At 41.1% G+C, this 288358-nt stretch overlaps 1 protein-coding gene and 1 non-coding gene across 5 annotated transcripts; one reads left to right on the top strand and one right to left on the bottom strand.

Moving 5' to 3' along the window:
* The first annotated feature begins 48399 nt into the window (after positions 1–48399).
* Positions 48400–280872, top strand: grid1a (glutamate receptor, ionotropic, delta 1a). Of its 4 annotated transcripts, XM_070977036.1 has the most exons (17): positions 48400–48968; positions 50538–50693; positions 184294–184578; positions 200931–201136; positions 231917–231970; positions 240396–240569; positions 243224–243385; positions 244366–244485; positions 253617–253718; positions 254948–255145; positions 256417–256747; positions 262005–262143; positions 269122–269317; positions 271380–271546; positions 274504–274744; positions 278941–279079; positions 280129–280872. In XM_070977036.1, exons 1-17 carry the CDS (start codon positions 48890–48892, stop codon positions 280539–280541), a joined length of 3162 nt encoding a protein of 1053 aa, XP_070833137.1. In that variant the 5' UTR covers positions 48400–48889; the 3' UTR covers positions 280542–280872. The 4 variants fall into 4 exon arrangements, with proteins under 4 accessions (XP_070833137.1, XP_070833138.1, XP_070833141.1 ...); XM_070977037.1 differs by lacking the exon at positions 278941–279079; XM_070977040.1 differs by lacking the exon at positions 278941–279079 and having other exon boundaries at positions 274504–274978.
* Positions 108878–108987, bottom strand: LOC139341766 (U5 spliceosomal RNA). Its single transcript, XR_011603017.1, has one exon. It is a non-coding gene; the product is annotated as a U5 spliceosomal RNA (small nuclear RNA).
* Positions 280873–288358: the final 7486 nt, after the last annotated feature.

Genomic DNA, 288358 nt, shown 5'->3' with positions numbered 1-288358 from the left:
GATATCAGGGGAGCCAGCTTGAGGAATACTTTTAAATGAAAGCTAAAAACTTATCTTTTCACTTAAGCCTTTAACAAGCTGTGACTTTGGGCCTGAAACTGTTGCATTTGCATTTTAAATTGTTGTATTTTGCTTGATTTTATGCGTTCTGTGTACTCCATTTGTAACTTGATTTGATCCCTACTATTAAGTAGGCTTTATGTTCCATCTCATGTTTTATCATCCTTATTTTTATGATGATTATCAAGTTGGTTTTATCTCTATCTTATTTTACATTAGTTTTCTATCTGTTTTTATGTTCACCTTGTCTTGCAGAGTTGATGTCTGGGGTCATTACAGAAGGACTGTTCAGGATTGTCATGTTTCTGACAAAGGAGGCTCCGACTCAAAGGCGAGACTAACAAACAGAGCAGGCAGGATTAAAATTAGGTTCCTTAGATGAAATTTAACGTTCAGTGTCAAGCAGAAAAAGGCAGACATGTCCAGAAAGGGAGCAGACAGGCAGTAATTATTAACTGGCAGGCAGGCAAGCGAAAAAGAACAGAGGCTGGACTGTTATGGCTACAATGGCACAATAGATCATTTGGCAAGGGACTGGTGTTTGTGGGCAGGTACTGGGAAGCTGCTGAGGCAATTTGGAGCAGGTGTACAGACAGGTGGTGTTCAGGTGAGTGAAATGGTGGAGTTATAATGCTGAAGCTACTGCCATGACAAAAATGAGAGACAACAGTGGACATTCAAGCAGAAGGAATCTCAAAGTATTGCTAAAATAGTCAGACTAAACCAAACACATCTTTCTGGAAATATATCTGTGTTGGTTTCCTCTGGGTGCTCCACTTCCCTCCCACTGTCCAAAGACCTGCAGGTTTGGCACAAGCTGGTGGCTCTCAAATTGCCAAGTGTGACTGTGAATGAATGTCTGTATGCGTCAGGCCTGTCATAGCCTTCCCTGACCTTGTTACGGGATGGAAAAGGACAGACAAAATGACAAAATAGACATTTACCGAAGAGTGTTTTGGGCAGCCCAAGACAATGTTGAACATATAGTCACATGACATGATACAAATATGTTTAAATCCACTTGATGAACATGTTAGCAGTCAATTGCCTATTCACACATCCAGCAGACACAGAGTAGCACTATTTGGCAGCATTTATTTGGAGTCGTATTTCTGGCCAGCTGGCAAATTTAAGCCCATTTTTCACTCTCCTCTTAGCTCTGTTTTTGGTCTCCTCCAACACCTAGACAAAATATCTGTCTCAGCTATGTTCACCAGCTAGTTGCTAACTTTGTCTGTCTGCCATCAGGTGATGGGCAGGTCATGTGCAGCGGGATTTTAGCACTCTTAGCTGAAAACTTCTGCCTGCTGCAGCTGGAAACAACATTGTTGAGGGCAGTGAGAGTGAACCAATACAGTACAGTTGTGGGCCATCAATCGCAAACAATGAGCTGAGAGACGCTAATTCTGAGAAGAATTGCAGAGTCGGCTGATAATTACTTGTGGGTTCATTACAACGACGGTTCCTTTCACTTTGCACGTAGTCACTTGATCCATTGTTCGTATAAAAACATTGATTGGTGCTGCTTTAAAGTTTCAATTTGTCATCTAAATCTTCAGCAGTAAAACATCCAAATCTAGAATAATTACCAAGGAAGAGACCAATGTAATAAATGAAGAGCTAACAAGTTCTCCCTGAAGAACTCTGAATCAATGTAGTCTACGATCACGGTCTGTAATGTAGAGAACAATATGATACTTGAGAACAGACTGTAAGACACTGTGTTAATGAGCCAGCTTTTAATTACTAAATCCTCTGACCGCTTTCTTAATTAATCATCCTTAATTAGCTCAGAATCAGCTGCTAAATGGCACATAGCGAATAATCAATCATGACTTCCTTATTACGCATAAATAATTTTTATTTTTGCGCCTCCTCAAATAAAGTAATGCATCATGCTGAGTTATTAGGGAATGCATCATTACTTTATGGTTACCTCACCATTACTAAACATTTATGGGTCCCTTCAGTGGTGCGTCTTCGTACCAAACTAATTGGTTTTTCTTTCTCGTGACTGCTCAGGATTTTGTTGTTACCAAACCTTTCTCATAGAGTTCAATACTAACAGGCTCACTATCAAGATGGATTGTTGGATTTGTCTGGGCGATTCTTATTGCTGGCTGCATGCCTTTTCTTCTCCCTTGTTTGCAATTTAATTTTAAACCTCTCATTAATTTTCTTTTCATCCCACTTTCTCTCTCCCTCTCTGTCTCCTCGCTCTTTATTGGTGCGTCTGTCACTCAGTATGCCGATCACACCAACACTGAGTCCGGGCCTCACCTGAAACCATCCTGCACTAAGACCAAAATAGCATTCAGTCTCACAGGGTCTTTGAAATATGTTGTACTCACAGAAGAAAAAAAAAAAAAAATCCAATGACCGTCAATGATGAAATAAAAGCAGTGATGATAATTGCCACCCTGCAGAAAGCTGAGATCTGACTGAGCAGAGCGAGGTTTCAGGTTTCAGGCATTATGCGGCGATCATGATGTTCAATCAAACATCAACTCGACTCTGATGAATCCATCATGAAATTGACCTGGATATGGGAGATTCTTTGATCCTGAGATTGCAGAGATTCAGTGCACAGCACCTGCCTCACTGCGATTTGACTATTTCTAAATTATTCAGAGGTTCTGTTTGCTATTGTTGCAGTAGAAATACACAGATGGACGGAGGACATGAAGCTTTGCTGAAAAGAATTTGAAATGTGTTGAAAAGAAAAAACCTTTTCATAGATTGCTACAGATTGCACAGTAACACTGCTGTGTCAGCCTCTGGTCCACTAAATTTAATTGCTCACTTTAATTGAGAGTTTCGTTCTCAGCTTTTCAGAAAAATACCTTTCAATCTTTCAGTCTGTGCTCAATGGAAATCAGCTACTACTAGTTACCACTGATTAGAAAAATCTGCAAATAAAAAAGCTCCCTTGTGGCTTTGAGAGCTGTTATGGCAGGTATGTTGTTGTTGAATGCTGACAAAATAATCACTTTTATTAAAACATAAGGAGGTGCTCAAATTCTATGACAGCTCATCAAGAGAAGACACAAAGCGGAGGTCATGTTAGGGGATTATACACTCAATTATTTAGAACATCTTTGCATGACTTGAGAGCTCTCGTGTTGCCATGGGTTCATCTCAAGTGTGCCTGTTGCTTTAAGAGAGCGTTGTATTATGGGTTGTTTGTAGCCTTCATGTTGTCCATCAGTTTGCTGGGTGTCAGTGATCCCAACAAGTCTCCAGTCAACTGGCTCATATTATATCTTCTGGACTCCAAAGTCTTTACCACAGAAATGTGATGTTAGAGGACAGCGAGCCTCAAAAAGCAGACCTGTGGAAGTGGATAAAACACGCAATGGTGAGTTTTATACTTTTATTTCAAACTAATTATTGAACTTTAACAAGGCAAAAGGCATTAAGGATGGAGACCAACTGGCTAATTTGATATTTCTCAGAGAAGGTACAATGAAGTTGCTTTTTTTAAGTTTATTTGCTATAGTTCTGTTCCATTGTGACAGCACATTCAAAGTTCTTGAACACACACAGGTGTTTTCAGATACCCTGGCTGATTACACCTCTGCTCAGGTTAAGTAAAAACACCTGTGAGGTTGTACCATGGATGTAAACCAGCTTTAAAATACATTCGATATCCCCTCATCTCGTTTTATTCAAAGTGTTTATTTTCAAATAGCCTTTATCCAAAATCAGGCATTGTAAAAGGGAAGAATGGGGGGCGATATCTGGCTGAGGCTTGTGAAATAGAGGGCAGGACTTTGGCTCTCTGTAATTATCCTGAAGGTGTTCGGTGCAGCCGCTCACTCTACCATGCAGAGCTTCCTTGTTGAACATAAATTCGTGCTGTCAAATGTGTTACACATCTTTATCCGTCACTTGAACGGCACTGCCACTGCAGTTGATAGCTTTAAAAGAGTGTCTTAGTTGCCTTGACAAAGCTCACTCTGCAATGCTTTTCTCATTGGGGTATTTCCTGAAACTTTGGTTTTGATTTGCTTGGCTAGGTCGTTTGTAGTTTACCTCCCAACATCCCTGTGAACCCACCATTCATCATTTGCAAGTATGATATGGAGAAGGCCCACAGTACCTGTGTGAATTGCAAATAAGTATAAACGGAAAAAAACCTCTTGAAACTCCCTGATTTCTGCTTCATGTTCAAAAATACGTTTTCAGCCATGGGTGACAGGAGAGCGGCTGCAGGATTTTGCTCAGAAGCTCTGTTGCTGCTGATGCTGAAACCACATCAGGGGCTAGCAAGATGCAGAAGCAGCCAGCCATATCCTCTGCTAAAACGTCTGTTTGTTTTGCTTCTCATTCCAAGGCACCGTGGCTTCGCCCCTCCACTCTCACTCTCAGATCCCGAGCTCCCAAAGTGAAAGCGGCACAGCAATCGCTGGGCTCATCGACTGTGGGGCCTGAGGGGCTTTGTGGTAAAAGTCTAGGCACGTATTAGCTCTGCAGTGCTGGCTGACCCAGACTGGTCCCTAGCCACATAACCAGCGTCTCATACCTACTCAAAGGGCCTCTGTGTTGGAATGTGTCGGCACGGAGCCTGGCCGCTCTGGAACATCATCCATGAGATATGCAGAGCTGGCAGGCTGACAGACAGGTATGTCAGCACAACATGGCTGGAAGGCTGCCCCTCTGCCTGCTCGGAGCGTGTTTAAGAGGCCTTTTTGAGGGCTTTTATTCCTCTCCATCATGCCTTCAATCCAGTTTCAGTGTTGATCTTTCCATGTGTAAATTTCTCTATCCAGTCCCATATGTGCAGATCTTCATAAGCTTCTGGTTTCTTTCGCTTTACTTCTCCTCATATCATCAGGACCTCTTCGCTGCATGCTATTCCTACAACTGTCTCTAGTTGCCATCGCATTATAATTAATTGATAAGTCCCCAGTCTTCCTGTCATCTTCCGCTGCTTCTTCCTCCATCTTACCCCTCTTCCCTCCTCTCTCCTGTTTTTTCCTTCCTCTCTTCGTTCCCCAATCAGCGCCCTCCTCCACGCTTCCTCCAATATCCTCCCCTTCATCCCATCTCCTACTCACAGTGTTGTGCTGTTTCCTTACCTAATTAGAAATCCCCTCTAGGTTTTGGTTACAAAGCAGAATATTTACTGTGAGCAGTTCAGCCATGGGTTTCTGGGTCATGTAAGGGGAAAGCGAGACTGATGAGCCTGAAGATTGAGGCTCAACATGACTAATTGATTACTAAATAACACATTAGTGTGATTCTATTACTATCCTCCTGATGAAGTAGCATGATGCATTATAGTTAAAGTTTTAGTAATTATATTAAAGTACTGAACTAGCAAAAGCGACTTCTGTTATAGAATTTCAACAAGAGCTATTCCATGGCGCCTAATTTAATTGCCGATTCATTGCACACTGAATATTGTTTTGATACAAAACTTAATATGCTCATCATGCGGGCGTGAACTGTCACCTAGCAACAGCTGCTGTAAGTGGGAGAAGACGGATGAGTGCATAGGAGGACAGATGCTGGAGTTAGCACATTTAAGAAGAGTGGGTGCTTCCAAATGTGGAGAGAAACTCATTATTTTGAACTGACTTCCTAGAAAGACAGTAGTCTTCGCTGGAAGTTGAACTATGTAAGCTGTTTCCCAATCAGAAACATGGGTCTAGATGTCTTGTGGTCCTGTTATAATGCATACTGAAATATCTCAATTTGAGGCGATTCTTTGACTCAGTTTTTGGTCAGTGCAGGAATGGAGAGACGCAGACTATTTACTGTCTGACTCTCCACTTCCATAAAACAGCACTGGGAGAGTTCATTTTGGTACACGCTCATTTTTGTAGGAGTCTCACCATCAGGTCCATTTAGTAGGTGTCCCGAGCACTTTAAGGACCCCTCGTCCAGCCCTGTGGTACATGCTGTGAGCGATGGATTAAAAGTGAAGCAAAGTGAACTTACTTTTATCAGAGAGGAGAGCACCACCTCACATTGTTTTTCCAATTGTACGGCAAGCCGATTTTGTTATATCACACATTTCTTTCATCGTGGCTGTTCAAAATGCTTCACAAACGGCGTAATAGAATAAATAAGACAGACTGTAGAAAAGTATGAAAACTCAGCTCAACATTATTAAGTCAACTGAGGACTTACTGAGCAATGCAAATCATCACCAGGTGGTTTTTGATTGATGAAACTTCTATATTGGATGTACAAGTAAGAAGTAAAACTATATATATATATATATATATAATTCATGAAAATGCCGTAAATAATTAAGAATCGTTATTGAAGCTTGTAACAGCTGGTCTGTGACACCCAGCGAGAGTTCCCCTGTCTGCGTTCCTCATTACCTGCACTGTTAAATCAGATGAGTGACAGGTGACGGAGGTTAAGCCCAGCAAACTTGATTGACACAGATGGAAAAAAGAAACACCCATCTTCCAGAGGGAATCAGAGTGCGTCATGAATGCCAAGTGATGCAATTAAAGAATTCCCAGTGCAGTACTTTACTGCTGCTGGAGGCACTTAACTGGAGCTGCTGCAGGGGCAGCACCTCAAAGGAAAGTGTAGATTAGAAGCAGCTCATCTTCATGTCATGGATGTCTTGCAGCATGCAGATGTCATGGCTGAAAATAGGCCTGGAGATGTGAGAGACGTGTACAGTGCTTGTACAGTGTGTACAGCAGAGGCATGAAGAAAAGATTCAGATGGCAGACACTCGTGTTGATTGGCTTTGGTGAAAAAATTGTATCTTTTAATATTCACTACTTATTAAATATCTTATTCTGAAAATTGATGGGCGGCACGGTGGTGCAGCAGGTAGTGCGAGTGCCTCACAGCAAGAAGGTCGCGGGTTTGATCCCCGGGTCGGGCGGGGCCCTTCTGTGTTCCCGTGCATGTGTGGATTCTCTCCAGGCACTCCGGCTTCCTCCCACAGACCAAAAACATGCTCATTAGGTTAACTGGTGACTCCAGTAAATTAAAAAAAAGTAAATTGTCCTTGAGTGTGAATGGTTGTGTGTCTATATATGTTGCTCTGCAATCGACTGGCAACCGGTTCAGGGTGTACCCCGCCCTTTGCCCAATGACAGCTGGAATAGGCTCCAGCCCCCCTGCAACCCTGAAAGAGATAGCCAGGTATAGACAATGGATGGATGGATGGATGGATGGATGGATGAAAATTGTTGGGGTCAAAAGAGGTGGCTGCTTGGAGTCTAGTGGGCAAACCTTAAGGCTGTGTAAGCCTGATTGACGATGCAGTGGGTCCAACATATTCATGTTCCCGTGACAGTGTTGTTATCGTTTGCTGTGCCTCACTGCAACTTTTCCTTGTGTGTATAGAAAAAGAGAAAAATGAATATGAAGTTGTTGAGATGTTCAGTTTTAAGATCAGGACTAAAGAGGGGATTGATGGTGTTAATTTAGAAGACAGACTGCAACTAGCTTCATTCTTTAATCTTTATCGTCAATTTATCTGTGAATTGAAGCAGTGTTTGGGAAGACAGAAGGTGCCAAGCAAAACCTAGCTGTGTGGTTATACTGAATTAAAATAACACAGACACAGCTCAGCAACATTCAGGTAGCGGGCATGGACTGTTAAACGCTGAAAGGCTGCAGTGACAGACTGCTGATCTCTTTATTGACCTACCTTGGTTAAAAATCTATATATTATTGTTGGGGAAATGATGGGGAGTGATGAGCAAAAATGCAGAGTTCAAGGGAATAACCACAAAAATAAGGTAGAATAAAAGTTGCATAATACATAAATCATTATATAATTTCCTCAGCCGCCCACTGAAAATTTCCCAGGGTCTGTTCCTGACCTGCCGGTTTGGTTTAGACAATAAGATGTGAAGAACACAATTACACAGAGCTCAATGTGATACCTTCAAATTGCTTGTTCTGATCGACCAACGCTCAAAAACCTGAAGTTTTTCAATTTACAAGGATTTTGAAAAAACATCAAAAACTCCTATGTAGGAAGCTGGAAACAGCAGCTGTTTTGTTGGCATTTATGCTGCATCAATGGCTTAAATGACAGTTACTTTCCTGTCAATCCATCAATCAGTTGATTGACTGAAGTAGGATTTATGGTCAACACAAAGCTTTAACAGGACTTCGATCACTGACGCTGCAGGTGTAGGCTTTCCTTTACAGTTCAGCGTCAGATTTCACCTGAAATCAACACAGCATTGACACGCCGTGATAGAGGGAGAGTCACAGTGAACAGAAAGCTTGCAGTGGAAATGGCTTTGATAGATAAGTGTTACTGAGCTTTATAACAACTTCCTGTTTTTTTCACTCACACCCAACCCTCCACCAGCACTGGAGGAGAGCACGCAAGCAACCCATTGCTGAATAATCACAGCTCTTGCACTCAGCCACTGTAGCGCTGACACGCAGTTCATTTATAGGTGGTGCAGGTCAGCTACAGTTTAGCGGCTGGCGTAGCTTTGGAGGGTCAGGGTCACCCCTTAACACATAAGTATAAATGAAACTTTAAGGTCAGGGTATGTACGGTCGAGACAAAGCAGGCTAGTTTGTACAAAGAGCCGTCAAACCTCTTGTAAGAGTACAGCACTCTTCAGAAAGTCTCTCCTTGAAGGCATCCATGGCGTCGCACTCTTTTGTAGCTGTCTGAAGAATGAAAAAAAAGAGGTTGAAATCCTGCTTACTCGCTCACCTTCACACACCTGGCCAGTCACTGTGCGAAGTGATGCTGGATTGTCAGTTTCACAATCAGACAAGTCCGCAACTGGAAGTTTAAAACCCATTTCTCCACATTATGATCACCTCTGCCTTCCCACAACTCTAATATGAGAGACTTGTGGAGAAAAAGGGTTTCATCATTGGACACTTAATGAGCACACTGACGCTTACTTTAGAAAAGCAATATAATAAAATGTCCTGCTCTAGTACCAGCCTTCTGTTGCTCCCTGATGCAGCATGTCTTGTATAGGGACTTGCAATCATAGCTATGTGATTTATTCCAGATCGTTTCACATCGCTATTGAGAGCACGACATGTTTGGTGTATGGAAGCATATCGCTCTTTTCAGCTTGTCCCCCTTCAATACGCACTGCCTCTTTCACAAACCCACCGCTTAGATGATCAATTTGTCGTCTGAATGAGAAAAACTGCCACTCTGACGAAAAGAAAGAAAGTGGAACAAGTGGAATTTATGAAAACATGTCGTCACTTCTCAGTTTTCTGTTCAGGGTCTCATGTTTAAACGCGGCATGTTTATTTTCTACGGGATGTCACTTGCGAACACAAAGGGCTCTGCTGTTCTGTACGCTGAAGCGTTTTATTGATTTCAATATGTGTGTGATCACTTCCTTTCACACGTGAATGCCCGCCTATAACATTTGTTGAGAAAACAGAGCGTGCTTGCTTTATAGAAAGGGCAGCCAGAGCGCAGGCATAGGTGTAGGTGTATCGTGTCAGATTTATACATTGTCCATCAGGGATGGCAGGGTGTTTTCATGCTGTTCACCAAAACCCGCTGCAGGCTATCTTGTGAATAATGCAGTGCCTTAGGTGGAAATCCAGCCTTGGGCATGTTTTCCCCTTGCAGTATGACTCTCTAAGGAATTTGCATTTCAGCAGTTTATTTTCACGTGGATAGTGAGCAATGTCACAAAAACGAATACTCAAGTGTTCCTGGTTAGGTGTTCAATAATGGTATTCATAGTTTTTTAGATTGTTCAAATTATTTTTACATGTGGTATTTAATGGCGATGACAAAGTGAGACACACAAGGTGCCAAATACAAAGTTCAAACTCCTCAAACCCCCCTGGCCTGCACTAAAATGGTCCAATCAAGAAGTCTCACAAAGAGAGGCTGCATTCAAATCACAGGACCTTGAAGTCCTCTCATCTTTTGTGTACTGGCCAGCTGTATCTGAGCCTGCATCTAAGAAAAAAAAAGAAGAAAAAAAAAGCTTTTTTTCCTCCTCCTCCTCCTCCTCTGATGCAGTGAAGAACATGCCTTCAGCGCTTCCTCAGAATTCAGAGGAGATTTCCGCTGAGTAGCTCGACCTCACAGCCTAATCACCAGATCTAAAACTCAGAGCTGAGCTCCAGGCCGCACCAAGAGGGATAAAACCCCCTCCTGAGCTCGCTTCCCCCGGCCCCACATGCCAGGACACAATTAATTCATACTGCTGGCAGGCTTGGACCATCCCAATAGTACACCTCTCATGCTCATTTTCTTTCCGTATTTGCATAATATCAATTTGGTTTGTAGTGGACTGTTGGAGAACAAGATCTGCAAGTTTGCTTAAATTGGACAAAAAAATGCAGACACCTGATTCAAGTGATGCTTATGGTCAAAGCACAAAGCTACGACTCCTGCTCTCACAGTGGAAGTGTTGAGGGAATGGTTAAACGGGGAAAGTGTAGATTTTCACTGAACTTGGCACAAAGGGAGTTTCTGCGTGTGAAGCTATTTCTAACAGAGTTGCCATCAGAGATATCTCTCTCTCCCTCTGAGGAGAGTCGTGTGTCTGTGTGGAGGGAAGCAGGGGAGGATGTTGATGAATTTAATCACAGATAGGCAAACTGGCCGTGGGCTGAGTAGGTGAGTGAGTAAGAGGGGAAAAAAAAGCTCTCTGCCTTTCTCTGGGTGAATAATCAAACCGTCCTGCCACACTCCTCCTCCTCCCGCTGGCAGCTTCTGAGGAAGGCACACAAAAAGAGAGAGGGGGGTCACAGTCAGAGAAACAGAGAGATGGACAGACAGCAAGAGGGAGATGAAGAGAAATAGAGCGAGAATGATGAGATGGGAAGAAACAGCGCAGAGAAGAAGATTAGGTGAGGGCTGGACTAAATCTAGAAAGCAATCCCCAGGCAGGCTCTTACAGTGGAGCCAGAATCTGTATTAACAAAGCTTGTAGGGATGAGTACTGACAGGATCATAGCACTTCGCATGACTAAATATAACTCGGCAGCTTGGTTCGTATGTCATTTATACCAGAAGGAGAGGTGGGACTGAGGGAGATATGTTTGATTCTCCCAATGTTTCCTCTCCTTTTTTAAAACTAGAAGTCGGGCATCAGTGTGCCAAGCGAAGTGAGTGGAGGATGGTGTGCATGGATCATGATGAAACTGATCCCCCTCAGGACCCTCCCCCTCAGCAGGCAGAAGAATGAAACGAGCAGCGTGTGACTGATGTGTGCTCCTATGCAGAGAGCATTTACAGACATTACGTGGCGAGGGGATGGGCGTCTGCGGTCGCCCAAAAGGGAGAATCCTCTTTTCACTTGTCCCTCCTCACAGGAAACCCTTTTCCGCCAGCATGGTACAGGTTCCGCTCTGGTTCGTGTATCTAATGTTGAACCGTGTGAGCCATTATGACCAAAAATAAATTGGCTGGGAACATGAAAGGTTGGTTCCCAGCTGGAACCAAAAAATAGCTGGTTTTCCATGAGCTGGGGTGCGAACTGTGACAACAACTCATATTCTACAGGTTGGAGAGAGGATGGAGAAGGCTGATCTTTCATGCACTAGTCTTCTACATCTTCTTACCATTAATAGTTTTTTGGATAAAACGATGATCTGCATTAACAGAGCAAAAGCTCACAGGTCAGTCAAAGCAATCCACCGTCTTGCTACTGTTTACTTCAGTTGTGATTCTGCTCAAAAATGGGGGAAATGGAGGCTGGTTCACTATTGCACCAATGGTCCCAAGAACCAGTTCAAGAACTTGTGCTAATTTGGGGGGAAAAGGGAGCTCAGGGGTCAAGACCACCAACCTCAGAGGATCACTGCTTGAGCTGTGACAAATTCAGTTTGATTTATAGTTTTATTGCATAGCTTCCAGCCTTTAATGATTGCAGTACTCTCAAATGAGCTGAAGTACCCCATCGTTCACTTCCAAACCTGGATGTAGTCTAACGCTATTCAATATAAAACACAATGTTTTTTTAGATATAGTTTGTAGGAATGTTTAGCGTCATTCGACTGTACCACTTGGGTAGCAGCTGGTGGAAGGAATACAACTGAAAAAATAAAATCAGTCATCAAAATATAATTTTCTGGACTGGGAGCTGTGTCATGATATTTCTGTTTCCTCAGATTAGCTCAGCTCCACGCTGCACCACGTCACCCTGTGGTCCACGTTGCCTCTTTCTGTCTGTCTGCAGGTGCATCATTAAAAGCTTTTGTTGCAGTTGTTTGACATCAAAGTTGAACGAGTTATCCCCCCGAGCTGCAGATAAGCTTCCTCAACCCCCCCGCATGTTTGAAAGTGGACTCTAATCAAACATTTGTAACAGCTTTCTGTTGCAGTGACAGAGAGATCGGATGGAGACTTTACTTCCTAATTATGTAAATAAGAACAGCATGGTGGTGCATTTTAATGTGAGAATTTCCTTGTGCTAATTCAATTACACAAGTGTCTGCACCAGCGATATTTAGAGGCTGAATGAATTAAAAATATGCGTGAACAAGGCTTTTATGTTTACAGACGAATTGTTCACTGAAGTGTTTCATGTATTGTTTCTGCTGCCCAGATGAAATATGTAAAATCAGAACATCCTTACATGTGTTGTCAAGTTTTACCAGCAGCTTTGTGGGCCATGGTTTAATATTTCATATGTGCCTTAGTATGGAGTAAACACATGCAGGAGTGTCCTACTAACAAATTAAACTTAAGAAACCAAGTCATATACATTCAAGGTCAGAAATTATGAAAAAAAATAGTGTAAAACAGTTTTCAGTTTCCTGAGTTATGTCGCAAGTGTTGCTTGTAAATATGTTACGTGGAATTTTTTGAAATGTCAAATGGAAAAAAAAAGCTGGAGATCAGAGGGTAGAAACTGATGAGAGATGACTCACCTTGAATACAAGTGAAAATACGAAGCTCAGCAACACATACAAGTGGGAGCTGTGAGAGGCTGAACATGCCAAGAAAAGACAAGCGTAGAAGTGGATCATTCAAATAAAGCTCAATATATTTTGACAAGTGATGTTTCTGTATGAGTGTGCATACTTAATGAACATGATTACCTACTGATGAGCTTGAGAAAATGATTGATTTATGACACAGATCTAATGTTTTATGTGAACTGATAGTGTTTTTAGCCACACTGGCCTCCAGACTGAAATATCCCAACAACTTTTTGATGGATTGACATGAAATTTTTCACAAACATTCATGGCTCCCCAGTGATGAATGCTAATGACTGATCCCCTGACGTTTCATCTAGCGCCACCATCAAGTCGAAATATAGATTTTACAGCATCAACTTTTTTTATGACAAACTTCCAGCAAACTCGTGACATTTGCTTCAGCCTCAGCGGTTTGGGTTTTGTGCTTTAGCAAATATTAGCTGCTAAAAATCAGCATGTTAGCATGCTGATATTAACATGCTGTGCCTGAGTGCAGCCTCACAGAGCCACTAGAATGCAGACTCTTGTTTCAGTGTGCATCACTGCAGTAGATACCAGTGAGAAACATACTGTCTTCACTTAGAGACTATTTTTACAGAGGAGTACAGAGGACTGATGGAGAGCTTCATCACATGGTGCAACAACAATCACCTGAAGCTCAGTATCAGCAGAACCAATGAGCTTGTGGTGAGTACAATGCTTTAAATACGAGGCTGCAAAGAAGCCTCAAACTGTAAAACGTGGGTGTTTCACACACATCTTCAACCCGGCAGCACAGAGGATCTAAATCAGCCCAGTTTCAAGGTGGACAACTAAGATTTGTATCACCAATCCAATATGTGACCAAATGTGAGATATGGTCACAATCTGCCCTTCTGTTCCTGAGTTATGGTGCTGAATAACAGCCAGAAAAATGTTTTTGCAGAACATTAAGATCTCACAGTGAAGTTGACCTTTTGGATATGAAATGTCATCACTTCATCATTTGGGACATTTTCTGTGAAATTTTGTCATAGTTAGTGTATGAAATCTTGATTTATGGCCAAAAACACGTGAGGAAAAACAAGACGCCCTCCAAAACCTTTTAAGCATCAGCAGGGACCATGTGTACACCCAGTGGTCACTTTTAAGGGACATGACATTGGCAGTCCCACACTGTTGCAGTGGCACAACTCTGCAATGCCCTTGAACATCCTGCACCTTTGTGCTGCACCTCTGAGACCTGTCAGCAACTACAGCACCTGACACTGTGCAGCAAAACTACCCCTTCACAAAAACAGGGCCAGCTGTGACACACACGTCCTGAGTCGCCTCCAGAGTCGCTGTATTGCACCCTGCTGTGCATCTAGAAGTGAGGAACAGTGTCAGACATAGATCCCAACAACATCTACCCCTCAGATACACACACACACATACACACTTTGCAAAGCCTACACTGTTTTATTCATTGCAGATATTTGTCCCCTGGCACCTCTTTTGTCACATCCTCTTGTTGTGCGCTTGTTTTAGAAGATCTCATTTCTGACCAGGAGTGACGATGATGTTAATAATAACCCCCGTGTATTGTTATCATAACTCTGAATGGAGTACTTGAGGCCACAGACTCCCTCTCCTTCTGTCCTATTTCTTTGGTGTTTTTTAAGCAATTTGCTGCTGGGACACTACAAGGCTGCACACTAGAGAAGACAGGCGAGAAAATGGGCATAATGACTGGCCTCAGGGGGGAGACAGAGACAAAGAGCACTGGAACTGTTTTAACCTCATCAGCAGTGAGGCAACATGGGAGGGCAACGAGGTGACTTGCAGACTGATTTTAAAGATAAAGTTTACTAAATAGCTTTAGTCCCATGTGACAATTACCTGTGGAGGCAAATATGTCTTCATGGCAGTGTTGTACTGGCCATCTGGCATACTGGGACAAATCCCAGTGGACCTTCAAAAGATTGTCAAAGGTTTTACCAGCCGTCAGGTTCAGTCTGTCTCTTCACCGGCCCTCTGTATGTCAATGTGAGTGTGCTGCAAGCTTGATCCAGGACTGGGCTCATTGGCCAATCACAACCGTGCAACCAGAGGCGGGGACTTATCTACCAGCAGATAACTCCAGGGCTGAATTTCTACATGAACTATGATATCAGGAGAGCATTTTGATCAGAAATGGTGGATGGGAAATGATTGTCACTCACCTCTCTACTAATTTGATTATAGTTTGACATACGGCAGCCATCAAATACACACCCACACCCCTGGTGTATTGCTAGCACCATCGTGGCCTTTTTGATAAATTGCTAATTGTGTTTTATCCCTCTGACAGATAGAGGTGCTTCATATGCAGTGTAATATATGAATTCACACACTTCATGCTGCATTATGCATAAACTCAATATAAACATCATATAAATACACTGATGCTGACACATGCAGGTACATCAGAACATATGGATTGAAGCAGTTGGAAACATGTAGCTACCCACTCACACGCTCATCCCCTTTGAGAAAACATGACTTTTCTTTATTTGTGGGACCAACATTTTTTACTTTGCAGTATTTTTCCAGCCAAGATTAATGCTGTTGGGTCAGAAACCTACTGCTGAGCCTAATCTGAATGGGCAAACCTTACAACTGATCTTAATCCTGGACCAAGTTCTGATCATGGCCCTAAATCTAACCACAAGTTAACCTGCAAAGACAGACCACTCATCTCCTCCTCATCTAGTTATTGTCATGTGGACATCTGGTCCTCATAAAGTAGTACAAGACCACATATACACACACATATACTCTGCAGACACACCTACGATATGAGTCAAGGTAAATCTGTTGTATTGTGCTATTAATCTGCTCTCGCTTTTGCACCTTCCAGCCCATTTGGGAAATCTAGATGACATACACACATAATTAAATCCTCATACATATGCAACAGCTTTCAAGTAATAAGTTTCAATTGGAAATGGTCTGTTGTGCAAACATAAAGGGAGCCAATTGCTATACTTTCTTTCTCATACTTGAGCTCAAAATAAAATAAAAGTGCAGAAGGTGAAGTGACTGAATGGTGTATCACATTTCACTTTCACCAACACACCTGAGCAAATGGGTACACACACAGGACATACAGTATTAGCACAGCAGAAGTAGTACATTCAAGGTGATGCACTCACACATTTATGCATGAATAAATATGAATACATGGATGTGCCTGTACATCGTATGTACACATGGATACACAGACTGCACACATGCACACACTATGTACTATGCACACAGTCACTCATTAATGCATGCACACATAGACATGCACTTGCAAATAAACACATCCTGAAGTGAAGATAAGCTGTGACAGTATGGCTCTGGTTTCAAAGCATCTTCTTAAAAGGCCAAAGGCAGCACAGTGCAGTGAGTGATGACAGGGAGGAACAGGGCAGTCTTTCCACATACCTATTCTTCTCACATTTCACATCTGCCTGCACTTTCAACCTCACTGACCCACTAGTTTAACCCAGAAAGAGCCAGCAGACATACAGGGTTTCTTTACTTACGTCTATTGTAAGGCAGAAAGAAAAAAAGGAAAGAAAGGTTAGATGCTTAAATTATATGTCAATTTGATGATTAGTCAAGGCTCAACAATAGCAAAGCTGTCTCTCCATCATCAAGCTAAACATGTTCAGCCTGATGGCCGCATGAAACAAAAAAGCAAATGAATTAAAAAGTGTATCATCTGAGCTGTGGTTGTGTTCGGACATCGCAGACTGAGCTCGTCAGGCTTCCTTCCTGCATATGATGTAGCCTCACACGACAGCATGTAAACATTTGAGGCCCTCCCCCCGCAGAGGGGGCCTGAAACACTAATAGATACTAAGTTAGGTGCAATTTATATTACTCCAAGGCTGCTGTTCACAATAATGAGAGCAAATGAACTTACTGGCAATTGAACAATGTGGTACAGTCCTACAAAATTTACTGTAAGCACCACACAGAAGGGAATAGCTAATGGGTCCTCTTTGTTGGACAAAGGGGGGAAATGAAGGTTATTGGCTCTAGCTCCTTTCTTTAGTTATAGCAGTAATAAATATCACCTAAGCAGATATATTACATGGGCAAGAGTAGCTCAATAATGCGGCTGGCCTCAGGGGGTGTATTATCTCAACCAGGTCTTTCTTTAGGCTTTATATCTCGCGCAGGAAAAGGGAAACGTATGGATAATCTGGCGGCCATCGTTATGTTCCCACACACTCCTTTCCCTGTGGCAGAGTTCATCTGGCAAAGATGGATTGTGGTTTCTAGAATATGCTAGTGCTCAGATCAAGGATGGGCTGAGGGGACACTTTGTAAACGTGTGTCTGGTAAAGGTTTAGGCTTAAAAACAGCTCGGTTAGGGTTCGGAAAAGATCGTGCTTTGGCTTGAAATACCCGGTTTTGTCACCACAAACAGCTCGAACGGCGCTCTGCTGCTTGGCAGTCATCTCGCCTGGCTGTCATGCCGCCACCGTCCACACCTCCTGATGAGAAACTCAGCTCTCAGACATGCACCGGTAATCTGAACCACATCATTTTGATACCTGTTGTAGAAACGCTGATATGACACATAAGAAACAATTTAACATATCCATGGTTTGCAGAAATGTACAATGCCAAAGTTTTCTTCTTCTGCATCTGTGCTGTGTTGACTGAGCTCTTTATAAAGACCTTTCATGGACTGCAGCTTTATCTAAACAGGAATCTCAAAACATGTAACTTTTCTCGCTGTAGTGTCAGTTTTCATGGCGTTGTAGACGTGATGTATTAATAGATGATTTTCAATGATCTATTAATAACGCCCTGATTGCTGTGTCAGTCAGATGTCGGCTTAACTATTTTTGGGCTTGTTTTCAAACACAAATATGGAGCCGAGATGATATTTGGTCTCCTTAGATGTGTGTAGGTTCAAGCTGAAAATAGATCTAGATTAAAGAACATCTTTTTTTTCCTTTCACACACACACATTCACACGCACCTGCTTTCACCCTCAGGACTTTCATCTTGTGATATGACGCTTGCTATGTGTGTGAGCATTTTTAAAAGGCAGGTTATGCAAACGTAAAAATCAATAGACCTGTGTTCACTGCTCACACACACACACACACACACTCACACTTGAGACTAACATTAAGGTAGCCTTATATATATATATATATATATATATAAATATTTTAAATTCCTGTAGTTTGTGTTTTATATTTGAAAAAATGGACACGTCAATAATATAATGACCCCTGTATTACATGCTGCACAAGAATTCACTGTCTCTATGAAATGCTTTTTATTGGAGGCCACATTTCAAGCCTGACATAAAATCAATAGGATAATAGTCTTTATGTGGTGCAGCTGGGTAATAATCTAAAATATTTAACTGCATTTATACTATTTTGTGACAGTCTGCAGAACACATCGTGGATCTGACTTGAATACTGACCTGCAGCTGAGCGTACAGGCCATTTAATGAGCCTGTGGGATCCGGCTCTCCTAATGGCTTTTCTCTTTTCCCATCATATGGGCATCAATCAGGTTAGCCAGAACAAATACATCTTAAAGCACACAGTGTCCATCTGAATATAAATTAGGTCCAGTGAGTAACAGTAAGCATTTGTGGCTGTAATTAATTGCAATGTTCTCAGATTATACAAGCCCTGTTTAAATACATGCGTCAGTAATTTGCTGCACTTTCTTTTCTACATCAGGTTGTTATGGTGGCTGGTTGTAGCAGTTCAAACAGCCAATGGACCTCATTTGAAAGAAAAAAAAATGCAAGGTCAAAACAGCCTGGGCCTGGCGTACCTGCACAAGGTAGAGATGCTCTTTTTCCAAATTGAGAAACTTAATTCATGAACATTTTGTTCATATTTTATTAATAAGTCAATACAGCATCTTTTTTTCTTCAGCCGTGTCACATTGTACAGGATGAAAACAACCATCTCGCAGGAACTGGGTAAATATCTGTGCAACCTGCACAAATGCCATCATAATAATTGGATAAAATACAGGTTCAAATGCTTAATGTTTTATATAATGCATATATTGAAGGGTAAATAATACTGCATGAATCAGCTAAATCAAATAACATGGGTGAAGACTGGAGGAGTGGGCGGCGTTTTCAGCTTGAGGCCGCTGGCCTTGTGTTGGCAGCAGTGATTGTAGTTGGATATTAATATAGCTTTTCTGTATGAATGAAGGTGTATCTGGTAAGTTTATAGTGAATGGATGAATATACTTCACGTTTATGTTTTGGACCTGCACTATTAGCACCATTTAAACCTGCAAGTGCAACTGACTTTTTTGGCAACGAAACCAATTTGGGGACACAAGGTAGAGTTATCATCACCTTTTAAGTTGATGTGACTAACGTGTTAGCCAACATTTGCTTATCCAGCAGTTTTGCGGCACAACATTAGCATTCGTTTGGAGTCATGTTTCTGTCCACCTGTCTGATACATATTTTATAGTCCTCACTTTCAGCTCTATTTTTGGTGTCTGCCAAGTCCTCAGGGAAATAACCGACTTTGTACCTGCTAAATGCACTTTGTTCACCAGCTAATGGTTAATGGTGTCTGTCTGTTGTCTGGTGCTGAGCAGGTTGTGTGCAGTGGATTTTTAGAGCAAAAACAGCCACCTGCTGTTGCAGAAAAACAGTCTGATGAGAGCAGTGGAAGTGAAAAAAAAAACAAAACAGTCAAGTTGCAGGTCAGACAGCTGAACAATGAGCTGAAACTTGCCTCAAAGCTCTGTGAAGCTGAGCAGACAGAGTCGCACTAATGAGCATGCTGCTGTTATTTTACAGCAAACAGCGATATTCTAAATGTTTGTTATTGTCAACAAATCCCAAGAAAAGACCAAAACCAACATTGTGTTCATCCACCTCTCGATATTTTCAGCTTCCTCGGTTTGTCTTTGGCTCTCAGCCCCAAGCCGTTTTGTTCCCACTACGAACAAACACCTTTAAAAAAGGATCACTAACACGTGCTTTCACAGTACTCAAACAGAAGTAAATAATGCATTTGTTGGGGACTTTTTAGGTGGATTTGATGCACTAGTGAGCAGCAATAAAACTACAGCTCCCATGTTTACAATCAGGAATATGGCACAGATACACACTTGCTACTTGGACAAAACAGTTGTTTGTTTTGGTCTTTTCATGGGATTTGTTGACACTGAGCAAAATAGAGAACATCAGTGAATGTATCCTTTAACTGTGCTGACTAATTTGGGTCAAACAAAATGTGTGGGAACATGCTTAAAACAGCCAATTTTCACTTGTAAGGCATGGAGCAGGTAAATACACGTCACCTGTCATCACTAAATAAGAAGAGCAGCGTGAAAGTGGGGCAAGTGGGTGGTGAAGGGTGGAGTTGACCTGCAGTCTTCATATTAAACCTGCTATCAAACAATTTAGGCTGTTATGTATTCACTTCCCTGCATCATTAAGACAGCCTTTCGTATCTCTTATTCTGTTCCTCTGCAGTTTGTTCTTGGTTCTCTCCACTTGATGTTTTCTCCATCTCTTGGCTCTTGTCAGCTCCCTTTTTTTTTTTGGATTTCATTTCCTCCCTTGCTCTGGACGGGTTCTTTTTTTCATGTTAAAGAGGTTGAAAAACAGCCATTTTTTAAATGAGAACTGCAGTGCCCTTTGATGTCCTTTATGTGTGCCACAGCTGGTTCACTTCTTTGCACTATAGGTGCCTGCAGACTGAGCTTTCAGGCCACAGCTACCCTTCTGTGGAAATATGGATAAAGCATTTCACATCTCAAAGCTGACCTGTCTGTTCTGCTGTTTCATAATTATTTCTAAAAGCTTTTCACCCATATGGAGACTGTGAAATAATTAAAAAAAAAACTTAAAGCCTGCACTAATCAATAATTAGTACGTTAACAAAGAATAACAGGACTGTGTGTAATGTGAAAATGTCAGTTGCAGTGATGAGCTTTCACATTTTTGAGAGCTTTTGGGAAAAACATTTGTCTTGTGTAGTAAATACCAGCTTAATGTGGATGAATGTGGATGAAACCTGCTGTGAGAGCAGAGTCAAGTGTCTTGTATGGTCTTAATTATTTATCACATGTGTAAACACTGTATGTTTGAAGCAGCTACACGAGTAAATGTAGCCTATTGTCTCTCGGGGGTGTGTTGTGTGCGCGATTCTCCAACTGATGAAGACCTAACCCAACGTATTTGATCTGAGGATAGACTTTGTAGCATGAAAAGCCCCGGGCAACACTTTTAAGCAGAACAGTTCTGTCTCTCTCCTTCTTTCCATATCTGTGTCTCACACACACACACACACACACACACACGCACACGCACACATATATACATAGATATTCTTCTTCTCTCATGAAGGACCTTTCTTCAAAGGTTCAAAGTTTATTGCAGACAGTGTTTGATCACATTTTGATCCGCCTCATGAAAATGAGATGAAGGAACACATAATTTTCACTTCATTTGCTTTGACTGCAGAACTTTTAAACATCAACCAGTCAGCAGGAGACAAAAATAAGTTTATTTCATATCGCCACCACAGAGGCTGAGCACAGCCTATGCTTTTATTGGGCTTTAAGGTTGTAAAATGCTGTAAGTATTCACTTGCTTATATATATTTAACATTTCCCGGCGTTATCAGTGAATTCCAGGATGTTTGACTTTCGAATCATTATCGTGAGGCAAACGCAGTGTTGAAACATCTAATCTGGCAGAGGATCCATCAATCCTGACAGATTATTTGTTCCCTCCACAGTTATGACCTCTCGTTTAGAGTCTTGTAATAAACACGTTAAGCCTGTCAGTCTGCTAGTTTTGGCATGATTGCAGGGGTGATGCAAACCGAACCAACACCACATGTTGTTGTGTGGAGTTAAGTGCTGTGATTTACCGGGTGAATGTCTCCTCAGTGCAGTAACTGAATGGCAGCCAGTAGTGACTGGATAAAGGAGAGAGGTGTGAAATTTCCTGGCTGGTGTGGGCAGGGGTGGCTATTTTCACTCCTACAGACATTACAAATTAATGCACTTGTCGATAATTCATGTGCAGCCGTAAAAGGGTTCGCGCAATTATCAAAACTAGACAACCAAGTAGCCCGTAGGGTAGCTAATATGCATTTGCTAACAGTAAATGCATTAGTAAATGCCTGTGAGCCCTCATTCTTCACGGGTGATGAAAAAAATGATCGAGGGCCAACACCTGCCTTCACCCCCCTGCTTCTCCCCCGGCCAACACGTTCATCCTCTTTCTCACATCCACATGAGTCTCCATACATATTATTCACCAAATGTTCCTCTCTGCTGTTGTAACGTTTCGTGAATTGATTACTTACTTCATTCATTTGTTAGTAATCCAGTTGAAAAGCAAACCACATCTGATATGATTCTTTAAAAACCCCAATTTACATACACTGCCAGCATTTTCAAAATCCTCCTTTCCTTCTAAATCTGTGCGTGGCGGCTGCAGTGGGGTTCAGCTTTGGGAAAGATTGCAGTTCTGGCAAATAAACAATAGTTAGGTCATGAGTCAGGCAACTAAAACATTGCCTGAGGTTTGGGAGTAACTGTGTTTACGGTAAATAAAAAGTCAAACGTTAATTGAAGATCTGTGACACAAACACTGGTCTGCAGCATGAGAGACTGAAGGTCAGATAATAATGGAAAGCATGACATTTCGTATGAGTGCTCTTGTCACAGAGGGGTTAGATGCAATTGCTGTTTAGACATTTGTACACATTTTCAGACATTTTCCTCTGGAAGGCGAAATCTTTAATCAGACATGGGGGGGTTGCAATGGGTGGGTGTGGCGCTGGGCTTGTAAGTGGAACCTTACAAAAGAAGAAGATTTCGGCTTTGATTTACACCTGTGTTTTTCCTCCTGTGGCTCGTCAAAATGACAAAAGTCCAATGGTGAAGGAAGAATAAAGCAGCTGACGCTTATCGCCTGATGCGAGCATGACTTCAATTCTCAAAACAGAATGTTCAGTTTTCCGTTTAGTGCCACTGCAGGAAGCAGCGTTCACTTTATGTGGCGCTGAACCCACTTCACGCAGTGATTAGCCAGGTGTGCAGAGGTAGGAAAGTAAGCTGGGACTGAACTTCTCTCTCAAGCTCTTTTTTTGTTTGTTTGTTTTTACTGTTGACAGAGCTTTTTCTGTCGCTTTCTGTGAGTGCAAATGAGGGCAACGCTAAGAATGCCTTCCAGAAGAGACTGTCTGAAAATGTGTGGCAATATCCAAACAGTTATTGCATCTCGGCCCTCTCTATGACAGGAAGTGTTCGCTGTTTGGATCAGTTAGAAACACTTTTCAGAAGAAATGTCGGATTTTTCCATTGCTATCTGACCTTCAGTCTGTCATGCTGGAAGTCAGAGTTTATGTCTTGTCACAGATCTTCAATTAACATTTGAGCAGCTAGAGACTGGAGGCTACATTAGCCGCTACTATAGCGCATATGAAATCTCTGACTGTACTGCACTGCATTATGGGTAATGAATTGCATAAGAACTGTCACTGCCTCAAATCTGCTTACTACTGCCACGGTACTCTGCACTACGTATGCTCTCACACACACAAATATATTTACACTGTCTATACTCTAACTCCGGCTTCCTCCCACAGACCAAAAACATGCTCATTAGGTTAACTGGTGACTCTAAAATTGTCCTTAGGTGTGAGTGTGAGCGTGAATGGTTGTTGGTCTGTATATGTTGCCCTGCGATTGGTGGCGACCGGCTCAGGGTGTACTCCGCCTCTCGCCCGTTGACAGCTGGGATAGGCTCCAGCCCCCTGCAACCCAGAAAAGGGATAGTCGGGTATAGACAAAGGATGGATGGATGTCTATAGTCTATAGTGTATAACCATATTCATATCATACCTCCAGCTGTTCTGTATATAATGTCTTTGTATTACTTTTACTCATACTTGTACCTGGACTATACTTTTTGCCTCCTGTAACTGCTGAAGATGTTAATACTGTTAGTGCTGAGTATGTGTTGTATCTACCTCTTAATGTTTATTTATATATACCACTATGCACATTACTCTATCAGTACTTGTATTCTGTGCAGTGACATGAAGGTTTTATCGAATCTAATCTAATGTAGGTCATTAGGTTTAGACAGTAAAAACGTGTGGAATAAACTGTCCTTTTTGGGTTCGATAGTGGTATTTGAGTGCAATGCTAAATCACTGGAGCACTCTTTTAAGGGAACATTATTTCTCCAAGCCGAACCCATGTTGCTGCTGAAAGCCTCTGCCACTAACTGTGGGACTGTTTGCTATAAATAGTCCATTCCTTGAAGTACATGTTTTTATGAAAACAGCATCCTCTGACACATCCTCACTCCAAACCTTTTTGTCCATGTTGAGCCACAGAAGAAGAGAAACCTTGTGCTCACTGGATGAAGTGGCCTCTATTTACAGAATCATTGAGCTATTTGCTGTGAATTTGCTATTGTTGATTCCTGGATATGAGTGCGTCTGCCTGGAAAAGCATTTTTGCTCAAAAGTTTTTTGTCCGTCCTCAGAGCTTTACATCTTCACAAGGTCGCACCCGTGCTCTCTTTTCAGGCTCCAAAGTTTAAGTCTTCTCTGCTTTGTCTGCTGGCATGGTAACATGTTTTCTGTTCTTGATTTGCTGGCTGGGAGATATTTCATCCTAAACTGGTTAGCTCTTTTGCCTTACACCAAGAAGGTGCCTGGTTTGACCATTTCTGTATAGAGTTTACATGTTCTCCCTGGGTTTCTATCCAGGTGCTCCACTTTCCACCCACATCCAAAGACATGCAGGTTAGGTGAATTGGCAACCACAAACTGCCTGTACGTGTGAATGTGAATGTGAATGTGAATGTGAGTGTGAATGGATGTCTGTCAGCCCTGTGATGGACCTGCTCCAACTCTATAAAGAGGTTTAAATAATAGATGGATGTATGATCTGAGTCTCTCAAGGATTCAGTCCTAAGATGGGTGCTGACCAAGCAGCAACCTCCAGGGCTGAAAAATGAAGCCGATGCAGAGTGCCAAAAACTGCAGTATGTATGGCCTCTAAAGCGAGTCGATCACCATATTAAAATTCCCAACTGTACAGTAGAAATAAACATGTTTACATCCTGGTAAACAAACAAAAAAAGTTTTGGTCTTTATGGCTAATTTCTCCATTCCTGACAACTGTACAGTTTTTTATATAACTCACTCGTTTAAATTATATTAAGGCTTAAAGTTATGCATAATTATGAGCATGGCTACTTTAAGTGACAGCTAGCTGCTAGCTTCCTGTAGCCAGGCTTCATTCGGCCGCCTCAGCTCCATCCACGCTCCACCTCTTTTCGGATTAGCTGGGAGTTAGGCAGAGTCAGGCACTGCCAAGAAGGTGATGGCCGGAGTCGGTGTCAGTGAGCCTCACAGTGACTCTTCAGGAACCAATGGATGACGTAATGGAGACCACATCCATGTTTTATACAGTCTATGGTGTTGACATGATGGCCTTCGTGACAGTGTGACTCCTGCGGTCGCTCGTTGTAGTATCAGGTCAACCTGCATTACTTAAAACAATATATGTCTATTTCTGTACACAAACATGTCCACACACGCAATCACACACTTCTGTGCACAGATACTCAACCACTCGAGCCAAGAGGGATTCTCTGCTGGTGGCATCCCGGGCAGGTGGCAGTGCAAGTCTGTCAAGTCAGTCGGAGCCCAGGGTGCAGGGCTGCACAGCAGAGATAGCAGGGCTCAAACACACACACGCACAGACACACAACTGCATGCAAACGCATCCCACAGCACGGTCAACCTCAGCCGAGTCACTGACTGAACTTGAATGATGTTGAAACACTGACGAGAAGAGGAGGCGTGCTTAATGGGCCTCCAAACAAAATATCAAAACTGTACTGAACTGAGGTTCCAGTGATTTTTGTTTTTCCTTTTCCCCAGATGGTGCTACAAGTTAAGACAGCTCAGTCCACTTTTGTGCACATACCGGGGAAGTAAATCGAAAAATGTAAAAACAGATTAAACTCACTAAAGTGTGGCATCAGGCAAAATTCTGTGGAAGGACTTGTAGCTGCCGTCACAGTGTTTGTCAAACTTTTTCTGTCATGCTGTCCTTTGGAAGAAGAAAAAAAAAATCTGTCCACCAACCACTAAACCCATTTACTGTTATGAATATAAAAATATTTGGGAAAAGTAGCAACAGAACGAGTCAAGTAGTTTGTTCCCACATGAAGCGGATTAGTTCAGCTGGAGGGGGTCCGCTCCAGTTTGAGATCCGCTAATTTAGATACAGTGACTCTAATGTTGCAGTAATAAGGGATCATTTAGTCACAACAAGGACCTCTCACCAATCTATGAATCCATGGTTTCCTTTCAAAGAGACGTAGAGGGATAAGACTCCCAACTAGACTACAAATGAATCAAAACGGGACGACCAGTGTGTCAGTTGGAATATTTTGATAATTAACCGAAACAAAAACAACAAAACACCAAAAACCCTGCTATAATTTAAAGAAATGAAGAAAATCCTAAACTAAACCTTCTTGATGCCACCCCCGATGCTGCAGGCACTTGGTACAGTCCAATTGGCCACTTCCTGTATTTAGCCGCTCTGTTCAAGCAGCTGCACCCTTTTCTCAGGCCTGGACGGATGTCCCCCCCAGCACCAGCCGGACCCTCAACACTGGTAACTCACAAGACAAACTATTAGAACTTAAGACAAACTAAACAGACAAACTGCACTGACTGTACTGAAAATAACTAAATGTGCACACTACAAATAGAAACTAAGGTGAGTGTAGGAGGGTTACCAACATTCATGCAAGCTGTGGTGGCAGTTGCAGCCATCAGTCAACAAATTCCTTTAAAAACCAAAACCAATGCAGTGTTTGACTGTCACTCAGTGTGTTCCCACTCCTCCAGGACATGCACATTCAGTACATTCAGTCCTACTGAATGTAAACCTTAGACACCAGCAAACATATTATTTCATCTTTATAAAAGGATAAATGATTCCCTTAAACAGATGAGCGTTGTAGCTTCTAGCAAACAGGAGTAAATTTGGGCACTGAGACTATTTCCAGCCATGGATCTGGTGCACTAGTGAGAATATCCAGCAGCAGATGATTGATGTGTTTTTTGCAGCGTTGAGCTTGTTACTCACAAAATGTAATTTAATAATCATTGCTCGATACTTTTTTGACAGTAATATTATTAGTTTACTTATTACTCCCTGCCTACAGTAATTCATTATGCTACTTGTTATATTGCTTTTGCATTAAACCGCACAAACTGGTAATTGCATTCCAGATGTCAGCAGTTGAAGAGATGTGCTGTAGTCAGTTGTTAGGGCTCCAGCCATCCTCGGCGGCCACAGACAGCTCATCTTTGGTGGGGTTTATTTCCACCAGCTTCGCATTTTTTGAAGTATTGTCGTAGTTGTTTCAGGAGTTTTGACAAGATTGAAGTAGCGTGAATATTTCCAAGCACTAAAAGTACATGTTTCCATCTGCTAAGCTGCTTTTGAGATGCTCTCACAGTGATCATGAAAATGAGTCCAGGGATGTGATTGGATGTTTGGATTGCACCTCAGTATGGGGGTGACAACAAAAGTGAAGTTGTAATGAGGCGCGCGTGTGTGCGTGTGTGTGCGTGCGTGCGTGCGTGTGTTTAATATCTTTTTTTTGTACAGCCTCAGAGTCGCTCGCATGTACACAGGTATTTGTCAAAACGTAGCTGTTGACAGATATGTAGTTTTCTGTGTTTTGGCGTTTTGTCCACACACAAATGCAGTTTTAGGTCACTGCAAACGGAGCTTTTGGAAAACTCTCCTTTGTTTTCTATGGGGAGAGTTTGTGCATTGGCAGATATAGCCAAATTGTGCTGGTGCTAACCTTGCTAACACAACTTTTTATGTTTACACAGAAATGTGCGGTTTCTCTTGCACTTTAATTGAAGAATAGAGGCATCAGAAAGAAGGTCACTGCTATATAATCCAACACTCCTGAGACACAGACTGTGCAGGTAGCATTGCTGGCTTTGGACAAGACCCGTTTGTGATATTATCCTGCTATGGCAGGTAATACAGGAGTCGGACTATAGTGGCCTACTGAATATAGGTTTTATTCAGGCTTCTCATTGGCCAGCATGGCTTTACGGTGAGGATTGTATCACCACCTGTTCTTTTCATACAGACAGAGAATTTAAAAAAAAAAAAAAAAACAGTGGTTGTGCCAACAGGATTATATTGAGAACGAAGGAAAAGAGAATATAAAAACACCTATTTTAAGAAATACCAGTGTATGTGTGAACTAGGGCTGAGTCTTGGTAAAATCTCTTTGGCTACAGTGGAGGTTACTACGCAGATAAATAATCTATATCAGGCTCTAGATGGACAGGTAACACATGTTACTGTTCATGGGACTTTGAAAAATACAGAATATCAGCAGTCTTATCCTTTGATTTTGACTGGGATAGAATGATGCATGTGAAATGTTTTTGGGGTGATAAGATACTACATGATACTGAGACAGTGCACCTACTGAATGGTTAAACACTGCAGGCTATACAGTGCATGTGTAATGCATTTTATCCCTGCGAGGAGATATTCTTTGTGCATTCACTTCCCTGTCAGGTCAGAGCTCAAGATTAGTTACAGAACAGCTCAAGGACACCTGTGCAGCAGATATTCACCCAGTCATTATGGACTCATGGAAGCTTCAAGAAAGAAAGACAGGATGTACATACAATGCTGTCCACTGTGTTGCTTCTGCAACAATCTCATCACTTACCCACCGCAGGGATCCATTTTTATTGCTTTTCTATATCAAGGTTGTATATATTTTTTTACATATTTGTAGTGAGCTAAAGCAAAGCTCGGCTAGGAAATTCCCCCCCCATGAAAGTCAGATCTTATTTCTCCCCCATGATTCAATGACAGGTTTCCTGATGCACTCAGTTCATAGTCCTTAATCTCCGCTCCCAAGTCGCATATCAAACTGCAGACAGTGAAAAGGAAATGAAAACACCACACATTTCATCCAGGCTGTGCTTCACTCTTCGGTACAAGTCTGACGTTCAGGCGAGCATGTCATGAACTGCACAGGATCAGTCGAAACCCTGTTCTCCGCAGAGACGTTTTGCAAAGAAGGCGGCTCTGAGGGGACTACACTGTCAGCCTGTGCAGCCTCTGCTGCTTCTGCTTCCCCAGCGTGAAGCTCGTACAGTGTTTCCAGCATGTTCAAAGGTTGTTTTCCATCACTTAAGCTTGTAGACACAGCTTTTGTTGCCGTTCTTGTTCTGAATGCAGAACGAGTTAAGACCTAAGGAGATGTTTTCCTCTCAACCCGTCACCATAAACGACTGCTGTCATCTTTACTCTTGCATGAACTCTCTTCTCACTGCATCCGTAGGATCCACTGACCTCGTGTTCCTCTCTTCTCGTGCCCTCCGGTGCCCTGTTGTTTGGTCAAAATATGAATGAGCGATTGATGCGTTGCCATTGACTCAGAACTGAGCGCCCAGCAGCCGCACCGTGTTCATGCTGCTTTGACCTCGTCACTGTTGTGTATCGTCACTGTATCGAGTGTAATTCTCCACCTTCGTGTTTATTTTTATTTCTCCCACTTGCTTGATCCATCTAAACTACTTTTATGTGAGGTATTTGTTTGTGGTCAGTTTACTTTAAATATATAAAATTATCTCAATTAAACCTTATTAGAATATCTAGAAACGGATGTTGTGTGTTTCAGTATTTACCGCTGTTGTAAAGACGTGTCTCCAACATTAACTATGCTGATCTTACACCTTTTCTACATTACATTTTAATCATGCAGCTGTGACTGATAAGCTTAGTTGGGTTGAAAAAGATTAAAAGCGAACATTAAGACATTTCTCTCTAATCGCTGTCTTGATAATTATCTTTTCTCTTTGATATTCATATAGTGATGATCTGTCACTGATCAAAAGAGATACAAGCATTTGCTAAGGAAGTAATCATCTGCCCCTCAATTACTTGCTTACATTTAATTGTTACATGTGTGACATTATCTACATTAAAGGGTTTCATATACAAATATGTTTATTGATAAAAAAAATTACTTAACAGCATTTTTATGCAGAAAATGCATAGAATCATACAACAGTAATCCCTCTCAGTGATCACTTATGAACCATTAGTGGTACTGTATGTGTTTCCTGTCTATTGAGACCCTGCCCTCTGCCTGTATTTTATCATTCCCTCCCTCTTTTACCGTGTTCTGGACATTTCTGAGCATCAGCGTCTCTGTAGTGGGTTTGTAATCCCCAGCCAATAACAGCGTGCGATTGTGAAGTCAGGACTTTAAAAAGAAACGCTGTGACCAGGCCACATCTGTCATGGATGTATAAAGAGCTGCAGGTCTGTGTGTCTGTTTGCATGCACACACACACACACACCCCTTCCTGCAGGGTCGTGTGGAGGTGTTGGGTGTGTTAATTTGTGCTGAAACAATCATGAAATAACATTTCATACAGGCTTTGCCCTCTGAGAACTATCCTTCCTAGATTTATCTCTGCATGTTTGCACAGTCATGAAGACTTTCTTTCCCGCCACTGTACACTGCACAGCTGCCTCTCTCAGGTCCCTTTGCACAGTATGCAACACTGTCACCGCCATGACCGTCACCTTCATCACCTAGCTCTCCCTCACCGCAGCTCAGCAGGCTCCACATTACCCTGGCAAGAACCAGCACCTGGTCTAACCTGCTCGCCGCCTCGCCTCACAAACAACACCGGTGTCAGTGGCAACGATGGGATGCCTCAACCCAGCTGAGCAAAGGAAACAAACAGTCCTCTTCAGGGCCAAACACTTTTCCTTAAAGGGCACTTTCCACTCAGCCAGACTGATTCTGCTACCCAGAAAACAAGAGGGTTGCTGCCACACACACGCAGAGCAGCAGCTGCAGTCCAGTCACTCCCTAACATTTTCTTTAGTAATAAATCCTCACTTAAAATGTGAATTACCGACCATAAAAAATTATCACCATCCTCCCACTCTTCAGGGCGAGTTAGTGGTAATATCTCAGCATGGCCTGTTTCAGACTCACAGGGGTGAACACAGACTCTGTTATGCTATTCCAGCAGCACAGCCAGCGCCGGCCCTTTCGAGATGGCCTTCCCATGGGTGGTGATGAACGAGCATTTGCTTCACATGGTGGCTATGAGCTAGCTGCAAAATATGTCAACAGACACTCTGCAGACATGTACACACCCACTTACAGAGCACTGCCCAGCATGGCAAAGACTGCTTGCCATGAAAACATGGATGTCAAGGCTCATTTCCAGAGGCTACACACACCAGTTTGCCAGACCTCCCACCCCTTTCTCGATGTGGGGGAAAGGATCGTATCATCTCAGACTGAGCAGAGCTGGGGGAGCTTCTGGAGTAACGTGTTTGCAATTACACTGATGTGTTACTTTCCCCAGAATAACTGCAGAAATATGACCAGCATTATATGTTATGGTTTGTAATATCACAATCGCTACTATAGCCTCAGTGTAACTCAGTCTCTTTTGCATCGTTAGCTTACCTTAAGATTTGTTTTGGCAGTTTTGCTGACAAGCTGGTGGTGTAACTCCATTCTATGAGTATAGACGTCGCCCTTTAAGACGTAGGCCCCCTGCTCCACTGGCGTTAGCTGGGAAAAGTACTGGCTTTGGGAGCAAAGCTGAGGTCCTGACAGTGTTAGGTACTCTACATGAGGACCTGAGAGATCCAAGAGTGACCGCTCTTAAAGGGCTGCACCTGCACTCATAGAATCTGGAGTTACAACACATAACTAACGTTTGATGTCTCTGATTCACTGCTTTGTTCTCGCTAATGCTGCTCCCTCACTTCGTTCACGCTCTACCTCGCTCGACCACCGCTGCTCTCTCTCTCTCTCTCTCTCTCTCTGTCTCTCTCTCTCTCTCTCTCTCTCTCTCTCTCTCTCTCTCTCTTGGCGGCCAACTTTGAATGCTGTGTTCACAAAAAACAACCAACAAATCAGGCGCAGTATATCTTCAATTTATCATCTGCTTTGTATAATTACACTTTCACATCAGTATGTGAATCGTGTGTTTTCTCAAAGATTAATAATTAATTTTAAGATATCAAACATTAGAAATTAATGTAACATTAAGAAGGGCAAATTATTTTATCTGAAGGCTCAGTGAGGTGATACGTTTAAAAAAACAGACGGACAGCATCTTATGTTTAATATTTACCCTGATACTGGTCAAGACTGCGGGGCCTTCAGTGGCGAACACTAATATAAAATAGATTCATGTGTATTGATTATTTTGCTTCTGCTCATACCTTCATTAAAAGTGAGTGCTGCTGGATGAACAGAGGCATGCACAGCAGATAGTTTGCTCCATTAGACAGGTCGTGGAGAAGCCGTCATTGAAACAATGAGAGCAAGCTGCTCATTTAAGCCTTTCTAACTCACTCAGGATGAAAAGGTTAACTGTATAAATATTAAATTACTCCGAGAAAATCATATCATATGAGCCCGTGGCAGATGGTGGAGACTGTGTGGGTTTGTGTGGGGAAGTGACTGCGCACGTAGATGTGCGTTTATGTGTCCTTTGTCTGTCAACTATAAAAAGTATTTAAAAAATTAGATAATGAATTAAATACCAAAAGGTCATTCATAATTTCATCAGCCAGTTTACTGGCTCACCACTTTGATCCAGACTGAAATATCTCAAAAGCTGTTGGATTGATCACCATAAAATTTTGTACAGACATTCGTGGTCTCGAGAGCATAAATCCTTATGACGTTGGCGATTCCCTCACATTTTCTGTAGCACCACAGTAAGTTTGAAATTTGCGATTTTAAGTTAAACACCTGCAAAACTAATGTCATTCCCATCAGCTTCAGTTGTGCTTTGTGTTTAGTGCTAAATAGCAAACACTGGCATGCTAACATGCAAAGCTATCACAGTAACATGGTGTAAACATTAAATGTCACAGCATATGTTAGAGATGCTTTCAAATTATAGACACGAAAGCCATTTTTGTGTGTGTGTGTGTGTGTGTGTGTGTGTGTGTGTGTGTGTGTGTGTGTGTGTGTGTGTGTGTGTGTGTGTGTGTGTGTGTGTGTGTGTGTGTGTGTGTGTGTGTGTGTGTGTGTGTGTGTGTGTGTGTGTGTGTGTATACATGATTGCAGACCAGAATCCTGAGGAAGATATGAGCATTCTATGTGGTTATCTGTGTGTGTAGTTGTGTATTTGTACGTGAGTGTATACATGTGCATGATGGGTTGGCACCAGCAGAACAATTACCAGCCCTCTGTATAACCCCTGAAGCCATGAAATCCTTTTTTATGACTACATATCAGGGGCTGTGGGGGGATGGTGGTGCTGATGGTGACGTGTTGTGCTCTCTCGTCTTCAACAGAAAGTCAGTGAACAGTAGCTGTCTCCTCTGAGGATGGAGACAGCTATGGCTTGTGCAGAATATGCATGAATTCTTTCGTAATCTGTCGTGTCCTTTGGCAAGAAGGCGAGGCCGTGCTTATCTCCTTCATGTTCTGTCTGCTGCCCACAAGACACCTGGTACCCAATTTGTTACTGCCAGGGTGGCCTTGACAAGGGAAGTCGGTTTTTGAATGGATGTAGCGTTAATCATATGGTCTGGCAGCACTGTAGGTTCATTTCTGTAAGGTTGGCTTTTTTTCTTACTGGCCACTCAATCTCAACCAAATCTCCTTCTGGGAAATTACTTATGCTGCATACATTGTATCTATCTGCAAGTGATTGAGCTTATGATAGTGTGGTCTGGTATGTCTAAACATAAATGCTGAAACCGTTGATTTTAAACTGGAAATAGACGCCCTTCCCCAAGCGTTTCAAAGTGGTTTCATTGTTGACGCCGCCGTCGCAAAGACAGCCTGATCGCTTTCTGTTTCCCTCAGAGACCAGCAACTACCAACAACACTGGACACACTTCATTTGATGCTGAATTTCCATGAAAAAACAATCAACACCACTTTGGAAATAAGACGCATGCTGTGAATAACAGTGAATAATATCATAGTCTGAGTATTGCTTCACAAGTAGGTACAGCAGGTGTTGGCATCAAGGTGGTCAGGGGAGTAGAAGGAGGAGAAAAAGCATGAGTTCATTCATTCACTCATTCATTTTGTAATGGAGACATGAAAGCAATTAGAGACAGTGTCAGCCTGACTGGGTCACTGGTCAGCCTTCATTTTCTTGTACCCAGTGACGGACAAAACTACATATTGAAAGCGAGGTTTATATTGAGCCAATCTATTACCATTACATTGCACAACGTAATGGCCATAATAATGATACGTTAAAAAGCTAAAAACTCATCTGTTGCCACTTTAAATGTCGGCAAAACTTTACAGAATGGTGTAATCTGCTCAGTGAGCCCCCTCCCATCATGACTCAATATAAAACTTTGATGTCTCAAGCAGTTGACTGACCTCCTCAGCACGGTAATTTCTTAAAGTTCATGAAGTATGGAATATTGCATGTTATGATTTTATGTATCTAAATAAATAGAGGCATAAAATGCCAAGCTAGCTTGTAAATGGTTACTGGCCTGCGATGGGGGTGTTGTAAAGACAGTGTCTGTCATGGGTAATGTCTTGCAACTTGGCATCTTCATGTTGTCACAGAGGAGTAATGCTTATGCTTAAAAAGGGCGGCTGTATTCAAACAGTGTCACATTTAAAGACCTCTCTAAATGGTCTTGCGTCTTTTCCTCCATATTCTCTGCATAATTGACTTTTCTGATAGCAGCTTGTCTGTTAGACACCTGCCCTCTGGGTCTTCCTTCTATTGTCCTGTCATTCAAGAGCTCCAAAAACACCAAACACGCTCTGCTACCCTGAATGATCTCTTCTAAAGCAAAAATCAATGAGCTTTGTCTCATTTGTCACTGTTTCTCCCCCTCTTTATCCTCACCGCCACATCTTTCTCCCCCTCCCTATTTACCTCTCTCTCGACTAATGGGGTGATGATTTGGAAAGTATTATGAGGCTCAAAATCGGCTCAGTGAGCTGCACACGACTGCGTGGCCAGCTCTTTGATGGATATCCCCGCTCTGATTGCCTGAGCTCTGTACCATATACAGTAAGGGATCTCTTAGCTGTGCCCCTCAAGAGACTGAGAGACTGATGCTGGGATCAGGCTATCTGGCTACTGTAGAGGATCAGCAACTGGATAATGAAACTCTCCTGCAGACAAGCACAGACGTGCATGCCCACAGGAAAGCACAGGCAGCCAGAGAATCTCACAGACACACACACACACACACACACACACACACACACACACACACACACACACACACACACACACTACTGTTCCATGAGTCCATGACCGATCAGCTTTTCTCTCTCAATTGCCACGTCTGGAGGTGGCGATGGTAGTTGTGCTGTGCCAGAGGGGAGAGTGGAATAGTGAGAGAGAGTAATTTCACCGCTGCTTTATCAAACACCTCCACAGTCAATCTCTGGCTCGCACCAGCCTCATCGCTGCATGGAGAAACATTTTCACTTTCCCCTTCATCTTCTCTCCAATGGGCTGCTGGATTGCACATGTCGTGGGCACTACTTTGCAAAATAACAGTTAGGTGTGGAGTCATCTTCATAGTGCTATATGTTTAAAGGCAATTATTTTTCACCTAGCACTGGATTTCTAGGTGTGCTAACAGAGGGCTTAAAGTCATGGCAGAAATAATATTCACTCTGCTGTTGGGCTCATTGCACAGTGTGTAAACCAGTGGCTAAAATATCACTCATGTGAGATAATGGCACAGAGGGGAATCTTCTGTATTAGATTTTGTTTTTGATTGATGTGATTGAAACCGAGCTCATCTCACAGAAATTTAAAATGAAGACGAAAACTGAGATTCTGTGTGTGTGTTTGTGTGTGCGTGTGTGTGTGCGTGCATGCGCATGGGGGTGGAAGGGTTGATTTACTTCACACAGCTGCATTACAGTCAGAGATGTTGCACAGGGCTTTTCTTTTAATTAATTACTCTTCACACTTCCATGCAAGCTCATCTTAGCAACGTCACATTCGCTCAGCAGAGTGGCCGTCTGAACACACAACATGATGTCTATTGAAAAGTCAGCTCGCTTGCTTTATGTCTCAGGAGGGATTTTACATTACCAACCAAGAAAACAACTGAAACACAACAGACCACCCCGTGCCACACCTACATCGACAACAAGCCAAACATCTGCAGAAAAGAAACTGGCTGTTTTTTGTTATCTGTACTTTTGGAGCCCTTTAAACAAGCTTTTTTGTTGTAACTCCACTGGCAGCAGGGTAGTGACTGACAGGAGTTGGTCCATTCTCTCTGCAGTTGTGGCTCAGCTGGTATTTTTCTTTGTCTTCAGAAATCAGACAAAGAACCACAATCAGGCTTCGATCTAGCTGTAAATCACAGAGTGCTCTTATGCACACCAGCTGTTGGACAAATCAATCTGGAGTGCGAATTGACATGTTTGTAGCTTAACAAGATTATTCATACATTTTTCAAAATTATTTTCACTTGAAGATCGGCGGCGTTTCTTTAGATTTAGAAGTTTAAGTAGCTTTGTGTTTCTGCTAATTTTGGGGTGTTTGTAGACTTCTTGCAACTTTTATTTTGACAACGTATAACTTTCATCAGAGTGTTTTTGCCAGGTCACAAACTTGCACATGATTCTTTGCATAGCCATGCAGATCATAAAGATGTTTCATGCATATCATAAAATCATGTTGAGCCTTTGCAATCCATTCTGTGCATCCATTTTCTGCAGCTTATTCAGGGCTCGGTCACAGAGACAAAAGGCTCAGCAAGTTAGTCCAGAAGTCCTTCTCTCCAGTAACGTCTTCCATCTCCTCCTGGGAGTCCTGCCAGTTGGTCGAGCCCAGTAAACCTCCAAGGAGGCATCCTGATCAGGTGCCTGAACCACATCAGTTGGCTTCTATGATGTAAACAAGCAGCGGCTCTATTGTGAGCTCCCATCAGATGTCTATCTAAGGATGAGCCCAGCCATCCTTCAGAGGAATCTCATTTCAGCCTCTCATATGTGCAATCTTGCTCTTTTGGTCACCACCCAAAGCTCGTGGCTAAAGCTGAGGGTTGGAACATAGATTGATTGAAAAACTGAGAGCTTGGCCTTCAGGCTCAGCTCCTCTTCACTCTAACAGACCAGCACAATGCCTGCAATACTGCTGATGCTGCACCACCCAGCCTGTCAACCTCACCCTTCATTTTACCCTCACTTTTGAAGGCCTCAAGGTAGGGTAGTAACTCTCTCCAAACTCCAGACTTGAGGGAGCAACCCATGGTTTTCTGGCAAAAAGCTCAGAATTAGAAGTGCTGCCTCTCACCCAGACCTTTTTTGTGGCTGCACACTGCCCCAGTGCAACCTGAAGGCCACAGGTTGATGATGCCAACAGAAGCACATCATCTACAAAGAGATGTTCTTGACTTTCTGCGAAGGATACAGACACGGTTCTAGCTTGCCTCAATAAGGAGCAAATGACTCGTAGCAATGGACCTGGTACCACAAAAGTCAGTCCACAAAATGCATAAACGCAGACAAAATTTGACAAACAACAAAAGATGAAACTATAGCATAGCATACATTCCATACCTTTGATCTGTTTGCATTGAGATTACTTGGGTGTCAAGTTGTGTTTGCTCTAAATGTTTGTGGAATCGTTGAATGTGAAGTACATATTAAATTTTGAGCGAGGAAGAAAAACAACTTTGCTTATAGCTTATAGCTTGACATTCATTACTGAGTCTATTTAATGGAATTTAAAAGACTTTTATTCATTTTATGTGCTGTTCAGTTTTCATTGTCTAATACCCTCCCCCACCGAGATGCTGGCGGTTATCATCTTTCAAAAGCAACATGAAAGATTACTGAAATTGGAGTCAGAAGGTTTCCTCATGCAACAGTAATAAGCAACTCATCTACATGCAGCTGCAATCACCTTTATACCTCAGTGTACCAATTAAAGAGAACAAGGTGTGCATGTCTGTACGTTCAAGATTCTGCCAGGGATTCACCTGTTTGTATTATTGGACTCTGCAGGCTGTAGTTGTGATTCAGCCACTGGGAGACAATCGCTGTCTGGTGTGTGTGTGTGTGTGTGTGTGTGTGTGTGTGTGTGTGTGTGTGTGTGTGTGTGTGTGTGTGTGTGTGTGTGTGTGTGTGTGTGTGTGTGTGTGTGTGTGTGTGTGTGTGTGTGTGTGTGTGTGTGTGTGTGTGTGTGTGTGTGTGTGTGTGTGTCCGTCTCTCACTCACATACACACACAGACGCAGACACAAGCAAAACAGGAAACAGCTGAGGTCCATCACTTCAAGAGAATATACTCAGACGTGTGGAAGCACTGAAGCACAACAGTGGCTCAGTGCTGAGCTGGTTAAAGATGCTGCAACCCTCACACACAGAATCCATTACCATCCCGAACAGAAGGCTCTTACACAGCAACAGGCAAGGGTTAAAGCTCGGGAAGACGTTGGAAAAGGTAGACCTTTTGGATCATTTCTCTTGCTGCTTAGCAACATCCACACATACACACCGCTTCCTTCAAAGTAGTCAATAATGAAATAACACTGCTCGCTGAAATATTTTGCACACACATCATGACTGCAGGGCTGCACGGTGGAGCAGCAGGTAGTGCGCGTGCCTCACAGCAAGAAGGTTGCCGGTTCGATCCGGGTCTGGCGGGGCCTTTCTGTGTGAAGTTTGCATGTTCTTCCCGTGCATGCGTGGGTTCTCTCCGGGTACTCCGGCTTCCTCCCACAGACCAAAAACATGCTCATTAGGTTAATTGATGACTCTAAATTGTCCGTAGGTGTGAGTGTGAATGTTTGTTTGTCTTTGTATGTGGCCCTGCAATCGGCTGGCGACCGGTTCAGGGTGTACCCCGCCTCTCGCCCATTGTAGCTGGGATAGGCTCCAGCCCCCCGCAACCCCGAAAGGGATAGGCGGTATAGATAATGGATGGATCATGACTGCATCAGGATTTTTTTTTTCTTCCATATCCACATTTCACATTAGTTTTAACGTGCAGACTAATGATGAGGCTGCCCAGGATGCACTGAAGTATAAAGAATAAAGATATTTTTAATCAGTTATCTCCTGGAGCCTTGGGGGTTGACTGAGGCTAATTTTGCCCTTTTAAAACAAATTGAAAACCTATTTATGTTATTGATTGTGTGTCACTGTATGGCTTAAACTGAACATTCAGATCTCACCAAGGTATTTATTCAGAGTGGTGACCAAACAGTTGTTACGGCACACCAGTTAAGCTGCACTTTAAATAAATTTAATTGACAACGCAGAAGCCTTTTACAATCAAATATTCCCCCGGGCAAAAGTATACATGAAAAATGCAGGAGCCTGCACAAACACACATTTTCTCTAACTATACACACACACATTTCCCTGTCACAGTCATTGTGAATAAATGCTGTAATCTGTCAGGGAAAAGCAAGTTGCCTGCAGCTAAGGTAGACATGCAGATGAAATAAAGTATTATCCTTCCACAAAAAGCCTGCGGCAGGCCAAAACCACGAGACACTTGTAGTCACACACAATGTTTAAATCTGTTTTATTAACAGCCACGCATTCACAATCACGCCCATATCTCTGCTCTCCTGCATACACACCAGCGACAGGCCGACAGGATGAGCTGATAAGATTTATGTTAGAGTTAATAATGCCACAAATATATTTTATAAATCTAAAAAGAGCACAAGGAAAGTTTAGATCCTGTCAAGTTTTTTTGCATCTTATGTTTCAGACTCAAATGGATTCAATTCAGTAATCTAATGATGCAAACAAAAACAGGTTTTTGGAGTGTTTTGTTAATTTATTAAGAATAAAAGGTCAAAATATCCCATTTGCATAAGTATTCAGACCCTTTGTTAAGATGCTCTGAGCTCTGGTGCATTCTCCTTCTGTTAGTGGTCCTTGAGGTGCTTGTACAACTTCCACAGTCCACCTGTGCCGAACTGAATTCACTGGGAATAATTCAGAAAGGCATGCACCTGTCTTTATAAGGTCTCACTGCTGATGGTGTATGTCAGGCTGAAAAGCAAAGCACGAGGTGGAGAGGATTGTCCGTAGACCTGTGAGAGAGGATTCTGTCAAAGCACACATCCTCTGCATAGCGTTTGGTTGTTTTTTATTTCATTTCTGTTTCTTGTGGAAACAGCACATGATTTTATGCATCAGGAATCTGAAGAACTCTTTTCAGCTGAAGTTAAAGAGACACTCCACCACAAATAAGTCAGCCTGCTAAAATAGTTGTATGCCTGTTGTGGCTCTGGAGGAGCTTTGCAAAGTGCCTTGCGGTAAAGAAACTCAACAAGAGCTAGATGTCATCCACAAATCTCAAGCAGTGTGTTCAGACTACAAGTGTGTTAGGGGGTTTATTGTTTGTTTTTTAGAAATAAGATACTTGCAAGTGCTAGCACGAGATGTTGTCTGAAGAAGGGTTTTCAACCTGCAGCAGTGACGCTGCTGTTCTGATGTGAGGAGTTCATTCCACCACTCCAGGGCCAAAGAAATTAGAATCTGAGCAAAGATGAGCGACCGCAGAATCCTCAGAGTGAAAGTGCAGTCAGCGGCCTGGATGCAGGCTGTAACAGCGGGTGAGTGTAGTGGATGGAGAAGAGGAGTGGGGTGGCGAAACACCAGTTTGGCCACAGCACTCTGGCCTGGAGGCAGATGCAGGGGCTGTGACAAGGAGGTCCAAATGGGAGAAGAGAAGCACCTGGATGAGCTTCTGAGCTGTCTCCCTCGGGACGAAGGTACAGATCCCCCTTGATGTTGTACAGGAGGAACCTACTGGAGCTTGTGCTGCCATGTTTGCAGAGAGCTACAGCTAATCATCGAAGGTGACACTCATGTTCTTCACTGTCCACAGTTCTGTTAATGGCGATGGACCGTCTCAGATGGACGATATTTCCACTGAAGGAATACAGGTTGACCTTTATTATGTAATCACTATTCTCTCAATCTGGGCTTGGAGACACATTTGTCATAAAAATCCAACGTTACAAACTTTTACCAGGGAGAGTGTAATGAAAGATGCTGCTGTGTTGCAGTGTGGGTAGTGTCGGTCTGTCAGAAACACAAGAGGAAGTAGGGTAACGTTGTCAGGCATCCTTTAACCAAGTAGTTTTAACCCAAAGCAAGATGTTTTTCTAACCCTAATCAAGTCATAACTGAGGCAGGATTGTGCCTAATCCAAACCTTGCCTATAAAAACTGCCTTTATTTTTTCCCAGCTGTGATCCGTAACGGTCATGGAAAGACAAATGATGTTGCCCTGCCAAGAAGATGCTTCCATGTGTTGTTCATTGTGTATTTTGCAGTTTATTTTGGATGACTTGTTTGGGTCAAGATATCTCAATTGTCTCTTTTTTTTAATCAGTGTTGATCAGTGTTGCTGCCCCAACTTTATGGAATGTCCCTTTAAATCTGTCAATGCCAAACTGGCTCTACCTGCCAGTGCACAGTCTCATGCACTGATACGCATGTTCAGAGAAGACAGAAGATAATTGTATGCAAATGAAAGGAAGACCTATCTCCTCTGAGTGAACGGTCGCTCGTATCTGCAGGGGAGCCCCTTTCATTCTGAATGACAGCTGCACCAGCAATGTACATTTATCGGACTATTCATGACTTTGTCATTACTGTTAAGTCTTTGCAGTGTGTATTTAAAATGATTTAAGGCCTCCGTCAGCAGGATAATATCCTACTCCAATCATGTTTGTGTCACGGAATGGATGGCTTGGCACCTTGTCATCAAATGCACTGTGACAGTTCATGTAATAGGCCTGCAACACTAGACTATATCATCTGCCAATTAATTAATCCAATAGAGCCTAGCTAGGCCTATTAGATCCCATTCTAATTAATCAGATGCCATCAGGATACTCTGTCACTTACCCCAAATTTGAAGGATAATTACCCATATGGAAGCCAATAATCTGACTGCAGAGGCTTTTTTTAAATAATATCTGCTTTTTAATAAGGAAATGAGGCATATTCCTGCATACTTTCGGTATGGAAGTGACAGACCTGCGAAGGTCTTAATGAATCTTGGCTGTGAGTGGTTGCAGGGGACATTTCTGCATCGGAATCAAGTCGAGCTTCACAAGTAGTGAAGAGGGAAGCATACATTTGGAGCCGCTGAAAGGAAATCTAATTTGGTTTCATATCAGAAATGCTTATTGTGTTAGATTTTGTCATTAGACCCAAGGCTATAACTTTATAAAAGTAGGCTTGGGGCCAAAAGGAAGGGAGGAACCCTGTAGAGTTAAAAGACGATGAGGAACTGAGCTGAATACTAAGACTCTTGTCATCTCTACCTCTTACATACAGTGGGAGAGAGAGAAAGATCTTTCAAGCACATCTGTGAAGGTGGCAGTGTGAGTGCAAGAAAGGAAAAGAGCGAGATTGGGACCACATGAGAGAGACTGAAGAGGGAGAGAGGAAAATGGCAGAGAGAGACAGACACTTTGTTAGTTCACCAGACAGGGCCAACTTTCCCGAGCACTGAACCCAACCTGGACTTCATTAGGAATAGATTAAAAAGTGTCAGCTTGTTGGGAGCTGTGCTGTCCTTCTGACTTCCTCACTCCTACTGAACTGTAATATCTTTGCAATTATTCATGTTTTGTATAATAATGTATGTTTTGCACACAGTGATAATGACCACATCATATCTGGAGTCCATCCTAAAAACAGCTCCACTCCTGTGTGTGGAGTTGACTGCAGTACAGTGAACGGTGGCTTTGCATGGAGAGATTTTAAACCTACGGCTGCGAGCCTTTCTTTCTTTCTTTCTTTCGCTCTGACTCTTTTGTTTTCCATAATGGTCACAACAGTTGAGAACTTTCATAAGCACTTGTCTGCAAGCATCATTTTGAGATTTTTTTTTTTCCTGTGGTCTCGAGCAACAAAATGTGGATAATTGGAATAATAGATTTTGGCAAGCAGTAGCAGAGCTTTCTAAATTTCAGACAGTCTCCCTATGTCTCAACACTTTGTGTGTTCTCCGGTTACCTTTGGTAGTTTTCCTTTCATTCTGGATTTAATAACGACCCAGACTGACCTGCTCTTATACACTAAAATACTCTAAGGGTTTTGTTGTTGTGCTCATTTGCAGAGCGTGCCTCTTTGCAGGTAGATTTCTAAGTGTGTGTCTGCTAAGTGGATCCCCTTTAAACAACCTCATCCACTAATGACTCTCTTGCAGGCACAGCTGGAGTGAAATGTAGCTGACACAGGCACTGGGTTCAATAGCGCTGCTCAGGGCACCCAAAACAAATGGCTGTACAGTCGCTATTAGGCGTATAAATTGTAAACATCTCTGCAGGCAAAATGAGTTCCTTGCAGATTCATCTAATGCCGGATAATAATAAGACTGCTTAAACAACAAGTTTTTATGTCATTGTGAATTCATGGGCAGATTTTCCACATGAATACCGTTATTTAAACAAACAGGAACTTTCAGACTCTGAGCTGCTGGTGTTTCTGGTTTGTTGAGATATTTTTCAGACACTGTCAAAAGGCTGACCGACAGGTGAACATACTGTCCGCTTACAGTATGGTCCCCACAGATCAGTGTAAACAATGAGTTGTGGACAGCAAAAACAGACTGACCACATCTGGTATGCAGCATGTGTTCCCCCTCCTTTATTTTTAATAGGAGTAACCACAATCCACTCCCAGTTGGACATCAACATGATGATGAGGCACATGCTTGGGGAGGAAAAGGAAACAGAACAGCAGTAGAGCTGTTGGGTTTCTCTTTTTTTTTTTTTTTTTTTTTTCCTTTTGACTTCATGAGCAGCTTGCTTCAGTCAGGCTCATACAATCAATCCAGCAAGAACAACCGCTTTTTGCATTTCTCAAACCACAAGTGATCATACAACCAGTCTGTTCTGCAGGCAATTTAGAGCATGTTTTTCAAAACTCGTTTTTTCACATTTGTTCTCAGTGGGAATGGAATAGAGTGAGGCATGAATATAAACTACGCTGTATGAGACGTGGAAAGCTTTGGTTCAGATTTTTGAAAAATTGGGTTTTTCCAGACAAACATAAACTATTGGACACATCTAAAACAGGTCTTTGCTTTGTGTGGATCTACCAGCAGCTTCATACCAGAACAAGCCCAAAATCCATGAGCAGACTCATTCTTTGACATTTGCGCTGAAGAAGACTGAATCCAGAGTTATGTCCCTGTCTGGAAAACTTACAACTTCAGCTCTGGCAGCTGTCAGAGTTGTGGGCTGACACACGTAGACCTACATTTCCCATTGTTTCAGAACTTTTGTCCACTAGTATATTTTTCCTTATATATAATTTTCTGTATTTATTACCTACTACATATTTCACTTAGGTTCAGGACAGTGTAATGTTGAAATATATAATGATGTGGGTAGTCAACAATTCACTCATTGAAATTCAGAGTCTGTGAAGGAGGTTGTGCTCGTTCTCCCATAACATGATTAATCTATAATGTTACCTCAGGCTGTGTATTTGGAAGAGAGAGTCTTGCTTATTCACCTCCAGTGCTGCAGACACTTATTGCTATTCCCTGCACATTTCTGCTTGACATGAATGGATTTCCAACTTGTCTGAGATTTAACTCTCCTCCAAACTGATGCAGGGGCTTCATATGACAACATCCAGTGCCTCAGTGGGATGGACCAGTCCAGCTGCATGGTGATGGACTTTTGATTCAACTATATTAACAAGTCATCTTTTGGTATTCTACTATGAATATAGCGAACCAACTACTTTATAAATATGCTAAGATAAGTCTATCATTGTGGAGCACTGGTGCTGCTCTCAGTGGACTCCTCACTTATACTGTAGTACTGACGTTATGTATTATTATGTGTGCCACACAACTGCTGCAGTAACTAGTCTAATTACGTTGGTTTACAGTACATTTGCCTGCATGCTGCTGGCTCCGTCCACTTTTTTCCGTTGACCGAGAATATGTCAGGCTCAAGGGCTAATGAAGTGATTAAACTCAGACTAATTCTGCAGCACATCACAAGTTATCAAATCACGGCTCAATGTGCAAAGGAAAAGGCAAATGCAGCTGACATAGTCAGCAATTACCCACCACTGTGCAAGGATGACTGTTAAAATAGCTTTCTCCTCTTGGAGTCAAAAGCATATTCAGTGAATATACACTAGTACAAATAGTACTACTAATCAGTGAAGACAGAGACCAGCGACACAGGAACAAGGCATGTGTATTACACTTTACACATCAGCTATTGCACAGGCAGTAGTGTGCACAGCCCCAAGCAATGCATAGGAAATAACTAAAGACTAAGCTGAGAGATGGGACTCATGAGAGGGAACTGAGGACCCAGAACGCAAAGACACTATTCTAGCAAAACAATTAATCAAGCAAAGACTTGTGCTGTAGGCTTTTGGTCAGAAAAGCGTATTATTTTGGATGAAGTAAATTAGTTTATCAAAGAGCAGTCCATTAGTAAAAGGTCACTGTGTAGCAGAAGTATTTATCCATTCATGACTAACAGCAGGGTTTTTTTGTTTTTTTTTTTACTTTGATCCTGCTGGATGTGACAGCTCCTCTTCATCTAAATTCACTGTCTGGCCTTGTTCCAAAAAGAAGGAGAACTCTTTCCGTTTCACTCCATTGCTCATAGCCATAAACATTAATGACTCAGGTTTGTGTGACAATGAAATTCCACCTTCATCACTGAGAGCAGGCGTGACCTCCTCGCCGATGTCTCGGTGACTGTTCGCAGCACTTTTTGAGACTGACTTGTGTTGACACCCATGGAGATGCATGAGGTGCTCTCCACAACTGCAGCTGAAGGAACAAAACACTGGCAGATGCCAGCGATTTTTAAAATCTGCAAATAGTCAGTAGGGGATGTTTTTCTGGACCAAATTCAGGGCAGGTATAATAAGCACAAAAATGAGTGACTATCCATTGGATGGCCTCCTCTCTATAGAAAGGTATTCATTCTAACATCAACGTCAAATCTACTTACTAATGCATGGAACTCACCTACTCATGATGCCAAACACACACTGTGCTATTCATTCGAATATATCATAAATACCTCTCTATATGCAGAGTTTAAATATTAAAAGACATACATTATTTCCAGCATGTCTGCCTACTGTATAATAATGGCAAACATAGCAAGACTTACCACTTACACAAATGCATCCTCACTATATGGAGCCTTGGCTTGTTCCATCACAGCTCACCTGTGAACCAAAAACAACACTGTCACATGATGCAATATGTAGTTCAGCTGCTAAATGGTACAGCTATTATTTACACATCCAGTGTATTGTTTGCTCAGTGACAGCTTAGGACACAAAAATGTTTATTTTAATTATTCATCGTCTTCTTGTTATTGAAAAGCTTCACTGTAGCCTAAAAGGTGGCGGTCAGATGAAACATACATCAGATTTTGCACAAAATGTATTACATCCTTCAACAGAAGAGGGAGAGAAATGGCAGACTTGCATCACATGCAGTCATAATAAACACAAGAAATCTCAAAGAAACATGTCTTTTTAAGACCCGGGTGAATTGCCAGTAAAATGAATAATTTATCATTTCTTTGATGACATCTCAGAAACATATTGCTTCATAGATCAATGAAATTAAGAGATTTATTCCTCTGCTGGGGTGTGATGAATTGTTTATGGTATTTTGGATGACTGTCATCTTTAGAAACAAGTCTGAAGGTTAATCTTTCTGTTTCAGTCCCCTCCAATGAGTCTAGATTGATCTGCTGTGTTATGGGAACTGTAACTGCGATGAGTTGCAGCCTTTCCTTTTTTCTTTTTTTGTCAGACTTATTGCTGCATATAAAGTCTGACATGTGGCACTTATATGTGGGTTAGCATTTGCAAATATTCAAACACGAATATCTGCTGTAGTTAGTCACGGACACAATGTGCATTGTGTAAATTGCCTTTCCAGCCTCCCCTTTAGCCGTCTCTTATGTAAATGACAAAGAAATTTCAGAAATCGTCCACAAAATCTGGAAACGTTTTGCGCTTCCACGGCTGCAGTGGCCACCTGTGGCCAGTAGGGGTAGTGTGTGATTTTTACAACAACTTTGGAGGCATGGACGTTTACTCCTCGGCTGCGATGAAAACCAGATGATCACCGTGATACAGAACATGTCAGTCTTTGACATGAGATTGATGTGGATGTATTTTGCCTCTGAAGCGATAGTAAAAGTTAAATTAGCGCCTGGAAAAGAAAGAAACAAGTCAGTAAACATGGAGATATTGAGCACGCAGCGAGATGGCTGAGGGCTCTACAGGTGCCTGCTTCTCCTGCACTTGTGCAGTTGAGTGAAGGAGCTGTCCGCCGCCGCCGGTGCTGAAAGTTTACGCTCTGCGCCTCTGACAGACTTAACCAAACAATTAAGAGATATTTCCGTTTTTATTGCACTCACGAGAAATATCCTTTAATTGTAAGACCATGCCCATCTAGAAACTCCGTCTCTTGCGCGACTTCTGTCTCCTCCTCGCAGCTCTGCACTCGCTCGAGCGTTGTGAGGCGTGTGAGTGGTGCCCAGTAGGAATTACTGGCACCCTGCAGTGTGATTCACAAATGAAAGTCTGTCCTTAAAATGTGCCCCAATACCATCATCCCGCGATATATAGGTTTAAAAAAAAAAAAAAAAAAAAAAAAAAAAAGACAAGGAGGGCGTCGCTTTTGCTGAAGCAACCATCAGTGAACCGAACAAGTCATGCACCTATAATAATAATAATAATAATCGTTATTATAAAACACATTGAGCTATTTTGTGTTTGCTCCTCTGCGCAGTGTTTCCCGGGTGAACTCCATCCAGCTGTTCCCCGGCTCAGTCAGGCGTTGTGGCTTCTGTCACGTCTGTCCCTCATCCATCAGCCCTCGCCGACAAACATGGTGTGTAAATCCTTTTCTCTGCCACATCAGCTGCGCTCCGTCGCCACTGAAGTGCGCTGAAAATATGCCTCTCCGCTCCCTCACACACACACCTCCCCTGAAACGGCCAACTTCTCCAAAAGTAAACAGTTTTCGCCGCCGTCGACTTTTCATCTCTCGAGTCAATCTACATGTTTGGTTTTGCGCGCGAGCTTTTTGTCTTTCTTTTCGAGAAGTCGTGCAGGCTGACATTTTTTTTTCTTTGGCTGCTGTAACCTCCAATCATGTGTTTAGATACCGGCTTTCCAAGCGTCTTTCTCCGGCTAGTCCAAATCATTTCTACCCGGCTTGTCGGGACAGCAGCCGATCGTGAAGTCTCTGCAGTCACGTGACGAAGACAGGACTGTGTGTGTGTGTGTGTGTGTGTGTGTGTGTGTGTGTGTGTGTGTGTGTGTGTGTGTGTGTGTGTGTGTGTGTGTGTGTGTGTGTGTGTGTGTGTGGGTGTGGGTGTGGGTGGGTGCGCGCGCGCGCGTGTGTTTTCTTTTCGGAGTGTGTATGTGAGCGTCTCTCCGTGTGTAGTTAGAGGGGTGTCCCTCCTCCGCATTTTTTGCTGCTTGCCATGCTTTAGACGCCGGAGCGCAGGGAGAGAGGCGAGAGTGAGAGAGGTAACACCGGTCTCTCTCACCGGGCTACCTGTCTTTTCAGTCTTACCTCGGGTCCCCGTCGGTTGTTCCTCGTCTTTTTGAGCCCACCTTCCTGCGGTCGACTTGTTTTTGTTGGTTTAAAAAGAGAGAGAGAGTGTGAGAGAGAGAAAATAAACTGCTAATTTCTGCAGGGTTTCATGCGGGTCTGGTCTGCCAGGAGGAGGACGGCGGTTCTGTTTCGCACTGGGTTTTGATCATCTTCCCCCCCTCCCCTTTTCTTTGGGCGCTCCATTTGGACAGTGTAGGACAGCCGAGCAGAGCTTGGATGAGCCGCCTCGCTGAAATCCCGAGATGGAGTTGCTGCTGATCTGCCTTTCCCTGTGGATATTGCAATGTAATTCGGCCAAAGCGGACTCCATCATACACATCGGTAAGCGTCCGATAAAGCAGCATGCTGTTTGGGTTGGACAGGTGTAAAGGCAAAGCGTGCGGGGATAAAGCTCAGCAGCGCATACTGCGTTGATCACAGGATTTGGGTGAGAGGGCGGGATAAATAGTCTATTCAGTTTGCATCCTGTGTTAAAGCAACACTTTGACTCTCAAGCGAGTTGAAAAGTTGGCGTTTTGTGAACGGCCATGCCTCTGACCTTTGCTGCCGCTGCTATTTTTTGCTCTTATTTATCACCGTTATCTATTCATCAGCCTGTTTGTGCGGACATTCCTCAGACTTTTCGGCGGATGATCACTGCATTCATGCTGGCTTCACGTCTGAACCTCTCGCCACTGTCGGCCTGTAAATTGCAATTCTGTATTCAAAACACGGATTACAGTGCGCATAAAGGCCGGTATCTTTCAATCTTTAATGAAATTAATGTCCAGTAGCCAAATGGCTGAGGCTTTTTCAGACCAAGCTACCTCTTGTCTGAACCCGTCAAGCCTCAACTTTCACCGGAACGTGACTGCAATGTCAATATGAAGACAGAGGGAATGTCAGTGGAGTTTGGTTTTAAGGATGCAAAACGCATAGAGCCTCTTTGTCCTCAAACTTCAAACCAGAGCTGCCTCTTTTTTTCCCGGAGCTTTAAACTCATCATCACTGATTCTGATCTGGCGTTTGTCCCTAAACATGTCGTTAGATTTCATTTTACAGTTTTGAAATACAGACACTATTGTCTCCACACGCGCGCGCTGAGTGATTGCCGTGGTTTGTATCCTCTTTTCGTCCTCTTATAATGACTGAATGTCATCTCAGATGAAAATGTCAATGTCACTGGGAGCAAATTTGGTCTCGGTGCTCCGCCGCCGCCGCTGCTGCTGCTGCTGTTCACAGTTTACTGCAACAGTCTGGCAAGCAGCAGGTGCTCAGTCACTGGCTTAATACAGAGGTGGGACTCCATCCAGATGATATTGGCTGATGCGCTGCTTTACGTTTGGGTACCCCAGTTATACTTCTCATTTCCTGAAACCCTTTCCCGTGATATATGCGCGTCTCTCAGTGGCAGCTGATGCCATTTTGATAAACAGAGGAAGAAGGGGAGAGGGGGTGGGGGGGCGGGGGGCAGTTAAGATTCAGCATGCCTCCCACCGAATCCCTATAACGCTTATTGGGAGGTGTGCCAGTGATCTAGTAGACGTGACAGCCATCTATTTTCGAAGTTTGGCCACTTTACGCATCCAGTGATATTTACGTGGTGTGGCCGCGTCGCTGTCCGCGGTGCTGGAATCATGTCAGCGCGCACTGAGACGCACATGTCGCACAACTTCAAAGCTAAATAAACCACGAAAAAAATCAAAAGTTTCACGTACCATTTTTCAATCATGCCTCACTCTGACAGGTTTGGGGGAATAACATTGCTTCTATCTGGTCTGTAACAGCGGTGGTCCAGCAATGAAGCCATTCACCTCTTCCTCCACCTTCAACTCTACCCTGCAATCACACTTCACCCACCTCGTTGTTTTCTTACACTCCATATAACGTGTGCTGGGTTTTATTCAACAGGTGCCATATTCGAGGAAAACGCTGTGAGAGATGACGAGATTTTCCAACTTGCCATCTCAGACCTGAGTCTGAACGACGACATTCTGCAGAGCGAGAAAATCACCCACTCTGTGAAACTTATCGAGCCTAACAACCCCTTCCAGGCCGTGCAGGAAGGTAAGACTGGCCCCGTTATTTTAGGTGATTTTGGAGCACGCCAGGAAGGGGGACTACTTTCAGAGCCTGATCTTGTACGTTTTTTTTTTTGGGGGGGGGGGGGGTGTTCATTTCACATGTTGATCAGTCACTGATGATGATCCATCTGGCTCTGTGAGTGAAATGGCTGTGTGAGCGTGCGTGCGTGTGTGCACGTGCATTTCTCACGCTGTGGGGACATAAATCTCTTCACACAGTCACATTATGGGGAGAAAATGCAAGTCCCCATAATGTAAGTCATTCAATTTAGAGTGAAGATTTGGGTTAATGTTTAGGAAGGTTATGGTTTAGGTAAGTCTCCAGGAAGAGACTGGTGTATGTAATGTAATGTCCCCCAGAGTCTCTCTCTCTCTCTCTCTCTCTCTCTCTCTCTCTCTCTCTCTCTCTCTCTCTCTCTCTCTCTCTCTCTCTCTCTCTCTCTCTCTCTCTCTCTCTCTCTCTCTCTCTCTCTCTCTCTCTCTCTCTCTCTCTCTCTCTCTCTCTCTCTCTCTCTCTCTCTCTCTCTCTCTGCTGTGCCACTGTACCAAAGCAAGGTGTCTTCTGTGGTTGAAAAGCTAGGTGGAAGCATTGAGTTAAAGCATAGCATCTAAGAATAATATGTTGTGTGCATTAAAAACAATTTGAAGATGATATGAAATGTAATTACAGCTACAATACTCCACTTACGTACTGTAGTCACAGGACATAAAATTATTTCTGGCTTTTATGCCTTCTGTGAAGGCGCATTTATCAACTTTCAGCTTTTTCCTTGAAATGTTTCATCTGCTTCATTTGGATTTTCCTTCAGTGCCCAGAAAATGGACCAGAAATTAGCAGCACATTTCTTTTAGTCAAGGTTATCTCTCTCACTCAACAAAAGATGGTTGCAGACACTGTTGACTGGAAAAGTGATTAAAAATTCCTCCACTGAAGTGAATCATTAAGTCTTTAATAGGTTCCTTGGGACGCTCAAAGGCTGTTTATGTCCCCTGCACTTTGGTACCAGCCTGTACTTTCGTCCCCAGTTGCACAACGGCCTTGATGAGTCATTGCTATTCATAGTGCCCCTGACAGGCATAGAAAGATGATAATATGTCCTCCCTTTTGCTATAATTATTCCCTGTCATTAAGCTGTGCGCCTTAACTATGTCTCGGATATCGCGCAGTCAAATTCACACTGCTTTAGTAAACTTAAATCCCGATGAGTCTCGCGTGGAGCAGACTGGCGTTTGTGTTCTTTTAATAAACCTGGAGCATACGGAGGAGATAGTCCTGGTTTCTGCTGCGGAGATGAGAAAAGACACGTATTACACACGTGTGACTAGGCTAATTTATCAGCTGTGGTTGCTTGAGGTGCAAAAGTGTAGTTATTAAACAGACTTGCCAGCATTTTTTTTTTTTTTTTTTTGCAGTAGTCTGATTTGTTTGGTATTACAGTTAAATATGGTGGGTTTAAAATGCATCCAGACAATATTATAACACAATGTCATACCTGAAGCTTAAAGACGTACAGAATGATGCTGCAAAAAAAAACAAAAAAAAAGATTAAAGATGTGACTTTGTAACTGCACTGATGGTTACTGTCGTTGAAATTTATTCAGAGCTTATTTCCTCTGATTGAACTGCCTTTTGTTCGTCTTGATTGGGTATCATTTAGCATTCTTAATTACTGTTTACAGCTATGCACCTGGTGATCAAATATTTGCAGAAGTGGGTGATTAGGGGGCTTTTTAGTTTCTGGAGAGAGTGGGGAATATTATGCAGTCGATAACATGAGGATCGATGGGTGGCACAGGATTCTCACACCAGACACAAGGCAGTGTGGTGAGTGCTAAGCGACAACCAGGATAAGTTGACCTTTTCTTTGCTCTTTTGTTCAGCAGCAATACCGCTGTGAGTGGCAGTCAGGACCTTGGTAAAGAGGGATGGAGAGGAGGAGAGTGTGGGCATAAACATGGAGGGTGGAGGGGTTAGTGAGGGCAATGAGGATGAGATGATAGAGGTGGAGAATATATATATGGTTGTAGAAAAGAGGAAGGGAAGGAGATTAAGGGTGAGAAGAGCAATGAGGATAAGAATAACCATGAGCACCGGCAACGGTGAAGGAAAAAATCGAAAAACGATTGAATTATGATCAAGACTTGAATAAACATGAGTAGACAAAAGAAGAGCAGGAGCAGAGTGAAGATAGGAGGGAGGTGATGGGGAAAATTTGCCAGCCTAGTGAAAGGAGCAGTTGCAGAGTCATGTTTGTCCTTATTTGGCTTCCTTCGTCCTTGCGCTGGTGGAACATATATTAATGAGGTTGTCACATAGACACCATGCACATGAGAACACTCGACTATTCAGTCCTCCCACACTCTTATCGCTTAAAGATGATGGCTCAAGGCTGGTTAGATACACCGGCTGATCACACTACTGGCAGATGGCGTACTATTCGTAGGGTGGAGCAACTAGAGAGAATGAATAGTGCGATTTTAACACCAGGGGAGAAAACTCAGAAGAGTATCTACCTTTTGGGTACTGATGCCTGACACGAGGTTTTTAGATGCCACCAACTTGCAATGTGTGGTCACTGCAACAGTCCCATAAACAGCAATGTAACAGCAATAATGATGGGCTCAATCGTTATTTGTAAAATTATGCCCAGGTTGGAAAGACCCATAATGTGGCTGTGCACAAGCTAACTGCATGCTCCGTCACTGATCAGTTTTAACATGAATGCCTCACTTATCGGTCAGTCATCACCCAGGAGAGCCAGTCTGCGTCCCACAAGGCTGTGAGCATCAGCAAAGTCAGTAATAACCTCAGAAAGTTAAACCTCAGTGCACGACCACAGCCTCAGGTACCAGTGTCACACTTAATATCATGTTCAATTCGCAGCTGAACTTCTCAAGAGTATTTCTGATGAATGACATAACTGAATCAGGCTGTGGCAACTTAAAAGAAAATGAATTTGTATTGAAAGTGGTGTTTCGCACATCTTGAGATTTGCAGCCCAGATTTTCTTTCCAGCTTGATTGAAAAGGAGAATTCTGTCCTCTGGGCCAAAGAAGTATACGTAAGAAACAAAGCTTTTATAACCTTTTGTCTCGTGCTTATTCAAAGGAAGTGGCAGAAAGGGGAGAGCAGAGCTGCCACCTTGTTGTGTGATTATGTAAATCCGAATCTATGCATATTTCAAGAAAAGTTTAGCCCGTAAGGTGGATTTATTCAGAGGACAAGAGCTCTCCAATTTAAAGGATTGCGATGGGGTGGGGTTGAACGGTAAAGTGTTTGTGCAACGTTTTAGATTTTTCCTCCCATCCAAGCATTTTGGGGATAGATATAACAATGCAAAGAGCTGATACAAAGATACTCTAATGCACCATAAGACAGCTAACAGAGAGTCAAGTCAAATCACCATTGTGGCTGCAGGTGCACAGTGAAAACACGGCAAGTTTAATAAGAGTCTGCAGCCATGCTAACAGCTCTGTGCAGCTGTACCTTGGCACAGTCATGCTTCGAGCTAAACGCTAACCTGCCAACAGTGACAATGCTAACATGGGACTGTTAAGGAGGTATAATGTTTACCATCATTGTTAAGCTTGTGAGCATGCTAATATGTGCTAATTAGCTCTAAACACAAAGTATAGGTGAAGCTGATGGGAATGTCATTCATTTTCAAGGTATTTGTTCATAGATATAATGATGATAATATAATAATGGCGCTAAACAGAGAGTCAGAGGATCCCCAAAGTGATTGGAATTTGCACTGAACGGACCTTGAATATCTTATTTTCGTAGTGATCTACCCAATAGTTGTCCAGATATCTCACACAGAGCCAAAGATGTAAACCTGCTGGATTCATTCTCTGGTGCATGAATGAATGTCTTCACCAAATTTCATGCCAATATATTCCAACAGACTGAGGCATTTCAGTCTGAATGAAAGTGGTGAACCGACCAACCTTAGCTATCATGACTCAAAATAGGACAGAAGTCTGGAAAATCGAAAAGAGGAACATCAGCCCTCCGTTGAAACTTATCAATGTTGATGCGCTATACATAAATTGCATAAGGGGTTTACAGTTTCTGCTAATTGGCATTCAACCTATTGTGGCCCAGTCTTATCACAGTGATTTTACAAACCTTTTTTATGAGGGTTCATTGCAGTTCTGTCAAATGACTGCAGGTTTTAATACATACATTTAGAACAAAGCAGGTAAAAAACAGAGCCATCTGGCCACAGTTAGGGAAAGTCGTTTGCTGCTCCTCTAATGTGCCGTAATTTGTTGAGTGTTCTGTCCCACTGAGTCCTCTTCACACACCACACCACTGGTGACCCTCCATTTCCATCTAACCCCTGCCAAGGTAATGTCAAGGAGGATTTGAGTCTTCGCTCTTTCTGTCCCTGTAAGCCAAACAGACTTTGAAGAACTCGCAGTGCAATTCTTCTTCCTTTTTTCACTCTTTCTTTGGCTCAATCTGCAATGACAAAAGTTGAAATAATGGTTCCTTTGAAAGTGTTGGCATGGGTAATGTAATATCCTCCGTCTGATTCTCTGCTTATGACAACTCATTACTCCCCGTGCTCTAAACGTGATGGAATGCTGCCCTTTCACTATTATTGTCCCGGTGAATTTAATAATGCTGCATAAATCTTGGTAATGGATTTGTTTGTTTTTTTTATGTCTTTTTACCAGCTCTACACAGAGGGCGGATGATCAGGCCATTTTACTGGCCCCTGTTAATTACCCAGCGGTTATTTTAATCCGTCATAAGCTTCTCAATGGGCTGTATAAAGGCCTGCTGGTACCTTAATCAACTAAGTGATGTTGCAACATTTAATCCCTTCACAATGTAAGGCCGACTACTCCGCATCTGTGTAGGGTTAGCCTTTAGTCACTTGGCTGTGTTTGCGCACCAGTGGTCCAGTTCAAAGTAAATGTTTCATTTAGAGACAGCCATCATTTCAGCCTCTCCAAAATAATAATTCTGATTAATCAGTGATTTCCAGCTAAAGTTGCTTCCTCTATAGAAAAGATCTATGGAAAGATTTAGTAGCTTCAGTTGTTTCAAAAAATAACAATTTTGATTTGTGTCAACGCATTTGTGCTTTAGAGGAGAATAAACACACAAATACAATCAGCAACTGCTTACAATTTATATTTAGTGTCGCAATAACCCCCCAAAAAAACTACCTGTCTATGTAGTTGTACAAATCTGCCATATCAAAAACACTACGGGTAAGATGTTGGATGGGGTGAATGAGTGCTGAGGCATGAATACACACACTTGAAATACGGATGTCTGTCCTGCCTCCTGATCACCTGATAAGTAGTGTGTTGAATTTGTGCCATTCTGCCTGGTTTGAGCCTTGTTAACAGCGAGAGAAGCCCACACAGCCGCTGGGCTTGCAAGGACTGTCGATGTGTTTGCTGTGCAACGGCCCAATGAAGAATGTGTGATTGACAGCGTATCTGAGGGCCTGCATGTGTTAATTTGTTTGTGTGGTATGGATATTATTGCAGCACTGCATGGTGTGCTGGTTTGGTTCCCTGCTGACTGCATACTGTAAGCTGCTGTTACACTCTTTGTCTGTCTGCTTCCTTGCAACTGATAATATCACCTGGAAGAACAAAATTCTACTTTTTTTGTTGAAACAGGTCATTTTTTTTGTCACAATGCACCTGTTATGTAAGTGACAGCGCAGTTCTGTGGACTGTTCAAACCTCCACTTGCCCTTCTATACCTCTGCCATTCACACCATACAGTGTGGATGACACAGTGGAGGCCCTAAGGGACCTGTATCCACTGTGGGCTGACAGACACACTAAAGAATATGTATTCCTCCAGCTTTCAGCCAGAGTCAGCAATGTCTGGCAACTGCTGAGCAGTACGTGCCACAGAGGGAGCAGAGAGAAAGGCAGAATACAGAAACGGGGAGACAGAGAGAGGTCAAGGCTGCTAAACGCTGGATCTGCTTAGTAGGCGTTCAGGTTTTGTCCTCTGTGCTGTATGGAACAGCTGGTCGGCCTTTCCTGCAGCGGGATGCCTCTGTGTCACATAGTCTCGACATCTGTAGTAGATGTCTCATTTGACAGTTCTCAGACTACCCTTGAAAGGAGCATCGAGACATTTCTAAGTATGCAATTATTTAAAAAAAAGCATGAAGACTCTGAAAGTGGTTTTGGCTTTTGAGTCAGAAAGCTTGGTCCGCTGATTAACTTCAAGAAAAGCGTCAATTCACTTAAATGCCACGTCTGATCTGTATTCAAAGGAATCATCAGCTGCGTGCTAAATGTCACCACGAGCGGGGATTTTAGCGATCTTTTAATTTGAGTAAACAGCGTTGTTGTGAAGTGCAGAAACAAGTTTTCACCCAGTCCCACAAATAAATAAATAGAGAGAGAGCAATGTGCTGCTTTGCTTGTTGTAATCTCTGAACAGATTTTTTGCAGTGTTTTCAGGAAATGGGCAAGTTATGTTTGGTCTGCGATGCAATCAGAATTAGTGTATTGCACTAATTAGAGAGAGTGGCAGTCACGTTGGGTCTCGGCGCTTTATGTATTCATCACACTCGGCATGCTGCCTCACTGGCTGACAGCTGAGAGCTGATTTCAAAGTATTCTCGTCGCTTTTCACACTGCCATGTTTGATTGAGGATGTTCTCAGGGGGGTCATTGTGTATAGCTGACTAATGGCTTCTGGGTGGTATGATGGCTGTCTGTCCCTGAAGGACAAATGCAGGGAAGACACATTTGAAAAGCAGATACATTTAAAATCGGCAAAAGCAGGGAAATATCTTGATTGATGTTTGACTGTTGTGCCTCCCGTGATGCAGACAGGATCCCTAAATTTGGCATCAAAGAGTATTACTTGTGTCATTTAGCACTGTCAGACGATGGCATCAAACTAGCGGGCGACCAAATGTGTCCTGTCCCGGTCCTGTGGTTGTTGTTTGTGAGAAATGTACCTCCCGCATTGATTTTCCGATATGACAGCAGCATCTGATGTGTGACAAACGAATAAAAGAGCAAAAAAATATATGCCTATCAGAACACCTGCACGCATGCCACACATAACTCAGCTGTTCTACATACCCATGAACACACGACATATGTTTTCCTCACCACAGGTCTCACAGCCCCATGTCTTATTCATGTTCCTGTCTTCTCTGGTGTGACAGATTTATAACGAGCTGTGGAGAGCACTGTGACAGATGTTAGTGCTTTGCCACGACCCCAAACAGCCCCCAACCACCGCTGGGGATTGGCCATCAATAGTGTGTAGTACTCTACCTGTTAGAACGAGAGAGACTGAGTGAGACTGAGGCACGGAGAGAGAGAGCTGGCCCAGAGGTGATGTCCTGTACTATCAGATTGATGCTGATTAGGCCCTCGGCCTCCGTCCATTGCAATACATCGCAGTCCTGCATCTTACTGGCATCATTTCTCTTTGTACACACTGTTATGCTTGGACTTTATTGAGTGGCTGAGATGACAGAGATGAGGAGGGTAGTGGAGGTAGAGTGGGTGTATGAATGGTAGGAGAGGATTTGTTTGTTTGTGCATTGTGGTATGAATACGAGCCTCTATGTGCGTGCTGTGATGTGTGTGTTTGAGGCTGTATTATAGACACAGATTCATGTTCGTGGATGTTTTTGCTTGTGCCGCGTTTGGTGAGAGGTGGTGTTGCTGGTGGTGATAATAGTTTGGGGATGGGAGGTTGTAACACCCCCCTCTGCCCTCACTCACTTGTGATGCTGACTAGCTCAAAGGGAAGTGTGTATAATTTACTACCCACCACCTGCACCATTGGCAGCAAGAAGACTTCATTCCAGGAAGGAAGGCAAGGAGCTGAAAATCGGCCCCGAGTAAATCTTATTAGAGACTAAACAGGAGTCAGCCAAAGAAATGCTGTGCGGCTATCTCTGCCTTCACACTCCTTTCAGACAGAGGGAGGAGAAAGATGCAGGGGGTGAGGGATGAGGAGTGGGGGTGGAGTAGGAGTCTTAGCGAGAGCAAAGGGGTGAAGCAGAATGAACTGGTGAGCCAGCGTGATGACGAAGGAGAAAGCAGGCTGATGGCAGAAGGCAGAGGGAAAGATAATGCAGGGGGGGGGGGGGGGGGGGGGAGCAGCGGCTGTGAAATTTTCAGGCCGTATGGAAGACAAGAGGGACGAAGTCATTTGAAACTGTGGACTCGCCTCACTACCCTCATTGATGAAGAGATGCCAAAATGTATTTGGGAGCCATTGTTTGCATTACTGCCCACAGACACGGATACCGAGTGGGACCATCTGTCACAAGAATCCCCCCTCCGTCTTCCTCGCTGAGTCTCTGACTCTCTGTCTCTCTCTTTCTGCCATGGGTCCTCTACCATGCCCGGGCAACATGGATTTTATCCAAAGATGAGGCTAAGCTAGTGTGTAAGCTCTCTCTGAGTGAAATCAAAACCCAGCTTAAACCTCATGAGTGAAAGCCTGAGAGAGTGTGGAGGGCAAAACATGCAGACATCAATGAAAACTGGGTCAAATATGCATCCTAATATAAATGTGCTTGAACCAGTAAGGCTGATGAATAAGTCTCTCATTTGATTCTACAGTGAAAAGCACCGCAAGCTCACATCGGACACTACGTGCAGTCCCACATATCCTGCTTTTCCAAGCCGCCCGACACCAGTTATGTTGAGCCGATGCTGCCCTTCAATCCATTAACCAAAGCATCGGTATCCTGCTCTCTAAGATGTTATCAGGCCTGAAACATCCCCCTTTAACCAAAAAAAAAAAAAAAAAGTAGCATATGCAGCTCCATCTTTGACAAAATATGGGATGATGAAGCAGGTGTGTTCCTCTCACTCATGAATTCAATTTAAGTCTAAAGACAAAGACCATCTAAAATCTCTCCTAAAGTCAAACCTGCCTGTGTTAATGCTTCATTGATCCATACGTACTGGCTAGAGACACTCAGCGGATCTCGGACTCCAAACTTTTGTAATTGGATCCGACCCCACGGCAGCTCTATTTGGAGCTGCTGATGAGGACGGACATCCGAGCACAGCTAAACATAATGGTCTGACTGCTTCTAGCTGGCTGCCCCGCACACATGCTCGGCGGCTTCAGAACATAATGTCTTGCCTGAAGCTTGAGAGGATGGATCTGATGAGAAATTTTACAAGATTTGGAAGCCGTTTCTGGCATTTTCAGGGCTCCCATGTGGTGTGATATTACCAGTGACCTCTTACACTTGACTCTGTGACTCCAAAACATTGTCATTGTTTTTTTTAATAGTTTTTTTTATTTTGTTATTTTGTCATTTATTCTCTTTTCTTTTTTCCTCTAGTCATATTTGCTGTTATACTCACTTTAAGCTCATAACCTTTTCATCCACTGAGTTAGCTGCTGTGCACAGAGACCTCAGACTTACACAGGATGTGACACTGAAGATCAGTCCGTCTTACTCACAGCACAGTCCGTCTCAGCTGAACATAAAGAGATACGTCTCACATAAATTATTGATTTGCTATTGTTGTTGTTTCTAAAATGAGCCGAGTCTGTGTTTCAGTATTAACTGGGCCACGATTCGTCATGTTATCAAATGCATCATGTTACCACATGAAGAAAAATCCTTCTGGGAGCACTCGTGGGATGTGTAGGCCTAATTCCGTCTGTACTAACCCTTTACAAGTACACAAGTTCTCTGTGGGTCATATCAAAGCCAGTTGTCATTGGTTTGAATCACAGAACACAGAAATCGTTGAATCCCTCTTTTTCCTTCAATTATCTCGATGCAAAGAGCGCCTAATTAAAAGAAAGCCTCATTCAGCAGAAACAGCCAACACCACACCAACATGACCAACGCTTCATTTCCAAAAGCAGGAATGAAAACAGTTGTTTATTCATAAATTGCTTGAATTGTGTCCCTCAGACTGAAAACTCTCCATACTGATTTTTGCACATATGAACAGACACACATGTATATTGTACATTAAGAATATAAGGAATATGTGAGTACTGCTAATTACTCCTGATGGCTACTCCTGCTGTCAGGCGAAGCCACAAAGCTCTCCACAGTGCATTGACATTTTAGCACCAGCCTAGGAGTACATCTCAGACTCTTATATTCCTGGATAGTGTCATTTCATGGCCATGAAGTGACATTAACTGCAGCAATCTATCCAATATTACACGACTATTCACTAAAAACCACACGTGAACCTCACGGTGGCACCAGAGGAAATGTCAGGGGATCCATAAAATCAGCTGGATACTTCGTCTGGAAACTGAGAATGTTGTACAAAATAATAATAGTTAATAGTTGTTGAGATATTTGTGGGTGGACTGACAGACCAGAGCCACGCCACCAGCATTGGTAAAAATAACAAATAACTCAATCAGTATGCATGCAAGTGTTTCATGTCTCAAATCAAATCCGGTTGTAAATACATGAATTGACAGCAGTAAATTCATGCTCATAAAACCACGTCAATTTGCATGCAAGACCACATTTAACACACTGTGCAAAAGTGAATGCTGTGATGCACATTTCTCATTTTGTACTTAAAGATTCTGTGTTATCCACCTCCGTGCAGGGGAGAGTCTTGGTATTGCAGCAGTGTCCTGTTGTACCAGCTGTCATTAGTATCACTGTTAGCTTATCTGCTGCGTCTGTACGCAGGTCTAATGCCTTCACATTCAGAGGGTAAAATGTGTTTTTCACAGGGTGCGGGATCTTTTGTCCTCTTTCTTTATTTTTCGTCAGCGTCTGAGGTCGGTTTTTGTGTTGAACCAGATCTTTGATCGGTTGTTTTGTATACCTTGCGGAAAGGACAGTATGCTCGCACTCACAAATGTATCACTTGGTGTTTTCAACGCACAGCAAAGAAAAGAGGCTTTAAGCCACCATAAAGGCTTCTGACTGAGCCATTGACTTTTTTTTTTTCCTTCACCTGCATGAGGGTTTGACATGTTAAGGAGGATCACTTTACTCAGAGAAAGACATGATGAAGAGAGCAATGTTAATGTACTGTTTACATCTTAAAGCCTTTTCAAACCCAAGGTGATATGAATGATTCATTATTTGACTCTAAGGAGACAGAGCATGTTCGTCGTGTCACTCTGAGACACACAGTCAGTTTGTTTGCCTCAACATGTTTCCAAAGCATTTGCAGCTATAGTTTTCTGCTGACACTTCAATCATCGTGTTTACTTTTCTCACAAAGGAATGGAAAGCATATTAGAGCTGTGTAAATAATCACAGAATACATGTCATAATGTTTACTTAGTGTAGAACTGACTAGCATTTGAGTGTCACCCTGGTTTGATGCATCTTTGCGCGCCTTGAATGTTGACATTGTTTGGTGGTCCAGTTGTTCCAGTGCGCCAGGAAACACAGTTATAGTGAAACTGGAAAACTGAGAGACGCTGCACAAAGACGGGCAATGAGTGAGGAAAGTGGCCTTGTATTTAACTAGTTTTTAGCCGTGTTTGTTGCAAAGTCTGACCAAATGTCTGGTCGTCTGTTCACCAAAGTTTCACTTTGTCCAGTCCTTTGGTTTAAAACCAAACCTGCAAAACCAATGACATTCCCATTGGCCTCACCATAAGTTGTGGTTACTGCTAATTAGTAAATGTTAGCATGCAAACACAGAAAACTAACATAGTAACATTATTCCTTCTTAAGCATTGCCATTGCGAGCATTTAACTCAAAGCACTGCAGCCCCACAGAGACTCTAGCATAGCAGACTCAATTACAATTATTGTTATTATTCCTATTTCTAGGCAGCGCAGCAATCCCATGCAATCAGCGCTCCTACAGTTTGATGTTTTCCTGACCTCAGACTTAGCTTGGCCCGTCTGTGTGGTATTTTGGCGTGCTCGCCGTGCGCGGAGCGTGTGGTGCTCACAAGTAGGAGGACAAACTGTGGGAGGTTTGTTCAGATGATGCAGCTCAAAGCGAGTTGTTGGTATTTTGGTTGAAAATGTGTCTTAGACGTTGCGCTGAGAATAGAGTTGTCAGAACCATGTCTGTTTCTGGCACGACATCAATCTGCTGCCACTTTGGCAATTTTATCAACAAGAACAAATTACTGTAAATACTTGGAGCACATGTGCAACAATAACAGAATAAGGCTAAATAAGTAAAACAAATTTAGAAATGGAATAAATAGAAAGTGATTGATGCAATCATGTAAACTGCCTCAAAAAAATTCTTATATGTTTTGATCTTATGAACTGCTTAAAACCATACACACACACCCATACACACACTGCTTTGGCTGCAGATTTGTGTTGCCACTACAGTTTCCTGCAGAGTCCATTTCTGTATTTGTTGAGCAGTTGCTGTCATGAGTCACTGTGATTGCCACAGCTGCTTCAGAAGAATGAGACTGGTAATGTGACTGCACATACATCAGCCACAGTAACATGGTGTGCTTGGTGATGCCCACACAGTCCATATGCCCAAGACCTACTACTTTGCACGTGTCATTGCACATGCATGGTTAAAAGCGCTTCGTCATACTCCACCCATACTCCATTTAAACTGACTTTCCAGAGGGCTGGTCCAGCTAGACTTGTGTATAATTGACCCCATGCTGCCCTAAAATAACTCTATGATAGATACCATGTGGAGCAAAGAGGCTTTTTAAGTGTGCCCACAGAAGGGGGTCAGTCATCAGAAGAAACATACTGTGATGGACTGGTCAGGGTTAGCCATGCCCCCCAGATAACTGCACACATTTAGTATATGAGCTCAGGATATGAAGGCACATGACAAGTGGATTTAAATGTTATGAGCATATACCTCAACTCTGCCATAAAGTAACTGAATAATTCATTTTCTCATCCATTATATGAATTACATGTATATATTGGATCCTTCACAGTGTCTCTGCATGGTTCTTGAAAAGAGTAATATACCAACCACCATGCCTCAGGGTCATCTTCTGTTGTTCAATAAGAGGAAAAAGAGGGGAAAAAATGACTGCAGTTCCCATCTTTGATGCTATGAGAATGAGGATTTATCTAAACAACACCAAAATCAGCCTTTAAACAACCAGATGGACTCAAAACTTTGGTTCAGACCACAGCAGATTTTTCCATCGCCAATATTCAAATACTGTCAGTTTGTAGACAGACAAGGGAAAGGACCACAAGAGTATTTTCACATTGGAAAAAGCAACAACACCTACTAACGTACAAACTGTGATGTGGCTTGCCCTTAGGCACGGTGCACTTTGTAACAGGGTGTCTCAGACTCCATCCAGGTAGAAATTGGAAGGTAGGTGCACACACAGACACACACTGCAACAAAACAGCCAAACCACCTCAGGTGAAATTAAGATGGGCTCGAGTGATTTTCAGCCAGTTAGACTCTTAGTTTTCAGGGTTTTCACCAGTCGACGCAGCAGCAGACACTGTGTCCTCGGCAACAACGGAGGAAAAAGTAGAGAAATATTTAGAAGAGGTACATTTTCGTGAGGTCAAACACGAGGAACATGACAAAAACTTTCAGTATGTACAGGCTTATCTCTCCCGTACAAGAATAGTATCACAATCAGGAGAAGATGCCTTGAGGCACGATGAAAATATACAAAAGAGATGAGTAGGAAGAGGAGCGAAGCAAATCGCCTTGAGGGGAGAGGGAGGCGAACAGCGGTGGAGGAGGAGGTGGCAGCGTTTCAGATCATCTCTCTATCTTTCCCTTTCCTCTTGGACAGCAGGAGGATGTCTATCAAAGCCATGTCATCATCTCTGGCAGTGGCTGCTTCCTCCTAGCAACACCCTGGCAGGCCACGCAACCGGGAAGAGAGGCTAGAAAATGAGGCATCCCCCCCTGAATAGTTGTCCCTCACTGACTCGCCACATGCCCACTCGCTGCCATAACAATCCCTCCTTGTAACAGCACAAAAATGGAAACCCTTGGACACAGCACCATTCATTCCGGCACAAAGTGTGTCCGCTTTTGTCACAGGCTTGTGTGTGGTGACTGAGAGTTCACTGTGTGTGTGTGCGTGTGTGTGTGTGTGCGTGAACAGGATGTGGGTATGAATGTACAACAAACTAGCTTCTGTTATTCTTGCATCAGCATGCTAATGAATCACAATTCTTCAAAAAAAGCCCGTAACAAGATGTCAAGATACGGCGATGCTGTATGGTCTTGAGGCACTGTACTTTCATCTTGTTAAACCGTGTCTCTTGTTTCAAATTGCACTTGGACTGAGTAATCTAACGCCTTGATCCAATGCATTGGTTGATATGGCAACTGCTTCTTACTCCTGAGAACAAATTTTCCCTGTCCACCTGTTGACAGGGGAAAAACAGGCCGAGAGACGTGAGAAGGGAAATGTGTTGCTGATGCTGGCGGGATAAAAATCAAGGCACGTGCAGGATCGCAAGGGAGGCATTATCATTTAAAACATCTGTTATAGGTACAATGATTGTCTCCTTCTCAATAACTGAATAACCGCATGATGAAATCAGCTTCTTGAGGGGGATGTTTGGAGCATTTTTTGAAACGCCGGTGCCGACTCTCAAGGGAATTCAGATTCTGTTTGTCTTAATGAGCACTGAGCAGTGCCCTCTTTTCCTTCAAATTAGCCACTCTCATTTCACAAATGCCTGAAATCACATGATTCTGTGAGGTGGAGAAAACAGAGATGGTGTCGGGGGATTAGCAACAGAAATATTCAGCTTCGCTCTGCGTCTCAAAAAAAGAGAGCGAGCGAGCAGTAATGACCCCGCTCGCTTCCCTTCGGAGCCCAGAGGAGAGAAAATACATCAGGCTGAAAGTCAAAGATGCTGTATGGTTGTAGCTGCTGGGATTTCCTTTGCTTTTTGTTGCTTGTCCCAGGATGAATGGTGATGGAAACGTTGCAGCATGTGTTTGTCTGCTGCTTCTCCGTGTTTCAAAGGCTGACTGCAATCGGTAATTTTGTAGAATTTGCATGAAATATGTCTTGAGATCATACATCTGTTTTTGCTTTCTGCTTAGTTCCAGTTAAGTACTTAAATTTGTTTTGGATGCTGATTGGCTTTCCAACAATATTAATGTGATCTTACCAGGATCGTAGTCAACCTTAACCCCCGGATCCTCTGATCAACTTTCCAAATTCAACACATTATCCATGTTTACAGTTCTTGGAGGACAATTGTGATGAGTTGTGTGAGTTTATTGTGTTGCTCTGTTTGCTTTACCTTCAGACAGCACTGAGACAAGCTGCTCATTTGGAAGGGATTTTGATCTTTTTTAAAAAAAAAAAAAAAAATTCCTGTATGGCATCGAGTCCAATTGTTAGGGGGCTAATAGCAGCTTTTGTTATGAGCCAGCTCAGGATTGTGCCGCTGTTTGTGTTCATTAATGTGTTTGCAAATATTAATACATGTCTCTGGCTCCGTGTGTGTTGGTGTGTGTATGTATGCTTTTGCCAAGGCTCAGTGTCAACCCCGCACACAGCTTTTAGGATTCTGCTGTGTAAATCTCTGATTACGTGTTCCTCTATTGGAGTGCGAGGTCTCAATGGGAGAGGCTCTTGGAATGTGTCATCAATAATCTCAGTAGTCCTGTAATGCCTTTCAATCCTCAATTTTCAGTGCCGTCAATGCCATTTTAGCTTTTGCTGTCCTTTTAAACTAACCCATACTGTGGCTGCTTTCGCCCTTTCTAATCCAACACAACCTATCTCAGCTTCTTTTATTGCTTCTTAATGTCACCCTTTCACTGTATTACTGACTGCATGTGTAGTATGAACTGAGTTTATCCTCCTGCTGTGTCACTAAAGAGCAAAAGGCTTTAAAAACTTTGTAGCTGCTGCCCTCAGCACAAGTAGATAACACCTGGCACTGGTTTTATTTAGGATCAATATTGCGCTTGAAATAGGAAGAACAAAGCCACAGTAGTGGAAGTGTGTGTGTTTCCTGTAATGCTCTCTGACCCTGGACAAGCTGGGCAGTGTTGATCATTGATTAGGGCTGATAATTACTTACCCACCGACCTCAAATTTAAGAGGGTTGTTATTAGGTTTTTAAATACAAAGTGGCTTCTATAAAAGTGGAGCTAGGGGCAACATAGCTCAATAAATAATGTAGAATGTGCAGTGTTTGCTTTGGGTACAGGCCAAAATTGTACATAAACTTCTGTATTACGTGCTTTCTTTGTCTAATTTTGCAGCACATTCATTTCCAAATTTCCACTAAGACTGGGAAATAATTTATTTCAATCATAATTTAGCTAGCAGAAGAAGTTTTCATGACGTTCCCAGTGTCGTGCTAGTTAATGAAAAATAGTAGTTTCTTACTAGTTACCTCATTCAAAAGATACTTCACAGTAGCACTCACTCTTCAAGTAGCTTTTTAGTTGCTTAATTTAAATGTCTATTCTGAAATGCTAGCCCCTCTTTCAGGTACAAGCTCCTCGTTTGGTCTTGGCTGGTCGTGTTCAGTCATCCACTCTCCTCCATGTTTCTTTTTCTTTCCCTGCTTGCATCTCTGCTGCATGGAAGACTGCAAAGTATCACCCAAATCTGAAAAGCTCTGAGGTGTATCAGCACTTCCATTGTGATAAGGTCGGCCGTGCTTTTAGAGAAAAGGTTGGGGCTCAACCTTGTCTGTAAAAGCAAACAGAGAACCGAGTCAGCTTTTTTGGATTTGTCATCTTTCCAAGGCAGCAGAAACTGCACATTACTGACAGGAACAATCTTTTTCTTTCTGGTTTTTGTTCAGCTGCGAGTTTAGCTTGATTATAGGTGCAGCTGCAAACACAGAAGGCAGAGGCATGATCACATTATCTTGCTTAAGGTATGACAGGCTGTGTTGAAAGGCTCAAAGAAAAGGCAAATTTAACAAATATGAGTGGATTTTTTAGTGTTTTTAGTGACTGGGGTGGGTCAAAAAAATATTGTACTCACTTCCAGTTTCCTACAGTCAGTCAACACAGGTTTCTTTTAATCATGACTATGATCCCTCTCCAACTTATATATAACTATATGCAACAATATACAACAAACACGATGAAAGTCTGACCTTTATGTGTTTATTTCCAATCGTGCCCACTTAAAGTCATATCAGCGGCCATCACAGAGTGAAAAAGATCTGATTTCATCTCCTTTCTCTGTCTGAGGACTTCAGTTCATGAGCTCGCTTCTTGAACCTCACAGCCACCCCTGACTCTAATGATGTGTGCATTTGTTCTTTGTAGACAGAGCAGGTTAAGGTGTAGGTCTTCGTTCACAGAAGGCTGACGGAGTCTCGAGAGCGGTGGGTGCCTATAGGGAAAAAAGTTCTGCTCATCTTTCCCTGGAGTTGTATCATCCTCATCAGGATGTGGTGTCAATTCAGGGCTCATTCCTGGACTCATCACAGCCTCACGGTGTAACGATCCTGTGATTAAGTCTGATCAGCAGTGTTTCAGCAACACGATTTGACCATGCTGTCTGAATTGATGATTCCCTCATTTAGTTCCTCCTGGGGATCCAGCTTCTAAATGACCTCACCTCCCTCCCCTAAAAGCTGTAATGATCAAAGGAAGAGACACCTTTCTATCCACTCAGCAGAAATCACTGCAGTCCAGAGTTCAGGCCACACAATTAATAAAGAACCTTTGAAGTTCCCTTTTATGAGAAATAGGATATTTCAGGATGAGATTGTAGCCTTCCGAGAACATGTCCGGCACTGTCACACAGTAGTACAGCTACTGGATAAGCTCAAAGTGGAGAAATCACATGTACAGTACCAAGCGCTTTACGCAATAAAAGACGAATGAACACAGAAAACAGGGATAGAAAATTGACATAGAAAAAAAGTGGGAGAATAAAACCCACTTGATTTTAATAGTAAAATTAAGATTAGAAAAAAGGCAAAAATAGAATAAAGCGAAAGCATAAGATGAAAAAAAACTGCCAAATAGCTGTAATAAAATTAAGTTAAAAACAGAGTACAAAGCCCGTATGGAAATCAAGAAAATGACGATATCTTAATTGAAGTGCAGCAGTGCATGAGTGCGAGGCAAAGCACAAACATCAGGCCTGTGTCAGGAAAGTCATAGTTTAGTCATAGCAAAAGTGAAGAGAGACTTTATTTACAAGATGTTTACGTCAGTGAAATCAGTTCTCAAGACTCATGTTGGCATCACAGAGACTGTTCGCAGTTACACACAAAGATGTAAATGTATTATATGTTGTTTTTGTATATTTGAGCCTATTTTTTCTTGATTTTATATTTATATTGATAGTTATTTATTTAGTTTGTTACTGTCATCTTTGACAATAAAGTTTTTGAATCTTTTCTAAAGTGAGGAGGAATCATAACTGCACGATGTGAGTAACTAGTACTTAACTTTAATTACTTATGTTTCTGTGAGTAAACCAGGAGGTAAGGATCTATTGATGGTCCGCTAACAGAAGGGATTTATCCTGAACACGATCATGTTTAATTGTAACATGTCTTTCACTCATACGCGTCTTTGCCCTTTATTACCACGTGTTTCTGTAAAAATATCAGCCATTGTATCATTATCACTTTCTTATGTTCTTAAATCTTATTACTGGTCGTGACTTCATAAACTCACTCTTGGTGGACTCTGGAAATAATAGTATAAAGGCTCAATGCTTTCATGGTTTGAAATAAATTTAAATGACTTTAATAAATTGTAGTGCTTTATACTGACAGCTGTTTTATATATATATCAATGAGGATATGTTAGTTAACAGAAACACCTCACAGTACAGTTCAAGCGCAACACAAACTGCATCCTCCAAAATTATAAAGGTGAATTAACACCTCAGTTCAGCTGAAACTGAACATTATTACCTTCATGAAGGGAGGATTTACTGCACGTCTGCTGTTTCAGACTGCATTACTTTAACCTCGGCGTACCTACTAAATTGGCAATGGAGTCATTTCAGCCACCCAAGATATTTTATTTAAAAGTGTTTTATTTTCTGAAGTAATGGTAATGAATTCCCTGGCACCATTACTTGATAATTTACTGTTCTTTGCATTAAACTAGTTATGGGGCCAATAAAAAATCACCCTCAGATGACTGCCAAGTGAAATAGTGGCGTCTGTCTGGACAGACCGTCAGGTTTCTAGAAAGTGTCTATAAAGAGCTGTAGCTGTGAAGGTAATATATATAAAACAAGATAAGAAGTGTAATTTACACTTAACCAAGACAAACTGATTCATTGTATTTCCCTCTGCTCTATAGACAAATCCAGGCTGTAGGCAGCAGTAAATGAAATATATATTATACCCACTTGGACATAATAGCTGCTAACTTATCTTTGTTTAGCTTTTTTGTCTTCCTCCTGTATACTCGTTCTTGGCACTGCAGTGAGGAAGTACTCTGAGAGTTACTTAAAACCAGAGTCAAATTCACTGCATGTGTCAACACACTTGGCAAATAATGTTGATTCTGATGTGAAAAATGGGTCCTCCACCCACAGTGAAGCAGCTTAGCAGCTTACTCGATGCGTTCAATCATCACATGGAGTCAGCGGAGCCTCTTTGGTATTTGCCTCACATGCTTTATAACAAACAACAAGACACAGCCCGATGCGTGCGACCTTTCCATCACACTCGGTAATTGTGCCAAAAAAGGAAGATGACTTTTCCCTTCATCAACAGTATAGTGGATTAGTTGCCTGGCAGCGTCGTTTGCTTTTCACATGTACAGCACAAAGGTAGTAACAGCAGCCTGCTGGGGCTCCAACCTATTTGCAGTTCTTCCTTGCCGAACACTGCTGACCCTGCCAAGAAGAGACAAAGAGTGCTTCTTGTTGTTGATGCGTGTTTATTTTTGCATTTTCTGCTTCTCCTTTGCCCATGTTTAGTCTCTAGAGGCAATCTCATTATAGACTAAATGCGAAAATGCAGTTCCACTTGTTTTCTCATTACCTTTTTTCTGTCTTTCTCTGTTACTCTTTTTTTCTGTCTGATAATGTGCTCTGTTTCTGCATTTTTTCTCATCATGTACCTCCCCACTCATATGGATTAGTTCTGGCATCGATTTCCCTGAGCATTGTGGGTAATGCTAAAGCCTGTCAGAGGACTTACTTGGATGCTAGCTCTGCCCGTATCACATAGATCACAAACTGAGTTGATACTAATTAATTTCACCATGTCTTACTTGGGATGGTGCCAGTTATCGCTATGTCTGCTGCAGATATAGAGCTTGTGTAAATACCTAGAACCCCCTCTGCTTACGAGGGAGAATAAAGCGCTGGTGCTGTGCCATAAGCTTTTCTGATGTGATTAGGCCTTCATTAAGAGGTATTTGCACCCAGAATTGCACAGTTTATGTCCAACAAATCTGTTCGCTTTACCATTCCCAGCTCCTGTAGACTGTATGCTGGGCACAAACATCCCATTTTCAAATGCATTAACTTAAACACTCGTGCTTTGGCTTTTGCAAGCTTTTTCAGCACTTTGCACTGGGTTTCATAAAGCGGCTTTACAATTTTTCGCCTCCAACTCCGCCCCTCTCATGTAGTCATTATGATGTTGTTTGAAGACGGGCTAATATTTGCTCAGGGTTATTAACCTCATTGTAACATTCATGAGGTCTGAGGCTTGCACTGTGTTTTCCAGTTTGCAGCCCTTAAGCTGACATTGACAGTGCATAATCGCAGAGAATAAACAGAAGAAGCAAACAGAAAACAAAATTCATTTTTAACACTTTGTGATCCAGATTTACAATAAGTGGTTTTTCTACTTTAAATTGGTGCTGAGATAATCAGATCTAGGTCACATAGGGGTTAAAATACCAGATTGTTCTTGCGTAAATCCAGCCAAAGGGTAAAACCGTGTCCTTTAGGGTGGGAAATGGACTGTGATTTATGTACAGATCATGCAGCCATTTGGTATGGGCTATTATCCTGCATATGATTATCATTATTCTCTTTTGCCTGTTAATCATGGCAATCTCCCAGGGTATGTTGGCAAGGTGATCACATTTAATCTGGCCGTGTAAAGACCACTCCACAGAGGTTGTTTTATCACTTAAGAGAGGAGGCTAGCATTATCCAAATGAAAAACAAGCCGGAGAAGAGGCTGATTTGTCACAGGCTGATTAGAGCTCTCTCTGGCTCTCCTATTTGCTCCTGCAGGAGCCCTTCAAGGGCATGTTGAGACACAGAGGGGCTCTGAGGAGCACAACACCACTGTTTATTCCTGCATTTAAGCAGACAACGCTGGAAATCTCCCACCCAACGATGCCTTTATTTCCTTTATTGTTGCACATTCACCATAGAGGAACAGCATGCAGCCTCCTTTATTGCCATGCATGTTTGCTAAGTGTGCACAACAGTGTTTTTCAATATCATTTCGCAACCGTTAATTAAGGTATTCATTTTGAGTTGAATACTGCTTTTTATAGACGCTCTTGAATGAAGAGTTTGGAGGCGGGGGATGCAAAGTTATATAATAAAAAGCACAATGGGTGTCAGACAACAAAATTGGAAACAACATGTGCAGAACAAATGACAAACAAGAGCGTAAGGAAACATCCATTCTTACATATTCATGTCATTGCAGCCACGTTGTTCATTCCTTTAATTTTTTTTCAGATGCTCTGTTGTGAAAGAATCAAACTATTGTCATCACACAGATTTTTATGTAAGTTTTATAGACCCATGACCTCAAAGATTTCCTTTGTTTTATAATGTATGCAGAGGAATTTGACAGTGTATGACTCACTGCTCGCGTTCATATGTTTGTGCGTGTGTTCAGATTAGTTCACCTCGAAGGATGAGGGCATGACGGCGTGGTAAAACAGGACAAATTACCAGGTCGTATAATGCATAATAAGGCCTCTCTGTCTCCTTTTCCCGGGGGGCCAGACGCTTGTATAATCCATTAAATATTACATGTTGGAAGGGGTCATTTATGTCTTCTCCCTGAAGCAATCACAAGATCAGCCTCACTAATTACCCTTCGCCCTTCTCCCACATCACTGGCCAACAGGTTGTGAAGGTGACGCTGCTACTGTCCTCATTCATCTCAGCCTCCTCTGCAAAGTGGCTCACTGGAGGCTGAGGAGTGGCTTAGTGTGTACAGAAGCCACTCTTCATCTAGAGGTCCCGGGTTTATGCCCTCATATTAGCAAACATCTGCATCTCCTCTGCCAAAGCATCCTTGAACTAGACGCCATGTTTCTGCAAGTTCTGTAAGTGCCAGACTGCAGCTGGTAGGCAAACAAACACTCTAACTTTAAGTATTTATCGAGCATTACGTTGTGATTAGGTATTCAAAGGCCGTGTTTTTGACGGCTGCAGCCTAATAAAATAACACTGTATGAATAAGAATACAGAAGAACAGGGCAGTTCAAACATTGTGCTTGCAATTTCAACACTAGACTATTTCAGCAGTCGCTCATGTGAAGAATATTATTATGTGAAATTAATGAACAACAGTTTTGCTGATTTTACTGCTAATTGTCATTTACCAAATAAAAATGGCAATCGCGGAAATTGTGAGAGGCATTTTTCAATATTGACATTTAATTGACAAAATGATTAGACATTTAATGCAAAAAACAATGCAGAGACTCAAAGATAATGACAATAATCGGTATTCACAGCCCTAGTAGGCCTACTGATATGTGGCATCTAGGCTGTGGCTTCATCACCCCCCCGTAACCATACATCGACCTCTGCAGAGAATGAGAAGTGATGGTAATAATTTGGCCCCCAGGGAAGCTTGGACTCGGAGGATACAGGTCGATGCTGGGGTGGATGTGGAAGCTTATGAAACTCTTTATGCAGCATCTCCAGCAGTGCTTTCAGATGAGCAGTGCAGCAGCAGGCAAGGCAGGGCTGAAGAATGAGCAGAGCACTGAGGGTTTGAACACACTGCCCTATTGCAAAGGGTGTGTTGCATATACAGTATGTTGCAGAGAGTGACGCATATTCAGTTATAGCACTGGACCCCCTCACAGACGTGACACCATCTAAGTTACCAAGAAACATACAAGTAACTTGTTAAGAGGAACAAAATGACGTGGTTATGGCAGATTATGGGAAAATGCTTGTGATGAAAATGGGTGTGTGGGTTAAGTTGCACCATTTTATCAAAGTGATTTTAGCAAATATCTGAGCTCAGTGTGACGTACATTTACTCAAGTACTGTACTAAAGCACTGTTTTGTTTATCGAGTATTTATCCACTACATCTATCCAACTGCTCGAGTTCATAGTAACTTTTCAGATTAAGACTTTGCTTAAAAACATATTGTTTATCTTATGAAATGAATATTTTCTTAAAGAGTTGCTTGTCTTGTTTTAGGTTTCTATGGCTTGTCAGCAGCTCCACTAAAGAATAATCTTCTTCTCTAAACTTCAAAGATAATTTCATTTAATTAAGTTTAATTTTAATTAAGTTATTAACAGTTATTAACAGATCTCTCTTGCAGAGCTTTGTTTTTTTGGGGTTTTTTTTTCCTACAGTTGCTTATGCTTTTATGCATCATTATTCACAATCTAAGTTACAGGAGCCATTGCTATTCACGAGTACTTTTTAAGTTCATTTTGCTTATAATACCCCAGCTCTTTTATTTAAGTAGGGATTTGAATTCAGGACTTGTTTGTGCATGTTTGTATTGGTACTTTTACTTAACTAAGAGATCTGAACAACTCCGCCACTGGTGTTTATCATCACTTCTTGCTATTCATCCTTTATCATCGTTTGAATAATGGTGCCATTTATCATTACGAGAGCAACCTGTAGTGCCCAGAAGGAGAGAAAGCAACATCTGAGCAGTTAATAAATGCAGCGATGAGGGCATGATCAAACAGTAAAACTGAACAAAATGATGAGTGGAGCGAGCAGCGGGGAGATCAGGGAACATAATTCTCATCGTTTCAAGCAGGGCCGTAGCTTTGATCCCCGGTGTGATGGGCACTCAGGCGACTTTTGTGTGGTGGGCTGGTGGTCGGTGGTAAGAGAGGGAGATGACCTCAGGGTTGCTGTTCCAGAAAAAAGATGTTTCTCTTGTTTGCTATGTCCCAGATCCTCCTCTTTGTTTTCATCCGCTTCCCCACGTCATGCTGTTTTACAGCAGTTTGTCTTCATTCCTCTCTCAGTGGGAGATCTTTCTGGGGTTAATTCTGCGATTCAGCTCCCTCTACCTATTGGCACAAGCTGACTTTCTCCTATTGAGAAGATGAGGGCTGCTATTTGTGATCCAGGGTTTGTTGGTCAGATAACAGCTTACCATTTTCATTCACAAATTTCACAGTAAATGTACTCCCGTTCACAAAAATTGACATAGTCCATTGCCCCATGCAGTAGTGCTTGCTCTCCCATAGAGCCTCTATGCTCTCGTGGTTTTGGCAGCAGTGGGATGCTGCTCGACAGTGAACGAATACCTGGACACCAGAGGCTGTATTTGCAGCATCTTAACAGAAGCTCCTGAGAGTTGCAGAGTGGGACTTTTGCATATAAATGAACATCAGTTTCATTCAAGTCCTTGTCAAGCACATTCACACAATGCTTATCGCGGCCAGATAAATCCCTCTGCATTTCTCAGTGTTCCAGACTTTTTAAATCTGGAGCCTGCGCCAATTTTCCCCGGCTAACGTGATGGTAATGATGTGTTGTATCTAAACTGGCAGAAACTGGTTTGCCAGAGATGAAGGAGGGGAGAAACCGTAGAGACAGCGCAGGCTATAGGAGCAAGGAGAATAGCAGAGCTTATGGCTTCATAAGCATGCAACCCTTTCTCATTCCCAGAGCGTCGAGTACCAATGCTTTGTCACACCCCTCTGCACCTCATACAGACATACAAAATACCTTTTAGAGTCTGTATGAGATGCATTAGACTGTCAATAACACTTTCTCATTACAGGCCATCAAATACCAGCACAGCTTTAACCCTTCCTGCAAGAAAGCCTCTCTAACAGCTGCTTAATGTCACGAAACTCACAGGAAAAGATCATTCACTTTTGGTTTGTCACGGGCCCCCGGTCTCCTGGGTGTAGGTCATGTGTACAACCAAAAACTCCACCCAGATCTCCACACCTCTGAGGACTTTTTTGCTCTTTACATTACATATCACCTTGTGCTGATCATCTAAAGTTGCTGCGGATGGGTTTACAGTTACAGTTAGTTGAAAACCTTGTGGGTCTCATAATAATGCTAAAGCGTGCCTCGTATGTCTGTATGAGATCCAGAGGGGTCAGGCTCAAGCACAACAGTGTTTGTATAAATACTCTCATTGCCAGAAGGGGGAGACAACAGTTGGACACTGCTGGTTTTACAGATGTTCCTGAAAGTAAAGAGCTTGTCTGTCCTAACTTTGAGACTGTTAAGTGGTGGGTCAAAGAATAATTCAAAGCCTTTTAGTGCTAAAACTAGCTCCTACATCTGCTCACACTCAGTCAGCTCCTGCCAGTAATGTGACTCATAGAATCAGCACTTCGGAAAAATGTAGCTTTAATGAACTTTTAAAAGCATATTTTGTTGACGGTGAGTTAACCAAGATTCAGTGGGCTCTTCAACTGATCAGAGCAATCCAGTAACTCCAGAGAGATGGTTTGCACAACTCTCTGTGACTGTGACTCAGGAAAAAATGCAGTTTGCAGCGCTGATGAACTTAAACACATCTCAGCCATCTGTCAGAATTATTCATCGAGCCGAAATGTGCTCCAGACCCCATTTGGTTTGACAGATCATTAAATGTACATTAAATAATCACCAACGTAGCCTAGTTCAAAAAATAAATAAATGGGCTATATAAAGACGATTTCATGGCCATCCTGGGATTACCCGATTACACTGGCATTATACTAGAATTACCGCATCAAAGGATGATGACTTTCTTAATCAACTGGAAAAAGTATCACAGTATCAAGATGGTGTTTGATGCCAGATACAGTGAACCTGACAAGTAATATTTTCCTAAAAGCACTGACACAGTTTATAAAAATTTCCTCAGCAGCTTTGTGAAAATGGCCCCTGATGAGTCAGCATGTGGTCTGGAGTAATGAGTTAGGTATCCAGAGGTTACCATGAAGGCAACAGTGTGTTGTGAGCTGTCGGTCTAGTATTGTGGGTACATCATATAGCATACGCTGCGATTTCCAAAAAAAATAGAGAGCTTTGTACATGGCCGGTGAGTTAGAGGCCCTGAAGAGATTAGAGGTGGTATCACATGGAGGGACGGCAGCTGTGTCACAGCCATTAGCCAGCTTTATCGCCTCTGCTGTCCTGTGATTAGCCCAGTTGCTCTTTCACCATCTCTTCTGCAAACCTTCAAAAGCACTCCACTCATGTTTGTCTCTTTCTTTCTGTTCTTGTCTGTGAGTGGTCTCAGAGTGAGAGTTAGACAAGGTTGCTGGTTAGGCGGTGGGAGCTGTTTGCCACCATTTGGTCTGAAAAAGTCACTCAAGGGAATTTCTTGAACTTAAATGGGATCTGAAGACCTTCTGGTTGATGTTGGCTGGAGGTGTTGTGACTCCATTTATCTGTGCTGGTTGGAGAGTGGGTTGAGCCTCTGTCTCCCAAGAGTCTGCTTGGACTAGTTTGTTCTTGGAGGAACAAAGTCAAAGAGGAACAAAGTCAAAGAGGAACAACTGAGTTTACTGAATCTGTCCTTACCGTTGTCCTTCATACAACACGTGGAGACAATGAAACTAGTGGAAGATGCGATCATTCGCTTGGTCTCTCCCACGCACACACAAACATCCATTATGCATGAAAATACACTATCCATCCCTTTCTTTACTGTATGTATGAACCTCACCTGCTGCAGGTGAAAAGAGACAATCTATCATCTATGTGCTTGTAGTTAATTGTCAGGCTGTGGCTAAATGTGTTGTACAGCATTAGAGGTCATACACTTCGGGTCTGCAGAGATTTCATTACTGAATTTCTCAAACATGTTTGTGTTGTTTTACATGCTGACGGTAAAGAATAGCTGCTAATGATGCATTTCACATACACAAGGAACATAATGTAATACTCAACAGGCAGGCGGTGAGTAATATTGAGGAATTTTGATGAAAATTGTATGGATATGCATCTGGTCCCATGTGCACATGCATACAGCTGTGCTGAGCAGATATAACGAGGAGGGGTTGTGTTTTCTAAGCGTTTGTGTGCGTGCCAGAGTTTCACTTAGATGAGTGCGTATATCTGTGATGCATGTCTGATTCGATCTTCTGTGTAACCTGATGTGTGTGTCGTTGACTGTGCGTTTGTGCTCCTGAATAAGGGTCTGATCGCTTTAAAGCTTGAGTGTGTGAGTCACAGATTGGCTCTCCCCTGGTACAATGATAAGGCGGGCTGTTTGCTCTTCAGAAATTAAAAAACGCTGCAGTCCCCTTCCCTCATTTCTCCCTCAGCTCTTCCTTGTTCACTGAAGTCCTCTCTGATGTTGCTGAAAGCAGCTGAGATCTGAAGGGCTTGGCTGCCTATGGCTCATCCCTCTCTCTATCTCTGTATTGACCACTTTGCTGCATGAGACCTCTAATCATTTATATGGCTGGATTTATTGGGATTACCCTGTTGACAGCCAGTCAAAGAGGCACGCAAGCAGGAATGTATACATTCACACTGAGATGCATGTTCCACATGAGGACTATTCACACAGAACATGCAGACTGCAGTGGGACCGTGATGCAGATATTTAGTCTATTGCAGGAAGGATAATTGTGTAATGAGCATGGGTTCATATTTTATATGTAATGCCAAGATTGCACCACTCAATATTCTTGCCCTTTGAGATGGTGTCAGATATGGAAAACATAGAGATAGAAATACTTGCTGTGAGTGGTGGAGGCACACTGACACATTAGCTTGCCGTCTTTCACAACCTGCAATGGCATACATAGGTGCTCAGAAAGGAGGTGCCAGGGACCGACTTTGCGAATTTCCACCTGGCGGAAGAGAAGCTGTAAAACTGGAAAAAAAATATTTGACATGCTAGTCGGGATGTCGTGAGGCATCCGGATGTTGCATCAGTTCTCCTCCACTATGATGTGCTGTAGATAAATTCGCACCGGATGCTCATTTTTGTGCCTGATGTCCCTTGTGTGTCAGGTTGGGCCATTATCAGGCTGATATCATGTAACCTAATCCTGGCATATATATATATATATATAAGAGGTTCATAATATTGGGCTTACTTATGTTGGCATCCAAAAAGTTCCCAAAAAGCTGAACTTTTTTTCATATCACACTAAGTCTTTTTCACACATTTTGACATGTCACAGTAGGAAAAGCACAGGTGTGAATAGTAAAATTAATGATGACTGAATTCAATGTCATGCAGCTCATGCACTATTTCACTGTCATGGTCTAAAGGGACTCTGAACTGAGCCTTCATTGTTTGACATTTTTTTAAATAGTTTTACTCCCCCTGTGTTAAAGGGCTTTAGAAGCAGGTGGTAGCTGAATATTGTTACCTTTGGACAGAACCAGGCTAGTGGTTTCCAGTATTTATGCCAAGTTTAGCTAAGTCCTGGCTCCTGCACCATATTTACCATCCAACTCCCAACTCGCAAGAAAATGAATGAGCAAATTCCCCAAGTGTCAAACTCATCCTTTAAAACTTTTAGAAACAGCCATGCTTTTCCTTCTACCAGTAGACAGAATGTCTGCTGTGAAAAAGGCCTGTCAGGTAGTTGGTTATGTGTATTTTAAAGTTTAAACATCAGTGGTCCTCAACACCCACTCAGGGGTTTTCAGTTATTCTGGCTGATAAAACCTCTGCTCAGGTTCAAAATAGTTTGGCGCTCTGCACAATGGGGATCATACTCTATGAAGTCACCACACTCTGTGTATGGATAATAAAACCCACACAGGAGCAACAAAGCTGACAGGAGAGTGAGAGCGACGTCAGTCAATCACAGTCTGTATACACCCACAGAGTCCTGAGAAGACGTCCAATCAGCCAGCATTAGGGAAGACACCTGTTCAGGGCCTCAGCACATTAAATCACCACATTATTTAAACTGGCAAGAACAAGTTTTTTGCTTTAACTTATTGTTATAAAGAACAGTGTAATGGCTGTAGAATAATGCCACCATCTGCGTTTAGACCATGCACCGTGCAAATCTGTCTGATCTCCCAGGAAAATAAAGGCAAAGTGAGGCTGACTGGATCAATCTACTGGTTCATATGAAAATCAACAGACAGAAAATCACCATCTCTGTTGTGCAGTTTCTTTCATTTTGTAAAAACAAGATGATTCCAACTTAATTCACTTTCCTCAACTCATGTGAAAGAATTTCTATCTGCTTTCGTGTCTCCATTATAAACTAAATGAATGAATGAACTCATGCTTTTTCTCCTAATGTTTTATTCCCTCATCCACCCCGACGCCAACCCCTGCTGCAGTAACTTATTTGCATGAGTGAATACTCAAACTAGTTATTACTCCATATAAAATCATGACAGTTTCACTTAACCTCTTCAGTGATCAGGCTCCTTTCTTCTCTCTCATTTCCAAAGTTGAAATTTGGGAATTAATGCAGTGCATCCTGTGTCCGGACCACCCACCCATGTCACTACATGACAGACTGTCTGGATAACTTCCTGGATTAACATACTTATTTTCATCCAAACCATAATCTTTCTCTTAATCTAACCAAATAGTTCTGATGCTCAGACCTAATGAAGCTGCCACCGGTGGTGTTCTGTAGTATTGTGGACCCACAGATGAGTGTTGTTGGGAGCTGCTGGGACATGAGGAAACAGAAGGTGATCCAGTTGTTTTTGTGATGGCGGCACCAACAATAACACCACTCGGAAACGCTGAGGAAAGGGAAAGTTGAGCAGTTGTCTGTTTCAACTTTGAATATAACGCAGCTGCTTTAGTATCTGATGTTTGTGTCTTTGTACAATCCAGTATCCAGTTTTTTGTGTGTGTGTGTCTCAGTGTGCCACAGTTCTCTGTGTCTATTTTAGTGTTCTAGTCACTTGTTCCATAGGTGACGGAAATTGCAATTACAGCTATTACACTGCTAAATAAAAGCCATATGGACCGCATGGATTATGTTCCCTGCTGGAAAGTTGCATGCAGTTGTGTCATGCTGATCAAAACATCTGAGGAACAGGAAACAAATGGGATTAAAGAGTGCTGCCGTGCGGAGTGATCGAGGCAAACACACTTCCTCTCTCAATCTCTCAATCTCTCTCTCACACACACACAGGAGGTTGTAGCTTGTTTTATACTTTGCCCAAATCATATTTCTCAGGGGGCATATGATGATGATGATGATGGTCATGATATGATCATGATGGTGACAGAATAGAAAAGTCATCGTCTTGTTGGTACCCATCATGTAAGTGTTTGGAGCTGTTATTGAATATCATAGCTTTGAGGTTATGATCCTGCAGATACTCTTACTGTCATAAACCATGAGGATCCACAGTGTTTTACTGCATATTGTTTTGTCGTTGTATGTTTATTGTTTTGTGCTGTATTGCTTATGCCTATTGCTTTCCTCTTGTGCACTTTTGTCTATTTAAAATGCCATCCAGGGACAAATAAAGCTGAAAGAGACACAAACAATGCATCACTTAATAGGTCCTCCAGCATGAATGTTATTGGCCACTCCAGCGGTCCATCAATCGAAACCTCGTTCACCTGTAATGTTTGTTACCACAAAACCATTTTAACTAAGTGGGGAAAGACTGAGTCATGTGTTATTCTGAAAATCAAAGCACAGGAGGCAGCCAGTCAAATATCTACCCATCCATCCTTTCCTCCTTCCTTCTGTGTTTCCCTCAGTCCTCGCTATCTTTCCCTTTGTCCTCTCGGTCGCTTCCTTCGACCAACTTCTCTTCAGCCATCTCCTTCTACCTGGCACGAAGTCAAGCCTTTAGGTACTGCATCATCCACTGTCAGTGTGGGTGGGGGGCTGAGATCAATCACTGCACTTCTAATGCAGTGCTTTAGCATACAAAGAGTGCTTTGAAGTTGATGCGGTCCACAGGGAAATCATGTGATGCACTATTTATACTGAGGGTATCTGTAGCGGACATTCTCTGCCATTATTTTATGTAACCTGTCTCTTCTGATTTATCTCATGACCAGCATAGTATTATTTTGATCAGATATTATGCGCTCAACTCAGCCAGATAAAGAAAAGTCAGCCTTCTGAATGTCTTTATTATTATCTGTCAATGGCCATTGGTTCCTAGGCAAGGGAGCCATTTGAAAACCTAACACACTGTAAGTCAATACCTTTCTTTTGTTTATTTCTGAAGTCTTGGCAACTCCCCTGGATTCACCACAGATGGCATTTATCATAGTTCTGACCTTTCTCAAGATGACCGGTGAATCAGATCATTACACCTCAGATTCCTGGCCCCTCCATGCTGATAAATTACTTGCCCAAAATGAAATTGTCAACCTCCTCAACACCCCTGTGTCTGCTACATATGAGACCATCAAATAAAGTGAATGGGACATGCCATATACTGCTCCTCTGATTCCTCCCGAGAAGTAATAAGGCAGACTAACCAGGAGAAATGAATTCTGTACTCGTTCCTTTCACACTGTTTACACTCATGATCGAATTGAGACATTTAGTGTATTTGGTGTTCACATCTTGTGAATGCCAGGTCCACATTACCTATAGGCCTCTCTGGCAGAATGAACTTCTAACCTGCCAATTATACACAGGGTTGGATAGAGGCATGTCTATATTCTATAGATTTCCTGCTGCTGTGTGGTGCTTGGATTGATCATGTCCTGCAGATACCTGGAAACAGAAGCAGGACCAGAAATGCTGACAGGCAGATAGCATTTAACAAACAAATATGCACACACACACACGCACGCACAAGATACCTGATGCCTGTCAATGAAGTATACACTATTTGCCTGTATTTACTTGGATTTGAAGGTTTTCTATAAGAGAACCATTGGTTGTGCATTGATGTCCAGTTAATATAGCCAAAGGCCTGCTGATCATCAGAAACCTGCAGCTTTTTGTCTCCCCCTCGATCAAACAAACCATTTATTGCCGCTGCTCCCCAGGCACCGCTTCAGATGACAACTCCAATCTTTGCACACGTCTACAAAATGGCTTATGTTCAGAGTAGATATGTCTCTAAGTGACTTATGTGCAGTGCACCGTTGATTGAATGCATGTATGGGCTGCATGTGTGCTGATAATCCCTAACTGTTGCAATTACGCAGTTATGCACAAGGTGAAAGGCAGGCCACCCAGATCATTTATCATAATGTTCATTCATCATAAGCATGAGTATCATCAAGTCATTGAGCTCTCATTGCCGTGTTGGAATTTGACAGTTTTTCTCAATTGCCGAAGCACATTTTCTGAAATAGTTCTCAAAACACTGAGTGCAATCATCACATCAGTTTGCAGAGAGCAGCATGGCCCTTAATTGTGCTGCAAAAGGCCATCACTCACCAGTAACATCTGAATCAGGGCCTCAACTAGTTCATCACTGCCACCAACATGAAATATCATTGTTTAAGTCAAGACATTCAACTGTATCAGAAACTATGTCATTAAAGTGATCAAACAGTTTATTTCTCATGGAGACGAGCAATCAGTAACACAACAGTAAAGTCAAATATCCTCTACAGCCTACTGGATCATACTAGATCCTTTATTCTAATAGAGCACTTTACAGTAACAGTAATGTGCTTTAAAACACAGAACTGAGCAACTGTCTCAACACTGCAAATTCGATGTTAGTCAGGAATTACTGGAGAAATGTTCCCATCTGACTACAACATTTCATGTACTTCACATCTGATATTTGCTCTTCCAATACACACGCCTGTTGGCGAAAAACACAAGCCCCCCTCTGCATGTCTGTGCTGTGACTTCCAGACAGCATGCAGGCTCTGTCCTCCCTCTGTCTCTTCCTGTGTGTCCACCCCTCGCTCTCAGCAAACCCACACATAGAGTCTGCTGTCACATCTTTGCTTCTGCATGCCGTAAGCGGGCTATTGTCCCTCTCTGATGTCTGTCTGCACACTGTTAAACTCAGTTTCACCCCCTGTGGTGTAAAAGTGTTTGTTAATAATTGAATGGCAATAGCAGATTACAAAAGGAAAATCTATGTACATTTAGGATCTGACATTTGAGAATAGACTTTCTTGCATTTTTTTTTACAGTGAGCATAAAGAATGTTGCAGGAATGTCACATCAGAATCCAGAGTTCATGTACAGACTGTGGTTATGTTTAGGCAACAAAAGGACTTCAGTAAAGATTAGAGAAAGATTAGGGAAAGATTGCAATTTCGCTTTATTTTTGATTACTAAGTCCTGTCAGCGCCTAAACGTAACCATAAAAGGAAGAATAATGCTGTAGTCACTATGAGTGGATACAAGATTGCCTAATGAAATACTTTGTCAGTACACATACCCTCAGTATCAACACTTTTGCAAATTGGCAGTTAATTAACAACATTTCCTCATTATATTAATAAAAAATGTAATATGGTTGCTGTTGATAATTAGTTGTATATAAATGTAATTTCTATAAGACGGAGCTTGATCATCAACAGGAGCACAGCTTGATATTCCTTGTTTCATGACAGCTCAATTTAGCATTGGTGGCATTTTGTAAAGGTTGATAATTCATCACAGCATCATCAGCGTGTGTTTGTGTGTGCTTCCAGATTTGACTCGTACAAGTTTGTTCGCCAGGTTGAGGCTCACCTGCACACACATCCTGTCTCGGCGTGGCCTTGCATGCAGAATGCTTACCACCGAGTTTTGCGGTGTGTCTAGACTTGTTTGCCCTTTGAAGTCAGTTGAGTGCCGAGTTATCCCCCCTCCCTTTAGCCCAACATGGCTTCTCCCTGCACCAGCCTGCATGTGATGAAAAGGCTACGCTGTAGTGGGTGACAGCACAGCTAGACCCAGCTGAGCCCCCTCAGAGAGGGATGTTTAATCAGCCTCTGTAGTGTGGGAGGCAGGTATGCAGATGTGCTGATTCAAATCTGCATTAGGAGGATGGAAAAAACAAATAAGTTGATGAAAAATAGATTTTGTTTCAAAGGTGGGGGTGAGTCATTCTGGAGAAAGATTGTTGATAGAATTTGTCCTCACGGTCTGCTAGCTGTCTCTTCTGTGTGTGCACTGAAAAAGAGTCTGTTTTTGTACACCGCCCCTGCTCTGTAAATGGGGAACAAACAAAGTTGCCCGCACTGAGCAGTGCAACGCTGCTCCAGTCAGCAAAAGGTGGTGTGTGGTGTTCATGCACAGGATGAGGGGAAGGGGAGTGCCACGCTCATGTGTAATGGCAGTGTGAAGAAGGAGAGATGACAATATCAACAATCTTTCTCCAGAATGACTCACTCCACCTTTAAATGCTGTGAAATGAAAAGCACTAAGTGATCAAACAACGAAGATATTTCATACAGTAAGTTCAAAGACAGCCTAATTAAAATAGAGGTGATTAGTTACTAGACCTCAAATTTGAATTGAACACTAATTAGGCATTTTATACTGAAAAGTTTGCTAATGGTTTAAGTGAATGACAGAACTTAATAGTATGCAAATAAGGGTTTGGCTTAAAGGTTAATGAAAGAAAAACAAATGTGTGATTCTTGAAAATGTGCACAATTTCTGTGTTTGTTTAGTCATTTGACACGTTGACCTCAAGATCAATAAAGTCAGCCAGCACAGGAGAGAGGTTTTAATGGCATAGGCAAACTAATCAGTTACAAACTCTCCTCAGAGTTCAATATACTCTCACTTAAATCAGCCTGAGATGGAAATTATTACCAAATAATGCAGTTTTTGTGATGGGTCGATGGGCTGATAGACCAATCTTTACTTCCTGGTCGTTATCATTAAAAATAAAAGCAAAAATATCACAATTATTTATTATTATCATTAATTTTAGCACAAAAAAAGAAAAAAAAAGGCAGATTAAAACCAGATATATTATTTTAGATACATGATATACTAGTAGTTTATGGCAGGGTAGAAATTAATCAAATGTCCATAAAATATGTTTAATCACTAAGAAAGATGTTGAAAAGTTACACTCCACTATCAAAAGCAATGTCATTTTCCTTTACTGGGAAGAAAAAAAGAAATGAATCAGGATTATTTTCACTCGCTGTTGAGACATTTTCAAAGCTGTCATGGAGCTACTTCACTGAAGTTCTGGTTCAGGGTGGTATCCAGTGCTTATTTGCCAGGCAGTAGGAACTGGGCTTGTGGCAGCTGCGTCTGCGTTTCATTGACCTATGCCTGTAATTACAGTGCAGAAATATCAGCTGTCCTCTCACGTAAATGTCGTCCTGGAGTGAGCAAAGTTTAATCGAAACAGAAAGCCTTGCCTGCTCTGACACAGAGGTTATGAATTCTGATAGAAATGGTGGGCCGGGTGGAGATTATATTTGCTTTTTTATCCTTCCAAACTAAGAAAAAAATACATAGACATTAAAATGCTTTGGACTGTAACCAAACCAAGGGCTTTCCTACCTTTACAGCTGGGATGAAGCTAATTTTTTCTTTTTTTCTTTTTTTTGCCAGGAAGTCATTCTGTACAGAAACTGCAGAAGCTTCTGCACATATTTGTGAAATTTAAGCTACAGTATGGAATGTGTTGAAGTTGAACATGTGGCCAAGCTTTGAAAGCTTTTGGCCAAAATCACATAGGATGTCATGTAAAACTGCACATGAGATTTCAGCATACATAGATGTCTCTCGCATTGACATCATCTCAGAACATTAAATCACAAGGATATTCCTGCATTTGCAGTATCATCCTCCAATGTTTCAACTCAATCGGGGTCGTCATCCTCTTGACAACAAATTAAAGCCGGGGTTTCTTGACATTTGACAGCCCACAAATCAGTACAGCGCAAACACGCCCTCAACTGTGAAAGGCTTTTATTTAGCAGCTGAGATTCGGCCAATGCTCTTTTTTCCTGTACATACAGTATATGACATCTGTGATGTTTCTGCCGCTGTAAATAGATGTGAGGGTGAGTAGTCATATGCCTGGCATCCACCGCCTACATGATGTGCGGTAACTCGCTATTTTTCACATCGCGATTAGCTCCCAGGAGAATGGACGCAAAAAAAGACGGTGTTTTATGGTTGATTGGTTTGACCAACATCTTGTATAATAATGTTATCACACACTACAGAGGAGAAACAAGACAGACAGGTTTGTCATTTCTGGCCTGTCTTTGTCTTTTTTGGGTTTTTCTTTTTCTTTTTTTTTTTGTCGAGATCCTCACACATATCAAGATATCACTGTTTGAAATGTTGGATCAATAGTGTCCGTGATTGTTTGAATATGCCCAAACAAATGTCACCTATCTTAGTGCGCATCCCTGCGCAAAGAGCATAGGGCTGTAAGTGAGCTCTGGCTTATCGTGGTTGTGAGCTAACATGGTAGGGCGTAGAAATCAAAGCACAATAAATCTCCCCAACAAGGAAATCACCGCTCCCACTATCTCACACACACCCATCATCCCTGGATGCTCCTCTGAATACACTGAAATGCTTCTCCTAAAATAATAACCGGACACCTGATATACTCAAGGAAGGAGGCGCTGAATGTAAAATGAGAAACATATCAGCTACTGTATGGGAGCCATCACAAGAACTGATTAACTTAAATGCAGAAACATCAGTTACAGCTGCAGCCATGCTCAATGTTTGATGTAAATCTCACACAGCTGTACACTTATTGATAGTGTACCATCATGCTTCAGTGCCTCCCCCAGAACCATCCAATTAATTAGTCAACTAAGCTCCACGGCATCTTGAACATTGCATTTCCTCCAACACGTTAACATTTATTGCCACTGTAACCTGTTGTGTGCTTACATCTCAGCAAAAATGTCAATCAGCAATACTGTGCAAGGAAGTTGGTAATATAAGCTATTTGCTCTTCGTACAGAAATACACAGCAGAGACAGAAAAAAAGAAAATAAAATCATATCGGTGACATCAGCCGAGTCGAATCTTTTTTATCACCACACACAAACCACACTTCCATTATCTGTTCATCCTTTCATCGCTCCCCGCTCTTTTCTCTCCCTCTCTCCCTCCATCACTCCCTTATCAGTCTCTCCCTCCCTCTTTCCTTCCAGGGAAGCGTAGCCTCACCTGGGGGCTATGATAACACAAGGCAGAGTCATAAATGGCTGCAGAGGGAAGAGGGAAATCAGTAATGGTCAGTGAGAGAAAATGCAGCGGTGTGTGTCGACTGCCACAGGGGCCAATGACAGTCTCATTGGCTGATTTCACTCAAGCTTGACCTTTCTCATGAGGGAGCAGGGACAACAGAGTGTCTGCTAACCAACCAACACAGCTGAACCCCAACATCCACAAACAGCACCCTGAGAAGGAGGAAATCACTCATAAAAAATACTTGCATGCTAGGCAGAGACACACATCTGCACATCTGTCTGTCCTCTCAGATACTGTATGTACTGTATCTGCTGCACTGTGCACAAGATATTAAAGAAATGTAGAGAATAAGTTGCAGCCTTTTTTGGGCAATCCAAATTTCATATGTTCCATCCTTTTTGGGATTTGTCCAAGGTTTCCCAATTTGATTTGCCAGGTTCACTGTGTCCCCAGTCCTTGTTACTACTAAGCCTAACTGTCCACCTGAGGTGGGCTGCAGACAGTGTGTGTGTGTGTGTGTGTGTGTGTGTGTGTGTGTGTGTGTGTGTGTGTGTGTGTGTGTGTGTGTGTGTGTGTGTGTGTGTGTGTCACACCTGCTTTCCAAAACGACCCATATGTCCATCATCAAACTATGGATAAGACTGCCAGGTTGAGCAAAGATTGTGGTCACGGTTGAAAGATCCACCGTCATGGTTAAAATAAACCATTGTTGACTGGTTGTTGATATGCATTCAAGTCACACACTTTGTACAGTTGATCACCACCGCAGCCTCCTGCCTTAAAGGCACTCTGTGGAGTTTTTGAACACTAGTGGCACTATGGAGAGTCTTTTCAGGGGGTCTCAAATTCTGCTTGCATTGTGCATGCACACAAGGACAAACATGCACATGCTTAAGCACACAGATGGAGCGATTCACTTTCTACTGTTGGTTTCATGCCATTTGCTGATAGACAGATGGAGGTGGTAATGCGCCAAAGAAACATAGTAGCGCATCAAGCAAAGTCAAGGAAGAAGAAGACTATTCGCTTCAGGAGAAACATTTAAAAAAATTAGGTAGGAAATGAACGTTTATTGGACCTCAAGGATACACACGATGCATTTTGCTGAGTTACACACAATGTAAACGTACCTTTTGTTTGTTTACAAGAAAACTTCACAGGGCACTTTTAACGTGTCCTCAGACTTAAAGCAAAGTCTGTTCAGTGTGTCTTTATAGATCCCAAATAGTCAAAGAACTCACTGGATGGACTTAAGCTGTAAGACAACTAGCTATGTACTGTGAGTATGTAAAAAGACACACAGTTTGTGTTTCTGTAATATATCAGAGTTATAAAGCCTCAGAATTAGTGCGTCTGCATCTCAATTTGTGCTGCCTCGGCTGAATTTTCATCCACCTATACCTTTGCATTGATCACCCCAGCTCTAAGTTCTCTTCCCATCCAGTCTGAACACAGCTTTACACTTGGCAGTGGTGCAGCTTTAAGCTCCTTCTGCTGATGCCACCAAGTGTAGCCACGTGCCACTTAAATGATCAGGGAAATTAATGAAACAGCCTTGATGATATGCGCATGTGCAGTATATGCACAGTAGGTTTCACACACATACAGAGTATTGAATGAACAGTGAGAGCAGGTCTGCTACCTTCACCATCACACATTTGCATAACAGTATGAATGCAAATACACAGGCTCAGCCTTCTGCACACACAATCTTGCATGTATGAGGCCTCGGTGGCACCACTACAAATGAAACATGTAGGATTTTCGCTGAAGAGGAAAAACTCAGTCATGTTAAGTAAAATGAGATGACAAGAAGAGGAAAAAGAAAAAGGAAAGGAGAAAGCAGAGCGAGGCACAAGAAATGTAGGGTTGAATTCCTCTCCCATGACAAGACGCAGCCTCTGCTTAATGTAGTCTGCTGCACCACCCTTCCTTCCTGAATTGTCCATGTGGCTTTTGATGGAATAATGACAATGGATGTATTTTGTTGCATATGTGTCTGCTTACACCAAAGAGTGTGATATTCTGAAAATGGGGCCTTGTTTCATACACGCTTACTGTAGGAAAGTTGATGCATCAGCGTGGCCGTGGTGGTGTTTTCTTCTCTTCTCTTCTCTTCTCTTCTCTTCTCTTCTCTTCTCTTCTCTTCTCTTCTCTTCTCTTCTCTCTGCTTTCTGTCAGCGCTTTGGCTCCTGTTGAAGACAGATAACAGGAACTGGAGGTTTATATTTGCTTTATTGAGCGTTAGATTCAGAGGTGTGTGTTCAGCCCTGATGGATGTTCCTTATGAGCCATGGCCAGTGTGAGTGTGAATGAGTGTCTGCGTGCATGTGTGTCTATGCAAGAGATTGTGTGTGTGGTAACATATGTAGGTTGTTTAAACTCATCTGCGTGGAGTGCAGAGAGCTGAGGGTGAAAGAAAATAAAGGCATCTGGGAATATGTTCATGTTTGCTATACAAAGGCAAATGGGTTCACACACAGTACACAAATATGACAGAAAACTGGCTTGATGGCGAGGGTTCTGTTACACGAAGATAACAATGACATGATGCAACAAAATTCAAATTACTCTTTTATCCCATTACGCTCTTTTTGCTAAAGTGTCCCCCCGCTTGTCGTTTCCATCTCATATCAGCTCAGCTTTCTGAGGTTAGATAATAAATAATCTTCCATCTCATTTCTCCCTGCAGCATGATATTAGCACATGGGACCTTTTACCAGATATTCCTCCTTTCATTTGTGATTTCATTCTCTTCCTCTGGGAGCTGCAGCCTTGTCAATTATTGCATTGGGAGGAAACTATTCACTGATTTTGTTTTTTTCTCTTTGACCTTTTCCTGTAAGCAGCAAATGTCTTCCAATATATTGACCGTGCCATGCCTCTCCATCACCAAAATGAGACCTTAATGAAACCATCTATTCCGCTTCAGGTTTAATTTGCAAAATTCTCTTACCACTGTGGCTGATCTGACATTGTAAGTCAAGTGCACTCGACCATACCACACATCATGACTGCCATCTGCTTAGAACTGCCTGCTTGTTATAGCAGCTCTCCAGAGAGGATACCCTCGCTCTGCTTGGCTCTGGTCCTTTGTGGTGGCGTGTTAGCGCCTATATGGTAATAAAATATGCAGCGTGAATTTGAAAACATAACAGGTAAAGCCCATGGGGGAGTCTGTTCAGGGCTGTGCATCATTTGCACAGCTCATGCATCTCCTGGAGAACAGAGCTAAATGTACATAACAGGATGATGGTGGAAGATGTACTTATATCTTTTACAAATATGTGCATTGGTACACATATTCTATTTCAAGTAAAAGTCCTGCATTTAAAATCCTACTTAAATAAAAGTGCAGAAGTGTCATCAGCATCGTATTAAAATAAATCAGCACTGTGAGTTGTATAATCCCCATGTATAATCTTTTATTAAACGGTTACTGATGCATCAATGCATAAGTAGAATATTATGTGCAAAGTTGCTCAAGGTGCTATTTTTAGTAAGTTTATAAATACAGATGGTTAGTCCAGTGGTTTCCAACCTGGGGGTCGGGCCCCTATCAAAGAGTCATAAAGTCATCAAGGTGGTCATGATGATTAATTGGGGAGTATTTTGTTCGTTAACTTAGTGGCCGACGGTATAAAAGAAAATCCTTGGATAAGATGAATAGATAGTGGCACACAAAAGAAGTGGCTCCACGCTCTAACTGGCACCACTGGCAAAATGTCCTAAGCCATAAGTTTAGCTCCATCCATATTTAATCAGCAGTCCCTTCTGTGCTTTTAGGCCTGTGTTAGATGTGTGAGGCACTAAACTCCAGGGGCGCTGCTCACTCCCAGTCAGTTTGGATGAGCCTGTGCAACCGTGAAGTGATGGAGATAAACACTGCACAGGGGAAAACATAACAAAGAGAAAGGCACACAGATACTTCTTGATTGGAGCTGACATACACTTTGTGTCACTCCTGTACTCTGTGTCACCACGATTTGTGTATATCCAATTGTTCGCCTATCATTGTTTTGTGTGTTTGTGTGTGAGAATACTTGGTTGCATATGTGTGTTTGGAGGGTTTTTTGTTTGCGGGGGGGAGGATGGGCCTGTTCAGTAGTGTTGGCAAGAAGAGAGAGAAATGAGAGACAAAGGATCAAAACATGTAGAGGCCGCTGTAATCCAACTTTGTGGATCTGTTTCCCATCTCTGGTGACTTTTCTCAGGGCTAATCTGTTAATAATTACTGTGACACAGATGCTAAGATCTCTAAGGACCCCACATAAACAGATTTCCACTCCCCTATCCGCTTCTCATTTCTCCATTGCTTACATGCATGCATAGACACATACTGGACACTAACACATGCACGCAGACACACTCAAAAGCATAAACACTAAATCCCCAGTGTGTTACCGCCTCCTGCTTTCAACTTTTAAATCCCTTTCATTTCCCACTCATCTCAGCTGCTTTCCTAGAAGGATGGTCACGTTGTGTTTATTCTACAGGAAGGTAAAAGGTCAACTGCAGCTGTTTCTATTAATAAAGAGACGGCCTTATTTATCACTTTCCTAAACTCAGAATGACGTGCTCAAGTCACATCAGCCATGACCTGTCGCATTTGGGTGATTTGATCATGGGCCCTGACTTCATTCTGCTCATTGACAAGCTGATGCCATTGGTCACCACTCAAGCGCTGAATGCAGGGCAGCATTTCATATGAAGGGATCGTGACATGTTCCCTGCTTTGGTCAGTTTCCACTCTGCTGTGCTCCATAGACAATCAGTTCTTAGCTAACCACATCCTCTGTTTGTTTTCCTCAAGCCTGGTGCAAAAGTCACTATCTTAAAGATACAATGAAACTGACAATTCATTAGTTGCCTTTTTTGTTTTTGTCTCACTGGGGGCATGTTTTTTTTGTGATAAGCATCATTGCTTCTGTTGTTTTTCACTGGATTTCCCAGTAATAACTTTTTTGTCAGGGAAATCACTGGACTAACTTCCAATTAAATAAGTATGAGCTGCTCTGCTAAGACTGTTGGAGTGACAGCAAATTAAAGATTTCCAGTCACGGCGAGTGACCTTGTCTACAGAGATAGAGAACTACATTATATGGACACAGCAAACATGTATTGCCATGATTGTTTAGTTACATTTATGAAATCAGAAAGCAAATACTCAGATGTAAAAAATGTGTAATGTCAAAACATAGCAAGTTCTTTCACTAGCATGAATGCCAAACTGTGTGGGCAGTGGCTCTAAACAATGATGAGGAGGCTACTTGGGGTCGACTGCAGCTAAAAAACAAGGGTAAAATTCACCAGTTCAAAAAGAGCCAAGCAGAGAGAAAAGAGCAGCAATTCAAGAGCCACATTTGCATCACTCCTCAGGCTTTTTCTTATCGTCGAGTGCTTTTCATCTTGGAAAGTCAATGTTTATGTTCACTCTACGTTTGACTCAGAGACAGTTGCTATCCATTTTAAACACTTTGGCCTTCTTTTTCCTCAAATGTTGTGTTGGTGCTTTTAAATTTTCAGATCCCCCTTTCTCAGTTTTTCTCTCTTTGTTGTGTTTTTATGTCAGTCTTTACTCAACTAATTGGTGATGGTGAGACAGCCAAGGTCTTCTATGTACTCCAGACTAGTCACTGAATATAACACAAATTACAAAACGGTGATTGTATGTTCACGTAATTGGACCTCCACGGTGTTCAGTGTTTAATAAATTAATTCCTGATTATTGAATAAATAATCACATGATTAAAACTGTGGAAAATATATCAATGATGCAATAATTTGTGAAATCATTTAAGAAATTAAAACTCATTATTATAAAATGTTATTCCAGAGTTTTATCTGATTAATCTCATTTTTATTTTCAAAACAGACATTTGGCCATGGCAGTGCCCTTTTCCCAGTGTCCATGGGATAGGCTCTCCAAAGAATACAAACCACTCCATGTCCCGCCAAGACGGATTAAGTGGGTACAAGTGGAGTTTGTCATTGTAACACAGGCGTTGGCAGGCAGCCCAATCTCATCTGATAAACAGAATCTGGATCTAAGAGGTCGCCATAATCCCATTTTCTTACCCAAATGTAGCCCAACACTTAAACTCTTTAATCATTCAGAAGACTGTGCATCTGCACTATAATAGAGTTTTTTGTTCTTTTTTTCTCCTCTCAATCTCCTAAAAACTTGTCCTCAGTTGTGTTGGCTGTCACTTAAAAGTCATGATTGTTTGAACAGCCACTTGAACATTGCGGAGGTTAATTAGCTGTGTCCTCTCCTTCTGTCTTGGTGAAACAAAAAAATTAGCAAAGCACCACACTTTTCTCAAGTGAATCAGTGGTTCACAGGTGGCTCAGCGTAGATTACATACCTGCATTTAGAGCCATTTTTAGTTTCCAAAAGGAACTTTAGTCCTTGTTGCACTGAATGCATTTCCTTTGAAGTGACCACTAAGGTATAAAGTTAATTCACATATCCACTTCATGAGTTATGGTTTTTCCCTTGTTTTGTTCTCTTTCCCTTTTATTCCCATGAATTTAGTCTGATTCAAACAATCACAACTAAATCAGATCTTCCTGGACCTGTGTGGGAAAACTTGCAACGTTTGCAGGGAATTAAATTTGTCCCCATGGACAGGCATACATTAATACCAACAGACTGATCGCTCGCGTCTCATGCACATGCCATTTGAGGCTCACTTTAGTGTACATGTGGTGTGCTTCTCTTTATTCTATATGCCTTTGATGTGTAAGTGTGATTACACATTGTAATTTGTGTTTCACACATTTAGCAAAGGCCAGATTTGGTTGGCAAATACAGCACAGGTGAGGGAAGATCTGCAACTGACATAGTAAGTAACGATCACAATAGCCTTCAGTCAATCAAAAGTGGCCCACGCTGGGATGTGAAGTCATGTTTCCAGCCTAAGTAATAATGACAATCATGAATTTTAAGCCATGAGAGCAATGCTGCTCGTGGTAGTGTAACATTCACACTGTTGAACAAAGGTGAACAATGATGAGTGGCGAGTCCAGCTGAAGATCACACCTTAACAGGAGACGAGTCCAATTTGTCAGTCTGACTGGCTTTAACTGACTGATAGGAGCAGCCAATTCAACATCATCTTCAAGCTCTGCCTGCTGTTTTGCCCCACTTATAGTTGAAAGTTGATCACATTTACTGGTACATCTCTGGTACATTTATCAAAACAAACCTTTATATTTCTTTTGATTATGTGTTGCTCACAACGCAGTGTTATTCACTAAATGAGAGTTTCTGGATGTTGAACTAAAGGTTTACTCATGTAAAATAACATCATTTTGCTTTGTGAAAAAGTGCATGATATAGCTTGCTTATGGCAGGCACACGGACAACCCACACACCTCATTATTTTTAATTAGCCCAACCTTGTCCATTATCACAAGCCTGCATGTGTTTCACTGACCTGTTGCACTGCTGATGACATTCAGCACCAGCAGGCCCAGTGGGTCACTTTGACAATGTGGCCTCTGAAGTTCAGAGAAATGAAAGCTTGAAAAGCCTTGTGGACGATCGCGGGGATGGGTAGATGTGATGTAGTGAAGTTGTGTGTTTCCCTGCAGGAGTGTCACCAGCAGTCATGGGAGAAACAAAGAGAAGACTTGCATCCTTTTGGGCAGCGAAACAAATGAACAGCCTGTTGCAGAGCTGTATCCGTCCCCTGTGTGATTTCCCCCATAACCACGGGTTTTCTGCATTTGTTGCTGCCACAAAGCTGTGCTATTCACTCTTGGAGTGTTTGTTTGCTATCCCTCCAGGGTTGCAACGGGTGTCCGATTGTAGTGCTTTTACCCCAGACCGTATGAGAACGCCAGATTGATGTGTGTGAATGTAAGGGTTGGGTGTGATTGGCATTAAGCGTCCTTCGCCACAGAAACTCTCCTGTGGTCCATTTGGGTCTGACGGGTGCTGATTGGGTTCAAGTGCTCCTCGACTGCAGATGCCATTTGAAGATTGCTTTCATCCCCCCCTTGAAACACAAGGACAGATAAGAAACAGACTTTTCTCTCTCGGGATACAAAAAGCTGCTTCTCACGTAGACACAAATATATGCGTACACCGTAATTTTTCTGTTCACCTTTTCCTCTTCTTTTTTGTGCCTTCTGTTAGGTGGATATACATGCACAGACACTCACGCACCCTCAAAGAAAATACCACAAATTGTATTTGCTTGCTCCAAGGCAATTCCTTTCAAAAAGGAAAAAGATGTTGAGAACGATTGGTCTTGAAAACCCTTTAGCTCCCCAGTCTTCCACCACTCCTCCATACCATCTTATCTTCCCTATACAGCATGCTAATGAAAAGCAGGCGCGCCCTGCTATCTCTTGGTGGGATCAGTAGCTTTGTCTAAGCCCTTGCCATGAATGACTTAAAAGCAACCCCTTTTAAATTAACACAGGTGTGGAGTTGGCTTTGAATCCCATGCGAACACATATAAAAAAAAAAAGATAAACAAAACGGCCAACAAGGTAATGAATGTGACATAACAAATAGGTCTTCAGTAAGCTAAATATCTGAGACCTCATCGTAATAGAAATCACATTTTATAAGCTTCTTCTTCATGGGGATGTTTCATAAAGAAGGCTCAGAAAAGCAGAGCTTAGTTTGACCTTTACAATCTGAACCAGGAGCTGTTTCATAAAGCTAATTCTGACCCCATGTAATCAGAGTAAGGATAGTTAGGTATAAGAATTGCACGTGCACGACTTAAAAACACAGACCTGAAACATTAAACACAAATCGCATCAGTTTACAATGAAGGAAAATGAGATGTTAAGAGAAGGTCATGTTCAAGAACATTGAGCAGTAAGTTTTGAACATGTCATGTGAATTTTCTTTGCACCATAATGCTGAAATCAAACATATTATGTAAAATATGACATTAAAAACAAATTAGCAATTAGGAGCCCTAGCTAATGTATTTATGATCAACATAATAAGATAATTATCTTTTTTTTTTTTTGAGAATAAAGCTCTCCATCAGTTGCATTGCAATATGCTACTTTCTATGCACCAGCGACAGCTGCCATGGTGAAAATACTGTTTAAACATCCTTAAGATAGCCCCCTTTGAAATTTCGATAGAGGGATTTTCAGCTGTGTGTTTCTTCAATTTTATTTAATTAACATTTTAAATAAGAAGAGTGCCCTCAGTAGACTGCAGATCACTGCAAGATTACACTCAAGATGGTGGCAAAGATGACAAAAATGGGGATTTTGTGTGCCTAATTTCAGCAGATACATCTGTAGATGCTCCTGTTCAAGATGATTCCCTGCGCTGATTCCAGGAAAAACAAAAACAAGATTGCAAACTGAAGCAGCTGTTGATCACTTGTGGCCCCTACTGGCCAGTTAAATGGAGTCAGCAGTCAATGGCAATATAAAACAGAGCAGTATATATATATATATATGCCCAAAATATATTGGCATATGCTCTTAATTTAACAAAGGCAATAAAAGGAGCCCATGTCTAACCGGACTGTGTTCACAGTACAGAGAATCTACGACACTGAGGCTTGTCTGAAGTGTTGAAGACCTGATCCAATGAATTTCAAGCTTTTAACCTTGTTAACATGTCCAAGGGATGTTTTTAGCTGGGAGACATATCAGGAGCTTAATAAGCTGTCAATGCTGTGCCTTTGAGCATTTCAGCTTTGGAACTGCAGTGTAAACAACCCTTTTTCACGCAGCCACGGTTCATGAAAGCAAGGATGTGGAATTAGACTGAGGTCATTTTAAGGCATCAAGGTATCCATATGTATGACAGAAAGGATGATCCTGATTTACAGAAGTGAGCCTTTCCATAGAAAGCACTGGTGAATCAAACAAAGTTAATACTTGACACTTGTCTTTAAGTGAAGTAACACATTGTAGATACTACTTGCAGTCTGTACAACCAAATAAATGTTGTTCCCCTTGAAATCTGTTTCCATCTCCATTCCAACTCCTTTTGACATTGCGCCTGGCGTGTAACACTGCTGCCTTTTGATGAAGCGCTACTTCCCCCTCGATAGACTGTAATAGAAAACTTCACACCCTCCACAAGTTTGAACCCCTGCAAAGTACTGAGATTAAATGCTCGTCAAAGGGAAGTGGACCACTTATTATACTCCTGGGATTGGTGTATGAGCATAGCTCAAGCTGTCGCCAGGTGCTGGAACACAGTGTGTGCATCACACTGTAGTAATATTAATAAAATCTGAAGTGCTTTTCAGGCAACTTTCACCATTTCCCTCCACTGAAGACTCAAAGCAGTGAAAATGTACACAGGTGGGTGTGTGCTGAAGGTGGGTAACACACCAGTTGTTCAAAAAACTACATCCAATGACTGCGTAATGCTGTTTGAAGGGATTTGAAAATAGCCGGCATCTGCACTTTGACTAGAGCAGCTTGTTGTATGGGTTTCTGATAATGCAGGCTTTTTGTGGCTTTACTGGCAGAGAAGCCTGATAATGGCTGAGATGTAGGGAGTGGGGAGTGTAGGGATGTGCTGACTGGGTTTCAGAACATCTGTCGTGTCGCGAGTCAGATATTCATGATGAATACATTTCATATCAGCCTCACACATTTTCTCCTTGCTCTCTCTGTGTACTTCTATCTTGTCATTATATTTTCTACATTTCTCTGACTTCCATTGTACATGTTAATATGCATTTCTATAATTTCCTTTGCCTCATTGTCTCATCCTATTTTCTTAGTCCGTCACTTTTTTCCTGTATTTCTCCAACACCTCCTTTAGCTCTTGTTTCTGTGTCTCTATTCCTCTCGCTGCTATCATAACCAGTTATTTACACCTTTCATTTTTTCACTCAATTATCCCATCATTCCTCTTTACAGGTCCATCGCTCCTTTTCCTGCCTCTTTTATCTTCCCTTTCTCTTTTTAATAGCCTCCTTGATGTCAACTGCCTCTTATGGCTATCGTTCCGCATTTCTCCCTCTGGCTTCCCTTTTCTTTTCTTTTTTGCTCTCCACCCATGCCCTATCCTTGCATCTATAAGGATTTATACTACTGCTGGGAGCAGGCAAGAGTAAGCAGAGGAGATATGTGTGAGAAGGAGAGGGGAGAGGGGAGAGGGGAGAGGGGAGAGGGGAGAGGGGAGAGGGGAGAGGGGAGAGATCAGAGTGACCATCAGATGGAGGCCAAGAATGTGAGGATGAATAGTAAACAAGAGAGAGCTCCTAAGGCTTGACTAATTGAATTCAACTCTCCCCTCTGAGTTGGGTTAGCAGCAGCAGTCATAAGGAAATTCTGACCGAGATAGGGAGAAAAGACGAAAGGGGGAGAAAAAGAGACGGAGAATATGGAGGATAGCAAGAGAGCAAGTTGGAGATGGGCCAAGAGATTGAAAAAAAAAAAATAAGAAAGAGAGAGAGAGTTCCTCTGGACAGACTAATTGAATTCCGATTTTCCCTCTGAGATTGGTTAGCAGCAGCAGGCAGGCAGACAGGCTGCCCCCAGCATGGATCAGCTCTATCCAACCAATCACACTAATACAGTGTTTATGTCCAATCCAGTGCAGCCCGGTCAATAGCTTCTTCTCCAGTGCAAGGCCAAGAGGGAGTTTACTGGGGCCAGAGCCAACTTTAAAAATGATACATAATTGAAAAGCCCTACATGTCAGCTGGAACTACAGTGCAACTTACAAATAATCTCTTTTCTGCAGAGGGAATTGCAAGTTTATTAATTTTTGTGAGAGAATACTTAAATATCAAGCCGTGGTTAAGTGCTGCAGTGTAAACCACATCAAGAAGGTGAAATGTGTTTATCAAGGTTAATATTGGTTCTGTTTTCTCTTGGGAGGCAGTGGCCAATGAAATCCAATCTGTGCAAAACACACTCTAAACCAGTTTACTTTGTTCTTAAAAGATAAGTCTGGTAATATTCTTATATTTCCTTAGTTGCCACAAATTCCATAAAAAGTGAAAATGAATTGATTTAGTTTTTACTTGTGTGCAGCCAGAGCCTCGTGTAGCTTATTCCTCTGTGCCATAAACCATTCCCCAGAAACCATTAAAATCCTATCAATGAGCCACACTGTTGCACTGGCTGACATGCTCCTACATAACAATGAACATGGGCACTGCAGTCAATGCACATACATTGTCCAGCTGCCATAAATACTCACAAGCTCATGTGTGTCTTCTATTCACACCTGTTTAAGTAACTTTTGCTGAAAACTGCATTTCCCAGCTGTTTCAGGAAATTACTGTGCAGTTCAGAAAATTAAACTGTGAGTACCTTTATAAACAGCTACATCTTCAATATGAACCAATGACCTCAAGACAGATACAGATACGGTTGGGATGTCAGAAAGTATTGAAAGACAACAAACACATTGGTGGTTTTGATCTCTCAGAATTTGTTGACAATAAGTAAAATATAGAAATCCATCCTTCAAATACTTGCAAAATTACTCATGATGAAATTTTCATGTGTTCAGAGTGAGCCAATATTTTTCCAGGTCTAAGGAGAGGTTTTACGTGTAGAGCATGCATATGTGTCCATGAGTGTTTGCTTCTCCGTAACTGCACATTTGTATTTGTGAGTTTGTGTCTCAGCCTTGGCCGCCTGTGTGCCTCCAGCTGTGTTGTAAAGTATGTGGGTGTCTCTCCCCATGCTCATTATTCGGCTCTCTCCTCACTCTCCCTCGCTGCTCTACGTCACTAACCATCACCACGCAGTCTTTATGAATATTTAACCAGTCCTCAAGGTTCTCTTCGCCCTCCTCCTTTGATTCCCTTGCTTTTCTCTTATCCTCTGTCATACCTTTTTGTTGCTGCTGCAGACATTTGTCTGCCTGTGTCTCCCTCTGAAACTCTTGTAAGTCATTCCTTCCTCTTGCTCTCAATCTCCCTCCGTCTCTGTCTAGATCTGTTTCAGCAGATCATTTGCTCTTTCCTACCGTGGGGGAGGAAGCTACTGCTACACACCCTGCCCCTTAACGCCCAATCGTTGTTTCTTATTTAATCTGTTCCGCTTTATTGAATTTAATTATTTCTAAATGATTAACTCAGAGTTCAGAGGGAGGGAGGGGGGCAGAGGGACATATGTTGTGAGATGGGGTGGAAGGGCCACAGGAAGAAAGATAGTGGGGATCATGGCTTTTTGTTTTGGAGCCAGGCAGAGTAAATAGCCTGGTATGCACACTCATCAGTCTTTGATTCCATTACTGCGGCATGGCTGCAAATGCACGCCCCACTCCCACCCGCCAGCTCTCTTCACCCTCAAATGCACCAAACACCATTGCAATACATACATTTGGGTGAGTGTGTGGTCATAGGAGAGAGAAAGAGAATTAGCATTTTCATGAAATATCATACTATGTCTGAATAGCTACAGGTACCAAATCAGTCTTTCAGGGTGTCAATGTGTGTGTGTGCTTCTGTGTGACAGATGTAAAGGAGCAGTGGGTACTGTTTACGTTCACATTACTGTACCTCAAAAAGAGGTTTTCAATATAGCGCCAGAAGGCACCAAAAGCACAGCTGAAATGATGTCCAATGAGCTGTCAGCTCTTTACATGAAAATGTGTGACCAGTGGAAAAGCAAAACTACAATGATGGGCTTCTGCAGTGATACAGTACTCCTCCAATCACAGTGGAAATACTCAGGTGGATTTGCATCAAGCATACACAAAAGATAGAAGTGGAGTTGCATAAATACACACATGCTTGTACGCACATTCATGCATGGCAGGAACCAGCAGTTTTTCACACGGACACAAAATGCCTGAATAGTTACTGAGGAATGAATAAGGAATGAATCCAGAGTAAAGCTGGAACTAATCGTTCTATCCATCATCATCTATTGTATTGTGATTGTTTCCTTGCACCATCAATTATCCTTTGGTCCATCAAATGTCCAAAAATGGTGAACTATGACCATCACAATTTCCTAGAGAATGATGTAGTGTCATAAAACTGCCATAAAAGATATTTGGTTCACAATTGAATAAGACATTTTGGATCATTCTGCTTTTTAAAAAAATGACTTAGTGATCTATTATTGAAATAATTCAGTTTAACCTTATCAATTATTGTTTATAGTAAGAAAGAATGTACTCGCGAATAAACTGCTAGACAATGGCATAAAGTTGACATAATCTCCGTACTGCAATGTATGTTATTGTCATTACTATTATTGTTGTAAATCCACTCAGGTAGATTGCATTTACCTTAATTTTGTCGTTGATTTAATGCACCGCCCAACCAGCACGCCAGGTGATTGAAATCAAACGCGCCGCTAACACAATATCATCCTGCGTATTAAGTGACAGTAACAGTTCGTCGAGAGGACGACGGCTGTTTAACTCAAATACCGAATATGTGCTGAAATAGTGTCTGTAAGTGGAAAAAATCGGAAAAGGAAGTAGAAAGAAGTTTCCCAGCTCAAGAAAATTGATACTTTTTGCTGTTGTTTCTACATGGTCGCCAGCAACGGTTGGGATAGATGGACCAGTTCGCCACAACGATCGGCCAGCTAATGGTAACGTTGTTGCATTAATGCTAGTTAGCTAACTTTGCTATTGATTGTATCTGTGGCGCTCCTAGCTTAACGGGCGTATTGCTTGAAATGCTCTAAAATGTGAAATGGCGCGAGTTTGTGCTGTTAAGACTGTGCTCTTGTGAGGCTGCTTGAGGACGGTAACTTCGAGTAATGTTTCGTTAGCTAACAGAAACCAGTAACGTTTCTGTCCCAGCGGTCATAAGCATATGCTGACGGCAAGTGTGCCTCTATGAAAGTAACTTTATTGATTTTAGTCAGATGAAATGAAAAATGGCAGGCTATTGTGATGAATGGGGATCAAAAGAGCATGGATAAAAATACTTTGGACATGTATTTAAGTGGTGTCAGATGTTGTGATATGAGCTATGAGATTGTAGGGGCTCCTGGTGTCCCTCAACAATGTCGTTGATAAGGTGGCTGATGGTTGGCCGCCATGTAAACAGAATTGGTCATTTTCAGGACAGCTACAGAGGAGTTTTCCTGCCTTGTCAATACTTTATACTCACTGGCTAAAGGACGTGATCACATAAGATCACATGCCAAGTGAATGCCTAGTGTGAAATTGAAGAAGAGCATTTAGTGAGTGAAGAGCATTTAATCAAGCCTGAAAATGATTGTCAGGAACAGCTTAGCAGCCTCAGTGATTGATGATGGTTGTGGGTTGCACTGGTTTATAACATAAATGTGTCTTTAATAAACAAGGTAGCGCTTGCTTAAAATATTTGTTTCGCAATATAAATGGCCAGCTTTCACAGCACAGCAAACACTTGTCACAGTGTTTCATATCAGAATATTGAAGCTGTCTGCCTGCTTCTGTAAAGAGAGGGTAATTCTCTGAAGGCACCCATATCACATTATTGTGAGAGCACAAGGTCTTCCATAGGTGAATTCTCCTGCAGATAGGGCTGAGTCTTGCTCAAGGACTTTTTGAAGGTGTGTTTACGCCAACCAGTCTGGAGCATTTACTCCTATAGTGTGGATCCTTTGGCCAGTTGAACAAAAAAAATAAGCTCAGGTCATAACAAAAAACTGCTGCTGAGTTGCCTGAAAAAATGGTCTTCTTTGTCTTCCAGTATTCTGGAAATCATTTCAAAATGTATTTGATCACAGTAGCGCACACAGAAGGATGGTGACATCTGAAAACCTGTCGTTACTCATGCTTGTAACTTCGCAGTGTGAACCCAAACATGACACAGAAATGCAGTAATCTAAATATAGAATGCTTTTGTTGTTATTGTACCATAACAGTGCTGCTGCCTCCCTGCATAGTGGATTGAGCCTTTTTCCCGGACTGATGGGACAGTATGTTTACTTATACCCACACTTGGGCCCAGCACTATCAGGGGTCTTCAGGCTGTTTAGCCCCCCAGTAGTATTTTTTGCCCCCGCTGTATAAGTATTACACATGTGTAGAAAAATAGCAAAAACCTCAGTTATTGGTTGACATACATCTATTGCTTAGCTGTTTTAGAACCATGGACAGCACTATTTGTTGTGTGTAGGGGGTGTGACTGAAATTAGTAGTCTTTCTGAGGCATGGTTAAATCAATGGATTTTATTTTATTGAAAAAAATTCCCCCTTGCTGTTTTTAACAGCCCCCTCATTCACTTCATCCCCATTTATGGCTTCACACAATGTGTCTCGAGCAGGCAGTCAGACGAGGTTGTACAGTTGATGTTTTTCCACTTGTTCCTGCTGCCTCAGCTAATGGCGGTCTAACAAGTGATTTGTCAGATTTGTTGTTATAGGGTAGGGCAGCTGCTTTTTAAAAAAATTGGAAAATAGACTTATATTTGTCTGTAATTTTGCTATTTACAATCCAGAGCACAAAATACTATCACTCATTGCTTCTGAGATGTTTCAGTTTGTTTGTGGCTCTGTTTTTTAGCCAGAGTGCACCTTATTTTTATTTGTTATCTTTTCTTACTGATAAATCAACAATAGGTCATGCTGACTAAATTTGTAGAACCCCTTCTGTCAGACCACAAGGCAAATGATGTCAAATTGCCTGTTAGGCATACAGACTTAAAATATGGGATTTGAATAGTTCATCCATCCATTGTCTATACTCGACTACCCCTTTTCGGGGTTGCAGGGGGGCTGGAGCCTATCCCAGCTGTCAACGGATGAGAGGCGGGGTACACCCTGAGCTGGTCGCCAGCCGATCGCAGGGCAACATATATAGACACACAACCATTCACGCTCACATTCACACCTAAGGACAATTTTAGAGTCACCAATTAACCTAATGAGCATGTTTTTGGTCTGTGGGAGGAAGCCGGAGTGCATGCACAGGAAGAACATGCAAACTTCACACAGAAAGGCCCTGCCTGACCCAGAGATCGAACTGGCGACCTTCTTGCTGGGAGGCACGCACACTACCTCCTGCCCCACTGTGCCGCCCTGAATAATTCATTACAGTTTGAATGTTACCCTTTTTTTTCTTTGTGAATGAATGTTCAAATTTCAGGTAATAAGTGTCAGCCCTACAGTACACATACAAAAAATATGAGTTATAGCAGATACATAAATTATTGGCAGCAAGCTGGCTGCACAGCAAGTAGTGAGACTTACAGTCAAGGCAGGTCAGTGCTGCACAAATTAAGTGCTGACACACTGCAGGAAAAGTTTGCTGACCAGTTTTGACATCTTGTTGTGCATGAAAGCAATGTTACTACTAACATACCATAGGTTTCCCTTCTTTTAAGCCTCTTGTTGTGTTGTCACCTCAACTGTAGTGTAGCTCATGTCTGGAGTGAAAATTGATGTGGAGCTGAGTGTGATAGACAGGTTAAAAAAAATATTTGTTACTGAAAGACACCATTTAGCCATGATCCTGAAAATACTGCTCTTCAGATTTATGTTCTATTGAATGGCACATGTGTAAAAACTGTATATACATGCAGGTGTGGCCCACACACTTGCTTCTGCAAATGCAAATTGATTTGGATGAACTGATGGCCTGACAAGAGAGCGGAAAAAGCAGATTTCTTCTTTATGTGTGACAGAGTACCGTTTCACCTGGGAGTGTTGCAGACAGGTTGAAAGGCAGATGAAGTGCAGTGGGTGCGAGATTATATAGGGACCAAGACAACTGTGTGTGTAGATTTCCTGGAAGAAATTACGTATTTGTGTCAGTCTATGTAAGAGTATTGCCGACATGTGGACACGAAATGAAAAACTGAGCACATACTACACAAATCAAGCTCACATACCTGAAAGCTTTGTGTGTACAGAAAATATATACCTACCATGATTTAAGACTGAGCCTTTAAGAGACACTTTGTATGTTTTATATCCCTCTGTTGTAATTTGGGGAAAAAAACAAATCCTACTTTTCCTTGGTTTATTGAATCATACTGGGGAGGAGTTGAGGGACTTGAAAGCCTTGAATCTTGCTCTGCTCTCTTTTGTTAGCAAATTGGTACGCAGCCATCTTGCTCCTTTTTATTTGTGTTTTTTTGAATACATTCTAAAACAGATCCTATGAACTGACTTTGCTTCGAAATGAATATCTTAATTGTGATTATCTGTGTTGCATTCTGTTTGTTTCCTTGTCAGCAAATGTTGATTTACCGTCATCTATAGTTGTGACAGGAGGCAGATATTTCAGTGAATAATTACATATCAGAGACCTCCTGAGAACCAGTAAATATCCCTCCTTAGGATGATAACCAGTTGTGAGGGCTCAGTGTTTCCACAAAATCCCATTCATAATAGATTGTTATTGAGCTGAAGATCATTTTTCACCTGGGATGACACAGTGGAGATTTCTCAAAATGTCAACAGCTCAGTGTGATTGCTCAGTGTGACACGGCTATCTCATTTAATAAGAAACCAAGCCCTACAGTCAGGGTGGAGATGTGCTATCCAAAAGAATCTCGAGTCCCTATCAAACCAGGACGCATTCAGGAGAGTCATTTACGATAGCACTCAATCGAATGGCAACACATTGGATGTTCAGCGTGTGTTGCTGTGAACCTCCAAGCACTACTAACAGATACAGCCACCTGAGGGCTCTGTGTTTGCAGAAATATCCTCTAGCAAGCCTGTATTGAACTCCAAGACCCTTTGGCACTCAGTGTACCGTTTTTAATGCAGTTTCCTCTCTGACCACTGCTGCTTTTAATCTCCATGCTTGATCACAAATAAAATTCAGGGACATGTAGTTAATCACCATGGCGGGTCCACTGTGCACTCCTCTCACCAAGCCTGCTTATTGACTCAGCCGGCACCAACAATCAGCCTACTAAGCTTTTAATCTAAAACACAATTACCACCTATGACTTGATGGTTCCAGGCAATAATGTTTTCTGTTATTCTATGGGAACTGCTGCTGTAGCGCTGATTTGCACACTCCATTGACCAGTTAGGCCAATAAACAGAAAGGCAGCACAAATACTTATTTTGAATTATTCATTTGTGCATGTACATACCACAAAACTAGGGATGCCTTAATCATTTTTTTTTTTTGCCACTGATGGTCTATAAGCTGTATCGGCTGATACACATTGGCAGATGAAAGAAGCAAGTTTGTTGAAGACTCTATGGCTGTATGGGCAGAGTCAGATATTCTGTTGGAAAAATGGAAAAAGCTCTATGTATTTCTGTTCACGCCTTGTAAACAAGGAGGAGTGTTGCTTGAACATGAGAGTAGACCCACTGTGTATGAGCTGCATATGGAAGTCTGTTTGTTAAAAAATGTTGTTACATGAAGTTCATTGATATTAATACGAATTTTGAGATTTTCTTATTGAATTGTTGAGATTTTATTCACCCATCACATAATTATGCATGCTTTCTGATGACAACATATGCTTAAATTGTAAAACACAGAATTCAGAAAAATTAAAACGGGAAACACGGAATTTGAGAAAAATTTAGACAGATTTCATAGGGCCCTTCAGTGGAATACAAAAAGTCTATAGCTCAGCAGCTCAGCAGAATGGTGTTTCCCTCCCACACATAGACTTTACTTGGGTGGGCCACCAAGGCATATTAACAGAGGTTAAAGTATCAGTATGCTGATGAAGAAAGTCAACAGAGGAGACACACAGGGAGAGAGAAACAGTCAGACCGGAATGGGATGAGCCGATGTGTATGTGCAGCAAGGGACCAGAGGTGTAGGCCAGGTGTGTGTCTGAAGGGAAAAGCAAGGTGGGCTGATAAAATTACTTTGTACATAAACACTAAAATAAAGAATAAAGTTGAATTGGAAAGTCATGAAATAAGAAATAACCTAACTATCATTCTGTGGGAAACACAGGAATAGTTTTAGTTTGAGCACATTGTTCCATTGATAATTGCAGTGCTTTTGTAATCATCAACATTTGGCAAACAGATAATGGTGCTTGGTCGTAACTGTTTTGAATGAATTGGGGTGACATTGGGCTAACAGAACAACAAAAGATCTTGATTAAAAAATAGCAACCGCCATTACAGTGTGAATCATAATTTCATTGTCTTTATCTCTCTCTCAGGTGGGGTTTGTTGTTGCTGCTGCGTTGACAGGAGTGTTTGTAGAGGCGCCTAGTCTTGTTGTTATCTGTGCAAGGTTGCAGGGCAGATGGGAAGTTAGATAGTCCCACTGGTAGCTTCTGCCTCCTCCCTGCTTCCCCCTCATTCCACCTCTGATGGATTTTTTGTCTAATCTTTCTGGAAAATAGCTTGTCATTTTAAGTATATGAATGTGTTTGCGTGCATACCAAAAGCACAAGTTAATACATAAAAAGTGACATCACATTAAAAAAAATACTGTTATTTCCACAACAATGACAGCAACATAATGGAAATGTGTGAAGGTCCTGACCTTTTTACAGTTATTGACTGGCTCATTTGAAGGAGGTTAATGAAGTTTCCAGCATGTTTTCTCTTCAGCTACTGGAACATGCTGGCTTTCATGTAGATTACAGTTATACAGTTCCTTTTCTTGATATTTAAACAACCATTTTCTCTATTGCAATACACTGTGTATGATGAGACACAGTATTGATATATTTGATCAACATTGACCTCATACAGACCTGTACCAAATTATTAATTAAGCCCAATTGGGAAAAAAAAAAAAAGTTTTCTATTTATTTAACAGCTCATATGAATACTTTATTTTAAAGCACTGAAAAAGCGGAACAGTTGTCACAATTGGTTTCAGTCACTTTCAGATGATTGCACGTTAAAGTAGCCCAAATGTGTTTTTTAATTTTTGAGGGTGAGACCATAGACTATAAAAGATGGATTCAGTCTCCATGACATCACCCATAGGTTTCCGAAGAGCCCCCATGCAGCACAGTGTCAGTGACTCTGGCTATCGCCATCTTGATAGTGTGTCACTCTGTCAAACTCCTGGCTAATCAAAAAATGGGTAAAGAGGTGGAGTGTGGGTAGAGTTCAGATGGGCCAAATGAAGATGGTTGCTCAAACCTATTGGCTAGCTGAAAAGCCACCATGCCCATAATTATGCGTAACTTTAATCCTTAACTTAACCCCGTTGTCTTGAACAGATACATTATTCAATATTCAATTCAATATTCCTTTATTTGTCCCACGAGGGGATATTCCAAGCAGAGCATCAAAAAATTGGGTAAAACTCTTGTTGTTCCACTCCACGGAAATCTTTAGTAGAAGGCGAAAGATTTATACAATCTGAAGTGAAACAAGAGAGATGAAAACTGCTTTTTCTACCTGGCTGTAAACATCTTTATTTCTGTAGTAAATTTGGGGTTTCTGATATTTGGGTCTATGGGGACTCTATTGACTCCCTTTTTGAGCCAGCCTTGAGTGGTGATTCAAGGAACTGCCAAATAATTGCAGTAATCATCTCATGTAGATTATTATGTAGAAAAAAATGTTCATTTTTTTTTGCAGCCCTGCTCACAGAACAGAAGAGGGGTTTTAAAGCCAAACACATAATCCAGCTCTGTGGTCCAATAAAATGTAATGTAAAGGTAAAGGTATTGAAGAACGTGTTAAAATTACAGTTAACCCATAGCCACTTAGTTATTGTAGTAAGTCACAACCTCAGTTAACTGAAGTAGGAGTGAGCAGGGTGTTCAAGTGGAATTTTAAATGATTAAATGAATGAGCATTTTCAAGGCACTTTAATGCCCCATGTTTCTGAACAGTCTGTTGAAACATGAATAATAATTTCCATCAAAGCAATCTGATGGTGCACACAGTGAAAACTATTTAATGTGTATGTTTCTAAATGGCATAGTCTAACAATGTGACATCAAAGAATGAACTAGTTAAATTACGTTTTTGCAGTTGTGGGGAGTAGAGCTGCAGGTGTTATAGCACAAAATACTTATAGCACCCACTATCTCCCACAAATACCTGAAAAGAAACATGCTGAAGAAGGAAAGCAATGAAAGATGCAGCCTAGCTGTTGTCCCAACCTAAAAGCAACGCACCCCACACATACAGACTCATTCACATACTGTAGTCCCATTTTCAGACATGTACTCTCACCAACATAAAGTGCACTCAGATCAAATTGAAGTGTATTTGTACAGGATGAGACAGACAGATGAAAAAAATAAAGAGAGACAGGAGTGAAACTGTAGAGATGAAAGGAAAGCTATTATTTGTTCAGTGATCTGATGTGCAATCACAAACATTTGTTTTACTTATGTATTGTGATTATTTTTTGTATGATTTTTTTAATAGATATTTTTTGTTTCCCACTCTCTCTCTCTCTCTCTCTCTCTCTCTCTCTCTCTCTCTCTCTCTCTCTCTCTCTATATATATATATATATATATATATATATATATATATATATAAGTCTAGTGATTAACAAAGCAAACAGAAACCACAATAAATTTTAATATCGAATTAGTGCTTAATATTTAAAATAAATATTTCAATGCATATTAAATTGGCACCAAAGTATCATTATAGTATCAAATCAGCAGATAAGCATATCATCACAGCCCTATTGCCTTCTTGTAATACAAACAGATTAGCTGACCTAGCAGTCTTGGTTACCCTACAAAATAAGTATTTATATTCATATTATGTTCGAGAGCTGTCTGAATTCATCAAAGATAGCAGAGATGCTTACTTGACTTGCATAGGAATATTAATAGTGCAGCATGCCGTAGGTGTATTGGGTATGTGAAAATGCCATGTTTTAGAAGTACATTTTTACACCCCTTATTCACCAAGTATAATTGTATTTGCCTACTACCAATATTAACATTTTTCCTAAATATGTAAAGGACTACCTCCTGCCTAAAGTACATAAATCTGTTAAGCCTTATTTGAAGTCTCTCTTTTGAAATGAAGCATTACAATGGATGTTCATGAGGTAATTTAGGCCATTTGGGCAGAAGCCTTTTTGTCCACGATGTGTCAGTGTGTTACGTCTTAGCCCTGGTGGGCTGTCTCTTTGAGCCCTAATGAAGAGCAGTATGTCACTGGCCATATGGCAGGAATCATGGTGTTAGCACAGTCAGTCAGTGCCAGCTGCAACATGTTAAGATAGCAACTGTGCTTGTATGTGTGCGCGCACGTGTATACTGTCATCTATGTATATAGTATTTACATGCTAGCACCAATAATTGTGCTAAAATGCCTGCATGTGTACTGTTTTGGGCAGTCTAAATGTGCTCATGAGTGCATATTTGTTTGTTGTAGTGGGTTGCACCATGTGCCAACGAGCCTGGCTTGAGAAAGCTAACAGACGGCCTGGTTTTTCATTAGTGTGGGTCAGTGGCTGAAAGTAAGGCCTGAGAGGACCTGCTGGGGAGACAGACTGTCAGCCGCATCAAGTGGACAAATGGGGCTGTCCGGGGCCTGGGGGCATTCAACAAGGTCAAGGGTCATTAGCAGCACAGAGGTGCACGTGACAACAGTCAGTAGCTCTGAGACAGGAGCAGCCCTTGTAAATATGTTGGCATTTCTTTGTGTAGCAACTAGGGCTGCAACCAACAATTATTTTCAGTACTGATTAATCTGCCAATTATTCTCTTGATTAATCGTTTGGTCCATCACCATTTCCTAACCCCAAGGTGATCATGATGGTGGCCATCAAATTACTGGTTACTACATTACACACAGAAAGCAACCAATCCAACGCAAGCTGCAAGTTGGTATTTCTACTTGTTACCATTTTTTACAGTTGCATTTTTAAAATCGCTTCATTTAAAATTGACTGTTGGGATTTGTACATGCTGTCTGGAAGAGACATTTGAGTCTTAGGTGTTTTATTGGGGAAAGCTAGATAATGATTTTTTTAAAAAGTAAAAAAGATATATGTAGAAGAATGTTTACTCCTTTTAGTATACACTTGAGATAATGCACAGCCGAGAGTGGCTCCATTATTTCATTCCAAGTCATCAATGTGAAATATAAAAGTAAGACAATAAAATAGGCAGAGAATGTGTCTGTTTGTTATATATCCAAGTGATGCAAATTATACTTTAGCCTTTGTGTCATAATCCAGGCATTGCCTGAGTGTATAAAGGACATAACAAATAGACTGTAATGCCCTGAAAGACATTAACAGTAATGACCTTATTCATTTGACACCATTACAATTACCCAGCCCAAGGGCTCAGCAGCTGCCGTCTTTTGTGCTCTCTTTTCAGTGTCTTTAAGTCTTTCTCTGTCGTTTTCTCTCCAATGCTACTGTTCAGCTCACAGTTATGCTTATGCTTATCATGCATACATCATCCATGTCTTCGTCAGGCGGAACACACGGACAAGCATCAACACACTCAAATGGACAATAATGCAGACACTATCTATAAACACCTTTTGAGATTTAAGGACGGGTGCAAATGTGCTGCAGTAAATTAGTACAAAACTGTGTAGAGCTAATTAGCCACTGTTTTGCAGAGGGAGGTTAGATGGGAGAGCGCATGAGAGATGAGATGTGCTTAACAGATGATCTATACGCAGGGTGCTTCACAGTGATAACCCCCACTGAGAGAAATTATTGCTGTAAACAGAAGCTTGCATCTCATAAATGCATCTACATTCATTTGGCTTGACAGCGGGCCTCATGATGCCATCTTCGGCAGCAGGCAGTATCTCTCTCAGCAAAAATACCATTTACTGCCATCTTAGGTAAAACTGAGGTAAGAGAAGAAAGAAGTAAGACAGGGCTTGCCATCTGGTGTGAAGGCAGAAACCAGCAGCATTTCCATGACCTCACTGACCACACCGGCATCATTTAATGCAGTACAGTGTATCAGTAGAGAAATGGTGGTGGGGTTGGTGGGATTTCTGTGAGAGTAATGCCTATAATGTTTTAACTGCTCCAATCCAAGGCAGCTAACCATTATGCTTTGGTCTAATGTTGGTTTCCTAACATTCGCTTCTCTGTTTTACCTCTTTTATGTTCCTTGTCTGAACAACAATTTTCAATATGTATCATAAACAGTCTACCTTCTACGCCTGTTTGGTCTATGGTGAAGGGGTCTTGTGCATTCATCCCTGTTGATACAGTGTGGGCCTCAGCTTCGATTTAGGGATAAAAGGAATGCCTCTTCCTCAACATGTCTACTGCTGACGTCAACAGTGTGTCATCTTCAGAAATAACATACCCTGTTTAACAGACTGGGCAGCTGAAGTCAACTGTGGGACTACTTTGCCTATACAGCTGACGCAGAGAGTGAACCCACTGATGCAACGAAGCCTGTAGGCAAAAGGTGCTATAAAACAGTGTTATGCAAGAGAGGAAAAGTTTCAAACCTCTCCAAGGAGTACAAAACACGACAGGTTAGCAAATAATAATTCAGATGGTAACTTTCAACCTCTGTAGCACCAGTACTATGTGCAACAAAAGTTAATGAACAGCCCTGTGTTTACTGTTGATGTCGATGGTGATGAAAGTGATGCTACTGATGATTCTTGTGTCATTTAAGCCTGCTTCCAAGAAACAATCCATCTTGATATACATGTGTTGCATCTAATACTGCTTGTGGTTGTATGGTCTTTGTAGAATATGGTGTTTTTCTCACTCTTGCTAATGCATGAGTTACCTTTTCAGAAGGATAAACTTCAACTAAATCTATATTTCAAATGGTATTTCAATAGTATCCATTTGAAAATGAGAAGGATGAAAGTATACAAGGTTTGTATGTCGTCTCTCTCCAAAATGTAATTATTGTTGAGTATTATCTTGAGCGAAGCATTATTCCTTGTCCGCGACCTTGGACCTCATTATGAGCTGCACACTTAATTAAACTGTGCTATTACATTCAGGCCAACATTTACCCACGTTATGCAGGTTTTTTCCTGCAATTCTTGTCTTGCCAGCATCAATTGAGATATTGCTGTCTCACCCTGAAGGAATCTGAGAGACACGCACAAATATTAACTGAAGAAATCTTGATGAACCAGAAGTTGCTGTTTTGGTTATTTCATTTAATGCATAATTTTAAGTTACATGATACAATAGATGCCTTATTAAGCACCAATGTAAGTGATGACATGACAGGGAATGACAAAATATTATGTATTTCAGCAGATAAAACACAACCTCAAAATTATATTACGGTTTGAATAATTTTTAGAATGTCTGATTTGTATTAGAGAGGGCAACCAATACACTTTCTACTTGCTGTTTGTTGCAATTAAAGCATTACAAATGTTGCTGGAGGTGTTTAGCACAAAGCCAGGTTTGACTGGCTTCCTCATATTAGAATATCTGTTTATAGTCAGTACATTACACAGCCATGCAGTCTGTTTAACCCTGAAATTTCTAATGTCTATTTGCATTGGGGTAAGAATTAGGGATGTTCCTTTTGACTGATTTCCCTGACTAATAAACAGAGAAAACTTAGACTAGTTAAACCGTAAATCAAATTATTCAATAACCAAATCAGATTATAAATGCCACCAAAATGTGAGGGACTTTGGCCATGCATTAGGATTTTGGTGCTTGTCCAGTTGTCCTGGAAGATTTCATTGTCCTGGATAAATGGAAGAAATCCCAGTCAAATGTTATCATTGTTTATAGACCCTGTTTTCTAGTGTTTTTGTGTGAAATGGCAACATTTTTTTAATTGGTCCAGTGCAGCAGCTGTGAAAGGGGCTGTAATGTAATTCCCCAGGTGTTGGCGCACTGTCCATGTACGTCCACTAAAAGTGCTTGTTTTTGCCACTGACAGTCTCAGATTGTTATTTGAAGTGTTTGACAACATTATGGAAAGGATCCCTACAGAGATACCTTGTTGTTGAAGTGTTTAGTAAAGTCTATAAATACATATATGAATACATGAACATAGTACTTTAACAGTCAGAAAGATTGTTGAAAATGACACCCTTGTTTGGGCAGACAGATGTGTCAGGAACCAACTGTTCCACAGAGATTCATTCCAATGCCTTTCTTTGAACATGAGCATATGCAGAAGGAACAAATAAATTCCTTCTAAGTATCTTTACCCCATCTACAAGCAGCTGTCCAGCAGCAGTAGTGGCACTCACTACTACACTACTACTCACTACTACAGCCCAGACACAACTATCGGATCCAATTTTCTTCAATTAAACAGAAGGAAACCGTGAGAAAAAAAGAGGAATTCACCCAGCAAAACTGATCACTGTTCAAAAGCCATGAAAAATTATCAAGAATAACGTTAGAGCTTTAAGCTCTCAACAAAAGGGCTCCTTCTGTGACTATGACTCATAATTCCCAGTTTGAATAGACATAATGGTAAGCATAAACCATCAATTCAGTAGTATTATAACAATTACAGACTGCAGCAGAAACCTAAAGCATCTTTGTAATTTCAGTTTTGTTAATGCATTTAGTTCTAAATTCACTGATGTATTTGCCACAAGCTGTGCTTGTTTCTGCAAGTTTACTTTATTCAGCAGAGGTCATGGGCTCCCATTGTTTCAAAAAATCATCATAAACAGTTGAGAGTCATAGTCATAGCAGCCTTGACTTAGCTAATACATCATTTTTAAATGAGATGATTATGGTAATTTTTCCTAATATAACTTGCAGTTATATGAAAACCAAATCCACTGTTCTTAAATTAAATATGAGGATATAATTGTCTCCACGTAGACATTGCCTACCATTCCATCTCAAGTTTTTGTTTTACTGCTTGACTCCACCAGAGGACCACAGCAGTATGCTAAAGGTGGACATTTTTAATGGTTAATGTTATATTGATATTGTTGCATTGTGGTCGTGATAAATAGGTAATTGGGTTTGAACGGTGGATTGTTTGTATGTGAATAGTTTCCAGCATTAGATTTTATTCTTGAAATTATGTATGTGGCTGTTGAGCTTCCTTTGTTTGTGAAGATTATTTTCTATACATATACTGCATACCATGCATGCTTAAGTGTGTGCAAAGGCAAGTCATGAGGCAAAATGTTTGACAAAAGTTGACCTCACAGTGCAGTAGGACTGTCAACGAATATAGGCCACAACACCTCTGTGGCAAAACTGAATGAAATGTATGATGGGCAGGAGCCACAAAACCTGAGATTCTGTTGTCTAATAATTCTTCTTCTTCTTATTTTTTTTTTTTCCAAAACCTGTAAAATCTATTCAAATCCAACCTCAATGTAATCCCTCCCGCCTTGAGGGATTACATTGCAGCCTTTCACTGCTCTCGCTCAATACTGGAACAAAACTTAAAAATTGCCATCTCCATTCATCAGTTAGACACAAAAACATGGGAAAATATGGTCCATAATTTCTCCCATTTGTCTAGGACATTGAAATCTTCCAGGACATATGGACCAGCACTAATTGTGTGTGTGCAGATATCTATATTTTTGTGTATGTGATTACGGTTATACATGTTGATGTACATATGCATTTTTATGTGTCTGTGCAGGTGGCCTCATGTGTCTGCTTGAGATTAATCTAATGGTGGGAAATTCAATCAGACCCTGCTGTTAAATCCACCCTGTGAAGATCTATCATCAAAGCAGGGGACATTTACACAGCCGCACTGAGGGGACATTTTTTACAGCACAGACAAAGGGGAGGAGGAGCTTGCCAGCTCTCTGAATTTATTTCAGGAGCTCCCATTTGTGCAGGCGTGGCACTGCAAGCAGAGAGAGCAGCTAAATGACAAAGTTAACAAAAACAGTGAAAGTCAAAGCAGATCCATGTGAAATAATGCATGTCATTTATTCATAATGTTCTAGAGCTTTGGTCACGCTTTGGTCCTGGCAAATTAAATAGGCCTCCCTTGTGCCTCCATGTGGGATTTTCTCCCTTTTATCACTGGTACTTTCTTTTGCTTCATCTTCTTCCCTCCCATCTGTTTGGGGAGGATAGTATAGGATAGACAAAGAAAAAGGTTAAAATGGAGGCAGTCAACAGAGCCGTAGATCACTCTTTACAAAGCTCAACTGATGATCGGATTTTATAGCGCTGAGAATTATTGAATAAAGCTTCACATTCTCTCAAATCTGTCATCGATTAAGTTTGCGCGACATAATAGAACTCACTCAACCAACAGAGCCATTTCTGTGCATGATATCCAATTCCTGTGCTGGAGAGAGAAAGCGATGAAGAAATATTAGTTTGTCATAATTTCAGTGTTCTATATAACCATTTCAGAGACATTGTTATTTTTGCCCAGCTGCAGCATACAGCAAGACCACTATATTGTGTTAAATCCATTTTTTCCATCCTTTAATTTCCTTTTAAACAGTGTAACCAAATTGATTCTAACGGAGTGCAATGCCTTGGTCTAGGTTCATGATTAAACTGTACTTGACGTTTGGTTGAAACTTCTAAAAGCACATGCACATAACAGTAAAATGTGTCTTTAAAAAATGGCATGCATAGGTAGTCTTTGATATTGTCTCTGTTTGCTTATGTGTTATAACCATCATTCATTATTGAGAACTTGTTTTTACGGACTCTGTTCTCAGCATCAGTTCCAAATACCAGTTAAGTCATTATCATTCATCACTCTGCTTCACAGTCCTTTACCTCCTAATTTTTCTCCGCTCCTTAAGATACACAAAAAGCTCCTTCAGTTTCTTCTCGCATGAGTTATCTGGCGATCTTTGGGCAAGTCCCAGCCACAGATAATGAGCTTGCTTGTCAAGTGGATGCAACTAGATGAACAAGCGACTCTCTTCAAATGAAATGGAAGTGTAGCCATGGATATAGTTCTATGAAATTAACATCTCAGCCAATCAGTCAGCCCTGCCTTTTTGTGACTGCTGGAGTCGGCTGTGCTTCACCACTGAGAGATAGCCCGCCGGGGGCCATGCTAGCCGGAATACAAGAGCAACAATTAAATCCTTGTGTCACTGCCATTAATGATGCTAATCTATTCATCTATCTGGAGATCTTCCGGCCTTTTCTCGTTGAGCTGTGGACACTACTTTGATCAGGCTGAGATACTGAGGCCTCTGCACATGAAGGCAGCATAAGTCACAAGCCTTTGTAAAGAGATGCTGCTGTTCATTAGGAAGGACACACGGGAATGATGCATTAAATTCTTGTCTTTCGAAAGAAGCAATTTAAGAAAGTCACTGTTGTTTCCTGAAAACAGTATGAATTCCAAGCCAATTTTAGGAGATGGAAACAAATCTGAAGATGCAGTCTAAGCATCCATTGCCTTGAGTGGAATCCAGCTTGTGGTTATGTAAATGTAGCCTTCTTCTACTATAGGATTATTCAAATGAGGTTGTTTAAGACCCTGCTCCTTTTGTCTATGATATTGTACAAGTCAGGGAAAAAAGTAATTGAATTAAAATGTGTGAATCATGAAACTATCTAGCAGGCAGTATCATACCATTCTAGCATGCGCTGTCAGTCACTAAATGGGAAGCAGTCACAAGTAAGCGAGGTGGAAAGAGGTGAAGAGAGGCTCTTTGAACCAACGAAGTGCACCTGGGTCCCATTTATATCTCCGTACCCATCTCCCCACCATTTCTTTCAGGGGGTGGAACTCTGGGGAAGAAACACCAGACTTAGAAAAGCAAAGAGACATAGGGAAGGTGACAGGGGAGTCAGTACCACTTGTCTCATTAAGCTTCTCCTCACCTCTATTCACCTCCTTATGAATGCCCAATGCGGTCTTCGCTTGGGGTACTGGGTTTGTGGCCAGTTTTTCGAACTACCCTTGCTAAGCACCTCTGAAGCAGCTTAATTGCATTTGTTTTTGTTTGCCTCACATAAAAGCAAAGCAGTTTCACTCTCCAACCTATTTTTGATAGACTGCACAGCTTGGTCACAGTGGGTTCTTGTTGCTCTGCACAGCCCACAAAGTCTCTACCTGTCCAGGGAAGCTCTATGTCTCTCCCAGGTGAGACACAAGGCCTTGAGTAACAGTCAGACCATGGTTTGATTAAAGAACCTGTTTGATCAAGTATCTCCCAAGTAAAAGAAGAGAAGAAGGGGTTGTGGCATAGCTTTCAGTAGCCAAAGACAGCTGGCATAAAAAAGAGGAGAAAGACAGAAAAAAATGCAGAACGTATTTTAGGCACCTAAAGAAGGCCTACCTAAAAATGATCAATATCAGTTCAGGTGTACACGATATCATTTTTTCTGCTTTAACTTGTCATCAGACAGCCCTCCTTTGGTACTATATTTTCTCAACTGTAAACAACACTCCCTTCTGGTCCAGACCACTGCCACATAAGCCAGACAGACACTTGCTGAAGGCCACTGCTGTACTCAGCCATCAGGTGATATAGTGCTAAATGCCTAAAAGTAAATGAAACGACTGACCACACAATGAGTAAAGAAATGCAGTTCCAAAAGAAGTTTCCCCTTTCTCTTTTGACCTGTTCAGTCTCCATCTGCTAAAGTTCTTCTGTATAATCTGGTTCATAAAGGTATCCTCTTGTCCCCAGTAAACGGCATTTCATTATTGCTGCTGACATAATCTGACTAATTTTTACTTTCTTGTATTTGTCGTATCTTCCGTAAACCCCTGAAACTCACCAGCAGCATAATACAGTGTGCGGCATGCACTCGAATACAGAAGTTGTATGGCTGGGAAAATGTAGTGCAAAAAGGAACGGGCTGTCTGACGGTAAGGTAAAGCACCGAAAATATATGGTGTACACTTACTTACTTTTTTAGGTTGATAAAACACATTTTATTGCAGTACCTGTCCACAGCAGCACATTGCTCAGCTTCTGTGCCAGTATTAGTGTCTGTACCTCCAAACTGGGGTCATGCCAACCACCGTCTACTGTAGGCGATGCACTGACTGTGCAAAAATACCTCAGACAACCTCACACCACCTTGAAAAACACAAACTATGTCATGAACACGTCAATTTAAGAAGTGTAACTATTGTGAAGCAAAATTGTTCTGTTCAAACATTGTGTTCACTTCATTTGCAAAACTATACTTACACAAATGATAAAATACAGGAAAAAGCAACACTGAACTTGTGTGTTGTTATAATTAGCCATTCCATGTGCTACACAAACTTTGCAATCATGTCTCAGCTGCTGGCTGTATAGGAAAGCCAGGTGTTAGAGCAGTACCTCTCTCCCCCTGCTACTGTTCTACAAGCTCCCTCCCTGTGAGCTAGCTAACAGTGTTTGTCACATTGGCAGCCAGACATTTTCAGAGGATGAGGTGAGAGTGCATTCTCATTCACAGGCAGAAAGGATTTTCATATCATGTTTTTGGAACATTGTATGCTCTCTGTAACTCTCCATTTATCCCTTTTTCTGTCTCTATTTTTCAGTGTCTCTCACTAGAATCATAATAGAGTGTCGTTCTTTCTAATGATTTAAACATGTCTAACAGATAATCCCTGAGTTAACGGTAGTGGTAACGTGTAAAGCTCTTGTTTTTGTACACATAATACAAAGCAGACAGCAAGAGGGGAGATGCAGGTCATTTTTTTCAGTCTTTAGATTTACCAACTTCACATCTGCTGTGAATCCTGCTATGCGTTATTTTATTACTTTGGAAATACAAATGTACTGTTGGGATTTCATCTACACCTGGCTCAGATCGGTGCTGTATGCATTTGATTTGCTGACTAATAGGTGTTGTATGCATTTACAGTTGCATTACCATGCAGTTTTTTCTTGTCCTTATCTAGACACAGGTCATAAATGGAGACTAATGTTATATCTCTGCTCATCAGTCTTTGACAGCTACTCTCTCTATTGATGTTTCATACAGTAGCTCTCTGTCTTACATGACCGATAGAGACAGTTTTCCTTTTGAAGTTCTTCTAAATAAGTGGCCATTGAAGGTCAAAGCAACGTAGTGCTGCCTGACTTCCTCTTATCCTTCCTCTGCGGTCTCTCTTCAGAGTATAAAACTGCATGACATTGCTGAGCCATGCTCACTGACTGGAATGGAGCCACTGTGTACCGGAATCTGCATTGCCTGCATGCGTGTGTGTGCATTTGAGTTTATGTGCATGCCAAGGTCAGTCTGACTCCCTGTGTGCAGGGGTTAGTCTGGGGTTGAGGTTCCTCTCTAATGCCCCATCACAGTGGGTGGCACTCAACCCACAAGGTCGAAAGTCATGACTCTGACTGTGATTGCTAAATGCCCTGCAGATGTTTCGACATAAGCTACTGAATGTATTCATCTAGTCAGCAAATCAATGGGCAACTGCAGCAATGCACTCAAGTGTAAAGGATTTCTCTTTTATTTCTTTAGAGCCTCTGATGTTTACACTATGATAGTTGACCAGGCTTTACTATTTATGCTGTTATTACTATGAAATTCACATGAGCTGAGACAGACGGTTGTGCTACCATTATGCAGACAAACCAATGTAGCTCTTAATGGTGGTGGTACACATTATGCTTACTCCATTTTCAAAAGCATTTATCACAATATATATACACAAGGTGGCTTGATTCCATCTCAATTATAAACAACTACTACATCCTGTTCATTCATGCAAAAACAAAGGAAGGCGAGGAGCAATATTAAATGAGTTTCTCCCGAGCTCCATTATTCTGAAAAGAAGAAATGCTGCCCCTGAAGGCAATGGCATCATTGCTTGTTGAATGGGAGCTAGGCAGACTTTCTCAATAACTTCAGAATTAACAGTAGCAGCAGTGACAGCAATAACATTAGAAGCAATTCCAGCAAAACTTATTTTGCCTGGTAGAGTACTTCCAACATGTTTAATGAGATATGCTATTGAACAATAAAAGTGATTTTTGACACTTTTTCTAATATTCTTGGTTGTGATTCTAGTTGATATTTAACTAAACAGATACTCCCACTCACGTTTAAGGTTAAACATGTACTGACATAATTTGTATATGGTATGGTAGATGCAGTTAATGTGAAACACTTTCATTACTGTAAGGTTGTCAACTACATCATACATGCAATTAAACAAAAAGCACAACAGCACTGCACTTGTGTCATGCCTCTAGAATGACATGAACAAATAGTGAAAAGCATAATCCAATTCACCCCACTATTTTCTTTTTTTTACTTTGCAATGGAAAAGAAAAGAAATGAAAAGAAGGAAAATGGAAGAAGTACCATTTATTGAGAATTTTGAACTACTGTAAGATGTAAACCACCACCCTATAAAGCTGTCAGTCTTATGGCATGTTTCCAGGAATCCTGCTGTTGGCTGCCACATGCACTCAAACATATCTCTGTAGGACAGCCTCTGTAAAATTTGCAACATGCAGCTTCTTCAGCTCAATGTATTTACACCATATGCTCTTTTCCTAGTTGCCATTGATGAGACAGACAGCCAAGTTGCTAGCGGCAAAAACTTGGGAAGCTGTCAAGTTTTTTCCTTTTCTTGGATTATTTTGCAGGCAGTGAAAGCACTGAAACCTGGACTAGAGGGTGTGCAAAGGGATGCAGCAATACACTTCGTATGTCAGTATTGCCATAGTCAAGACTAATTGTCAGGTAGTTCACTTCACAGTTCCATGGAAGGAAATTGTATAAGTTGCCTCTGTAAATAGATTATCTGAGCTGAGAGTTATTAAAGAAGATGGAGACATGGAGCATTATTATGATTTAGAATCACTCCCTCTTTTTTTTTTTTTTTTTTTTTTTTTTTTTTCCTTCTACACACGCTCAGGCATTGCACTGCTATGCTGAATTATTCTCTATTTGCAGCCAGCTGTATCCCAACAGAATTGCAAGATCTCTAGATCTATAGGGGCTGTGTCACAGCCATGGCAGTCAGTCAGACTGGAAGGAGTGTGCCTTTATTTCCCTTGTTCATTTGCTTGTTCACGCCCTTTTCCCCTCTGTACTGGGCTAATCTGGTCTGACAGAGTGGGTGTAACATTACATAAACCCTTGAGCCATCCTGCCGCTTGCTAATTAACTCTGCTCATCAGCCATCGTCAGCTGCATTTAGAAAGCGCCATACAGAAAGCCCATGAGAATCTGTTTGTGATCAAGACACTGAGAGGACTTGCATGGAGCAACAGTCATGATTACTTTAGTTATATTTGGAGATATTACTTCAAATTTTAAATGCATCATCAATGTTGTCACCCTAAAAGCACACCTACACTATCACACCTCCTTGTCCTCCATACTTCACGGTGGGAATATGCACGTATGCAGATACTGTCTGTTCACCTTCTCTGCAGCTCACAAAGACATGGCCGTTGGAGCCAAAAATCTTGGACTTATCAGACCAAATTTCTCTGCTCTAATGTCCATTCCTCGTGCTTCTTCGCCCAAGCAAATCTCTTCCCTTGCTTTGCTTTGCTCTGTCAGTAATGGTTACTTAACCATTAACTGGCGATTTCAGAGGCTGGTAGCTGTGATGAACATACCTTGTGCAATAGAGGTAACCAGTTTCATTGTAGCATTTGATGGTTTTTGCGACTGCACTTGATGGTACAAAGTTCTTGAAATTTTTCCAGATTGATCTTTGTGTCTTACAGTAATGAATGCTGTCTTTTTCTTTCCTTATTTGAGTGGTTTTTGCTATCATGGATTACTACAGTCATTGAATGAGGCTAATTACTGTCAACCAACACTACCTTAGCACAACTCAACTGATGGTGTTGAATGCATTAAGAAGGCAAGAAATTCCACTAATAATCTTTTGACAAGGTACATGTGTTTGCTGAAAACTAGTGCTGTCAGGCGATTAAAAAAATTAATCTAATTAATTACAGGATTTGTAATTAATTAATCTAATTAATCGCATTTTAATCTCATATCTGCTAAAGGTCCCCAAATAAAGAATTTGAATTCTAGGACATTACAATTCACTGACATTCACATTACAGCTGGTAAATTCTTTTCATCACTGTAGTTCTCGACGGTAGCTGGAAATTAGATTCAGATGACGCTATCTGAAACGCCTCTTTTAGGCCCTCGTCTTCCACGATTGAAATCGGCCTGCAATCAGCAGCAACCCACTTTACGATTGAGTTTGTCAGTTTTTCTGTCGTGGCTTTGCTCATTCGTTTTCCTAACTCAGCAAGTGTGGGTTGGCGGAGTGAGCTCACGGTAGCACTAGCGGCACTAGCAGCAACTACATGTTTAGCGTTTAAATGATAATTCAGGCTGGAGCTGCTACGGTGATAGGAAAATTCTTTTTTACACAAGGTACAAACCACTGCGTTCTTGTTAATAGTTCTGTCTTTGTTCTTTTTATAAATAAATTTGCCGTTCAAAGGTCCAAGTAGGCTTGCCTCGCTCTCCGGTGTCGCATCCGCGTCTGTTGTCACCCTGCTTTTGACTAGTAGCGCATGTAGGATGCAGCCTACGGGTCACTCAAAGGGCCAAATTTAAAATGCTTGCGCATTGACTTGCCACTCATGATTAATTGCGTTAATTTTTATAGCGCGTTAATTTGCAGCGTAATTAATTAATCTAATTAACGCGTTAAACTGACAGCCCTACTGAAAACAACTCCAGGTGACTTTTCCAGGAAGCTGGTTAAGATAATGTCAGTGGTGTGCAAAGCTGCCATCAAAGCAAATGGTGGTTATTCAAAACAATCTAACATATGGGACATGGAAATCCTGCAGCAGTCTGGGGTTGTGCTGCCATTTTTAGAGATATGAAGATCAGATGACAGGCAAAGGAGGAATATATTACAAAATTGAGATTAGTTAGTGATTGGGTTAGAGTTAGCTGGCAAAATATTGGCTAATCACTGTAATTAATCTGCCTGTTTCTAACAAAATGAAATGTAAGCTTACCTTTGTGTCGGAAAGTATACTGTCGCATTTCATGTTTTGAATCATATTTAGTGTGTAGTGTGCTTTGTGTTAGTTCGGCAGTTCGTGTTGACACCTACAGTAAACAGCCACCAGATGGCACTCTTACCCTTGTAGAGACCGTTGCATTTATGCCAGAATCCTGAGTAGCTATCACTCCATCTAGCCTCTTGCTGTGTAATATATAATATGTTAGAGCCTCTATAGATAGTAAATGTCTTCATTTCGTCTTCCCATCTATCTCAAGGCGAGAAAATATGAAAGCTGTCGTGACAGATTTCCTCTGACTGTTCTTAGGTCTTGTACTCAAGGCATCTCAGCATTATATTTAGGGATGCACATTTTTAATTTTTTTATGACCGTTAACCGACGCCCTTTAACGATTAATAACCGTTAACTGATAAGATTTAAATGCCCTTACATGCTGCCATTCCGACATTCCGTCATTCCGACATACCACCATTTAGACATATCACCATCCCGAAATACCGCTATTCCGACACACAAAAGTCCCACCATTCCGACAAGGCTTTCCATGTAAGGAAAGGTTGGAATCAGAGAGTCAACTCGGCGCTGTTCGGTCCGAACTGCAGATTTACAATGACGGCAAATAGTTAGATTACTCATCTAAAATGTAAAAAAAAGCTACAAGATTTAGATAATTAACAGTATTGTAGGCTTCAATCGTCTCCTATTGCTTTTTAAATTATGTCGAGAGCGAGCGCGCTGGTGATTTCTTTAATTGTGTGTTCTGATTCATTTCCAAAATAAAGTTTTAGCTTCTGAAATCAGATTTTTAAACAGTTCTGATGGAGCTCAATGTTTATCTGGATGATGCAGCTTCAATCCGAACCATTTTACTGTAAACCTGGACTACCCGCGGCATGTCTGGAGATAAAAAAATAATATTCAATGTAACGTGTGTTTTGTGCATAATTGCGCACAATAAGCTGGTGCTTCGGAAGTTGCATTTGGTCGTCTTTGGCCTCCAGTGCCTTGCATGCAGGTGTGCTGTGGTTGAAGTGCCTGACAAGCCGCCTCGCTGCAACAATAACACGATGCACAAACACATTAAATCTGTCATTTACCGCCAGCTGCAGTGTATGTGCAAAACAGGGGATCGAGTCCCAGCTAACCCGTCCAGGAGAGTTGGCTGCCACGATGTTGCGCGCGTTGTCGTGGACGCATGCGGACACTTTCCCACTAAGTCCCCACGTCTCCACTGCATCAACCAGTTTAGCTGTGAGGTTATCAGCTGTGTGTCTACCTGGCATGCTCTGCGTTAACAGGACGGCAGAATTAACTTTCCAGTACTCATTGATATAGTGACATGTAATTGTCACGTAGCTCTCTGTTGTGAGCGCGGTCCAGCAGTCCGTTGTAATAGCCACGAACTTACGAACTCAACACGCCCCCATGAGTTGATTGACTTGCGTAGCTAAAAAACAAAATTGACCGTTAGTATTAATCGGTTAACGTTCCTGTTATCGGTTAACGGTTAAGCAGTTAACCATGTGCATCCCTAATTATATTACATGGCTGTTACATCCCACTATAAAGCAGTGTTTACTGACCACGTTGAAGCTTAAATTTAACCAAGTTACACCACGAGGAATGGGTTGAGACTTCCTAATCAGATGGGTTTTCATAGTGGTCAGGTGACGGTTGGTACCCTCCAGAAATGGCCTGTTTGCTGTTGATCTTGTCACAGTCCCTTTCCCTTGAAAACCTAATGTGCTAGAACACTTTTGTATACTATGTAATTCCATGCATTCTTTGTAATTTGATGCCTTCAGTATTAATCTACAATGTGGAAAATAATAATAATCAAGAAAAACCATTGGATGAGAACATGTGTTCAAACTTTTGACTAGTACTATGTCAATTATTGTGAATGACATTGAGGCACTAGAGTAAAAGCGGCATTTTAAATGAAATTTTAGTATTCCAATAAATATCGTCCTCTTTGCTCTGCGTTTTCTTTCTTTGGCTGTCAAGCTTCAAACAGCTGTGTTTCTGCAGCACAGAGCTCTGCCTCCTTCCAGAGGGGTTTGAGTAGGTGGATTATGAGAGCAGGAAAACAAACTTCAAAACAACCCTCCTTGTCACACTGCTCACACAGACTGTACCTCCCGCTGTTTAGAATCCATTTACAATAAAAAAAACACATTCACGCTCAAGGCGCTGCAGCGAGGAGCTCTTTAAATAGCTGACGAGCAAAGCTGTTGATGTCCAGCAATGTCTTAATTAAAGTATGCAAGTAGAATATTCAGCAATATTAACCAATATTAATAACCTGGAGCAGCATTTAAAGCAAATCACAACTGACCCATCTCTAAACACCTCTTCAGAACAGCAACTGTCCAGTCCTAGCTTAGTAACTGTACAGTAACTAGGCACCAGCAGGTCCATCAAGCTTTGCTTTTCTATGATGTATGATTCACTGGAATCATACATCGCAGTGATAACTTCTGTTTAGCCAAAAAATACACTTTATAACATTTTACTGAATTCTTCTTAAGTCTTCACCACATATTCAGTATTCTATGAGTTTGCTCAGACATGGATGTAAACTGCAGCTTGACTGGTTGGTGGAGGCATACATCTGTGAAGTAGTTCTTCTAGTTTGATGATAGTAGATCAAAATCTATCAAAAATATTACATTGAAAGAAACGAAATGGAGATTTTGTCTGTGAATTGTTTTTCATGTCATTGAATGCATTTGTTTTCTCCGTGAGTTGTTCATAAAAGCTGTTTCAGTGTCACCCCCATTTTTTATTTAATGCTTTAACTGCATCTGTCACCTCTTGGCCCTCCTAACACATGCCCAGTGTCAACCAAAGAAGTCAGACTTGCATGTTGCAGTAAACAGAAAGATTGCTAAGCTAGGCCAAATGTGTCAATTTTGCTCACTCCGTATTCTTTGTTCAACTTTCATCACTTTAACCAAAAGTTGGTAAATGAAATCATAGCACTGCCTTGAAACTTTTAGAACCGAATCATTAGCCTATAATCACACCGCCTGTATGTGTCTGTTTGTAGTGCTTTTTGCCAAGAATGCTTGCTATGCTTTATGAGCTGACTCACAGTGATGACAATGGCATCATTAAACAACACATTGCAAACAAGCAACACAGCCACAGCCATTCAGAACAGACTGCGAACATGTGCTTGTATGGGCTGAGTCAGCACAGTGACTGCAGTGAGTGTTGGCTGCTGTCCTAGTGCGTCAGCTGAGGTTGCTCCTCAGGTAAAAAGTGGTGAAAGCTGCCATGCCTATGTCTCCATTGCTTTGGAAACACTCCCAGGGAGTGTGAAAACAGCCTTCACCTGACCTGTACAGACAGGTACCCCCAGGCTTGATTCTCTCCATCAAACATTGGCATATTCAGTGGCATTGTTTTCTGTGGTTAACACCTGTATGCATACCTCATAGATTTCATGTCCAGTTTTCATGCTATTATGAGAGTTGAATGTTTAAGTTTAATGTCTCACACAGCTTAGAGCTTGGACAAAGATGTTAGTTTTCTCGTATATCATGCTTGACTGTGTCAAGCAAAAGAAAAGTAAGGGGAAAAGTTTGGAAGATATTAAAGACAGCTGCAGACAGATAAGAGCAGAGAGTTTACAGATGGTGAAAGAAATACATGCATTATCCAATTAAGTGATTCAGTGTGTCACAATAAATGGCATTGAACTGGAGGGAACTTTCGATCAAGTGAGTTCATCTGTTTTTATAGAGAAGGGAAGAGAAGGATTAGTGAGTGATTCTTCCTGAACATGGAACAACTTTCTGAAAGTCAGCAGTCTCCAGTTTGACAGTAGTAGTGTTCAACATTTATTGATGTCTCTAATGGATATTGGCACAGCAGTGGTATTAGTTGGCAATGTAAGAGGTGAGGCAGCTTAAAAATAATGGTGAGTGTCAAGTTTAAAATGTTGATTATATGTTCTGTCACATTCATTCCCTCAGGTCTTTGCTGTTGGCTGCATGCGTTCAGGGGGTTTGGTTCATTACTATTTCCTTACCAAGAAAGGAAGATTATTGAGTGATGGTGAATTAGGGATTGTTTAAAGAAAAAAACAAAAAAACAAAAACACTATCTTCAAGGAACTGAAGTGCATTAAAGAGCCATTCATGCTTCTTAGGAAATAGTAAGTTGGACAGTAATGTTCACGTTAAACTTTGATATATGGTCGTGTTGACGTTAATGTGCCAGCAGTAAGAAAACATTTCTTAACTTTGCCTTTGTGCCCTTTAAAAGGTGCATTTTAGTCTGATTGATCACTCCAGAAGAGAGTGTGTGTTGTCTAACTGCATTTTGTCAAATGGTTGAAAAGGTTAAATTCATACCCATTTTGTGCCTGAACCCCAACAATAGAGGAGAGTGCGGTTTGAAGACTGCTGTGCATGTTAAACTTTATCAGTTTGTTATACATCACAAGTTCAACCATAATTTTATTAAGGCAATCATGTTTGTACATCAGAGCTCACGTAACCACCATCCTCTTGATTATGATAATGTGATTATGCTCTAAAGTGATGAAGCATAATCACAGTAACATGGAGTAGTTTGATTGTAATGTCATTCTTCAATTCCAAGCAGATTGAATCTGCTTGGAATTATCAGATTCTGTCTGATAGAAGCAATGATTCCAATGAATAGAATTGTTTTGCCATCAGTGTCTACATGTATGAATTAAGGTTAATGCTTTCTATAAAATTTTTATGACATTCATTCCTTGTTTTATGACAAATCATTGTTGTTGTTTTTTCAAGTCATTGAAGGTTAAGTATATAGGTTAGTGCTATATACTTTGTCCAGTGGAGAGGTGCAATGAAATCCTCCATTATAACTTTTCTTACGCACATCATGATGTGTGGCAAGTTCACATCTGTCTTCTTTGACACTGAGCAGTATGGCAAGGAGCAGAGTCTGATTGGTTGTCCTGGGTGCATTCAACCTGCCGATTGACTCACAGATTGAACCTTATAGAACAAAGTCAAAGTTACTGTTTTCTTGATTAAAAAGGCCAAACATGCATACAACTTAAGTCACCTGACATAATGTTAATAAATTGTCACAGAACAAGAGTCTATGAACAACTCAAATTGAACCTCATGATTCCAAGGTGACTTATGGTATATCAGGATCATGCTAGAGAGAATCATGTAAAAACCAAACAGCTGGCCAACCACCCACACTTTCTTTCTGTCATTTACACTAGATGACTCACACATACTGGAAAAACATCATAAATTAGGACGCATACACTGACCATTCCTACAACCAGCAGAGTAAGATGGCAGTAACCTCCAGTATGCATCCAGACAACCCATCCAACAAAAACAAAAGAAGATATCGACAGGCGGTTCACAGAACACCAGAATTTTATCAATAATGAACTGGACTTTTTTCAGGTGCCACAATAAAAATGATACTAGCTCTGCTCAAGCTTTGAATTCACTCATGCTAGATATTCAAACAAGAAGCCTACAGGGCTCATCTCTGATATCACAGAACAGTCGCCTGACAGTCCCAAGATACTGATCAAAGACTTCATAAAAAGCCCAACTCAAACTCCCAATGGGGACACAATGAAGGGAGTTGGGAAACGATCTGGTTCATAGTCTTGGATCATGTTTGAATAAATCACATCAACCCATCATTGCCAAGTTCAATCACTTCAAACACAAACTATTTAAAAGCAAAGGCGCGCAGTTCAAACTCAAAGCCCAATGCCCACATGAAATCAGTAAATTATGCAAGTTACTGTGTCCTTTTTAAAACAACACAGACAAAACAAAAGTAAATGTTCAAATCAGTGGACAGAATTTAAGGTCAAGATCTGATTTACTGTGATTCCAGCTTCACGTCTCAGCTTTTCCAAGCCATGCCATCTAATCAATAGACTGAGACGTACATATGCATAACACCAGCATTGTTCTTCAAAAACAGACTTGCACTCTTTGAGTATAATAAACCTTGAGAATATCTTGTGAAGTAGTTTCAACAGAATTAAGAAAAAAAGATCTTTTCACTTCTAAAAACTCTTACTTTTTAGTCTACCAGGCACAACGGTGCTGACTGTATTATTTTGACTGGGGCCAATGCTCACTGGTATTAGTTTGGGGGTCAGGGCACCCCACAGGCCCTCCCATTAGAATCCATGTTAGACTAAATTAATATAATATAATATGGGCAACATGCAATGGACACACTCCCTCCCAATAGTCAGGGGGCTGTTAAACAGGTTGGACTAATTTGGTTCAGCTCCTGCTGAAGACTGGGGGGGACTACATACCTACAAGCACCCAATTACTGAAACCAGTTAGGAGGGAAGAGAAAAATTTGAACCCAGTCAGTCCTGTGCTCTTGCCTTAATGCGTTTTGCTCTGGTGTGTCCTCCACTGTTGGTGGTAGTGTTCATGTAAATTGCTGAACTGAGCTGGCAGTCGTCAGATGATCCCAGTTGATTTGTGAATAGTTAATTTCAGTAGGGAAAAGATGAAAGCTACAAGTAATGACCTACATTGCTCTTGTTACTGTAATTTACTGTAAGTGTTGTTCTAATATTTCTTCAGGGTGTAATCATGCTTCCTGATTAATCTTTACCAAACACTCAGTCAGGGCCTATAATCATGCACACATAATGGTTTAACTGAAGGTTTTTTTGATTGTGAAACAAATTCTAGTACCAGTAAAATTTACAATACTGCCACACCAAAAATGTTGTCAGATCTAACTAATCTGTTCTGTTCTAAGACATGGACTGTTTACTTTTTCAGCTCTGATGACATATACCATACTGGTGCAGAAAAGAGATATGATTCCCACTGACACATCTGTAAATTGGCAGGTCATGTCAACACATTTGCCATTGTGATCATTATTCTCAGTCCCTCCAGAACTAAAATGAAACTCCTTCATTCAAGACTCACTGTGTTGCAAAGCTAAGCCTGTCCAACTGTATCCCTGAAGTTCAAAAGATGTCTGCAGTTATACCAGTGAGAGGATACACAACAGAAGTGGACTGAAATGGTCTTTTGTCAGTGGTATTTATTCTTGTCTGCCAATGCTTTATATGATTATATGACTGAATATTTTGTGTGACATTTCATTGGGTGATATCGCCCCTTCTCTCTCATGGTACAAGGCCACATGAATGGCAGAGAATCGTGTTGTAAATCTCTTTGTGAAAGAAAAAGTTACATCACACACAGACATTCACCTTTGCACAGTGGCAACAAGAAAAAAATGACCAGTTTGATACATGTCCACTGTTTTATAAACTGCTGTTTGAAGAGCTCAAAGGAAAGATGAGTGGCCGTCAAAATGTCACTTGTCATAGACTGTCATATGTTATATTCAGTCTTATGTTTTCTTTTTTGTCTTTTTGTCCTTGTTGAGCTGTATGTCAGTTGTTTTCCTATGCAAGTACGTTGAGTGCAGTGTTTAGACTGGAGTCAAATGCCTTCAATGCTGAGTCTGATATACGCCGAGGAACTCACTTAATGTGTGGCTTCTGTCAGGGTTAATGCATACACAGACTGTCAATTCTTTGGACGAAAGCTTCTATGATCAGGTTGTGAAATAGAAATTGTCATCAATAGTCACAATTTTCCCTCAAGGACTTCCCGGTTGCAATCATCCGAAGGCTTTTCAAATGATTACATATAACACCCAGATGATTGCACGCAGGAAGCAGATATATCTGGCTCTGATGACACTTGTATCTGTTTAGAATAAATGTATCTATTTATATCTATACAGCTGATATTTACTTTCATCTCCACTCTCCTGCCATTATCAGTATTCCTGCTGTTTCTGCAGGCACATTTTCTAAGAAAGCTTGAGAATCACTTTGGGAAAATTAGGATAATAGGTAAGGCAGGTTGACAGAAATTAGAAAGTGAATTATGTCAAGTCATTGTGAATACCAGCAAGTGACATTTCCCTTTGACCTTCACTCTAAGCAGGCTACATTTTAAATAGGCTGCTCTTTACATTTGTTCATAACAGGCTAACTTCCTTATATTTGCTTCTTTTTATACAGATTTCCTACTTATTCTACTTGAATCCTTTGGTATTGTTTCCAGACCTGTTGACAACTTGGCAGTTGAAATGGCATTTTGCTTCAAGGCTTATCTGACAGCTAGTGGTGTGAAGTACTGCTGTGGGGGCATTGTGATCGGATTTGACTTTTGAATGTCTTGACTTGATGCTTTTTTTCCCCCTGAATACCAAGTCTGCTAGCCAGCATGGTGCACGAATCTGACTGAAGGCACCAAAAGGAGCATTATTAAACCATCAAACTGCAGGTCTGGATAGGCAGGCAAACATTTACCAAAGCCTGGCTACTGTTTACAGAATTCTATACGTCCCTCTGTAAACAGCCTCCATAAAGTCTTATAACAAATAATTGCAACTTGACTTTCCCTTGGGATTATTTCTACCCCCTTTCAACAACTGATCAAGGGGACAAAGTAAATAGCACGTAGGAACAATACACACCTGGAACAAACCAATTACGTAGAGGTTTAAGCTGAAATTCAGCACTTTAACCTCATACGTGTTTCACTTCAATTGAATTCAATAACTTTATTTTAGTGTTTGAGTTTATTCTGCCATTGGTTCTTATAAGCCCTACAGCCCTTCCCATCAAAACCTGTTTTGCACATCTGCTATCCCTCTGGCTCATCAGCATTGTGTCCATTTCCAGCTCATCTCGTACATGTCGCCACCCTCAAATATGGTATGTGACCATCCTCTTGTGGCTTTAATTAGTGGAACTTGCCAGGGGATTTTGTGGTTTTATCGCTGTTGGTGAATGTAGAGAGGCAAAGGGTGATTTTGTTTTGTTTTTTGCTCTATTGTCCTGTTCGTATTCTATGTAGCTATATATACATTTTATTTTAGTGTGGTTGTATTCTGTGTAGACAGTATCAAAAAGTAGCATTATTGCTGTAGGTGACAAAGGCTTAGGTGTCTGTTTTGTTCCCTGTGTTGATGTGTGTTGTATTTGTGTCACTTTGATTATGATGAAGGAGGCACTGCAGATGAACAAGCAGCCCACAATTACAAACATCTAATAATAGCTGTCCTTGGGTGATGTTTCATTCCCCCGTGGCCCCATGCTATCCATTTAAATGAGCACATTGCATTGATTGATTCTGACTGTGATCACTTGCTTTATCCAAAAACTACTCTGTCCATACACAATCCCAATAACGATGGTGTTCTTGGTATACAATAATTGGCAGCATTTCTAGAAAACATGTTTCACGTGGTTTTCAAATACTCTGAAACCTTACTAAAGCTGTTAACCATTATGTCGCATTTTCTGCATTTTCACTGACAGTCATGTCACAGGGTCCTGTAAATATATAGACCCTGTATTTCAGATTTCAACATAAGCCTAAGATTGTGCATGTCTTCTTATATTCTATAATGCATTTGCTTAACTCTCCAGGGCTTTTTCAAAGTCCTCAGAAGTGTCTCTACTCTGTCTAAACCAATGTAGAGAGGTTTAGGTTTTTGCAGTAATGATCACACTGTGAATGGTTGCAGAGACTTTCGGAAGTTGAGGCAGTCACAGAACACAGACTGAAATGCTGACAGACACTAGGAACCACACACAACTAGCTCAATGCAGACACTTACACTCATGCACAAACACAGATGCTCACACGTTATTAGCACATAATTGCACACTAATTGTGATTAATCAGGTATGCATTTAGAAGTGTGTGCACGTACATCTGTGTGTGTGTTGCTTCATTGCCTCAGGCTAGACAGCAAATGGGGAAGGTCACAGTCAAGGTGTTTAGAAGGGGCTGAAGGGAAGGCTAAAAGGGTTTGGATCAGGGGCCCACAGGGCTTAATTGAACACTGCAATGACAGGGCAAGTGAGGAGAGAACAGAGCAAGGAGCGTTTACTCTCAGGCCACCCATTTTAAAAGCGATGTGATCAGACGTGCTGATAAGCGAAAACAGAATAGTCTGGTTCAAATAGGTAAGTGTCTTATCGCCATGCTGAGGGAAGAGGGAGCGGGAGAGACTGAGACTGAAAAGAATTCATGTCAAGCCTGTTCTTATTATCCACAGAGGAAAATTGGTCTTTCCAACAATAAAACCACCAAAGAAATTATGCACAACACAAACATACAGTCTATCCTCCTTTAACACTGTAGCTCCACAGGGAGTCAACAGCAGGTCCAGTGTCTAGGATTTAGTGACATCTAGCGGTAAGGTTGCAGAGTGCAACCATCTGAATATCTCTTGCCTCACCCTCCCCATACAGCGAAAAATAAAAACACAAAAACAGTGAAAGGCGCTCTGTAGAGTCAGTGTTTGGCCTGTCTGCACTGGGTTACTGTAGAAACATGACAGTGCAACATGGCTGATGCTAGAGGAGGAACTGCTTCCTCTGTAGTCAGGTTGCAGTGGTGGTGAGATTTTTATGGTATGATAATCATCTTAGAAAATCTCACTGACCCTTGAGAGAATGAAAACAGGAGGGTTTTCTAGGTGGAACAAATGCTTTATTATAATTTCACAAAATTGGCACATTGGTCACACACACATGCATTACCAACTGAGACTTCTGGATGTATTCTGTGCCTGAAGACAAAGGCCTACCTGTCATGTATTAGACAGGTGCACTAGAATGGAAGTGCCATTTAACTGCCATCTTAAAGACTTGCAAGTAATCAGTGTCATGCCCCTTTCACATTTGTGTGTATTCCTTTGAGGGGAAAAAAGGTGCAAAACAATTTTACACTGTGCTTTAATGTACTGTACAGAAATCTGGCCCTGTGTGTGTAACTAGGGCAGTCAAAAATACCTTCCCTAGAGTTCAGTGAGCTAGAGCTGAGTCAACACATTGACCTTAAAGGGTATTTCTACTAATCTTCCTACTCCCCAGTGGTTTTATTGCTCAAGCTCAGGCTGCCAGGCCAGGCTACAGTACCTGTTAAGGCAGGTTCAATAAATCAAGGTAATCAAAGAGTTCCCCTTGGAAAACAACTTTGGAAAAAAAACTTCTACTTTATTGTTCAGATTAAATCTTTGTTTGTCTCAAAGCATTGATTGCCATTAACAGAAAGTTAATTTTCCCGTGTTTAATCAGTTGAGGAATGGCCTTGCATTCCAAGGTATTGCCTTGTTCTTGTTAGCTGAAATATTCAACACAGCTCATCAGAAACATGGTTTCAGCACTTTTAGTGTTTCTTGCAAGATCATTCACAGAAAATGTTCAATGTCTGCATTATGCCAGTCATGAAAGTATAAAAATGGCCTACAATTCAGCTTAAAGTGTTTGTAACTAATTCCTTATGTGACATGCGCTTTTTCTTAATCTTCTTAATCCTTGATTGTGTACAAGGCTAGAGAAAACTCTATGAAGATTAACTTCACTGGATATTTGTTCCCTCTAGATGAGTGGGAGAAGTGGTTTAAAGGAGAGACTGCAACAAATAAGGCTTTGCTGTTATTCTTTTTTTTTTTTTTTCCACTTCACTGTGATTAGAGTATTTGGAGTCATTGTGTAATCATTTAATTTATTTGGATGATGCCACATGTGACAAAAGGTTTTTCACACACAAAGTTTAAATATTGTATGAAAATGGACAGGAGACAAAAATGGTACTAAACCTCTAATGCACAACCTGGCTCTTCAACTGGGAAGGCTCCACAGCTGCCATTTGACAGTAGTTTTAATGACTTTAGTTATGGTGGCTTTGCCAGAGCAGTTAACAAACAACTGTAAATCCTCTGTTTTATCAATCTATAAAGTTAATAAGACAATAATGACACAATAAGGCCCACGCATTTTAGCACACTTTGGAGTGGCTAGCATTTAGATTTCTTTTAGGATGTCTCCACTGTCTGCCTAGGTATGCTGAGTGAGTTCATTGGGCGTGGAAATCCTTTAGCCAATGTCTACGTTTCTTGGCCCTTCACTGACGATATTCAATGTCGATCTTTTGCATACCAAATAGGAAATTATAATCTTGAGTTGTAATTTGGCCTTTCTGCACAAGGTCGAGTGGTAAGTATAACACAGACTAGTGCAGAAATCACAGGAAGACATGCCCTCATTTTAGCTGAAAAGAGAAATGTCTCTAAGACAACATAAAGGCAGCTACAGCTTTGGAATGTCCTGGCTCCGAGGTGATTGGTTAAGTGAGGGTTTTCACAAATGTTGCCTGGCAGTGTGAGATTACGCCAAATTCCAACTGGGTGTCCATGCCAATTATAATAAAGGCCCGGGACTAGCATGTGTCATTACGCCCACATCAGTCCAGACTCTATGATTAATGACTGTTCAAATATGGGGAACGTGATGTGGGAACAATGACATTGATAGATGTCACTTTGCCATTGACACTTTAACTCACTCTGAAATGGATTTGGTAGAGTGCATGACTAACTGTGTGTCTCTTTTTTTTTTTCTCTCCCTCTCTGTCACATTTCTCTCTGTGTGTCTCTCTCCTTTACCCATTTGTTTCTTTTTCACTCTTTTCTGTTAATGCTGCCATTCCTCTACTTACCAGGTAAGACAAGTTTTCTGCGTATATACACACACACACACAGAGACTCAATATGAAACTACAGTGCACATGATCTAAATAAAAAGGCAGCAGTCTGCCAGTACTACTGTAGAAGAAGACATCACTGTATACGCCTCAGAACCTTTGCCTCCCACTGGCCTGAAAAAATCCACACACTCATCAAGACAGCACCGTTGTCTTCCCTGCTGGTATGGCTTTGAATGCTGAATGGAATCACATTGGCCCACTTTGTCATAATCCCACACTAAGCCACAACACTTCGGGGGGGGTTCAGCCTCTGCCCATATGTGCACATAATTACATTTTTTTTGAATGCCTAAAAAGCGATGTTGCTCAATTCTCTGTTTATAATGAGATGCACAGCCCTGGGAGCAGGAGCGGATTGGAAAACAGATGCCTCTGTACGTTAAAAAGGAAAGCATGTCAACATGGGTGAATACTGACTGGCTACCTTTGGTTTACCCCATTTGGTAAAGCAAGCCACTGCCTGTCTGTTCTAGGTTTTGGACTACATGTCATGTCACTCAGTAAGAACCAAATGAGAATCCCAGAAAAAAGGTCGATGAGAGATGTGATCAAATACATATAGACTCTCTGTACTCGTTTGTCTTGAAGATCTTTTTCACTTGAGTACAGAGTAGTGGCCCACACTGGGTACAGAGTTTGAGCCTATATTATGAAGAACATATTCACAGAGAAAGGTGTTCATGTTACTCCTCACTATGGATTACGGCCTCATTGAATAAGCTGTGGACTCTTAATTGAGATTGCAAAGCTAGAGGGACTCCCCAGTCTTGCTTAAGCTAACAAGCATTTAGGCAGTGGGAAAGAAAGAAATGAAGTGAGGTGGGCAGTGAGACGTGGTAATATGGAGCGTATGAGAATCGGAGAGGGATTAGATAAAGTGGTATTTACTGGGGGGAATATTGACCAGGGTAAGAATGGATTGTAGGAGATGAATATTTGGGGTGTGCATGAATCAACAATAAGAATGACAGAGAAAGCCTGAAATAGGAAGGGATAGATCAGGGCTAGAGCTCAGAGCAACGCAGTGAGGTGGAGGGAGGCAGAGAGATGGGAGCTAGTGGAGTGTGACGACTGTGGATTTCTCTATCAGTATTCTGTCTCTGTGACTGAGCTCCAGGGGTTTCAAGCAGCCATGTTCTCTTTTCTATTCGGCCTCTTATACATACACATATACACATAAGTATGCATGGAAACACTTCACACACCAGTTGAATACCCATGATCTTATCTTTTTGTGTCTTTTTTTTCTCTTTTCACTCAGAGTTCATCACAAATAGCCAGAGCACATCTAAGATATTTTCCCTTTCTTTTCCCAGTGCACAAAAACCCCGCAAGTTCAGTTTGGTGAAATTTCATGTTCTTAGGATTAAGCCAAATCAAGACTGCTAGCTACAATTGTAAATAATCTCATGGATGAAGACATAATGCTGACTGCTGTATGGATTATTATGGAGATCAGTTTCTGTGTTTGATGCAGATGTTATTGTGAAAATCTTCACCATTTGGCTCCACAATACGTAACTTTTCAGAATACCTAGGATCAGAAATGGAAATCATTTCAGCAACTCTCCCCTTTTGCTAAGAAGGGTCCAGAGATTACAGTAGGCTCATTTCTCATGGTGACAAAACAAGCTAGAATGTTAACTCTAAACAAAAAAAAACAGAAAACAGATCACTTATTGTTGTCAAAAAACATTTTTGAACAGAACATTGTGAGAAAGAAACTAATAGTTTGTCATGCCATGTTTTCTTTTGCAGCAATAGAAGAGCTATTTAATGTTTGTATTGGGGATGCCAGTTGTTTGTGAGAGCTGCCCAGCAGTCAGTCATCAGAGCTAGATTTTCTGGCCTGGCTAGCTGACTTTTATCAAACCTTTCTTCTCAGTGTTTTTCAATGCGTTTAGTCACAGCAGCTCTCGATAACATACTTGGGCTTGAGGTACTGAAATGGCTCTTTGACTCCCTTGACCTCTGCCACACTGACTGGCAGATTGGCAGTATCTCAGTCATTTGGCACACCAACTGGGTGATGGCCTTTGCAAGCCATCTTCGGATCCCATCCCATGGCAGCCTGGTGCTTGTTTTTTTGTTCTTTATGTATTACAGCATAGTGCTAGTACTACTCATAAACTGAAGAGTAGCGTCCCACAATTTACAAATTTACATTTGACTTTGTTGTCTTTTTGGGGGAAATGTGTGTGTATTCAGATCAATCTATTGACTGACGTTTGAAAACATGGCACAGTCACTGAGCTGGCTCTGCTTTTGATAGACTTACGTGGCACGGTCAGTTAGGACAGGTGCAACCTGAAAATCTGTTCAGCATTTGTCATCATAGCAGAACATCTTCAACCATGGCAAATGTGCCAGGTTTGTGTTTTATAATTACTCATTTTGGCTTTATGTCAGTTGGTTTTAATTGATGAGGTGGTACAATTTAGATTTGTTTACAAACAAAAGGGCATCAGCTACCTTTCTGATTTTTTTCCCCTCAAACAGCAATATCAATTAATACATGTGCAGCCAAAAAGAAGTAAGAGACAGTAGTTCTGACAGGCCAAACTGTCAAAATTGGCCCTGAGAAAGTTAACGTGTGAATTGAAAAAACATTGCTGAGACAAGTGAAAAAGGAGGCATAACTCCATATCTACATAGTGCTCCAACACTTAATCAACTGGTAGTTCAGTGCTTGAGGGCTCAACTTTTTTGGTGATGGTCTTTCATCTATGCCACATGTTGTTAGCTTCTTGACTAAGCCTAGAGGAGCACTGTGCATGCCGCCATTTTGGATTGATTTGAAAGCGCTGAGCAGTGGCTTGGTTTGGCTGAGAAGAACTCCAAACTATGTATAGCTGCAGGGAAATAGGAAGAGCAAAACACATCATTGATGCGCTGGAACTCAGCCTCTTTCATCCTTAACCCATCTCAAGCTCTGCTGTAACAACCCAGCAGCAGCTCAGTCTGCAGCAGGCATGCTAGACTCTAAAGGACTGAAGATTTCACGCTGGTTATATGCAGGTGCACTTTGCCATAGTTTGATTTTTTTTTATTTAAATTTAAAGTGTAGTGCGAAAAGGATTGTTCTCCTTGTTTTGTAACCAATTAACTGAAGACATAATGCACCGTGATATGCCTGAGCTATGGATACCCATTGATCCACCTTCAGCCTTATCTCCCCGGTGCATACATCACACTCTATCAGCTTGGCGTGTGAAAGCTGTTGGCTCATCCATGGTTATTTATGTGTGTTTCTCTTACATATCATATATCTTATGTGTTAATAATATCCGGTGTGTTCAACAGTGGTCTACCAATACAGTATGTTCTGTCTATTGAAGCAGATCTAAGGGGGGTGAAGCAGAAGAAAAGCATTTAGATGGAGCCACTTTGATTCTGCATGCCATGCGTGTAATTGACCTCTCCCAGTCGTTTCTCTCACTCTTGTTCTAGTTTTACTTCTCACTTTCTATTTTTACGCTCCCACGCTGGCGACAGCCGTGGCCAGAAGCATTATGTTTTTGGGTTGTCATCCCTCCGTACCACTCTCGTGAATGCGATATGTCAGGAACGCCTTGAGAGAATTTCTTCAGATTTGGCACAAATGTTCACTTGGACTCAAGGATGAACTCAACTCAGTGTACTCAGTCTCATGAAGGCAATATCACAGAAACACCTTGAAGGAGTTTTGTCAGAGTTGGCATAAATCTTCATTGGGACTCAAGGATGAACTGAGAAAACTTTGGTGGTAAAGTGTCACTGTGACCCGACAAAATGCGTTTTTGGCTATATTTGAAGTATTGTAGTTCACCACAAGCTCATTGGTTCTGCTGATATTGAGCTTCAGGTGATTGTTGTTGCACCTTGTGATGAAGCTCTCTGTCAGTCCTCCACTCCTCTGAAAAAAATGGTCTGTAAGTGAAGACAACATGTTTCTCACTGGAAATGATTCACTGGATTCACATGTCAATATAGTGATAACTTCCATTTCACCAATTAAAAGCATGTAATACCTTGTTATTAAATTCCTTCAAAGTCTTCACTACATATTCAGTGTTACGAGTCTGGACAGACACAGAAATCAACTACAACTTGGCTGGTCAGTGCAGGCATACAACCTGACGGCCATAATTCTGGTTCTTCTTGTCGCATTGAATGAAAACACGTGATTCCCCAAAGTAAATCCATGCAATTAGAATATTTTGCACGGTCAAGTAAGTCACTCCGTGTTCAAATAAATTACTTTGTTTTGTGATTGAACTGGCCCTAAACAGCTTGATATTAAATAAATTAAATTTCATTTTGCACCACAGTTTTACCAAATAGTGCACAGACATACCAAGGCCATCTTTCCAATCTAATTTCTATTACACACTTCAGTGCTGCGTGGATTTGGTTCCTAATTTGTACAACCTGATTCATTTTCACACATGAGATGACACCTCTTCACCTCTTGACAGGGTGGAGAGACAGCAGCATTTTTCCCAGACAGTTTTCTGTTTGCCTTTTTGGAGGACATACTGTGTGATTGCCGAGCCTGCTGCCTCTGGTGGCCTCATTGCGATGCTTCGGTCATAGGTCTGTCCAGTTATTCTGCCCTGTTGTGGGTATAGGCCAAGTCTAACTGCAGTTCCTCATTGTGACATCCATCAGCCATCCGTGGCAGAGGTTGTCACGTACTTCAGTGATTAATTTTTCACTCAGAACCCTCCCCTCATGAGACAAAGCCAAACTGTTTTCACAGGTCAGAGGAGAGAGTGAAAGCATGTAATAGATTCCTGCTTTATCACCAAATGGCCTCCCTCTATTATAGACAAAACAAATAGAGAGAGAAAGAGACGTGGATAAAGAAAAAATAGTCATTGGTATTGGAGAAATATACTAGCTGGTCTGGTGTAGGTTGCTTTTAAGTCAGAAAATAGTGTGTTTTCAAGAAACAAATCTTTGTGTTTAACAATATTTTTCTTCTAAGCGGTTATTCTGTTCCTGTCTGACAAGCTCTCGTGTATGTTGTAGAGGGCATTTTATTTTATTGTTACTGATTATGATGTTATGGATTTTTTTTTTTCTGCTTTTAGAATCTTTTTAGAAACTGACACAGAGAAAGAAATAGATAAATAATGGAAGCCACTGAACATGCAGACCGCGTTCCCAGCAACAGCTGTAGCTCGCATGTAAATATTCATGGTGCCTATTTTGCTAGTGACATCCGTCCTGTTGGGGTAAATGAGGCATGGAGAAAGGGGTGCTGCAGACTTCGCTGCCATCTCACCCACCGGATGAGTTGACTTCAGGAGGTGTTGATGGTTTAATGAGAGTCTGGCAGCTAGCTGTGTTATGTGTGTATAAGTGTGTGTGTATGAGTGTGTGTAGGTGTTTTTTTGTTTACCCACTGAGCAGTCCAGGATGATGGTTTTTGCAGTAACCCACCACTGTCCCTCTCCAAGTCCCTCATTTGTGGAGAACCATGATCTCATTTAAAATGGTAGAAGGTCCATTAGCACAGCATCATGCCCCCATGTCACCTCCAGGCTTGCTGGACACAACTGACATCGAGGCATGGATATGTACAGATATTTGTGTGTGTGTGTGTGTGTGTGTGTGTGTGTGTGTGTGTGTGTGTGTGTGTGTGTGTGTGTGTGTGTGTGTGTGTGTGTGTGTGTGTGTGTGTGTGTGTGTGTGTGTGTGTGTGTGTGTGTGTTTGTGTGTGCGCGCAAACTGGAGGGAGACCATGTTCACTTTTCAGTGGTTACTCACTGTGCTTGTGGTTTTTACAAAATACTTACATGACTGATATGACAGCTTTGTGCTTTGGAGGATATTACAGAAATGGCTGTTGACCCTGGCAGGTCAAGGTCTTTTCACACTGGCCCACATAAGATGGATGTGTGACCACTCTTCTTCCATTCAGCTTCTTGTCGTTCTTGCTCGGCTGGATATCTGGTTAATAGTGGTGTACAGTTTTTCTTATCGTGGAAGGTGTTGTTGATGGACTGAACTGCCAAGAATGTAGTGGGTGTAAGTTGCCCACTTCCTCTCAGCTTTGAATGATAGCAAATTTATGCGAAGGCCTGGAAGAGTTTGGGTTGCTGGTGGGAAGTTTATTTGTGTTTTTGTTTTGATTTTTCTCATATGTCGATCTTCTGTCTATCGTGTGTATAAATTGGCGGTTTTGAGCACATTTCGTCAGTAATTGCTGTTTGTGTTGTCATCACTTTGTCAGTGTTCACATCAAAGGGCCCTTTTTTGTATCTCAAACTAAATCACTACATTAAAAATACATGTTGTCAACAGAGCAAAGTTAAGTTGCCAGATGTCAGTGTGACGCCACAAACATGGGGCGCGACTCCCAAGGGCAACAGATGCTAACTCAGACAAACTGACAGCCCACTGGCCTTGTTTACACTTAAAGAGGGAAACAGTGCCTTTGTGCATGTGGTAAAAAGAAAAAAAAAAAAGTCATTTCATATGCAGAATTCTGCTATAACCATGATTCTACAAAAGTTAGGATACTGTGTAAAACATAAATAAAAACAGAATGCAATCATGTGCAAACAAGTTATTATAAGCGTTCCTGAGCTCATGTAGTGATCTCCTTTATCCAATCATGTGTTCACAAAGTGGTGAACCTCGCTCCATCCTCGCTTGTGAACAACTGAGCCTTTTCAAGGACCCCTTTCATACCCAGTCATGATACTATCACCTGTTACTGATGAACCTGTTTACCTGTGGATTGTTCCAAACAGGTGTTTTTGTAGCATTCCCAGTCTTTTGTTGCTCCGCTCCCAACAGAACGTGTTGCTGGCATCAAATTCAGAATAAGCGTATATTTACAAAAATCATGTTGACCATCAAAATGATAAGTTAAAACATGAATTATATTGTCTTTGTACTGGTTTCAGTTGAGCCTATGTCAAAAAAGGAATAGCAAACGATCACATTCTGTTTTATGTCAGGCTAAAACAAGTGCATAATTCATTTGTATTGTATATGTCAGTATAGGACATTTTTTGTTTATTTGTGTGTAGATCTTTTAGAAGATATGTTTAGGTTGAAATGATATACGGGTAGTTTGCCGATTGACAGCCCTAGTGTCATTTACAGTCAGGGGCTTCATTGTCCAGTTAGCATTTTATTCACTCACCTCCACTTGGATGCCTCTGTGCTGCTACAGTAAGTAAAGTTTATTCAGCCAAGCTACCTCATCACTAAAGCATTCACAACTCCAGCTTGTGTGGCAGGTACCTGGAAAATATTTCAAGCCCCCCACCTCTCACTCACTTTTGACAACACCTGAGTCGGAAAGAACACAAATTATAAGAGTTAGCCTCCAGAGCGAGTGCTGTGTGTACAGCCAAGCACAGTGGTCACTTTCCATTGTCAAGGTCCTCAGTGCCAAAATCAAAACCTTCTTTTCTGCTGTTGGCCAGTGACCATAAGACTTGAACTCTAACTTCATCTTAAAGGATTTGAGCCCATAAAGATTGTGCCCCACATTGCGTTGTAAGTGCTGTGCACAGCCAAGCAACAGGGTTCACCCAGATCCAAAGGGCATGCCTGCATGGGTCCAGGATTAGGCCTGGATGCCCCTTGTCTGAGTGAAGTTGATCTTGATTATGTTGGATCTGGCACAGGGATTTTTTGAGTCACTGTTTTCTGTTTGGAGTCTGGCCTCCTGTGCAGTCCTTTAACTACAGTAAAGCCCCATTTGGACAAGATTAACATTACAGGGAGTGGTAGAGAATGGAATATTCACTGCGCTCCCTGGTAATTTAAGTCATTATTTTTAATCATTTTAACTATCACAAATTAACAAGATGTAGTCTATATATATAATAGACATGAACTTTCAGCAGGTGAATACCATTACCAACCTGTAGCTGACATTACAAGAGATGATTTGATGAGCTCTTCCTCTCCTGATGGCTTTATTTCTCATTGACCTATTGCTTTCCAAATAGGTCTATATGTTGGTGTTAACATGTCTCTATTAGATTAGCAGAAACATGTTTGACTTACTCCATTATCACAACTACAGTTGAAGGACATGCAGCTGTTAATGCAGAATTAACTCCACAGATCCACTTAAAACACAAAGACACCCCTCCGAATGGGATAACAGTAACAAGTTCATGGATGAACAGCAGGTAATTGCAGCTGTAATTATCAGAGGAGATGTTAAAATCACCCACTTCCCCTAGAGAAATAAGTCCAGTGTGAATGGGCATTGAATCCGTGAACCGAGGAGAATACGACAGAGCATGGGGCATTCACGTGGGGATACAACCTATTCGAGAACGCTCCGGGCATCTGCTAGTTCATCACAGGTTGTTTTGAGTTGTCCTATATGTGGGGATAATTCAGTGGTATATGAAGAGGCAGTTCTCTCTCTTTAAATTTGGTTGTCCCTTCTGTGGTTAAGTGGAGTGGGCTGCTTATCAGAGGGTGCACAAGGTTAGCTTGAAAAGCGATTCCACTTTGCTGCCACTACGGTGTACAGCGCTTCCTATTTCTGACTGTTTGAGTCAGCAGCACAGCCATGCTTCAGTGTTAAATTATTAGTATTTAAGTTTGAAGCTCTTAAGCACTGGCCTTGTTATACATTTGGGGTAGTTTGGGGTAAAACTGTGTCTCACTTTTGCAGCTCAGTTATGAGTTATGTAATGCTGCATAATTCTTACAACATGGGGAAGTGAGAAATGGGAGCAGTAGGTGGTACTCTTTGGTCAGTCCCCCTGTGGGATCATTGTTTAAATGTTTAATATAATGATCAGAGGGAAACTTGGAACAAAATGGAATTAAGAAACTAGACAGATGGCCGAGAGACATCAAGGTGAGTGGTAGGTAAGGTGACTGAAGATGTATCTTTGCCTTAGGTGATGATCCTGAGTGTTAGGTTACACATCAAGAATTCTTGCCTCTGTTTCGATGCACTGAATAGCTTAACTTTGCCTCGTCTTTCACACTGTGCAGAGAACACTAACCTGTGCTGGCAAGGTGCTGTGGTTTTACTCTTCACTGCTTCTGGTGGGCAGCCCTCCACGCACAGCTTTTTTCTTTTTCTATAAACAAGGCTGACACTGGCTCAACACGCTGCTATTCATCTTTGCTAATTAAGTCGGACAACACGTTAGTCACAGTTTTGTTGACTATCAATCACACAGGAAGACCATGAAACTGGGGGGCGGATGGAAAGACACATGATAAATGTTCCTTCCTGAATCTCTCTTGGTTGGTAATATTGTTTGTGCCTATATACACTGACAGTTTTTTCGTCCTATGTATTAGTGCGATGAGAAGCATTGCCCTATTATAAAATCTTTGCAGTACACTTGTTTTTGCTCTTATTCTGAGGAATTAGATGTTCATTCTTCAGGTTCCTCCCATCACATTTTTCAGGATTATGTGTACATGTTTACTGCCTGACTGTAATGAAAATATTCATGTTAAATATGTATTAACTGGAAGTTATTCTATTTTGGCTTTACTGGATACAGATGAGACAACAAAGGAAATTTATGTCGGAGGGAATTTATAGCTTCCTTTTCATTCAGCGAAGATAAAAATGCATGTACAGTGCAGTACATTGCATGCTTTTATGCTTATTGGTTTTACAGCAATTCAATTCAATTCAATTCAATTTTATTTGTATAGCGCCAAATCACAACAGAAGTTGTCTCAGGACACTTTCCATATAGAGCTGGTACAGACCAAGCTCTTTTATCTACAAAGAAACCAACAATTCCCCCATGAGCAAGCACTTGGCGACAGTGGCGAGGAAAAACTTCCTTTTAACAGGCAGAAACCTCGAGCAGAACCAGACTCTGGGTGGGCGGCCATCTGCCTCGACATCCAGATTATTTAAATCAGGAGCAAAAAGGTAATTATATACGTTATGTGACTGATGCCTAGTGTACATTAGACTGTGCACTTACATAATCAGAGTGTGTTCATGAGGTTTCTCCATGGCCCAGTTGAAATAAGGGATGAAAACAAAATCCCCACATTTTATTGTGGCCACATTATCTGTGATTGTTAAGAGAGGATAATTCATTAATGGTTAATTTATAAGCAGTTTTCCCCTTTTTGTGGGTGAAAGTATCTCCCATACTCCGCAATAGTCACTGTCATAAGAGGCGACTGTCTTTTTTGATTTTTATCTCAAAGAAGCAAACAAAGTAAGAATCTGTCAGATAAAATAAAGGACACATTCATCTCTATGTTCAAAGTGGTGAAGGGGCCCAAGGTCTGCTGTTATAAAAAGGGCATAAAAGTTTTAAAGCCCACCTCACCTTTTTCCAACAACTGAAAGGCCTATAAAAAAAAGATCCTTTTTTCTTTGTTGTTGATGTGGCTTTTGTTTGCCAAGACAACATTTTCTTTCTGGCTTTACAAAACAGTGTCATTGGTATAACCCCTCTAGTTTCTCTGTGATACCTGTCCTGCATTTGTCAAATTGTTCTTTTTTACTAAATACTACTAAGTGTGCAATGCAAAGACTTTCATGTTGGAAAAACTGACTTTCTCAGGGTTTGTGCTCTAAATGTCTCTAACAAGCCTCCTGTGAGTGGTTTAACCTGTTTGCATTAGCGTAATTCCTTCGCCTCTTGTAGCTGTTGTTCAAAGATAAATTCCACAGGTACAAAATAAGAGCCTTCAGTCCAACAGACATAATAATGAGAAAATTCTCCATTTTGATATAACCTTTATAACAATGCATTTGATATTAACTTCACATTTTCACATTGACTATTCGGTAAGGTAAGTGTGTAAGACCTTCTCGCTTCATTACTTGTAGTGTGACAAGCATCTAAATATAATAACGTTTATGAATAGGAACCATAAAAATGACCTGTGTTAGAGTTCTCAAGAATTAAACTCCCTCTGAAACTCAACTCCTCCTCTGAAACTAAACCACTTTCTCGTAGGTCGGTACTGTTGCCATTTACAAGTGACAATGACTTTACCTGGAATCACGTCATCAGTCAGCTAAAACTAAATAATTGTGAGTCTACTGACATTTGAATAAGAGCAGGAAAAATCATGTTAAAGGTTGAATAAAAAAAAACAGATTGCTAGAATGAGATTGAGCATACACCTGGAAGGCAAACGTTCAAGGCAAACATTTACACAACCATCCATCACCGAGAGCTCGACAACCATATTTTTAGTAGCACTATACGAATGCACTCTCCTTTCTGTGTTGGCCCTGAATATAGCACTAAATGTTGCGTAGAATAGCATAGAGGTGAAATATATAGCAGACAGGGCTGCTGATGTCAGGTCTATGGTAATGTTTGAGGCTTTAGTTTGTGGTGATGTTGCACTAGATTGCATTATTGTGCAGGGATTTGTCTTTTCACTGAGTGTATATCACCTCTGAATAGTTTATATATTCAGGACTGAATGTGTTGTGTTGCTCAGCCCTGTTGCACAGTGTTTTTCTCCCCTTTGTCAACAGAGGTGTGTGATGTTTTGTCTGTTTGCCCAGCAAACACAGTTTCAAAGTACAGTACGGCCCTAATGGCTCAGTTGGCTCAAAGTCTCAATAGTGTGGAAGAGCACTACTCTGATGTGAAGGCACAGAAGTTATGCATTTTCCATAAAACATTACAGACAAGCCTCAGGTGCTTTTCCTTCTCAACTACTGCACAGTCTCTCAGCTTAACTGTTGAGCTTCCTCCAGTAGAGATAGTGAAAGAGCCTGCAAAGAGAATACCTATCAACAGTTGGTGAATCCTTTGGAGTGCAAGGTTGCTGGTTTTCTCTTTGATAGATGCGTGTAAACATCCATGAGCTTGTGGCAATATGGACACGCGGTCAGTCAGGCTCGCAAGCACAAGAAGAAGTCTTAAGATTTCTTCCATGATGTTTGTACACCAATGACTTCTCCTCTTTGAGTGCTCATACTGTACACTGTAACTCTCCAAGAGTAACACTTAAGTGAAGTCCCACTGAACACTTGACCAAGGATTAAAGCGTCTGTGTGCATCAGTACTTCTACTTAGGGGAAGGTGGTCAGAGGTTACTCTTTTTATTGACACCCCAGTACCACAACAATTTAGCAGACGTGTTATTTTTCCATCAGCATTGGTCTTGGCTACCATATTGGAACCGGTCAGGCAGTACACACTGTCATGCTACATTTTGCTATTGAAAACAACATATTCTGCCGAATTCTGCTGTATGCCAGTTGGAACTTAACTTGGACACAAACTAGTCATGGTGCACAGCAGTTGCCAAGTCCGCAAGAGATGTGTTCATCTTTTTGTATAAATGAGGTTATTTAAAGAGTAACGTTAGCGCACGGCAGGTAGGAGAATGAGAATAGAAAAATACAGAGAAGTATAAAGCTGTCTTTATGCTGCGTGGAATTTCATAGTAGAGATAGTGTTAGCTTAAGGGAAATTGAGAGATGAGATGATTGCTTCTGTCCAACGGTGCTCAAACTGGGCTATTATCACGAGTCACAGAACACATGTAAGGAAACTTTGATGCCAGTTCTCTTGAAACCTATGGGAGATTCATGGAGAAGCATACTAAAACCCTGTCAATGTTATACAACCTTTGATGAAATGCCTGTACATAATGAAAGACACATTTCAAAGAACGAATTTTTCCAAATGTGCTTTATTTGCTGTTGGACTTCAAATGGTATCCAGAGATCATCATAGGCATAATGTATAGGGCGCATGGCAAGTCAACAGTTGAAGAAAAGGTTGCAAGTTAAGGATCTCTGTCTTCAAAATCAATAAATACAGAATCTGTATTTCCTTATCTGGTGGCTGCTTTATTATAATTGTCAGGGATAATAACAGCTCATGTTAAGGGAACAGCACATTTTCAATGGACACATTATCATACTTCTCTGATTATTGCATATTAGCATGCTATAAGGTAAGCCTTAACTGTAAAACAACAAAGGGATATTTAATGGTTATCAAAAGCTTTTAAAAAACTTTTAACAATGAACTTTTGTTCATTTGACATTTGACTGGTGCCCTGTTTTGGCTAATCTACCTCACACCTGGTCACCTCATCAAAAATTGTAGATTAATAGATAGATAGATTATAGATTGTGGGTTTTACAGTGCTAAAATGACTGTTTCTGTAAATGGAGTCTGGTGGTTTTGGCAAAAGCGCTTTAACAGCTGTTTCTGATGAAACACAATTGATCTTCCTCTTTAAGAAACATGTCTTTCTCTGTTTGGATCCATTCCACAGTGTTGTCAAACACTGATAATAACAATCTAAGCCTGTTAGTGGCAAAAAAAGTACTTTTAATGGACGTACCGTGATAGTGTACACACCCATGGAGGGATTACATTACAGCTCGTTTCGCGGCTGCTGCCTGCAGCGCTCTCGTTCAATACTGGAAAAACTTCAAAAGCTGTTGTCTCCATTAGTCACTTGCACAGAAATCATTGGAAAATTGACCCATAATCAGGTAATACATGACCAGATTTTTTCCCATTTGTCCAAGACATTGAAGTCTTTGTGGACATGTGGACTGGCACCAACTGGAAACTGCACGTGACGTCACTTTGAAAATGAAAGGTAATTCAACCTGAAATGTGTGAATAATTTAAGGGCACAGTGTAGGACAATTTTTTTATTTGTTTAATTTTGTAATGTGTAGGTGTTTTTTTTTTTTTTTTTTTTTTCTTTAGAAAGAGAACTCAAATGTCATGTTTAGACAGTTTGGACAGCCATAGTAATGACCCTGTGTTTATAGTTTCCTCGAGGGCATGCAGGATGTAGTGCCCCTCTACTTTTATTATTTATACTTTTATGGGTCTTGAGCTCTTGCTTGCAGTTTTTATGTCTCTTTGGTTCCTTCCATCTGAGCAGTGATCAATCTTGCCCAATCAGCACAAGGTCAGCCCATCGACTCAGTGACAGAAATAGAAAAGATATTTAACTGAGGGGGAAAAATACAAAGATGTGTATAACCTTGCAGGAGAGTGTAATGGGGTCAAAAACTATTAATATGAACGGGATAAAAGTGCAATGAAATGAGACAATGACATTAGATCAGACTGATGTCACTTGCTCCCCCTGTGCCACCAGATCATGGACTCACGCCTCCTTGTTGGTGGTCCGAGTGGGAGGACATAGACCCTCGCTAATGTTGTTTCATCTTTCAAATCTGATCACAGGCCCTCCGATATTCCCACTCCCTTCATTTCTCCTCTCAGTGGTTGGCAGAAGCAGGTCACTGTTGTGACACCACAATAGGTGGTACAGATCCATACAATCCATCAAAGCTAAAGTGCCTGTTAGATGCCTTTAATATTTTACTAATTAAGATTGCTGAGTGCTCAACCATCATTCACTCCTGTTAAAGTGGGCTTGGTTCACTATAAAGTATTAAATGACATTGATTGCCTGACTGTAGTGTAACCTCTATAATGGGGTTCAGAAGATTTGCCTTTTTTTCTTGCCTGCCCCATTGGAGTTGATGAGAAGATATGTCAGAGTCTGCTGAATATGTAATTGATGTAGTTTGACTCGTTCCTCCTTCAGTTTGACTCTGACCTTTGCCCTTACAGTGCAGCAAGGATGGATGGAGTCCTTTGCTGGTCACATCGGAAGCAACATTTGCATTTGTCTCCATTATCCATTGGATAACTGATTTTAAATGACCTCAATTTATACAAACTCAAGGTTTTTCTCTTGGGTTGTACATTTTGAATTCAGCAAGCTCTGTGTTTACGTCACAGCGCAGTCCAGTCTGGTCTGCGGTGAGTAAGCACTTTCTAATGCCGAGGCCTCCCTTGGAAAGAGCAGAAATGCGATCACCCATTGAAAGCACTAAGCCAGCTTGGCTCAGCTAAGCATGGCATTTTTTCAGAGGATCTACGGTTCACACACACCCCAATTCTCAGCTTAGTTTTCACCCCTCAGCCTTGACACAAATACCAGAACAAGCCAAGATAATACAGATCTCTAGCCAGGGGTGGTGTCATCTGGGGCAGTTGGATGAAAACCCAGCAAAATGCATGCAATTAAGAGTGACAGGATATTCATGGTATTTCAGATCGAAGAGGAAACAAAGGGCTTCAATGTCTGGCCCTCTTGGTGTTTGATTTCTACTGCTGAGGCAGGATGAATGTCAAGTGTTAGTTTGAAAAATGTATGTCAAACTCCTGCTGATGACTCATTGCTTGCACCAGAGGGCAGCCGTTTAAATGTTTAGTTATCAAAGAAGACTTAAAGTCTGGCTGCTGCAAATGATAAGTGATGCACTATTCAGCAGTTCTGATAGCTGCTCTTGCCCTTAGAATATTACTTACGATAAACTACTACTGTGAATATTGACGTCTGTATAAGATACTGTATATTATTTTTGACTGTCTTGACTGTTTCAGGCAAAAACATTAAACCCCAAAAGACCAGGAAATTAGCTCACAGTCACACACTAGGCCGTAAGTCATTTTGTTTCCAAAGAGAGACAGTGCAAGTTTCTGCAGCATGTGACTGTGGCAAAGCTATTGTCGTGTTAGCTTAAATGATTCAGGAGCACCATTTAATGTGCTTTAGTCAGCTGTAGGTTTTGAAAATATTATTCCTTGAAGCCACAGTTGTTTATTTTCTCATACAAGACTAGTCATTCAGTTTGGTGCATAACTTACAATAAACTCCAAGGGTAATGTCACTGTACAGTGGAAGTAATAAAAATACAGGCTTTCAAATGAGAACAACACATAACCCAAGGGATTATACATTAGCTCCTCATGTTTTTGACTGTTTTCTAAAATAGCCTATTTGCAAAAAGGTCTCCATGTCTATAAGAATAATTGTTTTTGTTTAAATAGGTGACACTATAAAAATATTTTAATGGGCTATTTAGCTGTGGCTGAATGAAGTCATCTTTTCCTGACAAACCCAGCAGCAGAACCAATGGATTTACTTGATGTCTGTGAGCACAGTTACAGAGGAATTATATCAGTGATATAAGTCTGTCAGCATATTTGTGCAGTTCAGAAGAAAAAAAGCTAAATGCAAATCATTATTTCTCTCATTTCAAAAATAGAAAAGTAGGCATATGAATCACTTCTTTATGAGAGCTGGAAACTTTTTAAAATACAGTCATTGGACATAGCTGATGTCTGTGGTAATTGCTGCACATCTTATTCTCATTTAATTATTGTGTCTGTATAATTGGAATTGCGTATAACTACCAGGCTCTTGTTTTGTCCTTGGCCACCATAATAGGGTGTGGAAGGTGCAGGGGGTTGATGGAGAGAAAGAAGACCAGAATACAGACATAGTGAGTAGAGATTGAAATGCATAAAGGGAGATTAATTGTCTGTTGTCCCAAAATTGGCTCTCAGCTTCCAGCTCTTTGTTGCACATTTTTACAAAATGAAAAGGAGTCCCTTGTGTCCCACATTCCCATGCTGATGAAATTAGGGCCCAAAAGAAAGAGATAGGAAGACCCACACCGAGAGTGACATAACAAAAAGAAGGATGGAGGACTGTGAGAGAGTGAGACCCATCGGAAACAAAGCTAGAGTTACGGAAATTAAAAGGAGCTAGATAAAAGGCAGGGGTTTTTATTGCTACGCTCTCTCCATTAGTACAGTCCCCACTTGACCTGTTCACTGAACAAGAAAAAAGTATTTTCTAATCATACTATTAGTTCTTAGACTATAGTTTGTAAACCCTCACCATTAATCCTTTTTAGCCACACAAAAATGGATCCAAATGCAAACACACTTTTTGCCATTTTCAATTACTGTAATCCTGCTGGTGAAGGGCTATCTTGGGATAATACAGTCTGACATTTGACAGTCTAGTGAAGGTTTTCTTTCATTGTGCAATATTGAAATGACTATTGAAATGATAGAAACACCCGAGTTAGAGCCAGGTTACAAAAGCGTGCCATCCCTGTTAAGTTCTGTCCAGAATAATCCCTGCTAAGTGCACCAATCCAATCAGCCTGTCTGGTTTTCAGTGTTACTCAAACATTTCCTGGACAGCTCTCAGTCATGGATGCAAATGGAAAAGCACTCGCATATTCTATTGCACATTTCTGTGTTGTCCATCCAAAGCCATGGATATCTTTATCTCTGGACTGATTGTTTATCTTAATAAAACCAGATGAACACATCACAAGGCTACTGGAAGCATTTGTCTTACCCGTGTGTGGACAAAAGAGGGAGACTTGCAATGACTCCTGGAGGCAACACGCATTAACACACTGGACGTTCCTTAATGTTCTTGTGACTATCTCTCTTCAAGGGCATTATTCAAATGAAGTCATCAAGAGACGAGAGAATCTGGTCATAGATAAAAGATATGTGCGCTTACAGAGGAATGCATTGTGACTCAACATGTGTACGTATGCGTGTGTGTGTGTACGCGCGCATGTGCGTTTGTGTGTGTGTGTCCGCACGGTCATAAAGGCACCTCATCAGAATGCTGCTGTCATTCAAACTTTGAATTGCGGTGCCATGAACATAAAAATAGCCAGAGGTGAGGGCTTCTCACCGATTACTCTGAAAAATAGGAGGAATTCAATTATGGCTGTGCATGCATGTGTGAAGGGATTTGGAGGTGAGGCATTCTTGAGGTGTTTCAGTGGTGGCAGTGGGCTTAAAAACTCAGGGCTAAGTTTGCCTGAAACATTAAGTGATAAGAGAATTAAAAGAAAATGGCACATATTCACAAATGCACATACACAGTGTTGTCTGTCAAGTATGAATCTTGTTCCAAACGCCACCTTTTTAGGCCCTGTAATAACATTGCAAACCATTGTCCAATTCAACCTCCAGACATCTTATTCATTTTTAATTCTTTTTTTTTGTCATCTATTTTATTGCCGCAGTATAAGCTTTGATAAGAGGTTGAAGATAAATGAGGGAATTTAATGGTATAGGGGTTACAACTGGTAGCTGTTCTTTCACATAGAATCCTTTTCATTGATTGGATAAGGGCGGTGGCGGTTCCCCTCTTGCTAATAGCCTGCTGATGTGTCTAATCGGGGACTCGGTAACCTTTGCAGGAGACACCTTATTTCCTTCCCTCCACACACTCCACACATACATATATACATTATATATACACACCCAAACACACACAGAGCACAGCATCCTCCCATTGTAAGCATCAGTTAAGGACTATTAAGGACTATGAGTTAGCATGGCGTCACCACGTCATGTGCCATTTTACCTGACATCTTCATGTGAAATCCACAGGTAATATAGCATAAAATATTTTCTGCTGTAACCTTTATGAGACCTTGTTCTAATCAAACTTTTTACTAGTGCTGTCAATCGATTAAAATATTTAATTGCGATCAATCTCGTGAACGTCATAGTTAACTTGCGATTAATCGCACATTTTTATCTTTTCTAAATGTCTCATTAATTATCATTTTGATACTGTTATCAAAATGGAAAAGTGGATAGGCTTGCTTTGTGCAAATGTTTTTTATTGAAAACAGCAATGTGTAGTGTTATATTTCACAATAACAATCTCACTTTGAGCAGTCATTCACATTTGAAGCATAATCTCACACAATTTAACACTGTCAATAAACAGATGACAAAAAAAAAATACTTGGTTACAAAGAAGCCCCTTCAACTACCCTTTCTAAGGGATCAAAACAGGGTGATACAAGATTACACAAGTTACAAAGTGCACATCATTGTAAACTAGGACTCAGGCTATAGTGCAGTTAAACCATGGCTTAAACTTTCCTTTATTAAGTTTCCTATGAACATACAAGCAGTCAGACTATAATGCTCTTCTATTTATGCACCAGAGGCTCATCAGCCCAGCCTCTTGTGTCTCTCCAGAAAGAATGAACATTACTTGGCTATGGCTGCAGTAAGCTTGTTCTTAGTTGCAGTATCCATATGCCTCTGTCGAAAGCCATCCATTGGTTTTGAGAAGGAGGCGGTGGAGAATTCACATTCGCCGTGTCTTTGGCCATCAAGTGGTATTTCAGACTGGATGTGCTGCGGTGATAATTTAGTTCACACCGACAATACACACAGATAACTTTGGTCTTGTCAGTCGACCCATTTAGCAACTTTTTGAAACTAAACTTTCCATTCAGAATCCGGTTTCCGGTTTACAATCGGATCCTGTAGTTTTTGTAACGTTACTAGCAGTGGCCACAGCGTATAAAAAACTACAAGGTCACTAGGTCACAAAGAGCGTTAATCGCACGATAAAAAAAATGACGCCGTTAAAATTGATTTGTGTTAATGCGTTAATAACGCGATATTTTTGACAGCACTACTTTTTACCTATCATCAGAACAAAAACATTAAAGCATCATGTGGACACTTCTGTCCCGTACATTTTTATCCCTCTCTACCAACAGCCGCAGACAGAGAAAGTGCGACGTGCAGGATTCATAAAACTCCGGAGAATTACAAACTTTGTGCAGAGAAAGTTAAGAAATCAATTTCAATCTTATACTAAATCAGTATCACATCATGACAGTGGCTGCTGTCTGTAGGTCACTTAAATTTGTGTGCAGGGTGTGTAATTGTGTGATGTAATTGTATTGAAATGGAAGCACCTCGCCTCAGTCTGCTGGCCTGGAGATTTCTTACACCTGAGAGAATATTCACAAAAACTTGGTCCCAGAGTGAAATGGCTTTCACAACTTATTTCCACTTGTGGAGTGTCAGTGAGCCTTCTTGAAAAAAGGCAAATGGCCTTTTGAGTTACTTTGCGAAACAGTGGATGTTCTCGTGCTTATTTCAGCGCCCGTCACATAAATGCTTTAATTAACTGAACTGTGATAACTCCGACATTATTATTAGAATGTAGCAATTGAATTAGAGCAGGTTCTACACTTTCAAAGATCTCATTTCTGAGTGCACATGGCTGAGTTGGTAAGAACAGCATCTGCCAGGGGCTCACTGTCGCTATTAAATGATGTGAGTCGGCACTTGTGGAGTTTTAATGAACTTGCCTTGGAATGTTTTTCTATATGTCTTTGGTCTTGTTGATGAGACACTTCTTGTTAACATCAGTGGAATATTTTTGAAACTTTTGTTATTGCTGCTATTTTCACTTTCGCTGAGATGTTTTTGTGTGTGTTTACCTGACCTGCAGTTGACTCCTGTGTGCCACATAACCTCATGTGTCAGCTCAGTAACAAAGTTTGTTCTTGTTGCTTATTTCGAATGGTTTCTACCTGCAGCTGCAAACGCACTTCATGTTTGAACCTCTGGCTCCCTTAAAGAACACTGACTTTGAATTAAGCCTCACTCTGTGTGTGTTCCCTTGGAGGTAGAGCCTCTTCTGCAACCGTACAATCCCTCTGCTTCCCCATTCTGTGTCCATCTTTGTTTCTTTATAGTTAGAGCCATATCTGTGCAATTGCACGCATACACACACACACACACACACGCACAAATTTACATATACACACATTACTGGACTCTGTCACTGCTTTCCTTGCCTGGATAGCTGTGTAATTGAGTTTTGGGGATGCAGCCTGGCACTTCCTCCTTGTGTGCAGGCTCCCCTCATTACAGATGCCTAATTGGGATTAGTGCTGCATTTTGTTTTGGCATTGTTAACGAGCCCTGTGGTCAATGCCAATATTTGGCTTGTTCTTCTCCTCAACTCGAGGACAAGGACCCATTTCTGTCTGCATGTGTTTAGGTATGTGTGTGCTTCACCAATTTTACCTCAATATTGTGTGGAGGAATTTTCTATCATATGGCCACTCTTAGGTTATGAGCACAAGAGTCTCAAAGTTAGGCAGTATAGAGACCTCAGATCATCTTACATTAACACATTATTTAGAGACCATTCTAGCAAATGGTAGCTAGCAAGTCACTCCCTGGCTCAGTTGCCATAGTAACCAGGATCTTATAGATAAATTGTACACGCACACAGAGGACCATTCAAGGAGGATTGCCCAAGTATTTACAGTTTTAATAAGGAAGTAGGTCAAAGTGATCTCAGTTAGTAGGGTGGATGTAAGTACATAGGAAGGTAGGAGCTAATATTTAGACTTGAGCATCCAATAGAATTACCACATGTAGAAGATAGGTAGAGAAGATCCATAATAGGGAATGATTTGAGGAGTGGGGGGTAGAAAGGTGATGACACATATATCCCATTAGAGAGGACATCTTCAGGATTTGGTACCATAGGTCACTTTTTGATGTTATAGTGCTCATCGGCTTCTCCGCGATGCATCAAGCCTGCAATAAATACTTCTGCTTAAGACATCTGAAGTCTCCTGGTGAAGTCCCTCCTTTATCTCGCAAGAGTTTCCACCACTCATTGGATATTAAAGTACACCAGGTATTCTTTTCTGGGAAGTCATTGTGTCTCGTCACAGATAATTATACCAAGGTTTGGCATTAATCATGGCCTGATACTGTGGCCACAAAAAGTTACCTTGGGGCCACTGAATACTCCATGTAGGTACGTTTTATCCATATACTGTGAGCCATCATCAGTGTAACATTACAAGTCCTCAAGTCAAGTCCCAATTTCCAACTCCTGACCTCAAACATCCTGATACCTTTTTTCCTTGTAGTCCAACGTTTAACAAAACCAGCTAACTGTATTCCACCGTACTAACTGAGGCCACTTTGACCTACTTCCTCCATATAGCAGGCAAAAGAAAACAGTGCAGACATGGTTGACAAGACTTATTTCACTTGCAAGTTTTTGAAAGTGTACAAGGCACTGCACTTTGTCTTCCTTTTACTGAACTTTCTTGATCACTTGTCATGCCTGAGCTTAAAACTGCAAGATGACTCCACAATACCGAGTGACGTTGTTCGGCCTCAGAAGAAGACGCATCTATCTCTCACAGCAATGCAGTTTTCACCAGGGCCAGACTTAAATGCATTTTTGAAGGAGACTAATGGGGGAATAGTTGGCTGTGTGGATGGAAAAATTGAAGACGAGAGAAAGAATGTTCTTCAGAGCATGGAGAAGTACCTCAGACTGTAGTTTGACATATTTGATCGAGACCTGTTTGCAGCTGCCCAATGGCTGCCCCTGTGACTGGCCAAGGAACCAAGAGGATGTGGCAATGTAATGCAATTACCGCATCACCAGACTCTGTCAACACTTTCAGTCTGTGCTGGAAAGAAGTGGATGCAACCTTCGAGAAGTACAGGAAGAGTGGATGGATTTAATTCACTTGCACAGCATCAACAGTTCACATTTGATGTGCGCGCACTGATTTTCCAGGATGACAACGGGATGAGATTCACCCTCATCAACTACCTGTTTGAAATCATTCAGTGTGAGTGAGGATTCTCAACACTGAGTGGAAAAACTGTTGGTGGTCAAGGTTGAGCACTGACATGCTAAATATACCTTTGCTCATTTGTGTACAGGGGCTTTGTTTACTACAACAGGTGCACTTGAGAAAGGTGGGTAAGAAAGGAGAGAGCCAGGAGGATACCTGAATGCACCAAAGAGCTGCAGATGTCCATGTTGTGTTTATGGTCTCTTTGTAGTGTGAAGGGTATTACATGTTTCCTAAATTGAAGGCCTTCAATACCATATACAGTAAACAGAATAGTTTAGTTAAATGAGCAGATGATATCATCACACATGAATGTAATGTCACAGATTGAATCATTTAGCATTTATTATTATTGATCACTATTTATTATTTTCACAATAAATCCTTTCAGTATTTGAAGAACAGAAGTCTGAATATGGCAATTTGTTGCATCCTGTGTTTGCAAAAACTACCTCAGTTTTGTTCATAGAGGTCCATGTTAATGTCAAGGCATGCACTTTGATGAAAGAAAGCATTCCTTCACATACAAAGTAAGTAATGTAGAATCCTCCTAATGAGCTTGTGTCTAGTACTTCTCCTGGGCAACAATCTTTTCAATCAGTTTTTGCTGATTTTAGAAGGACATGAGTTTATTTTATCAGTCCATTCATCCTGTAACCACCGGCTGAATTACAGCAGTTTGGGTCTCGCCGCTGCAATCCATCAGTATGAAAGTGAACCTTTTTTTTCCCGCCTGTCTGTCTGCCTCCCGGTGTGTGGATGGATGGATGGATGCAGCAGGTGGAGCTTGTTTTGTTGTTACGACGATTGATCACCATAGAAGGATTGTTGCTCTCTGACAAAAACTCCACAGTTGACACAAATCTTTGCTGCAAAACGTTATTTACTATCAAAGGAAAGCTGATCTTAAGCTTTGGGAGATTATGCATTTTACTCAAAAGTATAAAAGCTCATCTTTCAGGTAAATCACAGTTAATGCAGAAAGGACGAGCATGACTGAGGGATCAGCCGTCGAATTTGCAAGATCTTGAAGAATCAAAGAAAGATGTTTGCACGTAGAGCATACCAGCCTGCAAAATATGTGAGCAAGCATCCTCTGTACACAGAAATACAAGCAAAGTAAACATTGCATTGCTCAGTTTGATATATGTCCTCTTAGCCAAACTGCTAACACATACAGTACACACATACACACACAAAACACATGTAAAGATAATGGAGCATGACCATAAGCAGCTCTGTCAATAACTATCCTTCAATTAAAGCCACTTGAAATGGATCACTTATTGGATTTGAAGATGATTCCTAGCTGAGTTGGTGCCCCTGAGATATAAACCTCTGGACAGGGATCAATGGTTGTTAGCTGTTTGAGAGTTTGATGAGGATCAATTTGCAAAAAGATTAAAATTAACACTTTTTTTTAATTGCACCTGACAATCCAGAGCACTGACATTTGTCTTCTGCAATAAATAGGCCCAGAAAGGTATGAAAATGAGGCTAAAAATAAAGATTAAAAGAAGAAGAGTACATCTTCAGTACTTCAGTATTGTATCTACACTGATCCTTTGATGAGGCTTTGTGTTTAGGTGTCATCAGTTCTGGCTTTAACAGTTTTAATCCTTTGCCAGAAAAAAGAGTTTTTTCTCCCGTCTTTCTCTTTTTGTTTCTGAAAATGACACACTGAAAGCTTACCTTTCTCTGCACCTCCACGACTTGTCAGCCTGAGCCAAGCAAGGTTTTTAAAGCTCCCCGATGAAAGAGCGAAAAACCTTGAACCTCCTCATTATTGAAGAATCTTGTCAACCAGGGCAGGCTTCAAAGAACGCTCCAAATTGACTCCTTAATACCTCTGAATCTACACCATCACATCTCGCTGCCCTTCTTTACTTCATCAAAATATCGACATCATATTGAAATAAAGCTGTAACTCCACAAACGTCTAGACCAAAGACTGTATAAAACATGGAGGCTGTCTCTGTGGCTTCGCCTATAGGTGTCAAAGAACCATTCTGACTCTGGCCATTGCCATCTTGGCAGTGCCTGACTCCACCAAACTCCCAATTAATACAAAAATGGAGGTGTAGTTTGGGTGAAGTTCAGGTGGGCCGAATGAATCCTGGCTGCTGAAACCTACACCTGTCACTCAAAGTGGCCATGCCCATAGTCACCCCCGTGCAGTTGTCATGAACAGGGAAATATCTACAGAGACAAAAACTGCTTTTTGTACCAGTCTGTTAACATGTTTATTTCTGGTGGGCATTTTAATATGGGAGTCTATGGGGATTCAGTCACTTGTGGAGACAGCCTCAAATGGCCACTTGAGGAACTGCAGTTTTTTGCACTTCCAAGTTGGCTTCATTTTCAGCCCAGGAGGTTGCCTCTTGGCCTCGGTACGTGGCCAGAGTCAGATTTACTCTCCTTTTCTTGTTGAAAATTTGCAACATCTATCCAGGTCTGAAAGTATAAGTAAGTCAAAATACTTATCTCAATGTGGAAGTCTTTAATATAGCTCTGGGAGTAAGATTTCCTGCAAACAAACCCCATCTTTGCCTTGGTGTTTGTCTTTCTTGTTAACAGTAAGTAGGTCTTATAGAAGCACCTCATTGATTCTGTTTGCTGTTTGCAGATTTGCTTCTTTATTAAATATTGCCTTTGCATTCATGTACATGTGAGAATTGAAGAGATCTATTTTTCTAGGCTGACTTACTTTACATGTTGTCACTTCTATTGTCTTGTGCACCGTGCGGAGCAGTTTTGGAGTCTGTTCATGCTGGAAAATGTGTCGAAGCAACTCCAGGGTAATAACCCTTCCAAATACTGTGCACAGAGCAAATATTTTTACTTGGCATAGTGAGAGTGAACCCTGCTGAGAGCATGATGCAGAATTCTACTTCTGTTTCGTACCCTGGGACATTTGAACACATTTCTGATCAACTGAAAACCTATTTACAGCACAGTAACTCCTAGATGAGTTTTAAGATAACTGAACTCGTCACCAAGAAGACAATGTAGTATCACAGTGGCCAGTCGGTGTGTTACTTTATACAAAGCACGTGGATACACATGGTGCTGTTTAAGGACATACTTCAAAGCTCCTGCAGTCATGTTTTTTTCAGTATCTCATTGTGCAAAGTCAAGGTTTTAATTGATTTCTACATACCTGTTTGCACCGAGACGACCAAATGTTTGACAGTGTCGCAGTATAAACGTTTTGTACTACGCCCATCATGAGACCCGAGCTCGTGTGTTGAAATAGAACATTTTGGCAGATTATTGCAGGGCCGTTTGTGGTGAACATTTCAGCTTTCTGGAGGACAATATCAAAAGTGGTTTTGTGGGTGTTTGAAAGAGAATATTTAGATACAACAGGGGACAGATATTATTCAGCAGAGCATGAAAAGGATTCAGTGTTGTCTTTAAAAAATGGATAACATCAAAGAGGGATTTAAGGTGATGTTTTTAGAGTTGTTTAAATATCTTCAGTACTTGAACTAGTTACTGCTATTACAGCTTCATTATGATGTCACATGTAGCTGTACCATATGCGTATGATTATTATTATCTTATTCTAATACAAGAAGATACAGTTTATATCTTGTTTCTTTCCTTATACAAAATATTAAAGTGCTTGAGGATTATCTCATTAGTAATAAGTCAGTTCCTGTGGCTATTATGGTTGTCACTGTATAGTGGTGTGTAATGGCTCTGTGTAATGATACTGTGGCTGGCGGGTTGAAGTTGCCAGAACAGAATAAGACCAAGTCTAAGAAGATGATTTTCTGGCCTGCCATGATGGTTGGCATTTACATAATATGTCCTCTGCCAGAAACCGTGCCCCTAAATTAAACCATCAAGTTAATTCAGCACTTCACCACCACAGGCTTTATAAAGCCATTTGAAGTATTTATTGGCAGTTTACTGTACCAGATTGCAATATATAACACAGTTGTTTGAATGGGAGGGTACCATCGGATGTCAGTGAGAAGATGAAAGGGCACGTAAGTGTGTGTGTTGTGAATATTTCTTGGTTGTCAATAGCTAATTTACTTGTCTGACAGTGACAAACTCATACAGATTAGACAAACAAGGTATAGTTAGTGATTAGAGGTGCTGGTTGGTAATTTTTCTGTTTTTATCTTTAGACTAGGCTAGCTCTTTCCCCCTGCTTCCAGTCTTTATGCTTAGCTAAGATAATTGTCTCTAGGCTGGAGCTTTGTATTTAATGGCCAGCTATGAGAGTAGTATCAATCTTTTTTTCTCAACTAAACTCTCAGCAGAAAATTGATAAATGTATATCCCAAAAATGCTTAACTATTCATTTTTGTCTTTAATGTACTTTGAGTGTACAATGCAATGCATCTTGCCCCCTGTAAATGACATTCTCCACAGTATATCATACTTATATACTAATTATATGGCATATTCTGTTCATTAGCATTTTTTGGCCCAGGACCCATTAGAAAATGATGACCATAAGAAACCACCATAGAATGATGCTGCTTCTGCCAGTGCAGTACTCAAGAGCCCATTATGTTTTCCTGGGCCTGCCACTCGGGCCTTGAAGCATTTGTTTTGACCTAGCAAATTAAAATGGCTGCTCTTATCAATGCCCTCGAGCTTTGAGGGAAGGAGAGAGAGAGAGATGTCGCTGTCTGTCCTTGTCAGGTCGCCGGTCTGTCTTCCATCACTCGACTAACCACAAACCTGCTGTCAGATAAAAGGGCGCTTCTGCCCTCTGTATCTTTTCTCACATGGGTGTGCACCTGTGAGTGTGTGAACGTGTGCGTCTGTCTGCGTACAGAAGAGAGAGAGGACAGTGTTTACGATGGAAAATATTTTTTCTGTGCAAATGGAAGCTTGGCATTTCCTATGACTCATATAATTATAATTTATGACTGAAAATCTGGACTTCCCCTGGATTTCCAATTTTCTCTCCCTCTGGACAGGGTTGGACAAGAATCTGAGGAGGTGACTTCTGTTTTAAAATTTATTATGGCTGACACGTATTTTTAGATTTATTCCTGTTTTGCCCACTTAAAATGCACTTCCACTGCCAGCAAACTAGCTGCCATTGTACATGTGACTCCTCCCAACATTTGTGTGTGCTTCTGTGTGGTTCTGCTGCTGTATGTTTGAGGCAGCAGCAGGGTTCCTAATGAGGATGTATGGCCCTCGGTGCAGACTGCCATCCGGCTGCCCTGCTGCAGAAATGCATGCGACTTCAATCACATTTCTTTCTCTCTGGTTATCCCTCCTTCCATCTGCCACTCCTTCGCTGAGTCTCTTTTTTTCTTTGCTCTTGACATTTTCTAGCCTTTCCTTCCTCTACTGAATTTCAAATTGTTTCTTTGACCTTGACCATCTCTCTCTCTCTCTCTCTCTCTCTCTCTCTCTCTCTCTCTCTCTCTCTCTCTCTCTCTCTCTCTCTCTCTCTCTCTCTCTCTCTCTCTCTCTCTCTCTCTCTCTCTCTCTCTCTCTCTCTCTCTCTCACACACACACACACACACGCGCACACACGCATGGCATCCGACTGTTGGCATATTCATTGGGAGTGTGTACTTGTTGGTTGAAAAGATGTCAGGGTTGGTCAAAGTCAAATCACACATGTTACCTGCTGTCAGTGCAACAACAGCTCCACTCAAGAAAGCAAGTTTTCATACTTGTTCAGCTCATTTCATCTCTCTTTTTTCACATCCCTCATCCCATCTTGTCTGTTCACCTACCAGCCATCTGTTGCGCGAGGAGATCTCCCCTCCTTCTTCAGTCTCATTTTCACCATCGATCATGCTCTGTCAGCCCAAACCTGTCTGCCTGCTCCTTAGCATTACCCTCTAACTAGCATCCTGGTGTGGTATTTTAGTGCTCTCCCTCTCATCTATGCTCTCTTACTCTTTTCTTTATTTCTTTCTTAATGCATCTCCCAGGATCGATTTAACAAAATGCAGAGCTCTGCTATTACCCTGCGGGGATGGGCATTTGACAGATCCAGTTCCTGGCAGCATGAGCCAGCAAACACAATGGGGCAGGGATGAAGGTAGATAGTCACTGACAGCTAACAAATAGGCCTGGGGGACTCAACAGGATAAGATAGCCAAGTTCTACTTGCATTAAACACCTGATTTTTTCATTGATAGTGAACGAATGGAAGGGGCGGTGAATGAAACACATATGAGCCTGATATAGGCAGCAGATGTGCATGGAGCATTTCATGATGGCACAAATCTTAGGGATTTTTTTAAGGATTCTGAGCCCACCAGACGAGTGTATTAAGTGTTTGGAACAGGTACATGAAATAACAGTGAAGAAGACGTAAAATGAAACCTAAGGCAGAACATGAGAGGAATTTTTGAATAATCATAAACACAATTCTCAGATGGTTTACACACTGCAACACAAACATGACATGAACAAGAGAAGCCAATAGAGTTAAAAAAAGAAGCACTTTTGTACATTTAGAGGTATTTGTGAATGATGCTGGATCAGATCTGCGCTGTGTGCCAATGCCAGCATTTCAGTAAAGCACAAATAATGCTTTTTACTCTGTATGAATGTTAGCTCCAAATGTGTCAAAGCTCAAGGAAAATATATTCAGCTTAGAAAAGCAGTTTTATCTTGATAAAGACATGTGAGAAAAAGTTAAGAATCGGTTTGTCAAGCAAGTTTTCACATACGAGGAATTTGCCTTTATGTTTCGGTGCATAACAACAGATATAGCACATACAAAAATTGCAAGAAATATGGAAAGCAAATACTGCAAGTCAGGAAGCGTAAATAGAAGATAGGAAATAATACGAAAAAATATATAAAAAAAAAACAATAAAAACAGTATATACAATATAATCATTTAAATATTTCACAGCTGACTTTTGCTCGTTATCCTTTAAAACATATGGCCTGCAGTGGGGATATAAGAAAGCTGTCCCTCCCTCAAAGGGAACTTTAATTTTCACTTATCAAGCATGATTGAGAGGTACACAAAAGGTGCTCAACAACAAGGACTCTGGATGTCAGTAATCAGTTTGGGTGAGATTGCTAACAGAGATGGACTAGTCAGTCATTCCCCATCCATTAAATGCTGCAGATAGAGCCCAGATCTTGCTCAGTGTGTCATCAGCCCCTTGTTAACCCACTCTGCCACCTCACCATTAGATCAAGACTTATTGCACTGTTTTATCCACCTTCAGATGGAGTGGAGGACAAGTTCAAAGCTGAGAAATATCAGTATTCTCTTCATCTGGTGCAGTGTATTACAATGTTAAATTAAAATGTTTACATTGGTGATATTGTGCCCAAAAATATGTCCATCAGATTTATACTGAACTCCAAGAGCACATTGATTGGTTGAATTGCATTTTACTGCTGCAATATGCGGCCACCAGACACCAGAGTCCAGGGTCCGTGTCCAGACACCTGTTTGTGGTTAGGTTTAGGCAACAAACCTAGCACTTTGGTTATGGCCAGGAAAAGCTCATGGTTTTGCTTGAAAGTATGATGTCAAAGAATTGGCTACATGTTGAAGGTCACTCCAAACAAATAGGGAGCAACATATCACCAGAGTAACTGCTAAAAGCAGCAGGGGGAAGGTCGGTCATCACCAGCATGGAAAAGCAACATCTTGAACCAGAATATGTCACATCTAATTCAGAGAAGCAAACCAGAGATGGTGATTGTTGTAGTTTTAGTTTGGTAAAAGAGAGAAACTTGAATTCAGAAAGTGTACGGATCTATTTTCCTGTTTAATAATACTTTTCTGAATGTTTTAAACAATGTCCTGGCCATTTCTGACACATTGCACACTTAAATATTAATAAAAATCTTATGCTGACTTTCTCCGTATTCAAGCAGACCGTGATCTTTCCCGAACCATAACTAAGTGCTGTCAATGCCTAAACATAAGCATGAAAAAGTCGAATAATTCCATAGTGACTACGAGTGGATAGTGCATTGCAAGATTGTCTTTGGTGGAAAAGAAATGAAATATGTTCAGTATCAACATTTGTGCGATTTGCCAGGTATATTATTAACAGCATTTCCTCATAATGTTAATACAAAACATAATTTGTTGGGCATTATGCTTCCCTCAAAAATTTGTTTGCTGTAGCTAATTACAGTAGTTTTTAATAAGTATCATTTCTAGGGGACAGGACTGGATATAGAATGGAAATTAGTGAGCTTAAGAGGTGCCTATAGGTGGATTTGTTTTTCTTACCATTGGACACGCTGGTTGCTTCCCCCTGTGCACAGCAGCTAAGCTAACTGGCTGCTGGCTATAAGCTTAATATTTAGCATGCAGACATGGTATCAGTCTGAGTGAATAATGTCTCAAAATGTTGAACTACCCCTTTTAATGATGTGCTTTATCTGATTGTATATAGCAAGAGCATGAAAATTAAATAATCTTCTAAGCTGTCAGCTCCCATGAGAGTACATGAGTGCAGCTGATCTTGGGCTTGGTTCACTCTGCTCTCCCTCCACTCTCACTTTGACCTCAGGGCTAAACAACTACAAAGCCAGTGGGAAATCGAGCGCTTGCCTGCTTGTTGCACTCATTTACAATACAGATAGATAGCGAGAGAGCGAGAGAGCGAGAGAGAGAGAGAGAGATGGCAAAATCTGAGGAACAAAAGGGACTTGGAGATGAGGCCAAGGACTGGAGAATAAAGTACAGTCAGAGAGCACCAGTGAGAGATGGTTTCACCAGTAGAACTATGGGGGGGAATCAGCGAGTGGCAGTGAGGAACTAAATCCCATAATTTCTGATCTGAGTGGCCTTTGGCTCTGGTCCATGCATCCTAGAAGATTTCAGTGTCCTGGACAAACGGAAGAAATTGCTGTCCAATGTTATGTGTGATTATGGCCCTTATTTCCCCCTGTTTTTGTGTCTGAACGACTAATGGGGATAATAAATTTTGAAATTGTCCAGCATTGAGTGAGAGTGCTGCAGCCAGCATCTGTGAAACAAACTGCAAAGTAAACCCTGCAGGCATTTGCGCACCATCAGTGTACGTCCACTAAAAGTGTTTGTTCTTGCCACTGACAGGCTCAGATTGTCATTAATTGCCTACAGAGGTGCATTTTTGTTAAAGAGAAAGATCCTTTTTGTTTAACCAGAAAAAGCCGCTACATTGCCACAGCCACCAGACTGCATTTACAGAAACAGTACATTTATCATTATAAAACACACTTCATTCAAACTTTACCCAAAAGATGTTGCTGGTCTTCTCATGTCATGTAGATCTTGAGAGTTCCTGTCAGGACTACGATTTCTTCATAGCCACTCAGTAATTTTACTTGTGTAGATTTAGAGACTCTCTGGTATTTTCTGCATACACTTAATTATATGCATGCTGACTAGAGACCTTGATTAATTCTCAGTTGAACACTGTAATGATACCGCTGTGCTGGCAGGTGATGCAGCCCCTATAAGGGAGACAGCAGATGTAGCAGTGGATAGCATTTAGCTATGAGAGGTAGTTTGCAAAGCTAATGAGTTATGATTTATCTACTGCATTGCATTGTGAGGAGAAACTGTTGAAGCACTGGAAATGCATGTGGCTGTAGAGAGATCAAATCCTAACAGGAATAAATGAGGGAAAGGAGTGCACACCAGAGACAGGAAAGGTGGGGGTGCAGGAAGACAGATAAAAAGAGCGGGGTTTAACATCACATGTACAACCTTTTAAGATCTGAGAGACCTAAACAAAGCAGCAGGAGTCCTCAAGCAGATGGCAGCTCAGGTCTGCATGGTCATTCAGAGCAGTGATCACTGGAGCACACTACAGAAGACAGTGATTCAGCAGTAGGCCACCTGCGTCTCATACCAAAACTGTACAGTAAATGGAGTAACAAGCTGATAAGTACAAACCTAAGTGGTACATACAATATTGCCCATATTACATATCACTTGTTACTCAGATATTATTAACAGGGCAAAAGCCACCAGCAACACCACATGTGACATTTCTGCCAGTAGATACAACACCTCCTGTCTCACATGGCAAAAATGAAAACATCCCGGGGGTGTTAAATAAATCTAATAGTTGCAGGAGGTGGGGCGAAAGGTATATGGAAGAATGGCTGTTTTGTGATTTTAATCAAAGCAGAAACCCTGTGGCTGCGGAGACGAGAGAGCAGCCTTGCTAGACTCGGTATTAGCTCACCCCACACATACTGACACTTCAAATTGATGTTATCAACATGGTAATAGACCTACTTTTGCCAGCGCCCTTCATGCATTATGGTGTATGACAGCTTACTTAGGGACTACATAAAGTAGATCATATTTCCACTTGATTCTCTGTCTGCTTACATTTACCTCAGTATCTACAAGCAGATGGCCGGGCCTGTGTGTCTTCCATGCCACCTGTTGAACTGGCACAGCGAAAAATATGTCGCTCTGTGTTCCTTCAAGCAGTACCTGGAGATACACCCACTACATTAAGGTTAATCTCGGATTAGATGAAATTTTATTGATACCCTTGGAGATTATTTTGTTGTAGCAAAAGATTTAACAGAGATTAAGAACAGGGCAATAACACACTGATCAAATATATGAAAATATGCAGTATGGCATTATGAAATTATCCAGTGCTATGCGAGTTAAATTGTATCTTATAATCAATTAATACGTAGCATCAAGTTTTTTTACGCAAAGTGTTAATGCTTACATACTGTAGCTTTGTCAGCTTTCCCGCTGTTAATGACAACATAATGATCGGAGTTCTGTATTAACGTTACTCTTTTATTGTCCTGTTGAAAAATGAATGAAGAATGGTCCCAGAATGGAGCTACCCTTTGTGCTACACACTGTTTTCTTTTCTCAGTCCATTCAACAATGCAGGGGATTCAGTGACTAACAATACACATCCTTCAGTAACTGAATAACTGACGGGAGATGAAAGATATGTCAGAGGTTGTGGCGTCTACCTGTGTACTACAAATTAAAATAATATTGCCACATTTGCTGCAAAGACATCATCATGTCACAACAATCCCATCTGAATCCATGTTGTTGTTGTGTGTCAGTCGCCGTGGTGGCTATTCTAATATGCTGACAAGTTGTATGTTATGGTAGCGTTGGTCAATAATTATATTGACTGATCTCGTGATGTAAGAAGAGCAGTTCCACTAATTCACTTGTGCAACCCATGGTGTTACTTGAGAATAGTACAGGCGTGTACATTTTAAAGCTGCGGTACCTTGTTTTGTTATACTCTTTCCTCCCAACAAAGGTAATGTACTGCCCTGATAACGTCCCAAACAACTGTTCACATGCAGGCCAACACAGGCACGACAATATGCACACGAATATGGCTAACATCTTGGATACTTGGAAACAGTTGTCATGTGGTTGCCAGGGAGCACCCACATGTTATAGATTGACAGTATGCACACCCATGAAAGCTTGAAGACAAATAAAGAAGATGTATGTTTCTGAGGCCTGTGTAACTCACAGTGGTAGACTGCAGTAAGTGACTGGAGTGAATGCAGCAGGCTTTTACCTTCAGAGAGTACATCAGTATCAGCCCCTATACGGAGGGCAAAGCTCTGCTTCATTTCATGCATGATGAGCCTCTCTCCTGCATTTTGTTGTATCTCTTCTCACTGCTCATCTCCCAAAAGAGGAAATTAACAAAAACTAGTGTGCAGAACATAGAGAAGGGCTGACGATTAGGAAATTGGATCCTAATTCAAGAAATGATTAGTAGTTTGCAATTTAGGATTTGAGACAATAAGAACTGCTGGAATTAACCCAATGGCTGCTTGGGCTATACCTAAGGGCAGCATGTCTCCCTGAGTTGACGTAGCCTTGGTGCCACACAGGTCAGTTTCATCCTGGCACTAAATGGTTAGTGAATTATGAGGTTCAAAATCAAGAAACAGAAACATGCTTATCTGCCTTGTTTAGAGTTTCTTTTGAAGGACATAAGGAATGATGCTATGTGTGAGTGATAGACAGTTTGAAAGAGGTGCCATGACACTAGTGCACTCTGAATTGTTTATTATGCTTGGGAGTTATAATTAAGATGACCACATGTTTTTTCAAGCAGATAAAATTATGCGTCACGTGGCAGTCCTTGAGTATCCGCACATATACATAAAAGTATGTTTTGACATGTTTCCTCCAGCAGTAGCACAGTGTGTCACCTTGGCATTTATCTACAGATGCTCATTCAGAACTTTCCAGCTGCTGCTGGTTTTCTTTTTTTTTTTTTTGGGTGGGGGGAGAGGGGGGTACCTTAATGGACTTGATAATGGGGATCTGCCTTGTGACAGCCATTACCGCCTGAGTTTAATGTGCACTCTCAAGGTAGTATGTTGACATTTTCAGCTTGGCACATTCAAAGGCTTGGCTCGTCATGCATGCTGCTCCTATGTGCCCAGCCTTCCAAGGATAATGAGCTAATTTGTTTTTCAACAGGACAGTACTAATGCTAAGAAGGGAGCAGAGCGCTAGGGAAAAGTCAGCTCTTCAAAACAAAGAACCATCACCTTTATATGCTGGAGAATTGTTCTGAATGATACATTTTCAATCGTCAGTCAATTTGGGACCGGCTCATTATTTGCGAGGACAGGGTAACGTGTGCAAGATGAGGGAAAAAGCATAACAGCCTCTTACCACCAAAAGGCCAACATGGCTATCACAAACAGAGGCAAAACTACAAATTACTCTTGTAAGTGTTTTCATATCATATTACAGGCCCTAAATAGTTTGGTGTTACAATACGGCAGACATTCATGGATACTTTCATGTTTAACATATAATCTGGTGATTGGCAAGTTAACCACAGACATTCTTAATTACAGTGTGCACTTTGAATAGCAAATGGATGATGGATAAGCTGCCGGCTGTTGATCTCATTAAAAGAACCATCTTTTTGCACAAGCAGTGCATGTAAATTTCACATAATAACAAAAGCTTGTTGAAACCTGGAAGACTCTTGTGATCTGCATTTAAAGCATAATAATAACAGGAAATGAATACAGATTACATTCCTCCCCAAGTGAAGGACAGAAAAACTTTGCATCTTCTTCATTAATGAATTCATGCGCAATTTGCTTAAATCATTCCAAATGACTTATATAAGCCGACCCCCCTAAGAGAAAAACATTGCTTAGAATGGAGAAGAGGTTAAATAAATAGTCTTCCATCTGCTTCACTGCTGTTTGTTTACTTTTGCCCACACCATTACCCTCATCTAGAACCGTACTGGTGTTAATTGCAGTTTCATGAATGTTTACCTCTTTTAAATTGTAGTGACTGCCTGTAGACTTTACAGCACTCACCAAACAAAATAAACAATGATAAAGATAAATTGAGTGGGCTCATATCATAAAGACTGAAGCTACACCGAAGTTCTCTGTGGAGATTAGACCTCTGATAGCTCTGTGGAGCTCCATGTGCTCACGTGGGTTTTGCAGTCCTACAAATGTCATCACACTACTACATTAACCATCAGGTGGTTGGTTCGTGCACTGGTATGCAAAGATATGCTGCAGTGTGTCAACAAAGGGAAGAACTGCAAGCTGCTTACCATGGATGTAAACAATGTTGAGTTAAAGTTCTGGCTACAAACACTACAAACATTATTTTTTGGTGAGTAACATTGAATGTAAATATACCTTTTATTTCTTTTTTATTATTTAATCTCCACCAGGGCCCCTTTTAAACACCCCAAGTGGTTGTTGTACCAGCTGGCATCATTGTCTCTGTATTGTGAAAGCAGGCAGCTGACATCACCTTGTCAGCTCTTTTGTTTTATTGATTTACTGTATATTTATTTAACTGTGCCTTTTATAAGAGGTAGATTATTGAATATCTGCCTTTGCAGTTTATATGAATTGGCCACCTGTTGAGTTCATTTTCCAAACAAACAGGGGGCAGCATATCACCAGTGTAATCACTAACTGCTGCTAACTGTTAGCTCACTTCGCTGTGCAGCTAGAGGTCCTATCAGATTCACTCTGCCTGGAATGGGAGCTCAGAGCACCGGCGGAGTGTTGGGGTTTATACCACTAGCAAGGGAGCTTTGGGCCACCTGGAGGAGGAGGTTTTCAGACTGTGGGTACGGGGCACTCAGCGGGGAATGCTGGTGGAGAGTGGCACCATAACGGCCCCATTGTTCACAGCCTCCTAGACTGGGACCGAACACAGCCTCCAAGACCAACGGAGGCCAGTTTGATGACAACGAATACAGAAGCGAGGTGATTTACAGCTGCTATGACCAGGACTATGACTCCAGGGCTGAAAAAGACACGGCAGGCTCAGGCTGGGACTGGATTGGTGTGAAGCAGGAGAAGAGTGATGGAGAAGTTGGGTCCCAACAAGTGTTTAGTAGTTGGGGTCATTTAGCACCAGAGCAACTCAATCATACAGACTGGCACACCAAAATAAAGTTTAAGTGGCTGAAAGCTGCACCTGCTGCAGAATTAAAGTTCCAAGTCCAAGTTTTGCAGAGCTTACGTGGCAGAACACATCTACATGTCACATGTGCCCATTTTGTCTGAAGCACTTGGCTATCTAAAGCACTTAGCTGTATGCATTTTTAGCGCTGTGGACCTACAAGATAGTTCATTACCCTCCAGTACCAGTGCCAAAAGCTACATAACACAGGTCCAGCATCTCCATTGATGTGTTGCTCAGCTCAGCAAAATAATAATAACCATGAAGCTGATTTAAGACTTCAGAAGGGTATTCCTTATGATGAGTCAGGTCTCAGTTTATAGTAATGGTGGATCTGGATGAATTATTCTGTGAAGTAGGTGAGCACCTATCTGCCATCAGGCTTGCATATCACCACATGTCCGGCTTTGTTCAAGCTGTGGGAACAGGTGGCCGTGATCTTGTGTGCCAACATGAGCCTCAGTGGAGCTGGTCGGCATTTGTAGTATTATGGCCAACATACTGTAGAAGCTACAGTCTCTGCGCAGTGGATTAAAAACCTTAGCTTCTCATAAGCCATTGATATGGTGAATGCAGTGTCACTGCAGTGTATGATGGAGAGCTGAGACTAGTCCTCTACAGTAAAGACTAAAGCCTACATGTATGCTTTAGTGAAAGAAAACTGCATTCTTACATTGCTGCAGTCATGTAGCATGGTGCTGTTGGGGTACACAGTTTGAACATTACCAAACATCCTGAAATAAAGTATGTTCCTGGTCTCTGTTGCTCTATGTTGGTGCTGTTTGTAGCTCTGCATACCAGTTTAGTGTTGTCATTGGCATAACATGATGTATGCTGTGTCGTGCTATTCTCTCTTCCTCTAAACAAATTCCCAACAGAAAATCTCCTCCTCCACCAAAATATATATTTTTTTAGAAGTCAGTGAAACTTGGCTTTTGGTTGCAAAAAAAATGCAATGCAAAAAAAATATATAAACGCAAACAGCTGCATGAAAATTTCTGCCTGCCAGTACTTTGTCACATGACACGTTTACACTTAAGCGCGAGCTATCTGGAACCCTCCACAGGGTATTCGCCTTCCATCCACTTTGAACCAACAACCAGCAGTGGTACTACTCTGCCAGCGGTGGCTTCCTCTTGATGTCTGAGCACCAGAGATTCACTTCTTCCCACTGATGTGCAAAACCACATCTCAGTGTAGCAGCTGCTAATGGCTCAGTGTTGCTGCTGAAGCATTAACTACTGCAGACAAACCGAGTCGACTTAGAGTGAGTCCAGGTTTGCCACAAGAATTTAGAAGCTCGTATCTGTGAGTTGTCGGGGGAGGACTATAAATCACTCAGGCACTTAAAGAGGTTATACTCCTGAGCCTATCATCTACCTCTTTACAAAGTTATCACATAAACCACATATTAGCCCTGTCACGGAGGGGGCTGGACAAGATAGGTTGGAAGTCAGACTTTACATGACATTTCCATTTGCGCTGATTTTCATAGAAAAAGCATAAGTTTGCTCAAAGAGCAACATTGACTTTGCTCATTTACTTCTTGACATGGTCCTCTTGTGAGCTGCCAAATGATGACCACTGTTGTGTATAATTGATTTTTAAACAACAACCTTATAAAAGATGATTAAAACCATGTTATTTAATCCCCCACCCTCCTCATATTCTACATCTGTAGCACAAAGGAAGTGTGCATCCCCGAATGCTCTGATGGCATTTCAGTATTTATTTTGCATGTTTGAGGTATTGCTTGAGATGCAAATGGGCTGAGAACAACAAGGGCAGGTTGTGATAAGGAACATGTGGGGTGAGATGAAGAGGGCAAGTGAGAGGCAAACACACGTAAGAGTGAGTGAGATATACAGACAGGGAGAAACAGAAAGAGACCAAGAAAGAGATGATATCAGAGCAAATGACACATTACCAAGAGAGAGCGTGAGATGTTTCCTAATTCGTGCAGACAAGCAAACATCCAGCCTGTCCCTGTCCCAATAGTGAATGAGTCGTGATTATCCTCCGACAATGCTGGCCAATCTTTCTCGATAACACCATCCAAATCAATCATCACAAAACCCAAACACGTGTTTGCCATATAAAAACTAGGCTCCCTAGTCACATGTTTCAACATTCAGCACAGTGCTGCCAATGGAGTACCTTGTCCCAACAGAGCCCTGCTGCATATTAATAGTTAGAGGGGCTAATCAGCCTCGCAATAGCAAGAAAAAAAGAAAAGAAAAGAAAAGAAATCCAAACATACACACATCATTGTGTATGCAAAGGACTCTGTTCTGCACATTAGACTGACCATATTAGCCCTGGAAGGAACAGCGGTTGTGCGTTGTGCTAAGTTGATGAGAGAACAAGTGACAGAGAGTCGAAAGGACTCTGGAAAAGGAGAGGGAGTGGAAAGATAACAGGGAAACACAGAGTGGTGGGCATTTAAATGGCTTAATACGAATGCAGTTTCAGACTGATGTTTGTCTTATTGCTCTAACAGAGACATTAATATGATATTAGAGGTAAAATCGTAATATTTTATGTTTCAGGATGAGACTCTTCACCCATGTGTGCTTTGTGAAGCACACCAAAAGCTCCGCGCCTCAGGGAAAGGGTGAAGTCACTACCAATTGCGCGACAGTTGAAACTGGTGTGGCATGCCAGACATGGCAGCTAGTTGTATCACATTTTGGTGTTGTTGTTTATATCATTGTCTAGCAGCATCAGTTTCAGTCCCAGAATAACAGCAACAGTGACTCAGCACTTCACTTTCTGAGACCCACGCACTGGGTGTGTCTCCCCAGTGTAACAGTTCTGTTTCTGTTTTGTTTCTTTACCTTGTTTGCCAAATATATAAGGAGCACATTCTGTTGCACAGGTCAAGTTCTTCTCCCAGGCTGCAGAGACTGAGACTGCAGGCCTTTTTCTGTCGCATCCCTCGGGTGCCAGCAGTCGGAAAATATCCCAGAGCATAAATTTCACAGGGTACAGCAGCTATCTTCTTTTGTCAACTCCAATGTCAGGAATAATGATAACCAGCTCTCAAAAGAATATTTAACATACAGACCCAGACGAATAGACATGAAAGCAGTACAGAACAAACCGGCGCTCATTGTCAACCCACAAACCATTTTGATGTTTGATATACTCTATTTTTTCTGATTGATTGCAGCCTCTGGAGCACAAACACAAAGCAGCAGCTGTAAGACAAAGCTTTAGACAAGAGGAGTGATAGAAAACCACAACAAGTGTTCGCTGTATATGACTGTTTTATAGATTTGTTCAATTTCACACAAATCAAAGCAGCAGCAATGTCCTCTGTGGGCTAATAAGGCCTACATGATGCAGGTCAGACAATTCTAAATGTCCGTAATGTTGTAGCAGAACACCTACATAGACACAGGCTGTCTCACGTGTCACATATGTGTACTGCAATGCTGCCACATCACAGTGAATTATTAACAAGTTAGTAGAGCCACCTCAGCTGTTAGTCCTAAAGTGCTTGTATCCACATTAAGTGGATTTCCTCTAAAAGTCAGGGGCCATTGACTTTTGAGTTCTTGCCCTCGTCTAGGAGAAAAGGCAATTTGATTTTGGATATTGAAGAGTAAAAATGTATGTATGTTCCATAGAAGGATTTCTGTGTGGAACAGTCATTCACCTTTTTCTCTGTTGATTTTTGATTGTTGATGATTGTTGATGTTGATAATTGATTTTTTGTTGTTGTTTATTGGCTGTCATGAAAATACTTTTGGAGGGATTTCTTCCCTTCAATTGAGAGGTGACAGTAGGGAGTTTGCAGGAACTGGAGTGCGATGCCATGCAACAAATGTCACTAGCTGGAAGACTTTTTTTTCCTAAGGTGGTGAAGAAATGACCCATCCTGATCTGCCTCTGATTGGCTTACCCTGATATTCTTACCCTAACCCTAACCAGTCATCATCCATGCCTTAACCTAACCACCTCATGCCTAAACCGAACCAACCCAACCAACGAAGGCAATGACTGCTAGCCAGTCAGAGGCACAGAAGGGTAGGTCACTTCCTCACCATTCTAGGAAAAACATTGGCCAGCTTGACATGGTCAGCATCTTAAACTCTAACGCCACCTAGATGCCCCTGTTATGTCATATCAATACAAAGTACCTGCAATAAATACAACCTTTGTGAAGCTTGTTAAGACTGTGCCCAAGAGGAACCAATCCAACTAATTTCAGAGGGTTGTGGTGGTGGTGTCTTGAAGTACTCCTGTCCACCTTTGTGGACAAAACAGAATTTTAAGCTTCACAGAGGTAAAACTTACCGGGCTCTCGCATTGGCTTGTGATGCACCTTACAGGCGCTGTTGTTATTCTGTCCACTACTCTATATATAAACAGTATCTACTGTACTGAGTCTATTTCTGATATTCTATCTGTCAGTTGTCTGCAGGGTATAATTTAGAGCAGTGAAACACTCCTTCACAGTTGAGATGACATGGGCAGTCTTGGCATCAATACTATTGACGGGGATATGAACCCTTATCTTTGTCTGACAGTAGGAGTGCAGGCATGGGGAAAAGGGCCATGGATGTTTATCTTTCCAAAGGAAGAGAGCCAGAGATTGAGTGAGTGAGTGAGTGAGTGAATGAGAGAGCGATGGAGAGACGATTCATTCTTACTGGAGGTGCTGTACTCTTAAATGTTGAGCTAAGCTGTGGTCTGGCTGCCACATAATGCTGATCTCTCCCATTTCTCCCTTTCTATGTGGTGAAGAGCTATTATGTTGTGGGAACCTGCCAAAAGGAGAGTGGAAGGGCCCATTCATAATGAGGAAATGACATAACACCCGGTCTCCTCTTAGCTGAGCATGATATGGATCATTTAAAGCTTTTATGAATCTTCCACCAGCTAAAACATAAAAAAACCTGCACTCTGTGCCAGTTTTCCCAGGCAAATGCTGGAAAACCATCAATGACCAATTTAGCGGCCTGGTATCTCAATCTCAGCGCTTCTTGTTGTAGTTTGTGTTGAAGAGTGGAGGAACATGACTCAGTGCTGATACACTGAAGTACAGAGAATATGTCTGTAGATGTACGATATCTTTTTTTTTTTTTTTCACCGACAACAATTTCAGCTCAAATTCAGTAGTTTAGTCAGTTTTCACATTTTTTTTTTTGTGGAAAGATTGCAATCAGATTTTGTTTCAATGATTGGTTTCCCTCTGAAGTCTTTTGTTTGGCCACATTTTATTCCATATGATGAAAGATTAACAGATATACATATGATGATATGTCATCATTATCTCATGATTTCATATTTACATGAAATAAGTAGGTGCTCATCCTAAAAATAACAAGGAGGATTATAATACACTGAAGCCTTTTCAGGTGGCCTCTGATGATACAAAACAGGCAGCATTTCATTCTGAATCACATATTACAAGCTGTCTCAATTAGATCAGAGTTACACTATTGTCACTGCAGGGTAGAGTGGTGTTGACAACATCGCAGCATTTATCTCAGTGGTGACTGTCTCCTTTGAATCCCAGGATTGTGCTCTGAGTCAGAGCAAACTAAATGAGACTGTCCTTTTTAGACTGTGAAATCACTTAGACAGGCCCAATTTATGCAATATTCACTACAGCAGAGGTGTGGTGGTTTCTTTCATCCCTTCATATTAGATTGGTAGAATGAGGCCAGATACACTGATGACATCATGTTTTATTGGGCAAACAGATTGTGTGGCACAAAGTTGTAATGTTTTCTTTCAGCCGGGTGTGTTGATGATAAGTTTCCCTTGTTCCAGACTATCCATGCATAACTGAACTGGTCCGATAAGGCGAGGTGTCATGCAGAAAAGTCCTGCATTCTTGATCGGCTGAAATCTGCATGGCAGCTGTCCTTTATAACAGTTTCAGTTATGAGAGTAGGAACATGAAAGATTTGCTTACAGTCTCCCTGCCCCTTCCCTGATCAGGTGCCTGAATTTGCTGACAAGTAAGCAAAAATAGATGATCTCGTTGTTACGGTAATTGTATCAGGGTTTTAAAGATATGCAGTGATGATCAGATGTGTTGAAAAATTCCTCCACCTCTGCTGAAGTGATCATCCATCGATCAACCATACCATTACTGTGAAGACAACAACCACAATGGCCTTGATAGATGAGTAAATCTCTTTCCAAAGAAAGCAGCTGTTGTTTGCATCTGGTTGCTTTTAATTACACTGGAGTTATTGTTAAAATCCATCAATCCACTTCCGTCCATACACACAGTTTATGCATTTATAGAATTATTCCAAATAAATAGAATTTGATTAGATCAGTAGTTTTAGGATGCTTCGTATGGATTATCCTGGAAAAGGATCCTTCGTTCCTTTAAGGTGTGTGCATAAAACTGCTGTTATATAATGATGCTTGATGTCAAATAGCTAGCAGGAAATGAGTGATTGCCCCTCTCTCCTTCAGGGGAAACATTTAAGAATCATTATTCCACCATTATCATCCTTGCCAATGACTGTGGAGCACTCCTGCCTCCTGTCAGCGGGCTGTCTCCTGTATAATGGGCCCTGGGTGTCCATTATGAAGCCACAATGGCCGGAGACGCACTTTAGCCACAGTTTGCTGTAAGTGGCCAAGGGATGGGAGGTAGGGGGTATGGATCAAAAAAAGAAAAATGCATATGGAGTGAAGATCTCATAAAGATAAGCGAGATGAAGTACAAATTTCTAAGTTTCCTGCATTGACAGATGGTGAAACGAGAGAAATCAGTGACAGGTCTAGTGCTGCAGTAATTTTGCAAAACACCAACTGTGCAGCAGGCACAAAATAAAGGCTGCCAAGCATTTTTACAACAGCCTTTTTTGGTTACTTTAATCATGCCAAGATATCACAATTAATTTGGTCTTCTTATATTTTATAGCTGCAGTTAATTTGTTTATTCTATGAATTGTCAAAGAAATTGTGGAAATGCCCATTTACGTTGGTGAGAACCCAAGATGATGTTCTGTCCAACCAGCAGTCTAAAACCCCAAGAGATGCCATTTAAAATAATCTAAAACATAGAAAAGCAGCATCCTTTCACATCTGAGAAGCTTAAACTAGAGAATGTCTGCCATTTCCGGTTAATCAATTGTCAAAATGGTTGCTGATTAATTTTTATTACCATCTCATGTTGCTATCGCTCAATAGCTCAGTGACCCGCCCAAATTCACCATAGAAACACCAACGACGATCCAGAAGTAAGTAACCCCAGAGATAGGTAATCGCATGAAGAGTGCTCCCTCCACTCTAGATACCGCCTCCTCTTTATGTAAACAAGCAGGACCTTCGTGATTGATCTCAAACTAACACAGAGTCATCGGAGGAGACATTAGCAGCGTGTTTTTGGGCTGGAAATAACTTTTGACCACAAAACAGCAAAGGTAAAACATAATTTATGATTTAGCAAAGTTTTGTTTCTGCTACTCTTTGGCTGCTAGCTCGCTGAGTTTTCGTCGCACAGTGAGGAGGCAGACATCTTCGTGATCATCAGACTCTCTGCTTTCATATGATGCTGGGCTTTTGAGGTTTGCGTGAAGTCATGAAATCAGCAGATGCAGTACCTTTGCGCTATTTTCGTGTTTTCATTACATGTGCATATAATTTCATGGGGTATGAATTATGTTTTGTTTGGGTGGCAATGTTTGGTAGAGGCTTTTAACTGAGTTTTCTCCCCGTCATTCTGGTATGCTACAAGATAGGACTGGTGCTTCTTAGCGTGAGCATTGACCATCTGAACTGCGCACATGTCACGCTGCCCTGCAAAGTGATTCTTAATTAGTCACGGTAATACCGTATACCCCGGGAAAATGTGGGGAAAGTTTGACGGTATCAAAATTTGGATATCGCCCAACTCTAGTGGGGTTGTTTGCGGGGCCTTCACCTTCACTTTCCCAGCAGCTGGGAAACAGCAGACATGACTTTTCTTTGATCTTGAGAAGCAGCAGCATTTATTAACTGACCCATTGTAACCTTTACTATACATTTAGTGCCAGATTGACAACTCATTACAACCTTTTCCTTTGCTCCACTTGCATCCACTGTCACTCTCCCACCCGCTCTCTCACTGGCTCATCCACACACACACAATGGAGGACATCTCTTGTTTCATCTACTTTCTCAATGAGACAGACTTTGTTTGAGAAAAGGCTGCAGGCAGATTGCTGGAAAAAAAAAATCAGGAGAGTACATCAGAACGCAGATGATGAGACGACACTGGTTGCTCCGATTCCCTCTGAACAATTAAAGGACTGCAGGGTTTCTAGCTCCGCCTTTAAGTACGGGATCAGTGTGCAAGGTACTGAATGAAAAGGTTCTGTTGGTACTGTCCACTACTTTTGACAATGGAAACTCGTAAGCGCTCTAATGTGTGGTGAACTGAACCGGTCTGCTCGTTGGAAACGTGGCTGAAGTCCCTCTTTCTGTCTCGCTCCCCCACACACAGAAATAGTAACACACTTCCTGCTCTAGAGAAGAACATTGTCTTTTCTGCACTCTCCTGAGCATTCATGCAAAAAGCTGCAAATAATCCCTCTACTTCTCTTGTACTTCTACTAGAACAACTACAGTGCATCACCCTCGATGGCCTGACATCCCTGCTTTCCCTGCTCTTCCTCAGAGTGTTATTTAGTTGCCCCTGTACTTGTGATTTACAGAGCCTTAATGTAGTCTTGTGCTTGCAGTCAGCAGATGAAATCGTCATTTGTCACATTAATAGTCCTCCCCCTCTGCCTTGAATCACACACGTACACAACCCTTTCCCAGTATAGCTCCATTCAACACCCCCTCTTATCATCCTTCCTTCTCTCCCCCTCGTCACCCCTCCTTCTTAGACCTCCTCTAGTATCAGTGTGGATTTAACTTACCTGTGTATGTATATAAGATGTTCGTGTAGTGCAGTTCTTGTTGTGTCTCTCTTAGCGCTCAGTATGAACGGTTTGAATGATACTCTAATTTAGTCTGGGACTGCAGCGCTGTTGCTTTGTGCTAAATTTTGCAAACACTGAAGAAGACTGTATAATTACGTGGTATGAAATGCAGAGAATATTTAATTGCTGTTTTGTACAATACGCTTATCTGTTAATGTTGAAATTATAAGAGGCCTGCTGTTTGAGAAACAGTGACTTGAATTTTAAACGCAGCGTTTGTCGGCCTGTGTCACATGCAGAATTAGACATTCCCTGCAGAAGACAATTATGCAGCTCATAACAGAGATAGGCCTTAAAATTAAATGCAAATTCAATTTTATTCATTTAAACTTTTGCATTCGGATTCACATCACTTTCTCTTTGCTGCTAATTATCTGTTTCTGTGTTTTTCATCTTGTAACTGAAGAGAGTGTGTGTTTTGCTATCTTGTTAATATTGCCTGATTCGATGGGGTGAGTTTTAGCTTTCAATTTTTTTTTTTAGGTGAATGTTTCGAGACCTGAATAGCATAAAAAAAAACTCAGCTATTGTGTGTATGCACTTATCATATGGTCATTTTGGTTGAATGAATCATCTTTTTAGGTCATTGATTAACTGTCATATAATTTGAATAGCAGATAATGAATGCCTAATATGTCAGATCACCGCAACCTCAAGTCTACCCACTGTCATTAAATATTTACCACCACTTAGACAGAACAGCTTTTCTCATCAATTCCCTTCATATTAATAATGTCGAAGATGGCATTTTCATCCTTAAAAGTCATTTGGCATTTTGTCCCACCAGACATGCTGACCTGACCTAAGAGGATCTAAAGCAGATTCTTCCCAAATGACATGTGTAAATAAAAATGTAGGGACGTTAAGACCAAACACAGACATTACAAGCATGTGTCTGCCCTCTTAATCTGGGCTGGTTTGCAGATTTTCCCCATGTGTTCATAAAAGAGAGAGAGCGAGTCAAGGGTGTGCAGGACAATATTGAGTTCAGACTTCTGGGATGCATCATTTTGCATCTAACCTTCTGTATCCAGCTAAAATACTTCTGATTTCATATGTGACACATTCCTCCCACTCAGTCGCTGTTCTGTGCTTTCACTAAGACCCACACACTGACTCTTGTAGCTCTCTCATTCATCTGCTGTTTTCAAGTGACTGTTACCTCTAACAAGCATTTTCGCTTTAATCATCTGTCTCATTTTTGTCTGGGGACAAGGATTAGAGGATGCCCCCCACTGAATCTCTCATCTGCACATTATCATACAACTTCAGTACCAACCCCCTCTTCTTCTGTGATCTGTTCTCAACTGCAGAGGCTCAGATGTAATCCTAAGTAGGATACACAAAGAACCATCTTGAATTCTTAAGCCCAGTTTAGCGCACTTTCTTGAATATTGCACAGTGAAAAATGAAAAAATGATTTTAACATGAAAATCGTGTCAGAAGTGATTACCGTTTGAAATGGCTGGGAAAGCATATCTAACCATGTTTTATCCCATTCCTTCTCTTTTCTCGACCCCCTTTTTCTCCATATTTCTGATTTTTTTCTAATTTCTTTTTTTTCCCTCTGTCCCTTTGTACATGTCTGTGTCCTCCATCTTTACACTCTCTTCAAATCCTTGTCTCCGCACTTCTTTCCTTTCTGTTTTTCTATCCTCTGTCCAGCATGTGAGTTGATGAACCAGGGGATCCTTGCTCTGGTCACATCCACGGGCTGTGCAGCCGCAAGTGCCCTGCAGTCTCTGACAGACGCAATGCACATTCCTCACCTCTTCATCCAGAGAAACGGGGACGGTGCACCCCGCACTGCCTGCCAGTTCAACCCCAGCCCAGACGGAGAGAGCTACACCCTGGCTGCCCGTCCACCTGTTCGAATCAATGACGTCCTGCTTACGCTTGTGTCAGAGCTGCACTGGCAGAAGTTCATCATCTTTTATGAGAGCGACTACGGTGAGTTGGGACCAATATAGAGCAGTTGATGGTCAAATGTATCTCACAAACATGGTATTCATGCGTAAGATGATCTCAGTTCTTTCATTTAAATGTAAATGCTCCACAGCCAACTCTAATGGCAAGGGGGAGATCAGACTGCCACTGAAGTAAAGCCGTATTAACAGTAAGAATTCATATGCTGGAAAGAACAGACTGAGTAGGTAGTAAGATGAAAGAGCATCACTGCTCCCACACACACACACCCACACACACACCCACACACACACACACACACACACACACACACACACACACACACACACACACACACTGTGCATACACACAGCTAAAAAATAAATCAAAGTTAGTATAAACTGTAGGGAAAAACGTGATCTCATCGCCTCATTCAGCATTATTGGCATCCTTATGAAGAGACAAGTTTGAGCCTAATTGGCTCATTTGTGGCACCAGAGAATGACAGTGTTTCGCAGCAGTGCTTTGTGTATTCTCAGATGTTCTCCATTTTATATTATTCTCACCACGTTTCCCCGTGGACCAGACCTTTTCTGACCCACATTTGGCAAAAGGCAAAGGACTGTGGATCGAGGAGTGATTGGCAAGACAGTGAAGGACAGAGAGATGAAGAGAATATATTGCTGAAATGGCGTTCCTCAGATGATACTTTGCTACTGCTGGCTAATCTTTTTAGCGCTTGGAAGAGTGCAAACTAGGAGTGAGTGTAAATCTTTTATTTTTTTCCAGGACAGTGGAAACTACAGTTGATGTAGTGTATAGTAAAACAAGCCCTCAAGAGAGTACAGCCACCCACTGACCCTTTCCAAGTTTCCACCCCACAGTTTGGGCTCTGTGGTCGACCACAGTGCTCCATGTGAATGTGTGGGATATGTTGTTTCACATTTACAGAGATCTGTCCTTGGATTTGTTTCTGACATTGGCACTCTTTGTAGAAGGTGCGCTATCAGCATTGCATTGGATCGATTAAAATCCCACCACGGAGGAGCATCTGTCTATCTATCTGTCTGACAAACTGCTTTGCTATCTACCTTTCCTTTTTTCTGTCTGTCTGTCTGTCTGTCTGTCTGTCTGTCTGTCTGTCTGTCTGTCTGTCTGTCTGTCTGTCTGTCTGTCTATCTATCTATCTATCTATCTATCTATCTATCTATCTATCTATCTATCTATCTATCTATCTATCTATCTATCTATCTATCTATCTATCTAGCGATTCACCCTGTCTGTGCAAGTAGCTAGCTGTCTGACTGCTAGCTGTCTTGCTGTTTATCTGTCTTTCTGATTGACTTGCTGTCTCTCTGACTAACTAGCCCTCTGTCTGAGTAGCCAGCTGCCCGTCTGACTTTCTATCCATCCTCCTGCATTTACCACCCTTTGTTGTGCTATTCCATTCACTGAATTATGTTCTATAAGAAACTTTTTATGTACAGCACAGTACACTATAGCCTTAAATTACAAGTCCTGTGAGAGGGACCCTATGCCTAACGCATGAATGCTCAGTTTAACAAGGCACTGTTGGTGAGAAATAATGGATGGGAATACTAGTTCTAACAAAATAGCCTTCTTAAGTCTGCTAAATTAGGTGCTACAGAGTCAGCACCATTGACATTTGCGCTTGTGTTACACTGTTTAACTCTGCACTCGTTTAATTAAGGAATGTAGCGGCTAATTAGGATCCTCATCACAAAACAGTCAAAATACCCGTGGTGCCTGCCTTGAAGCGGTACTACAGTGACCCACACCACTGCCTTGAGAGAAATACTGTCTGCAAATCTGTTGGTGCTACTTAGGATTTAAAGAGATGGTGAACGCTGAATTTGAGCGTGAGACATACAAGTAGAGAGAAACAGCTGCAGCAGTTCACTCAGTTTTACTCGGATTATGTGTGGGTGTGTGTTTGTGTGTGCAGCGTTTCCCACAGAATGACGTGGGACTGCGGTTATATTCGTCTATCGGATATAGTGGGTTATTTCTTTTTTCACCACTGTAATTCTACTTAATTCTCTCACACTGGCTTGCCTCACCCCGCCTCCGTCTGCCTGTGTGCTGCCTTCGCTTTCCTTTTCAGCAGTATGTTTTATAAAGGCGCCCAAAAACGCAACTCACCTTTTAGACCTGTAATTCAGTTCTCACCACAGCAGGTGAACGCAGTTGGAGGAGGCTTGTCGTTAATGATGTAGAGTTTCGAAAAGGAATGGCAACGGCACCAACCAGGTGCACTTACAAGCTTTTTCCAAACATTGATGTGAGTAAGCCTGCGTCTACAGGACAGCACCACAGTCAGTGCATCTACAGGAGGGACGTAATTCCAGAGAACATTTGCTGTCATTCACTCAGATGGATAAAAAATAAGAATAAAAAAATGCTAAAATGGGTCCCCAAATACACTTTGATGGCCATCATTATACCCAGGTGGGAAACAGTGGTGTGTGTGTGTGTGGTAATTGAGTGAGTCATTTAACACGTTACTGACACTGATAAATGTCCTCAGCATTTACTTTGTCAAACTTGATTTGTATGAGTTGTATTTTTTAATATTTTTAATATACTTAAAGAAATATAAACGTGTTTTTCAACAAAACCCTTATTTTATTCAGCAATAGAAGCCAAAGTCTTCAACTCTCAAGTATAAGAAAATACAAGAAGTTCTACTAAACAAATAAACAGTTTAATATTTGTGAACATTTGTCTGAAATTACAAATGGATCAAAAAATGAGGAAACAAGATTACAGCCTTTGGTGTCTGACAGTTTCTGAGCCTCGGTTGATAGCAGAGAAGTGCTGAAGTTCAGTAACCAGCGCCGCACACCCACACTGGTGCTCTCAGTTGTTTGGCCTGATTAGATGTCTTTTCAGTTTTAGTTTTTTTGGAGAAATTCCTGTGGATTTGTTCAGGTAGCCAAAGTCTTTACACTTAAAGAGTCAGGGAGATGTCAGTCAAGTGCACTGTGTACACACTCACTAGATCCCGAGGAGTAGTCTAATCAAAAGAAACGACAAACACTTCTGTGAATGTACTCCACTGTTGGCTCGGAGCTTAACTGTCAGTTTTAGACCTGAACATGGGATTTGCTAAGAAACCGGATTAAAAGGCTGCTAGTTATAAAGGTATCTCCCAACACAAGGTGAAATGTTATTAATTACATTACGTATTACATTAAGTAAGGCTGCCTAAGTTAAAATCATAGTTAAAATCCAAATGCCAATTAATAACAAAGTCAGTTTAATAATTATTGAAAGAAAACATAGCAAGAATTAAAAAATCTTTAAGAGTTGTAATAAGTCCTCTGGCAGCTTTAGCGTATTAAACACATCACACCAATTCTCAGGTTTCTGCACCTGCTTCTAGTGTTTCACAGACTGGAGTTTAAAATACTCCTCACTGTACACTTGAGCCTGTTGATGGTCGTCTGTTTGCGGTCAGCTAATTGTTACTAAAGTTCAGTCGAAGTTGAAGCAGCTGTTCATTACTATGTGACACACAGTCTCTGTCTGCGTTTAAAACCTTTAACAGCCAATCTGTTCTCCGCTGCTTCCGACAAAATCTTCAGCATCCACACTGCTCTCAACCTCGTGATTAAATCCTGAACTATACCTCATTTCTTAGTCTAAAAATGTGTTTACATCATTTTGATTTGTGCTTTAAATGTTTTGTCCTCGATTTCCTGTTTTCAGTCTTATTATGTAAATCACTTTGAATTGCCTGCAAAGGTTGCCTTTAGAATACTGCTGTTTTTTTGTTTTTTTTTAAGCTTTTAATGGTTTTGGACAAAATATCCCTGATCATCCTGATCATCTGAACATCACCCACGAGACCTGTGATATCATCTGTTGTTCCCAGAATCACATCCAAACTTGGTGAAGCTGCTTTTAGCTGTATCCTCACGTCTGTAAAATCACTTTATTCATATTATTCATTCACTGTCTGTCTGTCTGTCTGTCTGTCTGTCTGTCTGTCTGTCTGTCTGTCTGTCTGTCTGTCTGTCTCTGTTTTTTGAGTGTCAATAGCCAGCTTTCTGTCCAAATGTAGCACAAGTTTTAACCAGAGTTACAGAAAATCAGCAAAGATGAAAATGCTAATCAATGCACATTATATTAGAAGAGGAGCAGCTGGTGGTGCTAATTCTCCAGTCAGGTTTAAACCAGTGCAAAAGAAGAGGTTGCGATGAAATCACATCATTAAAAGAGCACCAGTCAAAGCTCAAATGGTGGGAAACATGATGAGAATATGTCAACTCTGTTTCTGTCATGTGTTAATTTTAATTGATTACAGTTTACAGATCTGGTGTCTCTTCTATAAAAAGGTAGTGCAGGTAGTTCCACCTCACATCATGCCCTCTGCATGCCCACGTTCAACCAGATATGGTCAATGTAAAGAACCGCCTGTTGATGCATACAAGCCTGTGGGACTTTACAGTGAATCATGGCAACAGATGAGAGGAAGAGAAGGAAAACACATTTTTCTGGAACAGAAATCGAGGTGCTCTGCAGTGCACTTTGTGCGCCTGGCAGCACATTCATGTTCGCTGCAGTGGTTTTACACACAAAAAACAACTGAAATTGTACTTCTGATCTATGAACAGTATTATAAGATGTTATTAAAAACTATTGACGTTCTGCAGTTCTTTGATGCTGTTTGATGTAATCTTGGATTTCTCTAATCAATGGCGCATCATGATGAGTTTCATCAGTTCATTAGCATACAGTCAGGCCCTCTCCTCTGCGCTCCGGGGGTAGAATGTGATGGTGACAGAGCTCTGATGAAATATTGAGCAGACATTGATTTAAGATTGGAGTTGGCTCACATCTTTTCAAGTTGAAAGGTGCTCATTGAATAGTTATGGCACACATCAAGTGCAAGTAAATAACACTGCTGCTTTGAATGCTTATGATAACATGAATCTGTGATTAACGTTTGACATTATGTCACATGCTTTATGTATGTCCTGATTTGCTTTCTCAGTCTGTTTGTGTTTGCCTCATTTCATCAAAGCAGGTTCATGGAAATGGACCTAATGCCTGATTGTAATATAAATTCTCTTTGAGCAAAAACAAAGTTAGTTGGCAAAGTTTGTTTATGTTCTGTTATAACAACCTGAGGAGGAAAGCGTGAAACACCGCAAAGTATTTAATTCGATTTGAATTCGTATTTAATTCGATTCGAAAACATTTGGTCCGATACACTTAGTTTATTCAGCCAGAGGGCTGATATGCTGCTTAATAAGAGTTGATTCAGAATCAGTCATTAGCAGAAAGGTTGGTTGCGTTTGACCACAGAGTGATTTCTCAAGTCCATTTAGTTGTTTCTCTCAATCATTCGCAAATCAGAAACCAAAGCATTTACTTCAGGTGAACAAAAACACGCAGAATGGATTATCAGGTGTATTATCAGGTACAGTTTCTCCAGTAGATGTACAGAAACATTAAATACTTATTAACCACTTTCTCTTTTATATACTGTAGTAATCTCTTTTTTTTAGGATTAATATCCCTAATACAATACATAATATGTATTTTTCCATTAATGATTATGTGGTGTATTTCATTGGCAACTTTTCAGAAACTCTGCTTTCGTCTGTGTTCCCACTTCTCCGATCACCTTTCATGAGCACAGAGGTTTAGAACATCACATTGCTTCCAACACATGCCTCAGATCAGTGATCATCAAACAGCAGATATGAGATTATGTAACTTTACTCACAGCACAGGAGCTCAGATCAGGTTCTCAGCGAGCTCTCGTCAAAGCCTCTCGGTCTTCTCTCTTCAGCATTCTGTCTATGTTTAGCATGATAGGGGCAGGAAGTACAACGCCGTGACATCCCCTTCACTCAGAGAGTTCCTCCCATGATATTTGTCCCGTTCTTGATCCATCTCCAGTAGCTGTAGTGCAGATCTTTTTGGTGAGGTTTTCCAGAAATGCCTAGATGTAATTATGTTCTTCATCATGTGATTAGTTTCATTAATAGCTACAAGTCATGTGATGATCATTTTCTTGATTGTTTCATCATGAAGAAAACCAGAAAAAGTCACATTTAAGAATGTGGAAGCAGTAAAGTGACCAGGTTTCATCACATTTGGTGGCATTCTCCAATAGGAAACTTAGCTGCTATCCTGAGCTATCGACCAGAGCAGAAAACTTCTGTGCTGTGTTTTATTTTTAACATTACAATAACACGGCTGCAGGGTGCCTTGAGATTGTTTATCAAGTATATAAATCTATGTACACAGCACATGAGAGTAAAACATATGACTCATTGTCTAAAGCTGTGTGTCAGACAGTGAATCAAGTCAAGTCAATTTTATTTACATAGCCCAAAATCACAAATCACAGTTTACCTCAGGGGGCTTCACAATCTGTACAGCATACCACACTCTTTATCCTCGGACCCTTTAACAGAGGAAAAACGAAGAAAGGAACGAACGAAGAAAGACTTTAGCCATTAGATATCAGTTACAGTAATATGTTGGACTGTGGAGTCGGCACTGTCAAGGAATGTATTTTTCTTCTTCTGCCATAATCAGATTTGCTGATTGACTGTGACTATGAGAAGACACCATGCTGATCTGTGATCATCAGCGCGTTGAGGCAGTGTATCTCCATCTCCTGCAGTGTATAACTGTCTATAAAAAGATGGGAGTTTTGATTATTTCAGAAGTCTGAAAGATCATTTCATTCAATTACTTTTATCTGATGTTTAAAACTCATACCAAAAATGTCAGAATGAACATGTTCAGAAAATGTATCAGACGCATGATTTCTCTGCACTGAACTGAACGTGTTAAGTAGGAGTGAACTTTGTGTGATGGATGTCTCGATGTGGTGTCATAAGGCTGTGTTTTTTCTGTGTGCTGTGTCATCAATCTGTTGAGAGATCTTAGAAAAGATAGAGCACCTACTCGCACGTAGCCCCAGGCATCCCACTGCAGCATACAGAGAATGGTTCGAAACCTCATTATCTGTATTACACGTATCTAGATAATTGTTATTAGAATCTGTCAAATTTCCTGAATCCTTTTGTTTTTGGATGGTGAGAGCAACACCAGGAACTCCAAGGAGAGCGCAGGGTGAGTTTTGTGTTTTATTACAGCTTAAACAGCTGGCTTCTCCGACCTTAGGGCCAAAGAGTAGCTGGGTGTAATGAAGTGTGTCAGGGAAGCCAATTCACTCCAGTCACCACCAATGCATCAGTTGCATAAAAGGCACATTATGTAAACAGCTTCTGAGGCTTCACCTCTTCTGGTTCCATTTGTCATTGTACATTTTCTGCACATAATTTGATTCTCTGTTGTGAGACAGCGTGTTCCATAATTTCTTTCACAAGTAGCAGAAATAACCTTATTTTTATGCTGCTGTAGCTCCATAAGAAGCAGGACGACATTGTGCTACAGCGGCAAAGCGTCTTTATGTGATTTTGCCTTTTGTGCCTTCAGGAAAACAAGAGAGGACAAAATTATATGATAATCCTATAACCGTAAAGACCCTTCATGCCTTCTAAGATTCAGCTTTTTTTTAGTTTAGTTGTTTTTGGTTCTTTCTTAATTTTGTCCATTTTTGTTTTGCTTTCTTCCCTCCCTCCTCTTTCTGTCCCATCCTTCTCTCTCTCTCTCTCTCTCTCTTTTATAGCAAATACTGATTTTAGCAGTCTTACCGTTGCAGCTTGCAGCCATGCTGTCTGACAGTGCTGAAGTGTGGTCATGTGCCTCTGCTTTTTATTTGAAAAAACACAAAATAGACCCAGCGCATGTCAAGGCCACAAAATTCATCTCCCACTCCCACCCACTGAAAAACAAACTTGACGGCAAACCCTTGCATTGCTGTCAAGGACCGCGCAGCCCCTTGTGCATTGTGGGCATTCTTCTCAAACTGACCGGAGTGCTCAGATATCAGATGAAACTTTCATACACAAACAACTGTTTGTTGTTGCATTCAAATGACATTGACTGAAACCGCAGTTATGGGTTGAGTTCCTGCAGTGAATCCAAAGACATGGTTTTATTTTTACATTTGACCATGACCAGACACAATCCAGTCTCACGCTCATCTTGGCTTGTTTTGTGTAAGCAGCCATGTCTTTAAATAGACAGCGTTCTGCAGAGTGGCAGCAAATTGAATAAGTCAGTCATGCCATGCTTTGTTTGAAATCTGACACAACATGCCTATCTCTGAGGCCCACACCTGCTCAAACAGTAAGCTACTGAAAACACCTTGAATACAATTCAAGAGTCACTGTTTCATCTCTCAGGTATTAAATGTCCATTATTTTGAATATGAAACTTGCACAAAGCTTGTTACATTCAACCCTAAACCAGCCGGATTATGTTTTAACCAAGTTTACCAAAATTGCCTGCTCTGCTCACACAACTGATCTTAAAGGATGGCTCCAGGAATGGCATCGTCAGTGTGTTGGACCATCTGTCTGTCCACCACTTTGGTCCAGACTGAAATATCTCAACAGTTACCGCATGGATAGTCATGAAATTTAGTAGAGTCATTATTGGTGCCCAAAGATGGAGCCTAATGACTTCAGTGATCCCCTGACTTTTGCTGTAGCACCACCATGAGGTGTACATTTGTGGTTTTGACTCAAGTGTCTCTACACCCATTGGATGGATGGATCATTAAATTCGGTACGGACATTCTGATCTCCATCAGGGTGAATTACAGCAGCTTTGGTCATCTCTTCACTTTCCATATAGTTCCATCATCAGGTGAAAATTTAAATTACCTGCAAATACCTGCAAAACTAATGACTTTCTCCTCAGCCTTCAGCTGTGCTTTGTCTTCACTGCAAATTAGCAAGTGCTTACATACTAAACCAAGCTGGTATGTCAACATCCTAAACACAGCCTCACAGGGCTGTTAGTATGGCTGTAGACTCTTGTTGTAAAGGTTTGCAGTATGCTATCAGTATGCCTTTGTAAATGCCTCTTACAGTGTGCTTGCACAGTACTCACCGTTGTGGGTGTGTAAAAGGAAGCCAGCTATTGATTCTGTGTGAGAGGGTAGACAGTGGGTAGACTATCTGCAAACAAAAGCTTCTGTAAAATTGCCTTGTCATTTTATCATAACAAGGAGAGTATAAAAGGCCACTGAGGCACGGTTATAGGAAATCTTAAGGAAGGGTCGATTTTCTTGAACATCAGTAGGCTCCTTGGCAGGTCTGCCTGAGTTAACATGAGCTTAGTAATGACTGTGGAGCAGCTACATCTGTCTCTGCCCACCCTGTGGTGACTGGCTCTCTGTTAGAGGAGGAGAGAATTGGGCTGGGATTAGGTGTGAGATTGATTAAGCTGCTTTTGGTCCCAAGTAGGAGGTGGTTCCTAATGTAGAAAGTGCATTTATAACACAGGCAGGGTCTGAACGTAGACAAACACAAAGGATATCTCCTGCAGAGTCTGGGGCAAGTCAGTAACGTGTAATGTGAGGGTTAGGGTTTGTGACAGATCTGAGAAAATGAAGCAAGCCTTTTGGGAGGAGTAAAGACACTTCTGTGCAGGGATTGATTATATTCTGACAAATTCTCACTCAATCTGAGAGGGATTCCTCTGAAAATATTTCTAAATATTGTAACATACCAAATAATCAGTTTTATGGATTCTTGCCTATAAGAAGTTATGTAAAAAGTAAACAGATATAAGACATACACAGTATTAGTCCCATTTTGAGTTGGTCAGCATCAGTTACAGTGGGCAGTGCGTATAAAATGTTACAAGGAGAGAGGAAACAACAGTTGGTACTATAAAGATGAAATGGGCAGAAGAGTGGGAAACATTCTTCAACGAAAGTCACACAACAACCAATTCGTTATTTTGCAGAGAAGTTTCTTGGAAAATAAAAATGGGATATTTCTTGATCCCAGAAATCTTTTCTAAATATAAAAGATGATTAAGCTCTCAGTGCTGGAAGAACTGTGGTGGGAATAATGCAAATAATCTTTTTGATTTTGTAGAAGAGGTTTTAAAAATAACTGTATTTAAAAGGAGAGCAGATTTGGATACCAACAGGCTTCAGTCAATGATAATTATTTATTTAGGATCCTGACAATCACAGCGCTGGAGAACATGACAAAAGAAAGGAAAAAACAACCCCCAGATGGACTTTAGATGAAAATATTATAAATAAAACTACATCCTGTCCTCTCCTTCTCAAACAGACCTGTGGGCAGTTTTTGAGCTGTGTGCCACATCTGACCTGTGTTCAATTTAATTTTTTTATTAAATAATAATAATTATTTAATTTTAATTTAATTTTTGATTAAAAATTCTTCATGAATTGTAAAACTGGAAGCATTTATGAAAATTGTTTTGAAAAAGTCAAGTATGTTAAAAGAAGACATCTATAATGACATACTCTCTCATGCACTTCTTATTGTGTCATCTAAATTAATGCTACATTTAGGCCATAAGGTCTGTAACACTGCCAGGTAATTTCACAGGGAGTGAACATGCAGGTGACCTTCACTAACTGGCTTTCCATAAGAATAGGGAGAAGAAAACATAAAATATAGAAGCAAAGGGGTGTAAAGGGAGAGAAACTGTAGAAATATGGAGAATACTTTTCGCTAGGTTTTGCAGTGTATATAAATACCATTCAGGAAATAGCTTTACACCTGATGGTATAATAAACCTCATCTGGAAAAACTCACCAGGAGCCAGAATGTTCATCACTATCATAGTAGGAAATTCTAGGAAGTAAGACATATACAGATACTGTAAATAGATATTGCTCCATTATTCTCCTCACTGACAATTGTTTATTACCAGTTGGAAATGAACAAATGAATCCTGAACGACCACACAGAAGGCACTTAACCTTTACGTGAAAGGGTAAAATAATTGCTGAGGCCTCATTTGCCTAGTTCTGTGCTGATGGTCCACAGTCAGGTGACAAAAAGTACAAGTTCAACAAAATGTCTCAAGCCTGTTGTCAGAATCCCAACAGATTATTTTAACCCTAACCTGACCCAATTTAAAAATTTAACCCTACGGTCTTGTGTGGGGCTGATGTTCCTGTTTTTATTGATATCTGATGCTGTATTATTTCCAATTTTTACTATTATGTTTTAGAAGTATGTCGCCCCAAGCGTGTCAGCCAAACTTAAGTAGGGCATTTAATTTTACTCCCCACTGAGACTAAAACTCACATGGCGGTGTCGGAAGCCAAAGATACAGTGACTGGGCAGCATCTTTGTGACCATTCACCAGGCCTGGACTGAGATAATGATTCAGTTCAGGAGCTGTAACTCCAGCCGAGCCCACCCTGCACATTCAGACCAGAATGCTTGTACGGGAAACATTTTGTGGACAGAGCTTTTCTTCTCTTTGTATGTGACCAACAAAAGAAACAGTGATGCAATATATTCATTCCTGCCGAATGTATAATAGTGAGCCACTGCTTTCTAAAACTTGCCAGATGAATGGACCACAGTGAAACGACCATAACCCTTACCCTAGACCCCCTGCAACCAAACAATGCAGAAAAGCGGAGGGCCAAGTTTTAAGGGTGAGCAGTGATCATTTTAATGTCAATAGGCTTGACAGAAACCACAGTAAATGTTTAGTAAATCATTCATCCCTGTACATAAAGCAGGAAAACACAAACCGTTATCTGTGAAGTCGTGCGAGAGCAGAGTGATTATACCAACAGGAGATGAGATCAGTGACAGTTTGTCATTACTATCACTCGTTTGTCAAGCCACACGTTGTAGTGGTTTTGTATGGGACTGCATTCTATTTAAAGATCTTGCTAATGATTTGACCACCTTTACTTCCATGCATGAGGGGGTCAGAATATTACAGTGATTTCCTGGTGTGAACATGCAGTTTCCTCATGCATGTACCCTGACATGCTGCAAACTAGCATTTTGTCATCAGTTCACTGTTCCCCCTACTCGCCATTGTGAATGTCGCAGCATTGCGCAGCATCTCCTTTAGTGGTATGTCTTGTTTACACCCCCACCCCCCCATTTGAGCCTCACATTTCTCTTTTTTTATTTAAAATCTGTTTTCCTTCAGTTGTGTTCGAAATCCCACCCCTACATTAAAAGTGGCAGAGCTGTAGGTACAGATCGATTGAATGTAGCTGCCTCGTCTTGTTTTCCACTTGCAGTTGTTTTCATTCTTCTTGTGTGTTAAGTCTGCCCTGATGCTTGGAGCCTGTCAGTTGGCCTTGCCCCTGTCTGGAGCTGCCTTTTGATCAGTGTTTTGATGGACTACTGTTCACGCACTGTTATGCTGTATTGTGTGATGTAAGACCATATTAAGTTTTTATTCACCTTGTATTTCTCTTCTGAAAAATATTGGGTTTGTTTGTCTCCACAGGCCAGTTCATAAAACATGATGTGCATACAGACAGACAGGCAGACAGGCAGGCAGGCAGGCAGGCAGGCAGGCAGGCAGGCAGGCAGGCAGGCAGACAGACAGGCAGACAGACAGGCAGGCAGGCAGACAGACAGACAGACAGGCAGGCAGGCAGACAGACAGGAGGACAAAGACTGACTGTCTGCACGTGATATGTGCAAATTTCTACATACATCTAAAACAGCAACCTGTCCTCTGATCACACATATGAAGGACCCCCTTTTGATTAGAAGACAAAATGTAATTCATTTACTCGTATTGTGAGAATGAGTATCTCTGTGTATCGATTGAATTTGTCATTTGCAGACATTTTCTATTATCCAGAGTGTGTTGGACTCATTCTGAGTGTTTTTTAATCAAAAGATTGTGTTTTTTAGCTACTAAAATGGCTTCAATAAAAGACTGTTAAAAAGTCATTATACAATTGGATCTAACTGAAAATGCCATTTTATAAGCAGCACAAATCCTAAGTAGTTGAATTGTTAATTGTTATTACTTAATAACTCTGGTGACTAATCAGCTGCTACTTTGTCTTTTTTCCACATTTTTCTTGTTGCTTTTGTTATGGGAAGCATTTTCTAACCTTTGCTCGTCTCCAAGAGGTCCCCTTGTGCTGTTAATTGCATTGATTGCAAAGAAAAAAACTAAAATCCCAGTGAAAATGATTTCAAACTGCTAAAATCCAGAGACGGTTAGCATGAGGAGAAGATATAAGCCCATATTTCAAATTTCAGTCTTGAGCTGAACTCCTGCTTGAAGCTGCGGAAATCATGACTGACAGAGTTACTGCTGTGTGATATGCAGACTTTATGTCCATGCTGTAAGATATCAGTTGTCCCTTTATTCAGATAATATAGACATGTTTACCCTTTAATACCGTGTTAGCAGAGAGTATCTGTCTGCAGTATTTTTCTGACTTTCTGCCTCTCTGTGTTGCTGTAGTCGCTCTTGTGGCAATGCATAACACACCTGATAAATTTCAGATTTACAAAAAAATAAAATTAACTGATGTTGAAGCAAAAATAATAGCGCTTGCTTTAACAGTCTCATCTCAATTTTGAGTAAACACAGGTTGGTAGTGAAGCCATTTCTCAGACTTTTCTGCTTGGATTGCAGCACAGCTTGAAAGCTCAGTAAAAACCTCAGAGCCCTTTGATCATGATATGCTCATTTCTGCATTGCTCCAATCCAAGAGGGAGTCCCACTTTAGTTACAACTCGAGTGAGATAGAGCTGAGAAGGATTTAAGAGCAACTTCATGGGGTATTTCTCAGTCTCCCTCCATCTGTCGCTCCTCCCTCTTAGATCACAGATACATACTGTTAAGTAAAAGACAGCAAAAGGACAGTGAGAAATCCGAGTACTGAGAAAGTTGCCATTCGTCAGAGCGAGAGAGCAGAATGCTGATGCAGGAGAGGCGGAGAAGGGTAAAGTTTTGATATCTAAAACTTTCAGGAGTAGATTTGTGTTCAGAAACGAAGCTTGGGTAAACATGTCCAGAAATCAGACCTTTAATTCCACGTTAATCCTCTTTACTGCAGCCCCGTCCATGGCTGACACGGTTGCCCCATGGAAAAGCTTGCTACCGGTTTGGAACGCTGGCTTTGAAGTCCGATGTTTCTATCGGGGGTCCTCGAATAGTTATCGCATGGTTGCTTTCACTCGGCTTTTCATGGGATTAAAAACTGTTTGTTTGTTACAGTATGTTTCTTCTATTTTCCATTTGAGAGATGCAAGGTTTTCACAGCGACATTACAGGATGTTGCAACTGAACGTGGTTTTTGTCTTTTTAGATCAGATATTTTGCTGTCCAGAAATAAATAAATAATAATAACATTATTTATATAGCATCTTTGATACAAAGCCCAAAGTGCTTATCTAATCGAGATTGGATGAACAAATAACAATGAGATGAAAAATGCACGTTGGAGCAGTGGTTAGCACTCTTGCCTCACAGTAAGAAGGTTCTGGGTTTGAACTTGCTGGCTTCCTCCCACAGTCCAAAGACATGCAGGTTAATTGTTGACTCTGACATGCCATAGGTGTGAATGTGAGCCTGAATGCTTGTTTGCCTCTATGGTGAACTGGCCACCTCGAGGGTGTACGCCATCGCTGGGCCGGTGTCAGTTGGGATCGGCTCCAGCCCCCACGGCCCTGCAAAGGATAAGCGGTAATGGATAATTGGATCTGTTTCCATGTGGATCCAATCTGAACTGAATTGTTCTTGAAGGAGTTAGTAAGCCTCTAATAGGTAGATTGTTAAAAATCTGTGTCAGTTCAGCTCATTTATGCAGGTTGTACAACATTCATGTTAAGACATCATAGACATAGTGTGAATAATGATCCAAAACCAGCTGACAAAGCCTCTAGGATGAGAAATGACTGTCTGACAACTTGTTACTTTGTGTACGTGAGTTAGTAATTTGTTTGCTTATTCAGTCACAAATATATATAAACATCTTTATACGCTCTGGGTATAAATCACATTGAAGAACAGAAAAAAATATGAAGTCACATTCTACTTATTCCATAGTCAATATCCATGTTTTTTTTATTTTTATTTTTATTTTTTGCAGCCTATTATTGTACACAGAAAATATTGTCGCCAAAATTAATTGCAGTGGTCCAGTCGTGAAACAGTAGGGAAGGAGCAATGATTTACTCACAAATTGTGTTTGTGCTCCAACAAAAGGAAAGATTACGCCGAGCTTTTTCCCATTTTATCCAAAGCAACTCCACCAAGGGTAATAGTTTCAGTTTAGAGACAAAGAAAGTCAACAGGTGTGTGTGTGTGTGTGTGTGTGTGTGTGTGTGTGTGTGTGTGTGTGTGTGTGTGTGAGAGATTGGAAGGCAAAGAGTTTTCAAAGAGTGCTGCACTAAGAGTTTGGCGACACTTCAAAATGATGAATGATTTAATTTCATGTTTTTGTTCTACTCTTTGAACATTTTTATTCTGTAAGTATTTATGTTACCCTCAAAACAAATTGCATTACAACAATGGCACAAAAACATCGCGTATTGCATCTAATTCTTTATGGTTTGCTTCATGTTGTACTTAGTCATATTGCCGTTTCACTTTGCCCCAAGCTATAGACTGAGAAATGGGGGAGATGTGCCAATGTGTTGCTTCACTGCTCAGACCAGGTCAAGCTCTTTCTTTTTAGCTTAATTTCCGTTTTTTTCCCCTGAGCATATAAAACTATGTGCCGTATCACCCCAAATAACGACCACACACCCTTATGGTATGATGTTTGTGCATGTGAAGTGCATTTATGCAGCCATATGTGTGTTTGATCCAGTCTGCACTAAAGCACTTGATGTCTCTTGAACACACACACACACACACACACACACACACACACACACACACACACACACACACACACACACACAAAACATCAGCATCAGTTGTGGATGCAGAAGCGATTTTGGCCTGCCTGTCTTTAACAATGCGGCATGACTTGGCACATGCTGTGCTGCTGCTCCCCCTGTGACTGCTGGGATTGGTGTGCTTATTGTGAGCCCTCTGCTGCACATCACCTTTTTATTTGTGTGTGCAGACTTCTTTTAAGTGGTTTCCTGTATAGAGAATACACACACACACACACACACACACACACACACACTCACACACACACACACACACACACACACACTCAGATCTCTGAGGACAGCAACACCTGCCTGCAGTTTCATATGCTGTAAACCCCAGGAAACAGAAAGACAGGAGTGCTTGTTGTGTTTTGTCACGCTTTAGATCAGGAGCAAAGAATGAAACCTGCCTTGAAGCTTTTGGAATGGAGCCTGCAGCAGAGCCATGTGCAGGTGTTGAAAATACAGGTTGTTTACGCACAATTATGATTAAATGCTCTGGGAATAAAGTACTCTATAACATAGCACCTGCCAAAAGTGTTATTCTTTCTCTGTCTGTTTGTGGCCCCCAGTAACATCAACCCTCTGTCATTTTTTCTCCTCTTTCAGACATCCGCGGTTTGCAGACCTTTATGGACCAGTCGTCTCGGCTGGGTCTAGATGTCTCCCTGCAGAGGGTGGACCGCAACGTCAGCCGAGTCTTTACTGACCTCTTCAACACAATGCGCACAGAGGAGCTCAACCGGTACCGGGACACTCTACGGCGAGCCGTGCTGCTCATGAGTCCTCGAGGTGCACAGGTGTTCATCCACCAGGTAGGCTACACTGCTGAGGCTTTTCTTCATCAGGGGATCAGCAAGCAGAGAGACAGTGAAAACAAGCATTTATGCAGTAAAGATGATGACCCACAGAAGAGAAACAGATTTGCTTGGCATCCCTAATCTCACAACTGATAAAGATTTAGTTGCCTATGTCGTAAATGATAAACAATATAATTATTGAGCAGTAGGAGATGAATTGCCTAGTTTTCATTGGGAACATGCCACTAAGACCAGACGAGTGACCCTTCCCTTGTTAAAACTGATGAAACAAGATGCAACTGCCTGTCCGCACCCCTGTAGTGCTCTGACAAAACCCAAAGCAGATGGCAGAGATCAGACTGGGGTGTGTTTTGCCTTCAATATTGAGTTGGAGAGAAGAAAACCACATTTCAGGTGCCGGTATTCTGCATCAAACGTTCCAGATACATCTCTGGACGGCAGAAACAGTAAGTCTACCGTAAAACATTAATTCAACCTTCTCTGCACTGCCAGTTCTGTTTGAGTTTTGTTTATTGTACAGATCAGCAACGCTGCATGTAACCCCAGGCAAAGTTCAAACCAAGTCAAACCAACTGTGTGTGGAGCCACAGAGGATTTGCATCTTTCTCAGCTTATACTATCCTAACTTGGAAGCTGTTACCAACCTCTCCCCTAGTTTCTCCATCCACATCATTTTTATTAAATATAGCCGTCAGAATTAGGAGACCATGTAGGAGTTGATGCATCCAACTCTCACTTTAGTGTATATCTTTTCCTCATTCATTGCACCATGCTAAGTTCAAAGTTTATCCAGCTGCCCTCTCTTCAGATCAGTTCATATGTGAACTGCTGTGTCCGTGGCTGACCTAAATACCAGTCAACTAAAAATAGTTGAGGTAGGTGTTGTAATAAATGCTTCTCTCTGCTCTCCTCACTAATGGCAGCCAGAAGTTGAAGGATTTCTTTTAATCTTCTTCTCAGTCAAACCGTGTCAAATAATAATGTTCGGTTGTGTTCTGGTGTGAGTGAAAAACAGACTTGCATGGCATTGGCAGTGATGGAGAAAAATATGGCCACATAGAAGCGAACTGAGTGTCTTGTTTTGCCCAACAAACACATCACAGTCTGACACTTAATCTTCTCTTTCATCTGGCAAGGCCAGTGAAACACTGATAAAATATTGAAGATTTTCCAATTCAAATTCAAAATTTTGGACCTCAGATTCAGGGCAGTAGACAAAGGGATGCTAAAATATGATTGCAGATAAAAGGCACACACCCTGTTAACAGTAACAAAGCTCTTTTCTTTTACATCTTGCAATATCTCCTCTTAATATTTGTATATGTTTATGTGTCTGCCATGGCTGAAGGCATTATGTAAGGCATTATATTTTCAGGTCGTCTGTCCCATTCTCATGAAGGCAATATCTCAGGAAAGGCTCAGGAATTTCTTGATTTGGCACAAACATCCACTTGGGATCAAGAATTAACTGATTAGAGCTTGGTTGTCAAAGGTCAAGCTCATTGACATAACATTTTATATCTAAAGGGTCAAATGTCAACTTGACTGTGACATCATAATGTTCTGCAATAACACTTTTCTGGCCAGTATTTAACACCATATCTCAGGAGCAGAAGGGCAGATTGTGACTATATTTCACATGTGGTCAAATACTGAACTGGTGACACTCATCTTGGGTGTCCACCTTGAAACTGTGCTGATTGTATAGATCCTCTGTGCTGTTGGGTCGAAGATGTGTGTGAAGCATCCACGTCCTACAATTTGTAGCTTCTGTGCAGCATCATCCATAGTTGGAGCATCATAGTTCACCACAAGCTCATTGGTTCTGCTGATATTGAGCTTCAGGTGTGATGAAGCTCTCTGGCTGTCCTCTGTATTACTCTGTAAAAGTAGTCTCTAAGTGAAGACAGCATGTTTCTCACTGGAAATTCTTCAGTGGAATCACACATGTCTATATGGTGATAAATTGGATTAACCAAAAAAAATACACTTAATACCTGTAATTGAATTCCTTCAAAGTAAATGGACTGTATTATATTTATGGTTGTCAGAGGCATACAGCCACAAGGTGGTAATTGTAGTTGTTAACCAAAAGGCAAATTCATAGTCTATGACAAATCTATTTTGGATGTTTTATAAGTCAGCTTTCAACATCTTTGCTATTCAACTCCCATCAAAGCAAAATGTCATCCAAATAAGTCACAGCTACAGAGACAGTAGACCAATGCGGTTGATTTTACAGAAAAATGGGATGCTGAATTAACAGTGAAAAGCATGTATTTATGATGTGTCAGCATTTGACAAACAATCTGCACATTTCATATCATTTGAATCAGCAGAGGGACACACACACACACACACACACACACACACACACACACACACACACACACACACACACACACACACACACACACACACACATTAGATTAAAAGACATTGCAGAGAATTTAAAGATTGGCATCTTATTTTGTGTGAAATGTGTTAAATGTCAAGTTAAAATTAATAGCTATTAGTATTTCTCATTTTACTTTCCGTATTCTTCACAACTTCTAAATTTCTTCTAAATTGCTTCTTAAAAACACTGACATAAAATGGTGTATCAAGGCTGCTGTTTCATGTTTGGTTTATTTTCATTTTCGGAGACACTGAGAAGGTATATTTCTCTTGGTGCAGAACCTTTTCACATTTTGTGTAATGTCACTTGCCATGAAAGAAAGACTTAACACTAAGCTCTGCATTATGACATTTCTGTAGGCCACTATAAGTATACTTATCCATCTTACTTTGCGAACAGGAGTCAGTGCTAAAGAATAGATAGAAGGAACTTAAACTTAAGTCATGATGACGCATGACGCTTTGTAAAAGGAATGTAAAACATACGTCCAAATTTTCATCCTTTTATTGCATTTGGAGCTCACTTGCATTTAAACAACGCTGGAGAATAAGAGAGAATCTGTTACAGCGCTGTGCTCTATGTTCTGCAATCCTGTCCGTAACTGAATCATTGTCTTAAAACCATGAGAAAACACATGGCATATATATGCAGCATACATGTTATTGTGTCTGTGTCTGGAAAAGTTTCACTCTCGATAAACTTCAGCTTAACTCTGCAGATGTTTTGCACTGACTTGTTTTGTTTGTTTTTATCTATTGTCAGTCAGATGCAATAGAAAACAGTCTTAACTAACAGTGGGTCAAAAACTTGTTAGCTTCATGTAAATGCCCCAATATTAATCTGAAGTTGAAGCACTTAAATACAAATATACCAGTGCAGTTTGAGAATACGCCAACGCTTTCAAGTTTCATTAGTGACATTCTGCTTTGATCTCTCCCTGTACTCCAAAGACTTCTGTTTTAGTACACACACACACACACACACACACACACACACACACACACACACACACACACACACACACACACACACACTGCTGTAGACATCTTTTCTTCTCATAAGTTTGCATTTAATCTCGCCAATTATATTCTTAATCATTCCTAATACAATTAACATGTGGCATCTTGGGGACTGAGAAATCAACACAGCTTCCCATTCAGCACAGCTCCCAGATGCTCCTGTGAATATGGTAATATATGACGAGTGGTGGAGATTGGTTTATTCATCACAGCGTCATTGATACCTTGGTAACTGTTGTCACGGAGCGTACCCAATCTCCACCAGAGATACTCGAGGAAAAATGTAAATACTGTATGCTAATATCTAAACGGCAAATGATGATGGTGCCTTGGAGAATTAAGTACTCATGAACTGTTTCAGCATGAGGGAAAACGGTAGAGTTGCCATGGTGATGAGAAACTGGCACAATGCCGGATCGAGAAAATCCAATCCAAATTTCACAATGGTCATGTAACTATAAGAAGTGTGGGTAATTAAGGGGATTAATGTATTAATGGACTCAACTATTTGGGCAAGGATGCATTAATGCAGTGTATTGTTAATGAAACATGTGGCAGTGCTGCTTACCACATAGACCTGCTCTGCTTTCTGCTCTTTTCTCAGTTTGTCATCTGTGCATTTCAGAGGTTGTTCAGCCCCATTATTTTCTCTGCCTCTCTTCTACTCTGCTCATCGCTCATTCATTGTATTTCTAGTAAATGGATAGACTACTAAGCAGACCTACAAAGAGTCATGAAACGAAAGCAAATAAATGCACTACAACTATGATGAGAGTTGCAAAATGACTACAAAGAGATGTGAAACAACTACAAAGAGACCGAAAACAGCACGAGTCACAAAAGATAGCAAAGAGATGTAAAATGGCTGCGAGAGATGCAAAATTAGACACAGAAAAGACACAGAGCAACTGCAAAAGAGGCACAACATAACTTAAGACATGAAATTACTACAAAGAAACAGGGACAAAACATTTACAAAGAGCAAAACAAGTACTGAGAGACACAAAACATCTACAAACAGCCTCTACAGAGACTACAAATAGGCAAAAAACCACTACAAAGAGATGCAAAACAACTACAGAGAGACACAAAACCTCCACAAAGATGCACACAGTGACTACAAAGAGACACTTAACCACTATAAAGAACCACAAAATGACTAAACAGCAATGCAAAATGACTAATAGAGAAACAAAGCGACAACACAGCAATACTCTTAATGACTACAAAGACACAAAACAACTAAAAGGATACGCTGAACAGCTGCAAATGACTCTTTCAGTCTCTTACAGTCTCTCTCAGTCTGGGTATCTGGCTCCTATGTACAGGGTTAGGACGTCTTTCACATGTCTGTGCCCAGGGGCCTATTTTCTCACAATCACTGCATACCTTCTTATTCCTCTACAAGGTCAGATGGGGATGAAAGAAAAATGTCCTAATATGCATTGGGCAGATTAAAGAGAGGCACCTTTGTCAGGCAGACAGTTCAGGACTAATATAGCTAGACTATATTCATAACTTTAATTTCAAGTTCTTAATTTACCTGACTAACATTAAAGGACATAAGCGCAATAGCAAAAGTCACTCTAAGTCGCATATTCTATTCTGGCGATGCTCTGCTTCCCTGGTTAACATATTCTGTCACAAGTCAGTTGTCACTTCTACAGTCTACTCTAAGGCCACAGTCATGTCTCATACTTTGAACAAGATACACATGCAATTGACAGTGTCTGCAGTTCTATTCTCAAATTTTGGGCTCTTGTTTTCTCCCATCCAGACAGTTGCCATCTCGTCTCTCGTTCATTTTGGCCATGAGAGGATGTAGCGTCTTCTGTCAGCTTCAGCGCCGCCTCGTTCCTGACACCCGACTTCTCTCTGCTCCCTTCATGATTTGGGAAATTCACTTGAGTCACGCAAGCCTTTTAGATGGCCATAAAGTGGAATTTAAAGCTTTCAGCTGCCCCATTTTGACGTCCTTTGGTAGTATTAGTGAGCATTTGCTAAATCACTTACATAAAATGATGCACATTGAGGTACAAAAGCTTGACACATTTTATGAGTTACCAAAGTCACTCCTAAATTAATTGTCAATGGTGCAGCTCTGAGCTACATATCTTGAATACACCTAAATGAAATTTCTGGCTTTCCCGGTTCTGACTTTGGGATAGAGCCATTCATTTTCACCAATGATTAAAAAGCTTTAAGCAATTGAAATACCTGCACTGAATCTGAATTTTGAAAATAAATCGTAAGAATAATACATCATATATATATGATAAAAGTATATATTCACAGTGTATTATTATTAGGAAGCATTTCCAGGTTGCAGTTATGAATTTAAGTCTCACAGGCCTGTGAGCATTGTGGTCTGAGTCAGCGTTTGTAATCTAACACAAATTAGATGTTTTTTCCTTATCGTATTCTGTTGCATTCGTTCTCTGTGCTTGCGGGACAGTGGCCTCCTGAAGGTGTCAATGTGAAGGAAAACAGAATGGGTGGTGTCAGCTGGCATGCGAGCTCTGCAGGCTAGTTGATGGATGTAGCAGAGAGGCTGGGTGAGGTCTGCCTCCTGTTCGCTGGCTACACCAAACTACAAGAGTGACAAGCACTGCTGCCTGCTGCCAGGGAACGTGAGAGGCAGAAAGAGATGCTGCGCAGGGTGGCAGGAAGGTAAAGAGAGGAAGACGAGAGAGAGAGAGAGAGAGAGAGAGAGAGAGAGAGAGAGAGAGAGAGAGAGAGAGAGAGAGAGAGAGAGAGAGAGAGAGAGCACAGATAAGAGGGATACAAAGGCAGGGAGAGGAATAAAGGACAGGGAGAGATGGATGTAGGGAGGAAAGGTCAAAGATGAGAAAGAGATTTAGAGCTAGAAGGGGCTCCTCCAACATAAAGCAGCTCTTTATGAAACAGTAATGGGTGAAATCTAATGGAAGAGATGGTAGTGAAGAGAGACAAAAGAGGTGAGGGTTGAGAGGCTGGAACTGAGTCTGTATCTGACACAACGAATCTTTTTAAGAATGGAACATTTTAAAGCCAGTGGGAGAGATGGCTTTTGTTTTAACAGACAATTAAGGGACTGATTTGGACAGCTTTAAGCATTTTACTCTGGACCCCATGATAGTTTGAATGCAACCCATGGTTCCACATCTAATGTGGGAAAGATGAAAACTTGTTCACCAGTTTGTAAAACATTTCTCCCACTGAGACAGTTAAGATGTGTTCTGCTGGGTTCATTTATTTATTTTCTTAGGGAATCAGAATGCTATGACTAGGTTGCACCTTGTTGCCATCCCTCCCTTTAAACTTGAATCACCCACCTCTGAAACTTGATCATCTGATAGCAAATGGTAGCACTGAAGAGTTCATAATTCTCATCATTTTGATTTGGTGAAGCCAATTTTCTAATTGACTTTAATTATTACTTTTATTCTTATGATGATGCTGTGTTCTCCTGAAATTCTGTGAAACAATGGACTGTGACAGTCACCAGCCCGTCTCATTGCTGAATGGCCTCTGCTTATTTTTGAGTTATGTTTGTGCAGGAATAAATATTCAGAGCTGGTGACTCAGCTGTAGCGCATACTGTATGTAGGGGATATATACTGTATTATACAGTAGCTGCCTTTCAGACACAAATATCCTGAATCTTTTAAAGATGAAAATAGAATAAAAGCGATGCTGAAAGTGGACATGCCTTGCCAGACATGAGGTAGATCACTTCATTTTCCCCATGCCTACTTTCAAAGTGGAGCTGGTGCTTCCTGAGCATCTTGCTTTTCTGCCATCTCTGCCAACTGAAATATATAACATTCAAATATTTATTTCAAAGGGAAGGACACAATAACACCAAACATACTGGAGCTGTTTTTGTGCTCTTTCAAGATCACGTCTGCTCTTCAACATGAATGTGGCATGAATCCTACTTTTGCTTGCTGTGTCCCAGAATAACTTCGAGAGTTCAACAGCTCTTGCTTGATGATTAAAAGGATTTATTTCAGTAAATAATTCCTTATCTTTCTGTTTTGTCCACTCGCTTTTAAAATGTCCTCTTGTGTGACAAATCTTCACATCTAACAGTGAAACAGATTTCCCTTTATCTCTTTTCTGAACAATGAGAGGCATGGAAGGGCTTACAGAACATGTGTGTGTACCCATTGAACTGCATGGCAGACAAGGCTTCGCTGCTGGAAACAGATTCACTTGTCAAAAATTGAGACCATGAATCGCTGATTAAAACTGGACCATTGTGACACGTCAGTGTGAGATGTAATAAACACATTTGCCCTTGGTATGAATTGTGTTTTGATTCCAAGGACTCTTCCGTCTTATTGTCACAAACACTTGTGGACGGTGATTTAAAAGCGGCCTGAGTTGAAATGCTATTATGGGGTGCTTCGAAAAAGACAGCGATGATGGCTTTTCTTGCTGGGGGAATTCAGTGCCGTTGACATGACAGCTTGTTGGTCACAGCACAGAGAGACACACATACATGCACATAAGCATGCACATCTCACACACACACATACTTCACCCGCATCTTTCTGACATGAAAGCCTTCGATGTCTCTTGAAAGAAAGCTCTCGTTTTGCAACATTTCTGTGTCCTTCACAAATGTTTTGTCAAAGTCACAGTGTCACAGGTTGAGAACACCATGGAAAAAATATATATATATGTTTTCAGTTCCGTTCTCTTATTATCTCTCCCAGCACTAAGAGCTAATATTCCCTGTGTCTAGACTGTCTTCATTTCCTGTGCCCAGTTCTTTTTCTTTTGCTTCCTTTTTCCAATTTTTACCCCGTGTTTATTGGTGGTCCAGGTTTTTCTTTGTTTTGAGGATGAAACGAAACCGATCATAAACTTTAGATTCTTGTAGCCATGCAAATTGTCCCTGGTCTGTTTTTATTTTCTCACATTTTTCAAAATACTCCTGCACAGTTGTGTCTTGGCACCTGGACTTCCCCTCTCCCTCAGACGGAATAAAGCTGGCCATGACCTGGAAGTGTTTATCTCAGCATGACTCATTAACCTGACACGGAGAGCATAGTGTTGGTGCAGAGGAGCGTAGTGCTGGCACAAACAACACCTTTTGCATTCATGCACACACACAGAAAGATGCCCAAACACACGCACACTTTCACTGCATCACCCCTCATTCCTTCCCCAGATCCATCACTGCCAGTTCCGTCTACACCCCCTCCCTTAGTGCTAATGACTGAGGCCAGGTATAATTACAAAGCTCCAAAAGTATTTTTCAGTCTGATTTTTTTCCCTTTTTTTTTTTTTTTTTTTGTTAAACGCCATCAGAAAACACACTAGCAGCCACCCAGAAGATTCAATTAGACTGGCCCAGAATACAAATGAAGGCCATGGTGTGTTATTTGTTGAGTGGCATCATTTGGAATCAGAGGCTGGGAGAGTTTATGGAGGTGACAAACAAAGTAACACATTAAGGATGGCCGGTACTTAGCAGGGGCGTGCAGGTAAAGTTTCAGATAAAGGACGTAATATGAATGATTATACAGTATCAAGATTATCTGTACCGTGAACACAAACAATGGTCGCAGTCTGGGAATTTAATCATGTTTACTGATAGATTATTCTTTAGAGGAATATCCTCTTGAGTTGATGGGAGTTGCCCCCAATTCAGACATGTTTTAGGTTGAATTATGCCACAGCTTGAACATGATGAAAAGCTAGGGCAGTTTTGTATGTCTAAATTACAATATTGTTGCTGTGTAAACGTCTCACAGAATGGAATTTGTATTTATTTGCTATTGTGCATATTTTTAATATATGAATAATGCCTAGCTTTTGTTAAGCTGCAATATGTGGTATTTGTCAAAAGGATAGTGGATGAAAAAAAATGCTTTAGCCATAAACTGTAAATTCAATACATGTGTACAAAAAGTGTCCACTTTCAGTGCTCATGGTAAAGCTATACTCACAGTACCCAGAAATACCCCCAAATACCCCCAACTTCTCTATGATGTGTCGTGTTATTGGCATGGAACATACATGTAGACAAACTGCAGTGCACACAACTGTGCTGAATAAAGCCAAAAACTCAACAGCAAAATAAAATTCAGCAGCTAAATGATTTGATGACTTGAAACTCGATGCCCAACTGAGGTCTAGGAGGGCATTTGGTGATTTAACGATGCTGTTTAGTATTACAGTATTACAAGTCTGTGAAATTGGAGGAACAGTTTTGGAAAATAATGGTCAGGATCTGTGCAGCAGAGGTCAAGTTATCCTGACCCTTTCAGACCCTAGTATGGAGGCTCCGAACTGCATCCTGCACTTCCCATAATTCAATTCAGTGACATCTTTTGTCGTACCATCCCTGTGTAGTAATTGCCCATTTCTGTCACTCTGCTCTGTAATGCAGGCTGTCTGCCACAAAGGCCAAACTTATTTTCTCAGACTTGACAAACCTCTTGTAGAGTGAGCGTGCTCCCTATGATTATTAAACTGAAGTCATGTGGAAAATCATGGCGTGCCCCTTGAATACATAAATGTATCTTTAAATGACCACATAAAAGCAAATACATCCATCCGACACACCAGAAACCTGCAGGTTGAGTTTTAAGTTTCAACTGAAGGGCATGAATCCAAGTCACAATCACATGCATATACAGTACGGACACTTTGGAGTCATGTTTTAAACATCAGCTGGTGCACGGTGGGCCGCTGGTTACTGGGATGGAGTCATCAGAGAGCTGTAACCTCCAGTGATCATCTGTTGAAGGCCAGAGGTGAAGAGGTGTGCAGAGTTTATCTCGCTTACCGTCCGCTGGTGTTGCTCCCTCCTGGCTTAACGCTCCCACCTCTGGACCCCCGTCCTCTCCCTCTGACCCTCACTGCTGCTCCCCGATTCCATTTTCCTCCCAATAACAGCGTGACAAATTGAGTCTGCCAGAAAACGATCTGTCATTGTCCTGCATCTCATCCCTCTCTGCCCTCCCTCTTTGTCTCTCTTTCTCCCTCTGTCCCTGTTACAGGACATTCCCTCTTTTCCTCTTTGTATTTTTCCCATCTTAATGGTTTCATGTTTCTCTCTACACGGGCACTTCATCTTTCTGCCCTTGCTTTTCCCCCATAACCTCATTTTGCCTCCTCTCTTATTGCACTGTATCCTTTTGTCTATGTCTCCATTTCTCTTCCTCTGTTCATTTCTCCTCACCTTGTCCACAAACTTGGATTGTTCTGTAATATCTCTGTTTGTTCCGTCACCCCTCTGGTTGCAGTACAGACAGATACATTATGGTATAGATTCATATGCTCTTTAGACTATCAGTATTTTTTACCCTGCAGTAGTTTAACAACTATAATGTATACAGCATATACAATAATAGACCAAATATTTGTAGCAGACGTGTTGTAGTGTAAGTGCCCTTTTGTAGCCCTTGTATACTCAAGCAAATAATTTCCAATGCCATCCCTGGCTCGAAGCAAAACAATATAGTTCGTGAGACTAAATTCAGCAACTCCATGTCATTTTTCTCCATAGGAAGCCATGTGTTATTACCATGGAGCATGGAGAAAGTCGAGGCTAGTTCACACAGAGAAAACATTAATTGCTTTGTGTGATGAATAAATGCTACAATTTGACAGGTAAATGATAGATGGCTCCCTCTCTGTCCATGATCAATTAACGGTACCTCCTGGGAGCTGGTGGGGAAACTTGGGTTTGAAATATTCAGCACGCGTTTGACTTTGCATACAATAGGTTGCCTCAAACAGCACAGCACTTTGTAACAAAGTTGTATTCCAGCAAAATCTAAATAAAACCACCTCTTCAGGTACATATTTCATGGGAGGGCGGAATAATCAAGAGAAATGGTTGTATATCCAAACTCTGGTATTAAAATTGAAACCGGGGCAGTTGGCAAGCTCTTTACTTGATGGATTGTTATTACTTTCACAAGTATGAATCATCTGCTGAAGTTAAAAGAGCTTTTCATAAATAATTTGCCTTTTCATAAGTAATGCTGGGGAATTAAAAGTGCGGTGTATTTGAGGTGATGGCTTATCCCATCACATTAATCAATGTCAGGGGACTTTCTAAAATGTGGGAAAGGGCCTTCAAAGGGTAAATAACTTGAATATTGTGTTACTGATGATGATGGTGGTGGTAGTAGTAAAAGTGATTATCGTGATGATGTGGAGGAAAGTGATGAAAACAACAGCACACTATTGGCCCCATAATTGATTACCTCCTAGCCTCTGTGATCACTCTAGCCTTGTCCTTTTTAGAAAAGGAAATACTGAGTACAGTCAGGCATATGGAATGAAAACACCTCCCAGTTTATGTATTTCAGTGGCAGCACCCAAACACAGCCGTGTCTTGACAGAGGGTGATAAACTTTGATCGATGTTTGCGATTATGAGTCATGCTTAGCATTATTGAAACAGTAAACTCTTGGGAAGTTTTTATTTCATCAGGAGGGATAACAGATAATCTCATAAAAGGCACCGGGTGAAGTCTGTCTCATTCATCTGGTGACCTCTAGAGTTGTACATGAGTGTCAGAAGTCCTTTAAATAGCAGAGTTGCTCTGTCAGAGCCTGATGTTGTTTAGTAAGTAATAAATCAGTCAACAATAGGATCTGAGCACAAAGCCCAGCTGGTTAGAACTATAGTTGCTTTCGTCAACGATCGTCAATTATGATTCAATTATGACTAAATATCGTCGTCAATGAACCTTTATAGCATAGCAAACGGGACGAGACACAGCATAAATGCTGGTCATGTGATGATAACTATAATTAAATATATAATGCAATATCGTTGACGAATAAAAACGAGACTAAATGTGGTTTACAGAATAAAAACTCTGCTAAAATGTCTCTTCATTTCCATTGACTAAAACAAAACGAGACGAAATGTTCTAGCGTCATTTCGTCTCTTTTAGTTGCGTTATTATTATTATTTTGCAGTATTTATGTTTCCCGTTTCTCACTTCAGGGGCTACATCAGGTCGCACTGCGCAGTCGCAGGCAACGTCACGGCATTAGTTCCCGCTCACAGCATTATTTAGTAGATGCAGCTGCGGTAGGTTAACGTTAACGACAGACAACTGACACAGAGAAGGGGACCGATGGCCGGCCAGCCGGCTTTGGTTGGTAAAATAAATATGTTGTTAACTCAAATCAGAGCGTCTTTGTGTCTGGAATGGATGTATTCTTGAGTCTATAAGGTAACAATATAATAATAAGACAACCTTGTTTGAATTGTGAAATGGGTTTGACTAAAAGAAAATTTTGGTTTCGTCTATGCTACTAGATACTATATTGACTGGGTTAAATAGAATTGCATTACTAAAAAGAGACTACAGTTTTCATTGACTAAAACTAGACTAAAGTGTCATCAGTTTTCGTCGACTAAAACTAGACGAAAATAGTCACGGATAATTCTGACTAAAGTAAGACTAAAATGCTCAGACTTTTAGTTGACTGAAACTTGACTAGACTAAAAAGAGTATGAACATGACTAAATCTAATAAAAACTAAAATGACAGCTTGACACAAAGACTAGACTAAAATTAAAACAGGCCGCCAAAAACACTAGTTTGAACATGTTAAGTGATTTCTCATATGTCTAATAATTATTTTTTGTTAAGATACATTCTAAAACCACCTCAAATGGTTTTTTCTTTTGCTTTTTGCAAAGCACATGTGTAGTTCATATTCTTGTTGATTTGGAACAGGCAAAAACACAGTTACTTTGTCTGTATATGTTAATAGCTTTATCACCCTGTATATTTGTCTCCCTGCAGCATAATATGAGATGCAATTATACCAAAACCCTACAATATTGTTGGAAAGCTCTGTCTCTGTGAAATTGTTGCTGTGGGCTCAGGATTATTGCCCAGTTCCCAAGTGGCAAACTCAAAATACAGTAAGAGTTATAAGGGTAATTGCAAAGCCAACCACTTGGAAAACAAGTACTGTATTGGTACCTAGCACATAGCCTATCAGTCCAAAAGCTCTGGAGAAAATGTTCAATTAAAGTACAGTCCCTGTGGAAGGAATATAAATATAAACTCCTGTTCAGGTGTCCTGTTACCCTTTTCTTACCTCTTTACTTGCTTACTTTTTCCTTTTATTTTGCTCTTACACAAATATGTATGAGTCAGTGTTCAGCATGTGCACATGCATATTCATATGTTCCTTTGATGTCTCTTTCGCAGGTCTGTGTTAACACCCACATTTGAAAGACACGGCCATATACTGTATCTCATTTAGGCATAACTACTGCAAGATATGCAGGTGGCATTATTCAGAGAGGATCTGTTTTCCGTGTCCATACGAATGTGCTGTTTATGAAAGTGGGATTTTCTAAAAATATATCAGCAGCATAGATTATTTTATGTCTGTGTTTTTCAGTCTGTTTCTCATGCATCAGTCAGTTTATGTCTTTGGGAAATTACCAGCACATTGCATTAGTACAGCTGTTTCCAATTTGTTTGTTTGCCTCAGGTTTGTTGGTTATGAAGGAATTCACAGCTACACAACAAACTATTCCTATTTAGTCTTACACAGAGCGTTCACAGTGAGACGTTTCCTGTAACTTTTGATTGATTGTTACATTTTAAGATCTTACAAAGGAATATAGAATCCCACGTAACCATAATCACGTATATGGATTCAGTCCCAGTTTTTCAACATAGCTATTATTTTTGAAAAAGGTCATCAACACCTCAGTGCAGAAACCTGCTGTTCTGAGGAGAGTTATTACCACAAGCCTGTGGGAGTTTCCCATGGCTGTGAGTGCTTCTGCAATGTCATTAGTGGATTTACTTTGCATTGGGAGCGTTGAATGAAATCCTTAACTGATTTTGATGTAAAACCCAAAGAGCTCTCTGGAGAGAATCTCTGTAAATGCTAATACGTAGTTTGAACTGGGATTTCACACTCTACCAAGAATGTTGCTTGATTCATTGTGCCAACGCTTACCCATGATCTTGTGTTTAATTGAAATATAGTTAAGAGCCAAAATACTTGCAGCAGTATCATGCCAACAAGCTTTCCATCAAATTAAAATTTGGATCTAGTCAGAAATGCATTACATGAATCTGAAAACCACTTTTTTTTCATTTATTTTTTTTGCTTTTGATTCCATCTTTCTTCACTTTTCTCCAAAGGGGATCCCTATAGCTTTTCCTTAAGCGCTCTCACTCACATGCAGACACGCACACTGGAATAACACAGATAAAGAAACTAAAGTGTTCAGAGGTCTGGGAAATAGACATTTGCTGTCTCATTGCAGTAATAATCAGGACACCCCCACAGAGCACCAAATACAATCACAGTTACAACAGAGAGTTGGTTAAAGTAGTTATTATTCAAAACTATGCAGACTGGGTGGCATTTAAGAACTGCAAAATAAAAGTGAAGGTTCCCCTGCCCTTTCTACTTTCCAGAAGAGTTGCCAAGTAGCTGCTGAAAACTCCAATGCATTATAAAGATTTTGACAAATCTGACTTCTGCGTCACAGGCCCCTCTTTCTTAATCTTTGTCTTTCTTTCCTTCACTTTATTCTTTAATGTCTTCTTCTCCATTTTCTTGGTGGTGCGATGATTGAGATAATTAGCTATCCTGAATCAAACTGCCCTATTTGTTACTCAGTCTCCTGTAGACTGCTTCCCACACACTGGCTCATAAAGGCAGCTAGAATTGGACAATGGGGGCATTATTGTCTCAGTGATATCCGTGAAGTTCATCAAGGTTCATGTCCAGATGAAGAGAAGTCTGTAAGAGTGATCCTTTTGCAGAGTTTTAATCTCTTTGTAAATCTTTTGTAAATCTATGTAAACAGCTTTGCTCCAGGTAATTTCCTATACTCGACAGTCTCTTTCACTCATAGGTTTGTCCCTTTTCACGTAATTTATAATATATATAACACTGCGCTCACTTTTTTTTTTTTTTTTTTTTTTTGAGGAAACAACAAATATCCACGTTTCTTTATTTCTCTTTTGGTGCAAATTCTCTCTGACACTGTTGTAGAGGGTCACATTTATTTTATTTTTTTAAATGTATTTATTAATTTTTATCAATAAGCAAACAAACACAAGACAGGGCCAAACAAACAGGCCAACAAAAGCAAGCTGGGAGTAACAACCTAAAAACCAAAATCACAAACAAAAAGACCAGTTACAGGTAAATGTGACAGGTACACTATACAACACTAAGTGAGATACAATACAATACAATACAATGGGAGCTAAAAAGAGAGATACAGCTTTTATACAAATGCCCTTGTCATTACAGCAGAAATATTTACATTGATATCATCAATAAATGGTTTCCATATTCTTTCAAAGGCATTAGTTTTATAGTGCAGGAGACAGGTCAGAAAGTCCAGAGGTATATATTCCATTATTGTCCTATGCCATCCCACAACTGAGGGGGCTTTATCTGAAGTCCAGTGTTGAAGAATATTTTTCCTGGCACAAAATGTCAAAACATTATACAGTTTTTTCTGATATGTATCAGTTACACAGGCACTGGGAAGACCCAGAAGGAGGGAAACCGGGTCGAGTTCAAGTTCCTTCTTCAGAACCTTTTGTATTTCCTACGCTCGCTTCTTAAGTCTTCCGTTGATCTTATGTAATGGAGATCCAAGCACTTTTGATTTGGTATGGAAAAAGGAAATATTGGCTTCCTTTGTTGAATGCATCGTTTGTCATCATTTCCACTCAGTAACAATGGACCTGATTTCAAAGCTTTTGGACCATCATAATGTTTTATTAAAACATCCTCAGAAGTGGCAGAGCTGGTTTCTCAAGAGGTTTATATAATATTCTTTTTATATTTCTTGATAAGCCTACAGTATGTAACATGGACATTAGCGTAAATGTGCTGTGCTGCTAAAAAAACATTAAATGAATAAAGACTGCATTAAGGGAATGGAGTGGAGCTTCATCTGAGTGTTAAACAGAATGTGACGCAGAGATTGAAAGATGCTGTAGATGCGTATTAATCACAATTTATAGTGTGCTTTCCTAGCTTAGAGAAGACCAGTGAAGCGTGCTACTAAGCCTGATGGGAGACGCCTCAGAGGGGAAGGGTTATAGTAGTGCTGTGGGGCTTCAGGGTGTGTGGCACAGGGGATAGATGGATGAAGAGGAGGTAGTCTGCTGTCCAGGATGCCCTGTAGAATCTCCTCCAGATCCTCCTTTCAAGCAGGCCTTTTCAGCCCTCTATTCAAAAAGCAGTAATTGCATCATTTTTCAAGCCCCTTGCCTCTGTCTGACTATGAGGCTGGCCCCATTAATCAAACTAATGGAGAAGTAAGTGATTTCAAAATATAGGCTTTGATCATGCACCTTCTATCCTCTTCCACAACTCCGCCTTCTCCTCAGCTTCGGAAACCCCTCATCTCCCACCCCTCCATATCTTTCTTTTCTTGCAACCATCTGTTAATGTGCGTAAGAGCTTTGCTTTTGCACATTCTGGCAGCGCTGCGGCTAACCAGCTTGATTAGAGTTGATTTTCAGTATTGCAGAGCACCGAACTACGTATATGAGGTTGTAGAAAATGGTCACTCTAAAATCATTGTGGCCTATTAACGGGCAGTATGTCCCAAAGAATCACAGTTCAGACACATTTATTGATCTTGATGAGACAGATTAAATTAAAGTGCTCCTCAGGTGTATTGAAAAGCTTGCCAGCTATAAAGCAGCAAAACCATTACTTGAGGCCACTACAGGAGCACGCTGGCAAATTAGATTCCTCTCAAGCAAGGCATAAACCACTGTTCATAGAAAACTCTTTGTATCTTTGATGCGGTCACAGTGGTCTCGAGGGAATACGAAAAACATACACGAAATAAAATGCGTTATTTACAGCACATTTGACTAATTTATTGTCTGTACAATTGCAGCCTATTCAGACTTTGCTCAAATTACTCCACAGGGTTGTTACTGAGAATTATTGTCTATAAAGCCTCTAGAAAGTACTTATGGGCCTGAACAAGTATCATACATGGCAGTTCACATGCCCATAGTTGTAAACATAATGCTGATTAAGCTAACAGCACCAAAAATGTTTCATAAAGTAAATAACGTACATAAACTCTCAATATTGTCAGGTGATGTAGTTCACAATGTGCCATCACCAATGTGCCTCTTTCTGCAGCCTCCCTGGCTGCCAGAGCTGTTTGGAGTTAGCATTATGTCAAAACATAAACTTTCACACCCCCATTCTCCATAACAGCGCTTCTTTTCTGTGGTGTTCAAAGAAGACATGTCTTGCCCTGTGATGGAATAATTAGTAGGAGATTCACATTCATCTTTGGCCTAGCTAACCTCCCGCTGTTACCTCTCTTGCTCCCTCTTTTCTTATTTCTTTCTTATTTGCCTGCCCACTTATCTTGCTTACTTGTGTCTAATCAGGAAGAGTCTGGTGCATAGATCCTGTCTACTTACCCCGACCTGTAATACTTACCAGCTCACAGAAGTCCTCGATTTCTCAGAAGAAGAGGGACACAGCATCAATACAGACCCATCAGGCAGTGATTTATAAAACATCTCTGTTTAGGGTGTTTTTTCGGAGAAACCAAAGCATTAACACCATGTAACTCATGTACTTTTTTTGGCATTTGTTGTGGCCTCTCCTCTGGTTTCATCTTTTCTCTTTAGTCTTAGCCTGTGTTCTCAGGCTTTTCACTTCAAAATATCCCTGTTTACTCCTCTGAAAATAGAGGCAGTATGAACTCGCACTTTTGTATTGGAAAAAAGACTGTGACAGACCTACAGTAAGTGTTTCAACACATCTTTTACTCAATGGGCATCTGGCTATTTTTCTACCTTTATTTACTTAGTTGGTTTGAGCATGAGTGGTCTTTTTAGGAGCTCCTTGCCTCTTAGTCACACACATGTCCCATACAACAGGGAACTGCCCACACCACCACACTCACACCACCAACCACAGCCATTTGTGCCATGTTTAATGGTACCTCAGGTCTGGTTGTGTGTGTGTGCGTGTGCGTGTGCGTGTGTGTGTGTGTGTGTGTGTGTGTGTGTGTGTGGTGGGGGTTAGGATGGCAGTAAGATGCATATCTGCACAGGTGGACACCACCTGTCTTGTTTACCAGTCTTGATGTTCCAGAAGAGCAGCAATCAACTCTCTCCCTCACTTGGCACATCCCAGCCTCTTTTTCTTTTGGCAGGCAATAACACATCTCCTTCTGCGGTCTTTTCTGTCACAATGGACGAGAAAAAGCTCATTTTCAGGGAAGAGTAATAAATGTGTGCGTTTGACCCACGGAGGACATTATGGAGATAAAACTAAACTGGCTCTTTAGATGAGAAACCTTGTGCAATAACACAGATGTTCCAACATACAGGGAGGCAAACATACATTCAGCTTATTCAGTGTCATGGTTAATATGCTGTCAACCAATCTCTGATAATGAAAGTTATGTTCGCCATGTGCCAAGATGGCACCACATGAGTAGCAGCTAGTCATAGCAGCATAGGAATATTGGCAATAGTATTTTTTATAGCGTTTAGTATTTTTATAATCTGTACGTAGTGTACATATACACAGTTGATTTTTTTATTCTACATCCTGTCTACTTTTTATCATAATCATTGACATTGACCCTGTCTTGACATTATTGATCCCAATGTGGGATCAATAATGTCTTCAACAAGAAAAAAAAAGTGTTATCCTGTTTAGCTGCAAAAGATCCTGATCTTTAGCTGCAAACTGGATTTAAACCTCGTCGAACAGTAAAATAAACTCAAAATGGTATTTGAGCCCTGTTTGGATTCAACAGTATTTGTTGTACAATGAAAGTAACACAAATGACAGCTAAGCTCCAGCTTTGAATTGAAGGTTTAAATCAGGCATCCAAAGAGGGGCAAGAAAATGTGATATGGTAATAAAAGCCTTTTAGCAGCAGCAGAAGCTGGTGACTGTAAAAGTTAATTATTCCACAAATATTTCTAATCCCTTGACTTTTTTATATACCTTTATAAATTGTACACCAGGTTGAAACTTGAAAAGCTGTTTTCAGAAGCATGTCATCTGTGTACCTTTGAAGAAACTACAGTACCTCTTGTTCACATTTACTCCATTCTCCCGAGGCTGCAGCTAAGTGGACATTCCACCAAGCATTTAAAAAGGAAGTTTGAAGTAAAAGAAAAAAGAATAGTGGAAAAAGGCTCTGTGGTATGGATGATATGGTCATGTCTTAATAGTACCTTAGTTTTAGTTCAGGTTTCTCACCTCATCATTGTTCTCACTGTCCTTCCTTGTGAGTAGTGAATTTGAGACTAGAGTGCACTAGTTGGCACCAGATGTACGTATCAGTTAAACTCATTATTTTATTGATGTACTCATTTAAATTACAGGATAATGTGTTGATAATGCACGGCAGGGTTTTCATTATCTGGAAACAGTTATTGAGTTTTTTCTTTTTTTACCAGGAAAATCTATTCTGTCTGTCTGATATTTAACACTCTCTGATCATAATGTCCAGTGAAAATAATTCCCGGCTTAGATGTGAAAACATTCCGGCTCTACATGCTGTTTCCCCCGCTGCTTATGTCCGCCCTCTCCCGATGTGAGGAATAAAGGTTTTTACCAAACCACAGTTGTTGGTGGTGGTGTTGGAACAGTGGAAATGTGAACCATGAAGACTTTGTTGAGTTTTACTTTGTTTCTGTCTAGTGTGTTTTATGAGGATGTAATTACTTGTCCTGTAAATGGAGTCTGTTGGCATATAATTGGTGAAATTGAAATTGTGGCTGTTTCTTGCTTAACAAAAAGGATCATACTTAAACAAAAAGAGATCCTTTCCATAATGTCATCAGACACTTAGAATAACAATCTGAGCCTGTCAGTGGCAATAACACTTTTACTGGCCGTACATTAACAGTGTGCAAACGTCCAGAGGGACTTTATTACAGCCCATTTTGTGGCTACAGGCAATTTCAAAAATTGGTGTCGCCATTAGTCACTTACATGCAAAAACATGGGAAAATAGGGCCCATAAACACAGTAATATTTGACCTGAATTTCTCCCATTTGTACAGGACATTAAAATCGGACATGTGGACTAGCATGAGGAACGGCACTGAAACCCTGGTGCACAGCAACTGTCTCACATTTCAGCTGCATTTAAAATGCAGTTTGGTTGTTGAAGACCAGGATTAACGGTTTAAAATGGCTCTTCTACCATATTCATTATTTTTCACTTAACCTTATAGATTAAATTGTGCTAAATTTTGACTGAGTGTTTTCTGACTTTTAGACTAGTCAGCTAATCTAAGTTTAAACCTCAGTTTAATCGTCAGGGAAATTAGTCATCAGGAGCAGCCCTAGTTTCAGCATTATGAGAGTGTGAATGTGTACCCTTGAGATTACAGCAGTCATCTGCAAAAGTGTCTAGTTTTCTTATGTGGTGGGAAGCGTCTCCTGTGTAAAACAAGTCCACAGCACATGAAGAGACTGAGGGACCTCAGGAGCCTTGAGTGCCATCTAAGGACACTCAATTGTGGTGATTATAGGGGGGTTTGTGAGACAACTCTACAACTATACTGTATAGGTAGGAGCCTTGTGCAACTGCCGACTGTACAAAACACTTTCCACCATATCAGCTTTTATGGAGAATAAAACTGATTAAAGTGTCGCCTCTATTAACCCGTGACCCTCTGCACAAAACTGTTGGAAGAAGTTTGAGTAAAGAGTTGAGAGATTTCTCTTTGTGCTGGTTTGTAAGAAGCTACCCATCCTGCCCTGAATGCATTGGCTAAAGGGACAGCTTAATTATTTATATGTTTCCAAATAAAAATCACTTACCTCACCCTCTTAAGAGGTGTTTTTTCAGGTGTGAAGTTCACTGTGAAAGCAAAGTTCTGTGGTTCATTATTTGAAGCTAATGGCCCTCAAATGCTAAGAAGTGCTTTTAGAGAAAACAATTGTTGTATTTCACTCACCTGAAGTCACTCGGCTAATGTTAGGTAATGGTAGAATGCATTATTTAGTTGCATTTGAATAGCATTCTTTTGCTTATCTCCAGTCCCATGAATTACAGATTTCATTTATATATGATTTTTCTTGTCAACCTCAAAGTGAGCGTTGCACAGGTCTTTGTTCCAGGTTGTGTGCCACAGTTGCTCCCCTAAGCCATTGGTGTCTCACTCCTCAGCCTTAATCATCATTGACTACCAAAGAGCATCAGAGAGCTGCTTCAGTCCTGTGGAAATGTTTTGAAAAATTAAACAAAAAAAAAAAAAGATTTTAGGGAGGCCAAGAAAGATTTGCCCAAATCATTTCCAAAAATACAATCCTCATGTTGTGTACAGTTATTGAGTAGTGAATTTCTTTAATGTTGTCCTCACCTTAAAATCTCTCTCCTTAAAATACCACTTTTAGTTCACGGAACACTTGTGTTTGTGTTACCTAAACAGAAAAGACACTTGTGTCCTGCAGTGTGTTGCTTTTTACAGTACATTGACTGTATATCAGCTTGTCCTTGTGTTGTAACTGTAGTTGCAGTTGAACAAAATAACTTTTGGTGAGGTAATCAGTTTTGTGTGTGTTAATTATCCTGGTTTATTACATCCATCAGCTGCGCAGTAAAAAATCAATTGCAAATATCATCAAAGATCCACAACATAAATTTCCTCCAGGTGCAGGGGTTTAGTTTATGTTCAGTGCTTCCCCAAGGGCACCCTGCGGGAATGCAAAGTAATTCATTGTGTTAAGATGTATTGTGTAAGATTTGTTCTTTGGTGTCTTGTTAAAATGCTAACAAAGTTTGAATTTTCCAGCAAACTGTTCCTATTCAAAGCAAAGCTTGCTCACAATGGCACATTCGTTGAATTGCTTATAGAAGTTTTTACCTGGGCCATCAAATGGTGTTGTTAAAAATGTTTATTAGAAAGCTGAATGTTCTGGAAATGCATGTGTTGCCCCTTCTGTCATGATGGTTGTTCACAGAAAGAATGACTTATTTTGACTGTATTATGCAAAGATAAAAAATATATATTCTAGACTTGTTTGGAGAAAATATGTTCATGTAATAGCTACAGTGGGGTGTGACTGGATCCAGTTTTTTTTCCTTAATGTACACACTCATTACAATTCTGTCCCAGTGTATTTGCTGGTGTGGTGGGTGAAATCCGTGCTGAGGCCGTGTCCACTGCACTGTTTGAAAAATAGCAACTGCTATAAAACCCTCGCCCTGAAGGTTCTTACGGCCTTATTGAATGCCTGCACTCAGGAGGCTCTTCAGCCTGCTACGGTATTCAGAAAATGTCACACAGAGTTTTAACCCTGTTAGTGACTCTCCAAAAACCCCCTCACGACATTACAGCTCACAATATGCACAGCGGTCCACAGATGGAGTATGTCAAAGCAACACTTAAAGAATAGCCATCACGTACTTTACCAAAGATGACAACAATGCAGATGTTACGTCGAATGGTTCATCGACTAAAATGTGCTTTTAGAAAAAAAGTGGTTCAACCAATCTTTGTGAACACCTGCGTTTCTTTATTCATGTGACAGCAACAACTGATTAAATGCATCCCAAGATTGGAGCACGTCAGGTATCGAGTTATTAAGTAAAATTGGACGAGTTTCATTTTCTGCCCTAGCACAAAGATTATGTTTAAAGATTGCTGCAAACACAGAAGATCAAATGTACCTGCTGTGCATTTATATACATAAATGACAACCCTCTGTTGCAGCTGTGGGCACCGTGTCAAGGTTCCTCTAATTTTAGTCCAAGGCTAATGTGCCTACTGGTGAACCTCCTAGTGGGGAAATTAGCTATTCCACTCATGGCTGTGGTGTAAGCCTGTGGGAAGCTGACTAAGTGCAGAGAGAAGGTAGCAGCCTTAGTACCATGGCAGATGGGAGTCGTGATTTGTTTTTTATGTGACACACGTGTGCCATCTTCCTGGGAGGGCCACCTGGTCTTGAATACTGACAGTGGAAGGTCAGAAGCGATTTGTTCAGGTGTTGGATTATCATCACGGACTGCTGATCGGTACCCAGACTGACTTTTCTGTTGGTTTCACCAGTTGCTGTATATTTGAGCATGAATCATGAGTTGATAGAGCATGTATGGTTCAAAGGGGCATGTTTAGATGTGTGTTTGTTTAAAAGGTATGCCTGTTTGTGTCTATACCAGGCTGAAGGGGTACCAAGGGTAGTCGGCACCTTTGTGTTCAATTCTGTGTCGACGGCGCAGATTAAGTGGTCTGAAGATGTGTTTCCACAGCAACGGTGGGAAGGCTGGGTTCAGAGGGACTATTGTGAATCTTTTATGACAGACCTCATTACTCCTTCTTTGTGAGATCTTCACACCGAAAGAACACGGAAGGTGTGACAGCTACCAAAACCTTTTCCACCCCCTTCAAATTATAGCCAAAGACCAAAAACTGTGAGAGAGGCACACACTCTCATCCATTAGATGCACCCCGGCCTTATTAAAACTAACACTGCATTGCCTCAAATAGAGACAAACCTGAATTTGCAGCAGATTAAAAACCAATTTGATTCAGTCGCAAAAGTTTTGATTTTCATTACTCTTTTTAATCAGAAATGTGTGACAAAAAAAAGTCTGCTCAGTTGTTATTTCATAAACTCAGTCTGAAATGCCCAAGAGAGCCATGTCCTCTGCCACTCAGGCAAAAGTAAACGCTTGCAGTGACACTGGATAACTTTGTGGCAAGTTGAGTTTCAGTCCTTAAATGCTGTCGACTGAGCACCGTTTACCTCAGTTCCTGGGCCAGCGTCATCCTTCTGAACTTTATATTTTCAGTAACACTGTTTGGGCTCATGTCTCTGTATATGAAGTTGCACATGGCTGTGGGAGCTAATAGGAATTCGAATTCCAGTTTGAATTAGCATTACTGTTGAGGCTGTCCTCCTGTTAACTGCTCTGTAACTACTGAGGAGCGATGCTTGAGGTGCCACCAGCATATTTTATGATACAAGTGCACTTTTTGAGATTGAAGATTGCATATGCAATTTAAGGATTTCAGGCTGCATTGCACATGGTGGTCTTATTTATTTTAGTGTGGGAATGTTGCGGATGTCCTCTCACGTATGCGATTGAAGAGGGCGATTAATCTTTACTCCATTTGTATATATAGATTCAGATACTGTAGATGGGTATACAGACTCAGATAGATGGGAAGGTAGATTACAGACAGACTGATGCAGAGATTTAGACACATACATTGAGTAATTGTAATAGATAGATTGAAACTAATGATACATTTTTAACTGTAAACATCTAATGTGCATCTTTGTATAGCAATCACAAGTACAACTCAGTGAACAGCAAAAGCACTGAGTGAACAAATAAACATGTTTATTTTTTCCAGCCGGGAGGAAGGATGCTCATTCTTTCCACATGGTGATTCTGTGAACACTTGTTTTGAAGACACATTGAATTTAGATCATTATCTAAACTGTAAGCTGCGGGGTGGGCATTGGCTTCACATGCAAGATCCGGAAACTGTAATGTGAGCAATGAGAACATTGTGGTCATTGCCAACAAAAAAACATTTAGTGTATATATGGATGTGTGCATCTATTTTGTTTGTTTGTTTGTTTTTTAATGTTAGACTCATTCTAAATTTATGAGTTTTTGTCCAGCTCACAGGAAGAGGCCACAGTTCGAACACATCCAGTAATTAGTGTGATGTTATAGCTATAATAGCTCATACTAGAAGCAAACAGCTACAGTAATTATCATAAACAACCATTTTAATAAGCGGTTCAAGCTCAGTTTTGGTTTAACTAGTCTCACTGAAGGTTTCTTCACTTGTGGAGTAATCAGCCCTTTTACAATGACTTCTTGTTAATATGATGAGCTGCAGGTTAACGTAAAAGATAGAAATTAAGAGGTGTTTGCATTATTTACCCTCACTGATATATGAAGTGGACAAAATAATTGAAACACCTGTCAGTATAAGACAGTGCAGTTAAACAGCACCACACACCACATCCTCCGAAATTCTGAACTTCTCTATGACAAAAACTGAACATTGAGACCTTCATGAAAGTTGGATTTGTTGCAGGACTGTTGGATTAGACTGAATTAGTTTACCTAACAAACAGGCAACTGAGTGTATAATCCAAATTGGCTTTGCTTTTTAACATTTAAAACATGATTTTGTACGGCAAAAATAATTGTATGGAGTGAGTTTACACTGAGCGCGCTCATCTTTTCACATTCAGGAGATTCATCCTCAGTCGTCTGAGGCTTACCCAAAACTCCCCCCACCTATTTTCACATCCTTCTAACTGCAGTTCCTCTCAATCCCTTTTCAGCTGTCACGGTTTTAAATTGGAGTTGGCATTCTGTGGCTGCCTTTGTGGCATTGCTACTGTATAAGAACATGCCTGGGGTACTTTGCCTCTCTGATCGGAGATCTTACTGTCGCCAGGCTTTGGCTGTATCAACAGTATAGAATATTCCTCAGATGTCACTCCAGGCTCTTGTCAATGCCTCCTCCAAAACCACATTGCTCTCCAGAGTTTCACTGTTACATCATCTCCTGAAGTGAATGGAAAGAAAGAAAACACACAAAGCCAAAATTACTCTGCCTGGATGTCGATAACATTTAAGCTCTCAAATGGATTTTTAGGCTTTGGTGTGATAAATTTTGAGCAAAGGGGAAAACCCTTGCTTCGTTCAACTGAAATAGGACTATGAGCGATTAGAAAAGGGCTAATTATGCAAAATAATGTAAGAATTGTAGAGAGACACAAGGGCTTTTGTATTTAAGAGCAACAAGGTTTGAATCCCAATGAGCAACTCCCTAAAGTACTGCAAGTATGTTTTGTAATATTTCTAAATTCTCACCATGCAGGCTCTTTTCAATTAAAATCTAATTTCACATTTTGAATGAAGAACTATCTAAACTATGGGCCAGTCATGATAATTAGAGGAGAAACAAAGCAATTATGAATGTTAATCTAGCGTTCTGTTACAGTATGTGTGTATCCCCGTGAAGTTCAAAGCCGCAGTCGTTCTTTTGCTTTCTTAGATTGATGTTGGAGGAAATGGCCATGATGACTAACAGTGAATGACCTCACGGTGATCACCTACAGTACGAATTCGGCTCCGCTTTCAGTCTGTTACAGCAGCTCTCAGACATTTTACACACTGTCACATCTCTTCAGCAGCGAGGTTAAACAGCAGCTCCCAAACATCATTTAGCCTAATAAGGTTTTATTTCTAGAGTGTCCAAACTTGTCAGTGTTCACTAACGCTGTGAACTAGGGTTGAACCTCTCAAGTGCTGCGTTCTGTTGTGCCCAGGGCCTCAACAAAACATTGCATCCCAGCTGGTACACATTAACTAACCCACACTACAGTACTTGACTTTGTTTTTACCATCATGGCATGTGACAGATTTTGTCTGCAACAATGAATGCAGCTGAAGGAGCTGTCGGCTCTCTTGAATGTCAAGGCTATTCTTCAAGGCAGACAATGGTTCTCATTGTCAGATTTTATTTAGGACTGGGGAGACATTATCATAATTTGAATTAATGTATTACTCACACATGAGAGGATTTTGCTGATATTTTCCCATCATGCAGGTTACAGGAACCCTCATTGATCCTCTGCTTTAACTTGAAGGTTTACAGTCAGTTGTTTCACAAGCTGCGTTTGACTAATAAAAGAAGGTGTCAAGTTATTTTACTTGTCAAGTCAAACAGTTTTATTGTACTATTCAGGGACGGTTCAAACGGTCATGTGTATTATCCGTTTGAAAAATCTGCCCTGCACCATCTCCAAGACGATATTTTTTACTCGGCACATTAAGGAATGGAAAGCTGCTGCTGAGAGAGTGAAACTCAAATATTATCTTAAAATAGTTATGAAGTAAAAAAGGTTCCTTGTATTTGTATTCATTTTAAAATGAAATGCATTTCAAATTCATTTGAAAAGGAAAAGGATTTTAAAGAAACACCTTTTAGCGTTTATTTCCACCACCACTCTGTGCTTCTGGCTCTTTCTTTTTGCTCACCTTTTGCCTTGAGTGGTCCCTACGGCTGTACCTTGAGCACTGTAACCTTCTTTTTTCTCCAAATCTTGCTTTGTTCCACACCTTTCACGCATGCACGCACTCACACCACATACACACACATGCACAGGCCCTCCAGAGTTATGTTGTGCCTGAAGGTTGTGTGACACAGTAGTGAAATATTTCCTTTCTTCTATACTTTTAGCTCATTTTAACTGTCAATGCCTGCATTACATAAACAACAATATTAAGTACATTTAAGGATGTCAGTGGTTAATAGTGGAGAATATTTTTGACCAATTAGGCATGTTGGTCTATAGGTTAATTTGCATACGCACAAACACACACACAGACGCTCTCCACTAACAGCTCTATTAGCCTGGGGCTGTGTGCAGTGTGAAAAGCCTCTGAGGTAAAAAAAATATGAGCGTGCTAAACATTGCTTAGTGTGCAAAACATTTCCTCCAGCAAAGTCAAAAGTGAATTGTGGGATGCTGCTCTTCAGTTTAGTTTAGTAGTACTAGCCCTATGCCAGATTAAGAACAAGCACCTGACTGCCATGTCCGAACCTCGCTGAGAAGTGGGCTGGAGACATGGGACCTCAGTGGCTGTGTGTTGGCCTGCATCCACAATAACAGCAAAAACATTGTGTAAGTTTGTTCATGAGAATTAATTGGTTAGTTACCCGTTAATGGGTGTCAGGCCATCCAAATCAAAATTAACCACAACTGACCACCCTAGAATGTACATAATTAATGAACATGCAATGTAAACAGTCTCACATGGACCACACGCATCCTGATGGCTGGAAGAAAAGTGCAGCACTGTACACCAGCTGGTGTGAGTTGTCTCTTTATGGATAAATATGACGAATGCTTGTGTGTAATTTCCTGTGCTCTGATCCGATTTGTACACTGATCTAGAACCTCTTGATCTGAATATGACTTAATTGGGCTGAATCATTTCACAGATAACCATCATACAAGACTGAAATTAACCATTTTCTCTGTATGATAACAAATGTTGCTCAGAAACCACAAAGCCAAACCCTGAAACAGTGATCAACTCTCTTTGGTGAGGACTGATGGGTAGTCCCTGCAACACATACTCTTGCTCTTTTACTAACTAGATTTAGTTATTTTATTTAAGAGTTTATTTTTCAGGGACAATGTAAAAAGCACTATGCAGGTTACAATAACATGATACAGATGTATTGCATATAGGATATCTAGCCACGGCTAGTTTGCCACTCCTGTCCCCGGCAAGGGTTTTCTACATTTAAAAGTCAGGACATATTTTCATCAGCAAGAGTCATTATCATTATATATCTTCAGATCATTTTTTAAGGCACTCTTTAATTTTCATTTCAACCACTGAGGTAAATATTGCTCTTGCACTGGTGTGGTCATCTTGCAGTTTGATGAGCTCAATCCAGAATGAGGGGAGCATTAAAATGAAATCATGACCCTTCCAAGGTTAGGAGATCGATTGGCAGCTTTTGGTGCTGTGATCTGCAGGCTCCCTCACACATGAGGACGGTGTTGTCAAGTCAACATGCAGCAGGGTTTCGTCTGTTATGCGTTGAGACATCAGTCTTGATCGCTTTGTGTGAAGCGGATTCATTTAGACAGTAATGATAGCAATTTGCAGGAGAGAGCATGCATTGAGACATTAAGCATGACGGATGTCAAATGTGTGCAGTCCCACGACGGGTGGAGGACCTCCATAATGAGAGAGACGGTTTACTGGTAATTTCACTGGGGGTTATTTTCACCTGTGCTGAGAAGGTTTTAGGTCGTCCTGTGCGTTTAGATGCATTTCAGTAACCACATAACTGCCGTGACGTGATTTCCTAAACATCATACATATGAAAAACTGTCTCTGTAATTGTGGTAGAGACACCTGATTTTCTCATGGGAAAAGTTGATTTTTATTGTTGTGTGTTTGCCCATTAAAGACTTAAAATAGCAAAAAAGTGTCATTGTGACCGTAGAGATGCCTGAATGGAAGGAAAGAATATTGAGTGAGGTGCATCCTTGTGTTCAGAAAGTAACTGAATAAGGTTTCCACCAAGCAGAGCAGGGATTTGTGGCTCAACTTCACCCACTTCCAAGGTGCATGGTGAAAGGGACAAGTCTGAAGAGTTCAAAACTTCTGTAACACTTATATAAGAAGCCATTTTACTGTCAAACCGATGTGTTTCATCGTTGAGGCCGCAAGCTGAAACATGTTGGTTTCCCAAAACAAAGTTGTTTGTTATACCACAACCCTGATTTCAAAAATGTCTGGATGCTGTGTAAGACAAAGAAAACTGAATGCAATCATTTGCTGATGAACTGTTTCACGTACGTAGTGTTCTCAAGCCCATTGTGTCACAGCATGAATATGCTCATGTGTTCTGATGAACTGAACCGTTTGCAAACAGTGAATGTGTATGAGCCTTGTTAACTCCAACGCAAACATGTCAAAGATCACATTCTGTTGTATTTATTATTTACACAGCTCCCCAACTGGATTTTGGATTCAGGGTGGTACAAGTGTTGCTGGAGTTTTGACCTCTTAAAATTTAACAGTTGTCACTGTAAATAAAAGATGTGCACTCACCAGAGAGCCTGTCCTCACAGCAAATAAGTATGGTTCCCAAATAAATACCACAAACAGTGATCCAATTTTATTCAGATAAGGTCACAAATTTTGATAGCTGTGCTCGCAGAAACTGTCTGTCTGTCTGTCTGTCTGTCTGTCTGTCTGTCTGTCTGTCTGTCTGTCTGTCCGTCTGTCCGTCTGTCCGTCTGATCCAACACCTCATTACACACCTCATTTGTCAGCTTTTGGTCAAGCCACTAATAGTTTTTATTATTTTTATTCCAATTTGACCCTGTAGTGCCAGAGAATGTGACAGATTTACATTGAATACTGGCACCTATCTGTGTGGTCTCTACATTTTCTCTTCCCCTCTCAAAATGTATTCTATAAGGTAAGGTGAAATCAGTATGGCTAATGCAGTAAGTTTCACAGCAGCGAGCATAATGCGTGCATCTGTACTCCAGGCTTCATCCTCACATCCAATGTAAAAATATTCAGCTTGTATATAGCAGGTCTTTTCACTGCATAATTTATAATGGCTGGTTTGTCCAACATGCTCCAGGCAGTGTGATTTTGATGCATCCCATGATGTTTTTAGTCCCCTGACACATCGGACCAGGACGTCTCGATTTACATATTAAGCTCCACAGACACCTATGGCATGACTGACTTGGACTATTGTAAAATCTCAATGAATTGCTCACAAGGTTCTTAAAATGTCCTTCTCTCTTTGTCTGTCCTTTTTCTTTTTATTCATCACTGCAGGCTGTGGAAACCAACCTGGCATCCAAGGACAGTCACTGGGTATATGCCAATGAGGTGAGGCCAAACACACTTTTTTGCACCCGAGTGAATTTAGACCTTAGTGTCAGTTTGCCTTTGTCAACACGGAGTCTCGTATGCTGCCAGTGCACACGCAGACACGTAAAAACCTGTAGCACTGTCACTGTGCTATTTCATGTTCACCTAGATTAGCAGCACATCGCTTGTTTTTGTCTGGGCTGCCTGAGGGACTGGGCCTTTATTAACTGTTGATGTTAGTGCGTCTTTTCCTTCTCTGTGCCCGTGCGTGTGTGTCTGACATTGACCTAAATGGTCTTCTAAAGTGGCTGTAACAGCACAAAATTCAGGTGCACTTTGTGAATACAGAGCAGCGCACTCTGTCTTTAGCTTTGGAGCCTTGTCGCAGCATTTCCATTGATTCAAAGTGATTTGGAGATAAGGGGGGAGTCATAGAATTGGCCTGATACTAAAAGCAGTGGATGAAAGACATTAGATAAAAGTTTGCTCCCAGTTGATTCACCTGGAATATTAGCATTGCTATGCCAAATGGGGCCTCCACGTCTAACACACACACATATATATTTTATTGAAATATCATCTCTTCACCTCATCTGAACCTGTGCTCAACATGTAGAACATGACACATATTGATTCCTTATCCACAGTGGATTACTAATGTGTGTGTGTACTGCAGATAGCCATGTTATTTATGCAATATTCATAGAAGTATTCAAGATACTGGAGGTCTGGGGCAAAATTTGGCACTGTGTCACAAATGAACAGAAGCACACACATTGGCCACAGAATACACCAAAGAGTATAAAATAATTGCCATTTACGCACAAGTTAGACATTCACAATGCAGCATATCAGTATTCTTAGATTAAAAGTTAATCAGGTTCAATGTGATGAAATGCTATCTGGTAGATTTTGGACTATAATGAGCTTTTGTAAAATAACTACCTTCTTTGCTTTAAATCATTTTCACTGTGCTTTTCTCTAGACAGATTACTCAAGTATTGATTTACAACAGCAAATGAGACCTTGAATCCCTTAAAAGTTTCTTCTGCGTCTGGCAGCTTCAGTCATATTATTTTATTTATGTCTCCAAAAAGCCTTGCATAGTCTCAAACAAGATAAGATCAGGACTGTGGTTCTTAATTTGAAGCAGTATTCAAAAACAAACTCTGCATGCCTTTTTTCTTCCAATTACCACAGATCTCCACTAAGACATTAGCTTTAATTGCGTCAGACTGTGGGAAAGTATGAACTAATAGCATGCTCATTTCTGTGGCACCCCCTTAAAGGGACAGTTTGCTGATTTGCAATAAGTGAAAGCAAATGAATAGTGTTTCATCACCACATCACCTTTTCCTCTGTTTTCTCTGGTCATGTAGCACCAATTTTTCTATTGCATAGATAGCCCAATTGTATGAAAAGATCATTTTTCCAGGGGCAATGTACCCTTTTAATGGTTAGAGTTATCTCCCCCTGGTACAAATTTAAAGGCGAATACTGCGCCTGGTTGTATCTATGAGCTATGAAATATATCCCCATTGTCTTTTATTGCTGATTTGATATTTTTGTCTTCCTTTCCAAAGATGGTGAAAAGCAAGTTTTTTCAATTTCTCCCTCCTTTTTTTGTAATCAATTATCATTTTCTCACCTCTCTCTCCTTCTCTGCCTTTTATTTCATCACTGAAGAAAAACTGCACATGAAACTGACAAACACCTTGAAACGAGGGTAACACAGACGTGTTGAAAAAGCAGCAAAATTCAATTACCACTCGTGCTGACCCAGTTTTCTCACGATGTTGGCCTTGAGAGCTCCTCTCATGTACAGAAAAAAAATAACATGAGAACTCCTCGCACCTAGCCCACTTTTCACTTAAATCACATTTTTCTCTCAGAGCCTTTTAAATTCAGATATGTTTATCAACAAGAGTCACCATGTAAATTGAACACAAGCGTGCATATAACTGCAAATGGTTTGTCTACAGTTCTTGTTTATCTCTGAAGGGGCAGGAGATTAAAGGAAGGCACAAAGCTGGTTTGTTTCCATTAGCCTGTGGTTTGATTTCTAAGATGCTCCTAACGTGGTTAATGGCACAAAGAGTGTGCATGAGGTTTTTCCACATGAGTATCACAGTGTCTTTACATAGTATAGGTAGTATAGTTAGTATACAAGCTGCATCAACTGTGACTCACTTTCCTTCCACACCTGTTGAATTCCTTACTCACAGTTTACTGCACAGTTATTTTATATTGGATACTGTTTCCTGCACTCATGGAAATCCTGTTAGCCTGACCAGATGCAATTCAGCTCTATCACAAAATCCTGTAGGGAAAAAACTGCTTTCCATGTTACCTCTTGTCCCCGTATGCAGTGACGGTCCCTGTGGACGGTAGGTCCTTTTCAGTCACCTGGTCATGACCGAGTTGTTACATTAATTTTAACCAGGTGATCCTGAGGCTCGCTGTCGCCTGCCCGCCCCATCAGCTCACCAGGCTCCCGCCAGCATTTACACGCCACACAGACGTCTTGCATTTCATTCAAGTCTCATGACAAGCAGTTATGCTAATCTGCTTCCAACAGCAACATGTGGCACAATGAATGTAGCTGTCAAGCAAGAAATGCGGTAACAGCACAGAGTGAGATGGATAGAGAGTGAAAATGATGATGATGACCGAGGATGATTACAAGTCAAAAAATGTTGTGCCTTAAACACTTCATTTCCTCCATTCTGTGAATTTTTATGCACCATTTTGTGCCTTTTCTGCATCAATTTATGTTGAAATGTCTTTATTTATGTAAAGGAAAACACAGGTGACAATTCCATATATGAGTCAGGCTCTCAGGTATTGCTTTCAAGTATTTATTCTCGACACTGCGTGTAAAAATGTTTTGTCATAATAGATTAAAACGTTATTTTAAGATTAGTTCGCAAACCTGCCTGAGTAAAATCTGAACTGTCATGTGTTTGTTGGTGAGGGAGAGAGCGCGCAGGCTGCACAGCTCCAATAATCACAACCAATCAATAAATCAATATGTGGTAGGCTACCACAAATACACCAATGTGTGGGGAAATAGTGTGTTCAAAATCAGTGTCTCTGCGACACCTTACAGCAGACAGTATGTCGGGGTGCGTGCCAAGCCGCTGGTCTGAAAGTGACGGTGATGTGACTTGAAACAGTGAGACAGCAGTGGGCAGGAAATGTTTTAATGTCCGGCCATCCGGCTGACAGCCGGCGCTTATGGAAAACTCTGTCCTTGCAAGACAGATTTAAAAAAAAAAAAAAAAAGAAGAAGTCAAAACTGACGCAGCAGAGACTGAGATGTCCTGACCTTTAGTCCCTAATGTGGTCAAACTCCAAAACCATATGTCTTTTCCCATAATGCAACCCGAGTTTTTCATCAGACCTTACCTGCCTTGACAAAAGAAGACAGTCTTGTAAAATCAGTTGCTTCTTTAATGAGAAACAAAAATGTCTGTAAAACAATGAACTTCCCTCAACTTTTCTTCACTTGCAAACATTTTTTAGTTTGAGACAGACATCAATGCATTTTAAAAGCAAAGGAGTGGGTTTGGGTGGCACACAGGTCATGAGGCCTCAGGGTATGAAACTTATCCAACACACAAATGACCATAATCTTACGGAAGCAAGAGAAAAGCTTTGGAAATTGGAGTGTAAGAAGTGCGGCAGGACTTGATGTGAGCAGGAGGGCGCGGGGATGACAGGCAGGGGTGCATCTCCCTAAACACCCACTAAGCCAGCGTGCTGCAGCTGCTAGCACACAGAAGGTTGTCTGCGTCTGACACTGTCTGGTGGACTCAGATGGATCACACATACTAGGAGGATTTGTTGTTGTTTTTTTTCCCCTTCAAAGGCAGGACGGTGACACCTCCAGAATGTTTGATGGATTAGGTTGCTATGCCTACTGTGACAGACAGAGTCGAGGAGGACAGTCGTGATATGACTGATGTCTTGGGTAACTGCCCGTCGAGTATCTTAGATGGAAACCCTACTCTCCTGACGCAATCTTCACCGCACCAGACTGTAGAACAGGATGGTGGATTACTGGAGGAGGCCACTTAGGAGATAAAGAAATATCCCATTTTTCAATTAGCTTATTGCTTATCCAAAGTACCGTAAAACATTGCATTTATCAAAACACTGGCTTTTGCTAATATGATCCTTTGTGCCATTAACCACGATGAGCATCCATGCAGAAATCCAAATCACATGTCAAAAAATGATGAACTAACCCACAAATGGTGACCACAGGAGACATCCGGCGTCATGGTCATAAATCTAAAGGACCCCAGACAGGCGACTCCCCTCAACAGCCACCTTATCGAAACGTTACAACAGTGTCATTTTTAAATCATTGGGGTTATTAAGTGGGCTATTCAGATCACTCACGGCATTTATTTAAAGACCCACTGCAGCTCAGGGCTGAAATGTACATTGAGTCATTGCAATAAAATCAACACTGTCTCACGTATAGATACATGAACAATGAGCTCCATAATTGGATGGTTTACACAGTAGCAATGAACTGGAAAAATAAGAGCATTAATTAATGCATTTTATTATTTACATGTCATTCCACCTATGTCACATTTGAGATATCCTGATCCAATTAAGCTTAGCCAGTCTCATCTGAAGTACAAACACACGTTAGATCACAGGTCAGAGTACATCTTTTTGCACTTGAGCTGGATTGGCGAATCTCTTCCTCAAAACAAACCACTTGAACGGAGACTCAGAGAAGCTAAGGGTGTGTTGATGCAGATCAGACGGCGCCGTGCAATTTGGCATGAAATTACGTTGCGTTTTTGCCTGCTCGCACCACATGTTATTGCAAATGGTGCTTTGTTTCAGTTTCATTTAAAGTCTTTCCCTGACAGACACTCATGAACTGAGCAGCCATGCTGTTGCTTTTCTTACACTGTTTTAGGTAGTGGATCCTTGCATATGATTAACTGAATACAACTGTTTTAATTGGTAATTGGTCGATTCTTGGACGCATACGAGAGGAACACATTTCATCATACTGCACGCTGCTAATTGAAATGTGTGTGCTGACAGAGATGCAGCCACCATTGGATAATTGGTTAAAAAGAAATAACCACTTTGATCTCCTGGGGAAGTGACACTTTGATAAAATCAGCTGCCGAGAGTTGACTTTACTAATCAGTTTTTACCGTCAGTGCTCGAGAGCATTATTAATAAAGCCCAAAAAATCCTGGTTGAACATAACATGCCAATTTGGGGATTAAATGATAATCAAAAAAGTGAGTAATCTGAAGCACAAAGAACCATGTTATCCTCATTATTTTCCCTCTGCTCCGTATTCTTTTCATAATATGTATAATCATATAAAGAAGGCCGTGTCCGTTCACTACTGCAGTTTTTTTAATGAAAATTTTAACACAAGGAAAAAAGTAAACAACTGTGTTTCATAATGCTATAGAAGACTTTATACGTGCTGTCACAAGGAAATTTAAGTTAAGTACATGAAATTGGACAGAGGTTTTGTAAGCACCTTTTTCAAGACTTGGTTCCTTGTGATTGGATGTTTTTTTTTCCATTATTTCAACTATATACTGTGATATTGTGTAAGACACAATCTAAAAGTCTCTTGCATGTTTTTTCCACATGAATGCTGTGCCGTATTTGGCTTCTGTGAAAACAAGAACATTGTGTCTTTTCCTTTTTCATATGCAGTAATTTATTTAATTCTGGCTGCAGTCCTTAATGATCAATTTTCATCACAACACCTCTGCCTGAATAGGGCATGGCACTGATTTTAATTGCAAACCCTTCAATTTTGCATAATTTATAACAAGTTATCATTCCTGTTGTTTGGTGTGTAAGAGAAAAGCTTCAATTTAATATAAATGTGATAAATTGAGAATTACAACTCAGGTGAAAAATGTCAGAGTCTCACAAATCAGCAAAGGCTTGTGCCTGATGTTTTCTCATGTTTGTGATGTTTGAATTTGTTTTCTACATTGCAAAAGGACAATGGGACACCAGTTACTCAGTTCTGTCCCCGGATAACCAAATAACAAATAAATCGTGATATTATTTTCTGCCTAACTAATTACCCTTTCCCAACTGAAAACACATAAAACACATACACATATATTCATGTATGTGTTTTATAGGCAAGAACAACTCAAATTATTGCCATTCCCACTTTGCTTTGCTCTTCCTCTTGTACTCCTGCTCCAAAAAGCACCTTAACTTATAATTAAATTGCTGTCATGATTACCGCAACTTTTTTTATTTATTTCTGGTGAAAGATTAATAACATTGACTGAGCAGTACAAAGAGGATAATTTAGCCTATCTGCCTGAACTTGATTTGATTAATGTATTTTGGTCGGAGGCTGTCATTGAGACATGGCTGTACTGTATTAACTTTTTCAGAGATTTGAGTGGGTTACCTCCAGGGAGCTTAACACCTGAACTGATTGTGTGATAATTGTTTGTGATGTTATATGCTCGTGTGCAGACAAGCAGACATTCTCTAGTGCTGCTAAAATCCATGAGATGACCACTGTAATCAGCCCTTCGTATTCTTTAAGTACAGATCGCTAACTTTTATGTGCATATTGCACAAGTTTCATTTATCACAGTGGTGTCTAAATTGTGACTTAATGGTCTGTACTTTCTCCTCAAACAGAAGTTAAAGGGCACGCATTTCGTCAGCCATGTCCCATTGGTCAGTGCCATTTCCAGGTCAGGCTATGACACAAATGTCACCCGTGATGGTGACAGAACACTCGGACCGGGTGGCACTGGAAGTTATTAGCTTGGACGTGAGGGTTCAGCTCCGTGAACCATGCGGCATAATTCATCTGATTAATGTGTCACGGCAACTCATGAATATTCATACTTTCCACCTGACTGATTGTGAAGAGTCAGAAAAAGAGTCATAGGATAAAACTAGTTGAGGTAGAATCACCTGAGGACTGCTGTACTCATGCTGCACAAAGATGGAGTATCTGGGAATACTTGCTCTGGTGGACAGAATCCATATTATCAATACAGTTTGCTTATCATAAATAAAATAAATATCCATATGACGTGAGATACATGAGAAAAAAACAGAACAGGAAAAGGGAATTTAAAGGGAAGTTATACCTTGTTTGGATAAAAGCAGTATTGACTGTCAGCTGAAATAAGGTAAGCATGAAAAGAAAGACAAAGTAAGAATGATGGCAAGATAATATGAGATTGAAGCAAGATAGAAAGACAGAAGCCAGGAGAAATGAACACTGAGGGAGGACAGAGACCCACAGTAACAACAGAGGTCGATGCAAAAGGGAGAGGACAGAATGTCTGATTAGGAATACAGACAGGGAACACGGATTCAAACATGTGTGCTGAAGGATTATATCAACCCAGAGCTGCTTAAAATTTCCACCCAGACGGGAACCTCACAGCTTTATTGTCAGATAGTGTATGAACCCTGCGTTCCCCAAGAGACCCACTGTCTGCCACAGCATTGACCACTGTCAAGCTCTGGAGACCAGCACTGTCTCATGAATATTGATCTGACCCTCCACCCCCAGTAGGGGGGCAGTGGTCACCTGCGCAATTATTTTGAAGGATCTACTCGAAATGTCCATTGATTTTTCAATCTAATGTGAACAACAAAACCAGCATGTTACCTTGGTGATGAACTACTTCCTAGAATTTGACGTATAGAAATAACAGTTGGTTGAAACATTTTTTCTGTGTCTTTGGGACAGAAACGATCTGTGAATTTTTTTTTGATGGTTGTTAATTTGCACTGGGTTTATGTTCTCAAATTCTCAAATTCAAGTTGAGTGCTCAGGTAGATATTTTAAAGCCCACCTTCTCTCAGCTGTCCTTTGTCATTTGTCATTTTTCTTGTTGGAATTATCCTTACTTTATCTCTCTTTGTCCTTTCTCTCATTGCTCTGTAGTTCCTGCAAGGCTCAAGGTTATATTTATTGTCCCACTAGTGGAGATGTATTATGCAGCATGTGTTCACATAGTAACATAATACAAAAGGACATCAACAACAATACCAACAATGAATTACATATCTAACGGACATGGCAATTCATACCAAGTACAACTATGTCAGTGTGCAAACTGTGACCAGGGTAGTGCAAAGAATCCAGCCAGAGTGCTAATTAATATAAAGCATATCAATAGTACTTGGGATGAAAGAGACTACTGATATGCATAATAGCAATTAGCACTCTGGCGGCATTCTTTACGATGTGTCATCTGATATTTTAATTGCTTAAAAAGCAGGCACAGCAAATGGAAACCCCTCTGAGGCTTTGTTTCTTATCCAAATTTCCACTCAGAAAGCTGCTTTTCAAATACAGTTTAAAAAGTGCCAGTTCACTCTGAGAATTAATGAAGGGGAAGGCTTGATAAACTTAAACCGCTCCTGTTTTCGTCTTCAGGAGGTGAGCGACGCCGACATCATGGAGCTGGTTCACAGCTCGCTGGGGCGGATGACCATCATTCGTCAGATCTTCCCATTGTGGAGAGACACCAACGTTCGCTGCATGAGGAACAATCATCGCATCTCCTCCCTGCTCTGCGACCCGCAGGAAGGCTATCTGCAGTCTCTGGAGGTAAAAGGCCCTTAAAGATTCCCTGTTGAAGCTCCTGAAATATTGACACTCATGTCTCATGTTTTTATTGGACTGTGTTTGGGTGATGTTAACCTAACTCCTTACATTTTTCACGTTAAGTTTCAAAGAGGGTTAGGGTTAGGGTTGACCCTTGCCTTCGTCATCCCAGGTTCTACAATTCTGTAAACGCTACACAATCATCTAACCAGGTGAATTAATCAGAAATAAAGAATATTTTACTAAAAAAATGTGGACCTTAAATAATGTTCTAAGAAATCAATCATAAAAAACGTTATCATTATTAGTTTAGATGTCTACACAACGCTCTAAGTACAGGCACAAGAAAAGATATGCAGATAATTTTGTTTCAGCTGTGATTCAGATTTGATTTCAAATTCCTGCTTTTGGCTTTCTAATCATCGTCCACTGTAGGCTTGAATGGTGGTGGTGATGGTCACAGCTGATTCCAATACAGACAATTTTTGTAATCAGAAAAAATTCAAAACATCGAAAGGAAATTCTCAAAATGCTCCAGGTTCTCCGCTGCAAGTACCCACTGTGCTCCAAACAGTCACAAATTCACCAACACAAGCTACTTTCAGAGGGGAATATGAGCTTTGAGGACGGTGAAACAGTATGATGGATGTGGCTATATTGAGTATTTGACTAGTGGCAAGGTTGTTTTTCTTCCCTGTTTTTCATCCCTTTTGCTGTGAGTATTTATAGGACAGCAACTTTGTGTTTTAGAAGCAAACCAGTGTGTTTCATCCAGTTTCTCCAGCAGCAAACAGGAGGTGACTTGTTATCAGCTGGAGAACAGAACCATTAAATAAACATGGTTTGGTCTTTTTTCACTTTGGGTACAGTACATGTGCTTTGAGGGGTTATGAGCATGCTCTCTGCTTGATCACACCCCTTTTTCACAGTTAAAGTAGTGACTGTACGGCGTACATATGTAGCCATGGTGTAAGACAGTGTAGATAAGCATCTGCCCAGTGCCACATGAAGACAAATATTAACTGATTATGTATGCAACTGAATATAGATTAAGCTCCCTAGATAAGGTAATTATGAGGGACATGAATGTCCATGAATATAAATGATGTGAGCTCAACGTGACTGGGGAATAACGGGCAGAACAGAGTAAAATATTAACTGGAAAAAAAAGCTTGTTTTTTTTTATTAATGTGCAAAACTACTTAAAACTGAATATACCCAACTGTAGGCCCCTAAAAACAATATCTTATTTGTTAATAAACTGCTGAGATATCAGGCTTAAGAGAGGCTTCCATCGTCGAATGTGCTGTGTGCTCTGAAACAGATTATGCTGTTTATGATTTGTATCAAGGATTTGTCAGCCAGGAAGCCGAGCTTAGGTAAATTCAGTTTGACAATGAGGGCCATATGCCCTTCAGCACTGTCACAGTTTTGTTGTCTAACACAATGTCATGTCATTTTTTGGGTGTTCATAGTAACCTTGATCCGTCTCCCTCTTCATGCTTTCTACAGTGAGATAGCGCCTCCTTACACCTCTTGCGTTTTCCTTTTGCTCTATCCATCTGGAGCACAATGACTGTGTTCCCTGTGGCTCTATTGAAATGTTCATTCTCCTTTTCATCCATACTCCGGACAGATGGCAAAACCATGTGGTATGTGCACCCATAGTTTTCAATAATTCACATGAAGGAGGGTTAAATATCGGGTAATGGCAGTTTAAGCATCCATCAGAACAGTTAAACACTGAGAGAGAGAGCGCAGTGCTTTCCGGTGCTAATCCCTTTCACAACCCGTCAGATGTGGTGAATTCTCAGACGTCCGGAGCTCCTCGCCATCTGACTGAGGTGACCTTGAGGCAAGTGAACTTGACTTGTACGATGTCTCACCGCTGAGTCTCGGACCGAGGTTTAAAGGTGTCAGGAGCTGAATGGCTAGAGTGGCAGCTAGTATTGCTTCCATGGATCTTCTGCTGTGGGAGGATTTGACTTGACTTGACTCGACCCAGAGGATCTATCAAATTGACTGTCACACCAAGACAGGAGGCAGGAGAAATGATTCCTGGCAGAGTGACTGCGGTTGGAGGGAGACAGTAGACGGAAATGGAATGACTGAACCAAATATAATTTTTGCTTTGCAGTTTCAGATCACACCACGGTACTTAATCATCACTTTTACCTTTTGCCGTTGTCATGTCAGATATATCATTTCACCAGCTGCAGGAATCCCGTGAGTGTCAGCAAATCAACTTCAGTGCCTCACCACCAAGTTTCTTTCAGGTCTAAACATGCCAGAGTCAGAGGGAGGTTACTGCTGGGTCTTCATGTCCACACCAAACAGCCACCATAACATTATTAAACAAAAGAAAAAAAATAACTCCTCACATTGCTTTTCATTCTCTCTCCAAGTGAGGAGACAAGCTTTTATTTCCCACTGGGAGTGTTTTTTTCACCAGACTGAAAGACAAGTGCTTTTGAGTCATTGCTTCATTCACAGGGGATCACAATGGCGCTGTGTGATTTTTCTTGAGCCCTAAAAACTAATATTTGTTTTCCCTTTTGTAACCCGAGCTTGCATTGTTGTCTGTGTTGCTCAGCACAAACAATAACAGCCAAATCCTAGAATGCAGAAAATGACTTGTTTCCCCCTCCCCCTTACAGGTGTCCAACCTCTACCTGTATGACAGTGTTTTGATGCTGGCCAACGCCTTCTATAGGAAACTGGAGGACAGGAAGTGGCACAGCATGGCCAGCCTTAACTGCATGAGGAAGTCTACCAAGCCGTGGAATGGAGGATGGTCAATGCTGGACACTATCCAAAAGGTATTTGAGCCTGAAGTTACCATTTATTTCTGCTTAACAAACCTGCTGCTTTGTTTTTTTCTATTTTTTAAGAAATGCCAAATGACAGCTTATATGAATGATTACGTTCGAACGATTAACATCTAAGGATTAATGAGAGGCATTAGCAAGTATAAAGATGGTTTATAAAGTCAAAAGGTTCTTTAGGAATGTCCATTGAATTGCTGTCATGCTTGTTGGAAACTCCCATCAGATTCAAATTCACTTATTTTTAAAATACCCTCAAGGAAGCTGATTATTAGATGTGATCTCAAGGTTTGGCCTCGGGATGGATTTGTGGCAGAATCTGGGCTTTGATCTCTTCATGCTTGTGTAACCCTCTCAGTTCTCTCACTGAAATTAGGCTGCATATCCTGGAAAGTGGCTTGATTTTATCCATTTCAATCTGATAATGGAATTTTTCAGTCTTGCAGTGAGTCATGTAGGTTTAATCTCAAGTGTGACATTAGGTGACCAAGCAGGGCATGGAGAACAACAAACAAGGGGCATTCTCCATATATTGTTGTGTTGGTGTCATTTGAACCAAACTGTAAACTTAACTTGATTTGATTCTGGTCACAGTTTGAACTTATTTCAAAAATGCGCCAGAGTGGTTCGTGTAAGGTGGTTTTACCTCACCAGCGAAAAACCGTTTGTCTGAAATGATAAAATAGCCTCATGCTGGTACCTACAAACCTGACTGAACGACTGTGTGATTAAAGGTATCATTTCCAAATGGTATAGTGTGAGCAGTGAACGCTTCCCTGTGATGGTTATCGACTGTAAAATGTCACAATTCTGTAACCGGTCCAACTCAGCTTCATTAGTTCAAATCTCTTCATGTACTAATTAATTCTTGCAGACTATTTTCCTTTGCCTACACCTACAGAGCAGAAACACCACGTTTTCTCCTGTGTGTTGACTCATACACGGTAATTATTTTGTGTCCGTTGTTGCTACAGGGACGGATCAGCGGCCTGACAGGACTGATGGACTTCCGCGCTGAAGGCTCAAATTCCCATGTGCAATTTGAGATTCTTGGAACCAGCTACAGTGAGACGTTTGGGAAAGATGTGAAACGGGTCAGTCTATAATGTTTTATAAGTATATATTGTCTACTTGTCTGTAAAGGACACCTCATGGTACACTTGCTGTATCTCACTGTTTTAGCTCATATCATACGGTGTAACAAGTAGGTTAAAATTAAAATTTTCAATTATTGGCCAGTTGGTGGTCTCTTGATGGTGTAATGTATGCCCCAGCAGGGTGCTCCACCTTTCTCATTTCACAGCTGTGCCATGTCCCTCTTCTGTACTGTATGCATTATACCACAGACCAATCAATTAGAGCTTCTGTATCAAACTCCAGCTTTTGTTGGTAGATGTGATTTTGCATGGACTTACGTAACTGTGCATTCTGTAGGTGTTGAAGAAACAGCAGGTGCTCTGAAGCCACTGATCAAAGAAGCTTTTCTTAGACGTTGTCTCAGTGTGACCACTTACAGTGTGAGGAGAGAAATGAAAGTGAAATTAAACTATTTCTCTTTTTTTCAAGCCCCCCTCTGCAACCTTTTTAGTTGGGCACTCAATTTCAGTCCTTGAGAACTGGTGTCCTGCAGCTTTCAGCTCTTCTCTAATAGTTAATTATCCATTACATGCAAGCGTGGCTGATTTACTACCAGGAAGGTCCAAAGACCTGCGATACACCACTACTCCCACTTCCACAACCCAGATTCAGAGCAGTTGGGACGCTGTGTAAAATGTAAATATCATCACATTCTGTTTCATTCATGTTTCGCACAGTATCCCCACTCTTTTGGAATGGGGTAATAGACAGCCCTATAGGACACCAACAGTAACACTTTTACTAGAAATCCTTGGGATCCATCGGAGTGTCTAATAGGAACAAATACTGTATAGAAAGGCTTCCAATTGTCTATTTTTGCATGTTTTTTCAAAGGCTGCTGGTTCTCAATCTTAATCCTCAGAATCTAAAGCCCTGCTGGTTTTTTCCTCCCTTTTTCTGGGATGTCAAGTGAATGCAATTAAGTACTGGTAAGATTGAAAATCAGCTGTTCTGTGACCCCTGAAAACCACGGTCACAAGGCTTGATAGTGAGGTGTCAGGTATGAGGGTGCCCTCTACTGGAGTGTTATCTTTCATTTTCACACTCCAACCATTCTGTTTTGATCGTTAATAAATTGTGAGCTGAGTGTGTTCTTGGTGTTAGCCGTACTCACAAACAAAACACACCACTTCTGCTTTGCCCTTGACTGTTAGTCATAGTATGTTTGATCTGTGGTTACGTGTTGAGCGTCTGTGAAAAAATAACAAGCAGGCTACATGAGCTTACTGTTAAAAACACGTATGATCTTTGAGTGTTGCAGAGCTGAAGTGAGATATTGAGAGCATTATTTGTGCACTTCTCTTAGCTGTAATTTGTTTGTCGCCATGGATGCCCTGATTCAGTCAGGGACTTCTTACAGAATGAAGAGGAATCGAGTTTCTTGGCAATCTATGTAGAGCAGGACTGACCAGAAGCGGTAATGAAGATTTAATCACCACTCAGCCTAACTGAAATCATGAAGCCAATTCATCATAATGTGGCCATTAGCATTAGCTAGGAAGAGACGCACTACACGCAGCGCCATGTGTTTACACACACACACACACACACGCACGCACGCACGCACGCACGCACACACACACACACACACACACACACAGGAACGAGCATACACTTTCACATCCACCAGCAGAGCCACACATTTAGACACAGCATGACGCACACAAACAGCGGAGCCCCGGTGTACGTTCACACACAAACATGTAGTGTGCGCTCTGTTTTGGATCTCAGGCATTAAGAGCATGCAGCCAGGCGAACAGAGAACAGAGGCCAGGGAACACACTAACATGTGGGCGCTTGTATCTCAAAATCATTAGAGGCAGAAGGGGACAGCAAAGCCAGATAATAGGATGCCAAATGCATTCAGTGCTCTTGGTCATTACCTGGCATGTCTGTCTGTGTGTCTGCCTGCTACTTGGCAGAACCATTTACTGTGAGAAAGCAGACACAGATTCGTGCACCTCTCCTCACTGTTTCTCTGTAAAAGGATGTTTATTTTTATATACGTTTATATTGTGTACGACAGGTGTCTATCATCAAGAAAAGCCACAACATTACATGGTTTTCTTTGCAATGCGCTGTAATGTCATGTTACTTTGTGTTTTTCAAGTGGAGTGTCACCGTGATTGCACATGCTCCACCCCCCCGACCCACATCCACCCCTCAGAGCTACCCTCATTATGTCCCCTTCTCTTCTCTCTTTTATCTTTTCCCCTCATTTCATCTCCCATCCTTTCCACTCCACTCTCTTCTTCCCTAACCCTTTCCCCCCATATCTCAGCCATGGCTTCCTCCCTCTCCATCATCATTTATCTGCATTCAGTCCATTTTCTCCCCAGCCTGATGGTTCTTAGATGAGGCGTCTTTCTGGTTAGAAACTGTAATGAAGACTGAAATACTATTTCCTGGATGGCTACTGTGAGTTTTCTCCACCATCCAGTGTTGCTGCAGAGTGATCGATGCGGTTGTTGTTGTTTTGCTTTCCCAGTTTGCTCTTATTGATGTGTCAGCTCGTCTCTAAGCAGATATTGCTAATGACTTCCAGCTTACACGAAGCTCTTCGTAGAGGAAAGTCAGTTCATTTGAATGTAATTGTTCCTTCTTATTCAAGCACCATGCAGTAGTTATCTCTCAAATGTGTCCACGGTGAAAGTGTGGTATTACTGTGTAATTCAAAATCACATTCTTGGTCACATTTGTATGCTTGATGCTGGGTATTGTCTCTGAAAGGGACAGCTCCAAATTCTCCTCATTCAATTTTCCAGTTGAAAAATACATAAAAATATTTTTTTTCATCAACTTCTTAAAAACATTATGCAGCACCACTCACATGCCATAATGCCATTTCCAAATAGGCTAACCTGTGCTGGAAATAATATATAGAATGGCTGCCTGAGACATGTGATTACACTTTTAGCCTTCGATTGAGAGGAAGTGAAAAACAGCCTCAGGTTTAACAATAAACAGAAATCTGTTGGCTCCGTCAGCTGCAATGCCATTGTCAGTGCAATGTTTTAAATTTATAGGAGTCTTATCACTTATATCGTTCCATTTTCTCCCACATAGCCAAAATAGCTTGTAGCTGTATCCTCGCTACAGAATACCACACCAGAATCAGCACAAGTACATCCATCCAATTCTGGTTGCCAACAAAGCTCGCCTAAGTACACCTAACTAGAGCTGATTGTCACCCTTAATCAGCCCAAGTCCATAACCCCCAAACCTAGCCAAATCTGACAGCCGGCTCACATTAGTTCCTCCAGTGCTCAGACAAAGCCAACGGTGCTGAGACTTGGTTGCAATTGGCTACGAGGGTTAAATGATGACAAATGAAGGAATTTCCTTATTGGCCATCACCAACCCTTCAACCAGTAACAGTCAATGTATTTTGGCGGTGGAGGTCACATGAGCTGCATGCACCTTGCTGAATGTTGCATTTACCAGACCACAGTTGTTCATACTGTAGCTGATGTAGTTGTCCAATTGCTCAACCCTATTTGTGACTGGCTTGTGAAGCAGAAAAAGCATTAAATAGTCTCTAAAGGGTGCTTCTCTCTCGCCAACAATAGATCTGCAGGGGGTTGATAGGGCTGTTCATCCAGTGATTAATTTACCAGGCACTGAGATTTCTAGCTTTTAGAAATGTTCTGGCTCATATAGGGTTTTGAAACCTCCCCCGCCTGCTTGAATTTTCACCTGCTCAAAGATAAAGAACAGTGTTATGAGTAGCGGCTATTAGTCGTAATACCACTAGTATTTCACATGCCGAAACAGCCAACATGAAAGCAATCATAGCTGTATTTTCTAAAATGTACAGCAAAATAATGTATTGGTACATTTCCAAGAATTACTTTTGAATGATCTATGCTTTGATTATTACCCATCTCTAAAGTGATAATTAGGTTTATATATTTAATTTCACAAACCTCTGTGGGCATACCAGGCAGTGACTGAAATTCATCAGTCGACAATCAGCGTCAATAAAATTAACAAATTGCTTAAAGCTCTTATAACAGAAATGAAAGAAACCATATTAGACTAGTGAAGTTATTTTGCCTTAGATAATTAATACTGTTATACTGTATGATGAACTGTAATTGTGTGCAAATTGCCTTTTCTCACAAGAGTCTGCATTAAAAGGAAAGCATTAAACTGGCAGCACTACTTATCGTTGTTCCTACTGCCACACTGGCAAAAGTAAGCCCTCTTGAGAGGCTCAAATAATTGGATGAAAAGTGGATGATATTCCTTCATATCCCTTAATTTATTCTCTCTCATGTGCTCCAATCCATCATAAAAACAGAATCGAACAAATGCTGCCAACCTTACAGCCACCCAGATCATTGAAATGCACATCACCTGCATTACCTGCTCTTTGCGGCTCTCACTCAAGTTTGCCTCCTCCTCACTGTCATATGTCTATGTTAAAGAGACAGTTCACCCCAGAATACATGTTCTTTCTCCCACCTGTAGTGATATTTAGCTTGTTCTGGCGACAGCGCAGGATGCAAACAGCTGTAATGTTAGGTTACAGGTTACATCGGTCAGCTACAAACTAATCTCCACATGCTAGCAATGCTAGACTCTAGATAAGAGACTAGATGGATAAATAGCACAACAGGTAAGAGGAAGAAAAGTATTTTTGATTTTAAGGTGAATTGTCCTTGAAAGACTTTTTTGAAGCCTACAGTGCATACAATGAGCCTACAGACTTCTTTCAGCCTTTCTCTCTATCTTGCATGCGGCCTTTTTAAAGCAACGTAGCAATTTATGCTGAATAGAGGATAGAGTATAAGTCTGCCTGCTACATACTAAATATATGTATAAAAACACATACCGTAAATAAATACAGGAATGAAGGAAGACAGGAAAAAGTTGATTACTGAGAGTTTTTATTTTCACACGAGACTTTTCTGCGGGCTGCATGGTGGCGCAGCAGGTAGTGCGCGTGCCTCACAGCACGAAGGTTGCCGGTTCGATCCCCGGGTCAGGCAGGGCCTTTCTGTGTGAAGTTTGCATGTTCTTCCCGTGCATGCGTGGGCTCTCTCCGGGTACTCCGGCTTCCTCCCACAGACCAAAAACATGCTCATTAGGTTAATTGATGACTCTAAATTGTCCGTAGGTGTGAGTGTGAGTGTGAATGGTTGTTTGTCCTTACATGTGGCCCTGCAATCGGCTGGCGACCGGTTCAGGGTGTACCCCGCCTCTCGCCCATTGTAGCTGGGATAGGCTCCAGCCCCCCGCAACCCCGAAAGGGATAGGCGGTATAGATAATGGATGGACTTTTCTCATTGCGTTTCATTTGAGTGATTTCATTTTGAAATAGAAAATGAACTCACCTCATCTAATTGCCTCGTGTTTCATTTTTGCTCATTTCTATTCTTGCTTCTTCGAAATTGTTCACATTATTATTATTATTGTTTTACTCTCTTTTTCTGATAGGGCAAAGCGAATCCTGCCTCACGTTGTTCATTAGAGGTTAGAGTGATAGACTGGCGCCATGTCAGCCCAGCTCATCTCTAGTATATCAGGACAGATAAGATGTCTCTCGTCTTGACTAATTTAAATGGCTGGCTTATTTTCTGCGGTGTTCCTTAGTGATTAGAGATAATACAACTGGCACCATTCCAGGTTTTTCGTCTAAGATGACGCACACAAAGTGGAATATTAAGATGAATGTTTAAGATGTGCTGTATGCAGTATAGATGCAATATTATCCCATGGGTGTGCGCGCACACACACACACACACACACACACACATATATATATATAAAATTTATTATTATTATTTATTATTATTAAAGACATGGATACAGTACATGTAGTAAGAACAGTAGGTTCAGTAGCAGCAAATGAGGTGGACAGCTCGAATGTGACATATTCAACACACACTCAATCCACTCGGTGAGTCACACAAAGGAGTGTGGGTCAATAATAAGCTTGGTACAGTAGCATGATGGGCTTGTCGATATGTAAGCACCTGTCGGACTACAGGGGAGAAAGAGAAGCAGAATAGAGAAACTGGCTCAAACTATGGTTCCACATCCAGAATGATGCAGTTTAAATTGTGCCATGAAGGAGAACCGAGCACTCTCTATAAGATTTTTAGGAGCTACTGTAATTGAGACAGTTGTCGATTTGACTTCCATCCTTTGTCGTCTTCAAGTGGACATTGGCATTTACTCAGCCCCATTACAGATGATTATTTTATGGTATTGAGCATCATAAGCATTAGCTAAATAGCGGTCATGTTATTGGTGTGACTTTTTAAAGGATATTCCAAATTCTCATTGACTCGATATTCTCCATACTGCTAGGAGGATAAAAAACAAAGCACGCACCTTAAGTTAAGGAAAGAAACTGAACGTTTTGATCGCACATATAATAGGTACACTCTTCATGATCGATTGCAATGCATATTTACACGAAGACCTAAATCCACCATGAGCTGACACCTCAAAGAAAGAAACAGGAAAAATGCTAGATAAGCCTCTTTTTTTAAAATTTGGTGTCAAGTCGCATGTTTTGGTATGTTTGTTTGCTGTGGTTTTGTCAGCAGAAGAAATCTGAATAATGTGTTAACATTTGACAGCAAAGCAATTATTCATCCACAAATGACATTTTCAAAGCTGGTAATCAAATATCACAGTGTCTGCAGTGGAGTGTGACTCGTTCATATGCAGGTGGTGTGGCTTTGCTGTATGTATTGTTTGTGACCTTCCCGGTGGCATGTTGGTGTGCAAAGCTCTGTGAAGTAGAAGTGTTCCTCTTTAGTGTTCTTCAGTTTACAGAGCACAGATTGCTCAGTGTTTTTCACCGAGGACGAAGCTGCTCATGGAGAAAATAGTCCCCTGTGAAGCAAGCTACGCAGACTGACATTTTGCCCCTACACACACACAGGCTGGACACAGTCACACACATCCATATGCACAGATGAACAAGTAGACTTACAATGAGAGTGTGCAGTTCTTGCCTAAATTGAACTCATTAACCACATACGGCTCAAGATCCACTGTCACATTACCAAACGATCTTATTTAACATTTTTCTGAGCAAAGTGCAGCACATGAAAAGCATGTAAATGCATATTTCATAACCCTATATTTACAATGAACGGCTCCATGGACAACTGATCTCCATATTGTTTATGTGCGCGCAGCGCTCAGATAAAGAAGACATATTTCTTGAGTGATATCCTGCATGTGGAGAAAACAGTTTATATACACCCACACAAGCTGGCAAGTTATGAACATGATTCACAAGCAGCTTGCAGTGAAGCTATACATAGAAATGCAGTGTAACTTTTAAGACTGAGAGAGTATTTGGAGGGGTCACATGCTGTGCAGATGGTTTGTGATGAACAAAAGATTTAACTAATAATGAAATATTCTTCTGAAGTTTTTCCGAGCCTATTTCTTTGGCTCATATGCTTCTGTTTCATTCACAGTTGAAAGCCTTTGTTGCTGCTGCCTGTATCTGTAATAATTGTTGTTTCATCCTGATTGTATAATCGTTTGCCTTTGCAAATGATGTCAGTGACAGTGATTTATGTTTGTTCATTTTGGTTTTCTCATCAATCTCGACTGGTAGCCAAACGGAACATCAAAAGAATTCAAAATCCCATTTTTAAAAATGTAAGGACAATATGCTCTGTTTTTTCCTGCTCTGATATTTCCAGGCCCAAACCCAGCTGCCTATGTCCAATCAAGTAAGAGAGTAAAGGAGCCTCAATATTTCATGAAACTAGAGTTCAAAGTTAAGTGCAGGACTTATGATGAAAACTTGAAGCTTAAAAATATCTCTACTCCTGTTCACAGTTTTGATCTCTGGTACCCTTTTTTTGACTTAATATTGAATGAAATGTCCAGAGCCATCTTCTCAAGGGCCAACACTCTTTCAACATTTTGTTTAAACCTTCCCTCTCTGTTGGAAGTGAGTCATGTAAGCTGCCTATTAAGATTCAGCTCAATGTAATTGTGCCAGAATGAGACACATGTGCAGTTTCTCCCAGTCAGAATTACCTAGTTTGAACTCAGGCTGAGTGCTTCACAAAGGCAACATCTACACAAATAGTTTAATAATGTGTTTAAAGATATTGAATTAATGATAAATATAAGATGTCATATTTTGTGAGTTTAACAGAAACATGTAATTGTGATACATCCTGCTAATCAGAAAACCACAGTGATCCAAAATGAAGAGCTAGGACAAAAGCAAAGCATGCATGCAATTACATGGACATTTTAAATTGAGTAATTTAGCAAAACAAACACAAAAAAAAAAGCATTTGGCAATCTGCCTTTAAAAGCTTATTGCTAATCTCATTGTTGAGTACAGTGTGTTTCTGTGGGAAAGGTATCTCAATGGGGCACATGTGCAGACTGACAGGTGCTGTGGCCAGAAAGGCCTGTTGTTTGGCCTTGGGCCACCATTCTTGTCCTGTCAGCTCAAATCTCATGGACTCCTCCAAATGATGTGTCAGATCCTGGAGAATCCTTGTCCGGCTAGCAGCACTGATTAAGAATTGAACAAACATCAGCTTCCCAAGTTGAGACATAGCTCAAAACGTTGACAGTGTGGAATGAGAGTTATAAAGATGAGAGAGAGTTTAGGTAGAAGAGGAAAACTCAAACTGATGTGTAACATTATGTCTGCTTTTTATTCTGCAATTTTTACATGACGAGTACAACGTCTTAATTCTTTAATGTTGCACACCTGCTCCTGCCTTTTCTTCCTCCTATTATCATCACCACCTCCATGTGTATGATGAAAGTTTTAGTGTAGATAGCTTACAAAGTGTGTCAATGCATTACTTGATTAGAGGGACCTAATAGCATATTGAAAGAAAATGCTTGTTGTCTGGTCACCAGTTCAGATGTTAACATAGACGCTGACCACTCGGTGTTGAATGAAGGATGGTGACTTTACTCACAGCTCACTCGCATTGTTATTCTGATGCACTGTATTCATGGTTTAGTTACATTGGCGATAGATTTATTAATGATGTGCTTGACACATTTGTCTCTCGCAGACCTGCTCCTTTTTTCCATTTTCCTCATATATCTGATTTTTCCTTCTTCCCATTAGCTGGCGTCTTGGGATTCCACTCGTGGCTTGAATGGTAGCCTGAAGGAGAATCGGATAGAGAGCGGCATGCAGGGAGTGACGCTCAAGATTGTAACATTGCTGGTAAGTTGTGGGAGTACACTGAATCTATTAATGCTTGACCTGAGTAGGCTAATATCTGAGTAACAAAACAAACACCACAATATAGAGACAAACACATCAGCACACTAATGAGGTTGTTCTTCACACCCACAGATTAAGCAATTCTTTCTCTGAAACACACACTCGAACACACAGAATACTGTGAATTCTAGTTTTAATTAAAACAATAACATGAATTTTGATTATTATTACTTGCCTTGCATTCTTTATGTTAATGACACTCAAAGTTTCCTACAGATGTTTCACAGTAAGACAATCCATTCATTAAAAGCATACAGCAGGGAGAAAGCAAATAAGACAGTAAGAAGGCTTCTTAGAAAACACCAGCAAATTTTTCATGTTGTCTCATGCCTAAGGGGTTCAGGGAGCTGTTATCACGAGGTCTTGGTCACACTCACTTGGAAGATAAACTTTAGGTCTTCTCCATCTTGTCCTGTGAATCTAGAGGAACAGACAGCTGGTGAAAATCAACCCTACATTGCAGCAGCTGTTCTCCAACTACCTTCAGCAGTTCTAGCGGCTGAAGTCTCTCCTGTCCTCCTCCTCAGTCACTTCTCCTCCCCCTCTTGACGTTTTTTCCTCGTCTTCACACATGATTTACCTGCACCATATTTATTCACATAAGTTCTGCTCAGCTCTCCCCTGGCAGTGTCACTTAATCAAGTCATTTGCCTCTGCCCATTTTAACACCCCTCCCTCGCTTCTCCTCTCGGTCCCTCTCCCCCTATCTTCTTCAGCTCTCTTTACTTCTTCACCCATTTAATTCTGCCCTGACACTTTCAACCCATAAAGAAGAACCACGGTGGGCTGCAATAAATTTAAAATGGCAATTTCCACGTTGATGAACCATAGCAGTTGCCATGGCGTCATGTGTTACAGGTCAACAGCTGCAGAGGAAACTATTTTATTAAGATGGAGTTTAAGGTGGATCACCTTAGAAGCTCTTCATAAAGGTGTCACCCCAAAGTTCTTAAGATGACTAAATGTGTCCTCACCTCAGGCGACAATCTGGCCCCGAGGAGATTATGGTGCATCTTGATAAATGGCATGCTTGTGATTAAGTACACATACTCTTCTCTCTTCCAGTTTGAGGAGAGTTCACACACATTCAAATTCCTCAGCATTATCATTGTCAGTGACGCCTTATCCAAAAACTCCTTTAACCAGGTGTACCATACTCATTCAAACAGGAAGAGCCTTTTGTGATGGTGGCAGAGAACATTCTGGGTCAACCCAAGAGATACAAAGGTTTCTCGATTGATGTCCTGGACGCCCTGGCCAAGATCCTGGGCTTCAAGTATGACATATACCAAGTCGGAGATGGGAAGTACGGCTCAGCACTCCCTAATGGATCTTGGAATGGTATGATTGGAGAACTCATTGGCAAGGTTGGTGTGTTTTCTTTTTTTTTAATTCTCAGTCAATCATTGTCCAGATTTCACTCAAAATGATTATTTTTCTGGGAGTCAGGCCACATTGTCTTGTTTTGAACTGGGAGTCCAATTATAAGGCTCAGTAAAGTGGAAAAGATTAGAAAAACATTGTATGGGCCAACAGCATCTATGTGCAAATCAGTTTTCTCCAGTGGATGATATCACAGATTGATTGAGTTGGGTGTGATTTGGGCTTTTTGGAGAACACAGAAAAAGTTTGAGAACTTTACAAAAGCCATAATGATGGCCCATGTTTCTGTTCATGTTTTATTACTTTATGACACAGGCACTCTCACCCCACAATCTTATTCCGTTGTTTACCAGAGGGAACTGTGCGATTGACCAATTAGAGTGAACAATGTGGTTTTAAACACAAGAATCCTAATATGATTACTACCTCTGTTTCCAGCATGTGTTCACTGAAATTACTGGAAGCAACTGATGTTTTCTGTTGGACAGAAACAGACTTTATACTTCATTACACAAGTTATGTTTCCTCAGACAAACCACATTACGTTTACTGATGATGGATAATCCTATGTTTCATCATAGCGTAGTCAGATAATTCAGAGTGGAAATTATCTAGACTTAAAAAGCACTCTTGAGTTCAAACCTCCATGAGGGCCTAATGATCTCCCTGGTTATTATAACCCAGATTCCAGAAAAGTTGGGCCATCAAAGTTAGCAGTGTTTGGGGTAGATGACAGAATAGTTCTATGAGGCAAGGCAAAGTTTGGTCCAATATTGATGAAAGATCACTGTGTCAGAAAATGAGAAGGATTTCCTCCTGCTGAGAGCATGAAGATGCACAAAGAAATTATCTGTCTGAGTGGGTAGTCGAGAAATATGTGTATTTTAAAATTGAAAATGTGTACTGACTGTGGTTCTTGTAGAAAAGCATTAGTATAACAAAACCAATCGGTTTCTTCTTTTTTGGGAATGAAAAGGTGGATGCCAAATTTCCCTCCAATTTTACTGTTACTTTTACAGATATGCTAGAGACACAGTGGCCTGACGGTGTCTCTAGAGAAACAGACACTTGGTTTTCAGAGTAAAACCATTGTTCCTGTTAGATGTGTAATGAAAGCTCATTTGAAAACTGAAAAGTCAGAATGGTGGGGACACGAAAGCAACATATAAAAGTCTTAAACACATGCTGTTGTTTTCAAAAAAAATGTTATAAGGTTATGAAAATGAGAATGTGCTGTATGACTCTCCATCCACAGCGAGCTGACTTGGCCATATCAGCCATCACCATCACCCCAGAGCGCGAGAGTGTGGTGGATTTCAGCAAGCGATACCTGGACTATTCAGTGGGGATCCTGATGCGCAAGGCCGAGGAAAAGATTAACATTTTCTCTTTGCTGGCACCATTTGACCTGGCAGTGTGGGCGTGCATCGCTGCTGCCATCCCAGTGGTGGGCATCATGATCTTCCTACTCAGGCGCATCCAGGCAGTACGCTGCCAGAACAGTGCAGGAGGCCATCCGCCACCTTCTGTCTCCACTTCGCTTCAGAGCGCCATCTGGATTGTCTACGGTGCTTTTGTGCAACAAGGTGGGTAATATGGTTTCAGTTTGGCCTTCACAACATGCAAGGACAGCTGTTAGAACTCATGTTTGTCATATATGGGAGGGCCAAGGTTAGGCAAGCTTCCCATACATCAACCTCTTAACAATTTTGACCACTTTTCTGTTTGAGGGTGTTTTAACTGATAAAGTGTTGAATGAATGAAAACCTGCCTGCTCTTGGTCTACAGCAATACATCATTGGACACCAAGCACCACCCACGTAGTTCCTAAATGCAAAACCCAAAACAAACAAAAGGGAGGAAAAATGTTAAAAACTACTTTAAGGAATTAATGACAGAGGATGAAAATAAAAAGCCCAGTCAATGAAAATGCATATGTGGATGTCAGTATACAAATGCTGATTCAGTAGTGTCAGTTTGAGGCATAACGCCCACCCTAGCATTTTCTAAAGGTGCCCTTGTCAAGGAGAATGTCCCATCTTTAGGTCTGGTGGAGATCCAGGAATGTCCGGTTTCGATAAATGACTACTTCAGCAACTGATGTTAAAGCCTGAACTGCATCTATCAAAGTCTGGCATGCTGCCTTTGAGCCTTTTTTAACCCAACTCCCACTATACTTCAAGAGAAGCTAAATTCCACATCTTTCCCCTGCCTCTTTTTTTTTCTTCATTCTTCATTTTCTGGCTCGCGTTTCGGCATTGCCATCTTTTGTTTCAGTCAAGTGGATTACATTATTTCTCGGGATGACGTAGGTCACTTTGATATGGATCTGACTACTGATGCATAGTGTGTTATTATCAGAGAGCATAAACTTGGCATCCATATCCCCCCCCCCCCCCAATGATTTCATAATGATATACCAGCACTTGGCTGTTGTTGTTGTGTGTTCGGTGCAGATTAAACTATCCACCCATAGACAAACTGACTGTCCTTGCTGCCTGATGAAATGATGAAAATATCTTTTTGCTTATAATAATTTATTTGTGTAGAACAGCACAAGTGCTTAAACGAGCCAAACTAAGAGTCCTTTTTTTGGATGCTAAGGAGTTAAGAGTTCACTGATGTACTCTGGTGCCAGACCCTGTTAGCCATGAGCAAGACTTTAAAATGGATTTGGGAAAAAATAAAAATAAAAAAGGTAATCAGTGAAAGGAGGCTAAAACTGGGGTGATGTGAGGAAGTTGTGCAACCTCTCAGGCACAGAGGCAGGTAAGCAAGGTGTTACAATAGACTAGGCAGGGGGAAATAAAAGCATAAATAATTTTCTGTCATTGCTCTGATCCTGAAAATATTCCTGAGTTGGAAAAATAATGACTGTACCATTTTTCTTGTGTTTTGTCCAAAACCTGCTGTTGCAGATAACAGCCAGGTTCTTAACATTGTACATAATAAATGGGGTAAGGGCACCAAGCAGTAGCTGTACTTGACAATGGAGTTGCTCAGGGCTTTTGATAAGCATAAGCATAAGTTAAAAGTTTAACTGCAAAAAGTTTCCTGGCATCCAGTCTCTCACGTCAGCTTTTTGCATTCAGAGGTGTTAATAGAGAGATATCACCATATATAGGCTGCATAATAGTGAAACGAGATGTTATGGTGATGAATGATATGACCTTGTGGTAGTACATAGAGAACAGAATGGGTCCAAGAATTGACACTTGAGGTACGCCACATGTCGTCTGCTCAGCTGAAGAGATGAATGAATCAATTCAGACATAACATTTTCTCAGTTAGGAGAACTAGTCCAGTGCTGTTCCCAGAAATGTCAACCTCATTCTTAAGTCTATTAATTAACATAGCATGATGGTGTTGAAAGCTGCGCAAAGGTCAAGCAGCACCAGTACAGAGCGGTGTCTAGAGTCTGTGGCCATCAGTAAGAAGAGGTCTATCAAAAATGCTGCTATTAAGAGCTTCCAGAAGTTGTTCTGAAATTGGATTCTCAAGAATTTTGGAAATGGACAGGAGGCCAATTTTGAGATTGGTCTAAACCTTTTTTTAAACTGATAGATCAAGGCCAGGTCCTTTTAGCAGAGGCTGAATACAGGCTATTTTAAAATAATCTGGGATACATACAGAGCAAAGGGAACTGTTTTAAATTTGGAGCAGACCAGGGTCTATTTCCTCCATCACTTCTCTGAACAGGTTAGCTAGAATGATATCCAGACAAATGGATGAGGGTTTCATGTGGGACACAGTAGAGTTTCCATATCAACTGGCTGTTAGCTATGTAGCATATGAGGACATGGAACTATCATGAGAGAAGTTGGAAGGGCAATGTTTGCTCGAATTTGGTGAATTTTGTTGAGAAAAAAGTGGAGAAGTTTCCTCTCACAGTCAGCAGCAGATGAAGCAGAGGGACGAGTGGTGGGAGGTTTGACAAGCTGATGAATGGGTGTACATAAAAAAAATGGAATTGTGCTGATTGGTAGTTATTAACTCAGAAATATTGGTATTGTGCCTCTTTTTGATTATAGATGACTGTAGATTAATTTCCAGGGAAAGACAGTTTTCTTGTCCTCCATTTGCATTCTGTTAATGATTTTTAAAGGTTTTGAATGTCCTCATTGATCCATGGGAAAGAACTGACAACATTTTGTGTTTTAGTGGGAAGTAGGGCAACAGGGTCCAGTATAGTCTCACAAATTTGATTTAGTGTTCCTCGCAATTTGTTTATATCTGACTTAAAAGACAAGTTGTGCTTTTCCTTGTTAAAAAGAAACACAATTCATTGGCTGTATGTTTAGCAACTGCCTGAAAATGAGTGGTGTGGTGTGCTTACAGTTTTTACTGCAGTCTGCAACACACTGGTGGTCCATCATAAATACATTATTTAAGTTCATACCAAGTTTAAAAATGACCATGGTCGCTATGAGTTGGGCCAAAGACAGTACTATTTAAAACCTTGTCCAGTAACCCTGGGAGCACTGCTAGTCAAAGTATGGGGTGCACAGTCCACTCTGCTGACTATAGTCACCAACCTTAAACCAAATTTCTGTCAAAAACCAAAAATCCAAATTAAACAAGCTATAAAATAATTTAAAATAGAAGTCATGTTGGTCAGTGACATATACACACAAGGCAGGATCAACATTCAGGGATTGTAATAGATTAGTCTGAAAGCTTGTTGAGGTTGTCGCAGACAGAAGAAGCTGAATTCCATAACCAGTGTTGTGGTCAGACATATGGGTGAGGTGCACAGCCACTTGAGTAAAGTATATTATCTGTTAAAATGCGTGTGCCCAGGCCGTTGGGGTGAAGACCATCCCTCTTAAAGAATGATCGGTGGTTCCAGAAGAGATTCAAATTATCATTAAAATGTATGCCATGTAATGGACAGGTGGACTGCAGTCAGGTGTGGAGACTTAAAATCCTGCTAAATCATTCAACACCTCCTCCAAGAGGAGAATCAGGAAAGGGGTGAAGACAAGTTTGCTGCTGGCTTTAAGTGTGTCAAAAAGAGTAAGATGATGCTTATCAGGAACACCTTGGATCTGCTTTACAATATCCAGAAGATTGGTGTCAGGAAAGCAAGGGGTCACAGTTGAGTTTCCTCTCACGTTCCGCATAATGGAGTCGCAAATAACTAATGTGGATGGGGGATGAGGGGGTGGTGAAATGTCAGATGAGATGGGACAAGGAGGCGAAGGCGGTCAACTCTGGGATGAAGTAGCAAGCCAATGGAGGCCTTCGTAACTTGGTCATACTTCAGTGGTACTTACCATTAAACACACCAGGACGAGCCAAGAGTCCAGGCAGTTTGCAGTGGCGATGGTGGGCGCTGTGACCCATCCAAAGACGCAAGTGACGGAGGATGACACTGACCTGCCATGTGGGGGAAGCTCGATAATCCAAGATACTGAATCTGTTTGCCAACTGTATGTCTCAGAGAGTTTAATCAGTTTGTTTCAAAGACAGAAGCGACTGCACCACAGTCGAGGGTAAGTTCCAGTAAAGTTTCAAGATGCACATTTCACATTCAATGACCTTAAGAAATCAGTCAAAGCCATATGTAATAAAAGTGACTGATGTTGGAGTGCTGTGCATTTGACAAGGCCTTCATTTTTTTTGCCCAAGCTGTCCTAAGGGCGCAGCTGTGTTGATTGTGACACTTTCAGACAAATATGTTTTCATTACATTTCAGACTCCTGAATCTTTCAGATGACATTTCTGTGGCTATACCCCTCAAAATTAGAATGTGTGCTGACATTTTTCTCATGCACCTCATAAGCTGTTGGATATTTGGGGAGAAAGAGCCAGTGTGACAGAGAAAAAGTGAAGATAGAAAAGCTAATGTGACGAACCGGTCTTTTCCCCTCAAAGAAAACTAGAAAGGGCAAATGATTAAAGACATGAAGGAATGAACATTAAAAAGACAGCATGAATATGAATATAAATGAGTGCTATACTCTTTGAAAAGACTGGATTGGGATGTGTAATAGAATATTAAAGTGCAAGTAACATTTCAGGGTAGGTGATTTTGAATACACTAAGCTCTTGGGAAAATAAGTGATGAATACGTACAGTAGTTATACAGAATCATCACGTGCATACAGCTGAATGTCTCCAGTGTTACATGCAAATGTAAAGTGAGGAAATTACTACTTACAGCAGCTTTAGAACAAAATGCTGTGTAATTTAATGGCATGCAAACATAAAACTGTGAGTAAAAGACTGTCCAATAATCACTGTCCCATTTAACATTTAAAGAATTTTGATTTCCTTGGGCATATTTACAAAGCTAGAGAAAAGAAAAGGGATGATGACATGACGAGGCAATACAGGGAAACAAGAACCAAAATTAAAAAATACAGAAATACAGATAAAGTTATGTAATAATCAGCATTGCGCCTGTTTGTGTGCATGGGAGTTGTGTGTGTAAGGGTACAGAGGGGAAGAGAAGAAAAAAGAAGGGTGAAATAAAATGAAATACAAATAAAACTCAAAAAGATCAGTCGGGCCCCGAGGTGGAAGAGGTGTCGGGTAAAGCCAGGACGGGTCTGGACAGCTCGGTAAAGTTAGTCTTATCCATATATCCACAAATTTATTTGTCCTTGATTTTATCCATTTATTTATCTGTTTTGGCTTTATTTTCTTTTTTATTTTCCAGTTTCTTCTTTTTGTCTTTGCAGCACATATTATTTTGGGGTATGTACATTAGGTTAGGAGTAGGACAGCTGAAATCCTGTGTTGTAATCAGTAATGCGATGTTGTTCAGTACACGGTAAAGATGGTGCTGTGTACCTCTGTGTGCAGTTTCTACATGTGTTTATACCTGCGCCTCCACAGGCAGTGACTCCATCCTGGGATCGGTGGCTCTGCGTATCGTCATGGGCAGCTGGTGGCTCTTCACCCTCATTGTGTGTTCGTCCTACACAGCAAACCTGGCAGCCTACCTCACCGTGTCACGCATGGACAATGCTGTCCGGTAAGGCACAATACCCTCATGTAACATTTTCTGTCACATTGTTTTAACTCAGTCAGATGCACTTGATTCTCCTCTTGTGGAACCTCAACACAACAGGGGATTTACTGGAATAATTGAGGTATTTTACCTTGAATATCAATAGCATAGCAATTGATCTTGAAATGTGTTACCTCTTTCTCTACATTATGATTGTGAATAGTACATTCTATAAATTACACTGTTAAATATTAGCAATGTCCAGATGAAGCTGTTTTTGGCCCCAATCCAAATCCTTTAATACCTAATAATGCCTAAATTACCTAAATCTTGATTAAATATGTGTCTGACACTGAAATATCAGATGTGGCCCTCTAACTTTGATACACCTTAATTTTCACCAGCTGAATACTGAAGGTCCTGGTTCAAAACTATTAAGCTGATAAGCTTGAATTATTGTAAAGATAATAAGGAAAGCTTACTGAAAGAACTGACCTTAAGCGAATTGCCAGAGAGAAGACGTGTCACTCTGTAGGAGTTGTTGGAACAGCAGAAATGAAGTGAATGTTTTGTACACTGAACTTTGAGGGAAAGGAGAGGAGAAAATAATGGATTTGTTACTGTTGCAGTGAATTTTGCCAGCCCGTGTGTCAGAAGAGTCAGTCACAGGTTCAACCAAATCATTTTTCACATTAATGTGCTTTCATTTTCATTCTGCGATGCAGTGAAATTCTCACCATGTAGAGCCCAGTGGTCGTTAAGAAACAGTGCTGCAGCATTAGCAGGCTGAGATGAACGTTACACAGTAGAGTTCAGTAAGAGGAAGGTGATTGTCTTAATTGTAGTCTTTATTGTTACATACAGTCACACTTAGTACATCTTTGTGAAATTTGCCTGCACCATTTTAACCCATGTCCTGAGGAGCAGGGGGAGCCACTGACGGGAGAATCGACCTAAGATACAGATACACACAAACATGGGGAGAACATGCTAACTCAAGCTGCTAGCCTAAAGCACGGATGTGTAGCGGGTTTGTAGTCTTCAGCCCCACAAGTGATTCCACTTAAAGCAATTCATCAAGTTTCTCACAGCTCCCTCTGGAGGCACCAAAGGATTATACAACTTTTTCACATATCCAGCAGCACGCCCTGAGACCTGTAAACGTGCTTTGATGTATAAAATCTGTGGAGCTCCCCTTTTAAGCGTCTGAATGCTTTCATGTAGTCATTCTGTGCATCAGCCTTGAATGAGTGTGTGTATGTCTCTTGAGGTATGTCTGCTATAGTCCAGTCTTTGTTTGGTGGAAACACACGCAGTGTTTTCTTGAGGTTGTATCCAGTATATTTTTCAATTTTTTAACTACATGTGTGAGCATCTCTCATCAGCTGCAGTTGGTACAGAGTGTTTGGTCTGTGTGCTTGTCTGTAATTTTTGACCTGCTGACTAACAACTAGCCTGTCCTCAGTCCAAACGCTATTTGTCAGTGAATCCAATTTGGTGTGCCGTCTCCCCAAAGAATAGGCAGAGAGGCTTTTGATTGCATTGGGTCCGTCTTCTTTTGAACAAATAGCCACATGTGGACATGTGAGGAGAGGGAACGAATGTTAAGCAGCACGCACACCTCTCTGCAGGTGTGTGTGTTTGTTTATATATGGCAATTGGCAATTACAGTGACAGTAATCTTTCTCGTATTACATTTGTTACAGTTTAGGGAACAGAATCAACCTACGTAACTGTAACCGATTGCATTTAGGAGTTCGAGGGTTGGGGAAAGTACACTGTGACCAAATTATAAATGGGAACAATCACATGCTGTGCATGTCCTTATCTGATGTCTCAAGTAGTAGCTACTTTATAAAACTTGTCATTCATTATGCAGAAAATCTGAGCAGATTTTAAGCAATAAAACCTGAACAGTACAAACCAAAACCAAAATTATTCACATATACTATTCATGCCTAAGACACTTCTTAAAGTACCGAGCATCAGGTCTTACGTAACAGGAGTGTGTTCAGGTTACCTCTGCTGCTACAGTTACCAAATGACAACCTGTGTGAGTAAATACTCTGCCAATGTGAATCTCACTGTGAACACATTTATGCAAAATCTTTGACTATAACTTGGTAGTATTTAAATCTGCCCTACACCCTGTAGATGAAAACAGAAACCAAACAAATGGCATGGACATATTGAGAACATCTTGATTAACATTTTGGAAGGATCAGATAATTGTTTTCCAGAGTAGAAAAACTAAACTACAGCAAAGTGTGGGGAAGTGACTGCTTCCTTTTCATTACAGAGGAACTAACAAGTCCGACCTCACCTCCAGAACTGGAATCATTTTACTTAATGACAAAATTTGCCACTATTTTTAAGCCTGCTTGTGGTTCTTTGTCTACCTTGTGGGTCCTACCATTTCCTATAATCAACGTGGGAATCTGTCTAGCACACTAATGATTCATTTTCTGTAATGAAATCAAAGTTAATCAAGAAAAAACTGAAAACACAGTTGTAATTCACCACATAAAGCACAGGGTCACTATGTCACATTAGCTCGTAGTTTGCCAACATCGTAACCATTTAAATGAGTCAGTGCTGAGACATTATAAACTCAGTTGTACGGACACAAATTAAGACCTCTAAGACTGGATTTGTGCTTGGCACACAGGCTTCCTGTGAGAGAGGGGAAACTTGCTGCCTATGCATCATTTTCACAGACACACCTAAAGGTCAGGCACAATGGAAATTTAGCTTTATTCCTGTCAGAAGTGGAATTCACCTCTTTTGAAGGCAGCAACTGCCTTTGCACCATTGTAGAAGCACAGGAGGAGAGTAGATTGGAAAATCACACAGGAATGCAGTCTGTGTGTAGCCTGCATTTAAATCAGACTTAAATCAGAGCATGGCATACTAATTTGAACTATAATACTGACAGAAGATGCTGCTGAAGTGTCTGTTTTGTGTATTTTACAGTAGTCAAATGTTCAGTGGTGAGACAGACTTATTTAGATTTCTACAGGGTACTCTGTCTTAGTTTCAGCTCCAGTCAGACTTTCGATGAAGTCATTTTCTATAAGAAGACGCGCTGCTTTGTAATTATCTCTTCTTTAATCCAGCCACTCAGCTGTTAACTCTCTCTGTCTGCAGTCTTTAGTCATGCACCTGTGTACTTGTATAAAGCAGATGAGAAACTGGTTTCCCATATAAAAATCTATCTGTGGAAATCAGGTCTCCCAAAATACATTCCCCCGATTACAGAAACCAGGTTTCTCGTTCATGTGACATTTAAGAAATCAGCTTACTGGAGAAAGCCTGTGGACAGACTGCAGGTTGGCCTGGAAAAGGAAAGTTGTTTCCTCCCCAAAGTCCTTGGTGCCTTGGATTCGTTGTGGCTGAGGCAGACGGACTGTGCTGTGTGAGACCATGTTAAAGTATGGGAGCCAAAGAGCTATGAGAATTTGGATTGCTGTTGGCAGTTTCTTTATCTTTCTCTCCAGATTCACTCTACCTTGAGAGTTCCCTCACTGCTCACTTCACGCTCAAACTTGGCAAGATCGTGTATAAATGTAATTTCTTTTTTTTTTTTATGCAGACAACAACCTTGGTTTTAATTAAACCCGCTGACCAAAGATCTACTAATAACACAAAGTGCCTCTCAGAAAAGGCTGGATACCTTCAAACTGGCAAATCTGAAATTTCTTCCCTGCTTTTGAAATGTTTGTAATAAAAGCATTGGCAGTTTGTCCTCCAACACAAATCCATTGTCCAACCCTGAGAAGATTCTGACAGATATGATTTGAATTTTAAAAACCAGATAATGAGGTGCAGTCCAGCTCCTGTCATTTTAAGAACATCAAAAGGTTTTTTTTTTTTCTTTTCTTTTCTTGGAGAAATCAACTTTCTTCCCTCCAGAGGTCCATTACTGACACTGGTACACTTACAAAAAGCAGCAGCTTGCCAAAAAACACCATATATCCACCTTTTACAGTATGTATGAGAGCATGAGTCCCACTGAGAGTGTGCTTTGTTGCATGCTTCTAAATCTGCATGTGCATGATACATTAATTTGGTGTAAAGGGAACAATTAACCACTTTGTCTCAAAATAGTGTGACTACTTAAATAAACCAACATTTACAAATTAGAACATTTCTTTAAGCACTACGTGGCTTTTTTCCCTTTTGTTTGCGCTCTCCTTTACAAAACTGCGTTGGTTTAATTGTTGCGGCTATGGCCAATTTTACATTAATAAAGCTCAATATAACCATGAGCAGCTTTGATTCCAACAAAGAACACCTTACAAGGGACGTAGGGAATTTGTGACGTGCACGCATAAGAAGAGAAGAATAATCTTTCCAGGCATGTCTGTGCAGCAGTGCATGGCAGAGAGGGAGAAGAGTGTGTGTGTGTGTGTGTGTGTGTGTGTGTGTGTGTGTGTGTGTGTGTGTGTGTGTGTGTGTGTGTGTGTGTGTGTGTGTGTGTGTGTGTGTGTGTGTGTGTGTGTGTGTGTGTGGGGTCTTGTTTCAGCCATTATAGCTAATGAACAGAGGGCTGGGTTGGACCTCTCTGTATTGATTGTGGATCAAAGTGTATGTTGGACTGCTTTGACAAAGAAAAAGCAAACAAGGAAAAGTGTTTAAAAATCTTAAAATTAAAAAAAAATCTATGACAAAAAGTCATTGTCTGATAAATATTAGTGGTTTAATTTTACTGGATCTTTGATTTCTTTTTTTAATGTTCCACCATCTGTCTTGTTTTTCATATTTTTGGGGTCTTTCACCTCTTCCATTCCTTCTCTTTACTTATAGTTCCACATGTGTTGGTGCTTGTGTCGTTACATGAAAGTGAGCCTTTAGTCAAAATTAAAGCAGAATATTTTACTCATTGCAGTTAAGCTTGCAGTTTATCTGAAAGAATAAGATGGAGACCATGCAATATCTAATCATTTTTTTGTCTGTCTCGCTTGCTTTTTCCCCTCAGCCACCACTGCTACACCATAGGCTTCTAATTAAATGGTTGAATTAGTCCAACAACATCATCTTAAGATAAGCCATTCGATTCTCTCATTTATTAGAGTGAGAAGACAATCTTAGTTACACAGTCATTCTGGTGCTGCTCCAATACGGTGGTTTTCGAAAGAATTGCAGCATATCAACCCAACACCACTCAGCAAATATGATGCTGTACATAATTGTCAGTAATCTCCATGTAGAAAATACAGCTGCTGCAAAGAGCCTCATTCCTTATTGCCTGCATAGCATCTGCATAATAAGCATTTCAGTCAGGAGAGACCAGTTCTCAGATATAAAGTATTGTTCAGAAAAAGTAGATTAGAGTTTGGTGTAGACTCTAATAGGGACTAAAGCCCAATCCCCATAAACAGTCAGTAACTTAACCTCCCGACCTGGTCATCATTACTCTGAATCGACTTTGTCACGGTGCTCGCTGTGCTGGGGAAAGTGCTGGCATCGACATCAAAACTGGCAGGCAGCACACTACAGGTGCAGCTAATTTGGGTGATAAAGAACACGCTGATTGGTGATTTGCTCCAATGTGTGCATGAGAGGGAGGTGGTGATTTTAGGCTAAGGGAGGAGGGAACTTGAATTTTAAATAGAGAGAAAAGTCTTCATATGAAAGGAAAGAAGCCAAGAGGCGTAGGCGGAGTAATGACTGAAGGAGGAGAGGAGTGTTATCTTTTCTGATGCTGACACTGCGGGGGCACTAAGGTCAGAAATGTCCAAATCCTACATACAGTGTAGTGTCATAAATTCGCTAGATTAGTGCCAGACAGACATCCCCATCTAGATGTTTTATCTATAAACTCAACTGAATTTGCAGATGAAGCCTAAATCTGTTGCGAGTCTTTTGGCAGAAGGTGCTAATTTAATAGTTCAATTGTCAAGCGTTCATTCGTATAAAAGTGTTTCCTAAGTCACTGATTTCTTGCATCATATGTGCAGAAGAAACAAGGCTGAGACTTTGCAGGCTGACATATTGTAAGCAGTAACAGCTTTGTTGGCAGTGCACAGGCTGTGCATTGGAAACAACAACAACGCAATAATGGTATGAGCCTGTAACATAGGATCATTAAAAGGCAGTCTGTGATCCAAACAGAAACAAAAGCTATTCCCATTTCCAAAAATTAAAACACAGGATTAGAACCTGATGGGCTGTCAAACAGATTAGTACAATAAAAACAGCTGATTCGGTTTAAATCAGTTGTATCTGTAGAGGTGTGTATGTCATGTTCATATTTCAATGATGACTGGTTAATAAACGCACAAAATGTTGATAATTCAGTTAAAAGTCCATCTCTAGTGTACAGTTTGTGCCTATTGAGTATAGCTCACATTAAAAAAAGTAGAGAAAATGGTTCATTAGGCCTTTAATATCCTCTGCAGTGTTCTTTAATGCATGTACTTTCACTTCAGTGTTTCCCACAGAATGGGTGGGAGAGATTATATTTCTCTATTGAAAATATTTGAAAGAATCCATTACCACATTTTCCTCAGTGGGTTATTTATTGCACCATTTTAATGCAACTTAATTCTCCATCTTATTCTGGTGTTTTCTTCTCTAGTTTGATCTGCTCACCTTGCTTTTACCTTCAGTGCTGCGCACATACCGGCTTCCATCATCTTTCTCTTTCTGTCTCCGTGCGTTTGTCTGCTCTCTTGGCTTTCTTTGTCAGCAGAAGGTTTTATACAGTCGCCCAAAACTCAAGTTTTTTTCACTGCGTCTCTGTCTGTGTTTCTCTGCAGAGCAGGTGTGATCGTCAGCTAATTAATCTATCGTGATTGGCTTTGTTCTCTCAGATGGATAAAACACAAAAATGAAAAAAAAGAAAAACAATACGTCCCCAAATACCTGTGTTTGGGTGGCCCGTCCAAGTAAAATCTATGTGTGGGAAACACTGAACTTCCACAATAATCGTATTTCCTGCATCATATTCACAGTCTTCAAATCTAGTAAACCAACTTGCTGCTGTGACCCTGACTGCAGGTCGTTCCAGGACCTGTCCAGGCAGGCGGACCTGGTTTACGGGACTGTGAGGGAGTCGGCCGTGTACGAGTATTTCCAGGCCAAAGGCACCAACCCCCTGGAGCAGGACAACACGTTCGCGGAGCTCTGGAAGACCATCAACAAGAACAACGGCTTTGAGAACTCTGTCTCCAGCCCGTCAGAGGGAATCAAGAAGGTGAGCATTTATCTTAGGCCCCGTTTACACGACAACACTCGCGGGCGAAAACGACACAATATTTTATCAGATGTGCCTTTCGTTTAGTCTGTGATGATTTTGGGGCTTAAAAACACAAAAAAAAGTGACCCCCCCCCCCCCGTGGAAATCTTCTCTGATTTCACACACTTGCTCAGGCATGCATGCAGATTTCCCCCCAAAAAATGCTCATCTAAACGCGGAATAAAAAGTGAGAACGCAACGCCACATTTTCGTTTTCTGTTCAGACCATTTCCGTGTAAACATAGCCTTAGTATTCACTCATGAAACTGCGTTCTGTCTCAGATCTCTTTAACTCATGTTGCCTATTGTTGCCTTTTCGCATCATGCTGGAGAAACCAAACCAAACTTTAGACAGTATAATTTCACAGTAACATTCAGCCTATGAAATAATGACAGATTCAGTCAAGTCTGTTGTTATATATGTGTAATAAAATATATAATATATGTGTAAATTATATCACAATTCAGCTACTGATATATACATACGTATATGCATACCTCAGCCTTGATGATAGTTAACTGGAGCTTTTTATTGTCACGCAGCCTGGGAACAACAAACTAAACAAGCTAAATAATTACCGTCCCTGATTCACAAAGACGTGTGAGTAAAGTGACCATTTGAATCTAATGAATTCTGAGGGGTTTTAATTATTCTCTCAAAGTCAGTGTGCTACGAAATTAAAATTGTATGCGTTCTCTCCTATCTTCCTTTAACACAAATGGGCACACACGCACACACAGTTACAAACAACACATGGAAGAATAATCCATAATTTAACAAATTACAGTGGAGCATATGCACTTGTCAATAAACTGCTTTATTATTTGAGTAGCTAATTGCATTGAGTGGAGTCAGGCCAGTTGGCACTGAACATACATCAATGGAAAATAACTCATTTTTTTCTTTTTTCTTAAATTCATCAGCAGAATTCTGAGATGAGAGGAAGCCATTTCATTCACAGTTACTGCTCAAACTGCTGCATTAGCCTCATTCTTGACTTCAGTTTTATACTTTAGATATCCAGCACATATTTATTTATTTATTAAAGGTAAGTGAACTAGAGAGCCCTGTGGTCCTAATGAGATGTGAGGTGAAAAGCCTGCTCAGCTGTATTTGTTGAGAGCACACTGTTAATCTGCAAGACACAGGATGTAAGGACACCACAGGGAAGACATCCAGAGAACTGTGTGCAAAAAGGAAGAAAAAAACCCAGAGGGATTTCAGACATATTTTCAACTATGGTTGTTCTACATATTCTCCACTGTGTGCGCTTGAGGCTACGGCACATGATCGTGTCTCTGAAAATATGCTCCACGCAGAGGGATGCAAAGCTTGAATATAATAGGGATGCAAATATTTTCATCATCTTTGTGAAGAAATCTAATGTTGTGCATGTTATTCAATGTGTACTCTGAGTGGGGTAAAATGTTTATGCTGATTTATGCACAAATATTTAGCTCTACTGTTTGCTCTACTCATTGCTTTTTCCAAGTGAAAAGTCTGCTGTGCGCCAATCTACCACCAACACAGGCACACGGGTTCAAGGAGTGAAACTTCAGGGGAAAAAGTCTTTCAACCCAGCTGCTGTAATTCTTTGCTAACTTGCTAAAATAAGAACCACAGGGAGATCTCCTGCTGATAATGTCTTCACTCTGCAATTCAGCATGTAGGCGCTTAAAACTGGATGCTGGGACATAACACGGGAAAAGTTCACAAATTGGCAGATTTAACCTATCAAGTAAGAATTCGTTAGATTTTTATATCATAAAGCAGGAATAACATGTTTCACAAGACTTTTACAGTCCATTTCTTCAGGATCACATCTTTAAGAGGGTAGTTTTGTTTGTATTTATGACCACGTCTAGAAGAATCTGTCATTTGTACAATACATTTTTTGTCTCTGCTAAGGGAAATAAATGAAGCTAGTGTCACTCCGCTTTAAACAAGTGATTCATGTATCTACCCTTTGTGTATGTCTTTGTGTGTGCGTGCTGTGGGAACTTTTGTTGGACTATCCAGACAAAACGAGAGTCGTATGCCTTCCTGTGGGACATGGCGGTGGTGGAGTACGCTGCTCTGACAGACGACGACTGCACTCTGACCGTAGCAGGAAACAGCATGAGCACCAGAGGCTACGGCATGGCCCTGCAGCACGGCAGTCCTTACAGAGACCTCTTCTCTCAGAAGTACGTAGACTGGTATATCATTCATACCGTGTATTTGTGTGTGTGTGTGTGTGTGTGTGTGTGTGTGTGTGTGTGTGTGTGTGTGTGTGTGTGTGTGTGTGTGTGTGTGTGTGTGTGTGTGTGGGTCAAATTGGGCCTGCAGAGTATGACTGAGTTCAGAGAATGTGTGCATGTAACGTTACTCAGCAGTGTAGGAGACCCGGTGCATCCTGAGAGTGTTTGTCGATTAGCTCGCCAACCTCTGGCACACAGCCATAAAGTCAGAATTCATAGTTGCAGAGTTGGATTATTCTTCAGCTCCGTTCTCTCTGCCCGTGGATCCACCATCAAACCGCTTCAGCTCCCGGACATTCCCTGGAGCCGACAGCAGCGTATTGGCTGGACCAAGGGAGGTAACTCCTGTGTTGTCAGAGAATCACTAAGGTTGTTTATTAGATGCCAGAGGTGTCACCTGGGTTTGTTTTCATTGGCCAACTGTTGTATCGAGTCTCAACCTGAGTATTTTTGTTTGCCTCCTGACTCATTCAGGAGGCAAACAACTCATTCATTGGTAGTGTAACTGTGGGTTTTGTATTGAGCACTGACTGCCTCCTTCATGTAGGTCTGTGAGCATTTTCTAGTTCAGTATTTTGTTATCATTATGGATTTTCCATGTTTTTTAGGAGTCTGTTCACACTGATTTAGGCTCATAAAAACGACATTCATTTTCTAACAAAGTGAAAATGTTAAGTGTAACCTTCTCCCTGTCTATTTATGAAAATTATGACCTTTGGACAAACGTAGTTGAGGACCCCCTGCAGCATATTACAGCTTGGGTTTTGTTTTTGTAGTTCTGGACATCGGTTTGCTCAGATATGATAACGTACACACCAATTAATTTGAATATGGAAATATGGAGACATTGGTCCAACTGGACATGTAACACCAGCTGTCGGGCGATAAGACAGGTCTGTAAAAGAGACAGTTTAGCCTGATGATCAGTTTGCTTTATTTGGAGGTGAAACCACCATAGCAGTGCTGAAAATGAACTACAGCAAGAACAGTCGGTCAATGTTGAACGAGTGGGTTTGTAAAGTTTGACTTACCTGGAGTTTGTTTACGATGTGTGATCACCTGAATGCTCGTAATTTTTACCTCACTGGACCTGTTTCTAGCGATGTGACTTTTTCCAAATCTCAGTGATTACTTAGGTCAGAACAGCGTTGTCATGGTGGACAGAACAGATGGCCAGAGAATGGAATAATGAGAGATGAAATGTAACCCAAGTTTTAATAAACCCTAGTGTTCATATTAATGTTGACTGATGTCTAGATAGAATTAAATGTGTTTGAACATTTGTGACCTGAACATTTTTCATTAGTTTCTCTTGAAGAGGCAGACTGAGAAGTACATATTTCATTTATCAGTCCACGTTCTGTTTACTTTTGTTGTTATTTTCCCCCCAGACACAAGACAGAAATATGCTGCTCCAAACATTTTCAGCGCAGTTTTAAAAGATTGATGGGAGTGAAATTCAAATCATGTCAGCCAACTTTCTCCTTCATGTAAAATATAAATTCAGGGCAAACACCATCTGAAACGGGAGGATTGATCACCCATAAAGCACAGTGCCTCGGTGAATGATCTTAAATACATGACTTGCAGGAAAAGAAATGGTGAATATCTGAAAGCGTCTGAGGTTGTCTTGTTCCATGAGTATAAATGTCAAAAGCTTTGGCAGCTGTGTGTGCAAGGGCTGGGTGTGTGAAGGCTTGTGCACAGACACATATGTCACTGCTGAGGAGGTTGAATAATGACTGCAGAAAGCTAACCTCTCCGATGGGACAGATTCAGTGTCTCGCCTCTGTTTGTAATCAGCCGTCATCATTCTCCTCTGCAACATCCATCCATTCCTGCCCGTACGCTAACTGATGGTATTTGATTCTTACAGTTTGATACGAAGCCAGTTAGTCTTCGACGTGTTTATATAAAACTCTTCTTTTAGCTCTCGTTAGCAACAGTATATCAGTATCACATCTTACACTGCAGCTGTGCACACTGCAGCTTTTTATGGCGTTTTACCCACCATGGGTCTTTAATGAGCTAACAATCAATGCTCATGCAGTACATTAACAGTGTGGAGCGGGTTTTTTGTTCTTTTTTTCTTAGTTTTATTTCATGAGCTACACCATATTATAATGTAATTACAGTCATTCAGTGCAGTCACATTGATTTTCTAATCATCCTTCATGTTTATCAATAAAAATTATTTAATTCCCATTCTCTGCTCGATTGTCTTTGTAATTTGATTAGCCAGCCTTATAGTGTGAATCAGTGCTATTGAAGGATTCCACTGTTCTGTGCACCTCCTTGTGTCATTGTTAAGTAGACCTCATTGCTTTCTCACATTACCTTCTTTTACTTGTTTTTAAAGCACTTCATGGTCTTGCACTGGCATGCTCACATGTTTCCAGTGTATGAACCAGTACAGCCTGTCTGATCCTCTGGCACTGGTTTGTTAGTTGTTCCAAAGTGCAGGACTAAAACCTTTGGTGAGGCGGCTTTTAGCTTTTGATGGTCTGAGCTGCTGGAACAGTGCCTGAGGATCTGAGAGCAGCTGGAAGTGTTGAAGTCTTTAAACGGATACTTAAATTTACCTCTTCAGCCCGAGGTTATTAAATTTTAATTTATCTGTTATTTTATTCATATTAATATTTTTACTTACTTTTTTAATCCTCTCCCTCTTTTACCCCTCGGTTTTATTTATTTTGTTTTGCCTTTTAATGTTTTTTAGTCAAGCTTTAATCTATTTTATAACTATTATTCTAACTTTTAAATCTCTTTTTTTTTCATTCATTTTAATCTAGTTTTTGTCAACTCTTCTTCTGCCTTCTTATCAGCTTTTCGGCCATCTGTGAAGGACTTTGAACTGCACTCACCTGTTTGGAAGGTGTTATATGACTGACTCTTCTCCACAGGATATTGGAGCTTCAGGAAAAAGGGGACCTGGACATCCTGAAGCAGAAATGGTGGCCAAAGAAGGGCCGCTGTGACCTGCAGAGCCACGCAGAAGCCCAGCCAGAGGGACGTGCGCTGCGTCTCCACAGCTTTGCCGGCGTCTTCTGCATCCTGGCTGCCGGGCTGCTGCTGGCCCTCCTGGTGGCCGCACTGGAGACCTGGTGGAACAGCAACCACTGCCGGAGAGAGCAGCCCAAAGAGGTGACCACCGACAACTCGTCGGGCCAGGGCCCAGGCCCAAGCCTGCTAACCCAGAACCGGGCCATGGTGGCCACCACGGGTCCCCCTGCCCCACCAAGGCCCCGGTCGAGACCCAGACCCCCGGGCCCCCCGGTCCTGCCCAGAGATGCCACTGCCACACTCTACTTTATGGATCCAGCAGGCGCTGACACCAGCCCCGATTTAGTAGAGCTGCAGTACACCCAGTTATAATAGGTGTGCCCCTGATGATAGTCCAGACATCATGTGATCAATCTATTCATTCCTTCTCATGTCGGGAGAGAGGTTGGGGTGCTTTGTTAGGGACTTCTGAGGCTTCTCTCTCACATGACACATAAAAACAGTAATTGGCAACATTACTGCCTGAACAAACAGTCACTGGTGCTCATGTGAGAGATCCGCAGCTGGAAAGATAACAGTACATTTTACGTTTAATCACAAATTCAAAACCACACACTGAAATTGTACTTCTGAGTCGTTGAGTGCTTCAGTTGTACAATAGCTCTCTTTAGCTAATCCATTCAAGTCTTAATGCTTTAGAGCTCTGACTTGCTGCTGTCGACTGGGCAGCCCCTCTGCATGAGGCGTCCAGACAACTAAGGCTTGACATGGATCCCTAAACTAAAGTGTGAGCAAAAGCCGATAGCAAAGAATCTGAGCCTTGACCTGCCTGTTTGACTGACAGTCCAACAGTCCAAAAAGAACCACTGGCAGAGGACACCCATTTAAGACCCAGTCCTGTCCTGAAAAGACGCACAGTAAATCAAACTCCACCCACGCTGCTTTTTGGTGTTTGTGAGAGTTTGAGTTACTGCTGATGATTTCTATTTCAGTCTTTGTGTGCAGCTGCTCTCATAATGACCAGATACTGCTGTCATGAGAGATTCACAACAGACACCACTGTCTCATTATTTATACAAGATGTGTTTGAGTATAATCATGGTTGTGTGCTCCATTGTTATTGTGTTTGTAGACTTGTCTTGAAGCAATTTTCCACTCAAAAATCTTCTGAGCATCAAACACTCACCCTCTGTGGGCTTCAAATGTGACTGCATGCATAGTTTTTTCTTGATTACTGCTGTCCATCTGTGTTGATCACACCATTATTAGTTGATTAAAAAGAACATAATAAGAGTTTTTAAGAAGAGCAAAGGCAACTGGATGAGTTGAGTTAAACATTACACTTGTTTAATCAAGCAAAAAGAGCCCTTTTGAAAGGGAAGATTTGTCACTTCCTTCTGTTTTATAACATTGTAAAATTTATATTGTTGAGTTTTGGACTTGATCCTGTAGGAGCCATTTTTCCTCTGTTTTTGACATTTTATAGACCAGCTGATTATTCGTCACTAAAAATAATGGCCAGTTGCAACCATAAAACAGAGTAATCATTGCTTAACAGATGGATCTGAGACTGAACACAGCTGCCTTTCAAGCCTGCAGGAGCGAGTGTATGATATTCAAAAGGTCTGGGTGGAGCATCGCTGGCAACATGACAGCACAAACATACAGTATGTGGACATTATGACAGCCATTTTAAAACAAAACCTGCTGCAAGCCTGAACACATTAGTCATTTAAAGGTATAGACCATATTCCCAAGGTGGCCAAATTCCTCCGACATCACGGTGAGGGTGTGAAGCTCAAACAGCGTTATCTAAGTAAGAATGTCATGCTGATGCGTTCAAGGTTGTCAGAGAATCTGACCAGTTGTTATCATTTCACTGCCTCTCAATTGATCGGCAGCTGAAAAGACAAGGCGCACTGGGCCACATTCAAGGCAAAACAACATATTTCATAAACCATTATCTACTGTTAGACAAACACACTGGATGCAGTCAAGCTTGCAGTGTAACCTAACATAATGTAACGATGGGGGGCATGTCCCACCAGCCTCTTCACACACACGAAACACTCACTGCTGAAGTGCCTGGAACACACTTTTGTGTTGGATGGCGTCTGTACAAACCTTACACAGAATTGTGTTCCAGTTAGCACCACGTCACCAAATGTTACTGACTTTGGGTGAGGTCGGGTGAAGAGACCGTTAGCATTACAGTTAACGTTAGCTTGATTACATCAAGTGTGTTTGACTTCTGGGCTTAAATAAATGTCAAAATGTGCATTGGCGTTTCAGAATTAATTTACGCCTTTTCTATCATACCCTGTAACATTATCAAATTTTAGCTAGGAAGTGGTTGAATGCTAATCGTAGCTAACAGGCTATCAAATATGTTATTTAACCTTAAAATATGGCCTGATGCCTGTCCAAATGTCCACTGGCCATTGTCTTATGAGCTGCTGATCAATTTTGAAGCGGAGAAATGATAATGACTTGTCAGATTCCCTAAGTTTACACGACCTGCACCCTGAACACAGCTGTACACCATTATTACTTAGACAACAGGATTTAGCTTCCAACCCTCAGTGTGATGTCAGAGGAAAATGGCTTCCATGTGAATATGGTCTAAAATTTGACTTTTTGGGAAATAGCCTTCTTTGCTTTCTTGCCTTTCTGCTGGTTGACCAACAACCTCACAGTCGTGGTAAGACTCCAGGAAGCCAGTGTGGCCAGCTTTCTTTCACCAAGAAAAAGTAAGAGCGAGTCGGTTCCTTTAAAAACACAAGCTGTTGTTTTACACCTTCAGGTTTGTGTTCAATTATGAACTTTATGCGAGTTCTGTGTGAAGAAACAGCTCCTCAGACTTCACAGCTCTACGCTTGACACACAGGCGTGAGAGTGGTGCAGATTAGGATCCGACCAATGAGGTTTTTTTCAAGGCTGAAACTGATTATTAGCAATCGAAGAGACCAATAATCGATATTTGGAACCAGTATACATCTGCAGTACAAATAACCAGTGATAAAATGTAATTGTTACCTCATTATTTCTACTCCAGTGCATTTGTTTGATAACTAATTACTTTGCAGATTCAAATTATTAGTATTGAATTAGTACCCAGCAGTATAGAAAGTAATGAGCCCCACCTTTATCAGCTGCAGCATTAAAGTGGAAAAATCACATTAATGCATCATTTATAGTCCTGTAATGTAAATTATTCTGAAATGGACCACTGAGCACTTTTTCACTTGTGTATATTTACATTGTAGTATTGCATCTTTTACTAAAGTAAAAGATAAGAGTACTTCCTCCTCCCACTGACAATAAACTCCAACAACACAAAACTCTGTTTAAATGCCTTGAAGCTATCTTTAATTAAATGCTGCAGAAGAACTCTTCAACATTATCTTAAAAAAGCGCAGGCAGCTCCCAGCAGCATTTCTTATGAAGTTAACTGAAATTTGAAATAAATAAACAAAATTTTAAATAATAAAATAGCTCCCCAAAGTTTCGTAATAAGTTAATTAAGTAAAAATAAATCAGAACTGGTAAAACTTGAATTGAAATTTGAGTCCTTCTCTCAAAGTCCCTGTCCTCAATTTGCAGTCTCAGTTCTTTAGCAGCAGACTGGGGGGCAGTTTTCAGCAGCTCTCCAGTGAGAACGCTTCTGTTCCCCTCATAAACTGCAGACTTCACTGAAGACGAACTCACTCGGAACAGACGAGGCTTCTTACACAATAGTTAACAATAAATCACAGCTACAAAGTGCATTATTCAAGGACTCCGGCAAAAGAGCGACTGATTTCAAAGCAGTCGCTTTCGCCTCCATTCAGTGAAATCCTGCGGGCTGCGGGCCATTTTCAGCGGCGCAACAGGGAAGCTGTGGGAGATTGTGGCGTTTTTGCAACATCAGCATATTGTTTATTGTGATGTTTATTGCAACTTGTGCAAAACCTGTGGCCCAGAAGACAACAGAGCTCCAGTCTGTAGATGTGTTCCTCTGTGAGTGTCTGTGGTGATAGGCTATTACTATTACACCACCGACAGTGCTGTCGGCGGGTTACTGAGCGAGACCGCAGAGTTGTGACAGCAGACGATTTATTCTATCAGAAATCGGATGAAAAAATACATCCAGTCAGTTTAAATATTCCGAGCTGATCATCAGTCGACGCCTAGCACAGATCCTCTCATCCAATTCTCAAAGAAAGCCAATCGGAGTATTTCCCAAAATGTCGAATTCTCCCTTTTATTATCTAACTAGTAATTAACTGCAATTATATGTCAATGTCCGGATTCAAAGGGGACCGTTTTGGTTATGTATGGTTGTCTATGATCTTCAGCAGGTGAAGGATTACGGTCTGGAAAGGGTTTCTGGTCCATTGACATATAATGACATAACAAGCGCTTCACCAGAAGGGTGGCGGGACATATGGACAGACAGAGAGAGAGACTGGGAGGAGGCCGAGGCTCTTGACACAGGTCAGGAGAGGCCTGACACGCTGTTCTGGATGGTTATTGGCTGTGTCAGGGTGAATGGGCGGGGCATGGGGCCGGGCAAGGGTAGATTGTAGTTGCTTCATCTGTCATCTCACTCCATGGTCTCTCTTGTTATTTGGCCGTTGTCTGTTGTCTGTCTTCAGTGTGGCTCGACTTACATGGGTGCATGATGATAGAATCAAATGTTGTGTGGAGGGCAGGGTGCAGCCAAAATGAGTCTGATTATTTGGCTCCTCCCTCTCCTCCCCCATATTTGTGTCGCTTCATTGATGTCTGTTTTGGAAGAGAAATAGGAATATTTCAAAAGTTCCTTTAGGCAAGCGACATAAACTACTTTGTCTTCATTCAGATTTTATTGCCTCGCAAAGTCTGATTCATCAGATTTGCGCCTCCATCGGAGCCTGTCTGGTTAACAGCTGATGCTCTTCATGCAAGAGTCATCCACTGTAGATGTGTGGTCACCTAATTGTGGAGAAAATTTAAACACTTCTGCATGAAGAGACATCTTCGTTAAGTTCATCTCAGAGGCAGAGACATTACCTTATACGACCTCATACTTAAGTTGTAGTGTTTTAAGGTAATGTCTCTCTTCATGTTGGTTGCGTGAAAGAAAATCCAGCATATTATTAATTAATATATTTGGGTTTCCTGAATAAAGCTGAAATAAGCCAGCGTGTTATTTCAGCATCCTTCAGACTCACATGAATATTAATAGATGTGTGTTAGACTGGCTCTAACTGAATAATAATAATAGAGATACTGCAGTGCATGTAAACTGGTCATGATGGTGAAAATGAAACAACCATTGTAACCTGTCGTTCTCTGTCTTCGTTCACTCTGTCTCCATCCCATTCTCTCTTTTAAACTCTTAACCCCTTTCACTGCACATTCATTCTCACTTTTATTCTTTATCACACTCCCCATTAATTACATTCATGCTCTCCCTTCCATTAAAACCTCTATTCACTATCCTTTCTCCTGGCTTCTTTTATTCCACACACTCTCTATGGCTTCTTTCCATCTGTCTTTAGGACAAAGAGGTGAACCTGGAACAGGTCCACCAGCGTTTGAACAGCCTCCTGGACGAGGACTTGGCCCACAAGCAGCTGCCAGGCCAGTCTATCGAGATCTCTGCCCTGGACATTGGCAGCATGCAGCCCAGCCAGTCCCTAGAGGCCTTGTCTGCTCGGGACTACCCAGCCCATCGGGGGCCGCCACGGCTCTCTGTGACCACCTTCCTCCAGGAGGGTCATGGGGCAGGAAGGACACTGGGCACGGCCGCCGGCAGGACCTTGCCCCTGCCCCTCAGCAGTGCCACCATGCCCTCTATCCGCTGCAAACACAGGGCGCCCAATGGGGGGCTCTTCCGGCAGAGCCCAGTCAAGACACCCATGCCAATGTCCTACCAACCAGTGCCAGGAGGACCCATCCCAGAAGCCAGTGAGCCCAGCCACGGGACATCCATCTGAGCACGCCGGACATTCACAGACACTCGAGCTCAAACACAATAGTGACGAGCTGACAGAGTGCTAACAGTGTGACGAGATATAAATAAAACACTAAAAAAGAATTTTTATTACCGGTGATGAAGAGTCAGACGGACGACAAGTGACAAGACACTGAGACTTTAATGTACATATTTGTAAGTACAAAGAGAGCGAAGCAACCATTAAAAAGTGTATTTTGAATATTCTCAACAGTTGAGTTTAAAAAAGATAAAAGTATTAAAAAAAAGTGACTGTTTGAATGGCTTTGTAAATTTTGTTCTAAATGAATAAAGGTGACAATTCTTTGTGGTTGTTTTCTAAGTGCCAAGTTCAACGATGTTTTCTTTCAGATCAACATTAATTGAATGTACTGTGAGAATTCATGATAAAAATACATTTCCCACTTCAAAGACATTGGAAGAATTGATTTGTTTCATATGAAAAGTAATAAAAACTACAATACAAAAAACACTGATGTGTGCCTGAAAACATATTTAGCATAGCAGCTGCTGCCGTGCTGTCAGTGCGTATCTGCGAATTTGGGGGTCACTGATAAAACAGCTCAATAGGAGGGAAATGAGAGCCTCAGATGTTTCATCAGGATGATTAGTGCAATAAATTAGGGCTCTTTTGTATGCTCCATTAAAAAAAATCTGAATTGATGAGTCGATATTTTAAATATTAAAAAACCTGTTGTAATGCAACCACTGTACAATAGATTCATATTTACATTATGAGCGACTCAGTGCCTTTTCTCTCTTCGGTTTCTGATGCCGTTTATGACATGAACACATGGTTTACTGTAAATGACAGCGTGTCCCTGCAGCAGGAAACTAACACATGTTTGCCAAGCAAGGATTCATCAGAGCTTTCACCTGATGATCCACTGATCTAACAAAATGCGTCTGATAAACTCAAGAATTCAACCTCAGATACAGTTTATTTTCTCTATGCACCTGTCTACCAGGTGTGCATTACAAACACCAAGTCTGACTTCCCACGTGGGAATCCAGCAAGTAGATCAAAACACAGTAACATGACTAATATTGCCTGTCGGTGTTGTTCCTACAACATGATTTATAATCCTCCAGGACCTTCGTAGCTTTGCATCTTGGAGGAAAATACCTGAAAAGTGTACACATGTGAGAATTTAGCCTTTCTAACTGGAGGTTAAGGTTGTGAAAGGTTTTAATCTGAACCCTGATCTTTTCCTAAACAAAACCAAACTGCAAGATAAAATGAAAAGAAACAAAGTAATAAGAGAACTAAGTCTAAAAATATTATATACAATATAACAAGAAGTTCCACGCCGGACACAATCCCCAGTCCCCCAGGTGAAAGTCCTGTCTGAGCCATTCATCCACCTGCTCCTTAAGCAGACTTTGTCCCTTTTTGGTTGCTTGCAATAATGATCCTGTAGCAACATTAATTATGTTGAAGCAGCACCAACACGGTGATATCAAATAAACCAAGATCAAAACAGCCACTGGCTGCAGACCCCCGAGGGATCTCTTTGGTAACAACAACTCATTATAGAGGAAATATAGTCAGGTCTCAGGGACAGACCAGTTTGTGAGCCGTTAACTTATCAGCTATACTTTTTCATTCAAGGTATCAATGGCATGATGTAGGTGTTCCAGATACACCTCGTCACCATGACAGCCATCATCATCATCACCGTCAGCAGGCGGTTGTTCTTCAACAGCACTTTCGTGTTAGAAAAATAGTCAACAGCTATTCCCCCTGCGTACCACAGCCACTGCAGCCACTGACCCACACTGCTGGGCTGACTAGGATGTAGACTAACATCTGCCTCCTCTGACACACATGGAGTCACCATCTGCTTATTTTCACCTGAAGGCAAAGAGTTTCATCAGGAGAAAACAAAGAAAATTCCTGAAGGAGTCACTGCGGTGGCAACAAGGACGTGATCTCTCACTGCAAACGCCGCCATCTGTGTGGGCTGGTAGGGCACCTGGCCCGGTTCATACGATGGTGGGAAAGTGTCGGTCCAAAATAATAATTAAGGTAGCTCCACTTGACTGCACAGTGCCCCAAAAGTTGAAAACTTCAAAAAGGAAGTAAGGACTTTTTGAAATTGCTTCCCTCAAGTTGGAGAGTGTGCATGCACTTCAGCGTTAGGAGATCTGTCCGTGCTCATATGTGTGGTGAGATTGTTGATTTGCCCCCGTCACCTTTCCTGTCGGGCGGTCCTGCCTGCCAGTCTTAGACGTGGTGCTGAGCGATGCTGTGAAGTCTCCGTGCCTGTGCTCAAAGGAACCGCTGACCTTGTTCTGAGAGCTGAGCTGAGTCCTGTCAGGGACGTACTTCCTGTTTTTGCCTAACACAAACAGTCCACTGCCACCACTTTATGTCAAGACTCATTTTATGACATGGCCTTTTTCACCTCCACATCAGATGCAGCACACACACTCTGCCTCAATTTGCACGCTTTAAAAATAAAATCCAATTCCCAGAGGAGCTACTGTACTGAGATTACTCTCCTCTGAGGAGATTACGGAAAAGGTCATCTTAAAAGAGAGGTCCAATTTGAAATATTGCGTAACGCAGAATAAAATTAATACGTGTAATTAAAATATCTTCATGTAGAAATCTAGATCATTTACTGTGCATGGAAGAAAATCACCTAATAGACTCACAGTACTTGTAAAACAAAATCTCCATCAGTTTTTCGCATTGCACATTATCACAGGAACAGGGTCTCTGTAATTATACAATTCTGCCATACAAGACTCGCATGAATAGTCTGTATAATTAGCTCGTGTGGGCAGTGTGAGGCAATCTGCTGAAAAATAACCTCTATTCTCCCCCCGGGGAGATCGCTGACCGTCTGTCCAGACTGCCTCTGCAGCCTTATTATCCATTCATTGGGCCATCATACCTTAAACTGCATGCAGGGCTTTCACTTTCTTGTCCTGAGGGAAGCTCTTTGCCTTTTTTGCCCCCAAAACTTTCAATTTTGATGACGTTGTCTTGAATTGCTTCCACATTTAGTGCTTGGCATAAGAATAGCCTCTGAGCTTTACTTGATGGAACGCATAACATGTTTTAAGATGAACTCTTCTAAAAACAGGTTTTTATTTTATACTGAGGTTTTTCATCCTCTCTTCAAGGCAGATCTTTGTTTTTTGTTGATGAGTTGTTGTTTTTTTTTTTTAGATCAATCTGTTATCCGCAGAACTGTCTATAGACTAAGTGATATTTCACTCTTTCAAGCACATAAATGGCAGACGGGGAGTTTTAATTAGGAAACAGCTACATGTCTTTAGAAACAATTTAACATTTGGGAAATAAGCTTAATTGCTTTTGTTAGATAGATGAGAGGATTGATAAACATCTAATGTCTGTAAACATGAAGTGACAGCAGCTGGCTAACTTAGCTTAGCATAAAGACTGAACACAGGAACACATTGATCCTGCTAACAAAAGCCTTCATCCAGCACCTCTGAATCTCAATTGCATCCAGTTTGGTTTTTGTACACATTAAACAAAATTTAAAAAAAAAAAAAAAAGGGGGGGGGGGGGGTTGGCACATAACCATTCACAGAACTACTACTTGGCTGGAAATCCCAAAATGTGGAGGTATTCCACTTTTCCCTCCGAGAAAATCAAAATCCAGGTGGCATGGTGGTAACACTGTCACCTCACAGCTAGAAGGTCCCAGATTCGACTCTCGCTGTGGACGCCTGGGGCGTGTCCTCCACCATGCCTTCGGTGCCTGCTGCTCGAGGAAAAAGGGCCTTTCTGTGTGGAGTTTGCATGCATGTTCACCTGAGGTATCCTCCATAAAATATACCTCCACTAAAAACATGCAAGATCACCACCTGACCAATGGTGACAAAGAGAACTGAACCGCTGTCAGCTGGCAGCCCACCAATCCTGGTCTGCTGCGCAGGAAGGACTTACCAAGGATGGGTTAAACGCGGAGAAAATAATTTTGCAGAAGCATGGCGTGTCTGCATGTAGTGTGCAACTAACTGTATGTTATAATAAAAGTATGTTTCTTCTTTCTCTTCTTTAAATCCAAATAAATTGGAAGAAGACTGTTTCGCCACCAATGGGCCTCACAAATCTAAAATGTGATACACTCTTATCCTGAAAATATATAAATAAATAGATTTTTAAAAGAAATAAATGTCAACTTGCTGTATTACGATTTTTTGTATGATTATTTGTAATAAAGAGCAGTAAATAAAACTTCCAAGTCTTGTATTCTTGACCTACTTCCAGCGTTTGTCAGCCAGTGAAATTTAGTGTATGATTAGCAAAAGATTTCAACTTCTGCGAACGTGTTGGCAGCTCAAGTAGCGAGATCCAGACATCCAGACTTGAGGTTGTTCAGGCTGTTCAGACTGAACAACAGTAATTTAACATGCATTACTTTTAATAAGCACACTCACTGTTCCAATGAGAGGAAACAAACTTGGTAAACAGGCAGAGTGGTACACTGGTGCTCTCTATCTGGGCCATTTTCATAAAAAAAATGTTTTTATGCTGCCTTGATTCATTATTGGCAATATCTGTTTATGTTCCACTTTCAACAACTCTTATGAAACTGTGGCCAGACGAACAGTTTAAGGTGGAATGAGGATAATAAAGAAAGCGGTGGCATAAAAACAAGAGCCATGTGCTATCAATGCTGTGAGGCTGTACTGAAGGACTGAGCTAAAGTTAGCATGCAAACATGCTCACAATGACAATGCTAACAAGCGGAGGTTTAGCAAAGGTAGTTGTCATTATCACATCTTACTTTAGCCTATTAGCATACTAATGCATGCTAATTAGCACTAAACATAAAGCACCAGGCATATGATAGAGCGGATAATGATAGGTGAAAAGTCATGAGCGTCAATGCTGACTGACGGAGAGAGTAACAGAGCCATGCCTTAAGCTGGACTGCTAGCAGAACTAAATATAAACATAAGCCAAATATAACCAAGCTAGCAACTGTATGAGATTGTACTGAGGCACAGTCTTGCTTTGAGCTAAATGCTAACATGCTTGCAATAGCATAATATGCTGAGGTTTAGCAGATAAGATTTTCATGCTAAAATTATTTACTAATTAGCACTAAACGCAAAGTAGGACAGAGGCTGATGGGATTGTCATTAATTTAGCGGGTAACCCCCTGCCTGTAACAATGCTGAAGCGCAGACTGCACTTCATTCCTGGCATTATAATAAGAAACACTGCAGCTTTAAGAAAATAATGAAATTTTCATGAGGCAAAAGGGCCTCTGCTGTGAGGACAGGTGTTACACAATGTCCCTTCATATTGGTAAAGCTGCATAAGTGCTTCACCAATAAATTATGTATTCTTCACTCCTTATTAGACTATTTCGTGGTCCATCTACAGTAGATCTTAAATCTGAATACCTGCATAAAAATATCCAAACTTTAAAAACTATTTCTTTACATTCATGTTGTGGAAAGAATGTGACAATGTGGGAGATTGCCCTTTTCTACTGAGGCAAACACATTTGACTTCAGCATAATGTCTGTATTCAAAAACAGCTTCCCAGCCAGCCACAAAGGCCTCTTACAGTGCAGAAAGAAAAATACTCCCCAAGTGGGAGAAGAGAACACAACTGCGGTTATTTGTACACATGATAAGATGCTGGATCAGAGCCTCTGAAAGTCTGGACCTCGGTGTCCACCTGGACCAAAGGTCTAGTTAATCCAGACCCGGCTCATAACATCAAATGGTGGTCCAAGGGTCACATCCGGCCCACCAAAGCTCCCATCCCACCAGCAGAATATGAACAAATTCAACCAAGAGGTCCAGTCTGTCCTGAGAGTGAATGGCGATTTGCTTGCCAACCCCAGAAATGAGCCACAAAGTTTGTGCTTTATAGCTCACCTGCTCTACAGAGAATCACAGAAATGGTCTCTTAGATGCAAGAGGCGTCACTTTGGTTTATTTTGGTTGGCCAGCTGTTGTTTTGAGTTTCAAACTGAGTTTTTTCTTGGCCTTCTGGGATCCCAAAGATGAATTTTTGTTGAGATACGGACATTGATTGGTAGTTGAACTGTGGGTTTTGTCCTGAGCACTGAGCACTCCTTGGTTCTTTGTACTCCTCGTGTAAATGGACAAACTGTCTGAGCCTCATCTGCCTCAGTTTCATGCTGGCCAAATCACAAGAGACGTGACTTCAATTAACTGATTAAACGTTATCTTGTTATTGCCAGTTGCTCTGGACCTTTGACCGTGAATAAGAATCAGATGTGCAGCTTTGAGGGAAACGTTTGAGAACCCCTGCACTGGATGACATGCAGTTTCAATTGAATATAGCTGATAAAGTTATGTCCATGAATCAACTTAAGCAGCACACTGCTGGTTCAGATTACAGTGCAGCTGCAGCCACTGGCCAGAATGCAACATTTAGCAGCAGCAGCACCTTTTCCCAAACGAGGTCTGCCCCACTTCTTAGCAAGGAGAGAAGTAAAGATAAAAACCCAAAGACAGAAATCAGTGGTGAATTAAACAAAACCAAACTTTGGCAGAAAACTGTGGTGTTGGTTTAGAATCTGACTGTTCATAGTAAGAAGCAAATTAAGTTTTCTGGGTCAATTAAAGCTAGGCAGACACTGCGCGTTTTTATCGATCTTGTCTCTTGTGTTAACCCACACCACAAGTTTTAATCAGCCGATCTGCACAGCCAGAACCTGCAATTTTTATCCTCCCCTTGTACGGATCAATCGATCAGCTAGGATGTGGCTGCTCACAACTCGTTACTTGAATCAAGACTCCACTATGTTATTGTGAGGTATCGTTAATTGTTTTGTTTTTTGCTAATCTTGTGGCTGGTTTCCACTCAGACCTCCAGTCTTACGACACCATGACTCTTAGGAGAGACAGAGTGGTAACAGCAAGGGAAACATATGTGACGCCATACTGTCCCTGCTCGCGTGTTTACATGCCTAAAAATAGTAGCATGTGTGCACATGCAGGTCAAGATGAGGAAAAGGAGTTGAGAAACACGACGACTGCTGACGTGCCCGTCTCTCTGCATGAGTTCAGGTTCATCTCACACAGCAAGCCTCGTCTGTTTCTTAAGCTGGCGTTAATGCTATCGTTACATTACAGCAAATACTGCAAGGTGCTGCAGACTTCATGAACTGAAATAACCAAGACACCAGCACAGCACGCAGTGAAGGACAATACACAACAAACCACTGAACAACACATCACATTCATGGATGAGGTAACATATTAAAAGTTTAATTCATGTGACTTTAAGCCACATTCAACAACTCCCTTCCTCAATGTGATGAACCATCTGCTTCCCACGAACTCACGTTGGAAACATTTGGGATAAGTACATGTAAGTACACAACTCAACAAATACATAACAGGTCTAATCGTTTTTTGACATTTTAATGCAGACTGGTTGCTGATTGGTCCAAACAACTGTTGCTCAGCCACAGGCACGTAACTTAAAGCCTTGCAAGACGGATTCTTGTGCTGCATGACCAGGTAACGTGTATAGTACATGGCATGAGCGGGTCCCTGTTTTGCTTGCATGTGCACAGCCACACAGGTGACACTGTACGCGCTCCGACTGCTAACTGTTCCGCTGATCTACAGGTGGCAGTAAACACAGCACAGAAGAAGAAGAAGCTATATTTTTATGGCTGAAGGGGATGCATTAACCACATTTGTTAGACTTCAACTGAACGTAAACAGAAACCTTGTAGGAGAGAAGTCCACAGGGCACCTTCAAGAGAAACAGCGACCTCAGCAGTCACTTTTA

Source organism: Chaetodon trifascialis, chromosome 13, assembly GCF_039877785.1.
Source record: "Chaetodon trifascialis isolate fChaTrf1 chromosome 13, fChaTrf1.hap1, whole genome shotgun sequence".
Taxonomy (NCBI): Eukaryota; Metazoa; Chordata; class Actinopteri; order Chaetodontiformes; family Chaetodontidae; genus Chaetodon; species Chaetodon trifascialis.
The sequence above is the reverse complement of the archived record's forward strand: the minus strand, read 5'-3'. Positions and strand labels throughout refer to the sequence as shown.

What these genes read in the sequence shown, in the direction of transcription:
- grid1a (XM_070977036.1), top strand. Translation starts at nt 48,890, where the DNA reads ATGGAGTTGCTGCTGATCTGCCTTTCCCTGTGGATATTGCAATGTAAT. An exon ending in TGCTGGACACTATCCAAAAG is followed by an intron (nt 243,386 to 244,365) that starts GTATTTGAGCCT and finishes TTGTTGCTACAG; the next exon opens with GGACGGATCAGCGGCCTGAC. An exon ending in CGCATGGACAATGCTGTCCG is followed by an intron (nt 262,144 to 269,121) that starts GTAAGGCACAAT and finishes CCCTGACTGCAG; the next exon opens with GTCGTTCCAGGACCTGTCCA.